Source organism: Loxodonta africana, chromosome 1 (assembly GCF_030014295.1).
Source record: "Loxodonta africana isolate mLoxAfr1 chromosome 1, mLoxAfr1.hap2, whole genome shotgun sequence".
In the NCBI taxonomy this organism is placed as follows: Eukaryota; Metazoa; Chordata; class Mammalia; order Proboscidea; family Elephantidae; genus Loxodonta; species Loxodonta africana.
This window is the reverse complement of record NC_087342.1, coordinates 119243112-119531469: the sequence shown is the minus strand read 5'-3', so window position 1 is coordinate 119531469 and position 288358 is coordinate 119243112. Positions and strand designations below refer to the sequence as shown.

Below are 288358 nucleotides of genomic sequence, written 5' to 3'. Positions count from 1 at the left end.
CTGTACCCCAGGACTTCTTCCTTAGCTATGTCATTATGTATAATTCAAAGCTGCATCTTATTTATCAGACATGAACCAAGAGATGTATTTTACCTGAAGAGATTCCATATATACTTTCATTTTTCTGTTTCTGTTGTCATGGACATATAATTTTTTTTTCTGTTACTCACAGGCCTTGAGAATGAGACAAAAAAAAAAAAAATCTATTAGATCATTTTGTCTATCCAGACAATAACATTTTAAGTGTTTTGTCTAGTTCGCTTTGTTTCCAATTTGTGGGCACATCCAACCCTCCCTCAGGGAGATGCTGAGTTTTTATATTCAGAGGTTTGTTTACTTGGAGACTAAAGATATGTGTGCCCCAATAGATAATAACGGTCTCAATTATTTTTTAGAATATTTAGAAATCCTCATCTTTGAATTACCTTTATAAAATGCAATTTTCCACTCTCACATTAAGCAGTGTTAGATTTTATTCACAAAGGCCCAGTTAGATGGTGAGCAAGGGAAGTAAAACATATTCTAGGGACTAAAATTCTCCAGTGAGAAACTTCCTTTTCCAGGATATTAGTAACATACCACACACGATGAGTAACATACTCAGTTCTTATTATTTCAACCAAGTGAGGTTTTAGAATTTGAAAAAGGTATCAATAGATTGATCTATCTGAGGAAGAAATTTGATGTATTCATATCCGTTATTATGGATATCCAATTGCAGGGATGTTGATAAGAATTTCAGTTGTTGTATAAATGTCATTTATCTGGTTTTGTTACATGAATTGAGATACGGGCAATCCTGGTTATGAACGTCCAGCTTACAGACTAATCTTACTTGCCCTTTAACGTTATGTAAATTTACCCTCACTTTGAAATGATTGAACCAACCTCTACTCGCAACAAATTCTTCGTCACAATCACCTTCACTTGCTACACACGCAGCTTTTAAATCATTGAAAAGCCTTCAAGGCTTTTCTTGCACTAACGTAAGGCTAAATAAGAACCATATGCACCTGTTCCGATTTACCTACAAATCCGGAAAGACACACCAAGGAACGGATCTCGTTCCTAACCCAGGGGCTGCCTGTATTCCCAGTCATATCTCTAGTTCCTCTTTCTCTTAAACCCCTGCTGGGTTCACAGTAATAATCATGAAAAAAGTGTGCTTAAGTAGCAATGGCTTACTCGGGGATTCTGAGGTTTCAGACGTAGAGTTTCTCTTTGATCGCCATTTCCTGTTCATTTCTTGTGTCACTCTTGTTGAATGTACACTTGTGGCTAAGCAGGTGTTTTTGCAAACATTGCTTCCCCCATACACGCCTAGAAAACTTCTAAATCTATCAATTTTATTAATATTTGTCATCTGGCTAGTCGCCTCTCTGCTCTCAATTGCTGGTTGACATTTTGAATCAAAGACATTACACTGAATCACTTCTGTTCATTACACATGAACATTGCTCTTTTTATTTTGTCTTTGATGATAGGGTTTAGATTTTTTTTTCACCAACAGAAATTTCACCTTCTTTGGCTAAAAAGAAAAGATGGTTAAAGATAGAGATAAGAAAAAAAAATTTTAATGTAAAAATGTAATTCTTAAACATGAAAAGGTTGAAACTAACAAGATGTGAGAATACATCGTTGGTGTAAGTGTAAACTGCTCAAAGAAAGTCTGAAGCAATTTTCAAAGTGAAATGTCGTGATATTTGCAAATTTATTCTCAAGAATATTTCCTACACATGAGGAATTTGGCTTAAAACAAAACCAGTTTTTGGCTACTTTTTCTCTCCTATTCTAAAGCCAGTCACCAAACTTTGGCAATGATATTTCACTTACTTTTAGATTTGTAGATTCATTTTCACATCCCATTATTGCCCACAGTTTAATTAATCACTTCACAAAATGATTAATGTCAGAGCTTTCTAATGATTATTCCTGCCTTAAATTTTTCATCTCTTTGGTCTATTCTGTTTTCCAATGTTGGCTTATTAAAACACCATTTGCTTGCATCATATTGCCCTGCTAAAACCAACAGTTGTTCCCTGCTATATCAAGGTTAAAGGAGCCATGGTGGTACAGTGGTTAAGAGCTACGATGAGCTACTGCTGCTAACCAAAATGTTGGCAGTTTGAATCCACCAGCTGCTGCCTGGAAACCCTATGGAGCAGTTCTACTCTGTCCTGTAGGGTCACTGTGAGTCGGAATTGACTTGATGGCATGTTTTTTGTTTTTTTTTTTTAAATCAAGGTTGAACTTCTCAGATTAACATCAATGATTTGCATTATATAGTCCCACTATTTTTTTCTGGGGGTCCCTGCGTGGTGCCCAGGGTTAACTTGCTCCCGAAGTTTAGAGGTTCAAGTCTCCCCAGAGGTGCCTCAGACTGGCAATCTACCTCCAAAAACTCAGTTATTAAAACTCTGTGGAGTACAATTCTAGTCTGACACACAAGGGGTCTCCATGAGTCAGAATCAACTCAATGGCATCCGATTTGGTTTAATGTTTTCTGAGTTTATTTTCCATTTATCGTACATTTACTTTCCACTTGCATTAGATTGGGTCCCTCATTCTTCCATTAGCATATAATTCCCTTTTCAATCTTTATTTCTGTATTATGCTTATTTACCTACTTAAAATTTTTTCTCTACCTATTCAAACACACCCTTCTGAGGCTACCGGACTCACATCTTCCATGAACTAATTAATGACCAAGCCAACCTGTATTAACATACTCAAACTTAGATTTCTGTAACTCTAGAGCCCACTTGACCATATACTAAAGCATAGGCATTGTCATATTTACTTTAACAGTTTGACCTTTTTGTAAGAAGACAAAAGTCCATGCAACTTTTCCATGTAATTTGGTGAGACATAACTTTGAATCACACATGCTTGAGGCTGGTGTGGCCTAGTGAGCCACTTACTAGTTAGTGACCTAGCCAACACTTTAGTTCTCTGCTTACATTCACATTGACAGTCTTTTGTAAGGTAATAAAAATTTTATTTCATAGGAAAAATAACAATCACCCCAAATACAAATCGTTGCCAGTTTGGATGTTCAAACAGGACTTTAGATGATTCTTTAAGATGTCAAGAGCCTATGTGCAGCCTTATGTGGTTTTCAAATGGTTTCATGTGTAGCTGTCTGATCTTCCTGGTCAGTCAATAAAAACCACAGGAGAATGAACTATGCAGTGAATTCTGTATCCCAAAAAAGCTTCTAGTGGAGTACAAGGAAGAATACAATTACATCTTTGCTAAACAAAGTATAATGATTACTTACTAAGTACTGTGTCCATTATTTGGAATATTTTACTCACTCTCAGGAGCTCACCATCCATGATGACATGATATGCCCTATAAGAAAAATTCATCCAAAGTTCAGTTGTTTCTCATTTATGTGAGTAGGTCCCTTAGAAAAGTATTTCCATAAAAAACTTAAATTGACATGAGTTTTATTATAAAAATCTAAAAAAGAATAGAGATGTGCTCCAGTAGGTTGAAGCAACATATCAGGCTATATATATATATATATATATATATATGAATAAAAAATTGTGGGAGAGTAATTGGGAGTATGTAGCAAAGTGTATGTAAGTTTTTGTGTGAGAGACCGACTTGATTTGCAAACTTTCACTTAAAGCACAATAAAAATTATTAAAAAAAGAATAAATTGTGATAAAAAATATATTCATTCAGTTAATAAAGATGCCGTGACCATGCCAAGATTATTATAATCAGCTATATTATTTTCCATTTTCTCTCATTATAAAGATTCTTAGATATGACTGAGTAGGATTTTCCTTAATCTTCTTTTAACTGTCAATATCATTGCATGTTTTTACTAAGGTGAAATATGTGGTGGGTAAAATATATAAAAAAAATGGTCCTCTAGCCTTATGTTTTTTAGTGCATCTTATAAACTTCATCTTGGCTCAAACATTGTTGGTCATTTACTGCCTCTTTATCTGGGAATCTTCTTGAGTTGTTAACTGATTTTTTCAGTCATGGCTTCACTTCAGAGTTTTAAACAAACAAACCAAACTTCAATACTTGGGAAGCACAGGAGTTCAAGGAGACTAATCTCAGAGCACAGCCCAGGAGTATGAGAAAATAGGTAAGGCTGGTAGAACACTTACCTCAGAGTGTTCTGCCCTTTTCCTTGCTACCTTACATGGCTTCCAAACTTTGTTGTCAGCATCAGACCCAACATCATTGTTGTTAGTTGTTCTAGAGTTGATTTCCACTCATGGCGACCCTGTGTATTCAGAGTAGAACTGCTCTATGTGGTTTTCAAAGCTTTGACTTTTCCGAAGCAGATTGCCAAGCCTGTCTTTGAAGTTTGAACTACAGACCACAAAACCACAGAGTCAACATACCAAAAAAAAAAAAAGAACCGTTGCCACCAAGTGGATTCCGACTCATAGTGACCCTATAGGACAGAGTAGAACTGCCCCATAGGGTTTCCAAGGAGCACCTGGTGGATTTGAACTGCCAACTGCAACATAGGAGAGTATAAAATTTATTATACTAAACTTAAATCTACATAGGAGTCTCTAGATGGTGCAAATAGTTAAGTGCTTGGCTACTAATGGAAAGGTGAGTTGTTTGAATCTACACAATGGTGCTTCAGAAGAAAACCCAGGGGATCTAATTCCTAAAGATCACAGTCATTGAAACCTATCGAATGTAGTTCTACTCTGAAACACATGCAGTTGCCATGAGTCAAAATCTATTTTCTATCTATTTTAAAAGATATTAATTTATTTACTGTGTTGTGCTAAGAACACATGAATCAGTCCCAGAGGATATTGTGAGGGTAATGCCTAGTACTGGTACAGAGGAAATGAATACATTACTACATTATTAAATTTATAAGACAACCATTCTAGAGATGGCATCCTTCAGTTCTAGTTTACTATCAGGGAACATAATGGGAAATGCACTGGGCTGCTGAGTGTCATGGACATCCAAGCAGGGTGCTAGCTACCCCTGCTACAGCACTGCTTCTGAAAGGTAGTCCTTGCACCCTGACTTTTGGCAGAACAACCATGATCTTAGTGTCTTTCTAGCATTACATTTTCCTGGGGAAAATGCTCTAGGTTGTAGTGGTATGAATAATTCATTATAAACTATTAACTCCTTGAATTGTTGAGCAATCAAATGCATGCAATTGACTTATTTTAAATATAGGTAGCCTTACTCTCAATTTTTGTTTACATTATGTAGAAAGGTATAATAATCAGTATCCTTTTTTTCTGTGTAGAAATAAAATTTACAGTTTACGTTAAAAGCAAAGTCACATTTTTTTAGATAAAATTTTACAGGAAATGTGTATTAATGCATTTACTGTACAATTATTCTATGCAAAAACATTTTAACTACAAGTAATTCATTCATGACTTACATGAATGCATGAAACCAAACATCGAAGTTCTCTTTTATCCCCCTTAACGTGTTCCAAATGCATCAAGTGTTCTATTTCATCTTCTTTGAGATATTCCTCCTTGTGCGCTCTCTCCTCCCACTCTAATCTTGGCTGCTGGATCTGGAGGCCTGTTGACAGTCTCCATCATCCTGTGCTGTATCCATTATTTCCTGGAATCCATGTTTCCCCTCCTTCTTTTTTATATCTTCTATTCGTAGAAAACACCTCCTCTATTAACTTTCTGAGATGTTCCTAGTTAGCACAAATGGTTAAGTGCTGGACTGCTAGCCAAAACGTTGGCAGTTCGAACCCATCCAGAGGTGCCTCAGAAGTTAGGACTGGTGATTGAGATCTGCTTCTGAAAGGTCACAGCCTTAAAAACTCTGCACACATAGGATGGCCATGAGTCAGAATCGCCTGGATGGCAACTAACAACAACAAAATAACTTCCTGAGAAAAGTTGCATGGACAGTGAAAACGTTAAAACTTGGCATGTCTGAGAATGTCACTGATACCTTCTCATGCTTGGGTGTATAATTCTAGTTGAGAGTTATTTCCTTTTAGAATTTTTAAAGTGTTAATTTTTCAGTGCTTTTTAATTTTTAATGTTCTTTAGCATTTTAGTTTCCACGTTATTTAAGCAGTCTGATAACATTCCAAATACTTCGCATATGACCTTTCCCTCCTCCCTTTTTGTCTTCTGTCTGGAAGGTCTAAGGACCTTTTTTTTATTCCTAGAGTTGTAAGATTTCAAAATCATATACCCTGGTTTAGGTCTTTTTTTAAACTATTGTGCAGAAATCTAGAAATTTATGTTATCCACTTCTTAAAAAAAAAAAAAAAAGATTTTGAATCATTTATTTGATCATTTCTTTTCCTCCATTTTCTCTGAGCTTTCTGAGTTGTCTATTATTCATATCTGGGTGCTTAGACTCATTCTCACATTTTCTTACTCTTTTTTTTCTCCTGTTTTATTTCTCTTTGTTTCGTCATTACTATTCTGGCAATTTTCTCATTTGGATCCTCCAATGTTTCTATTGAGGTTTCTGTTTCTACAAGCATATATATTTTTTTAATTTCCAAGAGCACCTTTTTTTTGTTCTTTGAATGTTCCATTCTTATAATATTCTCTTCTTTTTACATAATGAAATATCATCTCTCATCTCTTTGAGGACATTAAGTTTCACGATGTTTTAGTTTTCTTTCTTTACTGTTCTTCCAGCTTCTAATGCACTTTTTGTAATTTTTATTTGTTTTGATCTGTCTTTCAAATTAGGTACTTTTCTCATAAGTGATTTAAGACCATACCTGACTCTGTTTTTCTATTTCAAAATTAAGTCTTATAAGGCCATTTGGAAATTCTATGTTCAAGAATGGGTCTTATTTGTGAGTGGGTCTTAAAATAGATTGGTCAACTGGCATATCATTTTGTTTTTGCTGTTTAAAAAATCAACTTCAAAACATGTTCCTTAAAGCAATAGGCTTTTATTTAGCTCAAATTCTGTGGTTCAGGTAGGGTCTGTACTAGTTATCTCTCTGGGCTAGCTCGTACTTGTATGGTAAGTGAAAGTAGTTGAAGACCACTTATTATCCTGAACAATTTCAGGATAACTTTTGGTAACTTGTTAAGTTACAAAATTTACTGTCACACACTATTTCATTAACACAATACATTAGCCCCAAATTTTGTGGAGGTGTGAAAAATATTTATCTTCCACTTATAGCATAGCAACAAAAATGAGCTTTTCTAGCTCTGATTTTTTTGTACACCTGAATGGTAGTATCAGTAAAAAAAAAAAAAAAAAACTAGTAACCATTAATTTGGTGGCTTAAACAACAGAAATCCATTATCTTACAGTTCTGGAGGTCAGAAGTTTGAAATGGGTCTCAATAGGTTAAAACTAAGGTGTTTGTAAGACTGCAGTACTTGTGGAGGCTCTAGGGAAGACTCCATTTCCTTGCCTTTTCCAGCTTCTAGAGATCTCTTGCATTCCTTGGCTCGAAGCTTCCTCATCTGAAAGGTAGCAGGGTAGCATTGTGAAATCTTTTCATTATCTGACTTCTGTTTTCATTGTCATAGATCTTGTGACTATGACCTTCTGACTCCCTCTTATAAGACCCTTGTGATTACACTGCATCAACCCAGATAATCCAGGATAATCTCCTATCCAAATATCTTTAATTTAATCACGTAAGAAAAGTCTCTTTTTGTCATGTTAGGTAATATATTCAAAGATTCCATGGATTAGGACATCTTTAGGTGGCTATTATTCTGTATACCACATAGAGTATAACTGATTTTAGGAAGAGTTGCTTGTGTGGTGATATCATTGATGTAGAAATATAAATCATCCCTTTTTGGGATAGCTGAAAAAAAATGCTTAGAAAAAGATGTGTAACTATTAGCTTATACTGCATAGAAGGCAAAATGAAGGACTGCGGGCAAACAGTCCATGAAATACTGATGGACTTAACGGGAGAAAATTAGGCCAGGGATCAAGATAAAAACCGAAAACCAGTTGCCATCGAGTGGGATTTATGGTGACCCCATATATGTAGAGTAGAACTGCACTGCACAGAGTTTTCAAGGCTGTGATCTTTCGGAATCAGATTACCAGGACTTTTTTCCAAGGTGCTTCTGTGTGGGTTTGAACAAACAACCTTTTGGTTAGTAGTTAAACACTTAATCATTTGTGCCGTGTAGGGACTCTGTATATCTTAGTTTCGTCTTTTTTTAAAATGGTTACTTCACAGGAATGTTGATAATACATGAAAAAATGCTTAGAATAATCACTGTAATGTAATGTCCACTAAATAAATGTCAGTGATTATAAAATACAAATATAACTCCCTGCATTCAGAGGGGGTAATGTCTTCATAGCTTTTTATCATACTAATGATAATCCTTTTGTAGAATTAAATTTTTCTACCAATTTGCAATAGTTTAAAGAAAAAAAATTCATTTATTACTAACTTAAAAGATCTTGAAATTGCAAGCTTTACATATGAGTAGCCCTGGAAAATTCCATTGTTTTTTTTACATTTAATTTCATTTAATATCTCTTCTTTACTACAAGTATTATTTCATTTCTGCATGAATATTTTTAAACATTTTGTCTTAATCAAATCTTTCAAAAATTAAAGGCACAGTCTTTAATGATATAATTTTAAAATTATAAAATAGACCTAGAAAATTTGAGAAACACAAAAATTAATTCGAAGTCATCTGTAAATACATTCAGTATTAAGACCTAAAATGTAGCTTATTGTGTGTGTTTACCACACATTTTGGCAGATGTAGGAGGGGTTTTGTTTTGTTTCAAAATAACTATGAAAGTTAAAGAACGTGTATGATTTTCTTTTCCTCAAACTAATTTATATGTAATATTTGTTTTCTGATGAATTGACTTAAAGGTTCATATTTCAGGGCTTCTTTGTCAGTAGGAAACTTGGCAAGAGCTCTGTAGATAAAATATTCACTGGTCTTGGAGCTTGCAGCAACTGGGCCAGCTCCCTTGCTATGACTCCCTTTGCTCTAAATGCTTCCTTTAAAAGAAAAAAAGGGGATGGGGAGGAAAATGTTGGATTCGACAATTTTACAAATGACCTTTCTCCCCTCCAAACTCTCCAAACAGCCAACAAGCTACTTTTGTATGTACTTATTAAATTTTTATAAATTATATATATATATTTTTAATTGAATGTTTTCACTGAAAAAATAATTTGATAATAATTTGATGTTGAAAGATGATGAGGACAGGAGACAATTACTTCTGCTCTTTAGTTTTCTACTATTAAGAATAAGTAAAACTTTCTTGGTGGAGAAATCATATATTACAAGGGAAATTGTTGATTTTTCAGATAAAGTTTAGAGGAGCATAAGCATACTATATTATTTTTTGGTCTTTCATAGTTAAGCAAGATCATGGTTCTAATAACTATTGGATTGGTGAGATTCAATAAAAGACGAAAGTTAATAGTGAGCCATAGGAAATATGCCACCAATCATTCCACAAGAAGACCATTTGTGATAACACAAAACTGAGTAAATTAGTGGCATGGACATTTTCTGTTCCCAAAATCACAAAACGGATGAATGAAATACCAGAACCACTGAGAAAAGTTCAGTTTTCATACCATGAGATACCATCTCACCCCAACAAGGCTACCACTAATCCAAAAAACACAAAATAATAAATGTTGGAAAGGTTGTGCAGGGACTGGAACACTTATACACTGCTAGTGGGAATGTAAAATGGTACAACCACTTTGGAAATGTAAAATGCTTCCTTAAAAACTAGAAATATAAGTATCATACGATCCAGCAATCCCACTGCTTGAAGTATATCCTAGAGAAATAAGAGCCATCACATGAATTGCACACCCACGTTCATTTCAGCACTGTTCACAAGAATAAGAAAGACTGAAGAAGAGTTGACGCCTTTGAATTGTGATTTTGGCAAAGAATATTGAATATACCACGGACTGCCAAAAGAACGAACAAATCTGTCCTGGAAGAAGTACAACCAGAATGCTCCTTAGAGGCAAGGATGGCGAGACTGCATCTTACATATTTTGGACATGTTGTCAGGAGGGATCAGTCTCTGGAGAAGGACATCGTGCTTGGCAGAGTACAGGGTCAGTGGAAAAGAGGAAGACCCTCAACGAGGTGGACTGACACAGTGGCTGCAACAATGAGCTCAAGTATAACAATGATTGTAAGGATGGCACAGGACCGGGCAGTGTTTCATTCTGTTGTGCATAGGGTCGCTATGAATTGGAACCGACTCGACGGCACCTAACAACAACAACAACATGTAATGTTTAATAGCAGTATTTGCTTTCAGATTAGTGTAGATGGATAACAAGTTTTGATTAGTTACCTAGAAAATAGAATTTTTATCCAAAGAAGTTGAAGACTGGAGACTCAAGGATAATAAGTGATATAATTTTTATACTTTTTCCTTAGTCTGTCTATACTGGCCTCACAGACCAGTGGTTCACAAAGTGTGGTCCCTGGACCAGCAGCAGCATCATTGCCTGGAAACATATTAGAAATGCAAATTCTTAGGCCCTATCCAAACCTGTTGTTGTTGTTGTTAGGGGCCATCCAGTTGGTTTGGATGCATGGGGGCCCTAAGTAAAACAGAACGGAACACTACCCAGTCCTGTGCCATCCCTACAATCATTGTTATACCTGAGCCTATTGTTGCAGCCAATTCATCTCATTGAGGGTCTTCCTCGTTTTTGCTGACCCTCTACTTTACAAAGCATGATGTCCTTCTCAAGGTACTGGTCCCTCCTGATAACATGTCCAAAGCATGAGAAAAAGTCTTGCCATCCTTGCTTCTAAGGAGCATTCTGGCTATACTTTCAGGACAGATGTGCCCCTTCTCTGGCAGTCCATGGTATATTCAATATTCTTCTCCAACACCATAATTCAAAAGCATCAATTCTTGTTGTTGTTGTCGTTAGGTGCTGTCGAGTTGGTTCCGACTCATAGCGACCCTATGCACAACAGAATGAAACTCTGCCCGGTCCTGTGCCATCCTTACAATCATTGTTATGCTTGAGCTCATTGTTGCAGCCACTGTGTCAATCCACCTCGTTGAGGGTCTTCCTCTTTTCCACTGACCCTGTACTCTGCCAAGCACGATGTCCTTCTCCAGAGACTGATCCCTCCTGACAACATGTCCAAAGTATGTAAGATGCAGTCTCGCCATCCTTGCCTCTAAGGAGCATTCTGGTTGTACTTCTTCCAAGACAGATTTGTTCGTTCTTTTGGCAGTCCATGGTATATTCAATATTCTTCACCAACACCACAATTCGAAGGCGTCAACTCTTCTTCGGTCTTCCTAATTCATTTTCTAGCTTTCACATGCATATGATGTGATTGAAAATACCAAGGCTTGGGTCAGGCACACCTTAGTCTTCAGGGTGACATCTTTGCTCTTCAACACTTTGAAGCGGTCCTTTGCAGCAGATTTTCCCAATGCAATGCGTCTTTTGATTTCTTGACTGCTGCTTCCATGGCTGTTGATTGTGGATCCGAGTAAAATGAAATCCTTCACAACTTCAGTCTTTTCTCCGTTTATCATGATGTTGCTCATTGGTCCAGTTGTGACGATTTTTGTTTTCTTTATGTTGAGGTGTAACCCATGCTGAAGGCTGTGGTCTTTGATCTTCATTAGTAAGTGCTTCAAGTCCTCTTCACTTTCAGCAGGCAAGGTTGTGTCATCTGCATAACGCAGGTTGTTAATGAGTCTTCCTCCAATCCTGATGCCCCGTTCTTCTTCAGATAGTCCAGCTTCTCATATTATTTGTTCAGCATACAGATTAAATAGGTATGGTGAAAGAATACAACCCTGACGCACGCCTTTCCTGACTTTAAACCAATCAGTATCCCCTTGTTCTGTCCGAACAACTGCCTCTTGATCTATGTAAAGGTTCCTCATGAGCACAATTAAGTGTTCTAGAATTCCTATTCTTCACGGTGTTATCCATAGTTTGTTATGATCCACACAGTCGAACGCCTTTGCATAATCGATAAAACACAGGTAAACATCCTTCTGGTATTCTCTGCTTTCAGCCAGGATCCATCTGACATCAGCAATGATATCCCTGGTTCCACGTCCTCTTCGGAAACTGGCCTGAATTTCTGGCGGTTCCCTGTCGATATACTGCTGCAGCCATTTTTGAATGATCTTCAGCAAAATTTTGCTCGCGTGTGATATTAATGATATTGTTCTATAATTTCCACATTCGGTTGGATCACCTTTCTTGGGAATAGGCATAAATATGGATCTCTTCCAGTCAGTTGGCCAGGAAGCTGTCTTCCATATTTCTTGGCATAGATGCATGTCCAGCGCTGCATCTGTTTGTTGAAACATCTCAATTGATATTCCATCAATTCCTGGAGCCTTGCTTTTCACCAATGCCTTCGGAGCAGCTTGGACTTCTTCCTTCAGTACCATTGGTTCCTGATCATATGGCACCTCTTGAAATGTTTGATTATCGAGCAATTCTTTTTGGTATAATAACTCTGTGTATTCCTTCCACCTTCTTTTGATGCTTCCTGTGTCATTTAATATTTTTCCCATGGAATCCTTCACTATTGCAACTTGAGGTTTGAATTTTTTCTTCAGTTCTTTCAGCTTGAGAAATGCCAAGCGTGTTCTACTCTTTTGGTTTTCCATCTCCAGGTCTTTGCACATGTCATTATAATATTTTACTTTGTCTGTGCAAGAGGCCCTTTAAAATCTTCTGTTCAGTTCTTTTACTTCATCAATTCTTCCTTTTGCTTTAGCTGCTTAACGCTCAAGAGCAAGTTTCAGAGTCTCGTCTGACATCCATCTTGGTCTTTTTTTCTTTCCTGTCTTTTTGGTGACCTCTCGCTTTCTTCATGTATAATGTCCTCAATGTCATTCCACAACTCGTCTGGTCTTCGGTCACTAGTGTTCAATGCATCAAATCTATTCTTGAGATGGTCTCTAAATTCAGGTGGGATATACTCAAGGTCATATTTTGGCTCTCGTGGGCTTGCTCTGATTATCTTGAGTTTCAGCTTCAACTTGCATATGAGCAATTGATGGTCTGTTCCACAGTCGGCCCCTGGCCTTGTTCTGACTGATGATATTGAGTTTTCCATCATCTCTTTCCACAGATGTAGTCAGTTTGATTTCAGGTCCATGTGTATAGTCACTGTTTATGTTGGTGAAAGAAGGTATTTGCAGTGAAGAAATCGTTGGTCTTGCAAAATTCTATCTTTTGATCTCCGACATTGTTTTTATCACCAAGGCCATGTTTTCCAACTATTGATCCTTCTTCTTTGTTTCCAACTTTCACATTCCAATCGCCAGTAATTATCAATGCATCTTGATTGCATGTTCAATCAATTTCAGATTGCAGCAGCTGATAAAAATCTTTTATTTCTTCATCTTTGGCCCTAGTGGTTGGTGTGTAAATTTGAATAATAGTCATATTAACTGTTCTTCCTTGTAGGTGTATGGATATTATCCTATCACTGACAGCGTTGTACTTCAGGATAGATCTTGAAATGTTCTTTTTGACGATGAATGCAACACTATTCCTCTTTGAGTTGTCATTCCCAGCATAGTAGACTATATGATTGTCCAATTCAAAATGGCCAATACCAGTCCATTTCAGCTCACTAATGTCTAGGATATCGATGTTTATGCATTCCATTTCATTTTTGACAATTTCTAATTTTCCTAGATTCATACTTCGTACATTCCAGGTTCTGATTATTAATGGATGTTTGCAGCTGTTTCTTCTTATTTTGAGTCATGCCACATCAGCAGATGAAGGTCCCAAAAGCTTTTCTCCATCCACATCATTAAGGTCGACTCTACTTTGAGGAGGCAGCTCTTCCCCAGTCATCTTTTGAGTACCTTCCAACCTGGGGGGCTCATCTTCCAGCACTATATCAAACAATGTTCCACTGCTATTCATAAACTTTTCACTGGCTAATGCTTTTCAGAGTACACTGCCGGGTCCTTCTTCCTAGTCTGTCTTAGTCTGGAAGTTCAGCTGAAACCTGTCCTCCATGGGTGACCCTACTGGTATCTGAATACCAGTAGCATAGCTTCCAGCATCACAGCAACACACAAGCCCCCACAGTACGACAAACTAACAGACATGTGGGGGTCAAATTCTTCTTAGGTCTTCCTTATTCACTGTCCAGCTGTTACATGAATGTGAGGTGATCGAAAACACCATGGCTTGAACCAGGCATACCTTCATCCTTAAAGTGATATTTTTGGTTTTTAACACTTTAAAGTGATCTTTTGCAGCAAATTTGCCGAATGCAATGCGTCCTTTGATTTCTTGACTGCTGCTTTCATGGTTGTTGACTGTGGGTTCAAGTAAAATGAAATCCTTGACAACTCAGTATTTTCTCCATTTATCATGACATTGCTTATTGGTCCAGTTGTGAGGATTTTTGTCTTCTTTATGTTAAAGTGTAATTCACACTGAAGGCTGTGGTCTTTGATCTTCATCAGTAAGTGCTTCGAGTCCTCTTCGCTTTCAGCCAGCAAGGTTGTGTTATCTGCATATTGAAAGTTGTTAATGAGTCTTCCTTCATTCCTGATGCCTCGTTCTTCTTCATATAGTCCAGCTTCATGGATTATTTACTCAGCATACAGATTGAATAAGTATGGTGATGGAATACAATCTTGACGCACACCATTCCTGAGGTTAAACCATGTTGTATCCCCTCGTTCGTTCTGTTCGAACAAATGCTTCTTGGTCTAAGTACAAGTTCTGCATGAGCACAATTAAATATTCTGGAATTCCCATTCTTCACAACGTTATGCATAATTTGTTATGATCCACACAGTCGAATGCCTTTGCGTAATCAATAAAACACAGGTAAACATTTTTCTGGTGTTCTCTGCTTTCAGTCCTGATCCACCTGACATCAGCAATGATATCCCTTGTTCCACGTCATCTTCTGAATCCAGCTTTAATTTCTGGCAGTTCCCTGTCGATGTACTGCTGCAACCACTTTACAATGATCTTCAGCAAAATTTTACTTGTGTGTGATATTACTGATATTGTTCGGTAATTTCTGCACTCTGTTGGATCACCTTTCTTTGAAATGGATATAAATATATATCTCTTTCAGCTGGTTGACCAGGTAGCTGACTTCCAAACTTCTTGGCATAGATGACTGAGGGCTTCCAGCACTGTATCCATTTGTTGAAACATCTTAGTTGCTTTTCAGTCAATTCCTGGTGCTTTGTTTTTCTCCAGTGCCTTCAGTGCAGCTTGGACCTCTTCCTTCAGTACCATCAGTTCTTGATCATATGCTATCTTCTGAAATGGCTGAATGTCAACCAGTTCTTTTTGGTATGGTAACTGTGTATTCCTTCCATGTTCTTTTGATGCTTCCTGAGTCATTCCATATTTTCCTCATAGAATCCTTCAATAATCCAACTTGAGGCTTGAATTTTTTCTTTAGTTCTTTCAGTTTGAGAAATGGCGAGTCTGTTTTTTTCTTTTAGTTTTCTATCTCTAGGTCTTTGCACATTTCATGATAATATTTTGCTTTGTTTTCTCCAGCTGCCCTTTGAAATCTTCTGTTCAGCTCTTTTACTTCATCATTTCTTTCTTTCCCTTTAGCTGCTCTACATTCAAGAGCAACTTTCAAAGTCTCTTCTGTTATCCATTTTGATCTTTTTTTTTCTTTCCTGTCGTCTAAATGACCTCTTGCTTTCTTCATGTCCGATGTCCTTAGTGCCATTCCACAGCTTGTCTGGTTTTCAGTCATTAGTGTTCAATGTGTCAAATCTATTCTCGAGAGGGTCTCTAAATTCAGGTGGGATATTTTCAAGGTCATACTTTTGGCTCTCATGGACTTGTTCTATTTTTCTTCAAGTTCAACTTAAACTTGCATATGAGAAATTGATTGCTTGTTCAGATTCGGCCCCTGGCCTTTCTGACTGATGATATTGAGCTTTTCCATTGTCTCTTTTTCACAGATGTAGTTGATTTGATTCCTGTGTGTCCCATCTGGTCCACATGTATAGTCACCATTTATGTTGTTGAAAAATGGTATTTCTGATGAAGAAATCATAGGTCTTGGAAAATTCTGTCATGCGATCTCTGGTATCATTTCTATCACCAAGGCCTTATTTTCCAACTATCAATCCTTCTTCTTTGTTTCCAACTTTCACATTCTAATCACCAGTGAGTATCAATTCATCTTCTTTGCATGTTTGATCAATTTCAGACTGCGGAAGTTAGTAAAAATCTTCTATTTCTTCATCTTTGGCCTTAGCAGTTGGTGTGTATATTTGAATAATAGTTGTATTAACCGGTCTTCCTTGTAGGTCTATGGATATTATCTTATAACTGACATGTGTCTGGTCAGTTTGTTATACTGTTGTGGCTTTCGTCTTGCTGGGATACTGGAAACTTTGCCACCAGTATTTCAAATACCAATAGGGTCTCCCTTGGTGGACAGGTTTCAGCTGAGCTGCTAGACTAAAACAGACTGGGAGAAGGACCTGGCAGTCTACTTCTGAAAAAATTGGCCCATGAGAAACTTATGAATCCCACACCTACTAAATTAAAAACTCTGGGATGAGGTCCATCAACCCCTGTTTTAAGAGGCCTTGCAGGTGTGTCTGATACGTGCTGAAGGTTGAGACCCAGTGTCTTTGAGAAAATCACATGCTTTATAAGGAGAAAAGCCATTCTATTAAATTATATGCAGATTTCAACATTCATTACTTTGAGTTTCAGATAACATGCACTTTAGACATTAACTGACTCATTTCCATTTGGTTTCATAACGTGGTGATGCCAAAACTTCAACTTCCTCTGGATCACCTCTTCAGCTGTATGAAAATATTTCCTTCTTCAATTGTTAAATGTGATTACTTTTATTACATTTCGCATGCTTTGTTATAGAAATGGTACAAAACAGAAAAATACCAAAGTGCTGAGACTACTTAAACACAATGCTGAAAAAAAATTATGTAAGTGAAATACAAGAAAATAGAAACTGTACCAGAAATTAGAATTTTTTAGTCTAACTTGGATGCTTATGGGACTTAATCATATTGATTTTGTGTTTAATTGTGGAAGAAATTACAAACAATTCAAGAGAATTCATGAAATGCTAAAAACATGGCAAAGACTGTGACTCAAAGAAAAATATAATTGCAGGCTGTATAATAGTTTTTTGGCTCTCTTGGAGTGGAAACATGCATAACATATGCAGAAAAACCCTAGTTCTTCCTATAGTTTTAGATATCAGGTTTTGTTTTGTGTGGACAACATGCAATCAATCACTCTCATACTAAACAAATTATCTATGAAATTTATTGTAGTAACAGAGAGTCAAATGTAGAACGCCAGCTCTAAACTCATCCTTGCTCTGAATACTTCTTTTCTGCTGATTACACTATTCGATGGAGACTATTCTTTTATCACTATCTTTGTATATTTTATTTAGCAAGCCAGGGAATCCAGAACCAAAAGAATTTCTTTAGAGAGATAATGTAGATTTTTTTCAATATGAAGATTTCTCATTTTCATCCTATTTTAAAATGGAGAAACATGCATTCATGGAAGCTGTAGGAAAAGGCCTATAAGGGAAAAAGGTAGAGCTGAATAGACTAAGTTAGTCTAGATTGAAAAAAAGTGTGCAGGAAAATAATTGTTTAAAAAATGAGAAAAAACTACTAAATATTTACATTGTATAGATTTTATTTAGTATGTGAAATTAAAATTATATAACACTAAGAATTTTGGTTGAATTCAGTGACTAATAATCAAGTTGATTTTCTTAAGCACTAGTTCATATCCAACTTCAAGAAATAAAATTTTACAATTAGAAAGTGAACTGACTTAACAAGGAAAAAAAATTTTTTGTGCTAAATTGCTTAAATTCTCATGTGGCAGGTAGATTGGAAAAATGGCTATAATTCTCCACCCATTCCTATATCCATGCCCTTAGCAGTTACTAGAAGCTAAAACAGACAAGTAACTGCCAGCAGTCCTTGGGTTCCTGAGCTTGTAGATGCCATCTGTCTCTGTCTTCTTTTTTCTTCTTCCCCCAGTGCATGTCTCTGTGTCTTGTTCTGGTCTTTTTATAACTCAAAAGTGATTAGGTTTAGGATCCACCCTACACTGGTATGGCATCATCAACATAACAAACAGAGGAGTAACTAAGGTATGGCAGGTAGGGTGCGTGCCCTGGGTGCCACTTGAGGAGGGGAGCTAGTGAGCAGTTTCTATGGGCTATCAGTTTCCATCACCAGCTGTGAGAGATCATTCAAGAATTTAAAACTAATTGCCACAGCTGCTATTTTCTGTAGATAAGACCTTGATAACAAAAGTCTCAATTTCTAAACAGGATCTTATTTACAGATCCAGGGGTAAGGATTTCAACATATATTTTTGGGAAACGCAATTCAATCCATAACACAACATAATCACCAAGATCCTTCAATCATTTCGTTTGAACAGTATAAATGCTAAGTAAGAGAATAATTTCATAACAATTACTTCAATGTCGATATGAAGGACATCAAATGATGTTTTAGGAGCAATACCAGAATATGAAAAGGACAGCCAATACCTTCCATAGAATCATTGATGCTCTGTTTCACCTTTGAATAAACATTGTCTTCACCCTTACATAAACATTCACCAAATTTGTATTTGTATTACTTCCACCAAAAGCAGTATGTTTTCTCATTAACTACTAACTCAAGAAGAGAGCCTCTGCAAAAATTTTCTATTATTTCTCAAGTTTCATCTTATAAATAAGGTTTTTTTTTACAAGAAAAATATTGTATGAGCAAAGAGAATTTTTTTTCTGCATTGAGATTGCATCCATGGCTATGCAATAAAAAGTAATTTCTGTAATAGTAGATGTGACTATTATTTTATCATTATTATTATTGCAGTAGATTTCATCCTGCTTGCAATTTTGGAATCAAAATATACTTCTAGCAGCAGTACATTCAAATTGCTATTTGAACTGAAACACTGATGATAATATACAGTATGGAAGATCCTTACTGCTCTTAATATGATTATTTAATCTTAATTTCTTTTAATAAAAAGTTTTGTTATTTTATCACTATCTTTGTTACTAGTTGGATATCTTAGCTGGAATATGCTGGTTTTTATCTGACTTTCCAACATTTTCAATGTCTAAATGATAATTGTTTGCTGTTCAAGGGCTTCAAGAGGACTTTTTCCTTTTTTAATAAATGTCCATGATTCAGAATATCACAAAATCTGCATTTGGATTTTGCCATTTTGGGATATAAATATACACAAATAAAAAAGCAGATAATAGCAACTACTGTGAGAATTGATGAGATTCAATTTGATAATCTCACAGATGCATTATTCCATCTGTTACTCAGAAATACAAAAACTGGTAACTAAATGTAATCAGGTTGCAAACTTGCAAAATAATAATAAATGAACTCAATATCTGATGCAAATAAAGGGGAACTCCCTGTTTGCCTGTAAGGTAGACCTGTGTTTGTAAGGCACTGTCTCCCCAGCAAAGTCAGAGCTGCTCTCACATAAGGGTTTGGAAAGATGGGCATTTGGGAGGTGGACTTTCAGAAGTTAGAGTGTTTAAGGATTGATGGATTTTCATTTATTTTAGCATCATCATGGGAGTCAGGTGGCTGTTGACTAGTGGACTTTCAAAAGCTTGGTACTGGAATGAGGCACTTGCTGATTGGCTGTTGTTCAGAATTGTGGGACTGTCACTAATTGGCGTGGGGCTGTCATTGACTTGCTAACTTTCAGAAGCATAGTTGCCGAAGTGAGGTTGTTGTTGACTGGATGATTTCAGAGCCTATGTACTTACTTATTTTAGGGGTTTTGGGTGGCACAAATGTTTAAAATATCAGCTACTAACCAAAAGGTTGGCAGTTGGAATGCATCCAGATGTACTTCAGAAGAAAAGCCTGGCTATCTGCAGTTCTGCTCTGAAACACATGGGGTCACCATGAATTGTAATGACTGGATGGCAACTGGTTTGGTTTTTGGTTTTGCTATTTCTTTGAACCCATTAAACCAAACCCATTGCCATTGGGTGAGTCAATTCTGATCCACAGAAACCCTATAGGACAGAGTAGAACTGCCCTATAGGGTTTCCAAAGAGTTGCTGGTGGATTTGAACTGCCCACCTTTTGGTTAGCAGCCATAGCTCTTAACCACTACACCACCAGGGCTCCACTTAATCAAAGTTATCTCTAACTTTTTTTTTATTTGTTCATGGCATGGGACTTTTGCCAAAAATAAAGTTTTTTTTTTTCTTCCTTTCCTTTCTTGAATATGAGAAATAAGGAATTTTAATTTTCAGCTACATCTCACCAACTGCATCTTCTCTCAGCCAAAACTGCAGGAGAGACCATAAAGAACTGCCAATATATTTATTTTTAGAGGTATGGTTTTCAGCTAGTGTTGTTATTTAAGTGATTTAAGCACCAATTTTTTTTTTTTTTTTGGCAGAAAAATATCTCTAAATGTCAAATTTTCTGACAAAAGTGGAATACAGAACATTTAGGACATCCTGTCAAAGTCAGTACAGAAGTTACACTCATTAAATACAGTAATGTCCTGTACATACAGGACACCTGGCAACTGCAGTGGCACGAGATAAGTGATTCACCCTTCTACAGCAGGAACATTGGGATTTTTTGGTCTATATCTGAACACATCCAGTGATGACGACCCTATATAACCTAAAGCTGTACTTTTGCCCCCAACCCAAATTCTAATCTTTGTGGTCACACAGAACCAGTCAAATCCCTCTTCCACAATGGACTTCGTCAAACATTTGATTTTAGTTAATATGTTTCTTTCTGAGTTTTGTCTTATTAAGGCAAAATATCCAGATATTCAACTCAATTTCCTTGTTTTATCAAGCCAATAAGCCTGTTAAAAAAGAAAATGAGTTTAGTTTGAGATGACTTAATTTTGTGAAGCTGTGTTGGTCATAAGAGCTCTGGTAGCATAGTGGTTAAGAGTTGGCAGTTTGAATCCACCAGGTGCTCCTTGGAACCCTATGGGGCAGTTCAACTCTGTCCTATAGGGTGATTACGAGTTGGAATTGACTAAACATGAACGGGTTTGGTTTTTAAGGCCTGATCATAAGGATTAATGTGCTATTTTTGTTCTTACAAACTGTCCCCTTTATAATTTCATCTAGCTTCTTGGCTGGAATTAACATCTTAAGCCCTTAGTTTTGAAAAGAATTACTTCTTTTTACCATTGTCACTGGTAGTTTCTTTCTCTCATTCCTTAAAGATAATGGGATAAGTGCAGTGGTTTGTATTTTAGATTTTTATAGAATCCAGACATGTAATTTTCCGGGCTGTGAGCCCTGAGATTTTACAATCTCTGCATTTTACAGCTTCTTAATACACCTTGTATTTCAGTTCTCTCTTATCAACTTTGGTAACCTTTTCAATTATAGCATTGAAAGTCTGGGATTAATTCTTATATAAGAAGTTTTATTATGGAAGAAGCTATTCTGAGTTAAAGATAGAAAGCAGCTGTAAGTCATATTAGCCTTTTTTTTTTTTAAATCTGACAGTGCTCTCGTTATGAAAAGGCAAGTCTCATAGAGCTATCTTATTTTGGACTTAATAAAATAAAAGTAAATATTATTCCAACAGGTTTTTTTTTAAAAAAGAATTTTCCTATTAGAATATTATTGAGTTTATTGACATGGTATTTGTAATGGAAGCCAAAGTTCACAATATTTTTCTATCTTTATGTTAGATTCCAAGCAAGAGCTTACACTATTCATAACATCTAAATATTTCAGCTCGTTCTGCAAATAAAACTCAAATGAAATGTGGAAAAGTAAATGAGACCCACATTTGGTTGCTGATCGCAAGAATCATTTCATTTCACACATAACATTTTATTTTTTATACATGACTTACTATTTTAATATATTTTTATTTAGGTGATGGTACTTAATTTATTAACATTTCCATGTCAATAAATTAACAACTGGGTTTTGTTATGGGCTATGTGTATTTTAGTATTCCTCACTGATTTTCAATGTCTAAATAATAAACAGGAGGGTTGCCAGAGTTGTTTTAAACATAAAATGATTAACTTGTTGTCTTAGGCTGGTTTCTCTAGACAAGCAAAACTAGTAAAGTGTACAAATATATAGAGAGAGAGATTTATATCAAAGAGACAGCTCATGCAATTGTAGAGGCTGGAACATCCCAAGTTCATGGATTAAGATAGAGGGTTCTCCCAATTCACATTCACATAGTCGCAGGGGCTGGTGAACCCAAGATCAGCAGGTCAGAGAGCAGGGCTCTGCTCACAGGCTGTGAAGGTCGATGAATCCCAGGACTGGCAGATAAGCTGATAGCTCAAAAACAGGAGGTCAGATGAACAGGAGGCAGCCGCAGGATCCATACCCAGCAAAAAGCCACAACATCTGCTTATATTCAGATGTAGCCCACACCCCCAAGGAAACTCCCTTTCAACTGATTGGCTACTCACAGCAGATCCCATCATGGGAGTGATCATATATAAACTCTGAGAATCATGGCCCAGCCAAGTTGACACACAATCTTAACCATTACACTTGTCAAACAATAGTTTAATGCAAAATTGAGCTTCTAGGGAACATAAGTTTCATGAACTAACTGCTGATAATAATAGATAAAAACAATTTTTTTTTTTTTTTTTAGAGTATACAGGTAATCTCCAGCCTAAAACATATTCAAGTTATGAGGATCCACACTTACGACCATCCTTTTTTTTATACGTCTTTTTTTTTTTATCAGTATCATTAGTAATGTGTACTACATACAATGTTGCAGCATGTAATTTACTGATGTTATCATTCTCAGATGTTTACTCAAATATATTCAATTTTATGATTTACTCTTCAAAACACTGTCATATAGCAGGCTGCAGCCTGGTCTACAGTGAAGTCTGTACTAATGTCAGGATTCATAAGGGTAGAAAGTTGGGCAATATTCACCTCTAAGGACAAATGACAATTGAACTGTATACACACCTGACAGCCGTTATGACTCTGACTTCATTGTTATGACACTGATGCCAGCTTCATTGTAGACCAGCCCTGTAGTGTGATCTTACCCAGCATTTCATACTATAAAAACCATCACTTGTTAATTTGAACTTGAAGCTGAGTTGTTCAAGTTTCTTTAACTGCAACACCTGTACTACTTATATCCCCAACACCATGTTTAGCAAAAGAAGTCATGCCACTGAAAATTCTAATCCAAAAAAGTAGATGAGGAATGCTGTAGACATGGATATAAAGATAAAGATCGTTAAGGCCTACGGTAATGGAAAGAAAAGTCCACAGAAAGATTTGTGTATTTTTTATGCATGCTGGGTGGATGTATTAAAATATATCTGTATGCTTACATGTAATGTTTCCAACCCCCAAAGAAAAATATTCAATTTATAAAGATATTGAAAATAAACGGCAATAATAATGAAAACTAAAAAAATAAATGAGGTATTTGACTTACGTCAGAACTGACTTATGACAGTCATCAAAACTGGACCCTGTCTTAAGTGGTGGACTACCTGTGTTTGTAACTTAAATGCATGGGATAATGTCCTTCAAAAGATTTTAAGACACTAATCTATGCAGTGAGCCCTGGTGGTGCAGTGGTTAAGAGCTATGGCTGTTAACCAAAAGGTCAGCAGTTTGAGTCCACCAGCTGCTCCTTGGAAACCCTATGGGGCAGTTCTATTCTGTCACACAGGGTCACTATGAGTAGGAATTGACTTGATGGCAATGAGTTTGGTTTTTTTGATTTTTATATTTATTAATGAACTCAATCCATTTCTTAGTCTTATCTTTCTCTAATAGTATATCACTGATGTTGTTGTTAGATGCCTTCGAGTCAGTTCTGACGTAGCAATCCTATGCACAACAAAACAAAACACTGCCCGGTCCTCACAACATTTGCCATTCTCACAATGTTTGCAATGTTTGAGCCCATTGTTGCAGCCACTGTGTCAGTCCATCTCACTGAGGGTCTTCCTCTTTTTTGCTAACACTGTACCAAGCATGATGTCCTTCTCCAGGACTGATTCCTTCTGATAAAATGTCCAAAGCACGTGAAATGAAGTCTTGCCATCTTCACTTCCAAGGAACACTCTGGCTGTACTTCTTCCGGGACAGACTTGTTTGTTCTTCTGGCAGTCCATCGTATATTCAATATTCTTCAACAACACCATAATTCAAAGGCATCAGTTCTTCTTTGGTCTTCCTTATTCATTGTCCAGCTTTTGCATTCATATGAAGCGACTGAAAATATCATGGCTTGGGTCAGGTGCATCTTAGTCTTCAAAGTGACCTCTTTGCTTTTCAAGACATTAAAGAGGTCTTTTGCAGCAGATTTGCCCAATGCAATGCATCATTCGATTTCTTGACTGCTTCCATAGACGTTGATAGTGTCTACAAAGTATGCCTCTGTGTGTGTGTGTGCGTGTGCACGTGTGCACTTTTTCAGTACGGTCTCATTGCTAACATTTTTCATAAAATTTTCTATACTTTTTCCAAAGTTATATAATCTGTTTCATAAAATTTAAATTTTTAGCACTTTATTTGGCCTTTCTCTGTGGATCATAATATTTTAATTGAAAAAAATATTTTTAACAGATACTGAGGTTCCTGATAAGCTTAGAAAAAAATCTGCTAAATGATAATAAATTCTATTTAGTTTTTTTATATTTTAAAATATTTCAACCAAAATAGTTTAAAACATTGTCTTTTTATCACATTTTTATTTTTTTCAAAAATTTTACAACTTTCTTTTTTACATCAAGAAAATTTTCTCTAATTATGTTACTTCTGTTGAATACCTTTCAAATTAAAAGTTTAAAAATTGTGGCAGTATAAGTCTTCCCATTTAATTTTATTCCAGTACAGAAAATGAATTTTACAAGAAAGTATAAGTTTTAACAAAAGATCCTTCCCAAAATTTACGATATTCCGAAACCAAGTTATACAATTTGAAACTTAAATTGTATATATTAATTTCATTATTTAGTTTGTTCAGTTTTGTCTTGAAAGAGTAGAGATATGTATTGCAGTTAAAATCTAAACTTTTAGCTGAATTTACAACACCATCAGATCTTTTACTTTGGTAGAATAAAATTTCAACAGCTTTACTTTGAATCTATGAATTGGATGAAAAAAAATCATATATTTATTAGACTTGGCTAAGCTGCTTTTCTATTGGAATCTTCTGAGGATAATGTAATAAATAGGCCTCACTGTGCAGAGTTCTCTTTATCCTGGAATAAACACATTAACAGTCCTTTCTTCACTGTTCATATGTGGAAAAAAAAAAAAAAAACCTTAGAATTTAAATGGACAGGATTAATTTAGAAAAGTCATTTATCTAAATGAAATCCATGCTTTATAGACTGATATATATTTGAGCTCTGCATTTAAATACTGTCTTTTATTATGGTCTTCTTAAAATGCTGATGCTTCCTTCATAGGTTTGTGTCTTCTGATTTCCATGTTGTCAGTACAACCCTCATGGTAGATAATAAATACTGAAAAGTCTTTTTTTCATATTACATCATTAATTTTCTTGAGAAAATGGAAATTCAGAACTTAATTTTTCTTTAAATGGCAACAGACTTCTATTTTTTCGTCCAAATGCTACTGAAAGATTTTACTGCAAAATAAAATGTATTAATAACAGTAAAAGTAAATAAGTAATTTTAGACTCACACTGCACGGTAAATAAAAAATAAAACACAATTGTTCTCTGGAGCACACTCTGTAGCAGAACTACTCAGCCTCCACTCCCTGTATTTCATATTCCCTGGAAATCCTGGTGATATAGTGGTTAAGTGCTACAGCTGCTAACCAAGAGGTTGGCAGTTCAAATCTGCCAGGCCCTCCTTGGAAAACCTATGGGGCAGTTCTACTCCGTCCTATAGGGTCGCTATGAGTTGGAATCGACTCAACAGCAGTGGGTTTGGTTTTTGGGTGGTCTGTAATTTTTAATATTTCCTTCTGACCTAGAGGAATGGCTTCCTGACAGCTTCTGGCATCTCACAGGACTAGGCAGGAGCCATAGAACAAATAGCTTGTAGGTCACAGGGGCAGTAGGGGCATCAGTGAAGACTCCTTCTTCCATCATCACCACACAAGACCAGAGGAAGTTAGCTATCCATAGCTGCTGCTCTCAAAGCGCCTTTCATTTTATCAGCTGGCACCCTGTGTGCTGTGTTTGAAAGGGAGATAGTAGTTATGCTGCATCTGGAAAAGATCAAGTAGAGAGAGAGGCTTGTTGCTGCTAGTCTTGCAGATTTAACCACATGTTAAACTGAGAACTCCATCCTCAGAACACATGTTTCACACACTGCTCAAGAGGAGACTGTGGTGGAATTTGGTGGTACAATGTGGAGGTCAACCTAACCCATTCTGGCTTATTTTAATGCAACTACTAAACAAAGTACTTTAAAAAAAAATTAAGAAATTCAGGAAATGCTAGCAGGTATGAGACAGTAGGCCAAATGTAAATAAGACCTGAACCAGGCAAATCAAGATATGTGGTACCAACAACATAGGTGATGTGAAAAGGCATAGGGGGCGACCAAACATTTGGGCCATTGGAAAGGGGAGAAGAGAAAATAAATTAATTTTCTAAATGACAATTTCTAGGTGATATTTTGAGTCATTTGATTCAAAACCATTTTCATAATTATTAATTCTTTTCTTTGTAAGATAAAATTCTTACTCTCTATTTTCAACAATTTTTATAGGTGGCACAATTTTTAAAAGAGACCAAGCATATTTTCTCTCCTGTGTCAGTACAAGATATATATTCTAATTTAATGCCTCTACCTACTAAAATGATAGATACTGTGATATGTGGTGATGATTTACCCATATTATAAGGGACAGTATACAAGGTGATTAGAATATAACCTATGGCATCCAATTGCTTGGCTTTATAAGAGAGCTATATCATTTACTAGCTATGTGACTTTATTTAAATTATTTAACCTCTCTATCATTCTTATTCCTCATGTACAAAATGAGGACATTGACGATATCTGCCTAAGGGGGTTGTTATGAGGATTAAATGAATTAATATATGAAGAACCATTAGGATAATGGCTGTCATAGCAATCAGTAAATGCAAATTAAGTATAGGTTATTATTATTATTTCAATCAACTTCCAAGAAGGTTGAGGGAAAATAATATATACCATGTATTTCAAATTACAAGTATCACCTGTGTTTGATTAGAAAAAAAAAAAAAGCAATTTATTAGATCATATTTGTTTTAACAATTTGTAGTCTATCTGAAACAGGGTTTTAGAGCAAGGGAGAAATCACATCTCCTGAAGACAATGTACTTCTAAATGGGAGAAATCTTTCTAAATTATGCTGTATGATATTTTTTATTTTGTGTTAAAATATTTCCTCTACCGCACACAGCTAAGATGAAGAGGTCAAAAAAAAATTTAATTAATTTTTGCTGGCAATTGTTTGTAAGACAATAGAAACCAATGACATACAAATGTGTAAGGGATATAGGATACATTCTAGTGAATTATTTCTGAAAGCTTTATTCTGAAATAATGGTACTCAATAAAAATAAAAGATCATTTTAATATTCTAATGATAATTCTGAACTAATAAAACATTTAAACAGCCTTATTATATTCATATGTCTCATAATCATGAGAACAGTTTTGGCAAGATGGGGTCCCAAGAATCCAGCTCCTTGATCTGAGCTTTAAATCTCTTTGCCTAGGGAATCAGGTTTTTGATAATATTGCAACAGCTCAATGAGCAAGACTAAAGGAATCTGCATTCCTGAGGTTTAGAATTGCACTTCTAAGGGAACTATAGGAAACTGTTGGCAAGAAAACTACTTTTTCCTTAATGGAAAAGCTACCATAAAAGTTAGAGTAAAATTCATTAACTGTGGACATTAACAAAGTCCATAGTTCCCCCACGCTTCTGTCAGTTTGTCCTACTGTGGGGGCTTGTGTGTGGCTGTGGTGCTGGAAGCTAAGCCACCAGTGCTGCTGGTATTCAAATACCAGCAGGGTCACCCATGGCAGAGAGTTTTCAGCTGAGGTTCCCGACTAAGACAGACTAGGAAGAAGGACCTCGTGGTCTACTTCTGAAATGAATTAGGCAGTGAAAACCCTATGAACAGCATCAGAACACTGATATAGTGCCAGGAGATGCGCTCCTTAGGCTGGAAGGTACTCAAAATACGACCGGGGAAGAACTGCCTTCTCAAAGTAGAGTCAACCTTAATGACATGAATGGAGTCAAGCTTCTGGGACCTTCATTTGCTGATATGGTACAACTCAGAAGGAGAAGAAATGGCTGCAACCATCCATTAATAATCAGAATGTGGAATGTACAAAGTATGAATCTAGGAAAATTGGAAATTGTCAAACATGAAATGGAATGCATAAAAATCGATATCCTAGGCATTAATGAGCTGAAGTGGACTGGTATTGGTCATTTTGAACCCGACAATCATATGGTCTCCTCTGCCAGAACTGACAACTTGAAAAGGAATGGCTTTGCATTCATTATAAAAAAGAAGAACATTTCAAGATCTATCCTGAAGTACAATGCTATCAGTGATAGGATAATATCCATAGGCCTACAAGGAAGACCAGTTAATACAAATATTATTCAAATTTATGCACCAACCACTAAGGCCAAAGATGAAGAAATTGAAGATTTTTACCAACTTCTGCAGTCTGAAATTGATTGAACATGCAATCAGGATGCAGTGGTAATTACTAGTGATTGGAATGCAAAAGTTGGAAACAAGGAATAAGGATCAGTAGTTAGAAAATATGGCCTTGGTGATAGAAATGATCCTGGAGATCACACGATTGAATTTTGCAAGACCAATGACTTTTTCATTGCAAATACCTTTTTCCACCAACATAACCCAAAATAAACAGTGGCTATTCATGGATCTTGCCAGATGGAATACACAGGAATCAAATTGCCTACATCTGTGGAAAGAGAAGACGGAAAAGCTCAGTATCATCAGTCAGAAGAAGGCCAGGGGCAGACTGCTGATCAGACAATCAATTACTCATATGCAAGGTCAAGTTGAAACTGAAGAAAATTAGAACAAATTCACGAGAGCCAAAGTATGACCTTGAGTATATCCCACTGAATTTAGAAACCATCTCAAGAATAGATTTGTTTCATTGAACACTAATGACAGAAGACCAGACAAGTTGTGAAATGACGTTAAGGACATCATACATGAAGAAAGCAAGAGGTCATTAAAAAGACAGGGCAGAAGGAAAAGACCTAAATGGGTCCCAGAAGAGCCTCTGAAACTTGCTTTTGAACGTGAAGTAACTAATGCAAAGGAAGAAATGATGAACTAAAAGAGCTGAACAGAAGATTTCAAAGGGCAGCTCGAGAAGATAAAATATTATAATGACATGACCAAAGACCTGAAGATAGAAAACCAAAAGGGAAGAACATGCTTAACATTTCTCAATCTGAAAGAACTGAAGAAAAAATTCAAGTCTGGAGTTGCAATAGTGAAGGATTCCATGGGGAAGATAGTATATGATGCAGGAAGCAGCAAAAGAAGACGGAAGAAATACACAGAGTCACTATACCAAAAAGCACTGGTGAATGTTCAACCATTTCAGGAGGTAACATATGATCAGGAACTGATGGTACTGAAGGCATTGGCAAAAAACAAGGCTCCGGGAATTGATGGAATACCAATTGAGATGTTTCAACAAATGGATGCAGTGCTGGAAGTGCTCACTCGTCTATGCCAAGAAATTTGGAAGACAGCTACCTGGCCAACTGACAGGAAGAGATCCATATTTTTGCCTATTCCCAAGAAAGGTGATCCAATAGAATGTGGAAATTATCAGACAATATCATCAATATCACATGCAAGCAAAATTTTGCTGAAGATCATTCAAAAGCAGCTGTAGCAATATAACGACACGGATCTGCCAGAAATTCAAGCCCGGATTTAGAAGAGGACGTGGAACCAGGGATATCATTGCTGATGCCAGATGGATCCTGGCTGAAAGCAGAGAATACCAGAAGGATGTTTACCTATGTTTTACTGACTGTGCTAAGGCATTTGACTGTGTGGACTTTAACAAATTTTGGATAACATTGCATAGAATGGGAACTCCTGAGCACTTAATTGTGTTCACAAGGAATCTGTACATGGATCAAGAGGCAGTCATTCGAACAAAACAAGGGGTTACTGCATAGTTTAAAGTCAGGAAAGGTATACATCAGGGTTGTATCCTTTCACCACACCTATTCAGACATAACATATGTGAAGAAGAATGCGGCATCAGGATTGGAGGAAGACTCATTAACAACCTGCATTATGCAGATGACACAACCTTGCTGGCTGACAGTGAACAGGACTTGAAGCACTTACCGATGAAGATCAAAGACCACAGCCTTCAGTGTGGATTATACCACAACATAACAAAAACAAAAATCCGCACAGCTAGGCCAGTAAGCAACATCATGATAAATGGAGAAAGGACTGAAGTTGTGAAGGGTTTCATTTTACTTGGATCCACAATCAATGTCTGTGAAACTAGCAGTCAAGAAATTAAAAGATGCATTGCATTGGAGAAATCTGCTGCAAAAGATTTCTTAAAAGTGTTGAAAAGCCAAGATGTCACCTTGAGGACTAAAGTGTGCCTGGCCCAAGCCATGGTGTTTTCAATCACCTCATATGCATACAGAAGCCGGACAATGAATAAGGAAGACTGAAGAAAAAATGATGCCTTTGAACTGCTGAGTTGGTGAAGAATATTGAATATACCATGGACTGCCAAAAGAACAAACAAATCTGTCTTGGAAGAAGTACAACCAGAACCCTCCTTAGAAGCAAGGATGGTGAGACTATGTCTCACATACTTTGGACATGTTATCAGGTGGGATCGGTCCCTGGAGAAGGACATCATGCTTGGTAAAGTAGAGGGTCAGTGAAAAAGAGGAAGACCCTCAATGAGATGAATTGACACAATGGCTGCAACAATGGGTTAAAGCACAGCAACAATTGTGAGGATGGAACAGTACCTGGCAGTGCATAGGGTCGCTACAAGTCAGAGCTGACGCAATGGCACCTAACAACAACAACAAACCCATAATTGGAATGGTTTTTGAAAAGAAAACTCCCACCACCACCACCACATATGACTATCAAGATAAGATGTCTGCTGCAAATTTTCTTTGGAAAACTGAGACTTAAAACCATGAATAAGACAGAACACAACATATCTGAGGGTACCATCTTAGTTATATAGTGCTGCTATAACATATATACCACAAATGGATGGCTTTAACAAACAAAAATTTATTCTATCACAGTTTAGGAAGCTAGAAGTCTGAATTCAGCTCTACGGGAAGACTTTCTCTCTCTGTCATCTCTGGGGGAAGGTCCTTGTCTCCTTTCAACATCTGTGGGCCCAGCATTCCTTGGAGATCTCCACATCTTGCCATCAATCTTCCTCTGCATCTAGGGGGTTCTCACTGCAGGGACCCTGGATCCAAGGGATGTGTTCTGCTTCTGGCTCTTCTTTCTCAGTGGTACTGAGGTCCTTCTCCTCTCTGCTTGCTTCTCTCTCATTTTATCTCTTGTAAGATAAAAGGTGTTGCTCCAGCAAGGGTGTGACTTGAGCAAGGGTGTGACTTAAGTAAGGGTGTGACTTGAGTAAGGCTGTGACTTGGGTCATACACTCTTGTAAGGTGATGCCTCAAGATACACCCCACACTAGTTTTGCCTCATTAACATATAGAAGTTAGGATTTACAACATATCACAAAATGGAGGGTAGTTACATCAGATCACAAAATGGAAGACAACAACATAATACTGGGAATCAAGACCTAGCCAAGTTGACATGTATTTTTGGGGAACACGATTCAATCCATGACAGTTACTAAGAGAGTTAAATCTTTTGCTGTTATCATGAACAGTACTTTTATTGTAGTCAGACTTGAATAGATTCCTAGGTTTCTTGTTTTGGGCAAGATTAGTTCCTCCAGATACTGTAGAAAAAGCGTGGCATACAGAGTTCAAACACCAAGTTCCCCTCCTTGCTCTACGGAACCTCCCTTAGAAACACATTTAACCCCTCTGAGCATGAGTTTCTTTTTTTTAAAAGATGGAATAATACATCCACTTCACAGGCTTGTTATGAAGAGCAAATGACTATATGTGAAGTATGTCTTGTTATTATTTATTCTGGAAAGACATGAGATGAAATTGAAAGAACAAAAGCTTTGACATATACAAACTTAAATCCAGTTCTTACACTTCCTGTTTGTTTGGGAGAAGTTGTTCAATGTTTCTGAGCCTAAGTTTCTTCATATGTTAAATGAAGATGAAAATTCCAACACATATGTAAAATATGTGGTATCCAGTAGATCCTAGTTACTTAATAAATGTTATCCATCCCCAATGAACGGAGAACAGATATGACACACTTTAAAAAGATCCAAAGCTATACACGGATTCCCAGGGTGGTGCAGATGATTAAGCGCTCAGCTACTAATAGAATGTTTGGTGGTTCAAACCTACCCAAAAGTGCCCCAAAAGAATGGCTTGGCGATCTGCTTCTGAAAGGTCTAAGCCTTAAAAATCCTATGGAATGAAGTTCTACTGCGCAACACAGGGGGTCATCATAAGTCAGAACAGACTGGACGGCAACTAGTGGTTAAAGCTGTATACGACAGTCTGAATTGCGAAATAGATACTTTATAATTAGTCTGTTTAGCATCTCTAGTGGATGTACGGTTACTGGAGTGGATGTATGTACTTATATTCATCTGTGGCAAAATTCATAACAGTCATTTTACTTAAAATATCCACAGTGAAATAATCATGGAGATAAAAATCTCATTAAATAAGATACTTTTATGAAGATTTTTATACGAACATTTATTCCCATGTCTTGATGGTTCTTGGTGTTAATGCAGCCTTTTATCAGATGATCCTTCTCTCCCCTTTCTTGTCACTTCCTCGCATCATAATAGGCTCTGTCCATCTAATCCTCTCAAATGTGGCCTCTTAATTGATCTCTTATTATCATAGCTGACCATGAAGCTTACTCCCTTTTCTTCTATAGTTCTGAACTTATATTATCATTTGGAACTTACTAACATACTGCTCTGTTATAGTATTTAAGAATGCATCTATATTTCACTACTAAATTAGAAGTTTCTAATTCTTAGTACAGTCATGCACAGCATAACGTCTGTTCAGGCAACATCTGACCACATATATGTCTGTGGTCTCACAAAGCTATAATAGAGTTCAGAAACCCTGATCAGAGAATGGGATGCAGAGGACGTAATGGATGTAGCGAATGGAACAGCTTTCCACATGCAACATGAATATCTCTTGTTTCTTGTATACAAAGCAACGCAGTTGCACTGCCAGGGGTATAATGGTACAGTACACATATAACCTATAAAATATATGTCCTGGGGGGCGGAGCCAAGATGGCGGACTAGGCAGACGCTACGTTGGATCCCTCTTACAACAAAGACACGGAAAAACAAGTGAATCGATCACATACATAACAATCTACGAACCCTGAACAATAAACACAGATTTAGAGACGGAGAACGAACTAATACGGGGAAGCAGCGATTGCTTTCAGAGCCTGGAGCCAGCGTACCAGTCAGGTACGGCACAAGCACAGAGAGCTGCTCCACCCCCCTGAACTAACCCTGGGAGGAGGACCAGCCGGTTCCGCGGGCGGCGTGGGACGCAGCCTGTAGAAGTCCCCGGGAGGCAGCGACTGGTATTGGAGCGGGGAGAACAGCGTCTCAGCCGGGACACTCGGTCACGGCACAAGCACGGGGAGCTGCTCCACCCAACTGAACTAACCCCTGGAGGCAGCCTAACTGGTTCGCGGGGGCGGCACGGCAACACGGCTGGAGGGACGAGAAGTCCCCGGGAGGCAGCGACTGATTTTGGAATCGAGAGTGCACCGTCCCAGTAGGGGAGCCTTGACGCTGGGCGTGGGGCTGGAAGCGGAGGATCTGACCTTGACTCCAGCAGGCCAGACCCCCCGGGGGCAATCTCCACACAGCCAGCACACATAGGCGACGCGCCCCGCGGGATTCTCAGATATAATAGTCATTCCAAGCAAGACAAGCAACTCTGGCTATATTCTGAGGTGCTACTCTCCTATCTCTCTGTTCCCTCCCCCACCCTCCCCAGGCGGCTTCATTAACATCCAAATAGCCTGAGCCAGAGGGAGAACTCTAATAGGGATCTGACTGCATTTTTGTTTTTAGCAGATTTTCTGGAAAAACTAGTTTCCCAGTGATGGCTCGGAGACAACAATCCATATCAAACCACTTAAAGAAGCAGACCATGACAGCTTCTCCAACCCCCCAAACAAAAGAATCAAAATCTTTCCCAAATGAAGATACAATTCTGGAATTATCAGATACAGAATATAAAAAACTAATTTACAGAATGCTTCAAGACATCACAAATGAAATAAGGCAAACTGCAGAAAAAGCCAAGGAACACACTGATAAAACTGTTGAAGAACTCAAAAAGATTATTCAAGAACATAGTGGAAAAATTAATAAGTTGCAAGAATCCATAGAGAGACAACATGTAGAAATCCAAAAGATTAATAATAAAATTACAGAATTAGACAATGCAATAGGAAGTCAGAGGAGCAGACTCGAGCAATTAGAATGCAGACTGGGACATCTGGAGGACCAGGGAATCAACACCAACATAGCTGAAAAAAAATCAGATAAAAGAATTAAAAAAAATGAAGAAACCCTAAGAATCATGTGGGACTCTATCAAGAAGGATAACCTGCGGGTGATTGGAGTCCCAGAACAGGGAGGGGGGACAGAAAACACAGAGAAAATAGTTAAAGAACTCCTGACACAAAACTTCCCTGACATCATGAAAGACGAAAGGATATCTATCCAAGATGCTCATTGAACCCCATTTAAGATTGATCCAAAAAGAAAAACACACCAAGACATATTATCATCAAACTCGCCAAAACCAAAGATAAAGTGAAAATTTTAAAAGCAGCCAGGGAGAAAAGAAAGGTTTCCTTCAAGGGAGAATCAATAAGAATAAGTTCAGACTACTCAGCAGAAACCATGCAGGCAAGAAGGGAATGGGACGACATATACAGAACACTGAAGGAGAAAAACTGCCAGCCAAGGATCATATATCTAGCAAAACTCTCTCTGAAATATGAAGGCGAAATTAAGATATTTACAGAGAAACACAAGTTTAGAGAATTTGCAAAAACCAAACCAAAGCTACAAGAAATACTAAAGGATATTGTTTGGTCAGAGAACCAATAATATCAGATATCAGCACAACACAAGGTTACAAAACAGAACGTCCTGATATCAACTCAAATAGGGAAATCACAAAAACAAACAAATTAAGATTAATTAAAAAAAAATACACATAACAGGGAATCATGGAAGTCAATAGGTAAAAGATCACAATAATCAAAAAGAGGGACTAAATACAGGAGGCATTGAACTGCCATATGGAGAGTGATACAAGGCGATATAGAACAATACAAGTTAGGTTTTTACTTAGAAAAATAGGGGTAAATAATAAGGTAACCACAAAAAGGTATAACAACTCTATAACTCAAGATAAAAGCCAAGAAAAACGTAACGACTCAACTAACATAAAGTCAAACACTATGAAAATGAGGATCTCACAATTTACTAAGAAAAACGCCTCAGCACAAAAAAGTATGTGGAAAAATGAAATTGTCAACAACACACATAAAAAGGCATCAAAATGACAGCACTAAAAACTTATTTATCTATAATTACCCTGAATGCAAATGGACTAAATGCACCAATAAAGAGACAGAGAGTCACAGACTGGATAAAGAAACACGATCCATCTATATGCTGCCTACAAGAGACACACCTTAGACTTAGAGACACAAACAAACTAAAACTCAAAGGATGGAAAAAAATATATCAAGCAAACAATAAGCAAAAAAGAAGAGGAGTAGCAATATTAATTTCTGACAAAATAGACTTTAGACTTAAATCCACCACAAAGGATAAAGAAGGACACTATCTAATGATAAAAGGGACAATTGATCAGGAAGACATAACCATATTAAATATTTATGCACCCAGTGACAGGGCTGCAAGATACATAAATCAAATTTTAACAGAATTGAAAAGTGAGATAGATACCTCCACAATTATAGTAGGAGACTTCAACACACCACTTTCGGAGAAGGACAGGACATCCAGTAAGAAGCTCAATAGAGACACGGAAGATCTAATTACAACAATCAACCAACTTGACCTCATTGACTTATACAGAACTCTCCAACCAACTGCTGCAAAATATACTTTTTTTTCTAGCGCACATGGAACATTCTCTAGAATAGACCACATATTAGGTCATAAAACAAATCTTTGCAGAGTCCAAAACATCGAAATATTACAAAGCATCTTCTCAGACCACAAGGCAATAAAACTAGAGATCAATAACAGAAAAACTAGGGAAAAGAAATCAAATACTTGGAAAATGAACAATACCCTCTTGAAAAACGACTGGGTTATAGAAGACATCAAGGAGGGAATAAGGAAATTCTTAGAAAGCAACGAGAATGAAAATACTTCCTATCAAAACCTCTGGGACACAGCAAAAGCAGTGCTCAGAGGTCAACTTATATCGATAAATGCACACATACAAAAAGAAGAAAGAGCCAAAATCAGAGAACTGTCCCTACAACTTGAACAAATAGAAAGTGAGCAACAAAAGAATCCATCAGGCACCAGAAGAAAACAAATAATAAAAATTAGAGCTGAACTAAATGAATTAGAGAACAGAAAAACAATTGAAAGAATTAACAAAGCCAAAAGCTGGTTCTTTGAAAAAATTAACAAAATGGATAAACCATTGGCTAGACTGACTAAAGAAATATAGGAAAGGAAACAAATAACCCGAATAAGAAACGAGGAGGACCACATCACAACAGAACCAAATGAAATTAAAAGAATCATTTCAGATTATTATGAAAAATTGTACTCTAACAAATTTGAAAACCTAGAAGAAATGGATGAATTCCTGGAAAAACACTACCTACCTAAACTAACACATTCAGAAGTAGAACAACTAAATAGACCCACAAAAAAAAAAGACATTGAAACGGTAATCAAAAAACTCCCAACAAAAAAAAGCCCTGGCCCGGACGGCTTCACTGCAGAGTTCTACCAAACTTTCAGAGAAGAGTTAACACCACTACTTCTGAAGGTATTCCAAAGCATAGAAAATGACGGAATACTACCCAACTCATTCTATGAAGCCACCATCTCCCTGATACTAAAACCAGGTAAAGACATTACAAAAAAAGAAAATTATAGACCTATATCCCTCATGAACATAGATGCAAAAATCCTCAACAAAATTCTAGCCAATAGAATCCAACAACACATCAAAAAAATAATTCACCCTGATCAAGTGGGATTTATACCAGGTATGCAAGGCTGGTTTAATATCAGAAAAACCATTAATGTAATCTGTCACATAAATAAAACAAAAGACAAAAACCACATGATCTTATCAATTGATGCAGAAAAGGCATTTGACAAAGTCCAACACCCATTCATGATAAAAACTCTTACCAAAATAGGAATTGAAGGAAAATTCCTCAACATAATAAAGGGCATCTATGCAAAGCCAACAGCCAATATCACTCTAAATGGAGAGAACCTGAAAGCATTTCCCTTGAGAACGGGAACCAGACAAGGATGCCCTTTATCACCGCTCTTATTCAACATCGTGCTTGAAGTCCTAGCCAGGGCAATTAGGCTAGACAAAGAAATAAAAGGTATCCGGATTGGCAAGGAAGAAGTAAAGTTATCACTATTTGCAGATGACATGATTATATACACAGAAAACCCTAAGGAATCCTCCAGAAAACTACTGAAACTAATAGAAGAGTTTGGCAGTCTCAGGTTATAAAATAAACATACAAAAATCACTTGGATTCCTCTACATCAACAAAAAGAACACCGAAGAGGAAATAACCAAATCAATACCATTCACAGTAGCCCCCAAGAAGATAAGATTCTTAGGAATAAATCTTACCAAGGATGTAAAAGACCTATACAAAGAAAACTACAAAGCTCTACTACAAGAAATTCAAAAGGACATACTTAAGTGGAAAAACATACCTTGCTCATGGATAGGAAGACTTAACATAGTAAAAATGTCTATTCTACCAAAAGCCATCTATACATTTAAAGCACTTCCGATCCAAATTCCAATGTCATATTTTAAGGGGATAGAGAAACAAATCACCAATTTCATATGGAAGGGAAAGAAGCCCCGGATAAGCAAAGCACTACTGAAAAAGAAGAAGAAAGTGGGAGGCCTCACTTTACCTGATTTCAGAACCTATTATACAGCCACAGTAGTCAAAACAGCCTGGTACTGGTACAACAACAGGCACATAGACCAATGGAACAGAATTGAGAACCCAGACATAGATCCATCCACGTATGAGCAGCTGATATTTGACAAAGGACCAGTGTCAATTAACTGGGGAAAAGAAAGCCTTTTTAACAAATGGTGCTGGCATAACTGGATATTCATTTGCAAAAAAATGAAACAGGACCCATACCTTACACCATGCACAAAAACTAACTCCAAGTGGATCAAAGACCTAAACATAAAGACTAAAACGATAAAGATCATGGAAGAAAAAATTGGGACAACCCTAGGAGCCCTAATACAAGGCATAAACAGAATACAAAACATTACCAAAAATGATGAAGAGAAACCCGATAACTGGGAGCTCCTAAAAATCAAACACCTATGCTCATCTAAAGACTTCACCAAAAGAGTAAAAAGACCACCTACAGACTGGGAAAGAATTTTCAGCTATGACATCTCCGACCAGCGCCTGATCTCTAAAATCTACATAATTCTGTCAAAACTCAACCACAAAAAGACAAACAACCCAATCAAGAAGTGGGCAAAGGATATGAACACGCACTTCACTAAAGAAGATATTCAGGCAGCCAACAGATACATGAGAAAATGCTCTCGATCATTAGCCATTAGAGAAATGCAAATTAAAACTACGATGAGATTCCATCTCACACCAGCAAGGCTGGCATTAATCCAAAAAACACAAAATAATAATGTTGGAGAGGCTGCGGACAGATTGGAACTCTTATACACTGCTGGTGGGAATGTAAAATGGTACAACCACTTTGGAAATCTATCTGGCGTTATCTTAAACAGTTAGAAATAGAACTACCATACAACCCAGAAATCCCACTCCTCGGAATATACGCTAGAGATACAAGAGCCTTCATACAAACAGATATATGCACACCCATGTTTATTGCAGCTCTGTTTACAATAGCAGAAAGTTGGAAGCAACCAAGGTGTCCATCAGCGGATGAATGGGTAAATAAATTGTGGTATATTCACACAATGGAATACTACGCATCGATAAAGAACAGTGACGAATCTGTGAAACATTTCATAACATGGAGGAACCTGGAAGGCATTATGCTGAGCGAAATTAGTCAGAGGCAAAAGGACAAATATTGTATAAGACCACTATTATAAGATCTTGAGTAATAGTAAACCTGAGAAGAACACATACTTTTGTGGTTACGAGGGGGGGAGGGAGGGAGGGTGGGAGAGGGTTTTTTATTGATTAATCAGTAGATAAGAAATGCTTTAGGTGAAGGGAAAGACAACACTCAATACATGGAAGGTCAGCTCAATTGGACTGGACCAAAAGCAAAGAAGTTTCCGGGATAAAATGAAGGCTTCAAAGGTCAGCGGAGCAAGGGCGGGGGTCTGGGGAACATGGTTTGAGGGGACTTCTAAGTCAATTGGCAAAATAATTCTATTATGAAAACATTCTGCATCCCACTTTGAAATGTGGCGTCTGAGACCTTAAATGCTAACAAGCGGCCATCTAAGATGCATCAATTGGTCTCAACCCACCTGGAGCAAAGGAAAATGAAGAACACCAAGGCCACACGACAACTAAGAGCCCAAGAGACAGAAAGGGCCACATGAACCAGAGATCTACATCATCCTGAGACCAGAAGAACTAATTGGTGCCCGGCCACAATTGATGACTGCCCTGACAGGGAGCACAGCAGAGGACCCCTGAGGGAGCAGGAGATCAGTGGGATACAGACCCCAAATTCTCATAAAAAGACCAAACTTAATGGTCTGACTGAGACTAGAGGAATCCCGGCGGCCATGCTCCCCAGACCTTCTGTTGGCACAGGACAGGAACCATCCCCGAAGACAACTCATCAGACATGAAAGGGACTGGTCAGCGGGTGGGAGAGAGACGCTGATGAAGAGTGAGCTAATTATATCAGGTGGACACTTGAGATTGTGTTGGCAACTCTTGTCTGGAGGGGGGATGGGAGGATAGAGAGAGAGAGAAGCCGGCAAAGTTGTCACGAAAGGAGAGACTGAAAGGGCTGACTCAAGAAGGGGAGAGCAAATGGGAGTAGAGAGTGAGATGTATGTAAACTTATATGCGACAGACTGATTGGATTTGTAAACGTTCTTTTGAAGCTTAATAAAAGTTAATAAAAAAAAAAAATGTCCTAATGGCCACAATAAATGCCTATGTTACTAGCTTATGTATATATAGTCTGTACTTTCTATTGTTATTTTAACGTGAACTTTCTCTACTTACAATTAAAAAGTTTACTGTATGACACTGGATGCTTCTACTTGAAGGCGGCAGCATCCAATTGGTGTATCGTGCATCTCTTGGGTGTTGTAGCATTATCTCTCTGTTTAATTTTCTCTTGAAAACTTTACTGTGAAGTGCATTATGGCTCCTAAATGCAGCAATACCAGTGCTAGTGATCCATAGCACTAGCAAGAGGCAAAGAAGAAGTATCGATTTTGAAATGAAGCAAAAGGTTATTAAACAACACAAAGGTGAAAAATCAGTGAATGCCATTGCTCGCGATTTAGACATGTTCACACAACATCCAAGTCACATAATGTCCTGTATCACAGAATGTATCATAGTCCCATAATGTCCTATATCACAGAACGTATCATAGATGTTAAGTGATGCATGACTGTGTAAAAAGTTGCCGTGTTCATCTTCATTTCCCACATGGTAGTACAGAGCTCTATATTTACTATGTAACTGAAGCTCCATAAATATCCGATGAGCATGCAAATTACATGTTGTCTATACTCTAATTAGAAAAAAATCATACAATTGTTCTTAAACTTTGCTATAAATCAATTCTGTTGTATACCCAGATCCTACAACTCTGAAATTTAATAGCTAACAATCCTTTGATTAAAATGTATACTCTGTATCTGATATAGATCTGTTTTTAACACTTTTAGTTAGTTGTTTTTCTTTAGATATCACCACTAGAATATGAGGTTTTTAAGGTGAGAAGGCATGTCTTATTTGTATTTATTTCTCCATTAGATACGGAGTATCTGAAATTTAAAAAATATTCACTCTAAATTGAACAACGTCACAAACACATTTTTAACAAGGGGCTGCTTTGATTCAATAAAAGAAAATAGAAAGCTAAAATGTATTGAGCATATACTATATACTAGGCAAAATGAATGCTAGATGCTTTCTGCTTGTTATAAATTCTGATGTTTTCTCATTTAATAGTCTTCCATAGAGATTCAAAGAATGACATAACCCATGGGTAAGAATTAATATGGTTTACTGATAAAGGTAACCTTTTTCTATAACCTACCAAAATATATTAACTGATTGGTAAAAGTATTTTCCAAATAGAGTTTGAGTTTGTAGATAATGGAATGAAAAGATTCTTATACATATATTGGCAAAAACTGTGTGCACTGCAGTCATCTAACGAGCTTATAATAGTTAACGAACAGTCCATGTCTGTATATTTTATTTTGCAATAGAGTTGGCTAATGCTTTTGGATCTTTCTGAATTAGTGAAAGAATAAATAGACTCCTACATCTGGAGAAATGTGGTTTGGAGCTTTGTTCTGATTTTCTGCATCTCGTGCCAGGTATCCATCACCTGGGGTGGGGTGTTATTTTGGTAAAATTGATCTCATTACTTATTCTCAAAAGAATGCTGTATTTGAGAACAATGTTATTGTTAACGGAACTTTGATTTTAGTGACCAAATGCCAAGAATGTTTTTAAAAACTCTGCTATCCTTCCCATCAGTTTAGATCAGCCAGGCATAACATATGTGAGAAGTTATCTAAATTTATCAGCAATAAAACTGAGATGATGAAAGCATGGCTTCCCCTTAGGTATCATCCAGCATTGGTAGCCAGGTTGTTACCTTTCCTTCTTATTTTATTGTTCAAGGCTGGAGCACATTACTCTTGTGATACTTGCCAAAGTTCTATGGCATTATTGTTTGAGGCTCACCATATGTGTCTTTGATCCCTGCCCAGTAGGTACCTTGACTGCATACCAGCGTGGCACTTACCGTAAGAATTATGAATTATTCACTTGCTTCTGATTCTATCCATGTTGCCATCACACAGACCCTTAAATATCCATCTTTGGGACCAAACAGCCTCACAATGTATCAATCTGTTTTAACTGGACCCCTCCCACCAAAGGCCTGGCCACTTGGGAGAATTGATATAATCAGTCTACCTAGTTTTGAGCTGACTTGTTTCTGGAACAAAAATCCCTCCTCATTCTGTTTTTGAAAGCCTTTGTTTAGAATAGAGGCAATGCGCATCCATAACTTATCATGGTCATTTTATACTGACAAGAGATAGGCAGAGGGGTGGGAATGGATTTAGAGGATATGTGGCTTCCATCTAGTTTTCTCTCTGGTGGATTAGTTAAGATAACAGGGCTATATTATATGATTCTTGGCTCTCTGAGTTAAATTCGGTGTTCTTAGTTCAGTTCAATGCCTCTTGGTCCCTACCATTACTTTGTTAGAAGATACTGGAACTCCAGAATGCATTGATAAATACAGAACAAACACAATAGTCAAAGGAACAATTTCATGTCAGAATTCTGGTAAATATGGAGACTAAGCTATTCTGAGTGATTCCTCTTCTCCCCCTTTCTGCCTATCCCAAGAACACACCCAGGGGCAAAACACTGCTAAGAGGCTCACAAGAAAGTATAGGCCTGGATAGCCAGGGGCTAGGGCTTAATTACCAAATGGGAAGAGATCTAAACCAATGGCTCTGTGTGGACAGGGAGCTAACTGAACCACGGGCTCGAACCATTGGGTCTCAGAATGCTTTTCCATATATGGAAGATGGAAAAACTTCACCAGGGGCTGTGGGTGAGAAACTAAGCCCTTCAAGAGAACTGAAGCCAAGTGGTATCATGTATGGTTTTATGTTCTGGATTATTAATCTCTTTGTACAGAGACCTCAAGCTAAGAGAGTAACAAGAAATAGTAGCACAGTCAAATCAAATTCATCAGAAACTCTGGTCAAGCAAAAATGAAACCATTCTTTAAAGGTGTTCCAATAAACTAAGACATTTCCATAGAAAACAATCTTCACCAAAGATAAGCTTATATAAGCAAATACCAACTGCACAAGAAAATACTGTATATATGAAGCAAAAATTGTTTAGAAATCTAAATAGTAATTGACAAAAGCACAACTATAGTGGACATTTTCCTCTGCCGTGCTATCTTTGTAAGACTATTCTATATATAATTATATAAACATTCACAAAATCATACTCTAGTTGCCCATCTCCTTCTCAAAAATAAATTAATTAAATGAAGGGCTATACTTCAGAGGGCTGTTCTGAAAAAAATGATGTTGATTATATATACAAGTAGTACCAACTTATGGCATATTCTAGTTGCCACAAACTCCACTTAAGACTGTCCTTACCATTATTAATACGTACTACGTACAATGTTGCAGCATGTAATGTGCTGTTATCATTCTCAGATGTTCACTCGCAGATGTTCACTTTTATGATTTACAGTTCAAAACACTACCATGTTTATAAAGATTCTGATAATAAACCAAAAAAAAAAAAAAAAACCCAAACACATTGCCATTAAGTTGATTCCATCTCATAGCAACCCTGTAAGACAGAGTAGAGCAGTTTTGTAGAGTTTCCAAGGAGCGGCTGGTGGATTGGAACTGCTGGCCTTTTGGTTAGCAGACAAGTGCTTAACTACTGTGCCACCAGGACTCCACTAATAATAAAAGGGAATAATAATAAAGAAATTGGACTTCTAGCCAACGTGGCACCATAGACAGAAGCACCACACCGTCCCCCCATGGCAAAGACCTGAAAAACTAAGTAAAACAGAGACAAACGTCATTCCTGGAACCCAGAGCATCAAATGAAGAGATAAGACACCCAGGCAAACACTGAATGGAGTAAGAAACTGACAGAGGACAAAGGGTGAGGAGAGGTATGTGTGGAGGTTCCTTATTACCTAATGCAGCACGAATTCACCATCTTGAACTCCGGTTGGGGATCAGAAGACAGGGAGCATGGGGAAGCAGCTTCACGGAGCTCCCAGCAGGAGACAGAGCACCTGATAACCAGCGATACACGCTTTCACATTCCCTATCCTCTCCCTGCTGCTGTACGTTCACGCTTACTGGCTGGCTGCAGTGCTTGACCAGCCCGAAAGTGCAGTGTCCATGCAGCTTGCAGTTGCCCCACCCACAATGCACATCAGTGGACAGGGAGTATGGGAAAGCAGATCCATGAAGTTCCCAGCAGGAGACACAGCACTTGGTAACCAGCGATATATGCTTTCCTAACCCCCACTTCAGCCTCCTCTGCTTCCTACTAGCCACAGTCTCTTGGCCTAGATGCAACTGCTTCCACCCCAGGCCGCTTGGACTCACCCTGACACACTGGGTGGGTTCCTGAGCTGGTGTAGCTTCTTTCTCTTTCTTTTGGTTTCTTCTGTGCCTCCCACCACCTCTCCCTCCTTTCTCTCGAACATCTGGCTCTGTGTGCCATTTTTGCTTCTTCTTGAAAGGCTGTGAAGCCCCGCTCGACTGGAGAACCACTCCTGCGGCCTGCAACACCACACTGGTGGGATCCCTGGGGCTTTTTTTTTTTTTTTTTTTGCTTGTTTTGCTTTGCTTTGTTCTGTTCTGTTTTGTTTGTTTTTTTCTCTTTTAGCACTTAGGAACCCCTTTTAGCTGGGCTGCCCTGCACGGCTTAGGAGCCACTTCCCCAATCTGTGTAGCCTTGCAGGTGGGACCCCTGGGGGCATTTCTTTTTTTTTTCTTACTTTTTTTTTCCTCTCTTTTCCCCTTTCTGTCTTTCTTCATTTCTCAGTTCTCATCTGTCTATACTTACCTTCTTTTTCTGTCTTCCGAATACCTGGAGCTGTGTGATATCTATACTCCCTACAGCCAGGCTGTCCTGTGTAGCCTGCGAGTCACTTCCTCAGTTTTCATGGCCACATTGTGGGACCCCTGGGGGCTTTCTTTTTAGTTTCCAAATTTTTATCTAGTTTTTTCTTTTTCCATTTTTTTCTTTTCTCTATATCTCAGTTTCTCATCTCTCCACTCCAAATGGAAATCTCCCTTAGCACTCTTTTTTTTTCTTTGTTGTTTGATTTGGCTCCTGCTTCCTCGCTCCTTTTTCCCATACCCATATTAGCTCCACACATCACAACCTCCCCCCTCTTTCCTGCCTATCTGCACCGTGTGCTGAATATCACATCCCTGAGCAGCATAGGCACAGCCTACCAGAACCTACCCAGCATTGATTCCTGGCCTGCCCTGTCGGCCCTACTATGTGCCACAAACAACCCATCCTAGCCCCTCCCCTTCAGCTGGACCTGCCCTACTGCACCATAGCTGAGTGACTGGCCTCGCCTAGGGACAAGGAGGTGAAAAAGTATCACAACTATAGATGATCAAACAACAAAGAACACACAGCCCACCTGCTCAGACATAACCAAATAAAATAAAAAAGCAGGATGAAGCAAACAATCTACAACCAATAAACAAAGAAAATAACTACTGAATGGTTCAAAGACTGCAGACAATATCAAAACATATAAAAAATAAAAAAAACAGGACAGGATGGGTCCAGTAAGCATCCATAAAAAAAAAAAAAAAGAAAAAATGACTTTCCAGTACAAGAAAAGGCACTAGAACTACCTGACAGGGAATTCAAATCTCTAATATTCAGAACTATCCAAGAGTTGATGCAAAAACCAGACAAAAGTGAGGAAAAACTAGATAATTCATGAAAAAGGCAGACAAATTCATGGAAAATACAGACCAAAAAAAAAAGGAAGAATTCAGGAAGATAATACAAGAATAAAATGCCAAAATAAATTCACAACTAGAAATCATACGAACACAACAATTAGAAATCCAAAAGATAAAGAACAAGATTTCAGAAGTGGACAGTGTCATAGAAGGGCTGAGGAGCAGTTTTGAAATGATGAAAGACAGGATCAGCGAAATTGAAGACAAACACTTTGATACATTCTGTTTGCAGACAAATCAGAAAAAAGAATGAAGAAAAATGAGGAAACCCTGAGAATTATGGGGGATGCAATCAAAAGCAAAAATTTGCAAGTTCCAGAACAGGGAGAGCAATTCATTGAAGAATTGCTAACAGAAAACTTCTCTAAAATCATGAATGGTGAAAAGCTGACCATCCAAGAAGCTCAACGAATCCCATATAGAATAGGCCCCAAAAGAAAAACACCGAGGTATATCATAATCACAAACGCTAAAACCAAAGACAAAGAAAAAAATCCTGTTAGCAGCTAGAGAAAAACAAAAAGTCACATACAGAGAAGAAACAATAAGACTAAGCTCTGATTATTCAGAAGAAACCACTCAGGCAAGAAGGCAATGGGATGACATATATAAAACCTCGAAAGAAAAAAAAAAAAAACTTCCAACTGCAAAACATTCATTCAAATATGATGGTGAAATTAGGACATTTCCAGATAAACAGAAGTTAAGGGAATATGTAAAAACCAAACCAAACTTACAAGAATTATTAAAGGGAGTCCTTTGGTCTGAGAGCAAAAAACATCAGACCACAGCCAGAATCCAGGACAAAAGATTGTACCAGCCAGATACCAACCTGGGAAATGAACTCTCAAGGACTATCCAAAACCAAAGGAATTGCAACAGGGTACCAGAGAGGCTAATCTGTAAATGACAACAACGTCAGAACAATAAAAGAGGGAATAAACGGTAAAAGGTGTAGAACTTTCTAATGGAGAGGAACGCGAGGTAATACCAAGTCATAATAGACTGGTTCAAACCTAGAAAGATAAGGGTAAATTTCAGGGTAACCACAAAGAAAGTTAACAAACCTACTCATTAAAATGAAGAAAAAACAAAAAGTCTTAATAAAAATAAAATCTACAAAAACAAAAGAAGTGTAAAAGAAATCCACAAACAAAAGGAACTCAGAACAGGAGGGTAAGAGGAACAAAGAAAATGTTAGCACCCCCCCGCAAAAGCAGGACAAAATGACAGCAATAAGCTCACACCTATCAATAATTACACTGAATATAAATGTCCTATATATTTTTTTTATATATGCACCCAAAAAGAGACACAGAATGACAGAATGGATTAAAAAACAGGCTCCATCAATATGCTGTCTACAAGAGACACACCTTAGAAACAAAGACATAAAACCAAAAAAAATAACCAAACCCACTGCCGTCGAGTTGATTCTGACTCATAGCGACCCTATAGGACAGAGTAGAACTGCTCCACAGAGTTTCCAAGGAGCACCTGGTGGATTTGGTTAGCAGCTGTAGTACTTAACCAGTATGCCACCAGGGTTTTCTTAAAAATCAAAGGATGGAAAAAAAATATATCAAGCAAATAACTACCAAAAAGGAGCAGGAGTAGCAATACTAATCTCAGATAAAACAGACTTTAAAACAAAATCCACCATAAAAGACAAAGAAGGGCATTATATAATGATTAACTGGATGATCCATCATGAAGACTTAACCATAATAAATATCTATGCACCCAGTGACAGGGCTCATATATATATAAATCTCTAACAGCACTGAAAAGAGAAATTGACAGCTCTACAATAATGGAGACTTCTACACACCACTCTGGAGAAAGGGCAGAACATCTAGAAAGAAACTCAACAAAGATACAGAAGAGCTAAAGAGCACAATCAGCCAACTTGACTTTATAAACATATATAGAACACTCCACCCAACAGCGACAAGGTACATATTCTTTTCCAATGCACATGGAACGTTCTCCAGAATAGACCGTCTTAGGGCACAGAGCAACCCTCAACAAAATCCAAAATACTGAGATAATAAAAAGTAACTTCTCTGACCACAATGCCATCAGAGTAGAAATTAACAAGAAAAATAAGGAAAAAAATCAATTACATGGAAACTGAATAACACCCTGCTTAAAACCCACTGGGTAATAGAAGAAATCAGAGATGGAATAAAAAAATTCCTAGACTCAAATAAGAATGAAAACACTTTATGCCAAAACTTTTGGGACAAAAAAGGCAGTGCTCAAAGGTCAATTTAATCAATAGATGCACACATCAAAAAAGAAGGAACAAAATCAAAACATTAGGTGTACAACTGGAACAAATAGAGAACAGCAAAAGAAGCCCACAGTCACAAGAAAAGAAATAATAAAGATCAGAGCAGAAATAATTGAAATAGAGAATAGAAAAACAGTAGAAAGAATCAACAAAACCAAAAGCTGGTTCTTCGAAAGGATTAACAAAATCGACAAACCACTGGCCAAATTGACAAAAGAAAAACAGGAGAGGACACAAATAACCCAAATAAGAAATAGAATGGGCAACATTACAACAGACCCAAGTGAAATAAAAAGGATCATAACAGAGTATTACGAAAAACTTTACTCCAACAAATTTGACAACCTAGAGGAAATGGGCAAATTTCTAGGAATACACTCCCTACCCAAACTAATATGAAATGATGTTGAAAATCTGAACAGACCCATAACAAGAGATTGAAAACATAATTTAAAAAAAAAAAAAAAAAACTCCCCACAAAAAAAAATGCCCTGGCCCAAATGGCTTTACTGGAGAATTCTACCAAACATTCAGAGAAGAGTGTACACCAGTATTACTCAAACTATTTCAAAACATAGAAAAGGAAGAGATGCTTCCGAGTTCATTCTATGAAGCCGGCATAACTCTGATACTAAAACCAGGCAAAGACATCACAAAAAAAGAAAATTACAGACCAATATCTCTCATGAACTTGGATTGAAAAATTCTCAACAAAATTCTAGTCAATAAAATCAGCTACATATAAAAAAAAATAATACACTGTGACCAAGTAGGATTCATTTTTTTTAGTGCAAGGATGGTTCAACATTAGAAAATCAATCAATGCAATCCACCACATAAATAAAAGGAAAAAAAAGAATCACATGGTCATCTCGATGATGCAGAAAAGGCATTCAACAAAGCCCAAGGCCCATTCCTGAAAAAAAACTCTCAATAAAATAAGTATAGAGGGAAATGTCTCAACATACTAAAAACCATATATGCAAAACCAATGACCAACATCATTCTTAATGGAGAGAGGCTGAAAACATTCCCCTAGAGAACAAGAACAAGACAAGGATGCCCTTTATCACCACTCCTATTTAACATTGTGTTGGAAGTCCTAGCTAGAGCAATAAGGCAAGAAAAGAAATAAATGGCATCCAAATTTGTAATGAAGAAATTAAACTGTCCCTATTTGTGAATATTATACTATACTTAGAAAATCCAAAAGACTCCATGAGAAAACTACTGGAACTAATAGAAAGATTCAGCAGATTAGCAGGATACAAGATAAACATACAAAAATCAGTAGGATTCCTGTACACCAATAAAGAGAACGATGAAAAGGAAATCAGGAAAACAATACCATTTACAATAAAAAAACCTAAAAAAATAAAATACTTGGGAATAAATCTAAACAGGGATGTAAAAGGCCTATACAAAGAAAACCACAAGACACTACTGCAAGAAACCAAAAGATATCTATATAAATGGGAAAACCTACCATGCTCATGGATAGGTAGACTCAACATTGTGAAAATGACAATTCTACCCTGAGTGATTTACATATACAATGCAATACCAACCCAAATACCAACAACATTCTTTAAAGAGATGGAAAGATTATCATTAACTTTATATGGAAAGGGAAGATGTCCCAGATAACTAAAGCACTATTGAAGAAGAAGAATAAAGTAGGCGGACTCACACTACCTGACCTCAGAACCTACTATAGAGCTACAGTAGTCAAAAGACCCTGGTACTGGTACAATGATAGATACATTGACCAATGGGACAGAATTGAGAACCTAAATGTAAATCAATCCACCTACAGTCACCTGATCTTTCACAAAGGCCCAAAGTCCATCAAATGAGGAAAATACAGTCTTTGTAACAAATGGCACTGGCAAAACTTGATGTCTATCTGCAAAAAAAATGAAACAGGACCCATACCTCACACCATATAAAAAAAACTAACTCAAAATGGGTCAAAAATTATGAAGTTCATAGAGGAAAAAATAGAATCAATGCTACAGGCCCTAATACATGGCATTAAGAGGATACAAACCACAACCAACAACACACTAGCTTCAGAGGATAAGCTAAATAACTGGGATCTTCTAAAAATTAAACACTTGTGCTCATCAAAAGACTTCACAGAGAGAGTAAAAAGAGGACCCACAGACTGGGAAAAAATTTTTAGCTATTACAGATCCAACAAAGGTCTAATCTCTAAAATCTGCAAGAAAATCCAACAACTCTACAACAAAAAGACAAATAATCCAATTAAAAAATGGACAAGGGAAATGAACAGACACTTAACAAAAGAAGATATTCACGTGGCCAACAGACATATGAGGAAATGCTCACAATCTCTAGCCATGACAGAAATGCAAATCAAAACCATAGAAAGATACCATCTCACTCTGCCATTACTGGCACGAATCAATAAAGCAGGAAATAACAAATGTTGGAGAGGCTGTGGGGAGATCAGAACTGGTATGCACTGCTGGTGGGAATGCAAAACGATACCACCATTTTGGAAAACAATATGATGCTTCCTTAGAAAGCTAGAAATAGAAATACCATATAATCCAGCAATCCTACTTCTAGGAATATATTCTAGAGAAATAAGAGTTGTCACACAAATAGACATATGCACACCTATGTTAACTGCAGCATTGTTACAATAGCAAAAAGAAACAACCTAGATGCCCATCAACAGGTGAATGGATAAACAAACTGTGGTACAAACACACAATGGAGTACTACACAACAACAAAGAACAACAATGAATCTGTGAAGCATCTCCTAATGTGATGAATCTGGAGGGCATTACGCTGGGTGAAATAAGTCAATCACAAAAGGACAAACAAAATATGAGACCACTACTATAAAAACTCATGAAAAGGTTTATATACAAAAAGAAACAATCTTTGATGGTTATGAGGGAGGGGTGGGGTGGAAATGGAAAAACACTTAATATACAATAGAAAAGTAGAAACTTTGGTGAAGGGTAAGATAGTACACAACACTGGGGAAGCCAGCACAACCTGTACAAGGCAAGGTCATGGTAGCTCCATAGACACATCCAAACTTCCTGAGGGACGGAATTGCTGGGCTGGGGGCTGTGGGCCCATGGTCTCGGGGAACATCTAGCTCAACGGCAAAGCATAGTTTATAAAAAATATGTTCTACATTCTACTTTGGTGAGTAGCATCTGGGGTCTTAAAAGCCTTTGAGCAGCCATGTAGGATACTCCACTGGTCTCACCCCTTCAGGAGCAAGGAAGAATGAAGAAAACTAAAGATACAAGGGAAAGATTAGTCCAAAGGACTAATGGACCATATCTGCCACGTCCTCCACCAGACTGAGTACAGTAAAACAAGATGGTGCCCAGCTACCACCACTGGCTGCTCTGATAGGGATCACGATAGAAGGTCCTGGACAAAGCTGGAGAAAAATACAGAACAAAATTCTAACTCAAAAAGAAAGACCAGACTTGCTGGCCTGACAGAGACTGGAGAAACCCTGAGAGTATGGCCCCAGACACCCTTTCAGCTCAGTAATAAGGTCACTCCTGAGGTTCACCTTTTAGCTAAAGATTGAACAGGCCCATGGAACAAAATAAGACTAAAGGGGTGCACCAGCCCTGGGGCAGGGACTGGAAGGCAGGAGGGAAAAGGAAAGCTGGTAGTAGGGAACCCTGGGTTGAGAAGGGAGAGCGTTGACATGTCTTGGGGTTGTTAACCAATGTCATAGAACAATGTGTGTACTAACTGCTTAATGAGAAACTAGTTTGTTCTGTAAATCTTCATCTAAATTACTATTAAAAAAAAAAGAGAAAATATCTACAAAATGCCTGACCAGTATTCCTCAGAAGTGTTAAGGTCAGGAAAACAAAGATAGACTGAGAAATTGTCGCAGGTTGAAGGAGATTAAGGAGACTTGAAAACTAAGTGCTATGTGGATTCCAGGATTGGGTCCTGGACCCAAAAAAAAAAAGGACAGTAGTGAGAGAAACAAGTAAAATTTGACTAAAGCTTGCAAAGTAGTTAATCGTATTGCATCAATGTTGATTGCTTCCTTCTAGTTACACAGGGGAAGCTAGGAGAAGGTATACAGAAATTCTCTTGCAACCTCTCCATAAGTCTGTAATTATTCCAGTATAAAAAGATTAAAAATTCTATAGTTGTAATAATTTTCCTATTTTAACAATAATGGCATTCATTTAACAAACACTTATTAAAAAAAGAAAAAATTAAAAAATGAGGTATTTTACTTATGTCAGGACTGTCCTAAGTTGGAAACAGACTGTATATATGGATACATATACAGACACACATATATGTATATAAAAAAATATATCCCCAAACCCATTGCCGTCGAGTCGATTCCAACACATAGCAACTCTATAGGATAGAGTAGAATTGCCCCATAGAGTTTCCAAGGAGCGCCTGGTGGATTCAAACTGCCGACCCTTTGGTTAGCAGCTGTAGCACTTAACCACTACACCACCAGGGTTTACACACACACACACGCGCACAGGATCCCTGTAATAACAGTAATAATAAAGAAAATAATAATAGCTACCATTTATTCCTTACTCTGTGCCACAAACCATGAGTTAAGCACCTTATATATTCTAGCTCATTCAACCTTTACAATTGCTCTGCCAGGTAGGCACTTTTATCAACATTCTTTTATAGTGAAGAAGCAGAGGCTACAGAACTTGCTTAAGTTCACATAGAATCTGGTGGAGCCAGGCTTCCATCCCAGGTAATCTAAAATCAGCACATAGGGCTCTTCCTTACTACCCTATGATGTCTTCCAAACAGAAGTGAAGTGGGGCAGAGAGAAATCAATAGCAGAAGAGAAAAAGAGAGTGAGAGATAGAGAAGGGTTGGGTGGAAGATGTTCAACTGATTCCCTTTAGTTGACAGACTGGATATAGGGCTGGGGTAAAGAGAAAAAGGAGTAAAAAAATATTCAGGAGAGAAAGGTAAAATGGAAAATTTTTTGCATGTAACTTAAAATTGGCAATAAAACCACTAGAGAAACAGAATATTTTAACTTGCAATGAATTTTTATATCTTTTATATTTGAACGCTCGAGTAGCAATGGAATAGAAATAGTTTAGTGTTATGATTCAATGAGAATAGTAGAGAGGGCAGATTCAAGATGTGACACTAACCAGCTTTGTGACTTTCAACAAGTGATTACTGTTCTGAGGGAGCCCACTTTCCTAACCTGTTACGTGGGGAAGAGAGAGCTTCGATACCTGTCAAAAAGGTTTGCTGTATCTATGCTCATTTCACCTAAAGGATTTTAAATATTCAAGTGGCAGGGGTACATATTGAGAATATTTATTTTAATCATAACAACAGGACGATGTATAGTAATGCTAACACAAGAACATAAACTGTTCAGATTTATAAATTTCAAGCATTCACAATTTGATTGAACATCAACTTAACTTTCCAGCAAATAAAGCGTACATTTTGTTACTCTTAAGATCTTCAGCCTTTAATATCGCTAACAATTTTGGTATTTATAGGAATTTTAATTTTGATATTATAATATATTCTATACAAAATGCATTAAAATTACATCAACAGATATTTTAATATTTATACTCTATAAAAAAGTATATTAATATGGACAATAAATTTGTACATAAAATATTCTGAAGACTCTTCCCATTTAGAAAACCACTGAACAGTAAAGATTATTTTTTTTAAATGTTACTTTTCTTAGTATCAGAAAATTATACGCTATTTGGCTTATGATAGAGATTATACTTTCCAAAATTTAAGGCTTGATTTCAATATTAATTGCCAAAATTATTGACATTTTCAATGATTGTCTCAATTATTAAGGTTACCTTGCAAATTTATTGTTTTTCCTGGTGGGTCCTTTTTAAATCTTTCAGATACCATGTACTCTGTTATAGTTTCACCAATCTGTACGTTGCATTTTACCCGTGATGGAAAAATAATTAGCAGCTACCCCTGCTGAAAACAATGTATAAGACAGATTTAGTTCTATTAACCTAAATTTATGTTCCGGTCAATAATCACTAGATTTTTGGGTGTTTTTTTAAGTTTTAAAGGTGTCTGATAATTACAGGATTTGACTTTGGCAATTCAGAGCAGGCTCTCCAAGTTAATTATCCTTAGTTAAACGTGTGAGAGTTCTAAGGTCTCATCCTACTGTTGTTCAATCGAAAGGATCCATATGAGACCTCCCCAACTTTTAGCCTTCCTCTGCCTTTAAATAATCTTTATGTCCCTTACCAGTGGAGTTCTCACCCACCCAAGCGATAAGGATGGTTTGTTTGTCTCTTCTGGTTGTTAAATTCCTTCCAAGTGTCTTTAGGCTGTGTTTTACAAGGTTATCTTTGGATTCTTTTATCTGGTCGTGCAACCCTGTTGCTACCAACCCACTCCGGATTTATATTTGCTGCAGCAACTAGACGGGTCGACTGGTCACGGACACCTGGCTAGGTCTCTAGGAGACTCCAAGATCCCTGAAGAAGATTATCCTTGGTGAATATGTCTACTCAGTTGCAGGCTACCGAACTCAGTCTGAGTTTTACAGTGGATGATGTAAGTGTGCCAGTGAAAGGAGCCAAGGCTGGGCAGGTGGTCTGCCTGAGGATTATTTTCCTAATGCACGCCCCCTCCAAGACTCCTCCTATTCTAATGTCTGAAGGACTTGATTAGATTTTGCAGTTTGAACGGATGCAACCTTTAGGGCTTCCATAATTTTGATTGATGTCTTTTCTAAGCCACCCAATTCCATTTCAGTGCTTTACTGCAGTGCCAATTTACTTCAGGTACCTGTGACATCTTCCCTAATACAGTCCCTCCTTTTTTTCTTAATCGTCCAATTTTATATGTATTTTAATCTTTTTAAACTGCCTTAATTAAAAAATAGAATTTATTGTCATAAACATATATCCAAGTCAGCTCATAGCGAGACAAATCTACACTTAGCACAAAAGGGTGTAGCTGGGAACGAGCAAGCTCACCCATACATAAGCACATGCCCCCTTCTCTTGATTAGACCCTTTTCCTTCTAGATAGGATCTGCACCAGAGAAGTCGCTGAATAGGCAGGTACAGATACAGTCACTCCTGCGGGCTCAGCGGGGGCGATAAAAGCCCTCCGCCCGCTTCGCTCCTCTCCTCACCAGGTTCCCGGCGTCAGGTGCGGGCGCCGGGTGCATCCAGGGCCCGCGGGCGCAGCCACCTCCCAGCCTCCCCGCCCCTCGGCGCCGCCGCAGTGCACTGAGCAGGGCTGGTGCTCGCCCCCCGCCCTCCCCGGGAGGGGCGCGTTCCGTTGCTGGCGCCGTTTCTCAGCGCGGTGTCCACCCCTCAGCTCTCTCCTCCTCGCTCCCACCCGTCGTCGGTTGCAGGCCCTGGCCCTGCCATGGGGAATATGCCCTCCGCGGTGAAGCACTGCCTCAGCTACCAACAGCTTCTCCGAGAGCATCTCTGGATCGGGGACTCGGGGGCAGGGGCACTCGACCCTGCGCAGGTACAGCCTTACGGTCCAGGGTGTCCACACCCTCCTGAACACAGCTGCCAGCCAGCTTCTCCCCTCTCAACCTCCTGGTTGCCGCCCTTCCCATGCATCTACCCTCCATCCGCACCCCAGGGTCGTTCCTGCAGCAGCTGGGTTTTTAGGTCTCAGCTTTTAAAATTCGCTTTCTCATCAGCTCTCTTCTGGGAGCGTCTAGCCGGCCTTTCTAGATCAGACCCAACAAAATCCCTACCTGTGGCCATTTGCAGATCACCTATAGAAAATTATTCCGCCTTATTTTTTCCTTAGAAATGACGCATTATATTTGTATCCATAGGGTTTCCTCCAAGGAGAATGCCCTTATTCTTAGGTTCCTCCTAGTGCTGTGTAACAAAGACAACAGATTAATCGTGATGCAGAAAAATGGATGAAGCCACCAGCATGTACAGTTAGGAAAACATAGTAAGATGAAGTTATCCAGTGGACCATTGATTCATCCCTAACGTATTTATGCTTCAGCAAACTGTTTGAAGAGATTGTAAATAACTGAGCAGTTTAAAATTTCAGACTAAAATTTAATACCACATGATACCTGAAATTTCGTGTTAAGACAGGCAACTTAGTGGTATCAGCATCCTTAAGATTTAATACACTCTCAACTAAAAGGAATGGGTAAATGAGGAAAGAATGTATATAAACAAATTAATTTTTCCCTTTAAAAAGCTTAAAAAACACACACACAAAATAAATAACAGTGATAATTGTTACATAAAGGTTTTTTTTTTTTTTTAGAACATGAAAAAATGGAGGGATACTATAAGAGCTTGACTTTTTTTTTTTAATACTTACTGGTAGTGGATGTAACAGTGTTTACTTCTGGGTTAATTCTGTGCATAAAACACTAACTAGTGTTAATTATTATAGTATTTCAGTGGGTAGCCATAATTTTACCATAACTGTGGCTTTTAATCAGCGGTTCCAATATTAGCTACTTATTTTCCTGTAGTTTTACATTTAGTGTATTCTCAGTTCGGTATATCAGTATATGAAATTGTAACCTTACCTTTACAAATTGGAATTCAGCATTTGTAGATTTTTAAAAAGATACTTTGCTCCTCATTACTTAGACGATGGCCGTGGTCACCTTTACTCAAAGGTCAGCAGAATGTGTTGATGACAAGGGTAGAAGGGAAAGTTATCTTTTATCTTTTCACACGTTCACATGGCTTTGTTTAATTTTCCTGCGTTCACTTTTCATCTTTCTGTTGCAGCTTTTCTGTTAATGTTTCTGAACTTTCGTATGCAGTCTGTGTTACATCATCAGGAATCCTTAACCTTTCTTCCCTAGGCTGAGACTTTTGTTGCTGGGTAAATACTACGTTTTTCCCTCTACCCCTATGTTCTGATCTACTCATTTTGTGGGCTTTGGGACAATAATAGAGGGTAGGCTGCTGGAGAGGATGTCTACTTTGCTCTGTTGAGGTGAGGAGACGGGTAAACTAAAATGACTAGAATTACTGATTAAGGAATGTGAGGTATAGAATTTTGGGATATCCATTAGCCTCACGAAGAAGACCTTTTGTTCCCTCCTGGAGAAAAAGATACACCTTTTCTAAATATTCCCTTTTTTTTTATTGCCAACTGCTTTGCCTGGGAAACTCCCATTCATCCCTCAGACCCTTCTTAAAACCACTTCTTTTGTCCAGCCTTTTTCTCCCTCCAGGGTCAATGCCCACTCCTCTGCGCTCGCATGATGGTTATGCATAATTCTGTTTTAACCCCGGTTCTAATCGATGGTTTTTTTTTTTTTTTTTCTAATGAACTGTAATGTCTAATGTGTCATCCTGTTGGAACTCATAGGAGCATTAATACCTGACACTTGACTATTTGAAAGTATCTCCTTTTTTGACTTTTAACAAATCTTTCTGCCTTAACCCCTACCTCTCCGGTTCCTCAGTCTCCTTGGCAGGCATAATGGCCTCTATCTGGCTGGTAAATCAGGTTTCTCATGGCGGTTGATACTCCTCGTAGAGCTTCTTATCCACACTCACTGTTTTCGGTTACCATTTGTATATCATTGTCTTCCAGATTTATAAACCCATCTCTCTCCTGAGCTCCAGTCCTGACATCCAGCCGTTTATGTGACGTTGTTATTGGATGTCTCAAAAGCAGTTCAAACTCAACATTTGCAAAATTGAATCCATAGTCTCCATCCTAAAACCTTGAAACTCCTCCAGTATTTCCTACAACAGGGAACACTATCACCATTCATTCACTTCTGCAAGCCACAAACCAAGAACTCCTTCCTTTTATTTTCCTCATGCCCTGCATGTTTCCTCAGTCCCACAATTTTACCTCTTGAATTTCCTCAAATTCATCTATTTGTCCTATGTCCTTGCTACCACCAGTTTCAAAATGGCATTATCTGCCATAAGAACTCCTGTTTGGACTGTTATGCTAGTCTCTTTACAGGTCTCCATGCACGTATGTGTTCCCATCCCTCTTCAATCCACTGTCTACATAACTAGTCAGGAGATGTTTTCTACTTCAAGTAGAAGCATACTGTCCTCTGTTTCACAGCCTTCCATGAATCCCTTGGCAATGAACACAAACACTGTAGTAGGTTCTCTGAAGCCTCATGTGGTCTGCTCATTACACCTCTGCAACATCATCTCCAATTATTCTCTCTTTGCAACTCTTCTTGCCACTTCAGCCGCAGTGGCCTTCTTTGAACTCCAGTAAATCATGTTCCCTATGGAAAGATAGCCTTTGCTTGTTTTCCCCTCTGCTAAGATAGTTTTTTTCAAATAGTTTTAAGAGCTTGGCTGCTAACCAGAAGGTCGACAGTTCATATCCACCAGCCGCTCCTTGGAAACCCTATGGGACAGTTCTACTCTGTCCTGTAGGGTAGCTATAGGGTCACTATGCGTCGGAATTGACTCAATGGCAGTGCGTTTGGTTTTGGTTTTTTATGCATCCTTTAAATCAGATAGTGCTCTCTGATAAAAGTTTCCTTAGATTCTTTAGGCTACTAGCCCTTGTTATGCTTTCAGTTGCACAATGTGCTGTTCATTGTATATAATGTGGATTATATATTCGTTTTTGTGATTATTTGATCTCTAATCCCCTACCAGACTGTAAGCCCCGTAGGAGCAAGAAAGCCATTCACCATAGAATTCTCAGACTCTAACAGAATGCCTGGATAGTTTTGGGTAGTCGTATATACTTGTTAAATGAATGAATGAATGCTATCTTTCCAGGCCATAAGCATTTCATGACTGGGGACCATGATGTCATTTTTAGAATTCTTCAGGGCCCAAAAGAATGATTGGCACATTGTACGACCATGATAAATATTTGTTAAATGAATGGTAAAGTGCTAAGAATGAGGACATGGTGGCAGTAGTTTGATTTTAGCACTGATAGCTGGACAGGTATTATTACTATTTGTGACTTTTTTTTCATCTCATAAAATCTAGCCATGCTTTGATGGGAGAAGAGTTGAAGAGGAATTCTGGAGGTGTGAAGAGACAGCACACAGCTTAACCAATTCTGCACTGTTGAATCTGGCAGGCAGCATCATGAGCTGGACTCCTGTGATTTGAAATAATTTGGTTGAAGTTGGGACAGACGCAATGTGCTATGTTTTGGGAGAGTCCTGTGCTGGGCAATAGAAAATCGGAAACCTATGCCTTGTCCTGCTGGCAACTTATTCTGTTATATTGTGCAGGTGATAACCTCAGTAGACCTCAAATTTTCGGTTTGTACATTAGAGATAATGATATTTTCCTGATAAATTATCAGGATGAAATTAAATTGTGTGTGTGTGTGTGTGTGTGTGTAGGTGTGTGCAAAAATATGCATTTGAAGTTTTGCAGTTTTTTACCCAGTGTCAGGTGGGCCAATGTGAATGAAAGGCCTACTCTAACACAGTTCCACTAATTAAATTCTTTGGGCCTCTACATTTTTCTTAATGGCATTGGTTTTGCAAAAACAAATTCCTTAACTGACCAGAAGATTAAAGCTGATCATTCTGTGGTTCAAGATATCTCTTATGGTCAGTTTTGTTTTCTGTATCCGACTCTGTAAAAATGGGTATGGTGAAGCTGGAATAATTGGTATATTTTAAAGTTTTGATTTAATTCTAGAGTTCCTCGTAAAGCCAACCCCTCTCTGATTTCCAAGTCCTGCTTAAGTAGTGGCTAAATCTCTTCATGCATTAATACCTTGTCCCAATAATAAAATTTCCAAGGTTCTAAATTCTAACACAAACAAAATTTAAAGATATTAGATTTCTGAAATCAAAATCATAGGTTATGTGAGATTAATTCATATTTCTTTTACATTAAGTCCTGATCCTTTAAATTACATTTGCTGTCAGCAAAAATTGTGATTCAAAGTAAAGCGTTTGTTGTTAAGGTGGTCTCTGGAAGTTAACATAAATGCATTATATTTATATTTAAACTTAGAGAATAATGTGCATGTATACTTTTTTTAGTTTTCGACAATGTAGATGACAACACATTACTGGCTGGGGAGGAGTTTTCAAAAAGGAACCAAGCTAACACCCCACTATTTGTGTTCTCTTTGTCTCACGTGTTCTCTGTTCCTTTCCTTGCTCTTTTTTTTTTTTTTTTTGCCTCCTTTTGCAATAATGCAGTGGATTTATTATTAATTTTCCCCTACATTAGTTTAGTAGATATACACTGTTTTATTGTGCTCTTAGTATTATCTTGAAGATTTTAACATGCATTATTAACTAATTAAGATATCATATAAAACCAAAAAACAAGCCCATTGCCATCGGGTCGATTCTGACTCAAAGCGACCCTACAGGACAGAGTAGAACTGCTCCATAGGGTTTCCAAGGAGCAGCTGGTAGATTCAAACTGCCAAGTCTTTGGTTAGCAGCCGAGCTCTTAACAATTGTGCCACCAGAGCTCCAAAATATAATATAGTTTAACACTACTAAAATTATCTTAAATATTGTTGGCATGTATTTTAATTCTCTATATTGGATATTTTTGGAGCCCTGTTGGTGCAGTGGTTAAGAGCTCAGGCTGCTAACCAAAAGCTTGGCAGTTTGAATCTACCAGCTGCTCCTTTGAAACCCTATGGGGCAGTTCTACTCAGTCCTATAGGGCCGCTACGAGTCGGAATGGACTGGATGGCAGTGGGTCACACTGAATATTTATAATATATATATTAATACAGTCAATATTCATTTATATTTAAGCATGTATTTTCCACTTCGTCATTCTTCACATCTCTTCATCTCCATTCGATTACCTGGGAACATCTTCCTTCAGCTAGAAGAATATGTTGTAATATTTTCTTTAGTACAAATCTGGAAACCCTGGTGGTGTAGTGGTTCAGTGCTATGGCTTCTAACCAAGAGATCGGCAGTTCAAATCTGCCAGGCACTCCTTGGAAACTCTATGGGGCAGTTCTACTCTGCCTTATAGGGTCGCTGTGAGTCGGAATCGACTCGACAGCAGTGGGTTTGGTTAAGTGGGTTTTAGTACAAATCTAGTGATGATTTTTTTCAGTTTTTCTTTGAAATTACATTTAGTTTTTCTTTACTTTTTAAATATACATATATCATATGTGATAATATAAATGAATATTTACTGTTGTTAATGTTAGGTACTGTAGAGTCAGTTCCAACTCATAGTGATCCTGTGTACAACAGAACTAAATACTGCCCAGTCCTGCACCGTACCCACAATTGTTACCGTGTTTGATCCCATTGTTGCTACCACTGTGTCTGTCCATTTCGTTGAAGGTCTTCCTCTTTTTCACTGACCCTCTGCTAAGCATGGTGTCCTTGTCCAGGGACTGATCCCTCCTAATAAATAGCTCCAAAGTATTGAGACAAAGGCTGGTCAACCTCACTTCTAAAGGACATTCTGGCTGTACTTCTTCCAAGAAAGATTTATCCGTACTTCCGGCAGTACATGGTATATTCAATATTTTTGCCCAGCACCAAAATTCAAAGACATCAATTCTTCTTTGATCTTTCTTATTCATTGTCTAGCTTTTGCATGATATGAGGTGATTGAAAACACCATGGCTTGGTTCAGACACGTTAGTCCTCAAAGTGACATCCTTGCAGATTTGCCCAATGCAATATGTTGTTTGATTTCTTAACTGCTGCCTTTCTGGGCTTTGATTATGGACCCAAGTAAAATGAAATCCTTGACAACTTTAGTATTTTCTCCATTTATCGTGGTATTGCTTTTTGGTCCAGTTTTGAGTTTTTTTTTTTTTTGTCTTCATGTTGAGGTGTAATCCATACTGAAGGTTGTGGTCTTTGATCTTCATCAGTAAGTGCTTCAAGTCCTTCTTGCTTTCAGCAAGCAAGGTTGAGCCATCTGAATATCCCAGGTTGTTAACGAGTCTTCCTCCAATCCTGATGCTGCATTCTTCATCATACAGTCCAGCACCTTGGCTTACTTGCTTAGCGTACAGATTGAATCAGCATGGTGAAAGGAAAAACCCTGATGCACACCTTTTCTGATTTTAAAACACTGAGTATCCCCTAGTTCCGTTCGAATGACTGCCTCCTGATCTATGTACAGGTTCCACATGAGCACACTTCAGTGTTCTGGAATTCCCATTCTTTGCAATGTTATCTATGGTTTGTTATGATCCATCCAGTTGAATGCTTTTGCATAGTCAATAAAACATAGGTAAACATCTTTCTGGTATTCTCTGCTTTCAGCCAAGATCCATCTGACATCAACAATGATATCCCTCATTCCACATCTTCTTCTGAGTTTGGCTTGAATTTCTGTCAGTTTTCTGTCAATGTACTGCTGCAACCATGTTTTGAATGATCTTCAGCAAAATTTTGCTTGTGTGTGATATTAATGATGTTGTTCAATAGTTTACTCATTCTGTTGGATCACATTTCTTTGGAATGGGCTCAAATATGGACCTCTTCCAGTTGGTTGGCCAGGTAGCTGTCTTCCAAATTTCTTGGCATGGATGAGTGAGTGCTTCCAGCACTGCATCTGTTTGTTGAAACATCTCAATTGGTATTCTGTCAGTTCTTGAAGCCTTGTTTTTCTCTAATGTCTTCAGTGTAGGCTGGACTTCTTCCTTTAGTACCATCAGTTCTTGATCCTATGCTACCTTATGAAATCTTGGAATGTCCACCAATTTTTTTTTGGTACAGTGACTCTGTGTATACCTTCCATCTTCTTTTGATGCTTCCTGCATTGGTCAGTATTTTGCCCATACAATCCTTCAATATTGCAACTTGGGGTTTGAATTTTTTCTTTAGGTCTTTCAGCTTGAGAAATGCCAAACATGTTTTTTCCCTTTTGGTTTTGTAACTCTAGGTCTTTGCACATTTCATTGTAATACTTTTCTCAAGCCACTCTTTGGAATCTTCTGTTCAGCTCTTTTACTTCATCATTTCTTCCCTTTGCTTTAGCTACTGTACATTCAAGAGCAAGTTTCAGAACATCTTTTGATATCCATTTTGACCTTTTTTTTCTTGCCTGTCTTTTTAATGACCTTTTGCTTTCTTCATGTATGATGTACTTGATGTCTTTCCACAACTGGTCTGATCTACGGTCATTAATGTTCAATGCATGAAATCTGTTCATGAGATGTACTCTAAATTCAGGTGGGATATATTCAGTGTTTTACTTTGGCTCTCATGGACTTGTTTTAATTTTCTTCAATTTCCACTTGAACCAGCATATGAGCTTTTGACAGTCTGTTCCACAGTCAGCCCCTAAGTTTGTTCTGACTGATAATATTGAACTTTTCCATCGCCTCTTTCCTCGGATGTAGTCTATTTGATTCCTATGTATTCCATCAGGCAAAGTCCGTGTGTATAGTCACCATTTTTGTTGTTGAAAAAAGGTATTTGCAATGAATAAGTTGTTGGTCTTGTAAAATTCTTTCATGCAATCTCCGGATTTGTTTCTATCACCAAGTTTGTATTTTTCAACTACAGATGTTTCTTCTTTGTTTCTAACTTTCACTTTCTAATCACCAGTAATTATCAGTGTATCTTGATTACATGTATGATCAGTTTCAGCCTGTAGAAGTTAGTAAAATGCTTCAATTACTTCATCTTTGGCATTAGTGGTTTGTGGGTAAATTTGAATAATAGTTGTATTAACTGGTCTTCCTTGTAGGTATGTGTACATTATCCTATTACTGACAGGTGGTACTTCAGGATAGATATATGAATGTCCTTTTTGTGAATGAAGGCAAAGCCATTCTGCTTCAATTTTTCATTCTCAGCATAGTAGACCATGTGATTGTCCAGTCATAATGGCCCGTATCAGCCCATTTCTGTTCACTAATGCCTAGGATATCGATCTTTATGTGTCCCATTTCATTTTTGACAACTTCATTTTTCCTAGATTCATAATTTGTACTTTCCATGTTCTGATTATTAACAGATGTTTGCAGATGTTTCTTCTCATTTTTAATAGTGCCACATCAGCAAATGAAGGTCCCAAAAGATTTACTCCATCCATGTCATTAAGGTCGACTCTACTTTGAGGAGGCAGCTCTTCCTCAGTCATATTTTGAATACCTTCCAACCTGAGGGGCTCATCTTCCGGCACTATATCAGACGTTATTCTGCTTCTGTTAATAAGTTTTTCACCGTCCAGTTTTTTTTTTTTTTTTTTTTTTGGTCGGTTTTTGTTGATGTTAGAAATAGATCTCCAGATCCTTCTTCCTAGTCTGTCTTAAACTGGAACCTCCGCTGAAACCTGTCCACTATGGGTTACCCTGCAGGTAACCGGAGTCATAGCTTCCAGCATCACTGCAACCTGAAAGCCCCCACGGTACAACAAACAGACAGAGAGATGGGAATATTGACTGAACATATGTATTCTGTTTGTAGAATTAAAGGATATGATGAAAGTACAAAATGGCAGATTTCTCAACAGATACAATGGAAGCCAGGAAACAGTGAAACGAGGCATTAGTCTTATTTTTGGTTCTTTGATGATAATGTATCTTTTATTCTTTGACCTCTTTAAAGATTTGCTTTTGTCTTTGATTCTGTGATGTGTGTAGGTGTAGCATTCTTTGCATTTTTTTGCTATAGTTCACAGCACTTCTCGCATTTCTGGCTTGATGCTTGTTGGCTTTTATTGGTTTTGGAATACATTCAACCATTTTTACTTCAAGTATTCCTCTGGTCCCTATCCTATCCATTTGGATGTGCAGTTTGAAGAATCTTAGACCTTTTCCTGTGTCTCACTTATTTCTCATACTCTTTCCTCTATTTTCTATTTTTCTTTTCTCTCCATAGTCAGTCTGAACATTTTTTTTTCACCTGCTCCCATTTTACTAATTCTTCCTTCAGCTTTTTCTAATTTTAAGTTATTCTTATTTAATTTCTTAATTTTAATGACTACATTTTGGGGTCCTGGTGGCACAATGGTTAATAGCTCGCATGCTAACCAAAAGGTCCATGGTTTGAATCCACCAGGTGTTCCTTGGAAACCCTATGAGGCAGTTCTACTCTGTCCTATAGCGTTACTAGGAGTTGGAATCAACTCGACAGCAATGGGTTTAGTGTTTTGGTTTATTTTGGGGATAAAAATTTCCTTGTGATTTTTTATAGTTTTTTGTTCTTTGCCAAAGTTCTCCATCTTGTTGTACATTTCTTGAATATTTGTTAGAGTTTCATTATGTTTACCAAAATTACTTTAAATTTTTTGTCTGGTTAACTCCAATATGCAGATCTCCACTGGGTCAAGTATCTTCTCATCTGGTATGCCTAATAATTTTTGATTGTATGCTAGGCATCTGGTATGAGAAAAACTGTAGCTATAATTTGAGGCTCTGAATGATAATAATTTTCTCCAGAAAGGGTTTATTTTTGCTTCTGGCAGGCATTAAGTATAGGGATGGTTTACTTTAAGCCAGTCAGGGGCTTAGCTATTTTTAAGCTGGGCCTACTTTAGTTGTGAGAGCTTATCTTTCTCTCTTCATCTTTACTTTTAGTTTATAACCCTTCAGAGGTCCTAACTAAAGGCCGAGGTGTTTATCAAGGTCCTTCCTTCATGCAAAGAACCTAAAAAATTTTTCCTGCCCAGGCTTGTAGGCCTATTAGAAGCTCTCACAGTCTTCTCAGCTTCTCAGATGCTGGTATGGAATTGGCAAAGGTATCAAGAAGAAAAGTGATGCTGTTTGTTGGACCCACCACTTTGTGTCATTCATCAGTATTGGCCCCTGAAGTCCTCACTACCTTTTCAGATCTCTAAGGCTATCGACCAAGTGTTTTTTCTTAATATTATATCCAGCTTCTTTACCTGTTTTCAGTGAGTGTGTTCTGTGCAAGCTTGTCTGCCACTGATGGAAAATAAACAATTCAATAGGGAATTTGGAATATAAAAATACCAATTTTGTAATTTAATTTCAATTTCAAAAATATGCTCACTGACCATATTACAAATTTTTTTGATGTAGTTATATCCCAAGAAATATGCAAAATGTTTAGGAGAATAATTTAAGCTCAAAGAAGGAATAAAAATATTTGGCAGTTTCATTAAAAATAGTATTATTTTATGCAAAATCAGACTATTCTGATGGCTTACAGCAATGTAAAAAAATGAGCATAGTGCACTTATGAAAATACTGGGGGAGGGCATGGTTGGCAAGCAGAGGTAGCAGGTGTGTGTTATTTGCATAAAATATGATAATTAAGATATTTTTAAACAATATGAAAAGTAATATTTGCCCAATTTCAGTATCTGGCTTTAGAGTACACTCTTTATGTATGACTTAGTAGGTGTTCAATAAAACTTGCCAGATTAATGAATGAATCAGTGAATGATTAAATGATTAATTATTTATGATACTTTATCTCTGTTGACATAAATTTATTTCAGTTCTTTCCACTTTGTGGGTATAAAGTTGGTAAAAGTATTTTTTTCTTTCTGATCTTTTGCTTTTCCTCTCATTTCTGGCTTTCTCTGTTTTCCTATCTCTCGATCTCAGTAAGCCTTTCTAGAAGTCTTATATGTTTTATCAGTTTATAAAAATTGTTTTTGTAGTTTTTTTGTCCCTTATCTGTGTGTGTGTGTGTGTGTTTGAATCTGTGTGTGTGTATGTGTAATTTGCTACCCACTGATTTCTACTTTTGAATAAAAAAATCCTATTTCTCTGCTTTCTTTGGATTACTATTTTGATTTTCTTGAGCTGAATATTAACTCATTTGTTTTTCATCCTTTTTTTAAAAAAATAAATGTTTTTAAGACTATACATATCCATTTCTCTGTTGTTTTACTTTAAGTGTTTATCTTATAAGCTATTCATCTGATTAGTCTCCATCCTTATTATATGAATTTAATTTCAATTATGTTTCTTGTGACTGTTGATATATTTGTACCATTTTCTGCAATACCAGTCTCAGTCACAACATTATATGTCTTACCTTTAGGGCTGATTATATCCTTTTGATATTCTTATTTCATATTTAAATCTGTCTATGCTGTCGTTTGGAGCAAAAGATGTATGTCAAAGAATGAACTCATTTACCTTGAAAGAGTCTATTACACCATGGTTAATCAAATAGCATGAAAAATTGCCATTCTCAAGACCTTTTGTTGTTGCCATGAGATATCTAAAAGATGAGGTAAATATAGAGAGTTTCAAAGACTCGCAGTATTGATAAAGCCAAAGATTTAATTATGGACACCACTAACTTAGGAAGTTGAAAGTATGGATATTTGGGTTTAGAGTCAGATACAACGACAAGCCCTATGTATAACCATGTGAATTAATGGCTGGAATGGATTCAAATTCCAGTGGATTTCACTGAAAACCAAGTCAGTGAATAGGGAGGTAAAGATACTAGGTGGAAGGTCCACCAGGATGTTGAACTTACTGCTGAATGGTATCAGGATTTGGGGTGAAGGGAATAATGGTCATGGCATTGGTATAAGAGGTATATAAGTTGTCAAGCCGGGATAAAGGGCAATATGATCAAATGACAGGGATCTCAGAGAAGCAGAGGTTTTTATACAAGTAAAAAGAGGTAACAGTCTTCAATAAGTATTGGAAACTAAAGATACCGTACACACCTCCAGTTGCTAAAGAAGGTGTAGGAGACCGAGAAATCTATATAAGAGAGTTAAAGGTAAGTTACCATTCCTTTTTTTTTTTTTAATTTTTTGTTAATTTTTATTGTGCTTTAAGTGACAGTTTACAAATCAAGTCAGTCTCTCATACAAAAATTTATATACACCTTGCTATATGTTCCTGGTTGCTCTCCCCCTAATGAGACAGCACACTCCTCTCCAACTTGTATTCCCCATGTCTATTCAGCCAGCTTCTGTCCCCCTCGGCCCTCTCATCTCCCCTCCAGACAAGAGCTGTCCACAAAGTCTCATGTATCTACTTCAGCCAAGAAGCTCACTCCTCACCAGTATCATTTTCTATCTTATATTCCAGTCTAATCCCTGTCTGAAGAGTTGGCTTTGGGAATGGTTCCTCTCTTGGGCTAACAGAAGGTCTGGGGACTGTGAGCTCCGGGGTCCTTCTAGTCTCAGTCAGATCATTAAGTCTGGTCTTTTTAGGAGAACTTGAGGTCTGTATCCCACTGTTTTCTTGCTCCATCAGGGATTCTCTGTTGTGTTCCCTGTCGGGGCAGTTATCAGTTGTAGCTGGGCACCATCTAGTATTTCTGGTCCCAGGCTGACAAGTCTATGATATATGTGGCCCTTTCTGTCTCTTGGGCTCATAATTACCTTGTGTGTTTGGTGTTCTTCATTCTCCTTTGCTCCATGTGGGTTGAGACCCATTGAAGAATCTTACATGGCTGCTTGCTAGTGTTTAAGACCCCAGATGCCACTCTCCAAAGTGGAATGCAGAATGTTTTCTTAATAGATTTTATTATGCCAATTGACTTAGACATCCCCTGAAACCATGGTCCCCAAAGCCCCCGCCCCTGCTACTCTGGCCTTTGAAGCGTTCGGTTTATTCAGGAAGCTTCTTTGCTTTTGGTTTAGTCCAGTTGTGCTCACCTCTCCTGTGTTGTGTGTTGTCTTTCCCTTGACCTAAAATAGTTCTTGTTTACTATCTAATTAGTTAATACCACTCGTAACCATCATAAAGAATATTTTCTTCTCTGTTTAAACTGTTTCTTGAGTTCTTGTAATAGTGGTCTCATACAATATTTGTCCTTTTGCAGTTGATTAATTTCACTTAGCATAATGCCTACCAGATTTCTCCATGTTATGAAATGTTTCACGGATTCATCATTGTTCTTTATCAATACGTAGCATTCCACTGTGTGAATATACCATAATTTATTTATCCATTCATCTGTAGATAGGCATCTTGGTTGCTTCCGTCTTTTTGCTATTGTAAACAGTGCTGCAGTGAACATGGGTGTGCATATATCTGTTCATGTAAAGGCTCTTATTTCTCTAGGAAATATTCCAAGGAGTGGGATTGCTGGATCCTATGGTAGTTCCATTTCTAGCTTTTTAAGGAAGCGCCAAATCAATTTCCAAAGTGGCTGTACCATTTTACATTCCCACCAGCAGTGTGTAAGTGTTCCAGTCTCTCCACAACCTCTCCAACATTTATTATTTTGTGTTTTTTGGATTAATGCCAGCCTCCTTGGAGTGAGATGGACTCTCAGTGTAGTTTTGATTTGCATTTTTCTAAGGAGTAATGATCGTGAGCATTTCCCCATGTATCTGTTAGCTGCCTGAATGTCTTCTTTGGTGAAGTGCCTGCTCATATCCTTTGCCCATTTTTTAATTGGGTTATTTGTCTTTTCGTAGTTGAGTTTTTGCAGTATCATGTAGATTTTAGAGAACAGATGCTGATTGGAAATGTCATAGCTGAAAACTTTTTCCCAATCTGTACGTAATCTTTTTAATCTTTTGGTGAAGTGTTTGGAGGAGCATAGGTTTTTGATTTTTAGGAGCTCCCAGTTATCTAGTTTCTCTTCTGGTGTTTGTGCATTGTTAGTAATGTTTTGAATACTGTTTATGCCATGTATTGGGGCTCCAAGCGTTGTCTGTATTTTTTCTTCCATGATCTTTTTCGTTTTAGATTTTATATTTACATCTTTGATCCATTTTGAATTCGTTTTTGTGTATGATGTGAGGTATGGGTCTTGTTTCATTTTTTTTTTTTTTTTTTACAGCTGGATATCCAGTTATGCCAGCACCATCTGTGAAAGAGACTGTCTTTTCTCCATTTAACTGATATTGGGCATTTGTCAAATATCAGCTGCTCATAGGTAGATGAATTTACGTCTGGATTCTCAACTCTGTTCCTTTGGTCTATGTATCCGTTGTTGTACCAGTACCAGGCTTTTTTGACTATTGTGGTGGTATAATAGGAAACCCTGGTGGCATAGTGGTTAGGTGCTCCAGCTGCTAACCCAAGGGTAGGCAGTTCAAATCTGCCAGGCACTCCTTGGAAACTCTACAGGGCAGTTCTACTCTGTCCTATAGGGTCGCTATGAGTCAGATTCAACTCGACAGCAGTGGGTTTGGTTTGGTTTTTGGTTTTGGTGGTGGTATAATAGGTTCTAAAATTGGGTAGAGTGAGGCTTCCCATTTTGTTCTTCTTTTTTAGTAATTCTTTATGTATCCGGGGCCTCTCTCCTTTCCATATGAAGTAGGTGATTTGTTTCTTGATCTCATTAAAAAATGTCATTGGAATTTGGATTGGAATTGCATAGTAGCTATAGATCACATTTGGTAGAATAGACATTTTTACAATGTTGAGTCTTCCCATCCATGAACAGGGTGTTTTTCCACTTACGTAGGTGTCTTTTGGTTTCTTGCTGTAGTGTCTTGTAGTTTTCTTTGTATAGGTCTTTTACGTCTCTGGTTAGATTTATTCTTAAGTATTTTATCTTCTTGGAGGCTACTGTAAATGGTATTGATTTGGTGATTTCCTCTTTGATGTTCTTTTTGTTGGTGTAGAGGAATCCAACTGATTTTTATATGTTTATCTTGTGTGCTGATACTCTGCTGACCTCTTCTATTAGTTTCAGTAGTTTTCTTGAGGATTCTTTAGAGTTTTCTGTGTATAAGAATATGTCATCTGCAAACAGAGACACTTTTACTTCTTCCTTACCAATCTGGATGCCCTTTATTTCTTTATCTATCCTAATTGCTCTGGCTAGGACCTCCAGCACAATGTTGAATAAGAGTGGTGATAAAGGGCATCCTTGTCTGGTTCCCATTCTCAAGGGGAATGCTTTCATACTCTCTCCATTTAGGTTGATACTGGCTGTTGGCCTTGTATAAATGCCCTTTATTATGTTGAGGAATTTTCCTTTTATTCCTACTTTGCCGAGAGTTTTTTTCATGTATAAGTTGTCCTTCTTAAGGATGATCCATACTTGGCTCAACAGAGGCAAAGAGATAATGGGAATGTTCAGTAAAAAGATTGAGAATGTGGTGGAGCTTGTTGACTATAGAACTGAGTTTCCAGATGGAAAAATAGAAAGACTTGAGGCTTAGCACGCGGGGCGGGCGGGCGGGGGACCCTTCCCGCCCGGGTGTTACAGCCCCCCGGCCGCAGCGCTCGCCGAATCCCGGGGCCGAGGGAGAACGACCGTCGCCGCGCTCTCCCCCCTCCCGGCGCCCACCCCCGTGGGGGCCCTCCGCCAGGGGGTCCACCCCCGCGCGGGGCGCGCCGGTGTCGGGGGGACCGGGCCGCCCCTCCCACGGGGCGACCGCTCCCCCACCCTCCCCGCCTCCCGCCGCCCCCTCCGCCCCTCCCTCCCCTCCCGGGGGGTCGGGGGGGCGGCCGCGGGGCGGGCCGCGGCGGCATTTTTTTTTTTTTTTAGAGAACTATATGGGATGCTGGCACAGAGGGGTAGATAATTGTTGGGAATAATATCAGGGGAAATGATTAAAGAGAACAGGATTGTGAAATAAGGTGAGTTACCAATCATGAGTCTCAACAGTTTTGTGGTACGGTCTCTTTGGGTATCTCAGGATGAGCCAAGTCTTGAATTAATGGCATCTCAGGACAGTCTTCATTTCTCAAGCATAAGGACTCTGGAGCTTGGGTCACCATTAATTTGGATTCATTGTATGTACTTTCAAAAAAAAAGCTTTATGTCTAGTCTGTTCACATTTTGATTTCCAGGGAGTGAAATGCCTGGCTTGTGCATGCTGAGGCCAAGGGCAGAATCCCTGGGGACTGTGACCTGGTCTGTGTTCTGGTGGGAAGTATGCTCCCTGGTGATTTTTAAGAGATGTAGTCATTTTATATCCTTTTTATCTTTTATTTTTTAAACAACTAAAAATATGTTATCTTGTATGAGTTCCTTATTCAAAGGACTTTTATGGCTGTATGGTCTACCATTACTGAGTTCACGGCATGTACTGGGTACTGGCTAACAGATTTACATGGAAGAACTCGTTTAATTCTCACAGCAATTCATTTTACAGAATAAGTAACTAGGATACCAAAAGGTTAAATAACTTGCTCATAGTCAAGAGCTAGTGAATAGCAGAGCTAGGATTTGAACTCAGGCCTAACTCTAGTTCCAGAGCCTGTAATTTTACCACTCTCCCAGTGTTTCTCAAACTTTTCTAGTGATAAAAATCACCGAAGGTATTTATTAAATATGCTGGAAATTCTGATTCAGAAGCTGCAAATAGGAGCCCAAATATTTTTATTTTTACTTCAGTTAATTTTGGAAAACATCGTGCTGGTGATGCTGCCACCTTTCCATCCGTGTATCTGCTGTCAGAGGATCTGCTGTCATATCAGGTTTCCTCTGCCTTCCCAGAGCTCCTGGCTGGCCCTAGCCCATGAAAGATGCCTATGAGTTTCAAGTTTTCTTCTATCTTCTTTGTGGTTGAGACTAGAGTTCTGCCTGGAATAGAATTGCATTGGATACAAAAGGGAAAACAACTTGGTTTCCAATAAATTTCCTGTTCTCTTCAATCCCTAATACTTTCTGTCCTTGGATTTCTGTTGGCTCCTGTTTTTCTTGCTTTCTTTGATTCCAGCTGGCTATCACATCCTTCCCTCCCCCAGTGCAGTATTCTTGTTTTTTTCATCAGCTCTGAGTCCCTCCAAGTCTTCTGGCTTCCTTTTTGCTTATTTGGTTTGTGCTGTAACTTTCCCTGACCCTTTCTTCTCTGTGTGTCCACCCCCAACCCCAAAGCTTAGCTTTCATTTTTGTTTCTTGTTTCCCCTAATCAACAAAGGCACTAGAGTATGCAGTCCAGAAACTTTTTAGGTCACCTTCATATAACAGATGGTCTTTAAAAGAAATAAAGCAAAATGATGTATTTGGAGAATATTATTTTAACAAAAATTCTGATTTGAAAGTGATTGTCCAGTCTGCTTGAAGCTCTAAGAGTAAAAGGGATCTTCAGGGTCCCAGTTTCTCCCACTGATCTATTTTTGGTTTAAGTCAGAGATGCAAATTGGCTGTGCAGCTGAGTTAAATTAACTTCTGGAAATATTTTGTTTGGTCAAGATTATGCTTATGAAATGTGTACATATGAATGCTTTTAAGCAGGACTTGCTCTCTATTTCTTATACACTTGGCTGCCTTTAGTATGGAGGTTATCTTTCTGTGCCTATGGATATTTGATTTTGTAGGTAGTTATATGGGAGTACTTTTTTGAGACCATCCAGCACCTTTCTGAACATTGCCATTATTATTATTTTTATGGTGTAAAGCCTAATCATAATCATTGAGGAAGCAGCAAGTATTTTTACAATTACTGAAAATTCGCCATCTTCCCTTTCAAGCCTGTTAAACTTATTTATCTGAGCAATCAGAATTTATTCCTCAGTGAGCACTGAAACATTTTTTTAATTACTTTCCTGAATCTAACAATATTTATTTGCTGATTTTCATTTTATTTCTTATAGAAATAATAACGATTAGCAGATCAAGTTCCTAAAACATTCTTTTGGAATCAGGCTTTATGTAAAGAGGATTTTACCAGAAGATAAACAATTTTAAAAATTATTCAGGTTTATAAAGGTTATATTTTCAATCTGTTTTTCATAGAGTTTATATGACAGGCAAATAATAACAAGAATGGGAAAGCTGTCCGAAAAATACATAGACCAGGGGAGCCAAGACGATGGAGTAATCAGAGACTTCCGGTGAACCCTCTTACAACAAAGACTCGAAAAACAAGTGAAAAGATTACATTTATGACAAGCTAGAAGCCCGGAACATCAAAGGCAAAGTTAGAAAACAGACTGAGCAACAGGGGAAGGGAGAGACGGTTCAGAAGCGGAGAGGAATTGCCGGACCTGAATTGCCAGGAACCCTCAGGCACTATTCCCTGGGAGCGGCTGCAGCAGACTGGTGGTAAGTTTCGGCCGCAGTTGCCTCAGGGAGAAACATCCAGCCGCACAGCCTACTCATACCTCTGGAACCAGAGAATAACAGTGCTCTCAGCAGAAGCTCAGTACTTGCATATATTTTACCGTGCCCCCAGCCCCAAAGCCAGCTTCAGTGGCTGTTGATTTCCCTGGACCTAAGATAGGTTCTGTTGCATGACCTGAGTCATTCTCCTGGCCTTGGGAAAGGAATAAATTCACAACTGGGGAAAAGATAATCTGCCAGCCTTACTAACCTGGGGAGCTCAGGACAGAAGTGGCTCCTGTCCAGGAATAAATGGTCCGTGGACTTTGAATACCTTTTCCCCCTGCATGGACCTGTGCAGGCCTATTTCAGGAGAATAGGCCCTTGTTGGCAGACTGCAACTGTTTTAGCTGTGCAGTGGAGAGGTGGGTGTTTGATTTTTGACACCACTTTGCCTGTTACACAGGGTCCTCACCTACCCACATCAGGGGCCTAAGGACTGGTGGCTCCACTCAGATCACCCAACCACCTGTGACTGGGGTCCAAGGATAACTGGCACCTCCCAGTCCTTACAACCAAAAGCATTGGCTGCCCAAGGTCCTTCTGAAAAATCCACCTACATGTGTGCTCTAGGGAACAGGGGTGCGCTTTCCTCACAGACACTCAGGAAAAGGTTGTCAGCCTCCTGCCTTGTTCAGAACATCATCCCCTGCTACAACAAGATACTGGTACCTACGCCAATAACCCCTGCCCCCCCAAGACTGTAGGAGACGACATATACCACACTTGATGACCAACTACCTGGGCACCTGAGCTGAATCCATACAAGAAAAGTGAATGGACTCCTAGGCTTATATACCAGGTAACAGCTCTAGCCATCTGGTGACAGGTCATTAGAGCTTCAAAGGTGAAAATAATCAAGCTACCTAACACACTCAAGCAACCTATTTGGCCATACCAAAACAAAACAAAGCAAGAAGCTAGGATACAGTAAGCAAACAAAATAAACTAGTACAATAACTCATAGATGGAGGCAATAGTCAATATGAAATCACATAAAAAACCAGACCATGATCACTTCAACAAGCTCTCAAAACAGTGAATCGAGGGATCTTCTTGATGAAGGTGCCTTCCTGGAATTACTGGAAGCAGAATACAAAAGATTAATATACAGAACTCTTCAGGACATCAGGAATGAGATCAGGCAATACGCAGAATGAGCCAAGGAACACACATATAAAGCAGCTGAAGAAATTAGAAAGATTATTCAAGAACATAATGAAAAATTAAATAAGCTGCAAGAGTCCATAGACAGCAATCAGAAATTTGGCAGATTAACAATAAAATTACAGAATTAGACAACTCAATAGAACCTCAGGGGAACAGAATTAAGGAAGTGGAAGGCAGAATTTGTGAGATTGAAGATAAAGCACTTCCCACCAATATACTTGAAGAAAAATCAGATAAAAAGATTTAAAAAATGAAGAAACCCTAAGAATCGTGTGGGACTCTATCAAGAGAAATAACCTACAAGTGATTGGAGTACCAGTACCATAACAGAAAATACAGAGAGAATTGTTGGCAGAACACTTCCCTGATATCATGAAAGATGAGAAAATATCCAAGATGCTCCTTGAGCTCTGCATAAGATCTTAAAAGAAAGTTACCAAGACACAATCACACTTGCCAAAACCAAAAATAAAGACAGAATTTTAAGAGCAGCTAAGGATAAACAAAAAGTCACCTACAAAGAGAGTCAATAAGAATAAACTCCGATTACTCGGCAGAAACCATGCAGGCAAGAAGGCAGTGGGATGACTTACATAAAGCATTGAAGGAAAAAAAATTGCCAGCCAAGAATCATATGTCCAACAAAACTGTATCTCAGATATGAAAGTGAAATTAGGACATTTCCAGATAAAGAGAAGTTTAGGGAATTCGTAAAAGCCAAACCAAAACTACAAGAATACTAAAGGGAGTTCTCCGGTTAGAAAATCAATAATATATCAACCCAAGACTGGAACACTGGACAGAGCAATTAGTTATCAACCCAGATAGGGAAATCACAAAAATACATCAAGATAAATAAAACACTCAAAACAGGGAAACAGTGATGTCATTATGTGAAAGAAGACAACATTAAAACAATAAAGAGGGACTAAGAAATGTAGTCATAGATCTTTTATATGAGGAGGAAGTCAAGGCGATACAAAGAAATAAAAGTTAGGTTTAAACTTAGAAAAATAGGATTAAATATTAAGGTAACCAAAAGAGGGACTAACAATCCTACTCAAAAAAAAAAAGAAAAAATAGAGACTCAGCAGAAACACTACAATGAATAAGAGAAAAAGACAATATATAAGGATAAACTCAAAAAATTAAATGGAAAAAAGAAACTGTCAACAACACACAAAAAAAGACATCAAAATGACAGCACTATACCTATCCATAATTATGAGGAATGTAAATGGACTAAATGCACCGATAAAGAGTCAGAGAGTGGCAGAATGGATAAAAAAGCATGATCCATCTATATGCTGCCTACAAGAGACACACCTTAGATGTAGAGACAAAAACAAACTAAAACTCAAAGGATGGAAATATATATATATATATATGTATATATATGTCAAGCAAACAACAATCGAAAGAGGGCAGGAGTGGCGATATTAATTTCTGACAAAATAGACTTTAAAACCACCACAAAGGATAGGGAAGGACACTATATAGTGATTAGAGGGACAATATACCAGGAGGATATAGCCGTATTAAATACTCATGCACCCAATGACAGGGCTGCAAGATACATAAAACAAACTCTAAGAGCATTGAAAAGTGAGATAAACAGCACTGCAATTATACTAGGAGACTTCAATACACCACTTTCAGTGAAGGACAGACATCCAGAAAGAAGCTCAGTAAAGACACAGAAGATCTGAATACCAATGACAGAGCTGCAAGATACATAAAACAAACTCTGTCAGCCTTGAAAAATGAGATAGACAGCTCCATGATAATAGTAGGAGACTTCAACACACCACTTTTGGTGAAGAATAGACATCCAGAAGGAAGCTCAATAAAGACACAGAAGATCTGAATGCGACAATCAACCAACTTGAACTCATAGACATATACAGAACACTCCACCCAACAGCAGCCAAGTATACTTTCTTTTTCAGTGAGCATGGAACATTCTCTAGAATAGACCACATATTAGGTCATAAAGCAAGCCTTAGCAGAATCCAAAACATTGAAATATAACAAAGCATCTTCTCTGACCATAATGCCATAAAAGTAGAAATCAATAATAGCAAAAGCAGGGAAAAGAAATCAAACACTTGGAAACTGATGAACACCCTGCTCAAAAACAACTAGGTTAAGGAAGACTTCAAGGATGGAATAAAGTAATTCATAGAATCCAAGGAGAATGAAAACATTTCCTATCAGAACCTTTGGGACACAGCGAAAGTAGTGCTCAGAGGTCATTTTATATTAAATGCGCACATCCAAAAAGAAGAAAGGGCCAAAATCAAATAATTATCCCTACAATTTGAACAAATAGAAAGAGAACAACAAAAGAATCCATCAGGCACCAGAAGAAAACAAATAATAAAAATTACAGCAGAATTAAATGAAATAGGGAACAGAAAAACAATTGAAAGAGTTAACAAGACCAAAAGCTGGTTCTTTGAAAGAATGAACAAAATTGATAAACTATTGGCCAAGCAGACAAGAGAAAAACGGTAGAGGAAGCAAATAACCCAAGTAACAAATGAGGTGGGCGATATTACAACAGACCCAACTGAAATTAAAAGAATCATATCAGATTACTATGAAAAATTGTACTCTAACAAATTTGAAAACCTAGAAGAAATGGATAAATTCCTAGAAACAACACTGCCTATACCTAAACTAACACAAACAGAAGTAGAACAACTAAATAAACCTGTAACAAGGAAGAGATTGAAAAGGTAATTTAAAAACTCCGAACAAAAAAAGCCCTGGCCCAGACAGTTTCACTGCAGAGTTCTACCAAACTTTCAGAGAAGAGTTAACACCACTACTACTAAAGGTATCTCAGAGCATAGGAAAGAACGGAATACTCCCAAACTCGTTCTATGAAGCCAGCATATCCCTGACACCAAAACCAGGTAAAGACACCACAAAAAAAGACAATTACGGACCTATATTCCTCATGAACTTAGATGCAAAAATCCTCAAGAAAATTCTAGCCAATAGAATTCAACAACATATCAAAAAAATAATTCACCATGACCAAGTGGGATTCATACCAGGTATGCAGGGATGGTTCAACATTAGAAAAACAATTAGTGTAATCCACCACATAAATAAAACAAAAGACAAGAATCACATGATTTTATCAATTGATGCAGAAAAGGCATTTGACAAAGTTCAACACCCATTCATGATAAAAACTCTCAGAAAAATAGGAATAGATGGAGTATTCCTCAGAATAATAAAGGGCATTTATACAAAGCCAATAGCCAACATCGTCCTAAATGGAGAGAGTCTAAAAACATTCCTCTTGAGATTGGGAACCAGACAAGGATGCCCTTTATCACCACTCTTATTCAACATTGTGCTGGAGGTCCTAGCCAGAGCAATTAGGATAAAGAAATAAAGGGCATCCAGATTGGTAAGGAAGAAGTAAAAGTGTCTCTGTTTGCAGATGACATATTCTTATACACAGAAAACTCTAAAGAATCCTCAAGAAAACTACTGAAACTAATAGAAGAGGTCAGCAGAGTATCAGAGTACAAGATAAACATACAAAAATCAGTTGGATTCCTCTACACCAACAAAAAGAACATTGAAGGGGAAATCGCCAAATCAGTACCTTTCACAGTAGCCCCCAAGAAGATAAAATACTTAGGAATAAATCTAACCAGAGACGTAAAAGACCTATACAAGGAAAACTACAAGACACTACAGCAAGAAACCAAAAGACCTACATAAGTGGAAAAACACCTTGCTCATAGATAGGAAGACTTAACATTGTAAAAATGTCTGTTCTATCAAAAGCCATCTATAGATACAATGCAATTCTGATCCAAATTCTAATGACATGTTTTAATGAGTTGGAGAAACAAATCACCAACTTCATATGGAAGGGAATGAGGCCCCGGATAAGTAAAGCATTACTGAAAAAGAAAAACAAAGTGGGAGGCCTTAATCTACCTGAATTTAGAACCTATTATAGCACCACAGTAGTCAAAACAGCCTGGTGCTGGTACAACAACAGATACATAGACCGATGGAACAGAATTGAGAATCCATACATAAATCCATTCACATATGAGCAGCTGATATTTGACAAAGGCCCCAATGTCAGTTAAATGGGGAAAAGACAGTCTCTTTAACAAATGGTGCTGGTGTAACTGCATATCCAGCTGAAAAAAAAAAAAAATGAAACAAGACCCATAACTCACACCGTGCACAAAAATGAACTCAAAATGGATAAAAGATGTAAATATAAAATCTAAAACGATAAAGATCGTGGAAGAAAAAAGAGGGACAATGCTAGGAGCCTTAATAAATGATGTAAGCAGCATAGAATACATTACTAAGAATGCAGAAGAGTAGTTAGATAACTGGGAGCTCCTAAAAATCAAATGCCTATGCTCATTCAAAAGAGTAAAGAGTTAACCTACAGACTGGGAAAAAGTTTTTAGCTATGACATTTCTGATCAGTACCTTATCTCTAAAATCTGTATTATACTGCAAAAACTCAACTGCAAAGAGACAACCCAAGTAAAAAATGGGCAAAGTATATGAACTGGCACTTCAGTAAAGAAGACATTCAGGTAGCTAACAGATATATGAGGAAATGCTCACGATCATTAGCCATTAGAGAAATGTAGATCAAAACTACAATGAGATTCCATCTCTGCCCTACAAAAAACACAAAATAATAAATGTTGGAGAGGTTGTAGAGAGACTGGAACACTTACACGCTGCTGGTGGGAATGTAAAGTGGTACAGCCACTTTGGAAATTGATTTGGTGCTTCCTTAAAAAGCTAGAAATAGAACTACCATAGGATCCAGCAATCCCACCCCTTGGCATATATCCTAGAGAAATAAGAGCCTTTACATGGACAGACATATGCACACCCATGTTCACTGCAGCATTGATTACAATAGCAAAAAGGCAGAAGCAACCAAGGTGCCCATCAGCAGACGAATGGATAAATAAATTATGCTATATTCACACAGTGGAATACTATACATCTATAAAGAACAATGATGAATCTGTGAAACATTTCATAACATGGAGAAATCTGGAAGGCAGTGTGTTGCGTAAAATTAGTCAGCTGCAAAAGGACAAATATTGTATGAGACCACTATTATAAGAACTCGAAAAATAGTTTAAACAGAGAAGAAAATATTATTTGATGGTTACGAGAGTTGGGAGGGAGGGAGGGATAGGGGTTTTCACTTTAGGTAGCAGATAAGAACTATTTTAGGTGAAGGGAAAGACAACATACAATACAGGAGAGTTTAGCACAACTGGACTAAACCAAAAGCAAAGAAGTTTCCTGAATAAATTGAATGCTTCGAAGGGCAGCATAGCAAGGGTGGGGAGTTTGGGGACCATGGTTTCAGGGGACATCTAAGTCAATTGGCATAATAAAATCTATTAAGAAAACATTCTGCATCCCACTTTGGAGGGTGGCGTCTGGAATCTTAAACACTAGCAAGCAGCCATCTAAGATTCTTCAATTGGTCTCAACCCACCTGGAGCAAAGGAGAATGAAGAACACCAAACACACAAGGTAATTATGAGCCCAAGAGACAGAAAGGGCCATAAACCAGAGGCTACATCAGCCTGAGCCCAGAAGAACTAGATGGTGCCCGGCTACAACCGATAACTGCCCTGACAGGGAACACAACAGAGAACCCCTGAGGGAGCAGGAGAGTAGTGGGATGCACACCCCAAATTCTTGTAAAAAGGCCAGACTTAATGGTCCAACTGAGACTTGAAAGACCCCAGAGGTCATGGTCCGCAGACCTCTTAGCCCAAGACAGGAACCATTCCCAAAGCCAACTCTTCAGACCGGGATTGGCCTGTACTATGGGATAGAAAATGACACTGATGAAGGGTGAGCTGCTTGGGCCAAGTAGACACATGAGAGTATGTGGGCAGCTCCTGTCTGGAAAAGAGGTGAGAGGGCAGAGGGGGGCAGAAGCTGCCTTAATGGATATGAAAATAGAGAGTGGAGGGAAGGAGTGTGCTGTCTCATTAGAGGGAGAGCAACTAGGAGTATACTGCAAGGTGTATATAAGTTTTTGTATGAGAGACTGACTTGGTTTGTAAACTTTCACTTAAAGCACAATACAAATATATATACATGTACATATCCAGAAAACCCTGGTGATGTAGTGGTTAAGTGCTACGGCTGCCAACCAAAGGGTCAGCAGTTCGAATCTGCCAGGTGCTCCTTGGAAACTCTATGGGGCAGTTCTACTCTGTCCTATAGGGTCGTTATGAGCCGGAATGGATGCAACGGCACTGGGTTTGGTTTTATGTATATATCTAACATATAAACAAGAGCTGTTCTTTCTAGGCAATGGTGAATGGACCAGAGCTGTGAGTTGCAAATATGCTTTGGATAGAGAGAGCTGATGATTTCCTCCCCTGAGTTGTTCTGAGGAAGAACTGTGCTCTGGTATTCCAGGCTGATCCTTGCAGGTGATGAAGACTATGCTGGGGGTGGAAGGAGTAAGTCTTATGGGAAATAGAACACCTAGAAGTTCTGCCCTAATAGCATGATGCAAGACCACATTTTCCTTCTTCACTGTTGTGTTCCTCTGAAAGCTGGTTTCTCCATTGTGTTGTTCATTTCAATCACTCTCCATCTGATCTTGATGAAGTACTTTGTTCTTTTTGGTCTTCATGTCATTTGTTTTTCACAACTGTGAATGTTTAGGAGCCAGAAACTGTAAATGTGAGTAAGGAATTATTAGTAGATTCCACTCTGTGATTAAAATATTTCTAAACCATTAGCCATCCCATTAACAGTCATCGCCAAGAAGCTATTGATCAAGGGGCACAGGACAGTGCCTTTAAGTGCTGACTAACTTCAGTCCACTAGCCTCTTTAGCACTCTTATCTGGCTCTATACTCTGCATCTACACTGTGATCAGAATCATGCTGATGTGGTGGTATACACAGAAGTTGAAGACAGAAGTATAAGAACAATATAACCAAAAAACAATACAAACCTGTCGCTGTTGAGTCGAACTCATAGCGACCCCGTAGGACAGAGTAGTACTGCTCCATAGGATTTCCAGGGAGTAGATGGTGGATTCAAACTGCTGATCTTTTGGTTAGCAGCCAATCTCTTAACCACTGTGCCTCCAGGGCTTCAAATGGTTGGGGAGAAAATCCTAATGTGTGTAATTCAGTTAAAACACAGCTCTGCACATGTGTTTTAATTCAGTGCATGGGGAGGGAGATAATGATGACAATAGTAGTCTCTGTGGTGGAGGTAGATTTGAGGGTCAGGTGGAATTTGGATAGACTGAAGGCATTCCTGGTCAGAATAACAATATGGATGAAAATTTATGGACAGAATTAATATGGTGAAATGATAGTTATTAATTTAGTTATAATATGAATATATGTGAGAGTGTATACATATTATATCTCTTGTCTGTCTGTATGTCTATCATCTATTTATCTTCCAGGAAACAAAACACATTGATTTAAAGGTCCTATAATCTTAATGATTGCATTATTATTTTTTTTAAATTTGATTTGAGAATGGATGTTGGCTTTTTACAAATTTCAAAACTGTGTTTCTCTTATACCCTTTGCCTCTTACCCACCCTACCCTAATTCTTGAATAGTGCTTAGTGGACCCATCATGGTTTTCTGCATTGAAACAGAGGTCCCTACCAAGTATGGTTGAATAGATTGAAATGTAATACATGCACTGTGAGATGGAGGGCTTCTCAGTGGGTACAGCTATACTTTATTTACCTTTCTGTTATCCAGAGGACCTAAGTACTTTGATCCTCAATAAATGTTCATAGAACTAAGTATTTGTGTATGTTAAATATAGTAGACCTCCACAGTATAAACTGAGGCAGTTGTACATTAATTAATTGCTTTTCCCACTGCCAAAAAAAAAAAATGTGTTTAATTATGTCAAAAAATTAGTTTATAAGTTACAGACTTTAAAATTGACAATTTTAGCTCTGATTATTTTTTCCTAATTAACTACACTGTCTATTTTGGAACGCTGGTGTTATTTTCAGGATGTTTGAAAACCTGTTTTTGGTTTTTTTTCTTCCTTGGCTATTCTTGTAAAAATCAAAGAAAGTAGAATCTATCTTTTCATACATTTTCTGTATCTGTGCTTCTATTAAGTTTGCACATTTTATGATATGCGTCTTCACATGACTCTATTTTATAGGAGAAAGAGTAGAAACATTGAAGGGTGTAACAGTACCCACAGGGTTATGCAGCTTCTCCATTGCAGAGTCTAAACTGTGGTCTGGGGTTTTGGATTCAGCATTTGAGCTCAATATCCCACTGATAATAAGTGCATCAAATGGCAACTTGTGCTTTTAACTTTCCAAGTCACGCTTCCTTGGATTTGTGAAATAGGAAAATGCAGATGTAGGAAACTTCAACTACATAAAAATGTCTTTACTACACATTTCACTCTATGAAATCAGCATTTCATACAGTCTTTTTGGTGAACTTTATTAATAAGCAGTGGGGTCTGGGAAGCTTGGCAAACAGGGAGGCAGGAAACCCCAAAGAGAGCAGGTCTGTCAAACGTCTTTCCTTCTAGGTTTTCCCTCCAAATATTTTTGGATCTTGAAGGAAGTAGAGTGGCTTTCTGCCACCACTTTCAAACATCTGTAATGCAGTGGGTGTACAGAGTCTGGCATTCACTTTTTAAATTCTTTATTCCATCTGTATTTATTTCACTATGAAATAGAAGCTGATCATAGGCTAATATTGGAGTCAAAATAGGAATCTTACTTTAGTTAGACACAATTTCTACTTTTTGAGGATTTTGTTTTAAGGGCCAAGAATTTCCTGATTTTTTAAATGTTATAGGACTGTTCAAGCTTTGCATTTTACAGAAAGCTGTGAACCTGGACAAATGTAAAAAGTGATGGTAATTTGCAACTCCCTTTGCCTAGTTTTTAGGGCTGTGTTTAGAAGACATTTGCAAGACCTGTGGAGAAACAGATGTAGTTATTCAGGGTTTCACTCATGAATGTCTGCTATCACTTAGTCCCTATTCCCTTATGAGAAGATTTTAATATTTAATATAATTCTGCTAACCATAAAAAAATAGGCTCTAGAAAATATTGAAAGAAACACATGCTAGAGGGGATGGAAAATAAGATTGCATAGCTATTTAGTGCTGTTAGGTGCCATCGAGTCGGTTCCAACTCATAGCGACCCTATTAACAGAAGGAAACACTGGTCCTGCGCCATCCTCAGAATCATTGCTATGTTTCTGCCCATTGTTGCAGCCACAGTGTCAGTTCATCTCATTGAGGATCTTCATCTTTTTCACCAATTCTCTACTTTACTGAGCTTTATGTCCTTCTCCAGGGACTGGTCCCTCCTGTTTACATGTCCAATGTACCTGAGATGAAGTCTTTCTATCCTTGCTTATAATGAGCATTCTGGCTGTACTTCCAGATTTGTTCATTCTTCTGGCCCCCAACCCACCCAGTGCCGTCGAGTCGATTCCAACTCATAGTGACCCTATAGGTCAGAGTAGAACTGCCCCATACAGTTACGGCTGCTAACCAAAGGATCAGCAGAATCAATTCTTGTGGCAGTCCATGGTATATTCAATGTTCTTCACCAACACCATAATTCAAAGGCATCAATTCTTCTTCAGTCTTCCTTATTCATTGCCCGTATTTCACATGCATATGAGGTGATTGAAAATACCATGGCTTGGGTCAGGTGCACCTTAGTAATCAAAATGACATCTTTGCTTTTTAATACTTTATTAAAGAGGTCTTTTGCAGCACATTTGCCCAATGCAATCTTGATTTCTTGACTGCTGCTTCCATGGGCAGATTGTGGATCCAAGTAAAATGAAATCCTTGACAATGTCTATCTTCTCTCCATTTATCAAGATGTTGCTTATTGATCTATTTGTAAGGATTTTTGTTTTCTTTACGTTGAGGTGTAATCCATACTGAAGGCTGTAGCCTTTGATCTTCATCATCAAGCAAGATTGTGTCATCTGCATATCACAGGTTGTTAATAAGTGTTCCTCCAATCCTGATACCATGTTCATCTTCATATAGTCTAGCTTCTAGGATTATTTGCTCAGCATACAGATTGAATAATTTAGTGAAAGGATACAAGCCTGACACACACCTTTTCTGATTTTAAACCACACAGTATCACCTTGTTCTGTTCAATGGCTGCCTGTTGGTCTATGTACAGGCTCCATGAGCACAATTAAGTGTTCAGGAATTCCCATTCTTTGCAATATTACCCATAATTTTTTATGAATTCCTTTGCATAGTCAATAAAATACAGGTAAACATCTTTCTGGTATTCTCTGATTTTAGCCAAAATCCATCTGACATCAGTGCTAATAACCCTTGTACCATGTCCTCTTCTGAATCTGGCTTGAACTTCTGGCAGCTTCCTGTTAATGTATTGCTGCAACCATTTTTGAATGATCTTCAGCAAAATCTTACTTCTGTGTTATATTAATGATATTTTTCAATAATTTTTGCATTCTGTTGAATCAATTTTCTTTGGAATGGGCATAAATATGGATCTCTTCTAGTCATCTGGCCAGGTAGCCGTCTTCCAGATTTCTTGACATATACAGTGAGCACTTCCAGTGTTGCATCATGCATTTGCTGAAACATTTCGATTGATATTCTGTCAATTCCTCAAGCCTTGTTTTTCACCAATGCCTTCAGTGCAGCTTGGACTTCTTTCTTCAGTAACATTGATTTTTGATCATATGCTACCTCCTGAAATGGTTGAATATCAACAAATTCTTTTTGGTACAGTGACTCTGTGTATTCCTTCCATTTTCTTTTGATGCTTTCTGCATCATTCAGTATTTTCTCCATGGAATCCTTTAGTATTGCAACTTAAGGCTTGAATTTTTTTCTTCAGTTCTTTCAGCTTTAGAAATGCCAATCGTGTTCTTTCTCTTTGGTTTTCTAACTCCAGGTCTTTGCACATTTCTTGGACAGCTCAAGAAGACAGAGTAAAGCTTTATAATGAAATGTGCTTAAAGAGCTAGATCTGTTAAATCTACTTGTTCTTCGTAGAATGTATGCAGATGTTGACTCTTTGATGGGAAAGATATAATTATAGCTTATTAATAAAATGTTATTTGTTTAATCACAGAAGTATTATTTAGTGATGGTAGTATTATTTTCACCTCAGCATAAAACAAAAATCTCCACAACTAGACCAATAAGCAACATCATGATAAACAGAGAAAAGATGGAAGTTGTCAAAGATTTCATCTTACTTGGATCCACAATCAATGCTCATGGAAGCAGCAGTCAAGAAATCAAAAGACACATTGCACTGGGCACATCTGCTGCAAAGGACCTCTATAAAGTGTGGAAAAGCAAAGGTGTCACCTTGAAGACTAAGGTGCCTCTGACCTAAAAAAAAAAAAGCCTCTGACCTAAGCCATGGTATTTTCAATCACATCATATACATGGGACAGCTGGACAATGAATAGGGAAGACAGAAGAATTGACACCTTTGAATTGCGGTGTTGATGAAGAATATTGAATATAGCACGGACTGTCAAAGGAACGAACAAATCTGTCTTGGAAGAAGTATAACTAAAATGCTCCTGAGAAGCAAGAATGGCGAGACTGAGTCTTACATACTTTGGACATGTTGTTAGAAGGGATCAGTCTCTGGAGAAGGACATCGTGCTTGGTAAAGTAGAGGGTCAGTGGAATAGAGGAAGACCCTCAAGGAGATGAATTACACAATGGTGGCAACAATGGACTTAAGCATAACAGTGATTGTTAACATGGCACAGAACTGGGCAGTGTTTTGTTCTGTGCTATATAGGGTTGTTATGAGTTGGAACTGACGCAGCAGCACCTAACAATAACAACAACAGTATTATTTTACCATACCTGCTCTAGATTTGCAACTGGTTTATTGCATGGGATAAATGAAAGAACATATAAGATACAAAATACTACACAAGTGTTAACATAGTTTTACTAATAGGCATTTGGGAAAGGATATAATAATTATTGTAAAAACATCAACTACCCTTTATCAGACAACTACCCTTTATCCAGTGACTTTGCTAAAGGCTTTATATCATTTCTGAACACTTAAAATTCTCTAAAGTAGATCCCGTTAGTCTCACTTTAGATATGAGGAAAAGGAGGTTCATAGAGTTAATAAAACTCACTCCAGGCCACAGATCTAGTAGACTGAGGTATTAGGTGTGAAATTACATCTCAGGTTCTAAAGCCAATATTTCTTCTACTACATCATGTCAGTGTATTGACCAGTAGAAATTTCAGTTAAAAGAAGAAACATATTGTGTACTCATTTTAAGATTACATTTTTCTTTCAATGTATTAGTCAAGTTCTATATTAATATACCAATATAACAAAATAAACTGCTGTTGGTTACAAATGCTTAGGATGATGTATCTCACATTCCACCATTATTAGTTCATCTGAGGTCCAGCATTTACAAGCTGAGGAAGAAGAACCTGAGTGAAGCAGTCTCATCTCTGAAACAGGTTCTTCAGAATCTTTAAATCATTCCATAGTTCTTTGTAATTTTTAATGACCTTCTTCTTTCACTCTGTATATACAACCAGTCCTCCTTTCTCTCCCCATCCTTGGTGTGAAAATGGCGTGGTAGGGACGTCTGACCTCCTCCAGCTTTACGAAGAGGAAGGAGAATCGAGATCAACAACCCAAGGCTGATTCCTATAAGGCTGAGGTCAGACATGCCTCCACATTTCAACCTTTTTACCAATTCTTACACTACATGTCCCTCCCATGGCACTCTCTACTTCTCTGTTGAGTTCGATAATTCATTCAGTGGCCACGCAGAACTCACAGACAATAATGATTATTGGATTTATTAGGGAAGAAACAGGGTACAGTTCAGGTTCAGGAACACTCAGGATACAGTTCTTCTATCAGGACAGCCTCTTCCCAGCCGTGCCTGCAGGCAGGTTTCTCTCCGACCCTCAGCCTCTCAGGTCAGTCTCTGCCCTGCTGGGGTAAGTGTTACAAAGCTCTTTTAGCATGATGGATAATTAAGTAGAGCCACCTCACTTTACCAGTAAGCGTCAGCCTGAAGGCGCTCAGCTCAGGCTCTGAAGGTCAGCAAACCAAGCTCCACCCTACTGCGCCAGCAAGCCTCCTGCCTGAAGGCACTAAGCTGCCTTGCTCCATGGGCCAGAAAGCCACTGTGCTGTCTCCTGCTGATCTCTTGATGGTCTCCTGGCTCTGCTGCCACCATTTCTCTGCTGTTGCTTCTCACCGTCTTTAGTGTTACAGCTCTCTCTTTCTTCAAACCTTGGTTCTAGGAAATTCTAAAGTGCAGGGATTCTGGGTCCAAGGACATGTTCCACTCCTGAAGCTTCTTTATTGGTGGTGGTGAGATCTTCTCTTTCACCTCTGGGAGAGCTCATTTTAAGTCTAGTGGAACAGTAAAAAGACCAGTCCTCTTGGTGGGCCACAATTACCTTATTTGCATAGTCCCATCACTTCAGTGGGAGTTACTAGACTGTAGCAAGAAAGGAAATATAACTGATCCATCACATCTCAACTTAGTAATTAGTTTTATAGGATATTTCTGAGACATATGTCTTTCCTTAGTTCTTCAGTAAGTATCTCAAATTCAGGGCAAGTACAGTTGACTCAGAGTCTTATCAGAAAGGGTAAATTTATATAAAACGTATTGTTGCACATATACTAAATATTGACTATTTAGACTTCATAGAGATATTGAAAATTCCCAACTTTTGTTGGAAAAAATCCATTTGCTTTACGTCAACCATTGAATCTTATTCTTTTTCCTAAGAGGCCACCTAAAATCAGACTAAAACTTTACTATAATCCAATAAATGGAATTATGTAACTCAGTCACCAAAAATGTGCCAAGGTGCTATTGGGCAGTTAATAGAAATCTTTATTAATAAGATGTGGGTTGTTTGAAGTATAGAAAACGGTTGTTTTCTGTTGTTTTTGACTGTCATAAAAAGCACAAAACTGTAGACAGTAGAATAAATTATACACAACTGACCATAAAATAAAAAAAGATAAGGTATAAGCAAGAAAAATGAATGATAAGGCAGTTGTTCTAATATACACACCCTGGCCCCGAGATGTGATGCCAGAATATTTCCATTTGAGGAATGCAGAGCTGCAAGAACCAGATCAGTCACAGTACGAGCAAGCATTTGAATTTACATGATCACAGCATTCATTTTCATGAGGCTTTGTTATCCTTCCATGTATTCTTAGCATTTTCAAAAACTGTGCTGAAAGTACTGGATGTTGAGATGGCCACGAGTTTCCCTGTGACCTGCTTCAGTAGCACATCATTTCTTCTTCCCAACTTCTACTGGAAAGCCGCAAAGGAGTGGCTGTATTTCTCAGGAGCACCAGGCTGCAATGCGAGCCTTCCTCATCTTAGAAAGTCATAGGCCCCAAAATATTTTATGTCACTTTGCCCTGTTTTAGTTAAGGCAAGAGAAGCTCAGCAACTTTTTCTCAAACTGTTGGGAAAGGAGAATAATAATGCTATCCTTGTTAGTAACTTTTTATCACCCTTATACAGCTAGTGTTGATGTATTTACATGTAATAATGGGTATTGTGTAATTTAATAACTCAACCTACATATAATACCTTTTTTTCTGTCTTCAGATTAATATTTTTAGTTTTTTTCAGATTAATGTAGTTGGAGAGATGTTCTACTAACTAACAGGAGAAAGTGAGTGCTGAAATTAGAAAATTTAAAATGTTCAAAATGGGCTGAAACATACTGCAAAAAATGATATCTCATTAATCCTCAGGAAGGAGAAACAGGTGTGAAAAATTAGATTTGTGCCTAATCATTGTTGGGTGCTGTCAAGTCCATTCCAGCTCATAGTGACACCATGGAACAGAATAGAACTGCCCTATACGGTTTTCTTGACTGTAATCTTTGCAGAAGCAGATCTCCAGGTCTTTCACCAGTGGAGCACCTAGGTGGGTTTGAACCATTAGCCTTTTGGTTAGCAAGGAGCATTTAACCATTGTTCCACCAGGGCTCCTTGCCTCATCATTAGTGAAATATTCTCATATGCCATGGAAATTACAGGAATTGAACATCAGAAAAAGTTGGCATGTTATTATACAGTGCTGCTGCTCTTTTGCTGTTGTGGCTGAGCATAATTGTGTGTTGTCAGCAGGGTTGTGTTAGCTTTCATATTTTGGCTTTAACACCCACTTTTCCCATCACATATCAATATTTTCTTGAGCATTAATTTATGATTCATCATTTATCATCAACTAAACAAGCATGCAAATGAACAATGACAAAATATTTGAATACTTTCTAAGTATTTATAAATTTTAGTTGATATAATTTTTATGAAGACAAACATTTGTTCATGAACTTGTTCCTGTAAATTTTTATTTATTTATCAAGCATGTGTATGCATATGCACATACCCACTGAAAATGGCACCATCTTTATTCAGATATGTCTGTGAATGTCTGAATATGTCTTTATGCGTGTAGATTTATGTATATGAATGTATGTAAGTTCATATTAAGTACTGTTGTGTAAATGGTGGTATAGGAGTCCCTCGGTGGTGCAAACTGTTAGGCACTTGACTACTAGTGAAAGGTTGACTGAACCCACACAGAAGTGCCTTGGGAGACAGGCCTGGCAATGTGCTTCCAAAAGTTCACAGCCTTGAAAACTCTATGGAGCAGTTCTACTCTGCACACATGAGGTACTCATGAGTCATAATAGATTAGATGGTAACTAGCAACAAATGGTGGCATATCAAGGCAGTTTTTTGAAGCTAGAGCACTCAGGAGGAGATGATGAGTTGCCCAAAATGCAAAGAAGAGATTAGGACCTGAAGCGATTGAGGATCTTTGGGTATGAGATTGCTATAATCAGAACTGAGAGGACCACTGAAAAGTGGGTATGTAGGGGAAAGCACTGGTGCCTGTTCAGCTCTCCAGAAACACCTTTCACTACACCTGCTGTGTCTATCCTGCCTGCCTTGTAGTTGATTGCTTAGTCTATTCTGTGTAGATAGTGAGTGTCCTTGTGATCCCAATATATTATCTCAAAGTTTCAAATGAATGTTTTAAGTTATTAGATTTGTTATCCTATGAATATGAATAGCAGGACCTGCTCTAACTATATTAGACAAACCCTGCATAACTTGGCCATTGAGGTTCCAACCCCCTCCTTCCAGAAGATGAAAGGGGAGCCCTGCAGTGCAGGGAGTATGGAAGGGGGTCAGCAGATCCTGAGGCCTTTCCTGAAAAACCGTATACCCATCATCCATTCCCTCAAACTATTCAATATTGAAATAGTGTGTATTTCTTTCAGTACACTTTAATATATGTAGACATTCCTAGTATTGGTATTTCTAAAATACATAGAAAAATGTTGAAATGAATTGTGAACTTGGTAAAGAGATTTTATAAAATTGAGAATCCAGGCGGGGCCAAGATGACAGAGTAGTCAGACGCTTCCTGTGGTCCCTCTTACAACAAAGATTTGAAAAAACAAGTAAGTCAATTGTACATGACAATCTAGGAGCCCTGAATATCAAAGACAAAGTTGAGGAGTCAGACTGAGAAGCAAGGGGAGGGAGAGACAGTTTAGAAGCAGCGAGGATTTGCCAGACCTGACCTGGTGAGCACCACGCAGGCTGGATCAGCTGGTGTGCATGGGCTCAGGCAAGCAGTAGTGCTTGGTACACGTTTTCCGTAAGTACAAGCATCTAACCAAATGTGTGGATCAAAAAAAACCCTTCCCCCCTTTGGGAAATATCTGTCTCCCATTTACCTTCCTCTTCCCTGCTCTGCTCTAGGTCCAGGTCCAGCTTCAGAGATTGCTATGCCTCCTAGGCCAGCAGTAGGACCTGTGGCATTTGACACTGCCTTGCCCATGAAGCACAGTCCTCGCCTACCCACATCAGTGGCCTGAGGACTGGTGGCTCCACCCACTCACCTAGCCACCCACGACAGGAGTCCAATAATAAATGATGCCTCCCAGTCTTTACAACCAACAGCACTGGATTCCCAAAGTCCGCCTGCAGAACCCACCCACCTATGCAGCCTAGGGAACAGACACTCAGGGGTAGCCATCAGCCCACTGCCTTGCTCAACACATGACCCCCCTACTGCAGCCAGATACCTATTCCTAGTCCAGTCAACCCTGCCCATCTAGCACTGTAGGTGAGAGCCTACAGCATGCACTAAGTGACCAACAGCCGGGACACCTAAGCTGAATCCACACAAGAAAAGTAAATGGACTCCTGGGCTCATACACCTAGTAACAGCTCTAACCACCTGGTGACAGAATGTGAGAGCTTCAAAGACACCGATAAAGTAGCTCACACAACTAGCCTGTTTGAGCATATCAAAACAAAAGGAAACAAAAGACTAGGACATAGTAGGCAAGCAAAATAAATATATAAAATAACTTATTGATGGCTTGGAGAAAACAGTCAATATCAAATCACATAAAGAGGCAGACCATGATGACTTCAGCAAGTGGCCAAAACAAAGAACCAAGAAACCTCCCAGAGAAAGATAATTTCTTGGAATTACTAGAGGTAGAATTTGAAATGTTAATAGACAGTGCTCTTCAAGAGATCAGGAAGGAGATCAGACAAAACCCAGACCAAACCAAGAAACACACAAAGCAACAGTGGAACTTAAGAAGGTTATGCAAGAGCATAATGACAAATTTAACAGGCTGCAAGAATCCATAGAGAGACAACAAACAGAAATCCAAAAGATGTAACAATAAAGTTTCAGAATTAGACAACTCAATAGAAAGTCATAGGAGCAAAATTGAAGCAGTGAAAGTCAGAATTACTGAGATTGAAGATGAAACACTTGACACCAACTTATTCGAGGAAAAATCAGATAAAAGAATTAAAAAAAGAAAAAAAAAGAAACCCTAAGAATTATGTGGGACTCTAAATTTTTTTTTTTTCTATCAAGAAGAATAACCTACTAGTGATTGGAGTACCAGAAAAGGGGAGGATAACAGAAAATACAGAGAATTGTTGAAGATTCGTTGGCAGAAAACTTTCTTGATATCGTGAAAGATGAGAAGACATCTAAGAAGCTTCTTGAAACCCACACAGGGTAGATCCCAAAAGAAAATCATGAAGACATATTATAATTAAACTTGCTAAAACCAAAGATAAAGACAGAATTTTAGGAGCAGCTAGGGGTAAGTGAAAAGTCATCTACAAAGGAGAGTCAATAAGAATAAGCTGTGGCAACTCAGGAGAAACCATGCAGGCAAAAAGGCAATGGGATGATACATAAAGCCTTGAAGGAAAAAAAAAATGCCAGCCAAGGATTATATGTCCAGCAAAACTCTCTGACAAATATGATGGTGAAATTAGGGCATTTCCAGATAAAGAGAAGTTTAGGGAATTTGTAAAAACTAAGCCAAAATTACAAGAAATACTAAAGGCAGTTCTCCAGTTAGAAAATTAATAACATCAGATAACAACCCAAAACTAAAACACAGGGCAGAACAACCAGATATCAACCCACATAGGGAAGTCACAAAAATAAATCAAAGGTAAAACACTGAATATAGGAAAACAGAGATGTAAATATGTAAAAGATGACAACATTAAAACAAAAAAGAGGGACTAAATAGTGTAGTCACAGAACTTTCCTATGGAGAGGAAGTTAAGGCAATATCAATAAATGAAAGATTGGTTTAAACTTAGAAAATAGAGCTAAATTTTAAGGTAAGCACAAAGGAGACTAACAATCCTACACATCAAAATAAACAAGAAAAACAAGACTCAGCAAATACAAAATCAACAACAGTGAAAAACATGAAAAGAAAATACATAACGAAAAATGACTCAGAACAGAAAATTAAGTACAACGAGGGAAGTGTCAACAACACACCAAAAAATACATCAAAATGACAGCATTAAAGTCATACCTATCAATAATTATGGTGAACATAAATAGACTAAGTTCACTAATAAAGAGACAGAGTGTGACAGGATGAATAAAAAACAGAATCCATCTCTATGCTGCCTACAAGAGACACATCTTAGACTCAAAAACACAAACAAACTAAAACTGAAAGGATGGAAAATAAAATATATCAAGCAAACCCCGCAATCAAAAAAGACCAGGATGCTGTTGGGAATGTAAAATGGTACAGCCACTTTGGAAATCGATTTGGCACTTCCTTAAAAAGCTAGAAATAGAACTACCATACGATCCAGCAATCCCACTCCTCCGAATATATCCTAGAGAAATAAGAGCCTTTACACGAACAGATATATGCACACCCATGTTTATTGCAGCACTGTTTACAATAGCAAAAAGATGGAAACAACCAAGGTGCCCATCAATGGATGAATGGATAAATAAATTATGGTATATTCACACAATGGAATACTATGCATCCATAAAGAACAGTGAGGAATCTGTGAAACATTTCATAACATGGAGGAACCTGGAAGGCATTACGCTGAGTGAAATTAGTCAGTTGCAAAAGGAAAAATATGGTATGAGACCACTATTATAAGAACATGAGAAATAGTTTAAACTGAGAAGAAAACATTCTTTTGTGATTATGAGAGGGGGCAGGGTGGGAGAGGGGCATTCACTAATTAGATAGTAGATAAGAACTACTTTAGGTGAAGGGAAAGACAGCACACAATACAGGGGAGGTCAGCACAATTGGACTAAACCAGAAGCAAAGAAATTTCCTGAATAAACTAAATGTTTTGAAGGCCAGTGTAGCAGGGGCAGGGGTCTGGGGACCACGGTTTCAGGGGACATCTATGTCAATTGGCATAATAAAATCTATTAAGAAAACATTCTGCATCCCACTTTGAAGAGTGGCGTCTGGGGTCTTAAACGCTAGCAAGCAGCCATCTAAGATGCATCAATTGGTCTCAATCCACCTGGATCAAAGGAGAATGAAGAACACCAAGGACACAAGGCGATTACGAGCCCAAGAGACAGAAAGGGCCACATGAACCAGCGACTACATCATCCTGAGACCAGAAGAACTAGATGGTGCCTGGCTACAACCGATGACTGCCCTGACAGGGAACACAACAGAGGACCCCTGAGGGAGCAGGAGAGCAGTGGGATGCAGACCCCAAATTCTCATAAAAAGACCAGACTGAATGGTCTGACTGAGACTAGAAGGACCTCAGTGGTCATAGCCCCCAGACCCTCTATTGGCCCAAGACAGGAACCATTCCCGAGGGCAACTCTTCAGACATGGATTGGACTGGACAATGGATTAGAGAGGAATGCTGGTGAGGAGTGAGCTTCTTAGATCAGGTGGACACTTGAGACTATGTTGGCATCTCCTGCCTGGAGGGGAGATGAGAGGGTGGAGGGGGTTAGAAACTGGTGAAATGGACACGAAAAGAGAGAGTGGAGGGAGAGAGGAGGCTGTCTCATTAGGGGAAGAGTAATTGGCAGTGTGTAGCAAGGTGTATATGGGTTTTTGTGTGAGAGACTGACTTGATTTGTAAACTTTCCCTTAAAGCACAATAAAAATTATTAAAAAAAAAAAAAAAAGAACAGGAGTGGCAGTATTAATCTCTGACAAAATAGACTTTAAAGCAAATTCTACCACAAAGGACAAGGAAGGATGCTACATAATGATTAAAGGGTCATTACACCAGGAGGACGTATCCATAATAAATATTTACTCACCTAATGACAGGGCTCCAAAATACATAAAACAAACTCTAACAGCATTGAAAAGAGAAATGGCTCCACAATAATAGTAGGAGACTTCAGTACACCACTTTTGGTGAAGGACAGAACATCCAGAAAGAAGATCAATAAAGATGTGGAATGTCTAAATGCCACAGTCAAACAACTTGATCTCACAGACATACGGAGAACACTCCACCCAACAACAACCAAGCATACTTTCTTTTCCAGTGCGCATGGAACGTTCTCCAGAATAGACCCCATGTAGGACCACAAAGCAAGCCTTAACAGAATCCAAAACATCGAGATATTACAGAGCACCTTTTCTGACCATAAAGCCATAACAATAATAAGCAATAACAGAAAAAGCAAGAAAAAAAATCAAATACATGGAAACTGAACAACACTTTGCTCCAAAACTACTGGGTTACAGAAGAAATTAAGGACAGAATAAAGAAATTCACAGAATCAAGTGAGAATGAAAACACATCCTATCAAAACCTCTGGGACAGAGCAAAAACAGTGCTCAGAGGCCAATTTGTAGCAATAAATGCATACATCCAAAAAGAAGAAAGGGCCAAAAATCAAAACATGAGCCCTACAACTCCAACAAATAGAAAGAGAGCAGCAAAAGAAGCCCTTGGGCACCAGAAGAAAGCAAATACTAAAAGTTAGAGCAGAATTAAATGAAATAGAGAACAGAAACACAGTTGAAGGAGTTAACAAAACCAAAAGCTGGTTCTGGCAAAACTGACAAAACAAAAACAGGAGAAGAAGCAAATAACCCAAATAAGAAATGAGATGGGCGATACCAAACAGACACAACTGAGATTAAAAGAATCATAGCAGAATTCTATGAAAAATTGTACTGAAACAAATTGAAAACCTAGAGGAAATGGACAGATTTCTAGAAACATACTGCCTACTTAAACTAACACAAACAGAGGTAGAACAACTAAATAAACCTATAACAAAAGAAGAGATTGAAAAGATAATAAAAAATTCCTAATAGAAAAAAGCCCTGGCCCTGACAGGTTCACTGGAGAATTCTACCAAACTTTCGAAGAGTTAACACCACTACTACTAAAGGTATTTCAGAGCATAGAAAAGGATGGAATACACCCAGACTCATTTTATGAAGCCAGCAGAGCCCCGATACCAAAACCAGGTAAAAAAAAAAAAAGAAAGAAAGAAAAGGCACCACAAAAAAAAAGAAAATTATAGACTAATGTCCATCATGAAACCCATTGCCTTCTAGTTGATTCGGACTTATAGCGAAACTATAGGACAGAGTAGAAATGCACCATAGAGTTTCCAAGAAGTGGCTGGTGGACTCGAACTGCCAGCTTTTTGGTTAGCAGCCAAAGTCTTAACCTCTGTGCCACCAACTGCAGACCAGTATCCCTCATGAGAAAACTCTGGTGTCATAGTGGTTAGGCGGTATGGTTGCTAACCAAAAGGTGGGCAGTTTGAAACCACCAGGCGCTCCTTGGAAACCCTATGGGGCTGTTCTGCTTTGTCCTATAGGGTGCTTACGAGTTGGAATCGACTCCATGGCAATGTTTTTTTTATTTTATCCCTCATGAACATCGATGCAAAAATCCTCAACAAAATTCTAGCCGGTAGAATTCAACAACATATCAAAAAAATAATTCACCATGGCCAAGTGAGATTCATACCAGGTATGCAGGGGTGGTTCAACATTAGAAAAAGTGTAATCTATCACATAAATAAAACAAAAGACAAGAACCACGTGATCTCATCAGTTGATGCAGAAAAGGCATTTGACAAAGTCCAACACTCATTCATGATAAAAACTCTCAGCAAAATAGGAATAGAAGGGAAAATTCTCAACAAAAAAAGGGGCATTTATACAAAGCCAACAGCCAACACCACCCGAAATGGACAGTCTGAAAGCATTATCCTTGAGAACAGGAACCAGGCAAGGATGCCCTTTATCACCACTCTTATTCAACATTGTGCTGGAGTTCCTAACTAGAGCAATTAGGCAAGAAAAAGAAAGGGCTTGCAAGTTGGTAAGGAAGAAGTAAAAGTATCCCTACTTGCAGATTATGTGATCTTATACACAGAAAACCCAAAGAATCCACAATAAAACTACTGGAACTAATAGAAGATTTCAGCAAAGTATCAGGATAGAAGATAAACATATAAAAATCAGTTGGATTCCTCTACACCAACAAAGAGAACTTTAAAAAGAGAAAATTACCAAATCAATACCATTTACAGTAGCCCCCAAGAAGATAAAATACTTAGGAGTAAATTTTACCAGAGATGTAAAAGACGCTACTGGAAGAAACCAAAAGAGACCTACATAAGTGGAAAAACATACCTTGCTCATGGATAGAAAGACTTAACATTGTGAAAACGTCAATTCTACCCAAGCAATCTATAAATACAATGCAATCCCGATACAAATTCCAACGATATTTTTTAATGAGTTGGAGAAACAAATCAACTTCATATGGAAAGGGAAGAGGCCCCAGATAAGTAAAGCATTACTGAAGAAGAATAAAGTGGGTGGCCTCACACTACCTGATTTTAGAACTTATTATACCACCATGATAGTCAAAAGAGCCTGGTACTGGTACAACAACAGATAATAGACCAATCGAACAGAATTGAGAATCCAGAAGTAAATTCATCCACCTGTGAGCAGCTGATATTTGTCAGTGGCCACAAGTCTGTTAAATGGGGGAAAAGACAGTCTTTTTAACAAATGGTGCTGGCATAACTGGATATCCATCTGCAAAAAAAATGAAACAAGACCCATACCTCACACCATGCACAAGAACTAACTCAAAATGGATCAAAGACCTCAATATAAAATCTAAAACAAAAAGATCATGGGAAAAAAAATAGGAACAATGCTAGGAGCCCTGATACATGGCATAAACAGAATACAAACCATTATTAACAGTGCACAAACACGAGTCTTAGCACAAACACGAGAAGAGAAACTAGATAACTGGGAGCTCCTAAAAGTCAAACACTTATGCTCATCAAAAGACTTCACCAAAGAAGACATTCAGGCAGCTAACAAATACATGAGGAAATGCTCAGGATCATTAGCCATTAAGGAAATGCAAATCAAAACTACAGTGAGTTACCAGAACAAGGCTAGCATTAATTCAAAAATCGTGAAACAATAATGTTGGAGAGGTTATGGGGAGATGGGAAAACTTACACACTGCTGGTGGGAATGTAAGATGTACAATGACTTTGGAAATCGATTTGGTGCTTCCTTAAAAAGCTAGAAATAGAACTACCATACAATCCAGCAATCCTACCCCTTGGAATATATCCTAGAGAAATAAGAACAGTAGCACAAATAGATATGTGCACACCCATGTTCATTGCAGCACTGTTCACGATAGGAAAAAGATGGAAACAACATAGGTGCCCATCAACGGATGAATGGATAAACAAATTATGGTATATTCACACAATGGAATACGACAAAGAACAATGATAGATCCATGAGACATCTCATAACATGGATAAATCTGGAAGGCATTATGCTGAGTGAAATTAGTCATTTGCAGAAGGACAAATATGGTATGAGACTGCTATTATAAGAACTCAAGAAAAGGTTTAAACACAGAAGAAAACATTCTTTGATGGTTACAAGGGTGGGGAGGGAGAGAGGGGAATTCACTAACTAAATCGTAGACAAAAATTAGGTGAAGGGAAGGACAACACACAATACAGGGGAAATCAGCACAACTGAACTAAACCAAAAGCTAATAAAGTTTCCTGACCATAAGTAAACACTTCAAGGGGCAGAGCAGCAGGGGCGGGGTCTGGGAGTCATGGTTTGGGGAGCATGTAGGTCAACTGGCCTAACAAAGTTTATTAAGAAAATGTTCTGCATTCCATTTTGATGAGTGGCGTCTGGGGTCTTAAAATCTAATGAGTGGCCATCTAAGATGCATCTATTGGTCCTAACCCACCTTGAGCAAAGGAAAATGAATAACACCAAAGACTCAAGAAAAATATTATCCCAAGAGACAGAAGGGGCACATAAACCAGAGACTCCATCAGCCTGAGACCAGAAGAAATAGATGGTGCTTGACTACCTACCACCAATGACTGCCCTGACAGGGAACACAACAGAAAGTCCCTGATGAAGCAGGGAAAAGTGGAGTGCAGAACTCAAATTCTAGTAAAAAGACCAGACCTAATGGTATGACAGAGACTAGAGGAACCCCAGAAGACATGGCCTCTGGACTGTCTGTTAACCCGGAACTAAAACCATTCCTGAAGCCAACTCTTCAGACAAAGATTAGGCTGGACTATAAGACACAAAATGATACTTGTGAAGAGTGTGCTTCTTAGTTCAAGTAGTTACATGAGACTAAATGGGCAGCTCCTGTGCAGAGGCAAGATGAGAAGGCAGAAAGGGATAGGAGCTGGTTGAATGGACATGGGAAATCTGGGGTGGAAAGGGGGAGTGTGCTGTCACATTATAGGGATAGCAACTAGGGTCCTATAACAATGTGTATACATTTTTATATGAGAAACTAACTTGAGCTGTAAACTTTCAAGTAAAGCAAAATAAGAAAGACTAAAATTAAAATTGTTTGAGAATCCGGTGTTATGATTTAAAATTTTATCTGTTACATAGGCTAGTGGGTGCTCAGAAGACCTACTTAGAATGGTCCAAGTGGGGGAAGATAAATCTTTTCTACTTAGAAACAAAATAGTGTTTGAAGGGAAAAAGTTAGAAAGTGCTATTTCAATCTACAGAATTAAAGTACATTAATATAAAAGTTGAATTTTTTTTATATATTTAATAATTTATTGATAGAGTGATTTTATCATGGTTGTAATTGGTGGTAATGAGCTGTTACTTAAGGATGATCATACACTTTTTTTTTTCTTTAAAGTTGGCTGGTTGCAAATGCAAATATATGGACTATCCTTACCTACTGTGTCATAATCTCTGGAGATTGTCCCAGGAAACTTTGTTTTAAGAAAAACAAGAGGAGATTATATTGTACATTAAAGTTTGAGAATCACTTATCTAGAGGAATAGTCCATGACTAAAGGTTATTATGGTCTACGTGGGAAACAGCCTGAAATTAGACTTGGCATTTATCTCGATTTTATATTATAGGGACCTTATTTTCAAATTTATAAATAGAAACCTACAGTAACTGAGATTGTGGGATAAATAACAGCAATTTTTTCAAATGATTTTTATAAGATAATATAGTTTAATTATATTCAACATTGTTATTTATATGAGAAACTTCTGGGAATAAATCACTTTGATAAACATTACACACTGTTACTTTAGAATAAGCATTTGTTGGATATTAGTGTATTGACTAAATTCCATAATGCTGTTCTATTTAATTACATATATGAGGAATGAAATTAAACTTTATTGAGCAGCCTGGTGGATTTTGTTAGAGATTTACTTTTCAGGTAGAGGCTTAGTTCACTTAGCTAGCAGGCATAAAGACTAATTAGTCATTGCATCTAACTTGTTTGTTAACTATTTCTCTGAGGGGAAATTGAAAATCAACCACTATAGTTTATTTTTTAATAGAAATTGAAGCAAAGAACATTGATTTATTGCCTAAAATGGCTGATAAAGGTTGTATCCAACTTCAGTAGAGTTGTGCAAATTTTTTTCTTTGTTTGAAGTTTCAGTCTGCAGATGTTAGCTGTTTCTGTGAGGAAATAATGGTGTTAGCTATGAGGTTTCTTGGAAGGAAAGAGCTTAAAAGCTTTGGATTGCTGGAATCGCAGTCTGCAACAGCCAAATGAACATGGGTGGAATGTTAGGTGATGTCCACGGGGAGTCATTCAACGGCAGCATCTGGAAGGAAACAATAAGTGACTGGAGGGTTTACTTTTCAGGCAAATGATTAAGAGGAGATTAAATGAAGGTGTTAGGATGTGAGGGAGGGAAGGAGGCCCTGAAGGTGTATATATAATATGGAATGGAGGGATTATGGAAAAGACTTAACAGAATGAACTGTAGATCACAGCTGAACTTTTAAAAAGCTGGAATCGGAATTTGGATAGAACAGCTTATGCATATCACATGAAACAGAACATGAGAGCCACATAATACAGAATCTGCTGGAAGTATTTTTTGGAACACTGCAGGACAGTGATGATTTCTAGTTATTCAGAGCCACTGGAAATCATTTCTTAGAATTGGAAAGACATCCTACTATTACACCTTTATAGTCTAACTCTGATTATATTGGCCATGCTTTAAAGTCCTAAGAAAGCTCTGGGCTTTGGAAATGGAAATCCAAGGCTTTGATCAGGTGAGTGGTTCTGCTTTAGCAGTTTGATACTAACTCATTGTTCATAATGCAGAAACAGTGCTGCTTGAAAAAGTACTTTTAACACAAATTTGTTCTTACTCTTTCTGTGAACAGTCATGTCTTTCTGTCCGTTTCTCTTGCCTGCTGACAATTCTCCATTTGCACTTTGTGAATGAATTAAATAAGTAAATAAATAAATAGATAAAAGCTGATGCTTTGCTTGTGTAATATGGGGTGAGAAATAGTTTATTTCCCCCCCAAAGACTTATGTGTATGCTTAACAACAAAATCAGATTTACTTATGAATACATGTTTTTTCTCTTGATGCCAGGCATCTGAGCATTTGAAAAATTTGGAAATTACAGAGAAAGGTAAGGCAGCATTACAGAAGCTGTTGCCTTTTTTTAGTCTCATTTATCTTTCTCAGTATTAACTTAAAAGTCCCTTAATCTTAATGCGTGGAGATTCTGCAAACACAAGGCTCAGTCTCTCTGCATCTAAGAACTGTATTTAATTAGATTTGTTGTTAGGTGCCGTTGAGTCAGTTCCAACTCATAGCGACCCTATGTACAACAGAACAAAACACTGCCCTGTCTTGCGCAATGCTCACAATTGTTATGCTTGAGCCCATTGTTGCAGTCATTGTGTCAGTCCATCTCCTTGAGGGTCGTCTTCTTTTCCACTGACCCTGTACTTTACCAAGCATGATGTCTTTCTCCAGGGACTGATCCCTCCTGACAACATGTCCAAAGTATGTAAGACACAGTCTCACGATCTTTGCTTCTAAGAAGTGTTCTGGTTGTACTTCCTCCAAGACAGATTTGTTCCTTCTTTTGGCAGTCCATGGTATATTCCAGGGTTGTATCATTTCACCATACCTATTCAATCTGTATGCTGAACTAATAATCCGAGAAGCCGGACTATATGAAGAAGAACGGGGCATCAGGATTGGAGGAGGGCTCATTAACAACCTGTGTTATGCAGATGACACAGCTCTGCTTGCTGAAAGTGAAGATGACTTGAAGCACTTACTGACAAAGATCAAAGACCACAGCCTTCAGTATGGATTACACCTCAACATAAAAAAAAAAAAAAATCCTCATTACTGGACCAATAAGCCACATCACGATAAATGGAGAAGTTTTGAATTTGTTAAGGATTTCATTTTACTTGGATCCACAATCAGCACCTGTGGAGGCAGCATTCAACAAATCAAAAGTCACATAGCATTGGGCAAATCTGCTGCAAAGGATCTCTTTAAAATGTTGAAAAGCAAAGATGTTATCTTGAACACTTAGGTACGCCTGACCCAGCCATGATATTTCAGTCACTTCATATGCCTGTGAAGGCTGGACAATGAATAAGGAAGACCAAAGAAGAACTGACCCCCTTGAACTGTGGTGTTGGTGAAGAATATAAAATATCCCATGTTGTTGTTAGGTGCCATTGAGTTGATTCCGACTCATAGCGACCCTCTATGCCAAAAAACGAAACATTGCTCAGTCCTGCTTTCCTTTACTGTCCAGCTTTAACATACATATGAGGTGATTGAAAATATGATGGCTTGGGTTGGGTACACCTTAGTCTTCAAGGTGACATCTTTGCTTTTCAACACTTTAAAGAGGTCCTTTGCAGCAGATTTGCCCAGTACAATGCATCTTTTGATTTCTTGACTGCTGCTTCAATGGATGTTGATTGTGGATCCAAGTAAAATGAAATCCTTGGCAACTTCAGTCTTTTCTCCATTTGTCACAATGTGGCTTATTTGTCCAGTTGTGAGGATTTTTGTTTTCTTTATGTTGAGGTGTAATCCATACTGCAGGCTGTTGTCTTTGATCTTCATCAGGAAGTGCTTTAAGTCTCTCATTCAGCAAGCAAGGTTGTGTCATCTGCATAACGCATATAGTTAATCAGTCTTCCTCCAATCCTGATGTCATGCTCTGCTTCATATAGTCCGGCTTCTCGGATTATTTGCTCAGCATACAGATTGTATAGGTTCGGTGAAAGGATACAACCTGAACCCACACCTTTCTTGACTTTAAACCGTGCAGTATCCCCTTGTTCTGTCCAAACAACTGCCTCTTGATCTTTGTATAGGTTCCTCATGAGCACAATTAAGTGCTCTGGAATTCCTGTTCTGTGCAACATTATCCGTAATTTGTTATGAACCACACAGTTGAATGCCTTTGTATAGTCGATAAAACAAGGTAAACATTCTTCTGGTATTCTCTGCTTTCAGTCAGGATCCATCTGACATCAGCAATGATATCCTTGGTTACATGTCCTCTTCTGAATCTGGCCTGAATTCCTGGCAGTTCCCTTTTGATATATTGCTGCAGCTGCTTTTGAATAATCTTCAGCAAAATTGTGCTTGCATGTGATATTAATGATATTGTTTGATAGTTTCTGCATTCGATTAGATCACCTTTCTTGCGAATAGCCATAAATATGGAACGCCTCCAGTCAGTTGACCAGGTAGCTGACTTCCAAATTTCTTGGCATAGAGAGCACTTCTAGCACTGCATCTGTTTGTTGAACGTCTCAAGTGATATCCCGTCAATTCCTGGAGCCTTGTTTTTGTCAATGCCATCAGTGCAGCTTGGAGCTCTTCCTTCAGTACCGTTGGTTCCTGATCACATGCTACCTCTTGAAATGGTTGAATGTCGACCAATTCTTTTTGGTATAATGACTCTGTGTATCCTTCCATCTTCTTTCAGTGCTTCCCATGTTGTTTATTATTTTCCCCATAGAATCCTTGCAACTCAAGTCTTGAGTTTTTTCATTGTTCTTTCAGGTTGAGAAATTCCAAGCATGTTCTTCCCTTTTGGTTTTCTATCTCCAGGTCTTTGCACATGTCATTGTAATACTTTATTTTGTCTTCTTGAGCTGCCCTTTGAAATGTTCTGTTCAGTTCTTTTACTTCATCATTTCTTCCTTTTGCTTTAGTTGCTTGACATTCAAGAGCAAGTTCAGAGTCTCTTCTGACATCCATTTAAGTCTTTTCTTTCTTTCCTATCTTTTTAATGACACTTGCTTTCTTCATGTATGATGTCCTTGATTTCATTTCACAGCTCACTGGTCTTCGATCATTAGTGTTCGAAATGCCAAATCTACTCTTGAGATGGTCTCTAAATTCAAATGGGATACACTCAAGGTAATAACTTGGCTGTCCTCAACTTGGTCTAATTTTCTTCAGTTTCAGCTTGAACTTGGGTATGAGGAATTGATGGTCTGTTCCACAGCTGGCCCCTAGCCTTGTTCTGACTGATGATATTGAGCTTTTCCATTTTCTGTTTCCACAGATGTAGTCAATTTGATTCCTGTGTACTCCATTTGGCAAGGTCTGTTCCTGTAGTCACCGTTTATGTTGTTGAAAAAAGGTATTTGCAATGAAGAAGTTGCTGGTCTTGCAGAATTCTGTCATGCAATCTCCAGCATCATTTCTATCACCAAGACCATATTTTCCAGCTACTGATCCGTCTTTGTTTCCAACCTTCACATTCCATTTCATTTTTGATGATTTCCAATTTTCCTAGATTTATACTTTGTACGTTAATTAATTAGCTATTATAGCTAAATACCACCACAGTCTGTCAGTCTGTTGTAGCATGGTGCCTTGAGTGTTGCTGTAATCCTGGAAACTATGCCACCAGTATTTCAAATACCAAGGAGCGCCACCCATGGTGACCAGTTTTAGATGAGCTTCCAGACTAACATAAAATAAGAAGGGCCTGAGATCTACTTTTGAAAAATCTATGGATCACAACAGAACATTGTCTGACTCATTCGCTTAGAACCATCATCAGAAGGGATCAATCACTGGAGGAGGATATCATGTTTGGTGAAGTAGAGCGCCAGTGAGAGTAAGGGAGACCCTCTGTGAGATGAATTGGGACAATACCTGAAACAATGGACTCAAACATGTCATTAATAGTGAGGGTAGGAGGTGGAGCCAAGCTGGCAGAATAGACAGACGCTTTGGGCGAGCCCTCTTTACAACAAAGAACCAAAAAGACAAGTGAAATGAGTATATTTGTGATAAGCTCGGAGCCCTGAGCTTTAACGGCAAGCTTAGAAAACGAACTGAGGGGCAGAGGAAGGAAGAGATGGTTCAGAAGTAAAGAGGAGTTACCAGACCTGAATTGCAGGGAGCCGACAGGCACCATTCCCGGAGTGGCGGCAGTGGCAGACTGGTACTAGCGTTTGGCTGCAGTTTCCTCAGGGAGAAGCAGCCAGCCACACAGCCTGCTCACACCTCTGAACCGAGAAGAACGGCGCTCTTGGCAAAAGCTAAATACTTGAGTATATTTTACTGTGCCCTTGCACCCCCAAGCCAGCTTCAGCAGCTGAACTCCCTGGGCCTGAAATAGGCTCTGTTGAACACCTAGAGCCATCCTCCCAGCCTTGGAGAAGGAAAAAAATTTGCATTTGGGGGAAAAGATAATTTGCCAGCTGCACTAACCGGGGGAGCTCAGGACAGAAGCAGTTCCTGTCCAGGCATAAATGGTCTGTAGACTTTGACCACTTTTCCCTTCTGCAAGGACCTGTGTGGACCTATTTCAGGAGAATAGGCCCTTGTTGGCAGACTCCAACCATTTCAGTTGTGTGGTGGAGAGGTGGGTGTTTGATGTTTGACATTGCTTTGCCTATTAAACAAGGTCCCCACCTACCCACATCAGGGACCTAAGGACTGGTAGCTCCACTCAGGTCACCCAGCCACCCCAACAGGGGTCCAAAGATAACTGGTACCTCACAGTCCTTACAACCGAAAACTTTGGGTGTCCGTTGTCCATCTGCAGAACCCACCCACCTGCATGCTCTAGGGAACAGGGACATGCTTTCCTCAGAGACACTTGGGGGTCAGTTCTCAGCCCCCTGCCTTGTTCAGAGCGTGACCTGCTGCTGCAGATACCGGTACCTACACCAATCACCCCTGCTCCTCTAAGACTGTAGGACAGAGCCCGTACCACACGCTTGATGATCAGCTATCTGGACACCTGAGCTGAATTCATACAAGAAAAGTGAATAGACTCCTAGACTGACATACCTGATAATAGCTCTAGCCACCTGGGGACAGGACATCAGAGCTCCAAAGGTGAAAATAATCAAGCTAGCTCACTCATGCAACCCATTTTGGTATACCAAAACAAAACAAAGCAAGAAGCTACGACACAGTAAACAAGCATAAACTAATACAATAACTTATAGATGGCTTGGAGACAACAGTCAATATCAAGTCACATAAAGAAACAGACCATGATTACCTCAATAAGCTCTCAAAACAAAGATTCCAGGGATCTTCTAGATGAAAGGGTATTCCTGGAACTACCAGAGCCAGAATACAAAAGATTAATATACAGAACCCTTCAAGACATCAGGAAGCAAATGAGGCAATATTCAGAACGAGCCAAGGAACACACAGATAAAGCAATTGAAGAAATTAGAAAGATTATTCAGGAACATAATGAAAAGTTTAATAAGATGGAAAAATCCAGACAGACAGCAATCAAAAATTCAGAAGATTAACAATACAATTACAGAATTAGAAAACTCAATAGAAAGTCAGAGGAACAGAATTGAGCAAGTAGAAACCAGAATTTCTGAACTTGAAGGTAAATCACTTGGCGCTAACATATTTGAAGAAAAATCAGATAAAACAATTAAAAAAATATAGAAACCTTAAGAATCAAGTGGGACTCTATCAAGAGAAATAACCTATGAGTGACTGGAGTACCAGAACAGGGAGGGATAACAGAAAGTACAGAGAGAATTGTTGAGGATTTGTTGGCAGAAAACTTCCCTGATATCGTGAAAGATGAGAAAATATCTATCCAAGTTGCTCATCAAACTCCACATAAGGTAGATGTTAAAAGAAAGTCAGCAAGACATATTATAATGAAATTTGCCAAAACCAAAGATAAAGAGAGAATTTTAAGAGCAGCCAGGGATAAACAAAAAGTCACCTATAAAGGAGAATCAATAAGAATAAGCTTGGACTACTCGGCAGAAACCGTGTAGGCAAGAAGGCAATGGGATGACATATTTAAAAAATTGAAGGAAAAAAATTGCCTGCCAAGAATCATATATCCAGCAAAACTGCCTCTTAAATATGAAGGTGAAATTAGGACATTTCCAGATAAAAAGAAGTTCAGGGAATTTGTAAAAACCAAAACAAAACTACAAGGAATTCTAAAGGGAGTTCTTTGGTTAGAAAATCAATAATATCAGGTATCAACCCAAGACTAGAATGCTGGGCAGAGCAATCAGAAGTCAACCCAGACAGGGAAATCAAAAAAACAAAGCAAGAGTATAAAAAAAAAAAAGCTCAAAACAGGGTAACAGCAATGTTAATTATATACAAGAAAACAACATGAAAACTATAAAGAGGGACTAAGAAATGTATTCATAGATCTTTCATATAGAGAGGAAGATATGGCAATGCAAAGAAATAAAGCTTAGGTTTAAATTTAGAAAAATAGGGGTAAATAATAAGGTAACCATAAAGGAGACAAACTATCCTACTCATCAAAATAAAATACAAGAAAAAAATAGAGACTCAGCGGAAACAAAATCAACAACAATGAATATGAGGAAAGGACAACATATTATCTACTCAGCACATAAAATCAAGTGGGAAAAAGAAACTGCCAACAACACACAAAAAAAGACATCAAAATGATAGCACTAAATTCATACCTATCCATAATTACACTGAATGTAAATGGACTAAATGCACCAATAAAGAGACAGAGAGTGGCAGAATGGATTAAAAAACAAGATCCGTCTATATGCTGCCTACAAGTGACACACCTTAGTAGAGACACAAATAAACTAAAACTCAAAGGATGTAAAAAAATATATCAAGCAAACAGCAATCAAAAAAGAGCAGGAGTAGCAGTATTAATTTCTGAAAAAATAGACTTTAAAGTTAAATCCATCATAAAGGATAAGGAAGGGCATTATATAATGATTAGGGAACAATACACCAAGAAGATATAACCATGTTAAATATTCACGCACCCAATGACAAGGCTGCAAGATACATTAAACAAACTCTGTCAGCATTGAAAAGTGAGATAGACAGCTCCACAATAATAGTAGGCGAATTCAGCACACCGCTTTTGGTGAAGGATAGACATCCAGAAGGAAGCTCAATAAAGACACAGAAGATCTGAATGCCACAATCAACCAACTTGACCTCATAGACATATGCAGAACACTCCACCCAACAGCAACCAAGTATACTTTCTTTTCTAGTGCACATGGAACATTCTCTAGAATAGACCACATATTAGGTCATAAAGCAAGCCTTAGCAGAATCCAAAACATTGAAATATAACAAAGCATCTTCTCTGACCATAAGGCCATAAAAGTGGAAATCAATAACAGAAAAAAGCAGGGAAAAGAAATCAAACACTTGGAAACTGAACAATACCCAGCTCAAAAAGGACTGGATTATAGAAGACATTAAAGATGGGATAAAGAAATTCATAGAATCAAATGAGAATGAAAACAATTCCTCTCAGAACCTTTGGGACACAGCAAAAACAGTGCTCAGAGGTCAATTTATATCAATAAATGCACATGTCTAAGAAGAAGAAAGGGCCAAAATCAAAGAATTATCCCTACAACTTGAACAAATAGAAAGAGAGCAACAAAAGAAACCCTCAGGCATCAGAAGAAACAAATAATAAAAATTAGAGCAAAACTAAATGAAATAGAAAACAGAAAAACAATTGAAAGAATTAACAAGACCAAAAGCTGGCTCTTTGAAAAAATGAACAAAATTGATAAACCATTGGCCAAGCAGACAAGAGAAAAACAGGAGAGGAGGCAAATAACCTGAGTAAAAAATGAGATGGGTGATATTACAACATACTCAACTGAAATTAAAAGAATCATATCAGATTACTATGAAAAACTGTACTCTAACAAATTAGAAAACCTAGAAGAAATGGATGATTTCCTAGAAGCACACTACCTTCCTAAACTAACACAGAGATAGAACAGTTAAATAGACCCATAACAAAAGAAGAGATTGAAAAGGTAATCAAAAAACTGCCAACAAAAAAAAAGCCCTGGCCCAGAAGGCTTCACTGCAGAGTTCTACCAAACTTTCAGAGAAGAGTTAACACCACTACTACTTAAAGGTATTTCAGAGCATAGAAAAGGACAGAATACTCCCAAACTCATTCGATGAACCCAGCGTATCCCTAACACCAAAACCAGGTAGAGACACCACAAAAAAAAGAAAATTACAGACCTGTATCCCTCATGAACTTAGATGCAAAAATCCTCAACAAAATTCTAGCCAATAGAATTCAACAACATATCAAAAAAATAATTCACCGTGACCAAGTGGGATTCATACAAGGTATGCAGGGATGCTTCAACATTAGAAAAACAATTAATGTAATCCATCACAGAAATAAAAGAAAAGACAAGAATTACATGATTTTATCAATTGATGCAGAAAAGGCATTTGCCAAAGTTCAACACCCATTCATGATAAAAACTCTCAGCAAAATAGGAATAGAAGGAAAATTCCTCAACATAATAAAGGGCATTTATACAAAGCCAACAGCCAACATCATCCTAAATGGAGAGAGCCTGAAAGCATTTCCCTTGAGAACAGGAACGAGACAAGGATGCCCTTTATCACCGCTCTTATTCAACATTGTGCTGGAGGTCCTATTCAGAGCAATTAGACTAGAGAGAAATAAAGGTCATCCAGATTGGCAAGAAAGAAGTAGAAGTATCTCTATTTGCAGATGACATGATCTTATACACAAAAAACCCTAAAGAATCCTCAAGAGAACTACGGAAACTAATAGAAGAGTTCAGCAGAGTATCGGGATACGAGATAAACATACAACAATCAGTTAGATTCCTCTATACCAACAAAAAGAACATCAAAGAGGAAATCACCTAATCAATACCATTTACGGTAGCCCCCAAGAAGATAAAATACTAGGAATAAATCTTACCAGAGATGTAAAAGACTTATACAAAAAAAACTACAATACACTTCTGTAAGAAACTAAAAGAGACCTACATAAGTGGAAAAACATACCTTGCTCATGGATAGGAAGACTTAACATTATAAAAATGTCTATTCTACCAAAAGCGATCTATAGATTTAATGCAATTCTGATGCAAATTCCAACGACATTCTTTAATGAGATGGAGAAACAAATCACTAACTTCATATGGAAGGGAAAGAGGCCCCAGATAAGTAAAGCATTGCTGAAAAAGAACAAAGTGGGAGGCCTTACTCTACCTGATTTTAGAACCTATTATACCACCATAGTAGTCAAAACAGCCTGGTATTGGTACAACAGATACATAGACCAGTGGTACATAGTTGGGAATTCAGACATAAATCCATCCACATATGAGTAGTTGATATTTGACAAAGGCCCCAAAACAGTCTTTTTAACACATGGTGCTGGCGTAACTGGATATCCATCTGCAAAAAAATGAAACAGGACCCATACCTTGCCCCATGCACAAAAACAAGCTCAAAATGGATCAAAGACCTAAATATAAAACCTAAAATGCTAAAGATCATGGAAGAAAAAATAGGGACAATGTTAGGAGCCCTAATACATGGCATAAACCCTAAGTAGTATACAAAACATTATTAAGAAGGCAGTAGAAAAACTAGATAAGTGGGAGCTCCTAAAAATCAAGCACCTATGCTCATTGAAAGACTTCACCAAAAGAGTAAGAAGACTACCTACAGACTGGGAAAATGTTTTTAGCTATGACATTTCTCATCAGCGCCTGATCTCTAAAATCTACATGATACTGCAAAAACTCAACTACAAAAATACAAGTAACCCAATTAAAAAATGGGCAAAATATATGAACAGACACTTCACTGAAGAAAACATTCAGGTCGCTAAAAGATACATGAGGAAATGTTCACGATCATTAGCCATTAGAGAAATTCAGGTCAAAACTACAATGAGATTCCATCTCACTCCAACAAGGCTGGCATTAATCCAAAAAACACAAAATAATAAATGTTGGAGAGGCTGTGCAGGGATTGGAACACTGATACTCTGCTGGTGGGAAGGTAAAATGGTACACCCACTTTGGAAATCGATTTGGCACTTCCTTAAAAAACTAGAAATAGAACTACCATAGGATCCAGCAATCCCAGTCCTCGGAATATATCCTAGAGAAATAAGAGCCTTTACACGAACAGATATATGCACACCCATGTTTATTGCAGCACAGTTTACAATAGCAACAAGCTGGAAGCAAACAAGGTGCCCATCAACAGATGAATGTATAAATAAATTGTGGTATATTCACACAATGGAATACTACACATTGATAAAGAACCGTGATGAATCCATGAAACATTTCATATCATGGAGGAACCTGGAAGGCATTACACTGAGTGAAATTAGTCAGATGCAGAAGGAAAAATATTGTATAAGACCACTATTATAAAAACTGGAGAAATAGTTTAAACTGAGAAGAAAATATTCTGTTGTGGTTATGAGAAGGGGGAGGAAGGGATGGTGGGAGAGGGGTATTCACTAATTAGATAGTAGATAAGAACTGCTGTAGGTGAAGAGAAAGACAGCACACAATAGAGGGGAGGTCAGCACAACTGGACTAAACCAGAAGCAAAGAAGTTTCCTGAATAAACCAAATGCTTCGAAGGCCAGTGTAGCAGGGGCAGGGGTCTGGGAACCATGGTTTCAGGGACATCTAAGTCCATCGGCATAATAAAATCTATTAAAACATTCTCCATCCCACTTTGAAGAGTGGTGTCTGGGGTCCTAAAGTCTGCAAGCAGCTGTCTTTAAGATGCATCAATTGGTCTCAACCCACCTGGATCAAAGGAGAATGAAGAACACCAAGGATACAAGGTGATTATGAGCCCAAGAGACAGAAAGGTCAACATGGACTAGAGACTACATCATCCTGAGACCAGAAGAACTAGATGGTGCCCGGCTACAATCAATGACTGCCCTGACAGGGAACACAACAGAGAACCCCTGAGGGAGCAGTAGAGCAATGTGATGCAGACCCCAAATTCTCATAAAAAGACCAGACTTAATGGTTTGACTGAGACTAGAAGGACCCCAGTGGTCATGGCCCCCAGACCTTCTGTTGTCCCAGGACAGGAACCATTCCCAAAGCCAACTCTTCAGACATTGATTGGACAGGACAGTGGGTCGGAGAGGGATGCTGGTGAGGAGTAAGATTCTTGGATCAGGTGGACACTTGAGACTATGTTGGCATCTCCTTCCTGGAGGGGAGATGAGAAGGTAGAGAGGGTTAGAAGCTGATGAAATAGACATGAAAAGAGAGAGTGGAGGGAGGGTGCGGGCTGTCTCATTAGGGGGAGAGTAACTGGGGGTAGGTAGCAAGGTGTGTGTAAGTTTTTATGTGAGAGACTGAGTTGATTTATAAACTTGATTTATAAACTTTCACTTAAAGCACAATAAAAATTATAAAAAAAATAGTGAGGGTAGTGCAAGACTGGGCAATATTTCATTGTGTTGTACATAAAGTCACCATGAGTAGCAATTGACTCCATGGCCGGTATCTATCATCTATCTCTCTATCTATCTCTCTATCTGTCTGTCTATCTATCTGTCTGTCTGTCTGTCGGTCTGTCGGTCGGTCGGTCGGTCGGTCTGTCTACCTGCCTGCCTGTCCGTTTGTCATCTGTCTACCATCTATCTATCCATCTGTCTATCATCTCTGTTTCTAGCTACATTCTCACACATTCTCAGGGGCTTAATATGCTCACAGATGATTTCTTGCACAAATCCAGTGTGGATAAACAGGCTGGGCAGTCCTACATGTGGCCATTCAGAGACCCAGGCTCCTTCTTGTGATCCTGGTCTCCTATAGATCCAAGGAGTCCTTTCTACTTAGCTGGGAATTGGCAAAGAAATCATGGAGAAACCACATCCATCTCCTACCACTTAGCTCAGGAAGTGACACACTTTTGCTGATGCTCAATTGGCCAGAACTTGCTTGAATGGTCATGTACAGATGTGAGGGTAGCAGGAGAGTATAGTCTAGCTGTGTGTATTGTAGTCTCTGCCATATAGATTTAACTCCCTACAAGTACTGTACAGGTGTTTTTCTTAATAATAAGAAAATGTAAATTTAACTGGGCACATTAAGTGACACACACACACACAAAAGAGAAAAGTAAACAGGGAGCTACGAAAGTAGTATTTCTTCTACAATAAAACTTTGGGGCACAAGTCCCATTTAATTCTATTTAAATAACGCTTTGGCCTCTGCTTCTCTTCAACTTTGGTACATATCTGCCTAGACCATTTAGACTGGTGGTATTCCCTTAGGATGATCGTTTCATCAAGTGTTCAGAGAGGCCAAAACCTAATGGGATTCCACACTGATCAATATGTGTCTAAGGCTTAGTTCCATCAAGACATGAACAGTGTGGAAATGCCTACTTGCCCAAAAGTTCTTCTGTGCTACCTCTGGGTGAAGATAGCATTTATATAGCCAAGATCATAATCCTAAACCAGCTCAGGTAAATTTTAATGAGATTTGGGAGGAAGCAACTGTTTGGAATAGCAGACTCATTGAAGGACAGGAAAAATATTAAAAATAAAAAAAAAGACTCAAAGAGCAGCTCTGGAGGAAACAGGTTGAAAATAAGGCTTCTTCTTCACAGATTTGCCTAGAGCTTATCCCTGTATAACATTTTCAGTGTCGTGGAAAAGTCTCAGTCTCTAGGGCTGCCCATGTATTAGGTTGAAGGGGTTCTTAGAAGGATGGCTTTGCTTATTTGTGATTGTTCTTGGTCATCATATTCATATGGTGGAACTGTGAGAACTGTAAGCAGGGACAGAGACAGTGACCTAATTCTGTCACTGTGAAAGTGTATGTAATATGGTAAAGGCATAAAATGATAGGACTGGAAGGCATACATAATATAGTTAAGTCTGTGTTAATATAGACCATTTAAGTAGGATGATCATGTAATTCATAGTCCAAGCCAGGACACTTTGAGAATAAAAGGAGGCAGTATTGATAATTACTCTAGGACAATAGGTGTAAACCAGAAATACCTCAAACATAAGGGGATGTGTGATTGCTTTACTGTAATGACAGTGATACTGCATTCATCTCAAAGTATTTAACAGTCCTCACTTTCAGAAAATTTTGTCTGATGAGATGGATTGATAAAGTGGCTGCAACAATGGGCTCAAGTGTAATGATTATGAGGGTGGTGCAGGACTGGTCAGTGTTTCGTTCTGTTGTACATGGGGTCGCTATGAGTTGGAACCAACTTAATGGCACCTAACAACAACAACAACAACCCGTAAACCAAAAAACACATTGCCACTGAGTCAATTTCGACTCATAGCGACCCTATGGAACAGAGTAGCACTGCCCCAAAGGGTTTCCAGGAAGCGGCTGGTGGATTCGAACTGTTTACCTTTTGGTTAACAGCTGAGCTGTTAACCACTGTGCCACCAGGACTCCAAAACAACAAGTTTGTTTAATTCTCTGTAGGGTAACTGTTCACATATATACATTAAAAAATGCCCTTTAGTCTTCTGTGCTCAAGGCTAAATATTTCCAACGCTTCTTACCCTCTCTCACTCTTCTATAAGCTTCTTCTTTAATCACTTTGAAAATGTTTTCTAAATTTTCTTTGTCCCTTAAATTGAAGCCTGAAAAGGACTAGGTTCTCTGGTTAGGTTCCAACGAAATCCAGAGAAAGATGAGAGTATTTTAGACTGGCCCCCATAGGCCAAACTTTTATCTAACTACTTTGTTGCTTACGTGTTCAGATTTAGGATAGAGGGTTGTGGAATGAATTAGTTACAGTCTTAAAGCATATGAAGCACTTTTAAGTACAGTATGGGTACCAGCTGTTCTGGATTCAGGAAACATAATTTATTGAGTATCCCCCAACCCTGTGTATGGAGAATTTTTAAGCAGGGCTAGATTTAGACTTACATGGAATGAACAAATGCTCATGTGATGTGATTTAAAAAGGATCAGAAACTCAGCGCCTCAAACCACCCTTCACCAGCCTGCTCCCATTCCCAACGTTAGAGGTATCTCCAGGATTTGGGAGATGGAGTCTCTAAAATGAAATCTACCACCTGGAAAGGGAAGTATAATAAATCCAGCAGCAACATCACATCCTAAGGAAACAAAACACAAGTTTTAATTAGAATGAGGGGTCGGGGGATGTGGATCAGGAAAGGCCATATATTAGAAAAGAGTCAGGTGAGGAGTTACCCTAGAAATAACTCGGTGAGGGGTTGAGCTTGCTGATGGCAAGTCCTATCAGGCATCGTGGAGGTGCTGCCAGGCAACCTACGGATAGTAATTTTACTCTGGGCTGGCTTGATGCTGCAGTAAGAAGGAAGTGCACGTTCAGGCTCGGGAGCTCGTCACAGAAAGTGGGGAACAGGTTTGGAAAAACTATATATGTTAAAGCTTAGTGATTGGAAAAAATAATAAATCTTTGTATAAACCTGTTTATAATAAGCTAGAATCTCTGAGTTCTCAGCTTTGAGGGGCTTAAGGGTAAAATGTAGAGAAAAAAATATTGGTATCATTAACCTGCAACCAGTTGCTGTTGAGTCCATTCCGACTAATGGTGATTCCGTGTGTGTCAGAACAGGACTGTGCTCCATACGTAGGGTTTTAAATAACTGATTTTTCAGAATTGTTTGATTGTTTTTCTTCCTAGGTATCTCTGGTGGACTCAAACTCCCAGCCTTTCTGTTGGCAGGTGAACAAGTTAACCCTTTGCACCACACAAACAAACCAAAACCAAACCTGCCATCAAGTCGATTCTGACTCATAGTGACTCCATAAATGGATGGTATAATTGGGGTGATTGAATTTAACTGCCTAAATTATAAGAAAGCTTGTAGGAAAATATTTTTAGTATTCCAAGGGAACTTAGGTAAGAGTTTAGTGGAAAAAGGGATTCTGAATAAATTTAACCATTTAACCATTTACTTACCTTTTCTTATATTTGGGACTATTTTGCTAAGTATTTTTGCTTTCTATGCATTTCATATTATCAGACTTCTAGAGGAAATCAGGGTAGAAGATGCTCATCTGCCCTGACCAGCTTGACATTCAGGAGCCCTATTTTGTCAGGGTGAAAAGTTATTGTATCCTCAGAGTCTTGTCTCTTTCTCTCATACACCATCACATTTCTTCAGCAAATCTAGTCTTTCTGCCTTTATCACGGAATCAGAGTTACATCTTGCCCCCTATACCCAAACCATCCTAATCTATACCACCATCATCTCTGATCTGGCTTATTTCCATAACTTCCTAACATTTCATGTCCTTGTTTCCACCCTGACCCCCTTCATTCTATTATCAATAGAGCAGAGTGAATATGGTAAAATATATCTAAGATGGTGTTATTCCTCTGCTTTGAAGCCCCCCAAGGTCTTCCCACCTGTCTTTACCTGGGCCCTCTCTATAGCTCAGATCCTATTTTCTAGTACTTTACCTTTTGCTCACTCTTCTTCATTTAACACTGGAGCAGTTAACTGGGCACATTCCACTCAGTCTGCTCAGAGACCGTTGCCCTGGCTATTCTGTCTGCCTAGAAGGCTCTCCCCCAGCATATCTGTCTAGCCTAGCTCCCCTTTCCTCTGTCCAACTCCTTCAGTTCTTTTCTTTTTAGGTAAAATTGCAACATCTTCCATACCCCTTCCTTGATTTCTTTTTCTTTATGATACTTATATTTTTTACTTATTTCTATTTTATTAATTTTTTGCTTGCTGTTGGTAATCTCCATGATGACAGAGACTTTTGTTTGTTTTTTTCATTGGTGTATCCCAGGAAGTAATGACTCATAGAATGAATGGATGAAAGGGAAACCCAGTTTTTCAGTAGTCACAGAATTGCATGGTGTCCTTGGTAAGTTGATGCTGGGTTGCTAACAATAATCACAGCCCTTCACCTTACAATTTACAGAACTTCTAGAAGATCTGCACAATGGTAGGTATTTGGACTCTCAGGGTCAAGACTCCTGATACCAACACGGTAAGAAATGCACTGATGAGAGGGGCATGAGCATCATTGGAAAGTTCAGCATTGGCTGTTCTTTGTAGGCCAGGGTTGATGGTAGGACATATTGGGCTCGCTGATAGTAATCAGGATGGTTGGGTCATCCCAGAAAACCAGAAGCCAAACAGTACTGCTTAACCATCACAAGCACAGTAGGTACAACTAATGGGTATAATGGTCAGAAGGATAGTCAGGAAGCATGATCCACAGAGAGCTATGGTGTACCTAGGGCACCTTAGGGACAAGAGAAATAAGCAGCCAACAAGAAAATTGCTATATCAAGGGTGATTTTGCCCCTCAGGGGACATTTGGCAATGTCTAAAGACTTTTTTGTTTGTCATAATTGCTGAGCTCTATTGACATCTAGTGAGTGGAGGCAAACCCTACTGCTAAACATCTTCCAGTGCACAGGACAGCCCTCCACAATAAAGAATTATTCCTCCCAAAATGTCAGTAGTGTGGAGGTTGAGACACCCTGATACATACAATGAAGTAAATCAAGGATATAGCTGATCATTTAGCTGAGGTTTTCTGCCTTAATATAGGTCATGATTCCATCCCTCGTTTACAGACTTGATCCAGTTTTCAGACTAAAAATGAGCTGTTTGAAGGAGAAGCCAGATTTCCATGAGGAAGGATCCTGCAATAACATGCCAGCTGCATACAGTAATTGATCTAATCTGTGACCAGAGGGATCTACAGCAATTTACTTAAGTAAAGGTACACTGGGGAAAAGGAAATGCCAAACATTTTAAAGACCCTTGAACACAACATCAAAGTTGACATTGATATCTGGAGAGCCAAAGTGTCATTACGGCCCCTTGTTTTAGAATGGGGGAACAGGATGACCACATAATAAATGGAGTCCTAGATCCCTATTCCTCCAGTAGCCATTTTCCATCACTCGAGTGTACAATTGGAATAAACATATTTGGTAGTTGACAGAAGCCCCTTCCCCACACTGGCTCATTGGCCTGTAAGGTAAGAACTATCATAGTGGGGACTAGCAAGTGAAAGCTTCTGAAACTGTTCACTGACTGTCCTTCAGCTAAGATACTAAAAAAAAAAGAATCCTGGGAGAAATTACCGATTATTGTTATCCTGAAGTATCTAAAGTATGTAGGGGTAATAGGCCCATCATAAACCCATTTAAATCACCAATATGGTCTCTATCAAAATCAGAAACACCTTGGGGGAGGACATAAATTTACCCCCAATTTTAGTTTATGTTCTTCTGTGCCAATTGTGGTAATTTTGTATGGCACATGAACACTGCCTCAGGTATGTGTTATGCAGCCAGTGATCTGGAGAATGCATTCTTTTTTAGACCTGATGGAAAGGAGATCATAAACAATTCCCATTTACTTGGGAAGGACAACAGTAGATGTTTATGGAATTCTCCCAGGACTATATTAACTTCTTGGCCATCATATATATATGCTTTAAAGGGACATGAAATATCTGTGCATTCTGCAGAACATCACATCAATCCACTGTATCAATGAAAAGTTAATCAGAAAGTTCTAACAGTATAAAAGGATACTGAATAAAAATGCTCTAAGAAATTATAAATCCAGAGAACTTCTACTTATTTTAATTCATACATCCAAAAACTAACAAACAATAGAAATGACTACCGAATACTCAATGGAGTTCAAAGGGTCAAATAGTCTGAAAAATACTGTAGGAAACCTATCTGTGTTGGGTATATTGGCCTAGTGCAGAGATGGAAAATGCCAGGTATGAATGCTACCACTCCTCCGTTTCAGGCTCAGGGTAGACAAAAGGTTATCAAACACAGCACTCCTTCACAGTGAGTTCCAGGCATTGTCTTGTAGGCCTTCTTGGTACAGGTATCCAGAGATCTACCATTCATGGTTGAATTTTGCATAAAATCTATTCGCCACTCACGATATAGTGGGGAAGTGTTCCTACCACCATGTACCTCATTTACGTGTCTATAAAATAGGTATCACGAGTCCTACGAATAGTTATGACAAAGCCAAGTAAGGTGTCATACATATAATAGTCATGAGACAAATGATAGGCACAGGTAATTGTGTTTTTGTCGTTCATTGATTCACTGACTAAATACTGATTGGACACAGTCAAAACCCTAAGCTAGGCCTGATCAAAGAAAGCCCATTGGATAAAAAGATTAATTTTACAGGAATTATTGTTGCTGTTGAGTCAACATCTGACTCGTGGCAATCCCATGCACAAGGAAACTAAAGGCTTCCCAGTCGGTCCTATACCATCCCCATGATCAGTGTGGATAGGACTATTTTGATACATAGGGCTTTTTTTTTTTTTTTTCCCCATGGGCTAATTTTTGGAAGAATATCGCCAGGCCTTTCTTCCTTTAAAAGTTACTCTAGTTAAAACATTCCAGAAATAAAGCTTTATTCTAGCAGTTGCTGTTTCCAGTACCATTAAAAAAATTTATCAAAAAATGATGATGCAGTAAGTCTTCCAGTTTGGTGTTGAAAAACTGGAGACTAACAACCTGGCTCTACCATGAACTTATATGCACACTTGAGGAAATCGTTTAATTACTTTTCCTCACCCTCCTCTGTTTAAAGTGAAAATAATAATGGAACTTGCCCCATATGTTTATGAAGATTAAATAAGAAAGTGGGTATAAAGCATTTAGCACAGTGCTTGGTAAAGACTTAACCGGTGTTAATTATTTCCCCTTTTTTTTTTTTTTTTTTATTAAAGTGAACTGGAAGATGTGAAAAGTCTTGTCTAACATTTTGTCATTTTAAAATATTTTAAACATTTACCATATATCGTTTTAAAATATACATACCTGTTTGAAATTTGCAATGAAAAACATCATTGTTGATGGCAGCAGATTACGTTATACAGATCTTGCCACAGTCAAAATAATACATGGAAATTATTCAAGGTCTTTCAGCAAGGAGCTCAAAACACTTTGGAGACATTTTCCCATTCTGGAGCCTGCCAACAATTTTATCCACCTCCAGTGCTGACACTGTCAACTCCACCCATCCTGTTCTACTTGGCAATGTCAACCTTGATTTGAACCTTTGAGAGGCAACAGAGGGGCACTCACTTCAACATGAGGATAAATGAGAGCCTATATTCAAAATCTGGCTGAATAATGCTGCAAATGAACACGAGTCACAGCTATTTACTCGGAATTTTTTTTTTAATGGAAAAATTGCTCATTTAAAAGGCAAATGAACTACACTAATAATTCTGATTGGCATCATAGGCTTAGAGGCAAGGGTATCAAATAAGCCCTATATCCTCTTCAAAGCTAAATTTTAATTTCTTCTCTGAACCCAGGGGGTTTTCTTGCAAGTTCAAAGAGTAGTCTTTGGGTTTACAAGATTTAAATTAAAGAGAGAGAAAGAAAGAGAGGGAGAGGAATGCCCCTCTTATCAGTGCATTCCTTATTGCTTTGGTAAATTTCTTATCCTTGATCCAGCACCTACAAAAGTTAAAAAATTCAACTGGATCCTAGATCCCACCAGTACATGTGGGATAGGTCCAGATGTTCTTTCTGCATATAGTCCTTTTTCTTCATATTCAGGGCCAGTACATCCCTGGCTTGTTTATGTTATGAACTGATCAGATGGACAGAATGAGAGGAAGGTAAAATACAAAGGGAAACGTATATTGTCTTGAAAGGTGGAAGACTGTGTTGTTTTTAACCACGGCAGGGGTGGCAGAAGCACGAGCCTTAAACAGAGAGGAGTGTGATAACTTCTACCTCTAGTGGGATCGGGAGAATCTGGGAATTGAAGATTTTCTAATTCATTGACCCAGCTATTTCCATTCTAAATCAGCAGGGTTCTACTCCTTCCCAATCATGGCTCTGACCTTGGTATATCAGGCTTTCCTGGGTGGAGAATTCAACCTTCTCTGTAGCTTGCTACTCAGACATAATTCTGGGTCTGACCCTTAGCTTTTTCTGCTGTCTGGTTAAAGGATACGAAAGCCTCTTTATATGCTGCCAAGTAGACCCTGTAGTTTTCACACTATGGCTTATATGGTTGACTAATTACCCTAGATTTTCTGTCTTTCTCAAATGCATTACTGAACCAAGCAACGCCCATCTGATTCCACTATTCTTATAATTAAAACTTCATTTAAACTTACTAAAAGCCTGAGGCATTGCACACACCAATGCATTCCCTTCCACTAAATGTTTAACAATTGCACTGGCACAGGTTAAAAGGGACTACAGGTTTACTTTCTACATCCAAGGATGGGAACTTCCAGTTAGACAGCAAGTGATCTCGCTCCTAAATTCCAGTCTAGACACCATTTCCTCTATCTCATTTCTGGCACCAATTTTCTTATGTTTGGTTCCCCAGGAAGCAAATTCTCAGAGTAATATTTGTGTGCAGAAAGTTGCTGCCCTTGGCTCAATACCTGTGGGGAAATGAAGGAAGTAGGACTAGGTGGAAGGAGAAGTTGGCCTATGGTATGGTCATAACAAAGACCTTGGCCAGCCATATGTGATTTCTGGAGCTGGAATGGCCTTTCAGAATTGTACTACCTTGACACAAAGGGGCTGAACCTTTATGTCTCCACATTAGTCATTCATTGGATGCTCACAGGTCCGTTCATTGGGAGGGGACATGACCTTGGGCAAGGTGGCTTACTTCAGCTAAGGACAATTCCTGAAAAGAGCTCAATGAAATGCCATCAGCTACCAAAACCTCAGCTTCTGGGAATGTCTAGCCTTGAAAGGGAGGTCTGAGTAGCACATCACAACATCCACTATAGTGGTGTAGCCCATTAATAACAGAAATCAAAATTTTCAAATGTATAACTTCTCTAGCACATGGTAGTTTGAATGGGCTCTGTGGATGGCTGAATAGTCTTATTGTGCTTAATTAGAGTATTAAAAAAGCTGAAAACTCATAGCACATCTCTGATGTGATTTTCCAACCTGCTAATATTATACGACCCACATGGCATAACCAAATAATCATCGATATAATTACTTTTTGTCCATAATAATAATTTAATAATAATAAAACAAGAACAATAAAAATTTAAGTAACTATTTAGAACAACGAGTTGTGACTTCTAAGTCAAATAATAAGCCATGCTTCCTCAGCCAAAACCCTACTCTAACAGCTTGGGAATATTAACTCTACAACTCTAACAAAATTACACATCTCAATAGTTTTCTTAAGCTTCATGAATATGAGGTCATGCTGCTAGCTTCACATAAATACTTGTGTTTTCTATTATAAACCAGTGTTTGCAAAAATTTATTATCCCAGAAAGTATTTCCATGATATATAATATCATCTCATTGATATTTGAGATCACTTTAGTTTAGCATGGGGGATTCAACTTTTATATGTATTTGTGTTTGCAGAAGGAAGAGCAATCTTAGAAGACAAAAAAAAAAATGTACAGGCAAAGACTGAGGAGACGGAAACTTTCGATACTTAAAATATTTTAAATCAGCATTTCCTTTAGATTTTCTAATTAACACTTTTATTACTATTTTAACATTTAATACAGCAATACTAAAAGTGCTACAGTGAAACCTGTGAGAGCAGGAACTTGACAGGTCTGTCTTATTTTTCTGGATCTCACAGTTCTCTCCCTTTGATAGGGTGTAGTCACCGCCTTTCTCTTACTCTGTTTAGTGGAAAATAGTTGAATTTTCCTTCTCAGACAGGTTTCTGCCTTACACAGGTTCTGGCTTTTGAAGGTTTTATTGTAGTAGTAAAAAAATAGATTATGTTGGCTAATTTTTCATATTTGTTAATTCATTTTATTTCATATTTTTATTTATTAATTTTTCATCTTATTTTATTTTTGAATTGCCACGAATGCAAGAATAAATTATTTGATTTCTTGAAACTATATAAGGTAAATAACCATTGAAAGCATGGCTGTGTAAGGTCACATGCTCCAACAACAGAGTTTTTTTTTTTTTAATTCCTTTATGTTAATTTTAAAGCTTTTACTGGGTAGTTTTTTGAATCCCTGCATTAAAAATGACCATTCCTCTTGATCTGTTCCGTTTGTTTCTTCAGTTGGTGAGCACTCTTTTTCTTGCTGTCTCGTTTTTTTCCCCTATGATTTTAATGCCATTCATGTTCCATAAACTGTTCACACAATCTATTTTAATTCTATTTTCAGCCCTCGTATCTCATTTTATTCATACCCTAGTTGTGCTTTTGCATTAAAAAATATTAACTGAGGACCGTTAAGCACATACATATGCACTGATTCCTCAAGCCACTTTTTGAAAAGTTCAGTTAATTTACTGGGAAGTGAACTTATGTGGTGCGATGTTAAGAGCCTACCTTTTTTTTTTTAATTTTAATAAATAATTTTAGATGATTTTGTATTGTCCATTATTCTACTACATTGCAATCTGCCATATGTGCAAATGCCCCTTATAATAATATGAGGCTTTTTTGTACCTACTCTTGATTTATTCAAACGTTCATCAAATTTATGTATTTCGAGGTGGGGCCAAGATGGCTGACTAGGTAAAAGCTACCTCAGATCCCTTCTGCAACAAAGACTTGGAAGAACAAGTAAATTGATCACATACGTGACAATCTATGAACCCTGACCATCAAACACAGATCTAAAGAGTTGACCTGAGTGACAGAGACTGAGAACGAGCAACTACGGGGAAGCAGCGACTGTTTTCGGAACCTGGAGCCAACATCCCAGTCAGAAAACCTTGGCGCCGGGCTTTGGACTGGGTGCAGGGGAGCTGAGCATGGCATCCTGAGATGGTGCAAACACGGGATGCAGCCCTAGCCCCCAGAAGTGACCTCGGGGGAAGCCCAGCCAGTGCACGTAGGCAGCACAGCGAAACGGCAGACAGGAGGAGAAGTCACCTGGAGGCAGCAACTGGTTTTGGAGCTTGGAGTGCAGCGTGCCAGCCGGGGAACCTTGGCACTGGGCTTTGGACTGGGAGCGGAGGAACTAACCATGGCTTCTGAGACAGCACAAGCACAGGACGCAGGCCTGACCCTTGGGGGCAGTCTCGACCCAGCCAAGGTACACAGGCTACACACCCCTTGGGAATCTCAGACAAAACAGTCATCACCATGCAAGATAAGTAACTTTGTCTATATTTGGGGTGCTACTCCCTCCTATCTATCTGATCCCTCCCCTCCCCTTCCCAGGTGGCTTCATTAACCTTGGAATTTCCTGAGCCAGAGAGGAAAGTGCTCTGCGGTTTTTGTTTGTTTGTTTTTTTGTCTTTTTCTAACCCATTCTCCTGGCCTGAGAGAAGCAGCTACAAAAAACCCAGGGACCAAAAATCCTTCCCTGACTTCCTGAAATTGGATTAAAAATACAGAACCAGTTCCAGCCAAGCCTATGAGATCCACAGTCTTGGGCTTTCATCCCTACAGGGAACAAGGTGACTATTATAAATGCAAAGACAATTCTGATAGGGATCTGACTGTAATTGTTTTAGCCGATTACTGGAAAGACAAGTTTCCCAGGTCTGAAATCTCTACCTATTAAACAGAGCCCTCACTGACCCACAATGGGGAACTGAGGGCTGAAGCTCCCCCCAGACTACCTAGCCTCCTGCCATAGGGGTCTGAGGATGGTGACACCTACCAATCTGTAGAGGTACATGCATTGGGTAACTAAGGCATAGCTGCAGAGCCCACCCACAAAAGTGCTTTAGGAATAGAGAAACACCTACCTCACTGGCACTTGGGGGAAGCCTGTCAGCATCCTGCTCCCCCTGGAGTGTGACCCCCCAGCTGCTACTAGAATCTGGTGCACACAACTATCACCACTACTCCTCTAGGTGGATAGGTGACAGTCTGCGCCAAACACTTGATGACCCAAAATCAGATTCTACTCAAGAATAGTGAATGGACTCTTAGGCTTATATATCTGGTAACAGCCCAAACCAGCTGGTAATAGGACATAAGTGATTCAAAGGCTACAAAACTCAAGATAGCACAATCTAGTAGCCCATCTATGTGTATTGAAAGAAAACAAAACAAGATAAGACTCAGTGAGCAAATATAAAATAAATCATTACAATATCTTATAGATGGCTCAGAGACAGCAGTCGATATCAAACCACATAAAGGAGCAGACCATGATTGCTTCTGCAACTCCCCAAATTAAAGAATCAAAATCTTTCCCAAATGAAGATACAATCCTAGAATTGCCCGATGCAGAATATAAAAAACTAATTTACAGAATGCTTCAAGACATCAGGGATGACCTCAGAAATGAAATAAGGCAATCTACAGAAAAAGGCAAGGAACACACTGATAAAGCAGTGGAAGAAATCAAAAAGATTATTCAAGAACATAGTGGAAAAAATAATAAGCTGCAAGAATCCATAGAGAGACAGCATTCAGAAATCCAAAAGATTAACAATAAAGTTATAGAATTAGACAAATCAATAGGAAGTCAGAGGAGCAGAATCGAGGAATTGGAATGCAGAGTGGGGGAGATGGAGGATAAGAAAATTGACACCAATATAGTTGAAGAAAAATCAGAGAAAAGATTAAAAAAAAAAAGAAATCCTAAGAATCATGTGGGACTCTATGAAGAAGAATAACTTCCGTGTGATTGGAGTTCCAGAACAGAGAGGAATAACAGAATATACAGAGAGAATAGTTGAAGATCTGTTGGCAGAAAACTTCCCTGACATCATGAAAGACGAAAGGATAGCTATCCAAGATGCTCATCAAACCCCATATAAGATTGATCCAAAAAGAAAATCACCAAGACATATTGTCATCAAACTTGCCAAAACCAAAGATAAAGAGAAAATTTTAAAAGCAGCCAGGGATAAAAGAAAGGTCTCCTACAAAGGAGAATCAGTAAGACTAAGTTCAGACAACTCAGCAGAGACCACGCAGTCAAGAAGGCAATGGGATGACATATACAGAGCACTGAAGGAGAAAAACTGCCAGCCAAGGATCATATATCCAGCAAAACTCTCTCTGAAATATGAAGGTGAAATTAAGACATTTACAGATAAACACAAGCTTAGAGAATTTGCAAAAACCAAACCAAAGCTACAAGAAATACTAAAGGAAATTGTTTGGTCAGAAAAACAATAATATCAGATACCAACACAACACAAGGTCACAGAACAGAACATCCTGATATCAACTCAAATAGAGAAATCACAAAAACAAATTAAGATGAATTTCAAAAGGAAAAAAAAACACTCAAAACAGGGATTCATTGAAGTCAATGTGTAAAAGATCACAGTAATCAAAAAGAGGGACTAAATCAAGAGGCATAGAACTGTCATATGGAGAGGGATACAAGGCGATATAGGACAATACAAGTTAGGTTTTTACTTAGAAAAATAGGGGTAAATATTAAGGTAACCACAAAGAGGTCTAACAATTCCATAACTCAAAAGAAAAACATAGTGACTCAGCAAACATAAAGTCAACTACTATGAAAATGAGGAACACAATTTACAAAGAAAAACGTCTCAGCACAAAAAAGTAAGTGGAAAAATGAAATTGTGAACAACACACACAAAAAGGCATCAAAATGACAACACGAAACACACACTTATCTATAATTACGCTAAATATAAATGGACTAAATGCACCAATAAAGAGACACACAGTCTCAGACTGGATAAAGAAACATGATCCGTCTATATGCTGCCTACAAGAGACATACCTTAGACTTAGAGACACAAACAAACTAAAACTCAAAGGATGGAAAAAATATATCCAGCAAACAACAAGCAAAAAAGAGCAGGAGTAGCAATATTAATTTCTGACGAAATAGATTTTAAAGTTAAATCCACCACAAAGGATAAAGAAGGACACTACATAATGATTAAAGGGACAATAGACCAGGCAGATATAACCATATTAAATATTTATGCACGCAGTGACAGGGCTGCAAGATACATAAAACAAACTTTAACAGAACTGAAAAGTGAGATAGACACCTCCACAATTATAGTAGGAGAATTCAACACACCATTTTCGGAGAAGGACAGGACTTCCAGTAAGAAGCTCAATAGAGACACAGAAGACCTAATTGCTACAATCAACCAACCTGACCTCATAGATGTATACAGAACATTCCAACCAACAGCAGCAAAGTATACTTTTTTTTTCTAGCGCACATGGAACATTCTCTAGAATAGACCACATATTAGGTCATAAAACAAACCTTTGCAGAACCCAAAACATCAAAATATTACAAAGCATCTTCTCAGACCACAGGGCCATAAAAGTGGAAATCAATAACAGAAAAATTAGAGAAAAGAAATCAAATACTTGGAAACTGAGCAAAACCCTGCTGAAAAAAGACTGGGTTATCGGAGACATTAAGGAGGGAATAAAGAAATTCATAGAATGCAATGAGAATGAAAACACTTCCTATCAAAACCTCTGGGACACAGCAAAGCAGTGCTCAGAGGTCAATTTATATCAATAAATGCACACATACATAAAGAAGGAAGAGCCCAAATCAGAGAACTGTCCCTACAACTTGAACAAATAGAAAGCAAGCAACAAAAGAATCCATCAGGCACCAGAAGAAAACAAATAATAAAAATTAGAGCTGAACTAAATGAATTAGAGAACAGAAAAACAATTGAAAGAATTAACAAAGCCAAAAGCTGGTTCTTTGAAAAAATTAACAAAATTGATAAACCATTGACCACACTGACTAAAGAAATACAGGAAACAAATTACCTGAATAATAGATGAAATGGGCCATATCATAACAGACCCAAGTGAAATTAAAAGAATCATATCAGATTATTATGAAAAATTGTACTCTAACAAATTTGCAAACCTAGAAGAAATGGATGAATTCCTAGAAAAACACTACCTACCTAAACTAACACAATCAGAAGTAGAAAAAACTAAATAGACCCATAACAAAAAAAGAGATTGAAAAGGTAATCAAAAAACTCCTAGCAAAAAAAGCCCTGGCCCGGATGGCTTCACTGCAGAGTTCTACCAAGCTTTCAGAGAAGAGTGAACACCACTACTAAAGATATTTCAAAGCATAGAAAATGATGGAATACTATTTAACTCATTCTGTGAAGCCACCCTATCCCTGATACTAAAACCAGGTAAAGACACCACAAAAAAAGAAAATTACAGACCTATATCCCTCATGAATATAGATGCAAAAATCCTCAACAAAATTCTAGCCAATAGAATTCAATAGCATATCAAAAAAATAATCAATCACGACCAAGTGGTATTTATACCAGGTATGCAAGGCTGGTTTAATATTAGAAAAACCATTAATGTAATCCACCATATAAATAAAACAAAAACAAAAACCACATGATCTTATCAGTTGATGCAGAAAAGGCATTTGACAAAGTCCAACACCTATTTATGATAAAAACTCTCAGCAAAATAGGAATTGAAGGAAAATTCCTCAACATAATAAAGGGCAACTATACAAAGCCAACAGCCAACATCAGTCTAAATGGAGAGAGCCTGAAAGCATTTCCCTTGAGAACGGGAACCAGACGAGGATGTCCTTTATCACTGCTCTTATTCAACATTGTGCTAGAGGTCCTAGCCAGAGCAATTAGGCTAGACAAAGAAATAAAGGGCATCCGGATTGGCAAGGAGGAAATAAAATTATCTCTATTTGCAGATGACATGATCTTATACACAGAAAACCCTAAGGAATCCTCCAGAAAACTACTGAAACTAATAGAAGAGTTTGGCAGAGTCTCAGGTTATAAGATAAACATACAAAAATCACTTGGATTCCTCTACATCAACAAAAAGGACATCGAAGAGGAAATAACGAAATGAATGCCATTCACAGTAGCCCCCAAGAAGATAAAATACTTAGGAATAAATCTTACGAAAGATGTAAAAGACCTATACAAAGAAAACTACAAAGTACTAGTGCAAGAAACTAAAAAGGACCTACATAAGTGGAAAAACATACCTTGCTCATGGGTAGGAAGACTTAACATAGTAAAAATGTCTATTCTACCAAAAGCCATCTATACATACAATGCACTTCCGATCCAAATTCCAATGACATTTTTTAATGTGATGGAGAAACAAATCACCAACTTCATATGGAAGGGAAAGAAGCCCTGGATAAGTAAAGCATTACTGAAAAAGAAGAAGAAAAGTGGGAGGCCTCGCTGTACCTGATTTTAGAACATATTATACAGCCACATTAGTCAAAACAGCCTGGTACTGGTACAACAACAACAGGCACATAAACCAATGGAACAGAATTGAGAACCCAGATATAAATCCATCCACATAGGAGCAGCTGATATTTGACAAAGGCCCAGTGTCAGTTAATTGGGGAAAAGATAGTCTTTTTAACAAATGGTGCTGGCATAACTGGATATCCATTTGCAAAAAAATGAATCAGGACCCATACCTCACACCATGCACAAAAACTAACTCCAAGTGGATCAAAGACCTAAACATAAAGACTAAAACGATAAAGTTCATGGAAGAAAAAATAGAGACAACATTAGGAGCCCTAATTCAAGGCATAAACAGAATACAAAACATTACCAAAAATGACAAAGAGAAATCAGATAACTGGGAGCTCCTAAAAATCAAACACCTATGCTCCTAAAAATCAAAATCATCTAAAGACTTCACCAAAAGAGTAGAAAGACCACCTACAGATTGGGAAAAATTTTTAAGCTATGACATTTCCAACCAGCTCCTGATCTCTGAAATCTATATGATTCTGTTAAAACTCAACCACAAAAAGACAAACAACCCAATCAGGAAGTGGGCAAAGGATATGAACACGCACTTCACTAAAGAAGATATTCAGGCAGCTAACAGATACATGAGAAAATGCTCTCGATCATTAGCCATTAGAGAAATGCAAATTAAAACTACGATGTGATTCCATCTCCAACAAGGCTGGCATTAATCCAAAAAACACAAAATAATAAATGTTGGAGAGGCTGCGGAGAGATTGGAACTCTTACACACTGCTGGTAGGAATGTAAAATGGTGCAACCACTTTGGAAATCTATCTGGCGTTTTCTTAAAGAGTTAGAAATAGAACAACCATACAACACAGAAATCCCACTCCTTGGAATATACCCTAGAGAAATAAGAGCATTTACACGAACAGATATATGCACACCCATGTTTATTGCAGCACTGTTTACAACAGCAAAAAGCTGGAATCAACCAAGGTGTCCATCAATGGATGAATGGTTAAATAAATTATGGTATATTCACACAATGGAATACTATGCATTGATAAAGAACAGTTACGAATCTGTAAAACATTTCATAACATGGAAGAACCTGGGAGGCATTATGCTGAGCGAAACTAGTCAGATGCAAAAGGACAAATATTGTATAAGACCACTGTTATAAGATCTTGAGAAATAGTATAAACTGAGAAGAACACATTCTTTTGTGGTTATGAGGGGGGGAGGGAGGGAGGGTGGGAGAGGGTTATTTACTGATTAGTTAGTAGATAAGAACTACTTTAGGTGAAGGGAAGGACAATACTCAATACACGGAAGGTAAGCTCAACTGGACTGGACCAAATGCAAGGAAGTTTCTGGGATAAACTGAATGCTTCGAAGGTCAGCGGAGCAAGGGCGGGGGTTTGGGGACTATGGCTTAAGGGGATTTATAAGTCAATTGGCAAAATAATTCTATTATGAAAACATTCTGCATCCCACTTTGAAGCGTGGTGTCTGGGGTCTTAAATGCTAACAAGAGGCCATCTAAGATCCATCAATTGGTCTCAACCCACTTGGATGAAAGGAGAATGAAGAACACCAAGGTCACACAATAACTATGAGCCCAAGAGACAGAAAGGGCCACATGAACCAGAGACTTACATCATCCTGAGACCAGAAGAACTAGATGGTGCCTGGCCACAACCGATGACTTCCCTGACAGGGAGCACAGCAAAGAACCCCTGAGGATGTAGGAGAGCAGTGGGATGCAGACCCCAAATTCTCATAAAAAGACCAGACTTAATGGTCTGACTGAGACTAGAAGAATCCCAGCAGTCTTGGTCCCCAAACCTTCTGTTGGCCCAGGACAGGAACCACACCCGAAGACAACTCATCAGACATGGAAGGGACTGGACAATGGGTTGGAGAGAGATGCTGATGAAGAGTGAGCTACTTGTATCAGGTGGACACTTGAGACTGTGCTGGCATCTCTGTCTGGAGGGGAGATGGGAGGGTAGAGAGGGTTAGAAACTGGCAAAACAGTCAAGAAAGGACAGACTGGAAGGAGGGAGCAGGCTGACTCATTAGGGGGAGAGTAAGTGGGAGTATGGAGAAAGGTGTATATAAGCTTATGTGTGACAGACTGACTTGATGTGTAAACTTTCACTTAAAGCACAATAAAAAATATTAAAAAAAATTTATGTATTTCCAGGAGGAATTCATGTTTAATTATGTGGTGTTTATATTGACACTCAGCACTGATTTTCTACTGAATGCCAAGAACGAGTACTAGTATACATATATATTGAGGAATGTTCCCATTTTAAAGCTGGTTTTAATGTCTGTCAAAACTCTTACTGAATGGAGCTGAGAAGGATGTACTTACTACACACACTCCAGTTTTCCTTCTGGGTGCCCTCAAGTTGCTGAAAGGTAAAAGGATAGCTTCCTTTATCTTTTGTTTTAGTGAAGTGTAAGACATTGTTCTTGGAGTTTTAGATGACTTACGTGACATCAGGAACCTTATTTTTACTTTGTTACAAATATATTATTAAACTGCCGGAGATTTCCTTTGACTGCACCTTGGAACATGGACAGTCTGAAAGGAGGGTTTCAGGTATCAGCTTTGTTGATTTAGGCTTTCATTCTAGATAGGCACCTGGTGAGAGAAACTTCATTAGCCTGCTCTAGAGGTTTTAGAGGTCCAGGTCTCCTCTGGGTATCTGCTATATCAGTGAGAAGGTTTTATGTGTTTCTGACTAGAATGAGTTAGAAGAGAAATTAATGTCTAAGAAATAAATAGCGGAATATGGAGAGTTTACCATGAAATGCAGCATGTAAATATTTCAGATAAGATGATAAAAATGGGTTCTTTTTGGAAAATTTAATATCTAATGTCCCCCTACAAAGTCCAGTACACTTTCAAAAGAAAAATCACACAATTTCCTGATTAAGACTTTTCATTTGTGCAGCGGGAGCATTTGATTTGGCTGTAGCAGCAGTTTTCTTTGGGAATACTGGCAACAGAACAGGATATTCCAATCTCCATAAAGACTTTATTTACACATAAAATTACTCTTTAAGAAATCAAGAACATGCAAAAATATATCTAGAAATTTCTACTGTGGATGGTGTCAGTTTCCTGGGGAAAAAGCAATACAATGAGTTGTAGGACGAGTAGTGTGGGAAGGGTATAAAGGATCATATCTGTCACTCTCAGGAGGACTGATTTTATATATAGAAGCCACCCATTTTTACTGCTGGGGTGAGTGTGTACACACACACACACACATATCCTAGAGATGTCGGAGAAATAAGTTGGAGAAATACCCTTCAAAATATGCCTCCATTTAATTCTATATAAGATTGAAAAATATGAGTAAAGCAGACAATTTACATTCTGTGTAAAAGAAAGTTTCATTATTTTTTTTTTCCAATCAAAACTCCATAGTTTGTGATGTATTTAGCCTCATCCTAAAAAAAAAAAAAAAAAAAAGAATACTGGAATAAAATTCAGGAGCTTAACCGGGTAAACTTAGAAAGCTGTTTAATCTCTCCTTCAGTTCTGCCGACCTTATAGTGTAGCTTCGCAAGTGAAAAGTAGATAGAAAAGTGCTTTGGAATAATAAAACAACATACAAATGCAAGATAGTACTGCTTTTGTTGTTGCTCTATGAAAGTGAACCATTAGAAATCTGATGCCAGTTGTGGTTATACACTCAGCCATACTACATAGTTTTTTAAAACCGTCACTCTGGATAATACATCTTTTGTTTTTCACTAGTACCATGTACTACTGCATGTTAAATAGGGCTCAGTAACATAAGCCTTTTAATGCTGTTAAAATAAATTTAGACTATAGACTTCTTTAAGAACTATGTTGATAACTTCTGCAGACTATTTTTTTTTCCAACTCAATTTCTTGGAACTCACAAGTAATTCATCAACTCTTAAATATTCGATATGTAAGAATAGTAGTATTCCCTTCCCCACAAAGGTGGCAGATCCCTATACTACTAAATTGTAAGCTTGTTGTAAACCCGTTGCCATTGAGTCGATTCTGACCTGTAGCAATCCTATAGGACAGAGTAGAACTGCCCCATAGGGTTTCCAGGGAGTGGCTGGTAGATTCAAACTGCCAACTTCTTGGTTAGCAGCCAAATTCTTAATCACTGTGCCACCAGGGCTCCAGGGTTGTTATAGGCAGGAAGTTTTACTGGGTTGATTCACTTCATACCTAGTAAATATAATAATGTTGGTTAACATGTTTACTAAATGAAAGGTCAGCTTTTTCACTTTTCTAAATTTTAGATATGAATTAATATATTCACTCATTTAATAAACATTAATCAAGTGTTTATAAGGTGTCCATTCTGGTACCTCTGAAGTTCTTAATCAGAAAATGGGAAACAGTGAGGCAAAGAAGTGATTACAGATATATTTTAAAATAGTACTATGCAAAGGGCTATGGAATCATAAAAATGAAATTATTTAGTTTTAACTGAACAGATCAAGAAAGCATTTCTTGAGTAAATGACAGATCGAGTCTTGGAGAATGAGTAAGAATTTTGGTCAAAGCAGTAATTGAGTATTAGTTGAGGTAATCATTGCGTTACAAAACAATTTTCCATGGGTCTCTTGCATTTCTTCATGTCTTAATAGTAAAGCACTAACTGTCGTTCTTCTTCTAGAATCTTTTCAAGATGTTTGTCTAGCAAATAGCCTTGGAAGACAGGAGCTAGTGACTCCCTCTAGAACAAAGGCAGGCATGCTTACTGCCAATTATGAAATGTTCAGGTTCCCTAAGTGCAGCTTCTGTAATGTAAACAACTGCACATGTAGGTATTGCCTGGTCCTCCTCATATTGCCCTGTGGGAGTTGTAGCTCAGGGGACTACTGTACAAGAATGTTGATACTCTGACTACGGTTATTAATGTGAGTAAAAAAGCTTTTTGTCACTGACCAGGAGTCTCATGTTTTCTGTCAGAATCCATGGAACTGTGGAAGGGTTAACTTATTAGCTAGCAGGTGGGGTAAAATCTGAACCCTTCACAGTTTTTAACAGTTTTGTTGATGAAGATGGATGTTGGCAGAGACATGGCTTTCTGAAAAATGAGGGCTTCATGCATGGGTGGTTTAATAGGAATTGAAAGAAGTCCATGAGAATTGGTAACAAACATGTTGAGCGGATTTTATGGTCAACTAGGCAATAAATAGTCCTCTACTTTGCAGCCTGTTAATGATGAGCAATTGGGAATGTGGTTGTAGATTGAGTACCGGGAAATAGGCAACAGCAGTATGAGTGGTGCCCTGGTTGTACTGATTGCCCTCAGGGCAGGGGAAATTCCTTGGCAGTCTGGTGGTGAGTGGCAGGTCCACCCTGCTGCAACAACTATTTATGAAATGAATCCTTTGTAGGCAGAAGGCTCCACCCTCTTTCCTTCAATAATTAGAGAGAGTATGGAAGGAAAAATAAATTGGCCAACATTGTGGAAGAAACCAGGTGAATCATAAGAACTTTGATTGGCTCATTTGGGGGTCAGATGTGTAATACTTACTAAGGAAAAATAACACACTTGGGCCTTGTTAAAGCTTAGTCCCTCTGCAGTCTATCAGGCCAATCTTAGATCCAATTGGAGATAATAGTAAAAGCCTCGATGTTTTTTGTTATGGGTCCTGCTGATTGAACCATCTGGGGCCCATACTCAGATTAGGTCCACTAGAATTAAGCTACTGACCAAGCTTCCATCATCCAAATTGCCACTGTTGCTGCCTGGATCCATCGTTATACTGAACATGGCAACACATCCACTGTCATAGACTAGGCACAAAGTAAACGACTCTGCTTCTGATGCAAGGGCCAGCACTCATGGCATGAGGTTTGTTCAGCTGGTTGGATCCAGGATTCTTGGGGGTGGGCAATTGCTAAGGTTGGTATTGCAGGTTAGCCTATTGTATTTTTACGCAAATAATGCATGCCTTCTACGTTTATTTGCCACCCATGCCCTCCCCCCATAAGGTATTTTCAAAAGCATGCCATGCTGATTTTTTTACACCAATATGCCAAAAAAAAAAAAAAAAAATGGCGTAATGGCACTTACAAAAATACCTCGGGAAGGGAGATGTGTGTTATTTGCATAAAAATACGGTAATTCTGTTGCTGGGAGCTTTGAGAATAACCTAGTTAAATGTTGTTTATGAAAGAAATTGAGCAGGTTTTGTCCCAGCCTCTATTTGTCAGATTAATCAGAGGAGCCAATAGAGTGGATTAAAAAAAAAAGAGAGTGGATTAGTCATAGGAAAATTTCCAGCAGCCAAGATGGTATAAAAATGAAAGATGGATATTAGTGGGAAATAATTCTTCCTGGATTTCTTGAATTTCTGTATGTTTTGGGAACAAGGCACTAATTGTCTTTGTTGCAGAATATCCTTTCAAGGATTTTTGTATAGGGAGTAGATTTGAATGATAGAAATAGTATCTCCTTCTGGAGCAAAGGGTAAATTTGCTTACAGCCTTAGAAGGTAGAAATAAAGTCTCCTTTCGAAGAAAAGGAAAGGCTTGCTCACTGTCATGTATAATACACATAATTTCTACCTCCAGAGCAAAGGAGAGATACACTTATTGTCCATTATAAAAAATTCAGATTCTCTAAGTGTAGAGTTTCTCCCCTGTAATGCAACCCACTGCATAAGAAGAAGACACATGGCCCTTTTTGCTTTGCTGGATGGCTTGGGGAATCAACACAAATTCTTATACTCAGGCTACTGCTCTTGCTATGGGTGATAAATTTTCTTTATCTCTGAACCAGGAGTCTTGTGCCTCCCTCTAGCATCCATGACAAACCTTACCTGTTAACTTCTAAGTAGAGTAAAATTTCATACACTTCACCGTTCTTGAGTACCTTTAAAATATAAACTTATAATCCCTGGTGGTAAGAGCTTGTCTGCTAACCAAAAAACGTCAGCAGTTGGAATCTGCAAGATGCTCCTTGGAAATGCTATGGGGCAGTTCTACTCTGTCCTGTAGGGTAGCTGTGGGTCACTATGAGTTGGAATCTATTCGATGGGAATGGGTTTGGTTTGTTTTTTTAATCTTAATAAAGTCTAAAAGCATTGAAATATATTTACTTCTGTAATACGAACTGATTGCTTCTTATTGACAGTAAATTCCTATTCAAGCAATGATTCAGGGATGTAGGAATCTTCCAGTTTTTGTCTCTATCATCTTTATCTTTGAAGCTTTATCTTTTAGCTTTTAGTGTGCCATACTTATCTGCGTCAAGGTGGCTGAAGGGGAAAGAACATGAAGGGGTGTGCATGGTATATTTTCATGGACCAAGTCTAAAAGTGGTGCATATTTTTCCCATTCATGTTCCATTAGCTGGAACTTGTTCAAATATAACTCCTAGACAAAGGAAAAATGGGGTCCATTTCTATGTCCATGAAAAGCGAAACACAGCTGGCGAATTGCCTTCCCTACAGATGAAAAAGTATTTCCAAGCAACAGAAACTTCATGTGTACAGATGTGCAAGTGAGGAAGACATGATTTTAGCTCAGCTTTTTTTTTTTTTTTTTTAAAGCATAGGTTGGAGCCTTGGTAGTGCAGTGGTTAAGCGTTCAACTGCCAACCAAAATGTTGGCAGTTCAAGTCCACGAGCCACTCCTTGGATTTGCCTACAAGGCAGTTCTACTCTGCCCTATAGGGTGCTGTGAAGTCAGAACCACCTCCACGGCAATGGGTTTGGGTTTTGTTTTTTTTTTTTTTTTTTGTAAACCATAGGCTGCATGAAGGAGAGTGATGATAGGAAAGGAGAGATTCGTCCTGAGCATCTTTTTCCTTAGGCTGAGAGTTCTCTCTGACTGTTAGATATGCTGTTAGATTGAAGGATATTAAGGAGAGTACTTAGGAAACTTTAGTGATAGATTTTATGTGCTCATGTGACATTGTATGACTAGGCATTGTTTATGTAAATCTAAAGATCTATAGTTAAGTCGATACGGAGACAGTAATGCCCAAGAAGAGACTAAAGCTCACCAAGAGAAGCCTCTCACATCACACATATTCAACTTGTATGTATTAATTGGTTTTATTTATATTGTTGTTTGCTTCTTCGTTTACTTCAGCATTTCTGTTTTTAAGGATCTTGCTGTTCTTTGAACTTACTGAATACATTCTAACTTTCTGCTGATTTCTCAGGTATTTGCCTATGTCTAGAAAGACAAAACAGTAGCATTAGATTCAGGAACAAATCTAAAGAGATACCATGTGAACACATTCTGGTTTGACTGAAATGGCGATAATTATTGGCATTCTGTAATTTCTTCGGATTGCTTGTTAATTATGCCAGCTTCAACAAATTGATGCAAAGGAAGAGCATGAGCTCTTTGATTATATTCAACCTGTTGTTATCACCCTAAAAACACTATGTTCTTTTTTTTTTTTTGGTGAACATTGCTGTTTAATAAAGAAGTGCTCTTCACCCATTAAGCTCCAAGGTAATTGCAGTTGAAAATGCAACTTCAGGAAACAATCAGTGACAATAAGATGACATGGTCTAAGATTCCCTAGATGTGTGTGTGTGTGTGTGTATGTGTGTGTTTCCTTTTCTGCATTCTTGACTGGATAAAATTAGAAAGAGGAGTAACCTCTCATCTACTCCACATTTTTCAAATGCCACCCCAGTCCTTTACTGCCTTGTTGAACTTACGGCCACACTGTAAATGAAACATTATTCTGTGACTGTCATCCAAAACTGAGCCTGAAGCTAAGGTACCCCACATCTCCCCCAGGAACTCCTCAAGTTAACATCACCACCTGTTCAGAAGACACATAAATGAGAATTATTTTCTTTATTGGTTAATTTTTGCTTATTGCCCAACTTCATGATGATTGTGGGAGGTGGTCAGTAAAGACTGTGATAGAGACCATCTGGGTTCTGTTATCTTAGCACAGAGTGCTAATAAAGTCAGAAGACTGCTTTGGACCCTAACAGAGCCAGTGAACATTTTTTTTCTGTGCCGTAGACACAAACTGGGTTCTGCATCCAAAACAACCACTTCATCAGTATTTACCAATGTCTATTAGAAGGACAGAGTGAGACAGTATGAATCAGTGGGTCAAAAGTCATCATCCCTGAAGAAGAATGAAACAAAAATCCTTTGAAGACAGGTCCTGACTATTTGGATTGATGTCATCAACTATCTATTTGAAGAACTTGATGAATGGATCACCTACACTTAACCAGCTCAGAATGTACCAGGAGGTTACATTGGTCCAAGTCTTGAAAGATTACTCTACCTCTGATTTTAACTGCAAGATGAAGTTTATAAAAGCTGTTCTTATTTCCCAGGTTTTAAACTGGTGTCTTCAAAAACATGGTGTGTCCATAATAACCAGTTTGGGAACAGAAGTTCCAGGATACAGACCCTCTTTTACATCAGATTTGGGTTAAAGGTAGGGTAGGGTATTACACTGGGTTTGGACTAGGCTGTTCCTAATAGGGTGTTAAGGATTAAAGTCTACTGTGGGGTCTGTCCCTAAGGAAGTAGCATCTAGGTGGCAGTTGTGCTATTGACACAGAGAAGAAACAAACATCACACATTCTTCTCTAGTCTCAACTTCCTGGGTACAAGCCAGATAACTAAATCTACACTCCTCAAGTTCAGAATATAGAGGGTAGCATCTTGTATGACTGTACTTGCTAGAAGTCTATTGATATGATGATCTACTTATTTAATAAATTCGAGCAGTGCCAAGTTTATCATTATATACAGAATTAGCCTATAGATTTGCTCTGTAGATCCTGGGTAAATCATCTATTCCACAGTTATATTTTAAAAATTAACCTTTTGAATTCTAATCACATCTAGATAGACTGAATATCACTCAATTGCAAGGAAAGAATGGCTTTATGTTGCCAATAACGTCAACTTGGTATGAAGATTATATCATTGTATTGATTTCTTACTGTTTTAACTTTCAGGGGTGAGAACTTAATGAAACAAAGTGTAGTTGTTTAACTTCTTCAAATAAGCAAGTATTGTCACCTAAAAATGATCTGTTTTTCTTGCTCTTGTATTTCGTATTTCAGGAATCATCCCAGTTATCTGGACTCCCTGAGTATGTTAAAATAGTAGAAGTTGGACCAAGGGATGGATTACAGAATGAAAAGGTAATTTGATAATAATTTTACATTTTTATTTCAAATTATAAGTCTAAATATTAATATTTCTTAAACTTATGTGGATTTCATACGCTCCATTGTTACATGTGCTCTCGGTTGCAGCTTAAACTTAGAAATCATCAAATAGGATTTGCTTTTAGTTAGGAAGTAATTTTTTTTTGTGCTTCAGTAGACCCCATAGAATTTACTCACCGAATCACTTTTTATGTTTTCATAGGTTATAGTTCCTACGGATATAAAAATTGAATTTATCAATAAACTTTCCCAAACTGGCTTGTCTGTAATAGAAGTGACCAGCTTTGTGTCCTCCAGATGGGTACCACAGGTATGTAAATGTATAACTCCTGAATTATATCCTCAATTCAACTCTGAGAATTATTTAGTAAACAATATAATATCTATTATGACATTAAATTGATATAATTTCTTATTTGCCATGCTTATTTTCTTACAAAATATTAGCCCATGCACTGAGATCTGGATTAAAGAAAATTCCTTTGATGGAATATTTTAAATCAAGTCCTAAGAAGTTATTTGGAACTCCATACTAAACACATGTGAGTATGTGGTCCAGTGTACGAGTGCAAGATGAGCCTCTTAAACAGTAATTTAGGAACATGGCCATCATTTACCATTTTACTGACTTTATGAATGATCTGAATGTCTCCAGGTGCTTTAGACTTTTTGTCTATTAGATGGAAGCGATTGAAGGCCTGATAACTGCCCCATGGAATCCCATATTAGAGAGTGAGAAATGTGGATATACACTTTCTTCATTTTGCACCTTTTAGCGCTTACATTTGCAATAGGGTCATATAGGTGGAATATATATATATATATATCTTCATTAAAGACAAGGCAAAAAGGGTCATTTTAGAACTTTTCATTGGAAGATGATAGACTCCCGGGTTTATCCAGAGTTGGCAGGCAGGTGGCAGCACTCATCACTCTTGAGACTTGACTCTGATCTTTGAAACGTGATTAATACTTAGCTGCCAATAAAATTCTCTCCCTTCTCAATCCAATGCTTGTTCTCAGCCCTCAGGTCCCTCAGTCTCTCCCCATCACTTAACTCCATTGATTGCTCTCCCACTCTTGTCCCTTGGTTTCCATTATTCTCTACTCTCCTGGTTTTGTTACTTCACCAACTGCTTTTTTTCTGTCATCTCTGATATTTCTATCTTTCTGCTAACACTAAATTTAGGTTCCTACAAAGTTCTGCCTTCAGTACTTTTCTCTGCCTATACTATTTTCTTTGGTAGTCTTTCCAACATCAGTGGTCACCTCCATGAGGATGACAGATCTTTATATCTAGGTCTTCCATCTCTGTAAGCTTCCACTGGATGTGCCATCAGCAACTGAAACTCAGTGGATACGAAATAAAATCTGTTATTTTCCATAGTACTTTATGCTAGTAGCTCAACTGTTTCCATTGAAATTTTGGACTTTGACTGCTGAAAGGGTTGTCTTATGTATTTAGTCATTCACTGGCTAATAAAAAATCTTCTTTCTTGATGCAGTTTATACTTGTCTTTTCTTTTTAATTCCCACTGATGCATTACTAATCTAGACCCTTGTGGTGTAAAGCCTAAAATCAAGGCTCAATAGTGTGTGCTTCATCTGGTGAAACCAGGAGGGACTTCAGTGGTCAAGTTTCCCTCCCCACTCTGCTCTGATGGACCAGGTCTCCTACATGAGAAACCCTCCTTGTCAAGGGGACCAGGCACAGTTCCTGCTTATTCTTGAGTAGTAGGTTTCAGGTCCCTGCCAGCTCACAGAATTATCCAACACCAATCACATCATCTTGCGGGAACTGATGTCCCTTCACTCTCTTGACACTACAAAGTGTGCTGCAAGCCTGCCTCCACAGCCCCTGGTTTTTCACTCTGTTCCTGAGTGCAGCCCCAGTGTGACCTTGCATGGGATGAAGTGTCTTCCTCCCAAGGCTGTGAGTATCTGTGACTAATAAACTGCTGTTGATCTCATCTGTCCAATGTCAGGTGTCATGTGTTTGTTCATGTCTATAACCCTAGAGAGGGAATTCCTTCCTTACCAACGGGGTGACTAGGAGGCAATTAAAATAACCTTCATTGCCTAATTGTTGCAGTACCTTAAGTGATATTCATATATTTATTTATCTATTTATTTATTGTACTTTTGGTGAAAGTTTACAAATCAAGTCAGTCTCTCATACAAAAAGTTACACACACCTTGCTATGTACACCTAGCTGCTCCCCTCCTAAAGAGACAGTACATTCTTCCTCTCCAACCTGTATTCCCCACATCCATTCAACCAGCTCCAGTCCCCCTCCTCCTTCTCATCTCCCCTACAGACAGGAGTTGCCAACATAGTCTCATGTGTCTACTTGAGCCAAGAAGCTCACTCCTCACCAGTGTCATTGTCTATCTTATAGTGCAGTCCAATCCATGTCTAGAGAGTTGGCTTTGGGAATGGTTCCAGTCTTGGGCTAACAAAGGGTCCAGGGACCATGACCATCAGCGTCCCTCCAGCCTGTCAGACCATTAAGTCTGGTCTTTTTATGAGAATTTGAGATCTTCATCCTGCTGTTCTCTTGCTCCATCAGGGATTCCCTGTTGTGTACCATGTCAGGGCAGTGATCAGTGGTAGCCGGGTACCATTTAGTTCTTCTGGTCTCAGGCTGATGGAGTCTCTCTGGTTTATGTGGCTTTTTCTATCTCTTGAGGTCATCTTACCATATGTCTCCTTTGCACCAGGTAGGTTGAGGCCAATTGATATATCTTACATGGCTGCTTGCTAGCATTTAAGACCCCAGACGCCTCTCCCCAAAGTGGGATGCAGAATGTTTTCTTAATACATTTAGTTATGCCAGTTGACCTAGGTGGCCCCCAGATCCCCATCCCTGCTACTCTGGCCTTCAAAGCACTTGGTTATATTCAGGACACATCTTTGCTTTTAGTTTAGTCCAGTTGTGTTGACTTCCTCTGTGTTGTGTGTTGCTCTTCCTTTCACCTAAAATAATTTTTGTCTATCTAGTTAGTGAATGTCCCTCTCCCTCCCCCTCCCCCTCATAACCATCAAAGAATATTTTTTTCTGTCATTAAACTTTATCAGGAGTTCTTATAATAGTGGTCTCATACAATATTTGTCCTTTTACAACTGACTAATTTCACTCAGCATAATGCCTTCCAGATTCCTCCACATTATGAAATGTTTCACAGATTCATCATTGTACTTAACCATTGCACAGTATTCCATTGTGTGAATATACCATAATTTATTTATCCATTCTTCTGTTGATGGGCACCTTGGTTGCTTCCATCTTTTTGCTATTGTAAACAGTGCTGCAGTGAACATGGCTGTGCATATATCTGTTTGTGTAAAGGCTCTTGTTTCTCTAGGAAATATTCCAAGGAGTGGAGTTGCTGGATCATATGGTAGTTCTATTTCTAGCTTTTTAAGGATGCATCAAATCAATTTCCAAAGGGGTTGTACCATTTTACATTCCCACCAGCAGTGTGTCAGTGTTCCAGTCTCTCCACAACCTCTCCAACATTTATTATTTTGTGTTTTTTGATTAATGTCAGGCTTGTTGGGGTGAGACAGAATCTCATTATAGTTTTGATGTGCATTCCTCTAATTGCTAATGAGTCGGAATTGACTCAACGGCAGTGGGTTTGGTTTTTGGTTTTTTAATGGCTAATGACCGTGAGCATTTCCGCATGTATCTGTTAGCTGCCTGAATGTCTTCTTTGGTGAAGTGCCTGTTCATATCCTTTGCCCATTTTTTAATTGGGTTTTTTGTCTTTTTGTGGTTGAGCTTTTGCGGTATCATGTAGATTTTAGAGATCAGACACTGATCGGAAATGTCATAGCCGAAAACTTTTTCCTAGCCTGTAGGTAATCTTTTTACTCTTTTAGAGAAGTCTTTGGATAAGCATAGGTGTTTGATTTTTAGGAGCTCCCAGTGCTTCCTATGTTATAGGTGTTATAAAGGTAGAGACTGTGTTTTCTTGTTCATTGCTGTATCCCCAGTGCTTTGTGCATAGTAAGTACTCAATAAATACTTGTGAAATGAATAATAAATCAATCAGCCTGACAGAACATACAATACATACTACTTTCAATTCACTGATGTGGACAAGAGACTCTTAACTTTTGTTCTTGTACTTAGTCCTGTGTAATGAAGGCCCTGGTGACACAGTGGTTAAACGCTTAGCTGCTAAACAAAAGGTCAGCGGTTCAAACCCACCAGCCTGGAGAAAGATGTTGCAGTCTCCTTCAGAGAGATCACAGCTTTGGAAACCATATGAGGTCACAATGAGTCGAAATCTACTCAGTGGCAATGGGTTTTAATGAAGGTCACAGACACTTTCCTTAGGAAGACATGCATAACTTGATGAGATTAGACATATTTGTTTGAGATTGACATTTTATAAAATGACAGCTATTACTGTTTGACTAGCTGCCATTAATTTTAAGGGAGTGTTAGACCCCGTTAAGTCTCATGAAGTTATCCCTGTGGGAGATGGGAAATTGATTGATTGACTCATCAGACTGATCTAGGAGCAATTTGATCTAAGATCAGTAATCTAGGATGCACCTGGTGGCATTTAAAGGATGAGACTGAAATCCTTTCCAGAGGGCCAAGCTGCTTCTTACACAGCTAGCTAAGAGAAAAGATGAACAAAACAAAAGGGAAGGCAGTCAGTCTGTGAGCAATAAAAGGAAAATGCCTCCTGGCTTCAAGTTAAGAGGATTACATGTGGTAGGACTATAAAATTATATGATTTATTTTGGGCTTGGTCCTGGACTTAACCTATTGAGATTTAATGAACTCTCCTTAGACTCAAAACATTACCAAATAAATGATTGAATTTACCCACATACCTCTGGAGGAAGGCTATGCTGAGGTAGAAGTGCCCCTAGAACTGTTCTTGTCCACATTCCCCCTGGGGCTTGAGCAAGTGACTCAACCTCTTTGAACCTTGGAAATCCCAGCAGTGATGCCTGCAGAATGGGAGGGTTGGGGGTAAGAAGGCATGTGAATGGGTCTCTGTGTATCATGCCCAGAGTTGGAGCACCTGGCTCTTGACCAGTGTTCAATAGTGTTATTGAAATGAATGCTTGACTGACAGATAGACTGACCTACTGATCCTGGACTCCATACAACTTAACTTTCTTCTCTTTGATAATCTTTTTTCTAAAGATTAAAATATGTATTTAGTTTAAATGTTGGATCAGGCCCAATCTGAATAAGTAAAGATACTTTGCCCTTTAAATACTAAGGCATTTGTTACAGCTTTAATACTAATCTCTGTACATGTATTCCAAAAATAATAATAATAATAATTTAAGTAAATTAAATATCTGTAAAAGAACAGTATACCTGAGTCAAAGAGAATATGAGACTCATTTTCTGACGTTATACCAGTCACTTACTACATAATACATCAGGTGTTTTTCAAAGGGCGATATTGAGAGTATCCTGGTTTTGCATTTTAGTTTTTCATAATTGCATTGGTGTTTTAGACTTCATCCAGCTTGCCTGAGTAGAGCTTTTTTTTTTTTTTTTTATTGTAGTTGGAAGTTATCTCATTATGTAACCCTAATGATTTTATTGTTTTTATGCTATCAAAAAAGGCTTTCGGTGAGCAGAACGTTCATAATGTTAATTTCTCTTTGGAAATAATATATCATTCTGTCTCATTTTAGGAGGAAATGTTATGATGTCAAGCTTGTCTAATTTAAAGTCATATCTGAGTTTTGTCATGGAATAATTTCCTTATAATGGTTATGTGTGTTCTCTGAAGTAATTTCTACTTCCCCTTAAGACAAAGTGTGTGGCTGTAAATTGGTATTCTCTTAATTCTCAGCATCTTATTATATTTTTTTTTCTGGAATATAGGTCATGGGAATCGTCCTCTGATTTATGTTTAGGTTGCTGCTTGTTCACTTATGTCTTTTTTTAGCATTTTAAAGCTTTTTTACAGTTTCCCTCCTACTGTTTTGTTTGGCAGAAGCTTTCTAACTAAAACAACTACAAGAAAAGTTCCACAGTAGCAGGGTGCCATATAAAACAGGATCCTACACCTATAATCTAAATGGCCAGAAATGATAAAATATTTGCCATAAAAAAAAAAAAAATCCGTGTTCTTTACAACTTCTCTGGAAAAAGGCTTCCTTACAGTGACATGTAATGCAAGAACATTTGGAATGAGTCCAGGTGGTCCTTCACTTAGATGAAAGGAACAACAATAACAGCAGAAAGAAAGCATGTTTGTAAAAGTAGGTAAGCTTATTGCGACTTCAGAATGTGGCTGTTAGTGCTAAGCTACTTAAATAACTATAAATATGCTAACAAGGTATTTTTTTAATGAACTAGAAAGCATTTTATATTCATCTTTAACTTAGCCATTTGGTTTTAAACACTTTCATTAACCTGAGTGATTAAAATGAATGTTATTTATTTAAAAATAAGAATTCATTAAGCATGCATAAAAAACAAACGAACAAACAAACTCATTGCTGTCCAGTCGATTCCTACTGCAGCGGCCCTATAGCATAATACCATATGCTTATATATGTCATATGTAAAGTTTCCATTATACATATTTACTCTCTGTTTAATTAATTTTTAACAGTTGGAATGGGTGAGTCACAAGTCTTGACATATAAAAGTAGAAATAATGTACGTAAGAGACTGCAACAATTATTTACAAGTCAAACTAACACTTAAAAATATAGCCTAAGCCCAGTGTTAGCAAGTTGGGATGTGTGAACTTTCCCCTACCATTTGTTTAATATGAGATGCAAATGAGATGCGATTAGTTTTTAATTGAAATGAAAACACATTTACTGGATTGAAGTTTAAAATTTATGTTGGTAAGATACAGGAGACTGTACCTTCTGCTTGTCTTCCTATCTCTGCTCTTTGTGAGGGGGATGGGTGAGTGGGGAAGAGTTAGGGAATGGAATGATTTAGTGGAGATGTTGGAAGCGTGTGTATATGTGAGAGATCAAGAGAGAAAACCCCAAATTGTTTTGTTTAAGAGCCAGAGTTACCTGGCAGGGAAACCTAAAACTCTCGAGGGTATTTTAGATTGAGGCTCATCCATCCATTATTTCCAAGGTGGGTTGGCATCTGCCATTTCTCCAAAGAGAACCCTGGTGTAATTTATCAAGACTGCAATTCCCATTTCATGGTGTTACAAGAATTCCTTTATACAGGGTAAGTGGAAAAGGAAGCAAGATTTAACACAAATTATTTCCAAATATTTGCAACTGACTTGGGATGCTCAAGTCTATGCTTAGTACTCAATTTTCTACTACGATCTAGGATACTGGCATGGGGGTCATAGCTACATTGTTACCTGACTCAGGGGTTGTCTCCCCTAATCACTGTCCCACTTGGTATACTTAGGCCTTCTACATACTTATTCCTGTGTTAGAGGTAAATTCTGTTTAACAGTCTCAACCTTAGGAACTAGCCATTTCATATCACCCAGAATATTAATTAGTGCATTGGTGGCCCAGTGGTAAAGAGCTCAGCTGCTAACCAAAAGACCGGCAGTTTGAATCCACCAATCTTGCTCCTTGGAAACCCTATGAGGCAGTTCTACTCTGTCCTGTATGGTGGCTGTGAATTGGAATCGACTTGACAGCAATGGGTTTGGTTGTTTGGGTTCTGAACTGGTGGTATAGGAGCAACTCTAGTCCTCCTTTCCTGTGAAAAGACTTATATTAAAAAAAAGTTTAAGGGTATATTTACTTTAGCAGCAGCTTTTTAAATGCACTAGACTTGTTTTATTTTTCAACTTATTTGAAAGTGTTTAATTTCTTAAATGTCAAATAATAATTGCCGTTTGTTCAATATTTGGTCTCGGAGAAGAAATAAAGACACTAAGTTCTTCAGTAAATGCCCTGAGATGACTATTGAAAGTTAAGTGGGCTAAATTTATAAGAGTTGTATCATATTGATAAAATATATTATCTCTGCAAGAAAGTAGAAGATAAACATACAAAATTTTCTCCCTCATTTAATGACATGAACCATATACCCTTCAGCATTTGATGACATGAACTATACACTCTTCAGATTGCATCAATGGATCCAATGTTTTTCATTGACTATCTACCTTGTGCCAAATATTTTATCACATTTTTCGTGTGTCTGTGTGAATTTGTGTGCATGTATGTATTCACATGTGGGCAACTGCCCCATATCCCTAAAAGCTAGTGAAATTGATGCTGGTTCTTCTGATTATCTATGAAACAAATAATTCCAAAATTTAGTGGCTTAAAGCAGCAGCAACATTTGTTTTCTCTTGTGGTTTCTGGGAATCAAGAATTCAGTAATATCTCAATTGGCCACATCTGGCTCGAATTCTGTCAGGAAGTAGCAGTCAACGATGGCCAGAGTGGAACAGCAGAGAATGGTGGCTACTGTAGCTGGGGGCTGGAAGGGCACCTCTCTCCCTGAATGTGATCCCTTCATGTGGTCTCCCTAAGTGGACAACTTGGGCTTCCTCACAGCATATAGACATCTAACACAGAGAGTGTTCTAAGAGAGAACCAGGCAAAGTTGATATAACTTTTATGACCAAAGCTTGCAAATTTTATAGCATTACTTTGCCATCCTATATAAGTTAAGGTAGTTACAAAGGCCCACCCAGTTTCAAGGGGAGGGGTGTGGCATTCTGGAAGAGCAAGTGGGAAGTGAAATATTATTGGGGCTGTTTTTATAATTTGTCATGTGTGTTTTTAAAACCAATCTGCTAAGTAACCTTGTTATGTGCTTTATGTTACTGATATTTAAAGAATAAATGCAGTTGATAGAGAAGGAAGTTATGTGTATTTTGAACCCCCAAATGAAAGGTATCATTGCTGATGTCGGATGGATCTTGACTGAAAGTAGAGAATACCAGAAAGATGTTTGCTTGTGTTTTCTTGACTATGCAAAGGCATTCAACTTTGTGGATCATAACAAATTATGGATAACATTGCGAAGAATGGGAATACCAGAACACTTAATTGTGCTCTTGAAGAACTTGTACACAGACCAAGAGGCAGTTGTTAGAACAGAACAAGGGAATACTGCGTAGTTTAAAATCAGGAAGGGTGTGCGTCAGGGTTGTATCCTTTCACAACATTTACTCAATCTGTATCCTGAGCAAATAATCTGAGAAGCTAGACTGTATGAAGACAAAAGTAGTGTCAGGGTTGGAGGAAGACTCATTAACAACCTGCCATATGCAGATGACACAGCCTTGCTTGCTGAAAGTGAAAAGGACTTAAAACATTTACTGATGAAGATCAGAGACTACAGCGTTCAGTATGGATTATACCTCAACATAAAGAAAACAGAAATCCTCACTACTGGACCAATAAGCAACATCATGATAAACAGAGAAAGAAGTTGTTAAGGATTTTATTTTATTTGGATTCACAATCAATGCCTATGGAAGGAGCAGTCAAGAAATCAGACAACGTATTGCATTGGGCAATGCCTTCAGTGCAGCTTAGACTTCTTCCTTCAGTACCATCGGTTCCTGAACATATGCTACCTCTGGAAATGGTTGAATGTCGACCAGTTGTTCTTGGTATAATGACGCTATGTATTCCTTCTGTCTTCTTTTGATGCTTCCTGTGTCCCCATAGAGTCCTTCAATATTGCAACTCAAGGCTTGAGTTTTTTCTTCAGTTCTTTCAGCTTGAGAAATGCCAAGCGTGTTCTTCCCTTTTCGTTTTCATTTCATGTCATTGCACATGTCATTTTAACACTTCACTGTGTCTTCTAGAGCCCCTTTGAAATCTTCTGTTCAGTTCTTTTACTTCATCATTTCTTCCTTTTGCTTTACCTGCTCAGCCTTCAAGAGCAAGTTTCAGAGCCTCTTCTGACATACATTTTGATCCTTTTTCCTGTCTTTTTAATGACTTCTTGTTTTCTAAATGTGTAATGTCCTTGATGTTGTTCCACAACTTGCCTGTCATTAATGTTCAACACATCAAATCTATTCTTGAGATGGTCTCTAAATTCAGGTGGGGCATACTCAAGGTCATACTTTGGCTCTCTTAGACTTGTTCTAATTTTATTCAGTTTCCACTTAAATTTGCATATGACCAATTGATGTCCCGTTCCACAGTTGGCCCCTGGCTGTGTTCTAACTGATAATATTGAGCTTTTCCATCATTTCTTTCCACAGATGTAGTCAATTTGATTCCTGTGTATTCCATCTGGCGAGATACATGTGTATAGTTGCCATTTACGTTGGTAAAAAAAGGTATTTGCAATGAAGAAGTCGTTGGTCTTGCACAATTCTATCATCTGATCTCTGGCACAGTTTCTATCACCAAGGCCATATTTTCCAGCTACCGATCCTTCTTCTTTGTTTCCAACATTCACATTCCAGTCACCAATAACTACCAATGTATCCTGATTGCATGTTTGATCATTTTGAGACTATAGAAGCTGGTAAAAATCTTCAATTTCTTCATCTTTGGCCTTACTGGTTGGTGCGTAATAGTCTTATTAACTGGTCTTCCTTGTAGGCGTATGGATATTATCCCATCATTTACAGCGTTGTACTTCAGGATAGGTCTTGAAATGTTAGTTTTGACAATGAATGCAATGCCATCCCTCTTCAAGTTGTCATTCCTGGCATAGTAGACCATATGATTGTCTGATTCAAAATGGTCAATACTAGTCCATTTCAGCTCACTAGTATCTACAATATTGATGTTTATGCATTCCATTTAGGAAACCCTGATGGTGTAGTGGTTGAGTGCTACAGCTGCTAACCCAAGGGTCGGCAGTTTGAATCCACCAGGCACTCCTTGGAAACTCTACAGGGCAGTTCTTCTCTGTCCCATAGGATCGCTATGAGTCAGAATCGACTTGATTCATTTTGTTTTTGAAGATTTCCAGTTTTCCTAGATTCATACTTTGTACACCCCACGTTCTGATCATTGATGGGTATTTGCAGCTGTTTCTTCTCGTTTTGAGCCCTGTGACATCAGCAAATGAAGGTCCCGAAAGCTTGACTCCATCCACGTCATTGACTCTTCTTTGAGGAGGCAGCTCTTCCCCAGTTGTCTTTTGAGTGCCTTCCAGCCTGGGGGGCATCATCTTCCAGCACTATATCAGCAATGTTCTGCTGCTACTTATAAAGGTTTCACTGGCTAATTCTTTTCAGAAGCAGACTGCAGGGTCCTTCTTCCTAGTCTGTCTTAGGCTGTAAGCTCAGCTGAAATCTGTCTGCCATGGGTGACCCTGCCTGGTGTCTGAATATTGGTGACATAGCGTCTAGCATCACAGCAACATGCAAGCCCCCACAGTGTGATAAACTGAGAGATACATGGGGGTTTCTCTGTATGCTTATTTCCAAACATGTAGACCAAATTAGAGATGAGGCCACAGGATGGGAGGGGTAGTGGTGGTGGTGGTGTGTCACCCTCCTGCCTGAAGTGTTGTTGAAAAGAATAAGAAACAGCCAAAAAGTAAAGGAGAAAAGTTAAATCTTGCAATTCCATTCCATGCCCCCTAAATTCCTGTCCAATCAATCTGAGAATGATGAGGACGCAAAGCTTTCAAAATCACTACATTTTCTGTAGAATAGCTTATTTCCAGGAATTCCTGAAGCTGTACCTTTCATGTCAGGACTTGTTCAGCAAACTTCCAACTTCTGGACTGGCACCTTTTCAGACAGTGCATTGTACTCTATTCGGCATGTCTGGCATAGGCATGTGATCCAGTTCACTATACTATTTAGTTAATGTCTGTTTTCTTTTGAAAGAACAAATAACTCTGCTCTTTGTAGAGTGTATGTCAGTGTACTCCAGAATGAAAAGTAGCAATTAGGTTTTTCTTCACATTTTTGTTAGCACTATTTTAACGTAGTGTACTAAAATGTTTCTCTAAACTTGCAGTTAAAATTCTCTCCTTTTGAGTGAAAATAATCACATGTATTCTGAATACTAGGCAGCGAAGTCAATTTATATTTTATATAAGTGTTGCTTATATAGTAGTGGGTATTACCTACTACAAAAAAAAATATATCTTCAGATAATGATGATTTAAAGTCCTGCATTCCTGTGACAAATTGGAGTGAGGAGTGCTTTATCATTTTTCATGTTTTTAAGCAGTAATTAACCCCAAATGCAATATTTTAAAGTTGTTCTACTGTTTAATTATTATTATTGTTTTTTAGGGGTTTTTTTTTGTTTGTTTTTAATTGTACTTCAGATGAAGGTTTACAGAACAAACTAGTCTCTCATTAAACAGTTAGTATATGTATTGTTTTATAACATTGGTTAACAAACCCATGACATGTCAACAGTTGCCCTTCTCGACCTTGGGTTCATTATTATCAGCTTTCATGTCCGCTCCTGCCTTCTATTCCTTGCCCCTGGGCTGGTGTGCCCCTTTAGTCTCGTTTTTGTTTTATAGGCCTGTCTAATCTTTGGCTGATGGGTGAACCTTAGGAGTAACTTCATTACGGAGCTAAAAGGTTGTCCAGGGGCTGTACCCTAGAGGTTTCTCTCATCTCTGTCAGGCCAGTAAGTCTGGTCTTTTTTTGTGAGTTAGAATTTTTCTGCATTTTTCTCCAGCTCTGTCCAGGACCCTCTATTGTGATCCCTGTCAGAGCAGTCAGTGGTGGTAGCCAGGCACCATCTAGTTGTACTGGACTCAGTATGATGGAGGCCGTGGTAGATGTGGCCCATTAGTCCTTTGGGCTAATCTTTCCCTTGTATCTTTAGTTTTCTTCATTCTCCCTTGCTCCAGAAGGTTGAGACCAGTGGAGTATCTTAGATGACCACCCACAGGCTTTTAAGACCCCAGAGGCTACTCACCAAAGTAGAATGTAGAACATTTTCTTTATAAACTGTGCTATGCCAATTGAGCTACATGTTGCCCAAGACCATGGTCCCTACAGCCTTCAGCCCAGCAATTCAGTCCCTCAGGGAGTTTGGATGTGTCTATTGAGCTTCCGTGACCTTGCCTTGTACAAGTTGTGCTGGCTTCCCTGGTATTGTGTACTGTCTTACCCTTCACCAAAACTACCACTCTTCTATTGTCTATTTAGTGTTTTTCCATCCCCACCCCTCCCCTCCCTCATAGCCATCAAAGATTGTTTCTTTTTGTGTGTAAACCTTTTCATGAGTTTTTACAGTAGTGGTCTCATCTACTGTAAAATTATTATATAATTACATCATTACTACTGGTATCGCATAGGAAAAGCAAATTGCCTAAAGCATATTCACAAAATTTTAAAATGCCCTTTGTCTCACTCAGAAAATAACAATGAAATATGAAAATGATTTTTTTTTTTTTTTTTTTTGGTTAGGATGGTGAGCACTATTTTTTTCTGTTGAACTTATTTTAAGGTTATACTCTGTAATAAAATTGGAAAAAAATAAGTTTCTAACATTGTACATATTAGTAAGCATTTAATGGCAACTTGTAGCTAAGATGAAATTTGACTACTGTGTCCAATGAAAAAGCAAAGTTTGTATTTAAGAGCTATAAGCAATTCTACTGGTTAGATTTCTTCATTTTTTTCAAGCCAAAGCATAATTTGATGTGGTTTTTCTTTTCCTTTTTTTTTTCTCCATTAGACTAAAAACTATAATTGTTCTCAAAGATTTTTCATGCTCAGCATAATAGGATGTTAATAAGATCATCAATAGGATGGTAATTACTTAAGTTGATTGGTTACATTTTGATTAATAAATTGGGTTTTCATTATTCTTGGATTTAGAAAGTTACCAAAACAAAATGTTAGATGAGGCACTTTACCTAATCTTTTATTCAATTTTATTGACTTTTTCATATTTATAGAATTTTCTATAAGTTTTCTCATGGAAGAAAGAAACCTTTAAAGCTATTTTGGTCACATTAAAATTCCTCTTTTGCATTTGATTAAAATTTTCTTAAAATTTGGTTTTGTAGAACTATCTATATGCATTGACAGTTGAAAGGTTTGTACATAATTGTGTAAAAGCCAAAAGAGGTCCAGTTTGTCTCAGAAAGAAGATTTGATTTTGACTTTATAATGGTCTCTTATACATTATTCTGATTAGTTTGTGTTATAAACATTGTGAGTCTTATTTTTGTGTAAACTCATTCCGTTGATATGACTCCTGACGAAACCACTTAAGCCATTTTTCAAGAAGCACAAAGTACGTTCTGTGGGTTTGTTGTTGTTGTTAGGTGCCCTTGAGTCAATTTTTGATTCATAGCGACCCCGTGTGACAGAGTAAGGCTGCCACATAGGGTTCCCTGGGCTGTAATTTTTACAGGAGCAGATCACAGGTCTTTTTCTGCAGCACTGCTGAGTGGGCTCAAAATGCATGTCAGAAGAGACTCTGAAACCTTTTGGTTAGCAACTGCGTGCTTAACCATTGCACCAGCAGGTCTACAGGAAACTAATATACTCCCAGTGTGCCACAGTGATAGGACTTGCTCATGTAGTAGAATCACAGCTGTTACTCAAAACCAAGCTGAACATTTTAAGCATTGAGATGTTAAATGTGGAGTGGTTTGCACACCAGTTTTAGTTATGATGAAACAGCCAGCACTTGTTTTCAAGACTTCATGACTCTTGTACACTGAGCACTGGAAATTAAACATAGCATTCTAGTTATTTTTGAAATAGAGTGTGATTTTAAAAGACATTTTTATTGATATGTTAGTCAAGAATTATGCTTTCTGGTATTTATTAAAAATAAAAAAGAGAGTAGCTTTCTTAATTTTTAGGCACACACATATTGATCTAAAATTACCTGGATGAATTACTGGGAAGTTCTCTGGAAGTAATATGTAGAAAATTAAAAAGATAAATCTGAATGCTAACATTATAATCCAAAAAGCACATTAGACTATGTGTAAGTTTTATATTTCTATACTAACTTTTCATTTGCTTTACACTTGATAAAATAAAAAGAATATAAATATATTTTTATAGTATACCTATAAATAGAAAGAATATTTTATAAAACAATTTTATTGCACTTTTTGAATTTGATCTGAACTGATTTATCTTGAATATCCCCCATGTGTCTCTTAGTTTGTTATACTGTGGTGGCTTGCATATTGCTGTGATACTGGAAGCTTTGCCACTGATACTGCAAATACCAGCACGGTCACTCTTGGTGGACAGATTTCAGTTGAGCTTCCAGACTAAAACAGACTAGAAAGAAAAACTTGGCAGTCTACTTCTGAAAAAATTGGCCAGTGGAAACCTTATGAATAGCAGCAGAATGGTGTCTGATATAGTGCAAGAAGATGAGCCCCTCAGGTTGGAAAGCACTGAAACTACAGCTAGGGAAGAGGTACCTCCTGAAAGTAGAGTTGACATTAATGACATGGATGGAATCAAGCTTTCGGGACCTTCATTGCCTGATATGGCATGACTCAAGATGAGGAGAAACAGCTGCAAGCATCCATTAATAATCAGAAAGTGGAATGTACAAAATATGAATCTAGGAAAATTGTTGTTAGATGCCTTTGAGTCGGTTCCAACTCATAGTGAGCCTATGTACGACAGTATGAAACACTCATCAAAAATGAAATGGAATGCATAAACACCAATATCCTAGACATTAGTGAGCTGAAATGGATTGATATTGATCATTTTGAATCAGACAATTATTGTCTACTATGCCAGGGATGACAAATTGAAGAGGAATGGCGTTGCACTCATTGTCAAAAAGAATATTTCAAGATGTGGAACAGACCATCAATTGCTCATCTGCAAATTCAAGTTGAAGTTGAAGAGCATTAGAGCAAGTCTACGAGAGCTAAAATATGACCTTGAGTATATCCCACCTGAATTTAGAGATCATCTCAAGAATAGATTTGACGCATTGAGCAGTAATGACTGAAGACCAGATGAGTTGTGGAATACATCAAGGACAACATACATAAAGAAAGCAAAAGGTCATTAAAAAGACAGGAAAGAAAGAAAAGATCAAAATGGATGTCAGAAGAGAATCTGAAACTTGCTCTTGAATATAAAGTAGCTAAAGGGAAAGGAAGAAATGATGAAGTAAAAAAGCTGAACAGAAGATTTCAAAGGTGGGCTTGAGAAGACAAAGTATTATAATGACACGTGCAAAGAGCTGGAGATAGAGAACCAAAAGGTAAGAACATGCTTGTCATTTCTCAAGCTGAAAGAACTGAAGAAAAAAATCAAGCCTTGAGTTGCAATATTGAAGGATTCTACGGGGAAAATAATAAACGATGCAGGAAGCAACAAAAGAAGATGGAAGGAATACACAGAGTCACTATCAAAAAGCATTGGTTAACATTTAACCATTTCGAGGGGTAGCATATGATCAAGAACTGATGGTACTGAAGGAAGAGGTCCAAGCTGCACTGAAGGCATTGGCAAAAAACAAGGCCTCAGGAATTGACAGAGTGCCAGCTGAGCTGCTTGAACAAACAGATGCAGTGCTAGAAAGGCTCACTCCTCTATGCCAAGAAATTTGGAAGACAGCTATCTGGCCAACCGACTGGAGGAGACCCATATTTGTATCCATTCCAAAGAAAGGTGATCCAACCGAATGCAGAAATTACTGAACAATATCATTCATATCATACACAGGTAATATTTTGCTGATAATTCAAAAGCTATTGCAGAATTACATCAGCATCAACAGGGAACTGCCAGAACTTCATGACGAATTCAGAAGAGAACACAGATATTGCTGATGTTGAATGGATCATGGCTGAAACCAGAGAACACCAGAGAGATGTTTACTTGTGTTTTATTGACCGTGCAAAGTCATTCAACTGTGTGGATCATAACAAATTATGGATAAGATTGTGAAAAGTGGGAATTCCAGAACAGTTAGTTGTGCTCGTGAGGAACCTGTGTTTAGACCAAGAGGTAGTCGTTTGAACAGAACAAGGGGATACTGCATGGTTTAAAGTCAAGAAAGGTGTGGGTTCAGGTTGTATCCTTTCACCACACTTATTCAGTCTGTATGCTGAGCAAATAATCTGAGAAGCTGGACTATATGAAGAAGAATGTGGCAACAGGACTGGAGCCTGCAATATGCAGATTACACAACCTTGCTTGCTGAAAGTGAAGAGGACTTGAAGCACTTACTGATGAAGGTCAAAGACTACAGCCTTCAGTATTGATTACACCTCCACATAAAAAAAAACAAAAATTCTCACAACTGGACTAGTAAGCAATGTCATGATAAACAGAGAAAAGATTGAAGTTGTCAAAGATTTCATTTTACCTGGATCCACAATCAATGCCCATGGAAGCAGTAGTCAAGAAATCAAACAATGCATTGCATTGGGGAAATCTGCTGTAAAAGACCTCTTTAAAGTGTTAAAAATCAAAGCACTTTAAGCGCTAAGATTCCTGACCCAAGCCATCGAGTTTTCAATCATCTCATATGCCTATGAAGGCTGGACAATGCATAATGAAGAGTGAAGCAGAATTGATGCCTTTGAATTATAGTGTTGGAGAAGAATATTGAATATACCATGTACTGCCAGAAGAACAAATAAATCTTTCTTGGAAGAAGTACAGCCAGAATGCTCATTAGAAGCAAGGATGGCAAAGCTTAGTCTCAAGTACTTTGAATGTGTTATCATGGGTGAGGAGTCCCTGGAGAAGGACATCATCCTTGGTAAATTAGAGGGTCAGCAAAAAAGAGGAGGGTCCTCAAGGAGATGGACTGCCACAGTGGCTCAAGCATAACAAGGATCATGAGAATGGCACAGAACAAGGCATTGTTTCATTTTGTACGTAGGGTTGCTATGAGTTGGAACCAAGTTGAGGGCACCTAACAACAACAGCAATGTACAGTTTATAGAATCAGAGGGTGATTGGGATTATATATTTTTTAGAATAATAAAATGTTTTTTAGCATCTATGTCTTTACAGTTCAAATCCGCCAGGCACTCCTTGGAAACTCTATGGGGCAGTTCTACTCTGTCCTCTAGGGTCGCTATCAGTCGGAATTGACTTGACAGCAGTGGGTGGGTGGGTTATGTCTTTACAACATTTGTAATTATTAATACATAGGGCATTCTTTTAAAGAATGCTGTTCATTTTATAAATGTTTAAGACAAATTTAAAATTTGCAATTGCAATAGTTTATAGATTATATCTATAGTTACTATAATTGTTTTAGGTACTCAATTTGTCCTTTAAATTATGCAATTAAGAAAGCACCCTTGAAATAGCAACATGTTGAAGGAAATTCATGCTAATAATTTTAGAGGGTTAATCCTTCTCCAGAGTATTCTTGTACACATCGATAAATTCTAACACTATTAGTCAAGATAAGTGTATCTTGTACTGAAGTCTACTTACAGTTTGTAGTAAGAAATGTATTTCCTCTTAGCCCCAAAATAGTCATTCCCATCCCCACCCCCACTGTGTTCCACCAGGTTTCAGATTTTCTGGTGTTTTGGTGACTTTTTTGTATCCATTGTTTAACTTGCCTTTTCTGATGAAGCTCTAGAAACTGAGACTTGACTCTTACTTATGGTGTGATTTGGGAAAGTATTTACATCTCACTATGCCTTGGATCCATTCCACTTATTCATTCATACATTCATTGTTTTTATTGTGGCACTATTAAAAACTATATTGAGTTCTTTATTGGAGTTAAAATTGAATAACACGTAGTTGCTAACAATAATCACACTATCTACCTAATAAAGTAATTGTACAGTGAAAATGGATATTGGATTTAAATCACTAAAAAAAAAATTAAAATTTAGAGTAATTTTAAAATCAAGGGAATATCTGTAAATGAAGTATAATAAAATGAAATTCAGTAGCCAGAATATGTGAACCAGTTTGTTACTAAGCATTTGGACCAACCTTTTAAAATTCTCCCTTCTGTAGTCTTCACCAAAATAGAGTCTCTAGATACATATGATGGCCAAATCGTTGTAGTCAGACCACACAAGCTAATCCAGTGATGTCATTGCTTCCTATAGTAAGACAACTCTTTCTGCCACATCTTTATCTTACTGCCAATGTTCTGAGTGAGTGCTCCCCGGGGCTCCTCAGGTATATTCTCTCTTCTCATCAGTTCAGCTCTCCACTGTGGGCAAAGCTGGCTTACACCAGGCAGTGTAAGTATAGGAGGGAAACTCTATTTCCATATAGTATATAATGAGTACAACTAGATACAGTATTTTAAAAATCACTTCCATGCTTGGGAAATAACAACATTGACAGTGTTATTATCAAACACAAAGACATGATATATGAGAAGCAGCACAGTTGAGTGGAAAGAAAATTATACTGGGAGCTTTGAGACTTCTTGCCCCTACTTTGGAGTGATGTTGAGAACAGGATTGTTTTGACACAGGAAGACCAGGCGGGTGGTCACAGAAGGCAATGACCTGAACAAAGAATAACTAAAGCATATTTGTTATGTTTATGTTAGGAAACCAAGAAATGTTATTGAATAAAATGACATTGGTTTCTCTGTCTGGAATGTTGGTCTCCCAGTTTATAATTCACAAGTCTATTTGGATAGGTTAGGTTTATTCTGTGATTTAAAAATGAATGTTTGTAGACATTAGTGGTTTATGACTAAAATGCTTTGCACACATTTTGCCTGCCTTCACAATAAAAGAGTGTAGACCTTATGCTGCATACTTTGGCCACTCTTGATAAGCACGGACATTCCATCCGGTAGAGGGCATTACAAAGGTCCTGAGAACATAAAAGTAATGTTGAATAAGGAAGTACAGGAAATTATATACCAAACTAAATTAACTTCAAGGCTTCTGGACTTTTCAGAAGTTTTGTGAGTTTGGTGTTAGACCATTTTAGCGGTGGCAGCCAAGACAGGGTATTGTAGAAAAAAAACTGGATGTTCAATTTTCCAGAGATTTCCTGTGTTTATTATTGTAAGACTGTGATTTATTAAAACTGTCTTACTTCTTCAAGCAGACCAAGATTTCCTCTGTGCTACTGAGGCTAAGATATATGGGGTTTCTGCAAAGAGTCTGTGAATGAGACACAGTTATAGTACCCAGGCTATAGTGTTATTCATAGCTGGGCAAAACATTTTCACCCAGGGATGTCAGGAAGAGCTCTATTCTCATTTTTTTCCTCATTATTGAATTTTCAAACACATTACCTTTAAGAGGAGTTACTGCTCAAATTGAGTTTTGAGTTATAGGGTCTGAAACCACGTATTTACATTTTTATAGTAATTGATGGCATGTGTTGAAGAAATTGCACGCTCTGTATCCGTCTTTCACGCTGCACTCTTGTGAATAAAAAGTAATGCCATTAGTCTAATATAACCAGTGGAGATTGTAGGCAAATAACTTCTGACACTGTCTACCTATTTTGAAGCGATACAAATTTTCCCCCCCGGGAGGGGGGTGGTGATTGTGGAGAAAACAAAGAGCCTTTCAAATATATTTAAAAAATTATTCAGCAAGCTATATTAATGAGCAGGAAAAAAATGGGAGTTATAGGTCCATGAGTTTAAGTCTGTTTGCTGGCAAAATTTAGGATGGTTTGCTAAACAGAGAGATTCCTGGGTGGTGCAAGTGATTAAGTGCTCAGCTACTAACTAAAAGGTTGACCATTCAAATTTACCCAAAGGTGACTTGGAAAAAAGGCCAGGCAATCTACTTTCGAAAGGTCACAGCCATTGGAAACTCTATGTGCAGTTCTCTGCACACGTGATGTCGCTATGAGTCTGAATCAACTCACTGGCAACTGGAGGTGATGGTGGTAATATTAAGCTGAGAATTTATTAACATGGATAAACTCAGAAATACTATGAGTATACCAAAAACAAGACACACCAAACTAATCTCACTTGTTTTTTTGTTCGTATTTCGAGAGTGTTAAGGAAAAGGATTTCTGCAGACAACGTGAATCTGTATTTCAGGAAGACTCTTGACTTCTAGGTGATACCTCTCTGAGAAAGATAGAAAGTATCAGCAAGGCTGTTATTTTCCAAATTTTTATTCTTTTATCAGTGCAGCTTTTTCCCCCTGGAGGAAGCATTATGTAGAACCTCAATATATGTTATAAACAGGAAAATTAACATGAGACGTTTGTTTCTCCCAGTGCTCTCAGAGGGGCCCTATCATTGTATTCACATGGCTGTGTGTTTACTAAACTTTATAAAGGTTATACTTTTTTGTATTTTTTTCTTAAAGAGCATTTCTCCAAAATTATCATCATTTCAGGCCAACAAAACCTGGAATCCCCTCTAAATAAAAATAAAATGAGACTCCCTTGATTGAAGCAGGTGTGGGGGGCCTAGAATGCACTGTTTTGACTTCCCTCAATCCCGGGTGGCAGCCTCGAGGACTGAAATTCACTATGATTCCCAGCCTTCTTGATTTGTAGCATCTCCTGGGAAACTGACAACTACAGATTTCTGAATCTTGTGGTGGGACAGAATTAGAATCCCCAAATAGCTCTGATGAAGAGTCCAGTTTGGGAAACACTAAGTTGGGTGATAAAATATGCCCCCAAAAGTGTTCAAGCTGAGGATGGGTTCTAGTGTTCTTTGTAGGGGCTGTGCCCTTGACACTGTGATACACAAACCCGTTAGCAATGACTAATGGGAAGGTATAGAAGATATAGAAGGTGTCTATATTAAGGAGGTACTAGAGAATGTGCTTTACAGTCAGATAGACTTGTGTCCCTCTCAGCCTCCCCACTTACCAGCTGGGTGATCTTCTTCATCCTTAATATCTCTCAGTCTAGTTCCTTACTTATGGAAATTGTCCCTCTCTTTGGTTTGTTAAAATGATTAAAGAACTAATTCAAGTAAAGAATTCAGTACACATAGGCTTAACACAGAGCCTAGCACAAAGTCAATGTTTGCTTTCATCATTATCATCATCATGGCTAACAATAAAACATTAGACAAATTATTGGAGAAAAAATTATTATTCAAAGTGAATTGAATTTTATATAAATTCAAACTAGAATTAAGGGCTAAAAAGGAGGAAAAATTCAATTCAATTCGACATATATTTACTAAACGCCCTGGTATGCAGAATCTTCAGGAGCAAATGATTTAGTTGGGGAGAGAGACATGTAAATCAACATAAGGTACACCCAGCTTGATAAGAGCAATGATAGATATACATACAGTGAGATATGGAAGCACAGAGACACCTAAATCAGGCTGGTGGTTGAGGACGTGTTATAAGAGGAGCTGAGTTTTGAGTTGAATATTGAAGAATGGAATCAATTAGCTAGATGAAAAGGGAGGAATTGTTTTCAGGCAGATGAAATGATTTATGCAAAAGAACAGAGATGTAAAGTAGCTGTTGCAGTATTGCAAATGTTTTGTTATGGCTGGAGGTAAGTTGGGAACACTTCAGGAAGCAGATGAGCTGTTTAGGAGAAGTAGGAAGCTGGAATTCTCAAGACCTTCTAAAAAAAAAAAATTTTTTTTTTTTTTTCAAGGGCTTAGCTGCAAACAGATGGAGAATGGGTAATCCTGATATAAGGCTTTCCTCAGTTGTATAATGTTCACGGATGTCTGATCCAAGCTGGCACTAATTTCCTGGTGTTTGATAAGTTGGGGGTGGTGTAACTTTATCACAGCATTCTGGACAGTGGTGATGCTCATAATAAAAGCATTAAAAAAAAAACCTTATTCCCAAGGGCCTCTGTGGATTGAACCTACTGCAAAACTTTTGTTGTGTACTCCTAAATCCTAGACAGACTATGCATAAAAATTGCCCACGGAGCTTATTGAATATGCAGATTTCCTTTTCCACTATCAGAGATTTTGACTAATTGAGGCTGGTGTGAAGTAGAGAAATAATGCATTTTACAAAGCATCCTAGATAATTCTGACTGAGGCAGTGCTCAGACCATATAGATTTTTGGGAAGCACTTCTCTAAGCACACTGGACTCTCAGTAGGTGTTATAGATTCTGCCATACCTGTTGGTGGGAACAGGCTTTCTAAGATTTGCCAGGCTTGATTCTCAGTAACATAGGCTGTACACAGAGCTTAGCTAAAAAGATGAAGGTCCTGAATATATTCAGTTAGATGTAATCACAGTAAATTTGGCACCCTGTAGGATCTAGACTTGGCAACAATTTGGATATTTGGAGGTACCTAAGAATCTCAAAACAATTAAACAGCATTCCAGTCTTCACTTGTGCTTCAAATAAAATATCAAAAGGGATCCAATACATACCCTGCTCCAGTACTGTGAAAATTTATTTTTCTTACCTCTCCAAATGCCTTATACTTCACATCTGTTTTAGAGTCTCTCATTCGCTAAATGTTCCTCCTTCATGTTTCTTAGGTCCTGCATATCTCTATCTAGTCACAGTGGGTGCCTGGTATGGATTAGCAGTGAAAAAGTGAAGAATCTATGCTGACAATAACAGAGCTTTCTTTGAATGATAGTGGCTTCATAGAAGGTGGTGGTGTCCTGGAGAGCCCTCAAATACTGTGCCCAAACTCTTATTCTCGTTGATCTTTTTAGTACTTTATTAAAAATACCAGTGCTAATTGTACCACTCAAACCTCCACCCTCTTACAGCCTATCCCACTTTCTCTCCTTTTGTTGGCCACTTCTTATTTTATGCCCCTGGAAGTGCTGTCAAGATTGGCCTTGTTGCCTGTGTCAAGGTTGCTCACCCCAAACCTTGAAAGTAGGGAATATGAAATTTTCCAAGGAGCAAGAATTAGATATGGTTCTGTCTCCATCTTCAAGGGCCGTGTCTCTGGTAAGTGCAAAGTATGGTCTAGTCTCAGACATTGTTCAGTCTTGAGCATAGTTGGCTACTGTCTTTGACTCATCACTCCAAATGAAGCAACTGCTGAGCTCTAACTGGTACGTTTTGGACAGTTCAGGGCTGTCTCTCTCTGGCTGAGATTTGTGAATCATCAGGGAACACATGGCCAAACCATTAGTAGAGAATCTCAAGGTCTGAATGGCAGCTGCTCCTTGGAAACCCTATGGAGCAGTTCTACTTTGTCCTGTGAATAGGGTCATTATGAGTCAGAATCAACTCAACAGCAATGGGTTTGGTTGTGGTTTTCTTTAAGAAAAAGAATACATAATGCCAGATAGAAAAATAATATTAATTTTGAATGAGTAAAATATGAGATTACAAATCATTAAAAGTCAACAAATGCCAAAAATACCACAAAATTGAGATTAAAAAGTGCTTTTAACAATTTAATTGAGTTTAACCTCATAATACTTTTTTTGTATATTTTGTTGGCTGCCTATTCCTTGCTTGTCTCTTCTATAAGACAATACTTTATATTTTCTGTAAAGAAATTAGGTGATTCAGTGTTTTATCTAGCACAGCTGATAAAAAATGATTTTTAAATTCTCAATAGTTTAGAAAAGTATCTTTCAGTTTATTTCCTCATTATTGGCAAATGCAATCTAAGATTTTGTGATGGGTTACTTATACACAGATATAGTCTTTGTTTTAGAAGAGCTACTACAGTGTTGTGCCCTTCACACAGAAGAATTTTGATAAATTCTATTTTCTGTGATTTTTGCTAAGAACATAAAAATTTGTATGGTGTGTTAGTCATTGTATATACCATATATTCTTACTATGAAAGGACTTCCATTTTGATTTTACATCGATGAAAAGTAATTTATTCACCTACAGTTTTATGTACATAGTCTTTGGCAGTTTTTTCCCCAGACTACCTTCTGGTTTCATACATTTTAAAATGTGTTTCTCCTAAACTATTTACATACTTCTGGTACCTGATATTGTAGAATATGGTGAATGCGCATCCTTGGCCCAACACTTGAGTGATGATTGTAATATGAGGTGCAGAGCTATATTTTATATCCATTGTTCTTGAAAATACAGAAATTATGAGCTCTCGCAAGTGGCTAAGTCTATGCTTTGATTCACATGCAAAGAAACATATAAACCAATTAAAATGGTATTCCAGTCTTTACGTGTGTCACATGAAGAACATTACAAAAGAACTGCTCTATATATTAAACAAAAACACTTTTTATAATTCCCCTTTTTATCATTTTTTTCTATCTTTTATCTGTCTTCTGGAATCTCAACTGCTCTGGAACAGTAAAAGCATCTTGCCACCAAAACGTATGTCTCAAACCCCACACTGTCTCTCCCCAATCCATTACCATATACATCGTTCAGATTTTCTATTTCTTCCCCTTTTTCCTTTCATTTCTCGGGTCCGACCTCCCTCTACCTAATCTACCATCACAAAACATCAGGTGCAGAGCTTTTCTTAGAGGGCAGGGTAGGGAAAACAATTGGAGCTCTTTAGCAGTTCCTTGGAGTAAAGGGACAGTGAGTATTCAATCACCTGCTGATGATGCTTGGCCAGGGAGGAAGGAAGAGTCTATATTTGGGTTATAAGATGTAATATTGTAAATTTCCTGGAATGTTAGAATAAATGAAGGACACAGTAGGTGAGATTACTATAAAGATGGATTCCCTTAGAATGGAGTCACATAAATTTTAGATTGTACTCTGGACACTTTTGCCATTTAAGAACAGCAGTGCTAATTTAAACTCTTAATATTTCCACTCCACACAACTTCATCTTCAACAGAGCCGCAAAAACACATTGAATAATTTCTGTAGTGATACAAAAACAACCCCAAACATTCTCCTGTCACATAGTTTGCAGTATTATTGGTTACTATGGCTGCTAACCAAAAGGTTGGCAGTTCGAATCTGCCAGGCGCTGCTTGGACACTCCATGGGGGGAGTTCTCCTCTGTCCTGTAGGGTCGCTATGAGTCAGAATTGACTCGACGGCAATGGATTTGTGTTTTTGGTTTTTAATCCCTAGTGAAGCCTTGGTGGTACAGGGGTTAAGAGCCCAACTGCTACACAAAAGGTTGTCACTTTGAATCCACCAGCTGTTCCTTGAAAACCTTACAGGGTCGCTGAGTCGGAATCAACTTGACGGGCAATAGGTTTTAATCTCCGGTGATGCAGTGGTTAAGTGCTCAGCTGTTAAGTGAAAGATTGGGGGTTCGAACCCACTAGGGGTTCCATGGGAGAAAGCTATGGCAGTCTGCTTCTGTAAAGATTGCAGCCTTGGAAACCCTATGGGTCAGTTTTACTCTGTCCTGTATGGTTGCTATGAGTTGGAATCCACCTGACAGCAACGGGTTTGGTTTTAGGGCTTAATCTCTTATTACGTTATAATATTAAACATATAAGTTGTATGTGTCGTAAATGTATATGAGACATTCATAATTTTTTTTCGTAATAACAAATGCAGTTCTTGAACTTAGAGACCTATCAAAGTGGTATCTTTGTAATTCCATTTGTTCAGGAAAAAGAAAAAAAAATCATCAGTGATTACATTCTAAATGAATAGTAGTATGTTCTTTTCAAAAATAAAAATAGAACCTCCCAGTTTCTTATTCACTTTCATCTAAAATAAATCATAAATATTTATTTCACCTAACTGAACACTCAGCCCCACATGTATTCAGTTGGAACTGAACAAACTTTTACTCAGTGAATACTCTGTTTTCTCTATCAACTCTTATTTTGGAGGGAGAGAAAGAATGGTAGATATTTTTACTTTTAATGTCATTGGACTTGACAGAATTGTATACTTAAAAAAGTTTAAAACTGATGTCTGTAAAGCATTTCACACTATAATTATTTGAAGTATGTTATTAAACAAGTGTGTTTGAAGCCGCAAGTTCTTAAATCCTTCCTTTTTACTATACGTTAAAAAGTTCACTTTATCATAGGAGATATACATGCAGGACTCTATGAATAATTTTGTCCCATTAAAAAACAGGAAGACCCCTGGGCTATTTACATTGGCTAGACAAGGTATAGCCTAAGTATTTGTTGTTATTCTAGTTTGGGTTGTAAACAAAAATGCTTCCTTATCTGTACTCATACATCGTGTTGTTCGTATTTTGGTATATTTACAAAATATACATACACACATATATCTTTCCCATTAGACTATGCAATATTTTAGGATAGAAACTATGTGTGTTTCATTCTTTTATTCCCTAAAATTAACTGTGGAACAAGTGCCTACAATCTTGAAATAGATCAATATTCAAATAATGGAATGAATTCTGAAAAAATCAGTTCTCATATTTTAAAATTTTGATAAATTCCACATCCTCAACTGTAAATAGCCTCTTTACCAAGAAAGAGATAAATAAAAACTTTGAGTATTGTTCCTTTTTTGAGTTTAAAAAAAACTTTTTTTTTTCCTTCATTGTTTATTGTTCATTGTCATTGTTTATTACTGAGCTTATGGGAAACCATTTTGATTGTTACTCTATTGTATATTATTCGTTACTGTATTCCCATAAGCATTTACCTTAGAATTCCAGTTATCTCAGGGAAGATGGGTGGAAACAAGGACACTAACAACCTCAAGTTATATTTCAGCCACAGCGCTTGTCTGGAGAACATATTCAAAGCCTGTATAAATATATATAAGTATGTATGTGTGTATAGTAGCAAAAATCATAATATTCAGAAAGTAACAAAATATTACCTGAGAAAATACTCTGCCAGCTCAAAATATGTGAACACCCGAATTTAAAGTCACCATGATATGGTTAGTAGAAAATGAAGTCTCTAAACTATATGCTTATTACATTCAAATTCTTATACCCTGTCACATATATTAAAAAATCTTTCATAATGTTGCACAAATATTGTGATTATTTGAACCCATATGAAAATGTGAATGCCTAAGAAGTTGATTAACCATGGCATGGCCTGTTCCACTGGCTAGATAGACACAGGTATCACTATTCCAAGACTGTGTCAAGATGATGGAAAAACATGTTTTCAACCAAATTATGGGCATTTTTTATGATCTTAAATGAAAAGTCACAGCAAAATCTTAAAAATATGCTAAATCGAACCAGATGTAGAAAGCTGTTGTTAAAATGTCAAAACAAAGAACTATAAAGGAATAGTTCTGATATTGTTTGAATAAAACAATGACTTAAGGCATTAAAATAACATCAGTATTGAAATATAACATAAACCACCCCCCCCAAGAGCAAAAAGCAAATTAAAGCAAGGATTTTATGTCTTTAATTGAAACCTCATCTATTTTATTCATTGTAATAAAATTCTATCAAGATTTTCTGAAGTTCTTCACATATCTTTACTGGCCAAATTAAGACAGAATATTGTTATTTTCTAAATGGCCTCATTGTAGTGTGGCTATCTTTAAAAAGAAAAAAAAATACTGATTTTTTGGATTCTAGTTAATATATTTATCATAATTTCCTTCTGTGATTATCGGCAGTCAGCCTTCATGAAATTTGGTCACTATTACCTCTGTTCATTTTCTAGTTGTACTAATTGAAATATCCATTAAAAGAAGCCATTTGTTGTATCATACACATTTATTCATATTGATTCAAAATTTTATTAAATTATATGTAGAATAAAATAACTCCTTGCAGGTCAAAGTGGTCTATGTTTGTTGTAGGTTAAAATTGCCTTTGTGCCCTTTTATGCTGTTCTATGATGCACTGCCATCTTCTATCCAAATCTGTATATTGGTTAGAGTAGCACTGCTTTTTTTCTGTTATTTTGTTAAATAAATGTCTCCAATAATTGTTTAAACATACTATGTTTAGTTAGACCTAAACATTAATAATATGGGTTAATATTGATTAACATTATTCTCTCGTAAGAGAGTGTTGTTTTGGATTTCATTACAATGTTCTAAAACTATCAGTGGTTACTTTGGATATTTTACTGCTTGAAATTAGGATTGAGTTCTCTGACTTTCTTATTATAATTTGTGTGTTCATGTGCTTTTGCATGTGTGTATGTGTGTGTATAGGAGAGAGAGATTTCAACATGCCAGAAAATATATATAGGTCGACACAACAGAAGACAATAGTTCAAGGAACTCACACTTTAGTTAGCATCAGGCACAAAGGCTAAGATCATGGATATGCAGTCAACTCAACTTGTGTTGAAGTATGTACAGATGTTAAATATTTTCATAAGAAGTCTGTGAAAAAATGAGGAGTACATTTTTACATAAAGCCATCTCCCATCACCCTTGTACGACTAGTCACTGCATCCTATTAATCTTTCTTTGGGAGTTCTATTCCCAGGTCCATTTCTGTACAGATCTTGTCACAAATTGGATTCCCACAATTGCCTGAGAATTGCTTCTCTTCTCCTTAGACTGCATTTTACACCTCCGTAGATTAATCTTTCTGAAATGTTACATTTAGCCCAGTCTTCTGCTCATTCAACACCCGCTCCCCATAGTTTTCCATTGCCTTCATAATTTAGATCAACTGGGATCTAACTCAAAGGTACAGTGTGTGGCCCCTGGCTTCACTTAATACCTAATCCTTCATAATTCACTAATAATCTTCTCTATCCAGAAAATGTGCTCCCACTTTTGCACCTGTCACTCCATCTTTTCAACTCCTATCCATTTTCCAGTGTTCAGTTTTTATGACTATGTAGTGAATTGCCTCAGAACTTAGTGGCATAAATAACCACTTATTATGCTCATATATTCTTTGATCAGGAATTTGAACAGGGCACAAGAGAACAGGTTGTCTCTGGTCCACAGTATCTGGGTCCTCAGCTAGATGACTCATATACTGGGGGCTAAAATCATTTGAAAGGAGCCCTGGTAGCACAATGGTGGAGCAGTCAGTTGCTAACAGAAAGGTTGACAATTCAAACTCACCAGCCACTCCTCGGGAGAAAAGACCTGGGGATCTGCATTCATAAACATTAATCAAAAACCTAACCCATTGCTGTCCAGTCAGTTCTGACTCATAGTGACCCTATAGGGCAGAGAATTGCCCCATAGGGTTTCCAAGGAGTGGCTAGTGGATTCAAACTGCTGACCTTTTGGTTAGCAGCCGTAGCTCTTAATGACTGTGCCACATTACAGCCTAGGAAACCCTGTGAGGCAGTTCTACTCTGTCCTATAGGGTGGCTATGAATCAGAATTGACTGGATGGCACATAACAACAATCGGCTATTCTAGACCATATCAACCCTTCTCTATGGTACATTTTGATTAATTTCCTTTAAATTAAAAAATAATACATGCTTACTGTAACATTTCAAGCTGGAGCATATAGAGAAAAAAATCAGTATCTTTCTTCTTTCATTCCCATACAGAGGATAACAAGTTTGATTTGGCGTATCCTTTCATAGTTTTCTCCATGCTCAATTTGTATACTTTTCATTATTATTCTGTACATTTATCATTCATGGCATAATTTATCATTCATAAATATGCAAAGCTCATGGTTATTCCCATTAAAATTTTTCTATGTGATTTGATCACGAATTTTTGCTTTAAGAGGCTGATTTCTAGACTTTGTGAGAATCCAGTAAATTTGATATTTTAATTCAAAGTTTTTTTTTTATATAGATTCATGAAATAAAGTCTTGGCATGTGGGTTAAATTTTTCTGTTGTATATTTCACTCTGTTCATTTATTTGCATTATGAGAACAGACGGCAGTCCTAAGACAGCTCTTCACAAAGCATTATGAGCACTACTAACTAAAAAATTGTACCAACCAAATAACATGGTAGGATCTCAGCCTTGCTAGAGTATTCTAACAGAGACACATAATTAATATTTTCCTGAGAATTGTAAAATTTCATACACTGAAAATTATTAGTAATCCAATTTAGACATAACATTTTTGTATGGAAAATAAGCACATAGCACATTGCCTTTCAAACTCTCTCCAGTCTCAGGAATATTCAAGGCTTTGGGACATGAAATGAAACTAAGGGAAAGAAAATTCATTAAGTAAAAACAATATTGTTCCGAATTTCTGACTGTCAGTAATTCCGCATTTAACCAGATCCTGTTATGTGAATAAATTAAACTCAGATCAAGTTATGATGTTTCTATGACAATGAGAATTACTTTTTCTTCAGCTCTGTTGGCATAGTTTTATTTCAAATATTAATTTATAGAATACATGTGTGATTTTAACATAACTAGAAAGCTAAAAGAATGCTTGATAGAATATTTGGTGTTACATATTCATGTATAACTATTATGCATTTAAGATGGCTGATCACACTGAAGTGATGAAAGGCATTCGTCAATATCCGGGAGTTCGCTATCCTGTCCTTACTCCTAATCTTCAGGGCTTTCACCGTGCTGTAAGTGTGCTGCTGATTTTTCTAAAATCCAGAAGCCTCTTATTGTTTGAAAGATCTTTACAAAGTTAAAGTGGTGTCATATGTAACTCGCTTATTATCCTACACAGATGCTCTTCCAATGTGCTAGCAGAGACATGGAGATAAGTAACTTCGTGGCACTGTTGGGGACTACAGTGCTCCACGTAAATGTCTCTCCCAGTTTAATCCTCCAAGGTTCAAAACGTAAGAACACAGTTATCCCTTTTGATGAAAATGTTTGGAAAGTGTGTTTCCCTGCTAAATAGGGAGTACAGGTTATATCTTAAACATTTCTCAATGCCATGTAATAATTATTAATATCACTGGACTGGAGAATTCTTTGTCAGATTTTTTTCTGCCAGCCTTTTTGTTGTTGTTTTCTCCCCCTATGTGAAGCTAATCATTGGCATTGTATCTACCTCTGATATTTTTGGTTCCTCTTCTAGCTTGTTTCTTCCAATGTTCTGTGACTTAGGGATTTAAGCTTTAATGGTTACACATATGAGAAGAATCAATGCAATTTTGAGAAAAGGCTTGAGGTATTATGCTTACACAGTTTTACTGCAAATGTTTTGCAACAACTATTTCTGGTGTTTTATAATAGAGTTTTTTCACTTCTGGATTTTAAACTGTGTTGAATATAGTTGAAGCTGTGGGGTGCTAGTTTGTATATCACTTATTCATATATCTTGTTAGAACCATTTATTTTTCTTTCGTTCAATTTGATATAATTTTTTATATATTAAAGAGAGAAAGAGGTATTTTTTCAAAGTTGTAAATCTTGCTGTCATCCAACCCCAACATAAAAACCCATTGCTGTCAAGTCCGACTCATAGCGCCCCTATAGGACAGAGTAGAACTGCCCCATAGGGTTTCCAAGGAGCATCTGGTGGATTCGAACTGCCAACCTTTTGGTTAGCAGCTGAACTCTTAACCACTACACCACCAGGGTTTCCTAATCCCTACATATCAGGGACTGTTTCTACCTTGAGAAAGATACTAGCTGAGAAGACACTTTTCAGGAGAGCTTAGAAGGGCAAGCAGTGGAGTGGAACAAATATTGGCTTGGGAGTCAGGCATGGCTGTGCTCAAAACACAGCACCAGAACTTTTACTAGCTTGTGACGTGGCACTACCTATTTAGCCTCTTTGAGACACAGTTTTCTTATCACTGAAATGGGCATAATAATACTTGGTTTACAAGGTTATTTATGGACTAGAAACAAAACATGCAAAGTAATAACAGTAGTACTGGCACATAGTATATGTTGAATAATTAAAATTTTTATTTTACAGATGAAAATTTATTTTGAATAGAGGAGTAAAAGCCAATATTTTTTAAAATGTTTGAGGAAGGATGATACAACAACGTTTTCCCTTTAGTTTATTAATAGGACATCAGGGAGGGGGGGAACCTAGGCAGAGTGTTAGGGACAAATTAACAGAGGGTCTTAAAACTCCAGCTGGAAAACTGAGAAGCTTGACATTTGGGGGGGCGGAAAAAGCCACTGGAGAAGCTTGGGGAAAGAGTAAGGATGGTGAAAGGGACAAAAGAGAAAGTCGGTTCGGCTCATACTTCGGATTTAGAGACAGACAAGGGGATTAAGGAGGGAGACACATCAGAATATGGCTATAGCAGTCAAGGTATGAAACAACATACGCTAGGTTAAGATAGAGGAAGAAAATATCGGACAAAATCTGAATGATAAATTGGGGGAAAAATTGCTTGATTGTGGGAAGAAAAAAAAGCGGAAAGAATTTACTATCCCCTGCTTTAATAATTGACTTGAAAATAATGTTTTCCATGGATTTTAAGAGGTTTTATTGGGGTGCCTAGTATTTTCCATAATTAGGGCTAAAGCATTTCTGAAGTTAACATGTAATTTAGGAAAGGCAAAATTAAATTGGAAAAGCATCAGTGTGTTTTCCATGCCTCATAGATTTATGAGTGTTGCAGTTTGTGGAATCATTCTGTTATTATAAAACATTTTACATTTCCAAAGAGTGCCTGTGGGAGGATGAGAGGAATCTAATTTTTAAATCATAAGGCAAATGTTAAAACAAATATCATTTACATTTTTGAAATCATTAGTTTTTGTCTTTCTATTTTTCAGGTGGCTGCCGGAGCCACTGAGATATCAGTGTTTGGTGCCGCATCCGAATCCTTTAGCAAGAAGAATATTAATTGTTCCATCAAAGAAAGCATGGAGAAGTTTGAGGAGGTCGTTAAGTCTGCAAGGCACATGGGTATTCCAGCACGAGGGTACTTAAGAAGTCCTGCACGTTGTTTCTCTTTAGTTTGCATGTACTGTTGAAGCTCATGAAGAATTATTTAGACATTCTTTAACCAGTTACAGTATACACAGCGTACCTTATGTGATCAGGACCGTCTTACATGGTCGCATATCTTATTAGCATCGGTTAATGATTATTCTAGTGTATCAAACTTGTGAAGTACATCATGCAATTGAGATAAGAGGAGTTAGCATGCCAATTTGACATTAACCATATTATTAATACTCAGTGATCCAAATGCAGCCTTCTTTGGATTTCGGCCTAGTGTGAGCTGATAAATTGGTATAAACCCACAGTAGCTTTTGGAAAGGAATCATTTAATGTTTCCTTTAATAGTTTTTTTTTTCTTTTTTAAACGTAACATTTTATTCCAAGAATATTTCATGTAGAATTTCAACAGAGTATGTATGTATGTAAAACATAAAATTAAGCTCTTGATCTGTATGGGGAAATTGGACCCATCAATTCACCCATTAGACCTCTCCCTCAACACTCAACTGCCCTACCTTCTGTGTGGGGCCCTGAAGTACCCCGTAACACCTTGCAGGACATTGTTTAGAAATCCCTGACAAAATGCACTCAGAATACAGATAAAAGTAGATGCAGTTCTTCACTCTTTTCTATTATGTATCATATTACTTCTGTAAGTACATTAGTGATGCCTATGATTTTCTCCTTGTCCTGCCTCTTTCTTGTAGAAACTGCACTGCTCGTGGTCTGAACCATCACTTGTTCATAGCAGGATGCCCTGATTACAGGCCACTGGGGAAAGCAAACTGACCTAAGATCCACACACCCAGTTTTCTCTCTCACCAGTTTAGAAATGGGATACCAAACATGAGTACCTGAGTTGAAAGATCATGTGATTTTCCTGTTCAATTCATTGTTTTGGGGTACTTATGATGGCTGTTGTTATTTGTCAAGATGGTGTCAACTCATGGTGACCCTGTGTACAACTAAATGAAAAGCTGCCTGGCCCTGGGCCATCTTCACAATTGTTAATGCTCAAGTCCACCGTCGGAGCCACTGTGTATATGAGTGCCTTCTAACCTAGGGGAGCTCAGGTGGCATAGTGGTTAAGAGCTATGGCTATTAACCAAAAGATCAGCAGTTTGAATCCACCAGCTGCTCTTTGGAAACCCTATGGGGCAGTCCCACTCTGTCCTATAGGGTCACTATGAGTCAGAATAAACTTGATGGCAACGGGTTTGATTTGATTTTTTAGTTTAATGTAGGAGGCTCATCTTCTAGCACTATGTTGGACAATATTCTGTTGTGGTTGATGGGGTTTTCACTGGTTATTTTTCGGAGTCAATTATCAGGCCCTTCTTCCTAGTTTGTCTTAGTCTGGAAGCTCCACTGAAGCTTATCCACAGTGGGCGAACCTGTGCGGTGTCATAGCTTCTAGCATCATAACAATATGCAAGCCACCGCAGTGTGACAAACTGACGGACGGCCATCCTAGGATGCAGCCACATGGAAATCATGAAAAGACAGAGTAGTGGTAAGCCGGGAATGGAAGACCGCAGGAGGCTCTTAGCAGCCTTGAAAGATATTTAGTGAAGAAGGCGAGAGAAAACCTGCTTTGTTTTTTGCCTGCCTCTTTATGACGCTCAGTTGCAGCATCTATTGAGACCGGGCTGTATCTCCAGGTCTTTATGTTTCTTGAGAATTCTTAAGAAATAGTTTAGTTTAAGAGATTTGTTAATTTCCTATTAATTATGTGAATATGAAGATAGAAATATACTGGGTCTTTTTAATAAATTAAAATGTATAGTGTTTATAAGAGAAGGCTGAGTGCTGGAAATGGATCTAGAAGCAGTTTGTAATTCCTTTGGTCAAGGTAAACAAAGTTCATATGGGCAGGAAAAATTCAGTGGTTAATGAGAAAGACAAGCAGATCCAATTTCAAGCAAGAATATTAGGAAAGGATTGGAACTGGGTCAAAGTTGTTTGGAGGGTGTTTAGAATTAGACTATAGCATAGTGAACTATTGTTCATTTACTTTCCTTTTTATAAACCCATTCTTCCTTTCCCTATAGTTAGTCTTCATGAGTTTTTAAAGATACAGACTTAATTGTGCAGTCACAATAGGTACATATCATATAAAAGACTTGTGGGAAAAATTTTTTAAAAATAATGTGTTTCTATAGACGGAACATAAAGGATGTTCATTTTGGGGACAACATTCATAAAACCACAGTCATAGAGGAAAGATGTACTGTAAGTCTCTAAATTTAAGCAATTTTTTTTTTAAACATGCCTGCCCTTTAAAAGAAAGGGAGAATGAAGATCTTATTTTAATATGTGTTTATAACATGGAGTGTAGGTTTTAAAGTAATGCTCATTGGCAAGTTGAAGAAACATAACTGTAAGAGGTAAAGTGCACGTGCATCTCACCCTTCAGATAGGAAGATGTTTTGCTTTTGGTTTTGTTTTTCCCTTGAAAGACAGATGTAAACATAAATTGCAGGAAGTCAGCTTTTATCATCTTGTTAGGTGCCTTTGAGTCAATTTGGGCTGAGTGACCCTATGTGGCAGAGTAGAACTGCCCCATAGGATTTACCCCATTCACTAGGGTATAATCTTTATGCGAGCAGATCTCCAGGTCTTTCTCCTTCGCAGCAGCTGGGCGGGTGCAAACTGCCAACCTTTCCTTAGCCAAGCACCATCAGGGCTCACTTTTTTATCATCTTAGCCCTCTCTATGGGTTGGAATCACTCAACAGCAATGGGTCAATGGGTTAGCCCTCTCTATAAAAGAAAAAAGTTAATTTAACAGATCTAATCGTCCAAACCAGTTTTCGTTGAGTCAGCTCTAACTCATGGCGAACACATGTGTGTCAAGAATAGGAAGAAGACAGCACAGCGTGACAAAGGCAAAGTCATAGGTGCTTTACAGACACATCTAAATCCCTGGAGGGACTGAGTTACTGGGCTGAGGGCTGGGGACCATGGTCTTGGGTGACATCTAGCTCAACTGGCATAACGCAGTTTATAAAGAAAATGTTTTACATTATACTTCGGTGAGTAGTGTCTGGGGTCTTAAAAGCTTGTGAGCAGCCATCTAAAATATGTCTGCTGGTCCCATCCCATGAGGAGCAAGGGGAATGAAGAAAACCAAAGACACAAGGGAAAGATTAGTCCACAGGACTAAAGGACTACAACTACCACAGCCTCCACCAGACAGTCCAGCTCAACTAGATGGTGCCCACCTACCACCAGCAACTGCCCTACAAGGGTCACAATAGAGTGTCCTGGAAAGAGCTGGAAAAAAATGTTGGAAAATTAAAGTCACACAAAAAAAGACCAGACTTACCGGCCTGACAGAGAATGGAGAAACCCTGAGAGTATGGCCCCTGGACATCCTTTTATCTCAGTACTGAAGTCACTCCTGAGGCTCACTCTCCAGCCAAAGATTAGCCATGCCTATAAAACAAGCAATAACACACATAGTTCAACCAAGTATACAAGACTAAATGGGCACACCAGCCCCTCAGCAAGGACGAGAAGGCAGGAGGGGACAGGAGAGCTTGACGAATGGAAATGGGGAACCCTAAGTCGAGAAGGGGAATGTTGACATATCGTGGGATTTGCATCCAATGTCACAAAACGATATGTGTATTAATTGTTTAATGAGAAACTAATTTGCTAAGAAGAAGAAAAGACCAACAACGCAACAGAAAAGTAAGAGAAAGACATGGACAGTTAACAGAATAGGAAATATCAATGGTGTTGAATTATACAGAAGAATGCTTCAGCTTGACTTAGAAGATGAGAAACATCCATGACAACTCAAGGAAGTACCATTGTTCACCTATCCCAATTTGCAAAAATAAAAAAGTTGCTAACACCCTCCCCATCCCCCCAAGAAAAAGTAGGACTGTGCTCGTTGGGTTTTCAAGTGACTGATTTTTTGGAAGTAAATCTCCAGTACTTTCTTCTGAAGTGCCGCTGGGTGGACTCAAACCTCCAACTCTTAGGTTGGCAGTTGAGTGCATTAACAGTTTGCACCACCCCACCCAGAAACTCCCAATAGGGCTAATGTTGTCATTGTTAGGTGCCGTGGAGGCAGTTCCAACTCATGTAACCCTATAGGACAGAGTAGAACAGCCCCACAGGGTTTCCAAGGGGTGGCTGGTGGATTTGAACTGCTGATCTTTTGGCTAGCAGCCGAGCTCTTAACCACTACAACACCAGGGCTCCTAATAGAGCTAATAGAAATTCTGAATCCACTTTAACATTTTTGTTGAACCATTAATATGGCTCCATCAATAGAGAAACAATTTCTAACCATGCTATGACTTAAAAAGTTCTCCAGGCTTTGATCAGAAAACGGTAATGTAGGGGTACAAAATGAACTAGAAGTGACCCACAGAAAAACCAAACCTTCAAAGTACAACGGTGGCTTTATTGCTGATTTATACTGTGTACACATGTATTTTTTCCAATGTAAATTTTGTTCATTTGGAGCACAATTCTCTAATTTTCTAAAGCACTATTCATTTTAGAACTATATCTTTCAGTATATGAGTTCACTATTTATTTGTACATTTGAAAATTATCCTATTCTTCCACCAAATTTTACAGAGTTTTAACTAGATATTTATTTTTTCTGGCAATTTAGACGTTACAAAAACAAAAACCAAACCCAGTGCCGTCGAGTCGATTCCAACTCATAGTGACCCTATAGGACAGAGTAGAACTGCACCATAGAGTGTCCAAGGAGCACCTGGCGGATTTGAACTGCTGACCCTTTGATTAGCAGCCGTAGCACTTAACCACTATGCCACCAGGGTTTCCAATTTTGATGTTAGGTACTCATTATTATAAGTCAAAGGCCTTTGGTACTCACATAAAGAAAAATCGATGCTCAGCTATTGCAGCAGATGCCTCAGCATGGCTTACTATGGCAGCAGCTGCATCAACGTATACTTGATCATCATTCAGAAAAATTTATGTCATCGGCTGTCAGATTTAAAGGCCATAAGGGAGTATACATTTTATAAATGCTCACTAAAACCATTTAAATCTTAAAAAAAATAGTCAACATTCATAGCGTCTAAATAGTAGCTTTTATTACAGTTATGAAAGCTATTGTTTGATTCTCCCAGCCCCCCTCCCCAGCACACACACCCATGCACACACACACACACACACACAAATGCACATGTACACATTTTTCATAACATAACATCTGGGACACATTCTGAAAAGAGACCATGCCAAATCAATGACATGAACTGCAGAGACAGCTAACTACTGCTGTATATACACTGTATGTGAATGAGCAAGGAAATGTCTACATTGTGGACTTAATTCTTTAAAGTGTAATTCACGTGACTTTTTTATAGTTTTTTTTTTTTAAACGGGGAAAAAAACTAGTGTTTTTTTTTTTTTTTTTTTAGCATCTCTCTATATTAGAAAAGTTAAGAAGGTAAAGAAGAATGAAGAATGAATCATTATATTATATTTATCAATATAATGATTTTCGACCCTCTTATCAGAGACATTTATTGAAAGAAATTTCTATTGATTTTTCAAGAACATTTTAAAAATTAAATGCCTCAAAATATAGGGTAGTGCTCTACTATGTCAAAAAAGATATTCGGGAAGTATAGCTTTTTGTCGAGATGAACATCAGCTTCTCTTTAATGAAGTCACAATAGTCACATACTCTGTTACATTATTCATTTTAAAAGGAAAGTGTCACTAATGTGACATTATTAATTTTGTTGTTAAAATACTTATAAATGTTGTTGTTGTTGTTAGATGCTGTCGAGTTGGTTCTGACTCATAGCAACCCTGTATACAATGGAATGAAACAGTGCCAGGTCCTGCACCATGCTGACAATCATTGTTATGCTTGAACCCATTGTTGCAGCCACTGTGTCAATTCATCTCCTGAGGATCTTCCTCTTTTTCTTTGACCCTGTACTTTACCAAGCATGATGTCCTCCTCCAGGGACTGATCACTCCTGACAACGTGTCCAAAGTATGTAAGACATAGTCTCACCGTCCTGGCTTCTAAGGAGCATTCTGGCTGTACTTCTTTCAAGACAGATCTGTTTTTGGCAGTCCATGGTATAGTCAATATTCTTCGCCAACACCACAACTCAAAGGCATTAATTCTTCTTCGCTGTTCCTTATTCACTGTCCAGCTTTCGCATGCCTCTGATGAGATTGAAAATACCATGGCTTGGGTCAGGCCCACCTTAGTCTTCAAGGTGACACCTCTGCTTTTCAACACTTTAAAGAGGTCTTTTGTAGCAGATTCACCCAGTGCAATGGGTCTTTTGATTTCTTGACTCCTGCTTCCATGGATGTTGATTGTGGATCCAAGTAAAATGAAATCCTTGACAACTTCAATCTTTCTGCATTTATCATGATGTAGTTTATTGGTCCAATTGTGAGGATTTTTGTTTTCTTTATGTTGAGCTATAATCCATACTGAAGGCTGTAGTCTCTGATCTTCATCAGTCCTCTTCATTCAGCAAGCAAGGTTGTGTCATCTGCATAATATAGGTTGTTAATGAGTCTTCCAGCAATCCTGATGCCCCATTCTTCTTCATATAGTCTAGCTTCTATGATTATTTGCTCAGCATACAGTGAATAGGTAAAGTGAAAGATACAACCCTGACGCACACCTTTCCTGACTTTAAACCAATCGGTACGCCCTTGTTCTCTCTGAACAACCGCCTCTTCATCTATGTAAAGGTTCCTCATGAACACAATTAAGTGTTCTGGAATTCCCATTCTTTGCAATGTTATCCATAATTTGCTATGATCCACACAGTCGAATGCCTTTGCATAGTCAATAAAACACAGGTAAACATCCTTCTGGTATTCTCTGCTTTCAGCCAAGATCCATCTGACATCAGCAATGATATCCCTGGTTCCACGTGCACTTCTGAATCCAGCATGAATTTCTGGCAGTTCCCTGTCGATATACTGCTGCAGCTGCTTTTGAATGATCTTCGGCGAAATTTTGTTTGCATGTGATATTAATGATATTTTTTTAATAATTTTTATTGAGCTTTCAGTGAAAGTTTACAAATCAAGTCAGTCTGTCACATATAAGCTTATATACACCTTACTCCATACTCCCATTTACTCTCCCCCTAACGAGTCAGCCTGCTCCCTCCTTCCAGTCTGTCCTTTCGTGACTGTTTTGCCAGTTTCTAACCCTCTCTACCCTCCCATCTCCCCTCCAGACAGGAGATGCCAACACAGTCTCAAGTGTCCACCTGATACAAGTAGCTCACTCTTCATCAGCATCTCTCTTCAAACCATTGTCCAGTTCCTTCCATGTCTGATGAGTTGTCTTCGGGTATGGTTCCTGTCCTGGGCCAACAGAAGGTTTGGGGACCATGACCGCTGTGATTCCTCTAGTCTCAGTCAGACCATTAAGTCTGGTCTTTTTATGAGAAGATCATCCCACTGATCTCCTGCTCCCTCAGGGGTTCTCTGTTGTGCTCCCTGTCAGGGCAGTCATCGGTTGTGGCCGGGCACCATCTAGTTCTTCTGGTCTCAGGATGGTGTAAGTCTCTGGTTCATGTGGCCCTTTCTGTCTCTTGGGCTCATAGTTATTGTGTGACCTTGGTGTTCTTCATTCTCTTTTGATCCAGGTGGGTTGAGACCAATTGATGCATCTTAGATGGCCACGTGTTAGCATTTAAGACCCCAGATGCCACACTTCAAAGTGGGATGCAGAATGTTTTCATAATAGAATTATTTTGCCAATCGACTTAGAAGTCCCCTTAAGCCATAGTCCCCAAACCCCCGCCCTTGCTCCGCTGACTTTTGAAGCATTCAGTTTATCCCAGAAACTTCTTTGCTTTTGGTCCAGTCCAATTGAGCTGACCTTCCGTGTATTGAGTATTGTCCTTCCCTTCACCTAAAGTAGTTCTTATCTACTAACTAATCAGTAAATAACCCTCTCCCACCCTCCCTCCTTCCCCCCCTCGTAACCACAAAAGTATGTGTTCTTCTCAGTTTATACTATTTCTCAAGATCTTATAATAGTGGTCTTATACAATATTTGTCCTTTTGCCTCTGACTCATTTCGCTCAGCATAATGCCTTCCAGGTTCTTCCATGTTATGAAATGTTTCACAGATTCGTCACTGTCCTTTATCGATGCATAGTATTCCATTGTGTGAATATACCACAATTTATTTAACCATTCATCGTTTGATGGACACCTTGGTTGCTTCCAGCTTTTTGCTATTGTAAACAAAGCTGCAATAAACATGGGTGTGCATATATCTGTTCGTGTGAAGGCTCTTATTTCTCTAGGGTATATTCCAAGGAGTGGGATTTCTGGGTTGTATGGTAGTTCTATTTCTAACTTTTTAGGAAAACGCCAGATAGATTCTAAAGTGATGTACCATTTTACATTCCCACCAGCAGTGTATAAGAGTTCCAATCTCTCCGCAGCCTCTCCAACATTTATTATTTTGTGTTTTGGGGATTAATGCCAGACTTGTTGGAGTGAGATGGAATCTCATCGTGGTTTTAATTTGCATTTCTCTAATGGCTAATGATCGAGAGCATTTTCTCATGTATCTGTTAGCTGCCTGAATATCGTCTTTAGTGAAGTGTGTGTTCATATCCTTTGCCCACTTCTTGATTGGGTTGTTTGTCTTTTTGTGGTTGAGTTTTGACAGAATCATATAGATTTTAGAGATCAGGCGCTGGTCGGAGATGTCATAGCTGAAAATTCTTTCCCAGTCTGTAGGTGGTCTTTTTACTCTTTTGGCGAGGTCTTTAGATGAGCATAGGTGTTTGATTTTTAGGAGCTCCCAGTTATCTGGTTTCTCTTCATCATTTTTGGTAATGTTTTGTATTCTGTTTATGCCTTGTATTAGGGCTCCTAGGGTTGTCCCAATTTTTTCTTCCATGATCTTTATCGTTTTGGTCTTTATGTTTAGGTCTTTGATCCCCTTGGAGTTAGTTTTTGTGCATGGTGTGAGGTATGGGTCCTGTTTCATTTTTTTGCAAATGGATATCCAGTTATGCCAGCACCATTTGTTAAAAAGACTATCTTTTCCCCAATTAACTGACACTGGGCCTTTGTCAAATATCAGCTGCTCATATATGGATGGATTTATATCTGGGTTCTCAATTCTGTTCCATTGGTCTATGTGCCTGTTGTTGTACCAGTACCAGGCTGTTTTGACTACTGTGGCTGTATAATAGGTTCTAAAATCAGGTAGAGTGAGGCCTCCCACTTTCTTCTTCTTTTTCAGTAATGCTTTACTTATCCGAGGCTTCTTTCCCTTCCATATGAAGTTGGTGATTTGTTTCTCCATCTCCTTAAAGAATGTCGTTGGAATTTGGATCGGAAGTGCATTGTATGTATAGATGGCTTTTGGTAGAGTAGACATTTTTACTATGTTAAGTCTTCCTATCCATGAACAAGGTATGTTTTTCTACTTAAGTAGGTCTTTTTTAGTTTCTTGTAGTAGTACATTGTAGTTTTCTTTGTATAGGTCTTTTACATCTTTGGTAAGAATTATTCCTAAGTATTTTATCTTCTTGGAGGCTACTGTGAATGGTATTGATTTGGTTATTTCCTCTTCGATGTTCTTTTTATTGATGTAGAGGAATCCAAGTGATTTTTGTATGTTTATCTTATAACCTGAGACTCTGCCAAACTCTTCTATTAGTTTCAGTAGTTTTCTGGAGGATTCCTTAGGGCTTTCTGTGTATAAGATCATGTCATCTGCAAATAGAGATAATTTTACTTCCTCCTTGCCAATCTGGATGTCCTTTATTTCTTTGTCTAGCCTAATTGCTCTGGCTAGGACCTCTAGCACAATGTTGAATAAGAGCAGTGATAAAGGGCATCCTTGTCTGGTTCACATTCTCAAGGGAAAAGCTTTCAGGCTCTCTCCATTTAGAGTGATGTTGGCTGTTGGCTTTGTATAGATGCCCTTTATTATGTTGAGGAATTTTCCTTCAATTCCTATTTTGGTGAAAGTTTTTATCATAAATGGGTGTTGGACTTTGTCAAATGCCTTGTCTGCATCAATTGATAAGATCATGTGGTTTTTGTCTTTTGTTTTATTTACATGGTGGATTACATTAATGGTTTTTCTAACATTAAACCAGCCTTGCATACCTGGTATAAATCCCACTTGGTCGTGGTGAATTATTTTTTTGATATGTTGTTGAATTCTATTGGCTAGAATTTTGTTGAGAATTTTTGCATCTATGTTCATGAGGGATATAGGTCTGTAATTTTCTTTTTTTGTGATGTCTTTACCTGGTTTTGGTATCAGGGATATGGTGGCTTCATAGAATGAGTAAGGTAGTATTCCGTCATTTTCTATGCTTTGAAATACCTTAAGTAGTAGTGGTGTTAACTCTTCTCTGAAAGTTTGGTAGAACTCTGCAGTAAAGCCATCCGGGCCAGGGCTTTTTTTGTTGGGAGTTTTTTGATTACCTTTTCAATCTCTTTTTTTGTTATGGGTCTATTTATTTGTTCTACTTCTGATTGTGTTAGTTTAGGTAGGTAGTGTTTTTCCAGGAATTCATCCATTTCTTCTAGGTTTGCAAATTTGTTAGAGTACAATTTTTCGTAATAATCTGATATGATTCTCTTAATTTCAGTTGGGTCTGTTGTGATGTGGCCCATCTTGTTTCTTATTCGGGTTATTTGTTTCCTTTCCTGTATTTCTTTAATCAGTCTGGCCAATGGTTTATCAATTTTGTTAATTTTTTCAAAGAACCAGCTTTTGGCTTTGTTAATTCTTTCAATTGTTTTTCTGTTCTCTAATTCATTTAGTTCAGCTCTAATTTTTATTATTTGTTTTCTTCTGGTGCCTGATGGATTCTTTTGTTGCTCACTTTCTATTTGTTCAGGTTGTAGAGACGGTTCTCTGATTTTGGCTCTTTCTTCTTTTTGTATGTGTGCATTTATCGATATAAATTGCCCTCTGAGCACTGCTTTTGCTGTGTCCCAAAGGTTTTGATGGGAAGTGTTTTCATTCTTGATGCATTCTATGAATTTCTTTATTCCCTCCTTAATGTCTTCTATAACCCAGTCTTTTTTGAGCAGGGTATTGTTCAGTTTCCAAGTGTTTGATTTCTTTTCCCTAATTTTTCTGTTATTGATTTCTACTTTTATGGCCTTGTGGTCTGAGAAGATGCTTTGTAATATTTTGATGTTTTGGGTTCTGCAAAGGTTTGTTTTATGACCTAATATGTGGTCTATTCTAGAGAATGTTCCATGTGTGCTAGAAAAAAAAAAAGTATACTTTGCAGCAGTTGGGTGGAGAGTTCTGTGTAAGTCAATGAGGTCAAGTTGGTTGATTGTAGTAATTAGGTCTTATGTGTCTCTATGGAGCTTCTTACTGGATGTCCTGTCCTTCTCCGAAAGTGGTGTGTTGAAGTCTCCTACTATAATTGTGGAGGTGTCTATCTCACTTTTCAGTTCTGTTAAAATTTGTTTTATGTATCTTGCAGCCCTGTCATTGCGTGCATAAATATTTAATATGGTTATATTTTCCTGGTTAATTGTCCCTTTTATCATTATGTAGTGTCCTTCTTTATCCTTTGTGATGGATTTCACTTTAAAGTCTATTTTGTCAGAAATTAATATTGCTACTCCTGCTCTTTTTTGCTTATTGTTTGCTTGATATATTTTTTCCATCCTTTGAGTTTTAGTTTGTTTGTGTCTCTAAGTCTAATGTGTGTCTCTTGTAGGCAGCATATAGACGGGTCGTGTTTCTTTATCCAGTCTGATACTCTCTGTCTCTTTATTGGTGCATTTAGTCCATTTACATTCAGCGTAATTATAGATAAGTATGTGTTTAGTGCTGTCATTTTGATGCCTTTTTATGTGTGTTGTTGACAATTTCATTTTTCCACTTACTTTTTTGTGCTGAGAAGTTTTTCTTTGTAACTTGTGTGTTCCTCATTTTCGTAGTATTCGACTTTATGTTTGCTGAGTCGTTACGTTTTTCTTGGTTTTTATTTTGAGTTATGGAGTTGTTATACATCTTTGTGGTTACCTTAATATTTACCCCTATTTTTCTAAGTAAAAACCTAACTTGTATTGTCCTATATCGCCTTGTATCCCTCTCCATATGGCAGTTCTATGCCACCTGTATTTAGTCCCTCTTTTTGATTATTGTGATCTTTTACATATCGACTTCAATGATTCCCTGTTTTGAGTGTTTTTTTTTTATTTTTTTTTAAATTAATCTTAATTTGTTTTTGTGATTTCTCTATTTGAATCGATATCAGGGTGCTCTGTTCTGTGACCTTGTGTTGTGCTGGTATCTGATATTTTTGGTTTTCTGACCAAACAATTTCCTTTAGTATTTCTTGTAGCTTTGGTTTGGTTTTTGCAAATTCTCTAAGCTTGTGTTTATCTGTAAATGTCTTAATTTCACCTTCATATTTCAGAGAGAGTTTTGCTGGATATATGATCCTTGGCTGGCAGTTTTTCTCCTTCAGTGCTCTGTTTATGTCATCCCATTGCCTTCTTGCTTGCATGGTTTCTGCTGAGTAGTCTGAACTTATTCGTATTGATTCTCCTTTGTAGGAGACCTTTCTTTTATCCCTGGCTGCTTTTAAAATTTTCTCTTTATCTTTGGCTTTGGCAAGTTTGATGACAATATGTCTTGGTGATTTTCTTTTTGGATCAGTCTTAAATGGGGTTCGATGAGCATCTTGGATAGCTATCCTTTCGTCTTTCATGATGTCAGGGAAGTTTTCTGCCAACAGATCTTCAACTATTCTCTCTGTGTTTTCTGCTGTCCCTCCCTGTTCTGGGACTCCAATCACATGCAAGTTATTCTTCTTGATAGAGTCCCACATGATTCTTAGGGTTTCTTCATTTTTTTTAATTCTTTTATCTGATTTTTTTTCAGCTATATTGGTGTTAATTCCCTGGTCCTCTAGATCTCCCAGTCTGCATTCTAGTTGCTTGAGTCTGCTCCTCTGACTTCCTATTGCATTGTCTAATTCTGTAATTTTATTGTTAATCTTTTGGATTTCTGAATGCTGTCTCTCTATGGATTCTTGCAGCTTATTAATTTTTCTACTATGTTCTTGAATAATCTTTTTGAGTTCTTCAACTGCTTTATCAGTGTGTTCCTTGGCTTTTTCTGTAGATTGCCTTATTTCATTTCTGAGGTCATCCCTGATGTCTTGAAGCATTCTGTAAATTAGTTTTTTATATTCTGTATCTGGCAATTCCAGGATCGTATCTTCACTTGGGAAAGATTTTGATTCTTTAGTTTGGGGAGTTGTAGCAGCAGTCATGATCTGCTTCTTTATGTGGTTTGATATCGACTGCTGTCTCCGAGCCATCACTAAGATATTGCAATGATTTATTCTGTATTTTCTCACTGAGACTTATCTTGTTTTGTTTTCTTTCAATATACATAGGTGGGCTACTAGATTGCGCTGTCTTGAGTGTTGTAGCCCTTGACTCACTTATGTCCTATTACCAGCTGGTTTGGGCTGTTACCAGATATATAAGCCTAAGAGTCCATTCACTATTCTTGAGTAGAATCTGATTTTGGGTCATCAAATGTGTGATGCAGACTGTCACCTATCCACCTCGAGAAGTAGTGGTGATAGTTGTGTGCACAAGATTCTAGTAGCAGCAGGGGTTCACACTCCAGCGGGGGCAGGATGCTGACAGGCTTCCCCCAAGTGTCAGTAAGGTAGGTGTGTCTCTATTCCTAAAGCACTTTGGTGGGTGGGCTCTGCAGCTGTACCTTAGGCCCCCAATGCAAGTACCTCTACAGATTGGTAGGTGTCACCCTCCTTAGACCCCTAAGGCAGGAGGCTAGGTGGTCTGGGGGGAGCTTCAGCCCTCAGTTCCCTGTTGTGGGTCAGTGAGGGCTCTGTTGAATATGCAGAGATATCACACCTGGGAAACTTGTCTTTCCAGTAAATCCGCTAAAACAATTGCAGTCAGATCCCTATCAGAAATGCCTTTGCATTATAATAGCCACCTTGTTCCCTGTAGGGATGAAAGCCCAAGACTGTGGATCACATATGCTTGGCTGGAGCTGGTTCTGTGTTTTTAGTCCAATTAGGGAAGGATTTTTGGTCCCTGGGTTTTTTGTAGTTGCTTCTCTCAGGCCAGGAGAATGGGTTAGGAAAAGACAAAAACAAAACGAAAGAAAGAAAAAACGCAGAGCAGTTTACTTTCTGGCTCAGGAAATTCCAATGTTAATGAAGCCGCCTGGGAAGGGGAGGGAAGGGTTCAGATAAATAGGAGAGAGTAGCACCCCGGAATATAGACAAAGTTACATATCTTGGTTGTGATGACTGTTTTATCTGAGATTCCTGAGGCGCGCGTCGTCAACTGTGCGCACTGGCTGGGTAGAGTTTGCCCCCGAGGGTCAGGCCCGCGTCCCGTGCTTGCGCTGTCTCAGAAGCCGAGGTTAGTTCCTCCGCTCCCAGTCCAAAGCCCAGCTCCAAGGTTCCCTTGCTGGGACGCTGCACTCCCAGCTCCAAAACCAGTCGCTGCCTCCCCGTGACTTCTCCTCCTGTCAGCCGTGTCACTGTGCTGCCTGCGTGCGCTGGCTGGGCTTCTCCCGAGGTCAGTTCGGGGGTTAGGGCTGCACCCCGTGATTGCGCGGTCTCAGGATGCCGTGCTCATCTCCCCTGCGCCCAGTCCAAAGCCCGGTGCCAAGGTTTCCTGACTGGGACCCTGGCTCCAGGCTCTGAAAACTGTCGCTGCTTCCCTGTGATTGTTCGTTCTCAGTCTCTGTCACTCAGGTCAACTCTTTAAATCTGTGTTTTTTGGTCATGGTTCGTAGATTGTCATGTATGTGATCGATTCACTTGTTTTTCCAAGTCTTTGTTGCAAGAGGGATCCGAGGTAGTGTCTACCTAGTCAGCCATCTTGGCCCCGCCTCCGATATTTTTCAATAATTTCCACATTTGGTTGGATCACCTTTCTTGGGCATAGGCATAAATATGGATCTCTTCCAGTAGTTTTGCCAGGTAGCTGTCTTCCAAATTTCTTGGCATAGAGGAGTGAGAGCTTCTAGTGCTGCATCTGTTTGTTGAAACACCTCAGTTGACATTCCGTCAATTCCTGGAACCTTGTTTTGCACCAATGCCTTCAGTGCAGCTTGGACATCCTCCTTCAGTACTATTGGACCCTGATCATACACTACCTCTTGAAATGGTTGAATGTCGGCCAATTCTTTTTGGTGTAATGACTGTGTATTCCTTCCATCTTCTTTTGATGCTTCCTGTATCTTTTAATAGTTCCGCCACAGAATCCTTCACTATTGCAACTTGTGGCTTGAATTTTTTCTTCAGTTTTTTCCATTTGAGAAATGCTGAGCATGTTCTTCCCTTTTGGTTTTCTATCTCCAGGTCTTTGCAACATGTCATTATAATATTTTGTCTTCTCGAGATGCGCTTTGAAATCTTCAGTTCTTTTACTTCATCATTTCTTCCTTTTGCTTTAACTACTTGACATTCAAGAGCAAGTTTCAGAGTCTCTTTTGACATCCATTTTAATCTTTTCTTTCCTGTCTTTTTAATGACCTTTTGCTTTCTTCATGTATGATATCCTTGATGTCATTGCACAATTCGTCTGGTCTTTGGTCATTAGCGTTCAACGCATCAAATCTGTTCTTGAGATTATCTCTAAATTCAGGTTGGATGTACTCAAAGTCATACTTTGGCTCTTATGGACTTGTTCTAATTTTCTTTAGTTTTGTCTTGAACTTGCATATGAGTAATTGATGGTCTGTTCCCCAGTTGGTCCCTGGCCTTGTTTTGACTGATGTTATTGAGCCTTTTCATTGTCTCGTTCCACAAATGTAGCTGATTTGATTCCTGTGTATTCCATCTGGCAAGGCCTATGTGTATAGTTGCCATTTTTGTTGTTGAAAAAAGGTATTTGCAGTGAAGAAATCACTGGTCTTGCAAAATTCTATCATGCAATCTCCAGTATCATTTCTATCACCAAGTTTGTATTTACCAACTACCAGTCTTTCTTTGTTTCCAACTTTTGCATTCCAATCACCAGTAATTATCAATGCATCCTGATTGCATGTTATATCAATTTCAGACTGCAGAAGTTGGTAAAAATCTTCAATTTCTTCATCTTTGGCCTTAGCGGTTGGTGCGAAAATGTGAATAATAGTCATATCAACTGGTCTTCTTTGTAGACGTATGGGTATTATCCTATCACTGACAGTGTTATAATCTTGGATAGATCTTGAAATGTCCTTTTTGATGATGAATGCAATGCCATTGCTCTTCAAGTTGTCATTCCTGGCATAGTAGACCGTATGATTGTCTGATTCAAAGTGGCTAATACCAGTCCATTTCAGCTCTCTAATGCCTAGGATATAGATGTTTATGAGTTTCATTTCATTTTTGATGATTTCCAATTTTTCCTAGATTCATACTTCCTAAATTCCAGGTTCTGATTATTAATGGAAGTTCGCAGCTGTTTCTTCCCATTTTGGGTTGTGCCACATCAGCCAACGAAGGTTCCAAAAGCTTGACTCCATCCACGTCGTTAAGGCCATCTCTACTTTGAGGAGGCAGCTCTTCCCCAATTGTCTTTTCAGTGCCTTCCAACCTGAGATGCTCATCTTCCAGCACCATATCAGACAATGTTCTGCTGCTACTCATAAGGTTTTCACTGGCTAATTCTTTTCACAAGTAAACTGCCAGGTTCTTCTTCCTAGTCTGTCTTAATCTGGAAGCTCAGCTAAAACCTGTCCTCCGTGGCTGACCCTGCTGGTATCTGGATACCAGTGGCATAGCTTCCAACATCACAGCAACATGCAAGCCCCCACAGTACGACAAACTGGCAGACATGTGAGGGACTTAGAAATAGATATTATAAATTTGCAGGGTCAGCAGGTATGAACCATGAATAAACCATGAAATGTTCTTTTGCATAATTATGTCTTAGGGTTTATGCCTTTAGGCCTACGATACTTTGGCTCAGAATTAACCTCCTGATAGTCTGAGTACACTGAAAGTTGAAAGTAGTGTGATTTTAATATTTTTCCAAGGAGTCAAACAAAATTACTCATCCATTTTTTACAAGAAAAAGTATGAAATGCAAAAATATTTAATTGTGAGCCAAAGCCCCTTAATTTCTTCTAAAATTGCCAGAAAAAAAAAAGTAAAGATGCAAAATAACTAGAACAAAGAGTAAAAGACAAATTAGTAATTAAACTAAGTCAATCATAGGTGACTTTAGGAACAGAAAGACTATTGTAGGATATCATTCTGTTTTAGTTTGGTTGTAACTTCTTTGTAAAGTTTGATTAATATTTCTTTATATTTAGGAAACACTAGAAGTCAGAATCATAGAGCCAAAAAAAATTAGAGTGCCTGTTTGTTCATTTACTATCACCCTCATCACCTACTTTCTTCTTATCCAAAACCAATGAAAATCCAATCTGGTTTTAAGGCTTCCAAAAGAGATTGTATCACATGATAGTGAATGATTTCTTTGGTTAAAGCCCTCAATGCTAGAAAATTTCTTCCTGTGCTTAATTATTTTTGTTTGACTGGTTTTCTAACTATATCATTTGCAGCCTTTAACATGGCAATCATTGTAAATACCATGAAGTAAGGGGACCTTCTTCCTCTCAAATGGTCATCTTTCACTTGAGAGGTGATTTTCACTTGGAGACATGATTTATAACTCAATGTATTTATTCAAAAACTTCCAACCTGCTTGCTGAATTAGCCAGCCTGTCTAGGTCATGTTGCACTGACTTTGTGTCTCCTATCCTTCCTTCTCTAATGCAAAATGTCATTATGGGTTCTGGTCCTAACCCTGATGGGAGTACCAGTCTTATTAAGTGAGATAATGAACTTCCTTATTTAGAACGGAAACCCTGGTGGCATAGAGGTTAAGTGCTATGGCTGCTAACCAAAAGGTCGGCAGTTCAAATCTACCAGGTTCTCCTTGGAAACTCTGTGGGGCAGTTCTACTCTGTCCTATAGGGCCGTTATGAGTCAGAATCGACTCAACAGCAGTGGGTTTGGTTTTTTGGTTTTTATTTAGAGCTTCAATTTTTAATACACAGTGACTGGCAGGCAGTGTTTCTCATGATGGGTGTATCAAATAATTTCTACTGATGATCTGCCCCAACAGAACCTATTTGCATATATGGCACCATCTTCTTATAAGTGGGCAGCTTCGTACTTAAGTTCCTTTCCAACTTGTATCGTTAAACTAAGGCATGTGTATTGGCTTGGAAAAGCAATTCAAGCCATCATTTACCAAAATATGGTACATAATACTCTAAAAATGGGACATGTGTTAAAGTTATTTTCTTTCCATACATATGGTATATTTGAGGGTTCATACTTTTTTTAAGCCTTACATATTATTTCAGCAGCACCACGTGCCAGAATAACACATATCCAGCAACAGTTAATATGTGTAAGCTGTGTTTCTGCAGTCATCTAAATAGCCTTCACTTGGAACTTTCATGGAAAGAATATGTTTTGTTGTTTCACGTGAAATTAATAACAAGGCTGTTTTAGGATGAATTTTTTTTTTCCAGCCATATCCTGCCATATCTGGGCAAGAAGTGTTACTTTAATTTATATAAGTAATTGCAATAAGTTTAATGGTGTTCCTAAGGTAGGAAATGAGTTCAACACAGCTTTTGGTTGAAAGGTACATGTTCTTAGTACATATAGACACTTAAAACAATTAAAAAATTTTTTAACATACTTATAATTCATATTTTAAACAATGCTAGAGTAAAACAAGTATGTAACAAAAGATGAATTCAAGAAGTAAGTATGAAAAAAGATTTGTGCATACTAAGAAATGGAATGGATATTAGAAGTTTTTGATCGATGAAGTAAAACACTTTCTGTAATTTTCAACTGAAAATATAAATAACCATGAATTTACAAAAAGTACTTATGAATTCATTTTATTTAAATACACTACTCATATGAAATCAGACCAATGAGCAACTGGACCAATGAGCAACATCATGATAAACGGAGAAAAGATTGAAGTTGTCAAGGATTTCATTTTACTTGGATCCACAATCAACAGCCACGGAAGCAGCAGTCAAGAAATCAAAAGACGAATTGCATTGGGCAAATCTGCTGCAAAGGACCTCTTCAAAGTGTTGCAGAACAAAGATGTCACCCTGAAGACTAAGGTGCGCCTGACCCAACCCATGGTATTTTCAATCACATCATATGCATGTGAAAGCTGGACAATGAATAAGGAAGACCGAAGAAGAGTTGATGCCTTTGAATTGTGGTGTTGGCGAAGAATATTGAATATACGTGGACTGCCAAAAGAACGAACAAATCTGTCTTGGAAGAAGTGCGGCCAGAATGCTCCTCAGAGGCAAGGATGGCGAGACTGCGTCTTACATACTTTGGACATGTTGTCAGGAGGGATGAGTCCCTGGAGAAGAACATCATGCTTGGCAGAGTACAAGGTCAGCAGAAAAGAGGAAGACCCTCAACGAGGTGGATTGACACAGTGGCTACAACAATGAGCTCAAGCATAACAACGATTGTAAGGATGGCGCAGGACCGGGCAGTGTTTCATTCTGTTGTGCATAGGGTCGCTATGAGTCAGAACTGACTCGATGGCACCTAACAACAACAACAACAATGAAATCAGAGCATAAGGAATATACAGGGAAAGCACTCTGAATAAAGTTCAGAAATACTGAAGCAGTGTATAAACTTATGCTTAATCTTATTTAATTTTTTTCATGATGACTTAATAGAATACTTAGTGTTGGACATTCATAAATTACTTCAACACTGAATCAAAAATGCATTCAAGAAAAAACTTAGGGATTGAGATGAGACGAGCTCTGAGTTTTGCCTTAAAAAATATCTACCCGATTTTCCCAAAGTGTTACTCAATATATTCAGTGGTATTACATTAAAATAAAAAAAAAATAGTGTTGAGATGGGAGAGTTCACATTCAAAATGTTTTCAGACATCCTATAGATTTTTGGGGGTTTAAGTAGATCCTCTAAATGTAGGACTTCTTTGAACTAGGGCTAGAGAAGGGCCATATTATGCTGGGTTTCCCAAATTCACTGATCTCTAGAATCCTCTATTCACCAATTATCTCATGTGCTTAGTGACCTGAGTTTCTCACTTCGGAGGCAACCATCCACCCTACAGATGAGTTAACTGGAAGCTGGACATTTTGAGTGGGTTGGTTTGGTGTGATACATCATTTTTATATGACCTTTCTTATCATGGCCTTTTAACTTGGTGGGACTATACAAATAAGGTGCTTATGGCCCACCAAGGGGAGTGGCCAGCTTCCTACTAATGCAAATAATGTGCACAGCACCCTTGTGGGGGTGGGATCATGCAAATAAGGTATAAGGAATCCTAATGAGGGGATTGGTTAGTTTTGCCACCCCTCTAGGTTTAAAAAAGGGCCAACCCCAGAGCATAGAGGGGACCTCCCTACCACCAAAAAGAAGAGATGGGAGTGGAATGTGTCCTTAAGACCCGAGGTTTCTGTGCTGAGAACCTCCTATACTCAAGATATATATATAGAGAGAGAGAGACAGCACAAGATAGTGAGCAGCAGCAGCAGATAAACAGCAGAAACAAAACCAGGAGACTGGTGTGAAACAGAGCAGTGGGCTTCCTGGCCCACAGAGCAAGTTGGCTACAGTGGGCATGCCAACCCACAGAGCAAGAGAGCTGAGTGCCTTCAGCAAGAGGCTTACTGTCAGAGTGGGATGCCCATGGGCACTTCTTGGCGGAGCTAAAAGCTTTGTAACACTTGCCTGAGCAGGGCAGAGGCCAGGCGGAGGGGCCGAGAGGCTGAGGGCCAGAAGGAGGCTTGCCTGTAGGAATGGCTGAGAAGAGGCTGTTCTGATCAAAGAATTGTATCCTGAGTCATTCCTGATCCTGAATTTAGCCTGTTACTTCCCTAATAAACCCCATAAATGTGAATATGATCTGTGAGTTCTGTGTGGCCATTGCAACAAATTACCAAGCCCAGCAGAAAATAGAGAGTGCTGCAGGAGGGACGGCTGGTGTCAGAATTGGTAAAACGGTTGGAGAGAGGAGGTATGTCTGATTTCTCCCCCATAGGAATCAGCCTTGGCCTGAAGTTCATGGTGATTCTCTTTCTCTCTTGTGAAGTTAGAAGACTTCTAATGCCACCACGCCATTTTTATACTTGAGCAAAAAAATATGGTTACAGCCAGATCACAAACGGCAAGATTAGAAGAATTTAATATTGATGCTTTGATTTGTGTTAATTTTTTAAAAAAAGGTATGCTAATGAAACTTATACAATGAAATATAATGTATGGGAACCATGGAGTAGTGAGATATCTGCTCAATGAACATAGGAGAGCAAACTGCCCGGTGATGTAAGTTTCAGGTCTCTAAAATTTAAGGGGGTCATTAAAAATTTGAGTGTGGCTTTTTAGAGAGAAGGACCCCAGTTGTGCAGTGGTTAGGAATTTGGCTGCTAACCAAAAGATCGGCAGTTTGAATCCACCAGCCACTCCTTGGAAACTCTATGGGGCAGTTCTACTCTGTCCTGTAGTGTCGTTATAAGTCAGAATCGACTTGATGGCAATGGATTTTTTGTTTGTTTTGTTTTGGTTTATCTAGAGAGATGGTCAAAAGCCAGGAAATATGCAACCATGAAGAAAGGTCTCTTGAGCTATATTGATTTAATTAGGTGAATAAAAGAAAAATATTCTTTATACAATTATGCTATTTAAAAAGAAAGAACATTTCACAAATCTCTTCTGAAGACCAAACATGATAACTGAGCATAAGCTGAACCTTAAACATTATCTGAGGTATCTGGGCCAGAGCTCTGGGAGCTGATTCAGAAATTGAGTTGGGTCTACTTGGTGCTAGAGGGGGGTCTTCTATGCTGGGCCCAATCTGGATTGCCTTTATGGAAAGTTTCCAAATACGGGTGGTAATAATTCCCTTCCTAGATTGCTATGGGTGGGACTAAGTCCAGTTAATTGAAAATTAGCTCAAGGATGCATCATTTTAAGAAGCAAAAGCATAAAGGTACAAATAAGACAGTTGATCAAAAAGAGTGGAAATACAAATAGAGAAGAAAAATGTATCATGTGTCTTAGTTACTTAGTGCTGTTGTAACCAAATACCATAAGAACAGAAATTTATTTTCTCATAGCTCTGGAGGCTGAGTCCAAATCAGATTCCAGCCTTGTTAAATCCTTCCTTGTGGTAGCCCCTGGTGTTCCTTGGTTCCTTGGGGCTTCTTGGCTTATGGACAATCCTCACATGGCATCTGTCTTCCCTGTTGTGTGTTTTTGTGTTCATTCTGCTCATTTTAAAACTCAGAAGTGATTAGATTTAGAGCCCACCCTGTACTGGTATAGCCTAATTAACATAACCAAAAAACTATTTCCAAATAGGATCATATTTACAGATACAGGGGTCAGGATTTCAATTCAATCCATAACAGCATGTTTCAAAAGGGGTGAACAGGACTTAGATGTAGGTAAAGATAAATTAAAAACCAATCTGTAACCAGTCTCTATATTTAGCTTGACTTATTTTCTTGGACCTGAGTTTGCAGTTAGAATCTGAGATGTACATAAAGCAACTCATCTAATTGTAAAGATCCAATCTGATATAGTAGAAAGTACACGGTCTTGAAGTTGTAAGACAGATTTAGTTTTTAGCCTGGTTCAGAAATTTAATTGTGTTGTATAACTTTTTAGTTTACCTAAACCTCAGGTTTGTCATTTGTAAAATGTGCTCATTGTACAGATGACAGTAATTTAGGCAAATGTCTAGCATTTTTGAGCACCACCTTCTCCAAAGTTGGACTGCTGAAGAAGGTTATGAAATTTCCTTTCAAACAAAGCTCTAATGTACTCTAACCTGAATACAAGGCTTAATATTTAATTTCATCAGTAGGCAAGCAGATTGATTAGGTGACATCTCGGTGACAAGGTATACTTTAGACAAACCTACACAGCATAGATTTCATGTACATAAAGGATAAACTGGGATGAAGTTTTTTATTTTGCTTTGTAAAAAGGATTTGAAACTTTTTTTATCTGACCGTTTTTCTTAATATGTTTCATACTAAATTTATTTTTCTACCACTCCACATGTACATATAGCCTTTGGAATAATGCTAGTATGTAAATCAAGGTATATCTCTATTACACAAAAATTATTTTCTAAACTTTGCACATATTTGTATATAGCTCACAATTTACAGAGGAGATATTTTTAGTACTTGGTAATCTAATATTAGGTTTATGAGGCAAAAAGGCAGCTAAGCATTCTAGATCAAAAGGAGAATCTGAGCAGAATTACTCCTTGAGATCAAAAAACAGTGCTTATTTCTCATGTCATCGACAGTGATAAATGTATTCTGGTAACTCAAAAATTATTTTTGATTAGCTTATTAATAAGAGTGCTTGTATTGCTTATATCTTGCATGAGTACATCAAATAAGCTCCTATATTTAAATTTTGTCATTACCTTTAATTGAGATATTACACATCATTTCATTATTCCTGGCATTCTTTTTCTCTTCTGAGAATAAGCAATAGTTAACTATCCGCTCCAAGTGTTAGTTAACATTCATGCATGGCTTGTATTTGCCTTTTCTGTTTTATTTTGTGGGAGATTGAGAAACATGGGATAATTGTGGGAAGGTAGGCTTTTATGTGTTAGGTGTTTTTTATGATTCTCTTCTACTAAGTAAGATTGTTAATGACTTGAACGTGTCAGTTTTGTCTTTGAGCCTGTTTTGCACAAGACTGATAAATCAAGAAGCACAGATAAAAATAGAACATTTCTGGTATCTATCTATAGGATTTGTTGTAACATGGTCCTTTTTGTTGATTTTAACAAGATTAGCTATGATATTGTTGGTAATTCCTTCATTACCTTTTCATTATAAATAATATTTAAAAAATGAATCCCAAGCTCTGATTTCCCAAATATATGCTATCATTTCTGGCTACAGGAGTTAGAACATAAATAGTTTGACTCTAGCTGTACATTATTGTAAAGATTAGGAATTTCATAGAAAATTGTTCAGAAGGTAAAAATCGTATTATAATGAATTTATTCATTCAAGAAATAATAATTACTTGTTTTATATAATGCAATACCTTGTGATACTACGTGGTATGTGAAAATGAAAAAGCAGCCATAACTTCAAAGACTTTCTAGCAGACAAGGAAAATAAAATAGGCACAGAAATTATTATGTTTTCAAAAAGGGTAAGTACATTAAAAGAGATACAGATAAACATTAAAAAAAAAAAAACACTATTCAAGTTTAAAATAGTACTATATTAAATTCTTCTGGGGTGATTTGGAGAAATCTTATAGAGAAAGCATCAATAAAATGAAGTCATTATGTGGAAACATAATCAGGAATAATTGCCTTTTTAGGTAGGACAGAGAATCTACAAAGAGCAAAGTCACAGTGAAGAGAAATCTCAAGAGATGTTTGGGTAAAAGAAAGAAGTTCACTTTGATTAGAATATAGGGTCTTTGAGGCTGTGCAGTAGAAGAGAGAAGCCCCTGGGTGATGTAAGTAGTGAAAATGCTTGGCTGCTAAGAAAGGTTAGCAGTTTGAGGCTGCCCAGAGGTACCTTGCAAGAAAGGCCTGGTGATATGCTTCTGAAAAACCAGCCACTGAAAACCATATGGAGCACAAATCTGCTCTGACACCATGAGTTGGTGCTGACTTGATGGTAACTGGCCAGTAGAAGAGTGGTAGAAAGTTAGACTGAAGTTTCACAATTTACAGTACTTGAAAACCAAGTGCATTCCTCAGACGATGGCAAGCCATGAAGGATTTTCAAAGTGGAAAAGGGTATAATCAAATCAAAGCTCTAGGAAGATTATTTTGACATCAGATGTTAGAGTAAAATTGACCCATGTGAGACTAGAGGTGCAGAGAGCAGTTAGAAGGCATCTGTCCTGGAGAGAGTATTCAGGGTCTCCTCTATACACTTGGGCTGGCATTGGCAGAAGGTGCGTGCCACAGAGACTAAAGAATCAGCCAACTTTGGTTGCTGACTTGGCTCTCGACCTTCAGGTGTTTTATCTGGACTGACTCTGAGAATGACTATATCATAAAAAAACGGCAAACACGGGGGAAACAAGTTTGTGCAAGAGGAAAAATGATGCGTGCCTTTTTGGACATACTGAGCTTAAAATACCATGTGAATGTGTCAAGCAATCAATTTGTAATGTGCACGAAGAGGGACTGTGGGAGACCTGGCTGCCTGTTACAAACACATAAACATAACAATTTAAAAACATACAGCTAAGCTCAGAAAAGAAAGGAAAACCTTCAGGTGTTGTAAAAGAAAAAGAGGTACACATACAAGGTAATGCCACAATGGCTCATGGGGTTTTCTAACTCAGATGTAATCCCTGGAGGCTTGGAAATGGGATTTTAATGTCCATGTGGAAAAACATACATGATCTTCTAAGGCATGGGTTTGGAACAGAGTATTTCCTGGAGTCTGGAATGCCTTCCTGCCAATACAGAGTCACTGGACCTGTGCCAAGCATAGTTATGGGTTGTGGATTTATGACACATGGGTATTGTGCAAACTCAAAAGGAGAAATTAAGGTAGAAATTTGTCAAAGCACTGGTAAAATCCCTAGGGCAAGGACAAAAGGCAATCAAATCACCTCTATAGAGGCATTTAAATAATTCAGGACTCTTGTAGAACTCCTACAGAAACTAAAACCACCATGAAAAAGAATGCATAATATAAATTATAAACTACATTTGAAAACAAAGTACCCCAAGAGAAAAACAGCAAAAAAAAAAAAGCAAAACACAACTTTAGCAGAAGACAATAGAACAATCTTAAATAGAGATTGCAAAATAATCACTTAAAATGTTCATAGAGGCAAAAGAACATAGTAAAACAATGGGTCTTCATGAAAAAAGAATGAATGAAGAAAGAAACAAATATTTAAAGACATAAAAGTATATTCATTAAAATTAATGAAACAATGTATTGAACAGCAGATTACATACAGTTGAAGGAAGAAAGTTGGATTTGAGAAATTACAAGAATGAAACTCAGAGAGAGAGTAATAGAATATTTGAAAGCAAGATTAAGAGAGAATTCCTAGTGGGATTTCCAGAAGGAAAACTCAGAGAAAGTAGATGTGAGAAATACATTTGAAGACCTGATACCTCAAGAATTTTCAAGAAATGAAGAAATGCATGAATGTTAAAGATTGACCTATGAGTCTTGAGTCTTGAGATGCCTCATGGTAAAATGCAGAGTCTTAGATACAAACAGATGGTCCTGAAAACAACTAGAGAAAGACCATAATTTGACTGACAGCAATATTTTCATCAGCAACAACTAGGGTCAGAAGACAGTGAAATATGTTCAAAATGCTGAGAAAAAATAACAACCTAACATTCTATACCTAGCCAAACTATCATTCAAGAATGATCATGAAATAAAACCATTTCCTAACAAAATAGTTCGCAAAATTGGCCCTTGCTGGAAGAACTACTAAAGGATGTAGTTTAGTAAAAAGGACTTTGAACCAGAAGTAAAGTGTGAGTGGGATGTAAGAAGAAATTGAGAGATTGGGGCTAGAGGATTAAGCACATTAATGATAACTTGGAAACGGTCTGTGAAAAATTTAACCAAAATCAGGCAATATAAGATGAATAAAAATGTTGTTGAATAGCAGTTAGTAGACTCATGAGGTTCAATATTATCAGGCCTGTGTGTATAATGTCACCTTTTACACAGGGAGTCAATACAGCAATCCAAGTAAGACAGTGTTGCTAAGAGTTGCACCGTTTGCAACCTTGGCATCATGATGGAACTTTAAAAAATATTTTAAAATATTGATAGTTGAACTCCATAACTTCTTGATTTAATTGGTCTGGGGTGCGTCCTCAGCATCTGGATTTTTTTTTTTAAGCTCCCTGGGTGATGCTGGGCAGCGAAGGTTGAGAACCACTGTGATAGATTGCTAGAGAACAGGAGAAGTTCAGAAACCGACCTTAGCCGCTTGTCAAAGCAGAGGGTGGAGCTCTTTCTGATGATCATGGGTGCCTTTTCACACTCAGGAAAAGGATTTTCACTTTAGAGCGGGGGTCAGCAAACTTCTGTAAAGGGTCAGATAGTAGATATTGTAGGTTTTGTAGGCCATATGATCTCTGTCACACTACTCAACTCTGTTGGGGTCAGGGATGGATTATCCAATAAACAAGGTATGCAGGTATGGACAAGCTTACTTGTGCTTGCTTACTAATCTGCAGTACACAATTTTAAAGATGTAGTGAAACCCATGTGAAATTATGCACTGCAGATTAGTAAGTAAACACAAGTAAACCCATGTGCTTACTGTAAGCATGTGTACACATTGCTTACTGGTTAATCTACCTCTGGTTATGGTGCTGAAGCCACAGATAATGTGTAAGCAAATGGGCATGGCTGTATTCCAATAAAACTTTATTTACAAAAGCAGACGATGGGCCAGATTTGGCCTATGAGGCTTAGTTTGCCAACCTGCCCTTTACAGTCTTAAAATATAGTTAGGAAACCATATTCGAGAAACATCACATTAGTCTTAGAGAAAGTAACTCCTTGTGTGAATAGTCCAAACAGGTGGCCACTGACAAGCCTGTAGAAGAAAATATGAAGATAAATTCAAAACAGTGTAAAGATCAGGGAGGCTACGGGTCACTAGAGGGTAAATTTGATTAAATGAAAATGCAAGCATAGAGAGTAAACCTTATAAAAAAGGGGGTAGTTCTCACCGAGTAAGACGTTGAGAATGCACAAGAGGTTCCTTTGCTTGTTTTGATTGGCTTTGTTGGTTTTTGTTTTCCATGTTTAGAGGGGAAATGTGAATGGATGGCTGGAATTTTCTATTCATTCACATCTAGATTCTTTGGGGTCATGACACATATACCCTCTTTTATCTGTATTGAAAATACTTTCCCTTTTCTGTCCTTTCTCATGTGTCACATTAGCACATGGACATTTCTTTCTCACATCTCTGGATTGAATTTGGACAGATTATCCTAAAGACAGATGCCATTGTAAGATGAACCACAAAATAAATTTAAATTATAGTATTTGAGAGAGAAGTAGATATGGGTTTTCTGTGCAGCGTAATTGTCAAATATTTCTTGAATTTGTTCTCCTTTCTCTTCCCCTGCATCCCTGTCCTCATAACTGATTGCCTGAATTATAGAATTCCTTAATTTATTTTAATTCCAAATTATAACTCTTATTCCCATTTAATACCTCTGAAATTAGGTTACAGCTTAGAATCAATGAATATATATTGAATCATTGAGTATGTATTTAAATTTTACCCTAAAATCTGTTATGAAATTCGTAGTGTATTTCCAAATCAATAGCATCTTAGAATCAAGGAAATATGGTATTATCTTGTGTCTTCTTCTTGCCTTATCTTTCCTCTGGCAACCATTTCCAGAGTCCAGAGAGTTATATTTCTGGAAATCAAATCTGTTCTTGTCACTACCTTATCTAATAATTTTGAGTCCCACTCCCCCCCCGACAAAAAAAAAATTAAATGTGGCCTCAGAGTCCAAACTCCTTGGCATGGCATTCAAGGGCCTTGATATCTAAAGTCTTTTGTTTTCTGGCCCAAAGAACTAGCCTCTGGCCTTATTCCCCACCACTCCCTGCTCCCTCATGTGGGTTGCCTCATTCCTGACAACATCAGAGACATGATGCATTATTTTAATGCAAGCATTGCAAAATCTCTGAGGAAAGTTTACTAAAATTGAATTGGTTTTGAGCTGAAAATAGCTAAAACAGGTTTTTCTTAAAGCTTAATAATTTAAGATGGTAATGGATCATTGTCCTTGCAGAAAAGGTTTGACTTTTTATATTAGAGCAAATTACCGAAGAAGCTTACAGAATATCTTTATTTGGAGCCCTTTAAACACAGACTAGACACTTCTGTGTTTGGAATGATTTAGATATACCCATGAGAGAGACACAAGGTGAACTCTGAGGTTGTGGCCAGTTCTAGGAGTTTTTGGGGTGATTAATGACGGTGTCTAAATGCGGCCAAAACATCCAGATGGGAGTAAAGAGAGAAATTCAGTTAGTTATCTACATACTGCCTATATGATTCTAAAGACCTGGACACTTAACTGTTGCATGCATGTAGTTAGTTAAATAAACTATATATTTTACTGGTATTCTCCATTTCAAATATTACTATGTTGCTATGCTGGGCCCTGGTGGCACAGTGGTTAAGTGCCTGTTAACCAAAAGGTCGGCAGTTTGAAACCACCAGCCACTCCTTGGAAACCATACAGGATAGTTCTGCTCTGCCCTGTAGGGTCACTGTGGGTCAGAATCAGCTCAACAGCAATGGGTATAATATAAACAACCTCAATATAAACACCTGTTATTTTATTCCTATCTTCCATCAAATTGTATATCAAATTGTAATTATTTGAGAGAGAAAAATATGAGTTCAATTGAAAATTGTTTTGGCTTGTCTGAGGATGAAATAATAATGAACAAATAGTGCAAAGTGAATTTTCTTGATGCTCTTTAGGCTATTTCTTCATTTAGAAAAATGGAAATTAAGAAATGACTTATCCACTAGATGCATATTTATATGGATCTATTATTTTAAATTTAGGTATGTGTCTTGTGCCCTGGGCTGTCCCTATGAAGGAAACATCACACCGCAAAAAGTGACAGAAGTAAGATGCATCTCTGTTCTTTTCTGGCTGATGGTAAAATGACTTGTATTTTGTTTTAAAGTGGGCTGGTTTCCTTACCATTTGTTGTGTCAACTCAACAAAGACTAAGGTGAACCATGCTATGGGAGACTATCCCCGAAGACGTGTTTGAGAACTTAATAGTTTCATTTTAAAGAGCTCTACATAGGTTATTGCAGGCCTAAGTTATAAATAACAGCTGAGTCTTACTATTTGGGTGCTCCAAATTGAAGAAATTGAAAACATCCGGTTTTGCTTTTCTTTCTTTATTTATTTTTTAATGTGAATAGAACATAGTGAGTGCCCTTTCCGCTACCCATCAGACTTTGGAACAGCTTGTGTACACACAGTTAAACTTTACTTTGGCTGCCTAGGTAAAACACCTCTGTTTTTCTCCTGCGTACTTCCATGCTTATACCAGAATATACTCGCGTTAGTGTTTTTGTTCCTTTGAGATCCTATGTATGATACTGCTGTGCTTCAAGGTTCTGTTTTTATGGAGAAATTTTATAGCAATGGATTATAGTTGCCAAGATCCTGCTTATAGAAATTCTATTTTCTACTTCCTGTTCTTGTTTATTACCGTATTTTTTACACAAATCACGCGCAAATTCTACGTTTGTTTGCCAGCTGCTCCCTCTTCTCTCAAGGTATTTTCAGAAGCACCGCTATGCCAATTGTTTTACACGTTGCTGTATAAAGAATGAGCATAGTGCACTTACAAAAATATCTTGGGGGGGAGGGAGCAATTGGCAAACAAAAGTAGAAAGTGTGTTTTTTGCATAAAAATGTGGTAATTGATGCTACTGAATACAAAATACTGTATCTTTGAGATTAGAGTATCTCAGAAATATTTGAAGTATATTAATATGCACATGTTGCAAAGGTTTTTAATTTTCATGAAGATAGTTTAATTTTCATGACACTGGTGGTACTAAAGCAGGTAAGATGGCATTATCAGAAAATAAAAATTCGAGCAAGATAAACTTCAGTTTTCCTGAAGCCATTCCTCTTTTGAAATTTACTGCAGAATTTTTAAATGAGAGCTATCCCATGACATGTTATTTAAGCAAGACTCTTACCCATGGAGGCAGATATACTATGAAATAATGAAGGTTAAATTTTATAGTCCTTCCCTTGCACGGGGCCTGTCCAAGTTTCTGTCATTCATTTCTATTCACAATTACTTATTCTTTTCTTATAAGACACGTCCAAAATTGTGAAACATCAGACTGCACAAAACCTGGACCCACCTCTTCCTACACAACAAACCCCTTGCAATTCTTGTGCCTCATGCCATCTTTAGATGAACCACACACATACTCAGACTCTCCATTCCTCCACCAGGATGTATGAGGTGTTGCTGAAGAGAGTCATGTGGCAGGGAAATTGTAAGCATTACAAGCTCATGATCATCATGGACCTTCTGTGCTATCCTACTACATTTTGTGGTCAACTCACATTCCTACTTGCTGAAATGACTATTTTAAACTTTGTTCACTCTGTTCAAGCCTCTATACTTTCCTCTCATTTTCTACTCCCTTTCAACAGAATCCATGCTTTTGACACTTGGACATGCTCATATCTCTTTAGTCTAAAACATTTATTCCTTAATTCAGCATTCGATCAGTTATCTATCTCCATCTTCTTCCACCTAAACTTCGTAAAAGAACTGTCTACAGTAAGTTTCCATTTTCTCATGTGCCACCAGCTCATCACACTCCAAGATGACTTCGAGGCCATTCACTCCTCTGAAATCCATTTTTATAAAGTCACAACTTAACCATTTGTGTCAAGGAATACAAGATCGTGTTCAGTCCTTATCTTATTTGAACTCTCAGCAGAATTTGGGGCTGGTGATCATTTCCTCTTTCCTGACACCCTTGTATTTATTTTATTTATTTATTTGCTTTCTCATCACACTATTTTTTTCATTTGATGACTTTTTTACTTCATGGACGTTCTTTGCATTTTATATTTTAGCTTCCAGGAACACACTACTTTTTGCATTTGGCGTTCCACCTGGAATACTTTTCTTATATCTTTCTTTTACACTTTCTTCAACAGGTTAATGCCTATTTTACCTTAAGGTGTCACTTAGGCCTTTCCGGCATGATAGAACTAGATAGATTTCCTTTGTTATATGCTCTTAGAGTCTTATCCCTTTCTTTAAAAATTCGTATTTTTACCCTCAGTGGGTTGACTAAGGTCTGTCCCCATTTAACTCTAGGCTTGGTGACAACATGAACTATGTCTCTGTTTGTTCCCCCATTATATCCCTTCACCCAGCCCAGTGCCTGGCATAAAATAGGGACTGAAGAAATATATGTTGAATGAATGAATAACCGAGTGACCTTATACCAAGCATTGTTTAAAGTGAGTTTTATACATTCCTATTTCATTTTCACAACAAACACATGTCATTATTAACATCAAAATTATTTCCCTAGTTTTTTAGATGAGAAAATTAAGGCTTAGAAAATATGCTAAAAGACAGTGTTGTGTTGGCCATATTTTACATATTAGGGACTGAGACTTAAAGAGATTAATCTTCTGCCCAGTATCACATGACTAGCATGGGCAGGAAATAAGATTAAAATCTGGATTTATCTGATTCCAGAACCATGTCTTTGTCAGAATATCATGCTGCCTTCACACAAATTCACATGACTCTTTGAAAGTAATATTAATCACTCAACTTTAAAGGACCTTAAAATTTATCTGGCACAACTGCATCCATCTATGAGCCAGAAAAATTAGACCAAGAATATTCAGTGACTCCACCAATTAATTGCAAATCTACCTAGTGACAGGATTGAAAACTGATTGATATATCTTGACCCCTAAGCTAATGCCCCACAAAATACTGTTTCTCAAGTAAATCTATCATGCTTCTACTGGATTAAAATGTTGAGAAAAGTAAGCTTCCTGCAATTAAAATTGTAGTTTAGAATTTTATCATTGAGCATATAGAGAGTTATAGGAATATATGGCTCTCAAAGATTGAGAAAAGATAACCACAGTAATGTCATTGAAAGTTTTATATAATCCTTAGGATATAATGTGGAAAGAAAAGGATTAAAAACTAAAATACATATTTCCCACGTATTGAAGCTTTATGTAACTGATCTTAGTTGTCATTTTTACCTCTACGTGATGTTTGTTCAGGAATGACAGAGCTTGTGCCCGTTCATTCCCATTGTTTTACTAGCACTCCACCTCTCTCCACAGGTGTCTAAGAGGTTATATAGCATGGGCTGTTATGAGATCTCTTTGGGAGACACAATTGGAGTGGGAACTCCAGGAAGCATGAAGAGAATGCTGGAAAATGTCATGAAAGAAATCCCACCAGGTGCTCTTGCTGTTCACTGTCATGACACATACGGACAAGCCTTAGCAAATATCCTTACAGCCCTTCAGGTATTTCCTATTCTTTGTGTGTGTCCTTATTTTTAATATAACATTGTTGAAAGCTTTAAGGAGATAATATTTATTAAGTGTTATAAACATGATGCTTAAACAGTACCTGCCATATGACAGGCACTCAGGAAATATTTGTAACATGCACATGTTCGTTAGGGCAACAAGGTCTTTTATTACTGTTTATTTGATATGAAAAATCTGTCAGTTTGTTCATTTTAAAGTATTAATACCATCAAAGCTATGTTTACTTGTTTCAACTTCCGTATGTTTTCAGCCACAAAACTAAATAAACTGAAATATGATGGCATTTTGAGGAGTGCAAAGCACAAAATAGTGTAGACTCCTGTTGTAATCATGTAACTAATGCCCCTTTTGGTAATTTGGTGCTCCGTGATGAGAAGATACAGTGCTAAAATATAGAATCTTTTGTTTAGGATGTTTTCCTGATGTTGGCAAGCTTACTTGTAACATAACCTCTGTTTCTTATCAAGAATATTCCATTAGGTGATCAGAATTAAGAGATTTAGAAAGTTGGCAGGCCAATAATTATTTATTAAATCCTAACGACAACTCAGTTATTTTATATGTATTTATTTAAAAGAATAGAGGTCAGTAGCATTTTAAGAGTATTATTTTTAATTAATGTCAGTTTCTTGAACTCAGCCAAAAATATATTAATTATGTGTTCTTTGAACCCAAGATTTTGACAACTAAAGATAAGACTATACGAAAGCTCTTTGGTGAGACTGAAAATCAATATGTAAAGCTCAATGTCACAGTCCTAAAGTGTACAGTTGCTTGGCAGAAGTTAAAAAACAATGTGAACATCAAGCCCCACAGGGGCTTATTTTGACTTTGTAATATATGTGCACAAATCCTTACTTATCCTCTGGAAGCAGGCAAGGAATGTTGTATTGAATTGGAAAGAAGAGAAAATGTTACCCCGTGGTCTTTTGGGCGTGGGAATTTTTACAGTTTTCCTTCCCTAAGTATCCTAGTCTCTAAAACAATAAGAGAACTAGGCAGCACTTCAGGAGCCTGTGTTCAGCTGCAACTGTAATTTATTAAGTTTTCTCAAGCAAGTTCCTAAATGGCTAGTGTGTTCTCTCTCTCTTTCCTGTGAGAATATACTTTATATATGGTGACACTTTGAGAAATATATTTTATTAGCATAGTGATTTTTATATATATAATGAATGCTCGTTAATTTAGTTCTCTGTGAGATGACCTATAGTATACAATGTAGGCACTCAAACTTCTGCTTCAGGTCTCTGTTGCCTTTTGAAAATGTCCATGTGCAAACATTGCTGATGCCCCAGTGTGATTTTAATGGTTAAGGAAGGCCTGTCTAAGGAGGCAGTATTTAAAATCAGATGTGAAGAATGAGAAGGAACTAACCACAATTGCTGTATGTGTGAGGCGGGTGTGTGGAAAATGTTTCAAGCAGATGAAACAGCATTTTGGCAAAAGGCTTTGGGAGAAGGGAGGATCATGTCATAGGAACTGAGGGAAGAATAATGTATTGAGAGGAGAAAATAAAGTTTAGAAAATGTCCTGAATTAGGGAGTGTACAGTTTCTACTTCAGAAAGATGAGGACTGATATCAGGGTATTTTCCCATCACATCACAACTGTAAATGGGAATAAGCAACAACTTTGGGTCCAAGTAAGGTGCGGAGTATGGATGAGAACCTGGATAAAGTTAGGACCCCAAAAGACCACACCTTCAGTGAGAGGGTGAACCACCAAAACATTCACCCCACAAATGGAGATGCCAAGCATATTCATTTGGCACAGTCTTGGCTATGGGTCGAGAAGAAAGGCAGCGTCCTGTATTCATAACCTTTTGTTGATCCTTATGTGGGTTCAGGGCCCAAATTCACATTGCCTTCAGAATTTGAAAGGCCATGCAGATATATTTTTTTCCAAATGATACCACCATTAGGTGATGGGGAAGAATACAAATCTTTTCTGAAGGAACACATCTTCAACCCAAGCCACTGAAAACTATTTGGTGTGTGTGTGTGTGTGTGTGCGTGTGCACACATGCATGCATGCAGGCATGTGTGCATGTTGGGGAGGAATAGATATTCTACTCTTCACAGCTTCTATGGCAAGTAGTAGGAAATCTGTCTATAAGCATCTACTATAATCCTGTTTTCTATGTGCACAAGTTCTGTGCGTGTATGGAGGCAAGGGACAGAGGGAGGCAAGGAGTCTGGGATTGCAGCAGTATACTTTCCAGCTTTGTGCTGTACTTCCCCAGAGCCAAATTTATAGCCACAGTGTAAATAGGGAAACCCTGGTGGCGTAGTAGTTAAGAGCTACAGCTACTAACCAAAAAGTTGGCAGTTCGAATCCACCAGGCACTCCTTGGAAACTCTATGGGGCAGTTCTGCTCTGTCCTGTAGGGTTGCTATGAGTCAGAATTGACTCGACAGCAACAGGTTTATGGGTTTAGTGTGTAAATAGGTGGACAAGAGGCTTGTATAATAAACAACAGGACGCAAAGCCAGAGAGGCTAATATAAATGAACAATTGCAGAAATGGTCAAAAAACATGGATTTGCTTAAGGAAGCTAAAAATATTAAGTCATAGAGCTTTTTATCTTCTCTGCCATGCACTGTCATGGACTTCATAGAGTCTGTAAGACATTGTCAACATAAGAAAGAAATATACCCTACTGCACTCTTGAAATGGTGCGCCGCTGTGAAAATCTTTAAATGTTGTAGCACTTTTATGTTTATAAAGGTAGCTGAATGTGGTAGGTGGAATGTCTTTGCAAGAACTCACTGGTGAGGTGCATGAACTGAAGCCCTGAGTAAGAGTGAGCCCTCCAGAGCCCTCTTCTCATCCTCCTCACCTCCTCCCAGCGACAACTCAACCAGGTTTAATTGTAAAGGAGGAGAAAAAGTGTCTTGGAAAAAAGCTGACTGTGTTTAAATAGAAAGGAAATCATAGAAAATACAGCTTCATTATAAACATGGTTAACCCTGGCTTCAGGAAGCCGTGGTCATACTTCATTATTTAAAATGAAACCTTTGAAGTGCCTTCTAATAAAAATTGATGGTGGATGTGGAGTGGGATATCATTTCCGTTAATTTTGGGGTGGGGAAACAGTTTACAGTGCTCCAAACTGGAAGTTAATATTAAGGCAAGGAGACATGTAATAAGTGGAAACTTGGCCACAATGGTAGGAAACAAATGAGAGTTATAAATGGAACTTCCCCCCTCAGTCTGAAAAGCACATACCAATCATGTAGTGGAAAGATCTTGGGCTCCCAGGTTTTATTGTATTTTTTTATTGTTATTATTACTTAAATATATGACTGATAGGACTAGAGATGATTGTATGGGAGGCAAAAATTCATAGTTATCAGTTATTATTGACAGTAGTTATCAGTGATTATTGAAAACCCTGGTGGCATAGTGGTTAAGAGCTACGGCTGCTAACCAAAAGGTTGGCAGTTCAAATGCGCCTGGCACTCCTTGGAAACCCTATGGGGCAGTTCTGCTCTGTCCTACAGGGTTGCTATAAGTCGGAATCAACTTGACAGCAATGGGTTTTGGTTTATTGACAGTAAAGAAACTAATCTGAGAATACAGATTTAAGCGTAGGGTGTTTAGAACCACTCAGAATCGAAAGAGAATGAAAATGAAGTGACAAAAGTGTACAGGATATTAGTAATGGAACAAATTTTCATGGCTCAATATACTTGTCTTAATTTTTTATGTGAAAATTGAGCTTCATTCTCCTGCATATTCCCAAGCTCTTAACTAAAACATCAGTTAACAAATTATTTAATCTACGTGATGCTCAATAATTGCTCTCTGTTTTTCTCCACTGAAATGATTTGAGTTTTTATGCTTGGGTAAGCCTGTAAGCCTGTTGTGGCTGAGTGGATTCCCACTCATAGCGACCCTATAGGACAGAGCAGAACTGCCCCATAGGGCTTCTTAGGAGCAGCTGCTGGATTCGAACTGCTGACCTTTTGGTTAGCAGCCAAGTTCTTAGCCACTGTGTCACCAGGGCTCCATAATTGGGTAAGAGCAAAATAAAACAAATGAGATCCAGTATCACAAATAACAGTCACGTGTTAATTGGTATTATAGAGACAAAACAGAACAGGCAATATCTAGCCTTCTTCTGAAGAAATATGTGCCTTTTTTTTTCCTCTTAAACTTAAGTATCCTTTTTGATAATGTGCTTTTCTTCATAATGTTTTCCATATGTTTATTATTCTTTTTTAGGAAGACCAAATTATTTACCTAATTTTTACATCAAAAACATTCTTTTTTTATATTGACTCTAAACCATGTTTAAATGCTGAAAATAGTCAATCTTTCTTCATGCATTTTGTTCTGAGGGTCTCAAAAACAATTTTTAAAATTGTCATCAATAGCCAGATGAGCCTCTGTTTCTCAGTTCCTTATCTGTAGAATGGATGTAATGATACTTACCTCCCCAGATTTTGCAAAAATGACGTGAAATGAGATGTCAAGTTTCTAGAACAATGACTTGGTAACAGTGCACTTGATTAATACTATTATTGTAATCGTTATTGATATGATTATTTGTAAAAATTATTCATAATAATAATAATAACTAATAACTTTTATTCAGATAGCTTGTGAGTAGAGTCCAGATACATAAGGTATTGCATTAACAAATTTGTTTTATAAATACATGCTTTTGGACCCAGGAGAATCCCCAAAACATTGAAAAGTTAGAATAACTTTCTTGGGACACAGAAACTGAGTAGATCAGAGGTGGATCCCCGGGGAGCAGGTAAGCAGAGAAGCAGAGTCAATGGACCACGCAACTGAGAGAGTGAAGATGGAGACGGTAGGTGCCTGGAGACTTCACTCCCAGAAGGCCTAGTGTTGTGCTTTTAGCTTTATTTTCTTGTAATTCCCCACTGTCCTCCCAATGGGTAGTTGCATTTTTCACTTAAAACTTTCAGCCAATGTCATGCTAAGACATTGACTTTTCTAGTAGCTATAAAATATGATATTAGGAAAGCCTCGTATTTTTCTAGGTTCCCATTTGCTAATAGAGAAAAGAAGGCTGCTAAATTGGAGTAACATGTTCATATGTTTTTAAAGAAATTTTCTTCCTCATTTCAAAGCAGATACAGTTAATCGAAATATGATTGCTCTTCTTAGCAATTTTGACTTACTTAATATGTGACCATATGAATTCCAAAAATTAGATTCATTGATGTGTCTTTGTCTTTACTACTAATTGGATCAAGTAAGACAGAAATCCCGAGCTGCTTTTGTCACTTTGTTTTCTTTGCTCATAATAATGCATGTTTTGAATCAGGAGGACAGACACGTCTTGATTAATTTTTACATTAAAAAAAACTTCTTAACTTAAAATTAATCTTTATCACTATTATTCCTTTAGGAAAAAAATAATAATATGATCTATTCAAACAATTATTTTTCTTCTCAGTCTGGTCTTTCTTCTCTTTAAGACTTACCTTTGGCTTTTATATTATTGGTTAGGGTTGGGGCCAGAATATGATATGGTTTTTCCCTTGACATAAGCGATGGAAATTTCAGATTTCATTACATTTTCTAACACTTCTCCTATCCATTCTATAAATGTCTCATATTATTATTTTAATCTTGTTTTCAACCAGGTACTTGTCACATCTCTCTCTACACATGTGGCTTTAATTTGGAAATCTTGTTGTTTATATAAAAATTCAATAAGCTTTTCATTTTCTTGTTCATTTTCATGCTTCTTTTTTTTCTCAGTTTTTTCTTTTGCAAGTTTATATTTACAAGGGAATTTTATGCAATACACTCTTGACCCCAAAAGTAATGTAACAAAGACTTTTACCTTTAGAATATAGGTTTGAAATTCTTGGTTTGGGGTTGAACATAAAATATTATTCTTATGACAGTGCTTTAGCTTAACGTAATGCAACCAGTTAATGGTTATATGCCCAGCACTGGTGTGTGTGTGTGTATATATACATATATACCCAGTGCCATAGAGTCGATTCTGACTCATAGCGACCCTATAGAACAGAGTAGAACTGCCTCATAGAGTTTCCAAGGAGTGCCTGGCGGATTCGAACGGCCAACCCCTTGGTTAGCAGCTGTAACACTTAACCACTACACCACCAGGGTTTCCAACATATATATACACACACAATATATATCCACAGTTGGAACCATTACTAGCTTTGATAGCCAAAAGTGAAGACTGTTGGTGTTATTGTTGAATGACTTTTTCATATTTGCCAAAATATCGCCTAGTTCTGGGTTTGAACTAGGTGCGAATAATACACACTGATATGTCACACTGGTTCATTCTTATAAGAGTACTTCTCCATGTAGAACGCCAGTATCATTCGAGGTTAGATTCAGCTTGAAAGACAATGGAAGGTGAGGAGTTTAGTAATTGCATATCAAACACATGGAATTCCTATCAGGAAGCTATAAAATTTGTTTTTTTTTTTTAAATATATAACAATATTGAATGGAAATTTTATCGGTTCTGACCATTTATAATTATATTATGAATTATTTTAAAATAACCACTTAACCAAAAATATCTGTTGGCTATCTTCTGTGTGAGAGTCTCTCTGCTACTAGTCTTTATTAGGAGGCCTGGTTGCACAGCAGTTGAGTGCTCAGCTGCTAATTGAAATGTCGGCAGATCAAGCCTACCAGCTGCTCTAGGGTAGAAGGATGTGGCAGGCAGAAAGATGTAGCAGTCTGTTTCCGTAAAGCTTACAGCCTTGGTTAGAAACCGCATGGGGCAGTTCTACTCTGCCCTACAGGGTTACTATGAGTTGGAATCGACTGGACGGCAATGGGTTTAGATTTTTTATTAGTCTTTTTATCAGATTATTCTTGATTAAATTTATATATTTATTTTTTCTAATTGAATTTTAAATAAGTTTCCCCAAAACCCCATCTCCCAAATATCCATTACATTAAATACATAGATTAATTTAGAAAGAATTGACTTCATAATAATATCTCTCCATCCAAGAAATTGGTGTCGGTTCCCATTTTTTCAGGTTGTTTGCATAAAAAATGAATTTGGTGATTTTCTTTCCGTAGAAGAACTATAAATTTAGATTTCTTCCATGTTTGAGAATCACGGTAATATATGTTTCTGTTTTTGTTCCTAATTTTGAGCTGCTGCTTTCCTCTGTTGTATCAGTCTCCCTTCCTCCCTTCATTCACAAATTATGAGTCTCCCCAAAGTTTATTTCCTCGTTAAACAGGAATACTTCACATTTCTCAGGACAGTCTTATATTTATTTGTTTTTAAAGCATTTACATTTATTTGTATTAAATGTATGAATACCTTGGGCAGTTTCTTCAGAAAAAGGCCTCATTGTAGGATACGGAAAATGTTTTTATGACGTCAGTTTCCCAAGGTAAAAAAGCTGAGGTTTGAGGAGGATGCTTTGAGAATTAGGTTCCCTTTACTTTGATCTCACAGTAACTACAGATAACTAAATAAAGCTCACATTTCTTAGTAAAAATGTTTTCAATTCAGTAAACATTCTTAAAGGAAACATTTGTTTCAGTAACCAAAACCCACTGTTTTCAGTGGAATGTCCAAATTAAAAGAATACTGTTTCCACTCAGTAAGGAAAGAAAATGTTATTTATTTTTCTACATAGACATTTTGGATCCCTTCCTCTTGAAAATACACAAGACTTTATAGATAACAGACCTTACAGTGAAAAGCATCAGTACCTACTTTAGCTGTAAGGAGGCCTACAGAGTTATTTAAAAAGATTATCCATAGCTGAATTCACTAGGAAGAAATGAAATATTGAAAAGAAGGGAAATTCTTTCATGTTGCTAAAACATAACTTCAAAAAGGTTGAAGGAAACTTTTTAAGTTTTACTCTGCTTCATCATTGCCTCACTTGGTTTAAAAAAAAAAAAAAAGACAAAGAACTCCACAAGGGTCAAGGATTCCTAGGATGTATGATGAAAAAATGGTTATGAGATGGCAATAATTCAAAGTAATTGTGATTAAGGAATGCTAACGTGCTTGCCAGTGTGGTGTTGGTGTTTGTTTGCTTATTTAAAATGGTAGTGTCTTACTGTTACATCAGGGAATGAAAAGTTTGTTCCTGGCTGAAAGTACAGATACCAAAAACCAAACCAGTCCCTACAGGACAGAGTAGAACTGCCCCATTGGGTTTCCAAGGAGTGGCTGGTGGATTCCAGCTGCCAATCTTTTGGTTAACAGCCGAGGTCATAACCACTGTGCCACCAGGGCTGTTAATTTATGGTATAAGTGTGAAGATATGTCTAAGTTGTGAAGAAGTATAGATGAAACCACTGTTCCTTGAAAAAAATTTTGTGTGTGTGTTGACTAAAAAAATGGAAGAAACAGTGAAAGGGAGAAAGATGAAGAGGAGCCTGTCTTGAGCATTAAACTTTAAATGTGTGATTGAAAAGGGAACATTAGTGAAGAGATGTCTTAAGACAAGCATATGTATTGTTTTTCCTTTCAGTTTCATTGCAGGAAGTTAGATAGATACACCTATATGTGCATAAATAAATATATACATGAATAAATAACATAAATCATCAAATCGATGACCTGATGGCTTACAGTTCTAAACTGTGAGAGTGTACATGAAAATCTTGGTTTGTTGTGGATTTTAATGAAGTGTTAACTCATCTATCAAAGTGAGTTTCCATTCTTGCATGGCAAAAATAGGCTGGAAATAAGTATCAGGTGTTCTTGTGCACCTGAGAGTTGATTCCAATGCGTGGTAACCCTATGTGACAGAATAGAACTGCCTCATAGGGTTTCCTAGGCTATAATCTTTACGGGACCAAATTGCCACGTCTTTCCACCATAGAACAGCTGGGATACTGTTCGAACATACAACCTTTCTGTTAAGCAGCTGAGTGCTTAACCATTGCACTACCAAGGCTTCTAAGTTGCAAGTATCATCTTTATACAGGACATGCCTTCTTTAGTTCACACAGACCAGGCTTGCCCTAAGATCTGTATCCAGGTGGTTCAAATGGTTAACACACTTGGCTGCTAAGTGAAAGGTTTGAGTCTATACAGAAGTACCTTGGAAGAAAGGCCTGAAGATCTACTTCTGAAGAATCAGCCACTGAAAACTCAATGGAACGCAGTTCTACTCTTACCACGTGAGGTCACCAGGAGTCGCACTAACTTGATGGCAACTGGCTTTACATCCAGCTTGCATCTTGTATCCATTTACTTGCCTCACCTTTATAAGCATTTGAGTTTTAGAAACCTGGTCTAAATTTTTTAAGGAGGACATGGTGGTAGTGGAAGTGGGGAATTGTAAATTGGCAAACAGAAATCTGGGCTCCTTAGTAATACAGTATCCAAACAAAAAGGAACGGCCATCTTCAGAAAGGAGAAATTCTGGATTAGATTGGTAGTAGAAGTCAGGGTGATTTGGGAAGTGGAAGTTACGATGAATCCTGCTGAAGTATAATAAGTTTAAGTGAGTAAAAATAGTAGCTACACAGGTTCACATTTGTAAATATCTTCTTGTATATCATTTTAACCATTAGGCCTCCATGCACTGAAGTAGTTTTTTGCTTTTTTTTTTTTCATTTTAAAAAAGGAAATCATTAAGTGTTTACAAGTGAATATCCACAATGTACCGACTTGCTGTATGCATGAAAAAGACATGGAATAAAGATAAAAATAAAGAAAAAGAGGATACGATTACGTGAGGCTCATTTGTGGTTACAATAATGAAAGGGGTATGATGAGAGTGACAGGGATTTAGTAATTTCATCTTCCCTGAAAATGGTTCAGGAAATTTATTAAATCTGTCCAGATTTTATTAGGACTCCATATTTCAAATCAACCACACCCCATACTTTCAGACTTATTCCAACACATAGTATAATGCAAACTCATATGCAGCACCCAGATTCAAGCTTAATATAAGACAAGTGTGCCATTTATATGTGTTTGAAGTGTTTTTACATGTTGTGGTATAGAAAAAAAGATTGAATTGCAGTGGCTAGACTGACTGATAGCAAAGGCTTCCATAAAGAACATGGAAAGGTCAGTCAAGGGCTCTCCTGTTGCATAATGAGTGATCCATGTATGAAGCCCAAGCCTAGTGTGGATGGTCCCTGAATACATCAATTCAGCCTCTTCAGCTGTCAAATGAAAGAGTTGACTGGATGATCTGTGATTTGATTCTCTTTAAGCTGAGACTTGGTTTAATACCTAAGACACTTAAAGCTATGCAGTTGTTGTTAACTGTCATCAAGTCAGCTCTCAACTCATGGCAGCCCCATGCACAGTGGAACCTAGTGCTGCCTGGCTCTGCACCACCACCATGATCTGTTGCAGATTGTATCTTTATGATCAATAGAGTTTTCACTGGTTGACTTTTAGAAGTAGATTGCCAGGCCTTTCTTCCTAGCCTGTCTTAGTCTGGAAGCTCCGCTGAAACCTGCTCAGCATTATAGCAAGATGCAGGCTTCCACTGACAGAAGGGTGGTGGCAGCACATGAGGTGCATTGGCCAGTCTGCTGCCTGGAAAGAGAGAATTTTACCTGTGAATCTCCACTGCTTCATAGTTCAATGAATTGTCAGCCCCCTGTAATGAAAGTGATAAATGAAGAGGCACAAGGACACATCAGAGCCATGGTTTTCCTTTCTTTGAATTTAGTTGGAGAGATACTAGTGAAGAATAAATTTTAAGAGGAAGATTTTTCCCTGAACATGATGAATTTATCTATTATTCTTAAGACAAAACTAACTGAAGTAGAACAATCAGTCAGTATAAATAATCTCAGGTGAGAATAACCCAAATAAGAAATAGTTTAATAATAATTAGTTAAACAAGATGTCTACTTAAAGCACAAATATTGACTCTTGTTCAGCATATAAGACAAAAAAAAACTGATCTTCAATTGTCTCTTACTATTGCTTTTGAGATTTTTCTATAGCATTGAAAACAATGAACAAATAAAGTGTTCAGACATCTGTGTGATTCCTAACCCAGACCTATGTCTGATTTTGGCTTTCCTCCAAATAACATTTTCATCATTCAGGAACAATTTTTTTTTTTTAATTAGATGCAATGTTTTTGTAATAAATTTCAAATTGTATTTAGAACTTTTATTTGCTCTTTTATGGCCCATTCACCCAAGAAAAATAAGCTGCCACCATTGTATGTGTAGGATTTCTTTTTATCATATCTGACAGGTCAAACCCATAAGTTCATTCATATATGTTGTTGTTGTCCTCAAGTCAATCCCAACCCATGGCAGCCATGTGCTATTTAATTTCTTTTTTTTTTTTACTTCTTTCTTCCCATTTAAAATCTATGTAGAAATTCAGCTCAGATTGTTTCATCAATGAATTATTCAAAATATTTAAGATAGAAATAATAATCTCAAACATATTTTCTGAAGAATAGAAAAAAGATGGAAACTTTTCAATTCATTTTTATAATAGATATAATTCACACTCCAGAAAGTTCACCTCTTTAAAATAGACTTCAGTGGTTTTAATATATTCTAAAAGTTTTCCATCCATTAACAGCTATCAAATTCCACAACTTTTTTATCACCCCCAAAAGAAATTTCATATGCACTAGCTGTCATTCCCCATTCTTCCCTCCCTTCAGCCCATGACAACCACTAAATTATTTTTTGTCCTTATGTATTTGCCTATTATGACCATTTCATATAAATAGAATCACCCAATATGTGTCCTTTTCTCTTTAACTTCTTTCATTTTGCATAGTGTTTACACAATTCGTCTTCGTTGTCTCAGGTATCAGTGTCTCATTACTTTCTACGGCTGAATAATATTCCATTGTGAGTATATCACATTTTGTTAATCCATATAGGGTCACTATGAGTCAAAATCGACTCGATGACAACAGGTTTATTCATCAACTGATCGATCTTTGGGTCATTTCCACTTTTTCACGACTACGAGTAATGCTCATATTGTGTACAAGTTATCGTTTGGACATATGCTTTTAATTCTCTTGGGAACTGAAGTTCCCAAGCAGTGGATTTGCTTGTTGTGTGGTAACTCTATGTTTAACATTTCAAAGAACTGCCAAACTATTGTCCACAGTGGCTGCACCATTTCACCATTTTATATTCTCATCAACAACAGAGAAAGGTTCCAGTTTTTTGTTGTTGTTGTTTATTTTGTTTTTTCGTTTGTTCTGTTTTGTTTGTCCTTCCATTTTATTACAAGCATCCTGGGAGGTGCAAAGTAAGTGGTACATTTTCAGGGTATTTTCATTTCCGTAATGATTAATGGTGTTGAGTATCTGTTCATGTGCTTATTGATCATTTCTGTATCTTCTATGGAGAAATGCCTATTCATATTATTTTCCCATTTTTTATTTGGGTTATTTGTCTTTTAATGTTAAATGGTAAGACTTCATTCTATATTCTGGATACAAGTCCTTTATCAGATGTAAGATTTGCAAAGATTTTCTTCCATTCTGTGAGCTGTCTTTTTATTGGTATTGTCCTTTACAGCACAAAAGTTGTCAATTCTAATGAAGTCCAATTTATCTATTTTTTAATTTAAAAAAAAATATTTCTTTTTGAATGTTTTATTGTGTTTTAGGTGAAAGTTTACACAGCAAATAAGGTTCCCATTTAACAATTTTGTACAAATTTTTCCATGACATTGGTTACAATTTTCGCAACGTGTCAGCATTGTCATTATTTCTATTCTTTTTGTTCTTTTTCTATTTATCTAGCTTCCCTGCCCCTCCTTGCCTTCTCATCTTTGGTTTTGCGTAACTGTTAACCATTTGGTCTTGTATAGCTGATTGTTTAAGGCTGATATTGTTTATTTTATAAGCCAAACTACTATTTGGCAGAAACGAGACTTCTGGGAGTGGCTTCAGTTCCAAGTTAAAAGGGTATCTTAGGACGATAGTCTCGGCGGTTCTTCTAGTCTTTATCAGTCCAGTAAGTCTGGTGTGTTTTTAGAACTTTGAATTTTGTTCTACATTTTTCTCTTATCCAGGGCCTTCTATTGTGTCCTTGGTCAGAATGGTTGGTACTGGTAGGTGGGCACCATTTAGTTCTTCTGGTCTCAGGGTAGAAGAGGCCATAGTTCATGTGGGCTGTTAGTCCTGTGGACTCGTTTCTTCTTTGAGTCTTTGATTTCCTTCATTCTCTTTTGCTCCATGAAGAGATCAATAGTGGTGTCTTAGATGGCTGCTAACAAGCTTTTAAGACCCCAGATACTACTCACCAAACTAGGATGTAGAATATTATCTTTATGAACTATGTTATACCAATTGACTGAGTTGTCCCATGAGACTAGGGCCCCAAGCCCTTTAACCCAGTAAACCAATCCCATAAGGTATTTGCATATGTCTAAGAGGTCTCCATAACTGTGCCCCCTGTGTGTTTTTTTATGTATATGAATACATATGTAGCACACCCGAACATGGTGTACTTATGCCTACAGATATCCCTATATATGCACGTGCATGTACTCACATATACCACCCTATACACGTAGAGAATACACACCTACCTCTGTAACCACACACATAGTTTTGGTCTTTATTATTGTTGTTGCAAAGTTGTATATGTTATAACATTTACTGTATTTGCCCTTTATTCTTGCATACCTTTCAGTGTCATCATTTAAGTTGTGATGATTTCTCCCATATTGTGTATTACCTTTCCCATCACCAGAAATAACAGATACCTTTTTTTTTTTTAAATATCCAGCAAGTGATTCCTCTTCTTGTTCTCATCCCTGGTAACCATTCAAAAATGTTATTTTCTGTGTGTATCCCTATTCTTGACTTTTTATAAAAGTGAGACCGTACAATATTTCTCCCTTCATGGTTGACTTATTTTATTCAGTATAATGCCCTCTAGATTTGTCCATGTTATGTTTCATGGACTCATCATTATTCTTTATAGTTGCATAGTATTCCATTGTATACGTATCATAATTTGTTGATCCATTCATCTGTTGATGGACACTTAGGTTGTTTCCATCTTTTGCTATTGTGAATAATGCTGCAATGAAAATGGGTGTGTATATGTCTATTCGTGTCAGTGCTCTTATATCTCTAGGATACATACCTAGTAGCGGGATTGCTATATCATAAGGTGTTTCTATTTCTAGCTTTTTGAGGAAGCACCCTACCAATTTCTGTAGTGGTTGTGGCATATTACAGTCCCACCAGCAGCATGTAATAGTTCCAGTCTCCCCACAACCTCGCCAGCATTTGCTGTTTTCTGTTTTTTTTTTCAGTGTCATTCTTGTAGGGGTGAAATTGTAGTTTTGATTTGCAACTCTTTAAAGGCTATAGAGTTGCTATGAGTTGGAATTGACTCGATGGCAACAGGCTTTTTTGTTTTGTTTTGTTTTGTTTTTAATGGTTAATGGGGAACCCTCATTGTGCAGTGGTTAAGCACTTGGCTGCTAACCAAAAGGTTAGCAGTTTGAATTCACGAGTCACTACTTGGAAACCCTATGGGGCAATTCTACTCTGTCCTATTTAGCCACTATGAGTCAGAATCAACTCGACAGCAATGAGTTTTTTTTTTTTGTTTAATGGCTGATGGTCATGAGTATCTCAGTATATGTTTTTTAGCTGCCTGAATATCCTCTTTGGTGAAGCGTCTGTTCATGTACTTTACCCGTTTTTTAACTGGATTATTTGTCTTTTTGCCACTGAGGTATTGAAGTTTTCTATATATTTTAGAGATTAGACCCTTGTCAGATATGTCTCCGCCAAAGATTTTTGCCCTGTCTGTAAGTTCTCTTTTCACTCTTTTGGCAAAGTCCTTTGATGGGCTTAAGTATTTAATTTTTAGGAGGTCTCATTTATCAAGGACCTGTACTATAATGAACTATAATGGTGCTTCTAATTTTCTGATAATTTTCCTCTTGTTAAATAAATGCATTAAAAGATATTTTGATAACTCCAGCCAACATGATGGTCCAGTGATAACAAGCAGGTAATGAAATACAGGGTGTTCTGAAAAGCTTAGTGCAATTTTAAGCTTTTAATAAAGTGCACGCAGAAGCCCCAGGGCACTGCAGCAGAAGTATAAATGCTATCACACTTTTAAAAACTCATTTGAAAGTTTAGGTATCTTTTGCACTTGCTTAATTTTTGGAATTTTAAATATACTTTTAATTTTAATTTTTTGGTTCAGCCCCTCTTGAAGATGGCAAACATTAACTGAAATAAAGAATTAAAATCAAAAGCATACTTTTCAAAATTTACAAAACTGGATGAGTTTAAAAGAAACTTTAATAGTTAAACTTTCAAATGATATTTTGTAAGTTTGTAGTGTTTATACTTCTACAGTTATCAGAGCTTAAAATTGCACTAAGACTTTTGGGACACCTTGCGTCTCCATAGAAGTGCCCTCTTCTTTACTTTTTTAAATAGTTTTTAGCAGGTTTGTGCAGTGTTTATCTGCTTTGAACACCTAAGTTTCTTTTCTCTAGATTTGGTGAAGGAAGATTACGAAGAGCAGTATAATTCACATGTAATAAAAGATTGGACCCTAACCGTGGTAGATGATATGAAAAAAATTTTTTATCCTACATGTTAACCTACGTGTAGTGTCCCACTTCATGTCTTATTGTTTAAAGAGGGAACTTTATACAAACCCTAGGAACCCTAACTTCAGGCTTTAAAGGGCAAGGAGTAAGTAATTTTAGGAGATTGATAACAATGTCACTTAAATTTGAAATATTAAAAAAAATATGTAATGTTCTCACCTTTCTCCTATTTCTTTCTCCTATCTCTTTCTCCTGTCCCTTTCTCCTATCTCTTCAAATGAACATCCTAGGAATTTTATTTGTATACAAAACATTTATGGGCCAGGAATACTTTCTCTTGTTATAGCAAACTTAACATTATATTGAGTGCTGCAGGTTCTATCACTTTTAAAGGACAGAAGCATAAGTGATAAATAATGGAATATAAAATATTACAATCTATCACCTCAAAAATATTATTTATGGAGTTTGGAGCATGGAAACTAAAATATTGATTGTAGTTTTAATTTGAAAAGAATGCTACAAAAGAATGTTTATATTAAAAGAAAAGCTAATAAAACTCTATTCTAACTAAAACCCCATTACAGAAGGAACTGGCAGTCTACTTCTGAAAAAACTGGTCGGTGAAAACCTTATAAATAGCCGCAGAACGTTGTCTGATACAGGGACAGAAGATAAGCCCCGCAGGTTGGAAGACACTCAAAACGACTGGGGAAGAGCTGCCTCCTCAAAGTAGAGTCAACCTTAATGACATGGATGGAGTCAAGCCTTCAAACCTTCATTTGCAGATGTTCCACGACTCACAATGAGAAGAGAGAGCTGCAAACATCCATTCACCATTCATAATAAGAACATGGAATGTACGAAGTATGAATCCAGGAAAATTGGAAATCGTCAAAAATGAAACGGAGCTCATAAACATCGATATCCTCCACATTAGTGAGCTGAAATGGACTGGTATTGGCCATTTTGAGTCAGACAATCATATGGTCTGTTATGCCAGGAATGACAAATTGAAAAGGAAAGGTGTTGTATTCATCACCAAAAAGAACATATCAAGATCTATCCTGAAGTACAAGACTGTCAGAGATAGGATAATATCTGTATGCCTACAAGGAAGACCAATTAATACAACTATTATTCAAATTTATGCACCTAGCCACTAAGGACAAAGATGAAGAAATTGAAGATTTTTACCAACTTCTTCAGCCTGAAATTGATAGAAAATGCAATCAAGATGAATTGATAATAACTGGTGATTGGAATGTGAAAGTTGGAAACAAAGAAGCATCCAAAAAGAAAAAACCAAACCCAGTGCCGTCGAGTCGATTCCGACTCATAGTGACCCTGTAGTAGTTGGAAAATATGGCCTTGGTGATACAACAATGCTGGAGATGGCATGATAGAATTTTACAAGACCAGCGACTACTTGATTGCAACTACTTTTTTCAACAACATAAACAGCGACTGTACACATGGACCTCACCAGATGGAATACACAGGAATCAAATCGACTACATCTGTGGAAAGAGATGATGAAAAAGCTCCATATTACCAGCCAGAACAAGGCCAGAGGCCAACTGTGGAACAGACCATCAATTGCTTCTATGCAAGTTGAAGTGGAAGAAAACTAGAACAAGTCCACAAAAGCCAAAGCATGACTTTCAGTATATCCCACCTGAATTTAGAGACCATATTTTTTTTATCACGAATAGATTTGAGGCATTTAATGCTAGTGACTGAAGACCAGACCAGTTGTGGAATGACAACAAGGACATCATATGTAAAGAAAGCAAGAGCTCATTAAAAAAAACAGGAAAGAAAGAAAACACCAAAATGGAGGTCAGGAGAGACTCTGAAACTTGCTCATGATCTTAAAGTAGCTAAAGTGAAAGGAAGAAATGATGAAGTATAAGATCTGAACAGAAGGTTTCAAAAAGTGGCTCAAGAAGACAAAATAAAGTATTATAATGAAATGTGCAAAGACCTGGAGATAGAAAACCGAAAGGAAAGAACATGTTCAGCATTCCTCAAGCTGAAAGAACTGAAGAAAAACATCAAGCCTCGAGTTGTAATAGTGAAGGATTATATGAGGAAAATATTAAACAACACAGGAATATATCCTAGAGAAATAAGAGCCTTTACACAAACAGATATATGCACACCCATGTTCATTGCAGCACTGTTTAAAATAGCAAAAAGAGGGAAGCAACCAAGGTCCCCATCAGCAGACAAATGGATAAATAAATTATGGAATATTCATGCAACAGAATTCTACACATCGATAAAGAACAATGATGAATCCATAGAACATTTCATAACATGGAGGAATCTGGAAGGCATTATGCTGAGTGAAATTAGTCAGTTACAAAAGGACAAGTATTGTACGAGACCACTATTATAAGAACTGAAAAAATAGTTTAAACAGAGAAGAAAATATTCTTTGATGGTTATGAGAACGGGGAGGGAGGGAAGGAGAGGGGTTCTCGCTAATTAAATAGTAGATAACAATTATTTTAGGTGAAGGGAAAGACAATACACAATACAGGAGAGGTCAGCACAACTGGACTAAACCAAAAGCAAAGAAGTTTCCTGAATAAACTGAACACTTTGAAGGCCAACGTAGCAGGGGCTGGGGTTTCGGGACCATGGTTTCAGGGGACAGCTAAGTAAATTGGCATGATAAAATCTATTAAGAAAACATTTTATATCCCACTTTGGAGAGTGGCATCTGGGGCCTAAAACACTAGCAAGCAGCCATCTAAGATTCTTCAATTGGTCTCAACCCACCTGGAGCAAAGGAGAATGAGGAACACCAAAGACATAAGGTAATTGTGAACCCAAGAGACAGAAAGGGCCACATTAACCAGAGACTCCATCAGCCTGAGACCAGAAGAACTAGATGGTGCCTGGCCACAACCAATGACTGCCCTGACAGGGAACACAACAGAGAACCTTTGAGGGAGCAGGAAAGCAGTGGTATACAGACCTCAAATTCTCATAAAAAGACCAGACTTAATGGTCTGACTGAGACTAGAAGGACCTCAGTGGTCATGGTCCCCAGACCTTCTGTTAGCCCAAGACAGGAACCATTCCCAAAGCCAACTCTTCCGAGAGAGATTGGACTGGACTATGGGATAGAAAATGATACTGGTGAAGAGTGAGCTTCTTGGATCAAGCAGACACACAGGACTATGTGTGCAGCTCCTGTCTGGAGGGGAGTTGAGACTGCAGAGGGGGTCAGGAGCTAGCCGAATGGACATGCAAATAGAGAGTGGAGGGAAGGAGTGTGCTGTCTCATTAGACGGAGAGTAACTAGGAGTATATAGCAAGGTGTATATAAGCTTTTGTATGAGAGACTGACTTGATTTGTAAAGTTTCAATTAAAGCACAATAAAATTTTCTTAAAAAAAGAAGGTGAAAGGAATACACAGAGTCACTGTACCAAACACAATTGGTCCATGTTCAGCCATTTCAGGAGGTAGCATATGATCAAGAACCGATGGTACTGAAAGGAGAGTTCCAAGGTGCACCGAGAGCATTGAAGAAAAACAAGGCTCCAGGAGTTGACCAAATACCAATTGAGATGTTTCATCAAATGGGTGCAGCACTGGAAGCACTCACTAATCTATGCCAAGAAATTTGGAAGACAGCTACCTGGCCAACCGGCTGGAAGAGATCCATATTTGTATCCATTCTAAAGAAAGGTGAGCCAACAGAATGGGGAAATTATCTAACAATATCATTAATATCACACACAAGTAAGATTTTGCTGAAGATCATTCAAAAGCAGCTGCAGCAGTACATCGACAGGGAACTGCAGGAAATTCAAGCAGAATTCAGAAGAGGATTTGGAACGAGGGATGTCATTGCTGATGTCAGATTTGTCCTGGCTGAAAGCAGAGAATACCAGAAAAATGTTTCCCTGTGTTTTATTGACTATGCAAAGGCATTGGACTGTGTGGATCATAACAGATTATGGATAACTTTACGAAGAATGGGAATTCCAGACCACTTAGTTTGTGCTCATGAGGAGCCTATACGAAGACCAAGAAGCAGTAGCTGGAAAAGAACAAGGGGATACTGGTTGGTTTAAAGTCAGGAAAGGTGTACGTCAGGGTTGTATGCTTTCACTATACTTATTCAATCTGTATGCTGAGCAGATAATCTGAGAAGCCTATATGAAGAAGAATGAGGGATCAGGATTAGAGGAAGATTCGTTAACAACCTGCAATATGCAGATGATACAACCATGCTTGCTGAAAGTGAAGAGGACTTGAAGCATTTATTGAAGATCAGAGACTACAGCCTTCAGTGTGGATTACACCTCAAGATAAAGAAAAAAAAAATCCTCACCACGGGACCAATAAGCTACTTCATGATAAATGGAGAAAATATTTAAGTTGGAAAGGATTTCATTTACTTGGATGCACAATCAATGCCCATGGAAATAGCAATCAAGAAATCAAAGGACACATTGCATTGGCCAAATCTGCTGCAAAAGACCCCTGTAAAGTGCTAAATACCAAAGGACTGAGGTGCACCTGACCCAAGCCATGGTGTTTTCAATGCCTCATATGCATGTGAAAGCTGGACAACGAATAAGGAAGACCTGAGAAGAATTGGTGCCTTTGAATTATGGTGTTGGCAAAGAACGTTGGAATATACCACGGACTGCCAGAAGAACTAATAAATCTGTCTTGGAAGAAAAGTAAGAATGCTCATTAAAGCAAGGATGGATACACTTCGTCTCATATACTTAGGACATGTTATCAGGAAGGGCCAGTCTCTGGGGAAGGACACCATGCTTGGTAAAGTAAAGGGTCAGCGAAAAAGAGGAAGACCCTCAATGTGATGGATTGACACAGTGATTGGAACAATGGGATAAAGCATAGCAGAGATTGTAAGGATGGCACAGGACCTGGCAGTGTTTCGTTCTGTTATATATAGGGTTTTTATGAGTTGGAACCAACTAGATAGCACCTAACAACAAATTTATCTTCTGCTGTTCCTGTGTTTTTAGTTGTGTTTGGAAGTCCATTTATGCAGAAAATTAGGACCTCTAGTTTTGTCCCTATGTTCTCTTCCAGGAACTTTATAGTTTTAGCTTTAACATTTAGGTCTTTGATCTATTTTGAGTTTGTTTTTGTGTATGGTGTGAGGTATGGATCCTGTTTTATTTTTCTGCAGATGGATAACTAATTTTGTCAGCACTATAAAAAAAAAAAAACAACAAGAGACTGTATCTTCCCCATTGAATTGACTTCAACCATTTGTCTTCATCATTCCATTTGCTGCTCAGGGTTCTAAGATTGTCATCTGTATCTGTTTCCCTGAGTTTTTCAGGTCTTTGATGTAGTGGGGTGGCATGATGTGTCTGACTAAGCTGCCATCTTGGGCTGTCTGCCAATTTATCTTTTTTTTTTCTTTTGTTACTTGTGCTTTTAGTGTTATCTCAAAGAAGGCTTTGTCTAACCCAAAGCCGCAAAGATTTGCTTTTATGTTTTTTAAGAGCTTTATAGTTTTAGCTTTTACATTTAGGTCTTTGATTCATTTTGAGTAAAGTTCGGTATATGGAGTGAGATGAGGTTATGACTTCATTCTTTTACATTTGCATATCCAGTTGTCCCAGCACCATTTGTTGAAAAGATTATTCTTTCCTCATTGACTAAAAGTAAGGGCTTATATATGGACTCTCAATTCTGTTTCATTGGTTTGTCTATATAGTCTCATGCCAATACCACACTGTCTTAAATTACTGTAGCTTTGTATTAAGTTTTGAAATTGAGAAGTGGGAGTCCTCCAACCATGCTCTTAATTTTCAAGATTGTTTGACTATTCTGGTTCCCTTGTATTTCCACATGAAGTTTAGGATTAGCTTGTCCATTTCTGCAAAAAAAAAAAAAAAGTCATTTAGAATTTTGATAAAGATTGTCCTGAATCTGTAGATCAATTTGGGGAGTATCTTAACAATATCGAGTCTTCTGGTTCACAAACATGGTTATCATTCTATTTATTTAGGCATTCTTTAATTTATTTCAGTGATGTTTTGTAGTTTTCAGGGTACAAGTCTTGAGCTTTTATTAAATTTATTCTAGGTATTCATTTTGATGTTATTGTGTATGGAATTGTTTTATTTTTATTTTTGGATTTCTCATTGCTTATTGTGTAGTGTATAGAAATACAATTGATTTTTGTTTATTGATCTTATATCCTGCAGACATGCTGAACTTTCTTATTAAATTCAATATTTTTTCATGATTTTTTTTGTATTTTCTGTATACAAGATTATGCCACCTGTGACTAGAGATAGTTTTTTTTTTTTTTTCCTCTTTCCTATTGATACATTTTTTTCTTTTTCTTGTCTAATGGCCCTTGCTAGAACCTCTAGTATGGTGTTGAATAGAAGTGTTGAGAATTAACATCCTGCTTCTGATCTTAGGGGAGAAGCACCAAGTCTTTCACCACTAAGTACCTATAAAAAGAATTAAACACCAAACTCAAGTGAGATTTATTCCAGGCACACAACGTTAGTTCATCATTCAAAGATCAATCAGTTTAACCCACCATATAAATAGGCTAAAGAAGAAAAAAACATACAATTGCAGTATACTAGTTGATGCAGAAAAAGCATTTCATAAAATCTAACACCAAATCATTTATTAAAAAAAAAAAACTCAGAAAGTTAGAAATGAAGGAGAACTTCCTCAACTTGAAAAAAAATCTACAAAAACCCTACATCTAAAATCTTACTTAATGATGAGAAACTAGGAGTTTCCCTCCTAAGATCAGGAACAAGGCAAGAATGCCCTGTCTCATGACTCCTACTCTACTCCATCATATTGGAAGCCCTAGCTAGAGAAATAAGAAAAGAAAGTAGACAATGTAGAGATTGTAAAAGACAAATTAAAACTGACCTTATTTGCAGATGACATAATTGTCTATTTACAAACTCCTAAAAAATCAATGGCAAAAAATAAAACAAAGCAAAATAAAGCAGACAAAAAAAAAAAAAACTCTTGGAACTAATAGGCAAATATAGTAAGGTCACAGAACACAAGATTGATATACTAAAGTCACTTGTTTTCCTGTATATCAGCAATGAATAATTAGAATTTAACATTAAAAAAAAAATACTATTTATAATAAGCCAAAAAAAACCCAAACCCATTGCTGTCGAGTTGATTTCAACTCATAGTAACCTTATAGGACATAGTAGAACTGCTTCGTAAAGTTTCAAAGGAGTGGCTGTTGGATTCCAACTGCCAACCTTTTGGTTAGCTACTGAGTTCTTAACCACTATGCCACCAGGGTTCCAATAATCGCACCCCCCCAAAAAAGAGAAGTACCTAGATATAAAAAAAAAAGATATAAATCTATCAAAATATGTACAAGATCTATGTGTGGAAAACTACAAAGCTCTGATGAATGAAATTATGCAGATTTTCAAGTAATCATTTAGGAGTTCATGGGATCCCAGGATGAAATGAAGAATGTGACAAAAACTTCTGTGTTGGAATTCATGAAACAACCTTACTCAAGACGGAAGGGAGAAAGCTACTGACCTAGACAACTTTGTAAATTAGTGTAGTCTGTAAGACTAAAGGTAAAAGAGAATGTACTTAAGGACTGTTCTGTAGTTGATAAACTTTTTTCCCATGGAGACACAGGTTAACAATTCTGATACATGTTATACAACACAGGATATATGTGGGAATTGAAAAGTAGATGATGGTAGCCAGGATTTAATAGCCTTAAACTGTAAGCAACCCAAATGTCCATCAATAATAGAATTTACATTTATATTGTGATATATTAAGGTACTCATTTATGATAACAAGCAAACTACTGCTACATGCAACAACATGATTGAGTTTCGAAAAACAATATCTTGAACAAAAAAGGCAGACATGAAAAAGTGTACATTGTATTATTTCACTTATGTAACTTCAAAATATGCAAATCTAGTTCAAGGTGAAAAATGTCAAGATGAGTTGGGATATTGGGAAAGAGGCAATGAGAGAGGCTTCTCAGTGTTGTTGATGTCTATTTTCTCATCTAGGTGGTGCTTTCACTTTGCAAATGTTTATTGATCTGTGTCCTTACGGCTTGTACCTTTCTCTGTATGCATGTTGTACTTAAAGAGTTTACTTTAAAAATATAGAAAGAAATACAAAAAGACAAATGATCAAGCAAAATGTAGAACAAAATTCTAAACTCACACACACACACACAAAGACCAGACTTACTGGTCTGACAAAAACTGGTGAAACACCAAGACTATGGTCCCTGGACACCCTTTTAGCTCACTAATGAAGTCACACTTGAGGTTTACCTTCAGCCAAAGATTTGACAGGTCCATAAAACAAAACAAGACTAAAGGGGCACACCAGCCCAGGGGCAAGGACTAGAAGACAGGAGCAGACAGGAAAGCTGGTAATAGGGAACCCAGAGTCAAAAAGGGAGAATGTTGACATGTCACAGGTTGGTAACCAATGTCATAAAACAATGTGTACTAATTGTTTAACGAGAAGCTAGTTTGTTGTGTAAACCTTCATCTAAAGTACAATAATAAAAAAAAAAATAGGGAAAGGACTTGATCAGGTATTACATCGAAATGAAAACACAAATGGCATGTAAACATAAAGTGTGTTAACTTTGTTAGATGAATATGCACTTGCATTAATCCCATGACAAAAGAAGCCCCTGGATTCTTTGTGTACACTTAGGTTTTGTAATTGGTCAACCTTTGCATTGGTTCTGTTTGACCAGCAAAAGCTGTGAATTTAAAATATGAGATACCATTTTATTCTTGATATATTAGAAAAAATTTAAAAGTCAGACAGTGTCCAATATTGGCAAGTATGTGGATTCACAGAAACTCTGACATACTGGTCATGAGAACATAAATTGATACAACCACTTTTTAACAAAATTTGACTCTCTGTCATGATTTTGAGCAAGCGCATGCCCTATGATCCATCTATTCATTTCTAGGGATATACCTAGAAAAACCCTTGTATATGTGCAGCAAGAGACATTACAAAACACTTTGTAGAAGAATTCATAACAGTAAAAAACTGAAAGGATTCAAATTTTCATCTCAAATTAATAAAATACATAAAGTGTGGCATATTGACACAATGAAATACTATACAGCCATGATAAAGAATGATCTAGAGCTATGTGCTATCAGGTTGTCATACTGTGGGGGCTTGCGTGTTGCTGTGGTGCTGTAAATATGCCACCAGTATTTAGATACTGGCAGGGTCATTCATGGAGAACAGGTATCAGCTGAGCTTCCAGACTAGGATAGACTAGGAAGAAGGACCCAGAAGTCTACTTCTGAAAAGAATTAGCCAGTGAAAACCTTATGAGTAGCAGCAGAACATTGTTTGACATAATGCTGGAAGATGAGCCACCAGGTTGGAAGACGCTCAAAAGACGACTGGGGAAGAGCTGCCTCCTAAAAGGTGAGATGACCCTAATGATGTGGATGGAGTTGAGCTTTCAGGACCTTCATTTACTGATGTGGCATGACTCATAATGAGAAGAAACAGCTGCAAACATCCATTAATAATCGGAACTTGAAACGTACGAAGTGTGAATCTAGGAAAATTGGAAACTGTCAAAAATGAAATGGAACACATAAACATCAATATCCTAGGCATTAGTGAGCTGAAATGGACTGGTATTGGCCATTTTGAATTGGACAATCATACAGTCTGCTATGCCAGGAATGACGACTTGAAGAGGAATGGTACTGCATTCATCATCAAAAAGAACATTTCAAGATCTATTCTGAAGTACAATGCTGTCAGTGATAGGATAATATCCAAACGCCTACAAGGAAGACCAGTTAATAAGATTATTATTCAAATTTATGCACCAACCACTAAGGACAAAGATGAAGGAATTGAAGATTTTTATCAGATTCTGTAGTCTGAAATTGATCAGATGCGTTGATAATCACTGGTGATTGGAATGCAAAAGTTGGAAACAAAGAAGGATCAGTAGTTGGAAAATACGGCCTTGGTGATAGACACAATGCCAGAGATCAAATGATTGAATTTTGCAAGACCAATGTCTTCTTCATTGCAAATATCTTTTTTCACCAGCATAAATGGCGACTCTGTACATGGACCTTGCCAGATGGGATACACAGGAATCCAATCGACCATATCTGTGGAAAGAGATTATGGAAAAGCTCAATATCGTCAGTCAGAACAAGGCCAGAGGCTGAATGTGGAACAGACCATCAATTCCTCATATGCAAGTTCAAGGTGAAACTGAAAAAGATCAGAGCAAGTCTGTGAGAGCCAAAGTACTACCTTGAGTATATCCCACCTGAATTTAGAGACCATCTCAAGAAGAGATTTGATGTGTTGAACACTAATGAACTAAGACCAGACCAGTTGTGGAATGACATCAAGGACATCATATATGAAGAAAGCAGAGGTCACTGAAAAGACAGGAAAGAAAGAAAAGACCAAGATGAATGTCAGAAGATACTCTGAAACTTGCTCTGGAATGTCGATCAGCTAAAGCAAAAGGAAGAAATGCTGAAGTAAAAGAACTGAACAGAATATTTCAAAGGGCTGCTTGAGAAGACAAAGTAAGTATTATAATGACATATGCAAAGAGCTAGAGATAGAAAACCAAAAGGGAAGAACACGCTCGGCATTTCTCAAGCTGAAAGAACTTAAGAAATAATTCAAGCCTCAAGTTACAATAGTGAAGGATTCTATGGGGAAAATATTAAATAATGCAGGAAGCGTGAAAAGAAGAGGGAAGGAATACATAGAGTCATTGTACCAAAAAGAATTAGTTGGTGTTCAACCATTTCAAGAAGTAGCATATGATCAGGAACCAATGGTACTGAAGGAAGAAGTCCAAACTGTACCGAGGGCACTGGCAAAAAACAAGTTTCAAGGAACTGATAGAATATCAATTGAGATGTTTCAACAAATGGATGCAGTGCTGGAAATGCTTACTCATCTATGCCAAGAAAAATGGAAGAGATCCATATTTGTATGTATTCCCAAGAAACCGACTGGCAGAGATCCATATTTATGTGTATTTCCAAGAAAGGTGATCCAACTGAATGCGGAAATTATTGAACAATGTCATTAATATCACACCCAAGCAAAATTTTGCTGAAGATCTTTCGAAAGCAGCTACAGCAGTATATCAACAAGGAACTGCCAGAAATTCAGGCCGGATTCAGAAGAGGACATAGAACCAGGGATATCATTGCTGATGTCAGATGGATCCTGGCTGAAAGCAGAGAATACCAGAAGGATGTTTACCTATTTTTAATTGACTATACAAAGGCATCCAACTGTGTGAATCATAACAAATTATGGATAACATTGCAAAAAATAGGAATTCCAGAAAACTTAATTGTGCTCATGACGAAAATGCACATAGATCAAGAGGCAATTGTTCAGACAGAACAAGGGGATACCGGATGGTTCAAAGTCAGGAAAGGTGTGTGTCAGGGTTGTATCCTTTCACCATACCTATTCAGTTTGTATGCTGAGCAAATGATCTGAGAAGCTGGCCTATATGAAGAAGAATGAACGGTGCATCAGGATTGAAGGAAGACTCATTAACAACCTGCGTTGTGCAGCTGACGCAAACTTGCTTGCTGAAAGAGAAAAGAACTTGAAGCACTTACTAATGAAGATCAAAGACCATAGCCTTCAGTATGTACTACACCTCAGCATAAAACAAAATTCCTCACAACTGGACCAATAAGCAACGTCATGATAAACTAAGAAAAGATTTAAGTTGTCAAGGATTTCATTTTATTTGCATCCACAATCAACACCGTGGAAGCAGCAGTCAAGAAATCAAAAGACGCATTTCATTGGGCAACTCTGCTGCAAAGAATCTCTTTAAAGTGTTGAAAAGCAAAGATGTCACCTTGAAGACTAATGTACGCCTGAACCAAGCCATGGTATTTTCAATCGCATCATATGCATGTGAAAGCTGGACAATGAATAAGGAAGACTGAAGAACTGACACCTTTGAATTGTGGTGTTAGCAAAGAATATTGAATATACCATGGACTGCCAAAAGAATGAACAAGTCTGTCTTGGAAGAAGTACAACCAGATTGCTCCTCAGAAGCCAGGATGGTGAGACTATATCTTACATAGTTTGTACATGTTATCAGGAGGGATCAGTCCCTGGAGAAGGACATCATGCTTGGTAAAGTACAGGGTCAGCGGAAAAGAGGAAGACCCTCAATGAGGTGGATTGACAAAGTGGCCGCAACAATGGAGTGCAGCACAACAACCATTGTAAGGACGGCACAGGACCCGGTAGTGTTTCGTTCTATTGTGCGTAGGATTGCTGTGAGTCGGAACTGAGTCGATGGCACCTAACAAGACAACAAAGAGCTATGTGCAATCACAAAGATTTATCTCAAAACCCTAATAATACTTGGAGAAAATCAAGTTATTGAAAAATACATAAAGTAATACTCCACTTATGTAAAGTTCGAAAACAGACCCAATTACCAATTATACTCTATTGTAACACTGTAAAGAAAAGCAAGAGGGGGGCATGCAATCAAGGAGAGCTTAAAAGGAGACTTCAAAGATATTGGCAGTATTCTATATCTTTAACTGTGTTGTGAGTACAAGTATGTCTGTTTTATTATTTTCGTTTAAACTTTATGTCTACGTTAAATATACTTGATGCCTTAACAACAGAAAGTGAAAGTTAGAGAAATAAAAAAGATGTCGTTATAACCACATTTGTACTTTTGTTCATGATTTACTGACACAAAGCTATCGATAAAATAAAATTAAAAACAAAACAAAACATTGTGTTAACTCTGAAGCTATTTTGGGAAGTGTCCATCTGATATCTTTCAGTCCATGGACGTTTGAGAGCACAGTGGCAAGATGAATAAGGTAAATCACCAGGACTTGTTCACACAACAAAAAATGTGACTGGTAAAATAATTCTCTATTGATGTTTTTGAAACCATAGACCGGAAATACACAGTGGAAACGAGACTCTTTGCTTTTCTTATGCCAATACAAACAACAATTATAGCATTGTGTGAGAAAAATTATAAGAAATACTGCTGGGCTTCAGTGGTTCAACCAAGTCAGCAGTTTTGTGTAATTGTGGGAGATTGGACCCAAAAAACTTTACAGTCTGCAACAAGGAATGGCCCTTAGACATTAAACTGATCCCTGATAAAAGAACCCCGAGGTCATGGGAAGGCTACTCTGCCAATTCCATTTCACTGTGGGATCCACTGACGTCTGGCTCAGCTGCAGGGGCTGGAAAACCTCTTTGAAATTCTCTTGACAGTAAAAATGGACATGTGGAAAGCATTCTATTCTGTTAATCTTTGGTGCTCCTGCAAAAGGGACATTTGGCTTTATACTTCATGATAATAAATATGAAACCTCCACATCTAGTTGTAAATAACTTAATGACATTTGAATAAAGAAGAGAATTTTTATTTCCCAAATGTGCCAAAATACGAATATGCACCTGCATCAACCCCATGACAGGAGAAACCACTGGATTCTTTGTGTGCACTTTGGTTTTGTACTTTGTCCACCTTTACATTGATTCAATTTGACCAGTGAAAATCAGCAAACAGTAGCAAGAAATTTCTTCTCCTTCTCTTCCTCTTCGTCTCTGCTCTTCCTCCTCCTTCTCTCCCTCTGTCTCTGCTAACCAGCTGGATCCCTCTCTCTCTTTCCCTCACTCTCTGCCATTGCATTAAATGTTTCAAATAATAAAGGAAATAAAGCAATAACAATATAAACAATTCCTTTGGTATATAGATATAGATACAGTTTGGTCAATTAATGACTTTTGTGGTTACTGCATAATTATATTAGGATCTGCATATCTGTACATGAAACAAAAATCGTACCTACCATATTATGGCCTATCACAAAGGAAGAAAGAGAGAACAGGAGAAAGGAAGGGAGGGAGGACTGACTGGTTTCCATATCAACTAATTGTAGAAGGTGAGTCTCTGTCTTGCATATCCACAATGTGGATAACTGTTGTAAAGGATATCCATGATTTGGGCTTCTTGGTATTCTTCACTTTAGCTTCCATGCTGGTTCAGTCTGCCTCATGCATCCTACTTCATGTAGCACATTGCTGTGTTTCAAGCAGCTGTTTGAGGGTTTTTTTGTTTGTTTTTATTTTTTAATTTGTCTTTTTAACAAGTGTCTATACTTTTTTACTTCTACTGAATTCCCATTTGCAACTTAAATATATTTGTCTCAATTTCAAAATACGATCTCAGAAGCTCTAGATTGAAACCCAGAAAAGGAATTAGCAAGTAAAGGAAATACTGCAAACCCCCCAAAAAAAAAAAAAAAAACCCATTGCTGTCGAGTCGATTCTGACTCATAGAGACCCTATAGGACAGAGTAGAACTTCCCATAAGGTTTCCAAGGAGTGCCTGATGGATTTGAACTACTGACCTTTTGGTTAACAGCCATAGCTCTTAACCACTATGCCACCAGAGTTTCCTAAATAAATATAGTTCTACATAATCTCCCATTAAATACATGCTACTTTTTTTTACTCAAGAGAGTTGCTTTCCCTGTTCCCAAACACCCTTTGTGGTCTCTAGTCAAAATTTGTATGCAAATAGGTAAATAAATACATAAATAAAGAAGTTGAAGAAGAGCACAGCAGTTGCTTCTTGAACACCATATCATGATGTTTTTCTCTGATTCTATCCTGGAAGGAAGAATTTAGCATAGTGGTTAAAATCATGGCCTCTGAAGCCAAAATGTCCAGGTTCACATTTTGACTCTGTGATCTTGAACAAATTACAAAACTTTTATATACCCCATGTTTCCTCACCTGTAAATTTTGAATATTTAATACTGTATTTTTACTCATATAGCACATACTTTCTACATATGTTTGCCAGCTGCTCCCTCCCCCTGCAAGGTATTTTTGTAAACTCTGCTATGCCTTTTTTTTTTTTTTCTTTTTACATGTTTCTGGAAAAGAAACTTAGCATGGCACACTTTTGAAAATACGTCGAGGGGGGAGGGAGCTTTTGGCAAACAAACGTAAAAGGTGTGTGTTATTTGCTTAAAAATACAGTAGTATCTACTTGTCTGCCATTGTGAGGATAAAATGAATGCCAGGAACATATTAGGCACTGTTAAGTGTTAACTTTTCTCACTCTTCCCTATTGGCTCTATTCTGTAGCTGTCAGTCAGTCTAGCCTTCATACCAGAATCAGGAATACCACTCAATCGTTCTGCTTTGGGACTGGAAGGTTGGCTTCTTCTCTAAATGCTGAGTCTAAAAAATTGGCATTTTAATTCAGTTCAGTAGCCTCACATTATGAGAGAACTTTTCTGTATTCCTCACAGGAATTACAAGTTATGGAGCACCTTCTATAAGGCTTTATTCTTTGCTAAGCATTAGACTTGACTGGTTGTCCTGTAAATTTATAATCTCTCTGTGTATGTACACATGTATCTGTGAGATGTTATCAGGCCATTCCAACAATTCCAAGATCATTAAACCTGAATCCATTGTAATCTTACAATGCATGTTGTTAGACATAGAGACTGAAAGTCTGCTTGAAGCCTTTACTGACCCTTCTGTATCCTTAATATCAAGTTCTCAGAAGAGATTCCAAACCTTCTTAGGCAGCCCTCAGCCTGCAACTGCAGTCTCATCTCTCCTCACACTGCTTCTTACTCCCAATAGCCTCTAGACTGGGGGCCTTCACACTTGCTGTTTTATGTGTCTCAGTTACCTAGCGCTGCTGTAACGAAATACCACAAGCAGGTGACTTTAAAGAAGAGAAATTTATTTTCTCACAGTTCAGGAGTCTAGAAGTCTGAATTCAGGGCACCGGTATAGAGGAAGGCTGTTTGTCACCTCTTGAGGGGGAGATCTTTGTCTCAGCTTCTGTAGCCTAATTTCTGGGTTCCTGGAGACCCTGGTTGCATAGTGGTTAAGTGCTACAGCTGCTAACCAAGAGGTCAGCAGTTCCAATCCACTAGGCACTCCAAGGAAACTCAATGGGGCAGTTCTACTCTGTCCTATAGGGTCGCTATGAGTTGGAATCAACTCTACAGCAACAGGTTTGGTTTTGGCCATCTTCACATGGCATCTACCTCTCCCCTACCCCCATTTGTGATTCTTTCTCTGCCTAATCGGTTCTTTTTTATAATTCAGAAGAGATTAGGTTTAGGATACACCGTACACTTCATTGACTTAATAAAGAGAAAACCATATACCTAAATAGGATTATATTCAGAGGTATAGGGGTTAGGATTCCCACACATATTTTAAGAGGACACAATTCAATCCATAGCATCCTCTCTGCTTCTGGACAACCCTGTTCATCTGGTAAGTCACAAGTTAGAAATACTTCCTGTAATGGATTGAATTGTGTCCCCCAAAAATATGTGTCAACTTGGTTAGGCTACGTGTGGCTGTCCTCCATTTTGTGATTTTCCTATGTATTATAAATTACAATCTCTGACTGTGGTTAAAGAGGATTAGGGTGGGATGTAACATCCTTGCTCAGGCCACATCCCTGATCCAATGTAAAAGGATTTTCCATGGGGTGTAGCCTGCACCACCTTTTATTTCTCAAGAGATAAAAAGGAAAGGGATGCAAGCAGAGAGTTGGGAACCTCATACAAACAAGAAAGCAGCACCAGGAGCAGAGCGTGTCCTCTGGATCTGGGGTCCCTGTGCCTGAGAAGCTCCTTGACCAAGGGAAGATTGAGTACAAGGACCTTCTTCCGGAGCCTATAGAGAGAGAAAGCCTTCCCCTGGAATCGACACCCTAAATTTGGACTTGTTACCTACTAGACTGTGAGAAAATAAATTTCTCTTTGATAAAGCCATACACTTGAGGTATTTCTATTATACCAGTAGCAGATGACCAAAGCACTTCCTGGAAAGGTATTTCTAGATTGTGCTTGATATGTTTTAAGTAGATTATTCACTTCCATTACTAATGGCAGAATGGAATAGAGGTTAAATGCAATGGTTTTGGTGTCAGACAGACCTAAAATTTAGATGGCAAACATGCAAATGCAAAAACAACCCTAACAAACAAAAAACTTAAATAAAGGATAGTTTTAACAATACAAATTTTAAACTGTTAGAAAATAAGAATAAATAAAGCATGACCAAGTAAGGTTTTGGAGCCATGGTGGTGCTTGCAGTGGTTAAGTGCTACAGTTGCTAACCAAAAGATTGGCAGTTCGAATCTACCAGCTGCTTCTTGGAAACCCTCTGGGGCAGTTCTACACTGTCCTATAGGGTCGCTTTGAGTCCGAATGGACTCGATGGCAATGAGATTTAAGTAAGGTTTACCTTGGGAATGCAAAATTAATTCAACATCAGATTGACAGAACATTAACAGATTAGAGGAGACAGCCACAGTGAGTTTCTTAAAAAAAAAAAAAAACTGACAAATACTCTTGCATGATAAAATCTTTTTTTTATATATGATAAAATCTTTTTAAACTAAGAGTAGATGGGACCTTTCTCAATCTCATGAAGTGTACGTATGAAAAACCTACAATGAATATCATACCTGTTGATGTATTTTTAGAAACAGTCCCACTAAAAAGAGAATAAAACAAAGACGTCTATCATCGCATCTATATTGCGCTGGAAGTTTTAGTCATTGTAATAAAATAAGAGACAGAATTGATAAATAATAATGAGGAATAAAAAAGTTGTATATTTTCATATGATACTGTTGCCTATTCCCTGGGATTTTATATAGATAATCATATCATATGGTAATAAGAGTGTTTGTTATAAAACTAGTTGGATTCCTCTACACCGACAAAAAGACCATTGAAGAGGAAATCACCAAATCAATACCATTTCCAGTAGCCCCCAAGAAGATAAAATACTTAGGAATAAATCATACCAGAGACGTAAAAGACCAGTACAAAGAAAACTACAAGACACTACTGCAAGAAACCAAAAGAGACCTACATAATTGGAAAAACATACCTTGCTCATGGATAGGAAGACTTAACATTGTAAAAATGTCCATTCTATCAAAAATCATCTATAGATACAATGCAATTCTGATCCAAATTCCAACGACATTTTTTAATGAGATGGAGAAACAAATCACTAACTTAATATGGAAAGGAAGGGGACCCCAGATAAGTAAAGCATTACTGAAAAAGAAGAACAAAGTTGGAGGCCTCACTCTACCTGATTTTAGAACCTGTTATACCACCACAGTAGTCTAAACAGCCTGGTATTGATCCAACAAACAGACACATAGACCAGTGGAACAGAATTCAAAATCCAGACATAAATCCATCCACATATGAGCAGCTGATATTTGACAAAGGCTCAAAGTCCATTAAATGGAGAAAAGACAGTCTCTTTAACAAATGGTCCTGGCATAACTGGATATCCATCTGCAAAAAAATGAAACAAGGCCCATACTTCACACCATGCACAAAAACTAACTCAAAATGGATCAAAGACCTAAATATAAAATCTAAAATGATAAAGATCATGGAAGAAAAAATAGGGACAATGCTAGGAGGCCTAATACATGGCGTAAACAGTATACAAAACATTACTAACAATGCAGAAGAGAAACTAGATAACTGGGAGCTCCTAAAAATCAAACACCTATGCTTATCCAAAGACTTCACCAAAAGAGTAAAAAGATTACCTACAGACTGGGAAAAAAAATTTAGCTATGACATTTCCAATCAGTGTCTGATCTCTAAAATCTACATGATAGTGCAAAAACTCAAGTACAAAAAGACAAATAACCCAATTAAAAAATGGGCAAAGGATATGAACAGGCACTTCATTAAAGAAGACATTCAGTTAGCTAACACATACACGAGGAAATGCTCACGATCATTAGCCATTAGAGAAATGCAAATCAAAACTACAATGAGATTCCATCTTACAGCAACAAGGCTGGCATTAATCCAAAAAGCACAAAATAATAAATGCTGGAGAGGTTGTGGAGAGACAGGAACACTTATACACTGCTGGTGGGAATGTAAAATGGTACACCCACTTTGGAAATCAATTTGGTGCTTCCTTAAAAAGCTAGAAATAGAACTACCATACCATCCAGCAATCCCATTCCTTGGAATATATCCTAGAGAAATAAGAACCTTTACACAAACAGATATGTGCACACCCATGTTCATTGCAGCATTGTTTGCAATAGCAAAAACATGGAAGCAACCAAGGTGCCCATCAGCAGATGAATGGATAAATTATGGTATATTCACACAAAGGAATACTACACATCAATAAAGAACAATGATGAATCCATGGAACATTTCATAACATGGAGGAATCTGGAAGGCATTATGCTGGGTGAAATTAGCGAGTTGCAAAAGGACAAATATTGTATGAGACCACTATTATAAGACCTCAAGAAATAGTTTAAACAGAGAAGAAAATATTCTTTGATGATTATGAGAGCAGGGAGGGAGGGAAGGAGAGGGGTTTTCACTAATTAGATAGTAGATAACAACTATTTAAGTGAAAGGAAAGACAACACACAATACAGGAGAGTTTGGCACAACTGGACTAAACCAAAAACAGAGAATTTCCTCAATAAACTGAACACTTCGAAGGCCAGCATAGCAGGGGTGGGGGTTTGGGGACCATGGCTTCAGGGGACACGTAAGTCAACTGGCATAATAAAATCTATTAAGAAAACATTCTGCATCCCACTTTGGAGAGTGGCATCTAGGGTCTTAAAGATGCATCAATTGGTCTCAATCCACCTGGAGCAAAGGAGAATGAAGAACACTAAAGACACAAGGTAATTATGAGCCCAAGAGACAGAAAGGGCCACATAAACCAGGGACTGCATCAGCCTGAGACCAGAAGAACTAGATGGTGCCTGGCTACAACCAATGACTGACCTGACAGGGAACACAATAGAGAACTCCTGAGGGATCAGGAGATCAGTGGGATGCAGACCCCAAATTCTCATAAAAAGGCCAGACTTAATGATTTGACTGAGACTAGAAGACCCCGGTGGTCAGGGCCCCCAGACCTTCTGTTAGCCCAAGACAGGAACCATTCCCAAAGCCAACACTTCACACAGGGATTGGACTGGACAATGGGATAGAAAATGATACTGGTGAAGAATGAGCTCCTTGGATCAAGTAGACACATGAGACTTTGAGAAGCTCCTGTCTGGAGAAGAGATGAGAGGGCAGAAGGGGGCAGAAGCTGGCTGAATGGACATGAAAATAGAGAGTGGAGGGAAAGAGTGTACTATCTCATTAGAAGGAGGACAACTAGGAGTATATAGCAAAGTGTATATAAGTTTTTGTAAGAGAGACTGACTTGGTTTGTAAGCTTTCACTTAAAGCACAATAAAAATAAAAAAAAAATGAGTATTTGTTATCTGTGTGTACATACATTGCTGTTAGCTGCCGTCAAGTCGGTTCTGACTCATAGTGACCCTATGTACAACATAATGAAACACTACCCAGTCCTGCGCCATTCTCAATCATTGTTACACTTGAGACCATTGTTGCAGCCACTGTGTCAATCCATTTCATTGAGGGTCTTCCCCTTTTTGCTTACTCTCTACCAAGCATGACGTCCTTCTCCAGGGACTGATTCTTCCTGTAACATGTCCAAAATATGTGAAATATAGTCTCGCCATCTTTGCTTCCAATGAGCATTGTGGTTGCACTTCTTTCAAGACAGATTTGTTCATTCTTCTGGCAGTACCTGCTATATTCAATATTCTTTGCCATAATTCAAAGGCGTCAGTTCTTCTTCAGTCTTCCTTATTCATTGTCCTCCTTTCACATGCATATGAGTCGATTAAAAACACCATGGCTTGGGTCAGGTGCACATCTCTTTTTAACATTTAAAAGAGATCTTTTGCAGCAGTTTTGCCCAGTGCAGTACTGGTAGAAACCAAATACATGGTAAAACATTTGATGTAAAACATTTATATCAAAATTACAAAACATTACTAAAGGAAAGCCAAAGACAGAATAAATGGCTAGATATATACTTTTCACTTAAAATGGACTTCATCCTTTCAAGATGTCAATTGTCCCAGTATTGATTTATGAAAATATTACCTCAAACAAAATCCTGAGAACTTGTTCATCGAACTTGATAACCCAGTCTGTAATTTAAATAGAGGAGCAAAAGACAAAAAGTGAACAAAAAAAGTTTTAAAACAACATGGGCAGATTGGTTTTATCAGGTTGAAAGACTTATTTATTATAAAGCAGCCTCCAGGACTGGCTCTATCCTGAATCCTAGGCGAGCTTACAGCAACATTTGTTAATGACAAGCAACATTTCATTTTAAAAGGTGGGAAGGTAGGGGAAGGCCTGTGCCCTAAGTGTTGAAGCCTCATACTGGAAGAAATTTGGTTTAACCTGTTTTTTTTTTTTTTTTTTTAAAGCCTACTGGAGTCCCAAATGGGGGTGAGGACCCAAACATGTTAGAATGCCTTTTGACTTTACTATAGGCTGAGATTTAGAAATCAGCATTAGCTTTCCTGCTATATAAATTTTCAAAGTATACCCTTTGTTATGGATTTAATTGTGCTCCCCCACCCCCACAAATGTGTACTGGAATCCCAACCCCTATATCTGTGGAGGTAATCATGCTTGGAAATAGTTTTTGTTGTTATGTTAATTAGATCATACCTAATACCAAAACCAAACCCGCTGCACTTGAGTTGATTCCTACTCATAGCAACCGTATACCGTGGGTTCTAAATCTAATCACTTCTGAGTTATAAAAAGAGCAGATTAGACGAAGATACACACACACACACACACACGCATACACACAAGATAGATGATATATGAGGGTTGTCTACAAGCCAAGGAACCAAGGAATGCTGGATACTACCTACAAAGAAGGAACCTATCAACATACTTGAGGCCCTGATTTGGACTTTCAGCCTCCAGGACTGTGAGGAAATTAATTTTTATTCTTTAAAGATGCCCACTTGTGATATTTTTATTACAGCAGTACTAGGAAATGAAGACATTTTTCTATAGAAATGTTTTTACCATATTTAAAATGAAATGGACTTAGTTAACTCTTTGAAGAAAAAATTAATTTGGGGGGTTCCTGAGAATAGCCATGCAGGGAAGACTTTCTGTAGTTTTTTATCTTGCCTATGTTGTTAATCTGTATGGATTTTAGTAACATTCAGGACAGAGTGCCAAACTATCAATTGCCCATTGTAGTAGGTTATATTTATTAAAAGATATCCTTTAAGTTGTTACACATAGGGATAACAACTTGTAGTAGAAATGTTTTCCTATATTCAAAAAATTAAAATCAATTAAGTTAAAACAAATTATGTCATCAGTCATTATTATGTCAGTAGGATAGGGCTTTCATATCTTTTGTTTCTGTCCTTTTTTATTTGATCTCTACTAGGAGTATAAATTTTTATCTATAATAATCTTGTGAACTTTTTTTAAACAAGCATATGCATGAACATCTAATGTAGAAACATTTAATTACTTTTTAAATTGATATTATACATTAGCAAAATAAGAGAATTAAATTTTCTTGTAATTTAATAGTTCATATAGTTCAGTCACTGTCCCTAGAGATGTGTACCTGGCAGACATTTTGACACTAGATAATTGTATCAGAGCCTCATAATCAATTTAATATTTAAAATTTAAGTTTTACCCAAAAAGATGAAGACTGGAACAAGCTAAAATCAAAAGAAAATAAAATATTTCAGTGTAAAGCCATGTGTGGCTCCAGATTTCCACCTGGGTCGTATTCTTTCCTTTTTATGATTCTGTACATGCAGAGTATTGCCCTGGAGGTGAAGCTAAAAGCTTTCAAAAGAACTTAGAAATAACTTATCCTGTAAGTCTATCCCAAGTGTTCTCTCAGGAAAGCAGGGATATGTGGAGTAGAAGAAGAGACAGCTCAATCAGAACAGAACCAAACGAAAGACAAAGCTCAGGGATGATGCCATCTGGAGAGGAGCCCAGGGGCTAGTAGATTTATAAAAAACCAAAAGTAGATATTTTGTTTGTGGTACTTGAAAGTCTGCAGCTGCACTAATGTCTCATACCAAAATTTCTGTTTCATGGTTACATTTTGAAAACACTAATGTGAGAATATATTTTATTGTCAGGAGCTCTTTGAAACTTTGCGTATTCTAGAAGTGTAACTCTTCTGTAATGTTCTCTTTAATAAAGACTTCTAAAGCAATGAAACCAAGGCATAAATATATATAACAAGATAATTATGAATTATTACTCCTCCCCTTTTAATTTATCTTAAAAGATTTGTACAATCTTTCACATTGTAAGGGCCACTTTTTCCCATATTCATTTTCTCTTCTCCAGTAAAAGATTCTATGGACTCTATATGCCCCAAACCAAACATTATTTCTATATGAATTTTGACCACACATATTGTATCTTCCATGCACAATTTTCCTTTTCATAAACAGTGCTTTGAATTGCGACGAAGTCAGTGTTATGTCTATATATTCTGCAGTTAAGTACTCCTAAGCCAAGTACTCCTATTGGCCGAAATGTATAGCAACAATATAAGATCTAGAAAGCTCAGATGTCTGAGTCATGACTACAATATAGGAAGACTGCATGAGCAGTTGAATGATAGGTGGTGTTCCAAATAATTCTTAGACCGTTTTATGGCAGCTTCTGCAAGCACAGGTAAAGATGGCATTCCCACTGATGATTCGCATGCTCAAGTTTAGATCACTGTGAAGACTTTAGAAGGTCCTGTTGGCACAATATAGATGGATTATATTATGAAACTTAAATCTCTACATGAAATTGAAATCATGCAATTGTTATTACAGATACAGCATTTGAAGGCAGATACGTGAGGAGAGAGGGAAGCTCTGGAGGTCATTAAAAAAAATGACCTCCAGATTGAAGGGGGTGAAAGCTAGAATGTGGTATAGTTGAGAAACAGAGCAAACGTAGAGATTGAAGAGGTGACCATACATTGTCAGTGTAGGAAGGGAGGAAATGATTTTGTATATAGCTCCAACAGATAAAGGTGAGTGTTTTGAGGAAGGCAAGGTCCCAAGAGAGCAGATTGCAGCATTTGAAACAAAAAGTAACTCATGCTTTAAAAAAATAAGCATAAGGAAGCAATGCAGTCTTCCTTTTCACATATATATATTTTTTCTCTCTCTCTTTACTTTTTTAGGATGCCTCGAAGGCCCCATAATCACATGTATATGTGGTAGATCTAATGGGACCAAAAGACCGTGTGGTCCTAAATTTCTGTATTTGGCAGGGATGTCATTCATATGAGAATAATGAATTATATGTGCCTTCTATTTTCTACCGTATTAGTAATGAGTCAGTGCAAATCATATTATTTCTCTTTGCCACTATTTAACTTCCCCCACCTAAAATCAGAAGTGATGTTTCCACTAGTAATGTGCTTCTTGGTAGTTGTGCACAGCTGTGTAATTTGGAGCAGCTAAAGTGACTAAATTTTTATTGACTATGTCAAGTACTTCCTCCGTGTATTTCAGTCCAAATAATCAAATCAGTTGTATCCACATTTAAAATATATACTATCACTTTGTAGATTTGTTTGGCACTGTTTTTTAAAGTTCTGATGAAGTTACTGGTTACTTTCTCTTGTTTGAAGGGCCATTTTAATTTTAAATGAAATACCAAGACAGTTTTTAGTAAATGACTTTGCTAGTGAAAGCAACATGAAAGAATAAATTAATTGCATTTTTGTTCTTACCATGTGGCAAGTGTTCTACCAAACCCTTACTGTATTTCAAAATTAGCAACATCTTTGTATATTTGAGTGTACCCTCTCCACCCCTTAGACTGAACAGCAGGTATTGGAACGCTAACCAAGCCATTCTGATAGCAGTAGTATTCTTATAGTATTATGTTATTTAGAGAATTCCGATGTGATGTTTTTAACTTCCAGAATACTCTACATACATGTGGCCCTCACCGCTGAAGGTTTCAGAAGGCTGAAGAACGAACTCCACATGTTTCTCCTTTTGACTCTCAAAAAAAACCATTGACTCTCAAAAAAAAACTAAGAATGTCCAGATGACACTGGTTGTCAACAAAACACCGAGTAGACCCAAAATTGGGTTGTATTTTTTTGTTGTTTGTTTTTCAGTATTTTTATTTTCAGAGCATAGATTTTTAAGTGATGCTGGTTCAAAATCCTGTAGCAGTACCGTAAGGGCAAAAATCTTTTAATAACACACATTAAAGTTGTTTCCTATGAGACAGTATTACATCTTATACTTTATGTCTCATTGAGATTTCCTACTTTACTTGGGCAGATGAATGTTTAAATGTTGCTGGTGCTGTAAAAATAAGTAAAAAAAAAATCATGTCAAAACTTACGTTCATACTAAATTTCAGAAATTTGGTTAGAAGATAATCACTAATACAAAATTGTTGAGATACATGGACTACCAAAACCAACAACAGCAAACAAATCAACTGCCATTGAGTTGATTCTAACTCTTGATAACCCCGTGTGTTTCAGAGTAGAGCTGCCTCTTAGGGCTTTCAATGGCTGTGATCTTTTGGAAGCAAATCACAAGGCCTTTATTCTGATGCACCTCTGGGTGGATTCTTACTGCCACTCTCTTGGTTAGTAGCTGAAATCCTAGCTGTTTGCTCCACCCAGGGACTCTACATGGGTTACAGTGCTCATAAATAAGAATAGAATTCTTCCCCTTGTGAATAAAGACTGCAGTTAAGTGAATTCAGGATATTTCTTTTAGAAAAATGTTGTCCATGGATAAGACTGATACATACAAATTTGAGTTTGTGTCTATGTATGTGAATTTTTTTTCTAGCAAAAGTATATATAACTTCCTTAGGACCTATGAGGAATCTGTTCTTAGAAAACATCTAAAACTGTGATTTAGAAGAGGCTTTTTTTTTTCTTCTGTCCTGAGAAAATTCTAACAGTAAACATGCTAGTTTCTTTATGTGCCCTTAATCAACAAACATTTATAAACAGCTTGTTTACCATGTGCAAGACTCTGTGCTATAAATGTATGATATGAAATATTCGATGGGTAAAAATATTGGTACCTTGAAGGCCATTTTTTAAAAATTTTATAGAGAGCTCTTAAATATCTCTCATTTCATTTCTAATTAGGAGAGCAATGAACTCTATTCTTCCTTTCCTTTTTTTTTTTAAGAATATTCTTATAGACATTAAAAGTTAGAACTCCAAAGGAGCTAATTCAATTCCTTACTTTCCAAATGAGGAAACTGGAACCCCAAGAAGTAAAGTGATTTTTTCAAAGTTGAGTATGCCATTAATGAACAGCAAAAATCCAAACAAATCCACCACTACTCTGTTCCATCAGGCTTTGTCTGCTTTTAAGTAGTGCTTATCAAGAGTGGTAGTTGAAAAGGGTCAAAACCATGGTTAAAATTAAACTTTAATGCTTTCTGTGTATTTCAATTGTTTGTCATTTGCCACTAGCAAAGTGAAAATGTGGAGCTTAGAGCTGAATACCAACCTGAAAATACCAATTTTCTGTTAATTGTAATAAATAACTGCTTTTTATGTATCTATAATATATTGTTTCATTTTGTGGAAAGTTTTGGATTTCTGTTACACTTAGTGAGAAATGCTGCCTGGGAGAGTTCCACCTCTGTAAAATGTCTACAGTATGGCTGTATATTACAGAGGCCTGTGTGCGTTTGTTAGATGGCTCACAAACTTTGATATAAATTCCTCCTGGGCATGTGAGATAATGTGACTAATCGATACAAGATTAGGTACCAGCTTGAAATATTTAGCAATTACAGACACACTTGTATTAAGAAATTCACTAGAGCTTACAGATGTTCTATAAACCTTAGTTGTAAAGAAGATTCTCTCTCTGACAGTGAGAATTCTAAATTAAGAAGTTTCTATGTAATATAGCCAAAAGATACACACAGAGATACTTAGATATAGATATACATGTCACTCTATGTATCTATGTGTGTATATGTGTCTACATTTAAATCCATTCTTTTTAGCTGCTAGAATTATTTATAATATTGTATCTTAACATGTATTTATATTCCCTACAGTGACTTGTACATAAAAGCCACTTAAATATATTTTAATAAATATTGAACGAATATTTTAGGATACTGTTCCCAAATTATGCTGTGGAGGAGGAGGGATCCAGCATTATTATGTCAGGGCTCATGTCAAAAGTCAGTAAACAGGAAACTGTTATTAACAAGTTTAGTCATTGGTGTTATTTTTAGTTCTTTTTAAAGCCGCTGTCTGTGGGATACTTCTACTCGGTAAGGCCAAATTCACATGTCATTTCTTCCATGACACCTGCCTTATTTAACCCAGCCTGAAATAATATGCTTCCCCCTTGAACTCTTCACAATCCATGTATTAATAGATCTGAAGTAGCACTTCTCACAATCTCCCTTTTTTAAGTTCTCATATATACATCACATATTTCTTACTAGAGTATAAGTCTTTAGAGTCAAAGACTTTGTCTTAAATATATTGACATGCTAAATCTTATACATAGTGAATAATTAGTAAATATTGGATGATTGCTTGATTTACTCTTTCCATAAAACTGAGTGTTCTAAGAGCTATCATTCCATAGTAATTTTTACAGAAGAGGTCATACTGTAAAATTAGAACTTATTCTACTAATAGACAGTTATGAAATTCATATTGTACCATCCAGTATGAAACAAAAATCTCATGTAATCAACTAGAGGATAGTTTAAGTAAACATATTTTAATTGGCAGGAAAGCATAACCTGACCTTAATTAATTTGTTGAGTTTCACATGAACTTTGGCTTGTAACATGCCTCCTAGTAAGCTTTAGCTTATTTATTCAAATTGTTGTCAACTATCAAACAACAAAGCATTTTTTGATGTAAAAGAGATTGCAGTGAACAATGATATTTTTCTATTCTAATTTATATCACTGGAAAAAATTGTGATCAAGACTGCAAACTGATACGTTAATGATACTGACCTGATTAAAATATACAAGCCCACAAGATCTGGCCCTGCTATGTATCTGATCTTCTTTTCCAACACTATCTCCCTGGCTCCCTCTGCTCCAGTCACACTGGCCTCCTTACTGCTCTTTAAACACACCAAGCATCGTCCCTTCTCAGGGCACTTGTCCTGACCTTATTAGTTTGTCAGTTGCTTTCCTGCATTATTATCTTTTTTCCTGACTCTCATAAGTGATATATATATATATGTTTGTGTATATATATGTAACTATCTATGTATAGTTTTTCTCCTCCCATTAGAAAGTTGGTTCCATGAAAGTACAGATTTTATATGCTTTATTTTCAACTGATGTATGACTAGCACCCAGAACAATGTAGAAACTCAATAAATAACTATTCAATGATAGGATAAACACTTACCACCACTGAGCATTAAACATTTTTTAAGTTTCCTAAAAACAAAGACTTAAAGAAATAATTTTTTGTCTGGTATCGAACTTTAAATGGCTTAAAAGAACATCTCCTTTCCTCTAGGAAACTATTTCTCCACCACTCCAACCATGTTGTTCTTGTGAGGGCCTAGAAATTGCAGTACCATTCCTCGAAAGCACGCACGCACGCACACATACATACCAACTCCTAGCTATGAAGGTGGGCTCATGGTCTCAGCTCAGGCACTCTTTGTCCTCTAGTACCCTGGTTTCAATAACTAGTTCAGGGGTGGACATGTGACTCAAGTTAAGGCAATAGAGATTCCTTCCTCAGGAGGTTTCTTGCTGGAGTTTATGAAAAAGAATTCTCTTCTTACATAAAACCCTGTGACTTTGGGGCATAACATGCATGAAAAAATAAAGCCAACACACAGAGAAAAGAAATGATGAGAGAAAGAAAAAGGAAAGAGAGAGTCAGAGACAGACAGAGAGAGCTGATAGTATTGTAGTCCCTGGTTCCAGTTTTTACCAAGATTAGCTCCACTGAACTCTTTCCAAATTTCAGTTAAGTGAACCAATAAATCCACCCATCCCCCTTTTTTTTGGCTAAAATATTTCAGCTTAATCATCCTGATTACTACAGGATACAATATAGTAAAATTAATGAATAATGACTCCAGTAAGCATTTTTTTAAGGTAAATGTGGGGAGAAAATAAAAAGACTTTTATTTATTTTATTTTTTAATGTCTGTAAATGACTGCTAAGAGAATAGCCTTAAAATGGATTGAGAAAAGCCATCTCTGTAGCTGTCTGGGTTAATGAGATCCAGGTATAGGCTTTTCCGAGGAACTAAATTGATATAAGGATAGAATTCAAGTACTTACAAGATGTATATTTTCCTTGAAGTGCTTCCTTAAATATCACTTCTCTCAGTGTGACTTTGACAAGTTCTAGATAGAAGACAATTAAAAATTAAACTTCTTGGAGAGGATACTGGGATTTTCAAGGTCCAACTATAACAGGAGACATAGAAGGAATTGAATATAGGGAATTGGTTGTACAGATGATGGGAGAACTCTAAAACAAAACAGGCAACAAAGAGGCAATCTGGAGATTAGCAGGGCCTGAATTAGGGTTAGGCAAACCAGGTGTTTATAGCATAAAATTTAAGGAACACTCATTCTCAGGCACTGACCCTACACTTCCACAGCCTTTAGAGTAAATGTCTTTTGAAAAATTGCACCCTGGGCACCTCAATTTTTTTTTAGTATTGTGATTTAAGTGAAAATTTACAAATCAAGTCAGTCTCTCATACAAAAACTTACACCTTGCTATGCACTCCTAGCTGCTCTCCCCTAATGAGACAGCACACTCTTCCTCTCCACCCTGTATTCCCTGTGTCCATTCAGCCAGCTTCTCACCAGTATCATTTACTGTCTTTTAGTCCAGCCCAATCCCTGTTTGAAAAGTCGGCTTCGAAAACGGTTCCAGTCTTGGGCTAACAGAGGGTCCGGGGACCATGACCTCTGGGGCGCCTCTAGTCTATTCTTGTTTCTCCCTACCATCAGAACCTTCTGTTGGTGGAACCTAGCAGGACCCAGATGATAGGAACTTGGGGAATGCAATCTGCAGTGATCAGTCCGGTATGATAAAATGCAGAGAAGAGACCAACAAGGAAGAGCTCTCTGAGAAAATAGACACTTGACTACCATAGGAATATGTTCTTCGAAATCAGAGGAATAAGTGACACCTGTCACATTTGATTGTGAAAATTGAGAAGCCTAACTTGTATTCTTGCCCAGGTATTTTGACCATATCAATCTAATTCTGTCCATGATTAATATTTGATGTATTTTCCTGCACTTCCAATTGTTGACTTTTTTCTCCTCTGAAAATTATCTATCCATTGAGGTAAACAGCACTCGAATTTGACTCAGATGCAAATATCTTCTCTGGCTATTTATTTTGATTCTTAACTAAGGATGGCATTGAATTTTAAGTGCTTGAAAGTATGAAGGTTAAAAAAAAATACTGCAGTATGTTGAAGATCGCATTGAAGCTTTGGCAAGCCTAGTTGTATTTGGCAGCCTTGCCATAATATTAATCTTCAACAAGTATATTTATTTTAAAATTATGTTTTATGTGCCTTTTTCTTAGTTATTAGCACTGAACATCCTAGTTGTCTGCACCTGGAGGTTTATGTGCGTGTGGATTTCCCAAGAAGCCTCTATGTCCTGGCTTAGAATTTGCCTCTGAACAATTCTGATGCCAAGGACAGTATCAGCCACAAGTAATGGTGCTGTCCCAAATTACAATAGCAGAAACCCTCAACATTTTATTTTCACTTTGGCTATGTTTAGAACATTATGACAGAAGTACACATGATTGAGCAAGCTAAATTCTATATGCATTTGTAGAAAGGCTTAGGAGTAAATGAAACTCTGGAGGCCATCAAAGCTCCATGGCTTCAATAAGAGCAGGAATTCCTTCTACAACTGCTAGATTGCCTTTGAATACATCCAGTGGAAGGGAGGCCATTTTTGTGAGTGCCAACCCATTTAAGTTTGGGCAGCAGTAAATGGCTAGAGAATTATCCCTCATAATCAACCAAAATCTCCCTCTATTTTCCTCTGGAATCATACAGAATATGTGTACTTTCTGGATGACAAAATAATCTTTAACTATGTTCCCACCCCAGTGCCACTACAACTATTTTCTATCTGCAACTTTTTTATAAGATAGAGACCCACAACTGCCTCAACAATTGATTTTATCATGCTTTCCAGATATGTTGGCTTGCTCCAAAACTGCTTCATCTCCTATATGTTTAACTGCAATTATACCTACTTTTGCTTTCCTAACTTCTTTGAATAATTGACTTCAAGTGGACTGTTTTTGGTTGCAGAAAAACCCATTCTGACTTCATGCGTACTTAGCCTTGTCTCTTCTTTCGAATTGTGCTCCCTGTTTAGAAACATTAATATCATTCTTACCATAAATATCTTCTTGTTTGATATTTTGATCGGTGGCAGCTGCAGAGTTAGCAGGGCCCTTGGTAAATGTCATTTATAGTTGAACTTGAGCTATCTGGACTGAACCACAAGAGTGTTGTTGTTGTTAGTTGCCATCGAATTGCCTCTGACTCCTAGTCACCTATGTGTAACAGAATAAAACATTGGCTGATCCTGTGCCGTTTTCATGATCACTGGTATACTCATACAATGGAGTAATATTATCAAATATTTTGTACTTTTTACTGTACATAATAGTATGCTATATGCATGTAAGTATATGACAATGTGCAGTCTAATGAATCTTGCAGTTTAAATGCCTCCAAACATGTGTCTACTAATAATAAATGGCTGAATACATGTATGAATTATCCCAGTCACTTTTCAATCAAAGCACAGGGTCTGAAGTTTCTCCCCCATCTCTTCCTCTTCTTGTGAATGAGCTGAGATTGAGGGGGACTTCAGTATTATCCTGGCATTGGTGGGGGGGGTCACCTGGTCTGATGACATCCTTAGCGCTCTCTTGACTCCCTGGAGATGCAGTTCTCCCACTCGTTCAGTCTCTGCCTTTAAGATAGGACCCTAGCCATAGTCTGTAGTTGATGGCTCATACTCTCTGCACCTTTCTGGTCAAGGTCCTAGACCCTTCATGCCTACTAGCACTCTCTCAGCCCTTCATGGGAAAGTGGAAAACTGATAGATGCTTTCTGTGATAGGCTGGAGCACCCTATTTGTAAGACTGCCTTAAGCCCCACTTGCCAAGGGATTTCACTTAGACATTGCTGCCTTGGCATCCCAGCCAGCTGGATGTACATCTTACAAGAGCCTTGTAATCCTTCCAGTCTACACCTTCTGAAGCCAGGACTTGTCGCCTCTGCTTCAGGGTTTCCATAAACTTATCTGGACTCTCTATCACCCATCTCTCCCGTCTCACCTCTGGTGCTCCGCAAAGAAGGGGAGCCTTGGGCCATTCTCAGGGACCCAGAAAACACCAAACACTTGTCATATCTTTCTGAATTATTTTACTGCTCAATGGAGACCAGTGCTTCAGGTTACAAGAATTTTAACCATGAATTTGAGCATTACCAGAGCCATGAAATCACCCCAGACACAGATGAGCAAGTGGAAATGGGTATACAATGAAACATAAAAATGAATTCGTTTTGAACAATCAGGGATGCTTGGAGAAACATCATGTGTTAAACATCAAGTTTTCTATGTCTATAATGATTTTTTAAGAAAGCAACTTTTTTTTTAGCCTTTCACTAAAGTTGATTCTATATCCAATCCAGTTAATGGATCATCCTCCACTTGTTGCTGTTGTTAGCTGCCTTCAGGTTAGCCTGACTTCATGGCAGCCACAAGCACAATGGGGTGTTAGTTAAAAAACCAAGTGGGGAAAGGAATGAAGTTGGACCTCAGGAAGGACTGAAAAGCTGTCAAAAATTCGGGTAGTGTTTCTTTGATTCAGCTGTGCTTCATTTTCCCTTTTAAAAAAAAAAAATATTTACTACGGGTCAAATTTCTCTACTTCGCCTCGCTCATGGCAAAAAAAAAAAAAATCTATTGTAGCTTATACACTATATATCTCTTCTCATACAAGGATAGATCTGTCTTTGTCTCTGTCCAAATTCTATGGGAGGGGATTGTGATTGACCCAATTCAGGTATAGTCAGTTGCAGTTAGGATTAATACAGAGTTACTCAGCATTTTTTTTTTTTTACTTAGCATACAAACAAATAAACAAACAATTTCTAAAAATCTATGAGAAGCCACTTCCCAGAGAAGGAGATTTAAGAAGATAAAATAGGTGATGATCCACTAAAATGTTTCATTTAATTTTGTATCCTTAGTATGTAGTGTGATGTCTTGAATGTAGTTGTATCAGGTTCATTTCTGACACTCCATAGTCATACCTGCAACCAGGTCTTGATATTGTATAAATTATGGTTCTATGAACACTGTTTTTTTCAATTATTCTTTCAAAAATATTTGAATAATAACTTTTTATGCTCTAAGCACTGTGCCATATACTAAGAGTGAGATAAAGTGAGGTTCTTGCCCTCATGAAACTGAAGTGTGTAGTTTGTTGGTTTTATTTTATTCAGTAATTTGATTTTCACATTTTATAAGACCTCTGTGATTTGTGACTATTGATATCATTATTCAGTCTTTGCCCATACCATTGTGTTTTTAACTTTTTTTTCCAGATTCCTTTTTTTGCTTAACATTTAGTTTTATTTTCACAATATTAGATAGGCTTCCCAGTAACACCCAATATGGAACTGGGAATTATTTACCTCCTATCAGTGAAATTCCAGAAACAAGAAGGCCTAAGTTTTGAATCCATCTCTGTACCTAACTATCTATGTGCTTTTGGGCAAATGTGCTAAGAGCTCTGGAACTTCTAGATCAATTGATCAATTGTACAAGTGATTTATACTAAATTATCTAGTGCTAAAAATCTGTTATTGGTATATTCCTATTAAAATAAATGGTGACCTCTACTCTTAGATATTTTTTACATAGTGTTATTGATTTGCCCACCCCCACCCCCCCATCCTCACTGACATTATTTCCATCCATCTCTCCTTGTATGCGCACTGAAGTGTGACGTGAGATCTGGGTCTCAGAGAAGCACAAGTTAGGGAGCCAGAAAAGAGAGGATCAGGTATTTACTGGGCCCTCCATCCCCCCAAAAAACAAACCTGTTGCCAGTGAGTCCATTCTGACTCATAATGACCCTATACGACACAGTAGAATGGTCCCATAGGGTTTCTAAGGAGTAGCTGGTGGGTTTGAATTGCTGACCTTTTGGTTAGCAGCCAAATGCTTAACCACTGTAGCACCAGGGCCCAGGACCCTCCATAGATGCACTCAATTACTATGTTTCTGAGAAGATCGGCAGGTTATTTTCTGCAGAAATTCAGTATCTTTGTTCTTTAAAATATCTCTGCACCTCTGACTGTCACCTCCTTTCACCCTACCTCAAAGGAAAGTTCTCTCTATTAATCTTCAGGCTCACTCCCTGTTTCTGCCTTAATCATAAACCATTCCCACCTCTGTAAGTTCATTTTTCTGTTAATTTTCTCCTCTGTGTTTGGCATCATCCTTTACTTCAATTAGTCCTGTCCTTTATGGCCTCCAACTTACATGTCTCACATGTTTCCCATACCTTTTTATTTGCATACCTTTCCAACTTCTGCTACAACTCTCCATTTCATCACTACATCCCCTCCATCTGGTTCTATATCCTTAACACATTCTTTTTAAAGCCAGCCTTATGTGAGTGCTGTCTCTGCCAAGTCCCATGGTAAGTGTTTTCCATGAATGCTCTCTTTGAACCTTCAGCAAGCCTGTAAATAGGTACTCTTATACTTATTTTATAGTTGAAGGAACAGAGAGGTAAAGAGGAAGCATCAGGATCACACAGTTAACAGATGGCAAAGCATGTTCAAACGGAAGTCTGTCTGCTGAAACTGACCCCTTAAGTGTTAGGTTGTATGCTTTGTGTTTATATCTATTGAGAGCCCTCTCCTGTCCTGCCACTCTGTTGAAATGACTCTGGAAATTTTTCAATGGCATAAGCTCAAAGGAGTTTCTCAACTGTCATTTTTTTAAAACACTCTGCAGCATTCAACACTGTGGTATAAGTGTGTAGAGAAATTCTTTCCACCGTGGCTTGTGACATTGAACTTCCTTCCTCCTGAACTGCTTGTCTCTTTCATGAACTCATCTTCTTCCTCTTACCTCCAAAAAGTGGGTGTTCACCAAAAGCTAGAATTTGAATCTCTGCTCTCCTTATTCTAGACAAGTTTCTTCCAAAAACTCAGAAATGGAAGAAATTAAGGTATAATCCAGTTTTTTGTCTTTATTTTTATTCCTTTAAATGATAACTGTCCACCTGATGCAAAAGGAGAGGCCATGTATCATGGGCTCATGCTATGTAAGAGTAAAAGGTAGGGAAATAATAGCTCAAAGATGAATAGAAGGAATTGAGAATATATGCATGTATGGTCCTTACCTTCATGAGAATGGTATAGTATTATTTAAAAGTAAAAAAAAAAAAAAGTAGATTATATTAATTAAAGATGCATAGCAACAACAACAACAATAATCGTAAACCTCAGGGCAACAATTAATTTAAATAGGAGGTATACAAATAAAATGGAATCATTAAAAATGTTCAGTTAACAAAAGAGAAAGCAGAAGAGGAAAAACAAAACAAAGAACAGATGGAACAAATAGAAAAGAGCTAGTAAGGTGGTAGATTTTAATCCAACCATATTAGATGGTATATTAGTTACAATTGTCTACACTGCTATGACAGTGAATAGCCTACAATGAATAATGGCTCAAACACACGAATGTTTGTTTCTCACTTAGCATTCGAGTGCACATGTTCCTCAGTGGGCATGTCTCCTCCAGGTGGTCATTTAGGGACCCAGGATTCTCTCATATTGTGACTCATCATTCCCTAAGGCCTGATTGTCATCTGCGTTTGGCTATTCAAAGGAAACAAAAAACCAAACCCAGTGCCGTGGAGTCAATTCCGACTCATAACAACGCTATAGGACAGAGTAGAGTTTCCAAGGAGCGCCTGGCATTTTGAACTGCCGACCCTTTGGTTAGCAGCTGGTAGCACTTAACCACTACGCCTCCAGGGTTTCCATTCAAAGGAAGGAGGCACATAGTTTCTGAAAAGACTTGTTCTAGAAATGGCCTACACCACTTTGCTCAAAGTCACTGGCTAACATACATTCACATGGTCAAATCTAACCACAAGGACACCTTGGTAATATGATCTAGCTGAGAGTCCTGGAAGAAGAAGAAACATTTTTGGTGAAGCGCTAGCACTATCTGCCACAGACGAGTAGTTAAAATAAGAGACTTTCAAACTTTTTTGTCCATAAAAGTCATCTTTGAGTTTGAAACAATGCATATAGTTGGGCTCTACAAGAAAAAAAAAAATCAGATTTTGGAGTAGAGCACAGAAGTCTGCATTTTTAGCTGTGACAACAGACAATCCTGGTACTCAGATGATTTCATTACAAGAAACACTGCAACAGGCAGGTAGGAGCCACAGTGGTGACTGGAGCTGGATATATTCTAACACCTGAGATGTTTCCAAGAAGAAATCTAGTCACTCACCATCAGTAAAATGGGCATATATTACTACCACTTCACAATGTTCTGAGGCTTAATCATATGTAAAGTATATGACATAATAGTTATTATTTGTTGCCATTGAGTTGATTCCGACTCACAACAACCCCATGTGTCCAGAGTAGAACCGTTCCATAGGGTGTCCAAGCCTGCGATGTTTCCAAAGCAAGTTGCCAGGCCTGTCTTCCGAGGTGCCTCAGAGTGGACTTGAACCAGCAAACTTTCAGCTAGTAGTCAAGCACTTGCATTTGACATATGTTACCTATTGATTTTTTTTTTCTCAGTGAAATTTAGAATTTCCTTATCTGTTCACCCATTTTCTTACCCCTTTCTATGTAGACATTCCCATTGCTATCTCAATTTGAAATGCACCAACTAAAGGTAAAAATATAATTTATCTCATTCAGTGTGCTAAGGCAAGTAGGAACAAACCATGTAGGGAAACCTGAAAGATGGGAGGTGTTATATAAAAGCGTTAATAATCACAGTAGCTTATGCCTATCATTAATTACATAGCAATTTGGTATATATTTCAATTTATTAAAATACTGGGCTTTATTCATGTATGCTAAATATTCATAACCTGTGCCTCACATAGTGTGACATTATGCCTATAATGCAGAAGAATGGCAAATATGATTCTCAGGTCTACCATAGCTCAATATATAGTAGCTATTTAGAGTGCTGATTGAGAAGCATCTCAAGGCAAGATCTAGGCTTATTGCAAAGAGTTTTGTTATCCATTAGTGATGTCTAGCCTTCCCCTGGACAGGAAGTAGAACCCCACATACAGGTAATTGTCATCATTTGCTGGAGGAAATATTGGCTATAAGGAACAAGTTAAGAAGAAATATTTTGGGAAAATTAGCATATTTTATTTTCTATATTTTATTCTACCTTTGCCTCCTCCCCCCGCCCCGAATATTAAATGCAAAAGTGGGTAATTCCATACTATCTGACATTTTTTTTAATTTTAAATTAATGAAATATTATTAAAAAATTTGAAAACAAAATTTGATCTTAAAGGGTAAAAAAAGGTAGACATTTAAAAAAACAACCTTGCAAAAATTCTGTGTGTTACTTAAGACTTTAGTAACCACAGTACTTGAAATCTTAAATTTCATTTGATATTTTGATATTGTCAATACATAGCAGATTGTAATTTTTGCAAAATGATCTTTTTTCACTCCTTTTCTTATTGTACATGTCATGTTCATTTGGAGGATAAGGACTTCTAGTGCCAAAAAAGTTGAAATGATACTTTTCCTTCAGTTGGCATATTGGCATAACCTGAGCATCGAAGCACTACACAAAATCAATACTCCTTGAGGTTCACTTAAGATGGTAGTACAGAAACAATACAGTCATGATATAGCTACAGCCAGCCAATTTACCATTTTCCAGAAAAAGTGGCCACTGATGGAAAAAAAACAAAACACCAGTGGCCATTTTCCTCAACTCTGTAAGTCCAAACATATATTTGAAAAGCTCAAGTGGGTGTACCAACCTCACCAGGTTTATCATGTCTTGGCCCACTGGGTTGATAGCTTTAATCTTGAGTTTTGAGAAAAGCAGTAGCCAAGAACACCTTGATCATTTGAGCTCTGGGTTTGTTTTATCTTCAAGGAAGCATTTGTTCTCTAAGCGTTAGAGAGAATTTCTTCTTTGATCTTAGTAAGCTACTTTTCAGTGAAAAACAAAACATGGAGGAATTTTGATTTCTAATGCTAACTAAACTCCAAGAGGTACACAGGACTATCACATAGATTGTGCTTAATAAACATGTTAGTGTCAAAAGAAGAATAAACAAAAATATACTGACTGCATTGAACCACAGTTTCTTGTGTTAACCCAGAACCTATACACCATTAATAAAAGTTTCCTAATTTTAAAAGCAAGAAACGTATTTATTTCACTAATAAAAAGCTATGTATTTGTGTTTGTCATTTTCTTCAGCTGTCACACAGTTGGATTGTAAATGCAAGCTTTAACTTGGCAGATTTTGGCACTACATTGCCACCTTGTGGTTTACTCATATTAAGGTGTACTTTTCTTCAAAAAACATGCTTTGTGTTTGCAACACGGTGTAATGAAAGCTTGCACTTCAGTACTTACACACACATCAGGAACATGAAAGCAGGGCTTGTGTTCGGAGAGGGGGAATAGGAAGTATCTAAGAGCAATCTTTTAATGCAGAAAATCTCTTATATGATAAGCTAAATAGCCCAACAATTTTCTTCAAATATATGATCGGGTTATAGTAAATGTAATGCCATTTGCTATAATACAATGATTTCAGTGGTAGGGTACAAATAATTCACCCTATGTATCCTATAGAACTAACGAAGAGAAGGCGTTATCTTAGTGAGTTGTTAAGACTTTGTTTACATCATTTTAATAGAATAAGGAAGTAGATGTAAAAGAAACATATATATTAAAATTTATTTTCTTACAAGACAACAACTAGAAACTTCCATAACAGCTTGTGTTAGGATTAAGAACATATAATTAGTACATGGCACCCTGGCGGTGTAGTGGTTAAGGGCTCTGCCACTAACCAAAAGGTTGGCAGTATGAATCCACTAGCCGTTCCCGTAGGAAATCCTATGGGGCAGTTATATTTTGTCCTGTAGGGTTACTATAGGGTTTTTTTTTTTTTTAATAGTATATGCGTAACACTATCCATTGAGTAGAACTTTATTTCTGGGGAAGATAACTACAATTTAATTAAAAAAAAATTGCTGTCGAGTTGATTCAGACTCATAGCGACCCTATAGGACAGAGTAGAACTGCCCCATAGGGTTTCCAAGGAGTGGTTGGTGGATTTGAACTGTCAACCTTTTGGATAGCAACTATTTTGTATAAAAAGAAATATTAAAGAAGTACTGTCTTTTTTTTCTTTTCTAAATGAAGGACTTTAAAAGGAACTAATACCTAATATTCTCCTTCACAGGTAATGTGTACTTGAATAAACTCTCTTTAAATTTACTTGAAATGCCTGGGTGGTACCAACAGTTAATGTGCTTGGCTGCTAACTGAAAGATTGGAGGTTAGAGTCCACCCAGAGGCTCCTGGGAAGAAAGACCTGGTGATCTGCTTCCAAAAAATAAGCCATTGAAAACCCTTTGGAGCACAATTTCACTCTGACACACATGGGGTTGCCATGAATCAGAATCGACTCCACAGCAACGGGTTTGGTTTGGTTCTTAGATATGCTTATTTAAACATTAAACCCACATATTCTTCATAGAATTGGTTCAAGATATTTGTAAACAGATGTTACTGAAAGAGAATCCCTGTCTAGAGCTACTTTGATACTAGGAAAGAGGAAAAGACCATTTTCCAGCTAGCCTTACCCAGATTGTGTCTGCCTTTTTCAGGTATGTCTGCATATTAGCTATGCAGTTTTGAACCCTGGGGAGATCAATTAGTTCGAAAATGATGTTAACTAAGAAATTCAGAGTCTTGCATTTATTTATTCTGATTCTCAGCTATTTGCTCTAAAATCTACTCCTTCAGCACACACATCTCCCCCATCGCTGATATCCCCAAGCATATAATCATGAACCAATTTGCCCGTTTCCAAGGGCTACAGCGTGAATTCCCTAGAGTCAGAGGGACACCACCTACCAAATAGTAACCTTGGGCAATCATTTGACTCCTCTGTACTTAGGTTTCCTCATTTGTGATTTGGGTATGGTATGAGTATCCACATAATGGGTTTTTGTGAGAATTGTAAATTAATACTCTAAAACCGTTAAGAATAGTATCCAACCCAGTAAATGTGAGTTAGCGCTATTGTTAGTGGTAGGTGCCTTGCCTTTTCACTGTCTCTTCACTTCTCCTAAAGTAGCAGAGTTTTGTGTGCAAAGTAATGACTCAATAAAGAGGAAACGAATTGAATGAGTGAATTGTGCCCATAGAACCCTATTTTAAACACAGTGACTCCCCAGCCCCCACACCCACTAGTCTTCCAAGGCACCTTGAACCTGAGTTGCAGTGTTGAGGACACCTCATGTTGTTTATGTAATACTTTCAGGATAATCCTAGGGAACTAGTTGGAGAATATGTAAAGCCTGCAAGTGAGTTTGTCTTGTACTCCACTACCTACAAGCCCTACTAGTATCAATGAATCACCCCATTTTATTTTGATCTAAGGTTATTCTAATTCCAATTTAATTCTTAAATTCCAAATATCTGTTGTTTTTTATGTTAGCAAAGTTTCTCTTAACATAAGAGACAACAGCTCTTTGCAATCTAAGACAAGGACCATGCTAGCCGGCAGTTGATGAGTAAGTAAATATGTTTGAATAATGGGTTTAGATTTTGCTTTTTTGCTCTTAACCACAGGTTAAATAGAAATTCAACAATTTACATGCCATAAATACACTAGCCTAAAGTGTTTTGGTTTGTTTTCCAGATGGGGATTAACGTGGTAGACTCTGCTGTATCTGGATTAGGTGGTTGCCCTTATGCAAAAGGTGCTTCTGGGAATGTTGCCACTGAGGATTTGATATATATGCTTAATGGCCTGGGGCTCAATACAGTAAGTTACTTTACCGAATTTTAATATTCATGGTTCCTTGCAGTTCAAATTGGAATGCTTCGAAAGGTTTGGGAAGTGATTTTTAGGTCAAAGGTTTACTGAAATTTTGCCATTTGCTAAAATGCACAGTGGGAAAATACAATAGAAATCCTTGGGAGACTTTATAAACTAACTTGTTACTATAACTCAATTATCATTAATGCTGCCATTTAACATTTTTATAGTGCTTCATGGCCTCCAAAGTGCTTCTTCGTATTGTATCTAACTTCACATGCTAGAGCTTGGGTCATTGCTGTTGTGATTGTTGATTTTTGGAGTTTTGTTTTTCGTTTGATTTGGAGAAGACTGAGATCTTGATTTTCTCAAAATGACAACTAGGGCTTATGGAAGTGATACAAGGACACTTTTGAAATGGTCAGTGGAAGAGCTGCACTTACTCATACTTTACCATGTGAGACATTAGACAGCATAAATACTAGTCTCTTTATAAGTAGTACCTGAAAAGCCATGTGCTCTATAATAAAAAAAAAAAAAAAAAAAAAAAAAACAGCACCTTGTTTTGTAACATGCTTGTAAACATAACTTGTTATTGTGTAGGGAAGCTTATTGTTTAAGAAGAAAATAAATAAAAGACAAACTATCCATAGATGATCGTTGTTGTTTGGTGCCCTCGAGTTGATTCTGACTCGTAGCAGCCCTGTGTGACAAAGGAGAACCACCCCATAGGGTTTTCTAGGCTATAATCTTTAAGGAACAGATCGCCAGATCTTTCTCCTATGGTTCAAACCATCAGCCTTTCAGTTAGCAACCTAGAGCTTTGCTATTGGGCCACCAGAGCTTCTTCCACAAATTATTAGACATTCAAAATATTTTCTGAAAGGTAAAAGCATCATCTATACTACAAAATAAAATTTCACTCTCGACCTCTCCCCTCTCTCCTTCTGTTTTACTCTACTTACATTGGTGCTCATGCTTCACCAAACTTGCCTGTCGTCCCCATTTCTGTAGCATTGTATTCCTCACCTCCACCCCTTGATCACGCTTTCACCATCACATCGAATGACCTTATTCCTCATGCTTGATTTCACTTGGCAAGTGAAATATCACTATCCTCAAAAAATCTTCTAGCATCTCCCTCCCTATCTCCCAGTTCCAGTTAGTTAGATGCTGCTCCTCAGTGTTCCCATGCTCTCTTACCTATCTCTACCACTGAACCTATCATGGGGTTGTATAATTATCTTGTTTATGTGTCTAGTTTCCCCTGCAGCCAGAAGGCAACTATTAAAGCTTACTCATATTTGGTGCTTTTTTGATCTGTGTGTGTGTGTTGAGTGTGTTGTGTGCCATCAAGCTGATTCTGACTCATAACGACCCTATATGACAGAGTAGAACTACCCTATAGAGTTTCCTAGGCTGAAATCTTTGTAGAAGCAGATCACCAGTCTTTTCTCCCATGGAGCAGCTAATGGATTTGAACTTAATAGAGATGCTCAATAAATGTTTATTGAAAAGGATTATTTCACTTTCATTAAACACCAAAGCCCACACATGTCTGTCAGTTTGTCATACTATGGGGGCTTGCTTGTTGCTATGATGCTGGAAGCTATGCCACTGGTATTCAAATACCACCAGGGTACACATGGTGGACAGGTTTCAGCTGAGCTTCCAGACTAAGACAGACTAGGAAGAAGGACCTGGCACTCTACTGCTAAAAAGAATTAGCCATTGAAAAATCTTATGAGTAGCAGAGGAACATCGTCTGATATATTGCCCAAAGATGAGCCCCTCAGGTTGGAAGGCACCCAAAATACGACTGGGGAAGAGCTGCCTTCTCAAAGTAGAGTCGACGTTAATGATGTGGATGGAGTCAAGCTTTTGGAACTTCCATTTGTTGATGTGCCACTACTCAAAATGAGAAGAAACAGCTGCAAATATCCATTAATAATTACAATGTGGACAGTATGAAGTATGAATCTAGAAAAATTGGAAATCTTCAAAAATGAAATGGAATGCATAAACTTCGATATCCTAGGCATTATTGAACTGAAAGTGACTGGTATTGGTCATTTTGAACTGGGCAATCATATGGTCTACTATGCCTGGAATGACAACTTGAAGAATGGCATTGCATTCATCAAAAAGAACATTTCAACATCTGTCTTGAAGTACAATGCCATCAACAATAGGATAATATCCGTAAACCTACAAGGGTGACCATCTAACACGACTATTATTCAAATTTACACACCAAACATTAAGGCCAAAGGTAAAGAAATTGAGAATTTTTACCAACTTCTGCAGTCTGAAATTGATCAAACAGGCAATTGGGATGCATTGATAATTACTGGCGATTGGAATATGAAAGTTGGAAACAAAGAAGGATCTGTATTTGGAAAATATGATCTTGGTGATAGAAACAATGCTAGAGAATGCATGATCGAATTTTGCAAGATCAACAACTTCTTCATTGCGAATACCATTTCTCACCAACATAAACAGCAACTATACACGTGGACCTTGCCGGATGGAATACACAGGAATCAAATCAACTACATCTGTGGAAAGAGACAATGGAAAAGCTCCATATCATCAGTCAGAACAAGGCCGGGGCTGACTGTGGATCAGACTGTCAATTACTCATTTGTAAGTTTTAGTTGAAACTGAAGAAAATTAGAACAAGCCCATAAGAGCCAAAGTATAACCTTGAATATATCCCACCTGAATTTAGACACCATCTCAAGAATAGATTTGACATGTTGAACACTAATGACTGAAGACCAGACAAGTTGTGGAATGACATCAAGGACATCACACATGAAGAAAGCAAGAGGTCATTAAAAAGACAGGAGAGAAAGAAAAGACCTAAATGAATGTCAGAAGAAACTCTGAAACTTGCTCTTGAATGTCGAGTAGCTAAAGCAAAAGGAAAAAATGGTGAAGTAAAAGAGCTGAACAGAAGATTTCAAAGGGCAGCTCAAGAAGACAAAGTATTATGATGACATGTGCAAAGACCTGGAGATAGAAACCCAAAAGAGAAGAACACATGCTTGGCATTTCTCAAGCTGAGAGAACTGAAGAAAAAATTCAAGCCTTGAGTTGCAATACTGAAGGATTCTATGGGGAAAATATTAAATGATGCAGGAAGTATGAAAAGAATACACAGAGTCACTTTGCCAAAAAGAATTGGTTGATGTGCAGCCATTTCAGGAGGTAGCATATGATCAGGAGCAGATGGTACTGAAAGAAGAAGTCTAAGCTGCACTGAAGACATTGACAAAAAACAAGGCTCCGGGAATCGAAGGAACACCAATTGAGATGTTTCAACAAATGGATGCAGTGCTGGAAGTGCTTACTTGTCTATGCCAAGAAATTTGTAAGACAGCTACCTAGCCAACTGACTGGAAGAGATCCATATTTATGCCTATTCCCATGAAAGGTGATCCAACTGAATGTGGAAATAATTGAACAATATTATTAATATCACATGCAAGCAAAATTTTGCTGAAGATCATTCAAAAGCAGCTTCAACAGTATATTGACAAGGAACTGCCAGAAATTCATGCAAGATTTAGAACAGACATGGAACCAGGGATATCATTGCTGATTTCAGATGGATCCTGGATGAAAGCAGAGAATACCAGAAAGATGCTTACCTGTGTTTTATTGACTATGCAAAGGCATTCAACTGTGTGGATCATAAAAAAATTATGGATAACATTGCAAAAGTGAGAATTCCAGAACACTTAATTGTGCAGTGGCAGTGGGCTAATTGTGGTCATGAGGAACCTGTACATGGATCAAGAGGCAGTTGTTTGAACAGAACAAGTGGATACTGGATGGTTTAAGGCCAGGAAAGTCGTGCGTCAGTGTTGTGTCCTTTCACCATACCTGTTCAATCTGTATGCTGAGCAAGTAATCCAAGAAGCTTGACTACATAAAGAAGAACAGGGCTGCAGGATTGGAGGAAGACTCATTGACAACCTGTGTTATGCAGATGACACAACCTTGCTTGCTGTAAGTGAAGAGGACTGGAAGCGCTTACTGATGAAGATCAAAGACCACAGCCTTCAGTAAGGATTACCCCTCAGCATAAAGAAAACAAAAATCCTCACAACTGGACCAATAAGCAACATCATGATAAACAGAGAAAAGATTGAGATTGTGAAGGATTTCCTTTTACCTGGATCCACCATCAACACCTGTGGAAGCAGCAATCAGGAAATGAAAAGACGCGTTGTATTGGGCAAATCTTCTCCAAAAGACTTCTTTAAACCATTGAAAAGCAAAGATGTCACTTTGAGGACTAAGGTACCTGACCTAAGCCATGGTGTTTTCAATCACCTTACATGCATGTGAAAGCTGGACAATGAATAAGGAAGACTAATGATGAATTGATGCCTTTGAATTGTGGTGTTGGAGAAGAGTATTAAATATACCATGGATTGTCAAAAGAATGAACAAATCTGTCTTGGAAAAAGTACAACCGGAATGCTCCTTAGAAGCAAGGATAGGGAGACTATGTCTCACATACTTTGGACATATTATCAGGAGGGATCCATCCCTGGAGAAGGACATTATCATGCTTGGTAAAGTAGAGGGTCAGCAAAAAGGTGGAAAACCTTCAGCAAGATGGATTGACACAGTAGCTGCAACAATGGGCTTAAGCATAGCAACAACTGTGAGGATGGTGCAGGACAGGGCAGTGTTTCGTTCTGTTGTGCATAGGGTTGCTATGAGTCAGAAGGGACTCGATGGCACCTGACAACAACATCTAACACCAAAGGAACCCTGTTGGCATAGTGGTTAAGAGCTCAGGCTGCTAACCAAAATGTCTGCAGTTCAAATCCACCAGCTAATCCTTGGAAACCTTATGGGCCTCTTCTACTCTGCTCTATGGGGTCGCTATGAGTCTGAATCAACTCTATGGCAACATATTTGGTTTTTGGTTTTTAAACGCCAAAAGCTATTGCCTATCTTCTCTGGTGAAGAATAAGCATTATTTAATTTACAAAGTAGGTTAATTATTTTAGAAGTGCATGGCCATGACAGACACTGAAGAGATACAGATTCTCTCTTGAAGATTTAAATTACTGAACTCAACTGACAGTTGGTACTTAATTTTTGCCAGGCCATGTTCCATAACTTGTGGTGCAAATACAAATAAGCCTTGTCCCCTTTCCTAAGAATTTCACAATTCAGGGAGGATTGTTACATTGAGTATTAACTACAACTCAACCAATTACCCAAACTAACAAGTCTCTGTAGAATTCAATGTCAGTCTGAGTCCCTTGTTCAGTCAATTACTAAGAGCCACTGACTTGACTTTCAAATATTTGGTTATCTAGTACTACTATGACAGAAATACCAAAACTGGGTAGCTTTAACAATCAGAACTTTGAGTTTAGGAGGCTAGAAGCCCTAATTCAGAGCACTGGCTCTAGGGAGATCCTTTCTCTCTTTGTCTGCTCTGGAGGACGGTCCTTGTCTCTTCAGCTTCTGTTCTAGTTCCTTGGAGATCTCCATGTGTCTTGGCATCTATCTCACCCCATTTTCCCTCTGCTTGCTTGTTTAATCTCCTTTGTATCTCAAAAGAGATTGACTCAAGATACACCCTACACTAATCTTGCCTCATTAACATAACAAAGACAACCCATTCCTAAATGGATTATAACCACAGACATAGAGGTAAGGATTTGCTGCACATATTTTGGGGAGACATAATTCAATCCATAACACCGTCCTCACTATGACTACATTAACACAGCCCTTATCTCTTTCCTAGGCATCGAACTTTCACGCTGGTCTGTCAGACTCCAGAATTGCCTTTAAATTCATCCTCCACACTACCATCAGAGGATTTTATGTGTAATGCAAATATGAATATGTTACACTTTTGCTTGAGCACCCATCAGTGGATTCTCATTTCCTGAAAAGGAAGGCTGTGCCTAATCACATAATCTGTTTGATTTATCCTTTCTTGGTTGCTTCTGTCCATCATTTCCTATATGTACCATGGTATTTCTCACATGCCTTGTACTGCTCTTCTCTCTACCTGCGATGTCCTTCCCATCCGCTTTCATCTCAATGACTCATACTCTCCATATAAGACTCATGACCATCCCTGACATACTCCTCTCTACTCTCGTTTCCTCACTGGATTGACTGCTTTGCAGATCTGCCTCCATGATCACCTGGGCATATCTCTACCAGTGGATTTAACTACAGCTCAAGATTTTCTATTCATGGGTCTATGTTGTCTGTTTGACCATAAGATCCCTGAGAAAAGGAACCATATTCTACTTGAGGTTCTAAAAATCCCAGAATCTACCATACATCAGGAGACATATTTAAGCACCTGATAAATGACTGAAGCATAAATGCCGTGTGGTTTCAGAATGGTATCTACTATTTGAATAAAATGTTATAAAAAGGCCAAAGCTAAATTCTTCTTTTGTACGATTTTTGCAAAATCTACTGCATAGTTATTATAAATTGAATTCTTGGAAAAATGAAAAGTACTGAAGACTGAAATCCTCATATGATATTTTGCTTGGTGCTAATTCATATTTGAATCTGGGTTTTAATTATTTGAAAGATACATGTAGCTAATTATTTATAAAATTTAAATATCATTGGATTAAGAATACTACACTCAATATGCCTAATAAATACTTCATCTGAGGCCATTTCAGTGACAAAACCAAATTTCACAAATCAAAGAATTTGCTAGTACCCTGAAAACAATTTTATAATCAAAAGAAATAATGAAAATCATTTACAGGTGTGAGTTTACAAAATATTTTCCTTGGTCATTCTTAAATGAAGAGAGAGCAGTAAATGCCAAAGAAGACAGTGCTCTAAAAGCTTCTAGAGAGAGTAATTGGTTGTGTTTAAATGTCTTTAATTTCTAAAATTATGGTCATTGTTATGAATATGTATACTTGTCTATTTAAAAAAAGGCAAATTTATATAAACATTAAAAACTATCTCTTGATAGCAAGGGCTACTAAGTCTGTTCATCTGTAAGCCCACAGTGATTCTGGTCCACGCTGAGGCAGGATGTAAGAGTTTATGAAATGCTACATGGGGCAAATCTCTGCTTAATCCACCTAATACTCTGCCTCTACCAGTGACAGCAGAGGTGCTGGACGGGGACCTCGATGGTGACCTTCCATTATACCAAGTTACACCAAGCCTAAGATATGAGGAGTATGCTCTGAACTTGGCCTTCATATCCAACTTCAGATCTGTCATCCATGGATTTACCTAAGCCATTGTTGATCCTATTTATGCTTTCAGGCGATACAACCACTCAGGCAAACATGTTCCAGATGTGTACTAAATACTCAGCCCTTCATTTTAGTTGACCTACAACTACCTCCTTCAATATTACGTCACATTAGTGTTTCTGAACATAAGAAACACATATGTGTTCTCCCTTTGAGCATTCTGTATGACTTTATCAAGTTTATTTCTTTGCACAGTAAATATTTTTTTTTCCTAAACCAGTTCTTATCTATACATTCGTGCAGACCATTAGCATGTTAATTGTCCTTCATTGATATTTTGTATACTGTTTCTAGTTCTTTAGCATCCTTCCTTGAGTTTAGGTAAGAGCCTGGGTGCTGCAGATGGTTTGCAATCAGCTGCTGACCTAAAGGTTGGTGGTTCGAACCAGCCTGCATTACACTGAATTTTTCAGACATGGCTATTCCATGGCTTAATACAAAGGTAAGGTTCAAGATACGTTTTAATAACGCAGAAAAATCTAAAATGCTGGCTGCATGATTCATGAAAATAAATGTTGCTCTAAAGTCTATAATGGAAAACATTTTGTTTAGTAGTTTTAAAATGGCTAACTGCTAAAAAAATTAAAAGGAACCTGTTTTGTCTTCATTCTCCCTAATCTTCCTTTCCTCCTGGTATCCTTCTTTCCCTCACCAGGGAGTGAATCTTTACAAGGTGATGGAAGCTGGTGACTTTATTTGCAAAGCAGTGAATAAAACCACAAACTCAAAAGTAGCACAAGCCTCCTTCAATGCTTGACTTGAACGAATTTGTGACTTAAGGTTGGGAAGATCCATTTCAACTACACAGATTCATCTGAAAGCCATTACTGTCAACTGGTTCTGAAATGTGAAGTAATAGACAAGAGTGGAAAAAAGAAATACTTTTTAAATGCATATTGCTGGGTAGATGGTGAAGTCGGAGGAAAGCAATACCAGTATTCAGGTACACTGCAAGCTGAGGATAAATAATAAAATTTGTAGACATGCTTTTGAATTTGGAAAAAAGTCTACTTTTTTGCTTTTATAGAAATCACTTTTTAATTTAGTAGACGTGAAAATTGACTTCAGATTTTCCTAAGTATCAGATACCGTGTTAATAATCAAGCTGGCTTAGCACAGTGTACCTATTGTCAGTAGTTTATGGGCTCCCGCGTAGTGTGCAGTGTGTGGCCTCGATATTATGCGTTATGCCTCTGGATTTCAACTTTCCATTCGCCAAGGCAGTTAAGTTATGGACCAAGAGCCAAATCTCCATCTGACCCTACATAATTTTTAGCAATAGAACTTTTTTATATTTGGAGTATGGCTAACATCTGTTAACTATTTCAGTGACTTTATCTTGTTCCAAGAGGCTGTGGTCAACGGCAATATGCCATATCCTGAAAAACATATTGCGACCTCCCATGTTTGTTACATGCATCAAGTTTACCATACTTTCCCTTTCATCAGTTACAGTTAAAAAACCAGTATGGTGTTACTCAACTGTGGAGAAATATATGATTTGTATCCTGATACCTAAATTGCAGTAATGAGAATAAATGGACACATGTGCCATAATCCACTTGTATAATTTTCAGATCATTTCCAAATTGCCTAAGGAAATATCATTGTGATCCTAGGAATATTAAGATAATTTTTAATTAATGAAATAAGGTATTTTCCAATGATTCAGAATACTCTGATTTGATCACTCCGTTTTTTCTTTTGGTTGACTTTTTCCCATCTATTTTGAAAGTCAAAGTGTCTGAAATTGTATCTATTGTACTGGGAAGCGCTGCCAGAAAGAGTAGAAATTGATATATCAGCGATTGAGAGGAGTAGCAGGAGGACTGTGTTAAGAGCAAATTTTCTGTAACCTATGCAAATCATGTGGGGACAAGTGTAATTACATGTGGTCTGAAATGTCAGTTCTATTATTTATGTAGACTTCTCCAACAATACGGGGTGACTTTATCTTTGAATAAATTTGCACATAACTTGAAATTTGAAAGTGAGCATTGTGGACTTTCTATTAAATATTCATTAATCCCGCTGAAGTAAAAAGGAATTCAAGAAAATAAGGGAAAGCGCTGATTACAACAAAGTTAACTTTAAAGATACACAATAATGAGAGAAGACTCACAAGAGGATCATAACAGAATTAACAAAAACTGAATAAATTCCCATGGAGAAGGCCAACTCATCAGATCCTGAAGCAGTGTTGAGGCAGGAGCCGTGATAGCAAGCATGTCTTCCAGAGCACTGAGTGTAGTTCTTTGTATTCAGGGTTCGTGTGGGTAGGCAGGGCCAGTGCAGGGAGCAAACAACCAAACAGCCATTGTGGATCTGCCTCAGACACTTCTCCCTTGTGTATCTCTCTTCACAAATTACACACCCCTGCACACTGGTGCAATAACGGGACACTTGCTGTAAGTGTGCAGACATGGCAGGATATGTACCAATCCTTCTGACGAGGCTGGCTCTTCCTATATCTTACTGAGCTGTGGAATTCTTAATTTTGAGATATTTGGAAAAGCATCTGTTATGGACTGAATCGTGTCCCCCAGAAGTGTGTGTTGGTATCCTAACCCCTGTCCTGTGGGGTAATCCCACTTAAGAATAGGGCTTCTTTGTTATATTACTGAGGCCATATCGGCGTAGGGTGTGTCTTAAACCTAACCACTTCTGAGATATAAAGAAAAGCAGATTAGGCACAAACACCAAAGAGATAGATACCACATGGAGATCACTGTGGAAACAAGGAACCACCTGACTAGAGAAGCTGCAAGGAGGATTTTGCCGTACAGCAGGGAGAGAGAGAGTGAGCAGCCTCCCCTAAGTCGGTGCCCTGAATTTGGACTTCCAGCCTTCTAAAACAGTGAGAAAATAAATTTCTTCCAAGCCATCCACTTGTGATATTTCTGTTACAGCAGCACTGGATAACTAAGACAGCATCTGTTGATATAAACTGGTTAGAGAAAAAGTTAAGGGGAAAAAGTTTCTGTTTTCAAATAAAGACCATGGACTCTTCAGAAGGCAGAGCAAGTAGTCAGAAACCCCAGGTGCTGTCTAGTACATGCTTACATGGCATCCAGGCCAGTCTACCGATTCATTTGCAAAAATACTCTCATACCATCCAGTCACGCTTACCACAAGACAGTTTGCATTTTAGGTATTTAATATCCTTCCTCTGCTTGGAACAGCCTAAACCCCTCTGCTAGGTTAAAGAAAGCTGCTTTTCTGGTTTGAAAAGAAAGTCACATAATCGCATAAAACTGCCTGAATTCCATAGGCAGAATCTGTCCAAAGCTACATTTTAACTAACCGGGAAACCTTGGAATCTTTGCAGGACCCACCCAAACAACCCATGCACACATATATAGATGCCAGGATTAGCCTTGGCAAGAGGACTTAGGAATGGCAAAGCAATTTTGATTTTTATTGAAATAAAAGTCAAACTAATCTTTTATAACATCTCATTTAAGTTAAGGAAAATATCCTTTCTGTGTTCCAGTATATATATATGTATGTGTTGCTAACCTATTATAGCCAAACACTTTAAGAGTTCTCCGAAAACCAGAAATGTTCTAAATTCTGCATTCATGAAGTTCACAAAGCAAATAAATGGTTGCTGGCTACAGCTTTCTGAGAAAATCCAGAATGCCCTTTATATGGTATTTATTCATGATCCCTATAACAATTAATTCTCCCACTAGCTGGGCTTACATATTCATTTCTATATATGTACATCTTATATCCTGTATCTCTGAAGTGATTAACTCCAAATATGAGTCACAGGATTATCTATGAAGAAATTGCATTGAATAAATAAGCCACAAATAGCATCCCTACCACAATTGTAAAGGAGAGATAAAACAAAGTGCTGGGAACCAGCCAGGGATCTGATTAAAATAATAGCAAGGCAAATAAAGAATTGCTTTGAATATCAAGGGTCCTTTGCAAATTGTGTTTATGGACTAGAATATACAGGTTTTGTGCTTGAGTGAGGCTGGCCTAAAAGTTAAATTACCCACATCCTCACTGCTCAAAATGTGGTCCAGGACCCGCAGAGTCTGCATGACCTGGGAGCTTTGGAGAAATGCACAGCCTTGGACTCCACCCCAGATCTATATTGCATCGGAATCCATATTTTTAACAAGATCCCTCCTTCTCCGCGTATGATTAATCTGCACATTGAAGTTTGCTAAGCACTTGACTATTTGATACTACCTCTGAAGCTCCACATATTCAAAATTCCTTGCATCCCACTTCTCCATGCATTGTACTCTAGCCCACTTGCCTTCTTTCTCTCCCTGCTACAAGACAGGCTTAGACCCATCTTAGGGCCTTTGCCTTGGTTACTTTCTGTGCTGTAATGCTCTTTCCCTCAACTTGGGCATAACTGGCTCCTTGTCTTTCAGTTCTCAGCATAAATATCACTTGAGTGAGACTTCCCAAACAACTTAGTCTAAAGTAGGTTCTCAGTTACTCTATCTCAGATCAACTCATTTAATTTTACTCATTTTCTTGTTTATTTAGTTGATATTTTCTTTCCCCACCAGAATAGCGGGTGAAAGTGATGATGTTATCTTTTTCACTTTTACCTCCTCAATGTCCAGAGCATAGTGCTAAGGCCTGACACAGTAGCTGTCCGATAAATGTTATTTGGGAGGAAGATAAAAATAGAAATAGGCTTTATCCAAACATTTGAGAATTTAAGGATGGTAACACATTCCACCTGAAAAAAATTTTTTTTTTCGCATTGTTGTCATTGTTAGGTGTCCCTGAGTTGGTTCCTCTCATAGTGACCTTATGTACAACAGAACTGCCCAGTCCTGCACCATCCTTACAATCGTTATGCTTGAGCCCATCGTTGTAGCCGCTGTGTTAATCCGTCTCCTCGAGGGTCTTCCTCTTTTTTGCTGACCCTCTACCTTACCAAGCATGATATCCTTCTGAAGGGACTGCTTCCTCCTGCTAACATGTTCAAAATACATGAGATGAAGTCTTGCCATCCTCTCTTCTCAGAAGCATTCTGGCGGGACTTCTTAGACATTCTAGCTGTCCATGGTATATTCAATATTCTTCACCAACACAATAATTCAAAGGTGTCAGTTCTTTGGTCTTCCTTATTTATTGTCCTATTTCAGCATGCATATGAGCCAACTGAAAATGCCATGGCTTAGGTCAGGTGCACCTTAGTCCTCAAAATGACATATTTGCTTTTTAACACTTTAAAGGGGTCTTTTGCAGCGGATTTGCCCAATGCAATATGTCATTTGATTTCTTGACTGCTTCCATCGGCTTTTTCTCATATATGTATTTAATTTCATAAGCCCCGAATGATTCTTTAGGGTTTACTTGTTTCATGACAGTTTTGGAGTTAATGCTCGTTAAAGGTTTTTAAAATACATGTTGAATGATTAAGGAACAGATGGATGCATGCACCACAGAGCTTGTTAAGAAATGTTAGAAAAAATAAAAATAGTTAGAGAATCATATACTCTCTTAAAAATGAATCAAACCAAAGTGAAACCATTGGACTTGGTACAAAGTCAACCATACTGACAACAACAAAAACTTGCCAGCTGCCCAGGAAAGGCACTAGCGACAGTGAACAATTTAGCAGCTATGCTATGATCATTAAACAATGCACGGACTTCTTTTCTATTTCTCTGTATTTTTCTTATATACACACATACACATACACACACACACGCACACACAAAATACATACATAACACATTTATGTATGTATGTGTTTTTTTTTTTTTAAAAAAACACATTTATGGCCAGTAAAACTCAGTTTTTTTTATGTAGAATTTCTGGAACTTGTCTATTCAAGGAACCAGAAGTACACTGCCTATTCAACAATCCACTGTGACATGTCATCAAGGAAAGCAGGCCTGTTATATCAGATGGCATCTAAAGAATTAAAAGATATAAGAAACTTCATAATGATTAGATATAAAGGCCTCATCGATTTGCGTATCCCTTAAAGTAGTTCTTATCTGTAGGTTTTCAGAATTAAATCTTAGAATAGATATAATTTCAGGCACGTGATGACAATAACAACAGTAACACACAAACCTACTCTCTATGGTCTCGATCCAGACTGCATTTTAGAGCAAGAGGGGAGACTTAAAAATGCTGATGACTCAACTTTATCCCCCCAGAGTTTCTGGAATGAGGCCTCAACCATTAGCATTTAAAAAAATGTGTGCCAACCAATTCTCATGTGCAGCCAGAATTGAGAATCTTTCCTCAAGAGCAGTGGTTGATTCTGAAAGTGTGGTCCCAGTACCAGCAGCATCAGCATCACCTGGAATTTATTATGATAATGGAATTTATTAGAAATGCAAATTTTCGGGCCCCAATCCAGAGCTACTGAATCAGAAACTGTGGGTTGAGACCTAACAATCTGTGTCTTTAAAGGTCCCCCAGGTGGTCTTGGGGCAGGCTAAAGTTTGCAAATCTCTGCTTTATGGCCAATTCCCTTCCAAACCAATGGTGTACTGTGCTTGTAACTGGCTGAGGAGAAAAATGGACAAGACTCAGTTCAGTGCATGCCCACTGCTCACAACGACAAAGCATCACTTCAAGCTAACGCTCACGTGGCCCAGGACTGGCAGATCATTTCACAAATTTCCACGTGAATAGAATTTACAAGGGAAAAGCAGAGAATGAAAATAAGTCTCAATATCCTCTGCCACATTCTCCTCTGGACTCAGTTTCCAGCTCCATTAAGATACAAGGGACATGTGAACAGGTTCATCATCAAGATTTCTCCAGCAGGCATTGGTCTGAGACAAAATCTCACCAAGTTTCTACATATGTCATCTCTCAAGCTTATTATAAGGGTAAAACCAAATTAAAGTGACCAATAGGGAGCACAGGGATAGCCATAAAGGGGTATTTAAAATAATGCATCATCCAGGGAAGAGGAATTATCATCAGCTTTGCCCAAAGGATGGACTGAATGTATATTCCTCAGTCTTCTTTGGCACCATCTGATGATCTTAGACTCTGGAGTTGGGAAGCCTGGTTTTCAGTTTTGACTTTATTACTCAATAACTGTGCCAGCTCGGTCAACCTACCTAATATCTTTAAACCTCACTTCCTTTACCTGTAAAACTCAGATAATAACAGCTCAATTTATACAGCTGATGTAAGGTTTTCATGAAACAATGCTTATAAGCATTTGGCAAAGTCCCTGGCACATAATAAGTGGTCAGTAAGTGCTAACTATCATCATCTTATTATCTCTTTCTATAACACTGCCCTAGAGTGGAACTTCTCCCTTATGAGTTGTTTAACCACATTGTTTAATTTGGCTTACGAGTTCAGTGCTTTCCTTATTAGGCTGCATTCTGAGCTAATTATTTTCTCTATTTCATATTAGCATGGTTTGCTGTAGGAATTTATGGTACTTTTTCAGAGTAAACTTATCTAAGGAGCATCATAAGGGGCTATGTCTCCATATCCTGCGTCACCTGAAGCCAGAAATTTCATGAGCATTGAGAATTTGCCCCACTCCTTTGGCGGCTGAACAAACAAGCAGTTGGATTTTAGTATCTGCTGCCACATGAGTTGCCAGTGCTTATTTGGCTGGCCATCTGACTAGGCAGGCTTCCATGTACTTCTTGTTCTACATGATTTCATTATGAAATTGTGTGGTTAGTTGAAGAGGACTATTTTTTACATCTTTTTTTTTTTTTGTATAATTTTTATTGTGCTTTAAGTGAAAGCTTACAGATCAAGGCAGTCTCTCACACAAAAACCCATATACACCTTGCTACGTACTCCCAATTACTCTCCCCCTAATGAGACAGCCCGCTCTCTCCCTCCACTCTCTCTTTTCGTGCCCATTTCGCCAGCTTCTAACCCCCTCCACCCTCCCATCTCCCCTCCAGGCAGGAGATGCCAACATAGCCTCAAGTGTCCACCTGATCTAAGAAGCTCACTCCTCACCAGCATCCCTCTCCAACCCATTGTCCAGTCCAATCCATGTCTAAAGAGTTGGCTTCAGGAATGGTTCCTGTCCTGGGCCCACAGAAGGTCTGGGGGCTATGACCACAGGGGTCCTTCTAGTCTCAGTCAGACCATTAAGTGTGGTCTTTTTATGAGAATTTGGGGTCTGTATCCCACTGCTTTCCTGCTCGCTCAGGGGTTCTCTGTTGTGTTCCCTGTCAGGGCAGTCATCAGTTGTAGCCGGGGACCATCTAGTTCTTCTGGTCTCAGTATGATGTAGTCTCTAGTTCATGTGGCCCTGTCTGTCTCTTGGGCTCATAATCACCTTGTGTCCTTGGTGTTCTTCATTCTCCTTTGATCCAGGTGGGTTAGGACCAATTGATGCATCTTAAATGGCTGCTTGCTAGCATTTAAGACCCCAGACACCACTCTTCAAAGTGGGATGCAGAATGTTTTCGTAATAGGTTTTATTATGCCAATTGACTTAAATGTCCCCTGAAACCATGGTCCCCAAAACCCTGCCCCTGCTATGCTGGCCTTCGAAGCACTCAGTTTATTCAGGAAAAGTCTTTGCTTTTGGTTTAGTCCAATTGTGCTGACCTCCCCTGTATTGTGTGCTGTCTTTCCCTTCACCTAAAGTAGTTCTTATCTACTATCTAATTAGTGAATGCCCCTCTCTCACCCTCCCTCCCTCCCCCTCTCGTAACCACAAAAGAGTGTGTTCTTCTCAGTTTAAACTATTTCTCAAGTTCTTATAATAGTGGTCTTATACAATATTTGTCCTTTTGCAACTGACTAATTTCACTCAGCATAATGCCTTCCAGGTTCTGAAGAGGACTATTTTTGACTTCATGGAAGTTATCTCTCCTCTGACCAAACTGAATCATAGTATCAAGCTTATTTGGCTTATGGAAGGGCTTATACAAATTTTTTTTTTTTTTATACCCGTAAGGGAGAGAAAATGCCCTAAACCTCTGGTGACTGTTTCATCTGAACTCTTCTTTCTTCACCTGGTTCTTTAAGACCTCTGTCATTGGCAAGGTAGACCAAAACATCACAGGTACCCAGTTCCAGTTATGTGGATCCTGAAGAGGATATTAGCAGTAGACTTGTGTCTTATGAGAGCTTGTAAACTAGGGAGCAAATAGATCGTATTTACCTAATAATAAGCAAATTAGCATCATTTCCTGTTATTCCCTCACAGCCTATGCTCAAATGCCCTCTGGACTAATTACCACTCCCAGACATCTTTCCTCATGCTGTTTCATGGCCTCAGATGTCCTTCTCCTCTCCCTCTGGGTAGCTGCTACCCATCCAGCACATTTACATGTCAATTTGATCATACCTGATCACTTTGCTGTATGATTAGTTGCTATGCATCAGTGTATATCACTAGATTGAGCTCCATTTTATTTACCTGTGTATCCCCAGTACCTTCCACGTTGTCTGACATGTTGTCACATCTCATATACATTTGTTGAATGAATCATTGAATTGACATAGTTTTTCCATCTTGATAACTTGAGGATATTATTATAAACTCCATTGAGTCACAGTCTTTGTTGCTGTTGAGTTGTACAGGTCAAACATAAGCCTTCTCTCAGTGACCTGAGGCTGTTTTGTTTGGGGAAACAGTGTCTTCATTTTTCTAATTTTGGGGAGCTCTTAATCTTAAATTGCCTCTTGGTGTTTTTCATTTTGCTTACTATTTTGAGTCCCCCCAAATGAAGAAGCCCAGCAGAGTAGTAGTAAATAGCCAAGATGCATTTAACGTTTGAATCACTTTTGCTAGGATTGTCTCACATACAAGTTAATAAGCTATGAATAAAATTATAGGTTCTCCTGTAAGTGAATTGAAAATGAAAATCAGAGTCTTAGTTTTCTATTAGCTTTGTAATAGTTAATTTGTTCATTTGTTTAACAAATGTTTATTAAGCACATATATGAAATAAAAAGTTTACTAAACTGTGGGACTGCAATAATGAACAAGATAGATGTAGTACCTGCCTTTATCAAGATTACACTTTAATATTGAGGAAGTTACCTTATTGCAAATGAGGAGCTCACTGTTTGGGATGACAGGTATAGATGCACAGGGGACAGGAATAGATGTGATTGAGTAGGCCTAAAGTGCAAGTGATATTCTTGACAGGGACTTCCAGGCAAGTTTCTATTCTGAGCCCTAGATCTAGGTCAGCCCATGCTATTGATAACCAATTATTTGATGGTGCTTAAGTGGAAAAGTATAAGGAGATTCTACATGAGGTACTGAATAATTAACGTGACTTTGTGCTATCCTTCTTGGTGCTGGATGATAAATTAAATATGGAGGATTATGAAAAGACTATGCATGATTGAGGAAAGAGTAAAAAAAAAAAAAAACCCAGACAAAAAAATCACTCTCTAATCAATTTTATGTAGTGCCAGAAGATGAGCTCCTCTGGTTGGAAGGCACTCAAAAGATGAGTGGGAAAGAGCTGCCTCCTCAAGATAGAGTCGACCTTAATGACGTGGATAGAGTCAAGCTTTCAGGACTTCATTTGCTGATGTGGCACGACTCAAAATGAGAAGAAACAGCTGCAAATATCCATTAATAATCAGAACCTGGAATGTACAAAGTACGAATCTGAGAAAATTGGAAATCATCAAAAATAAAATGAAATGCATAAGCATGGATATCCTATGCATTAGTGAGCTGAAATGGACTGGTATTGGCCATTTTGATTGGATAATCATATAGTATATGATTGTCCAACTTGAATGACAACTTGAAAAGGAATAGCATGGCATTCATGGTCAAAAAGAGCATTTCTAGATCTATCTTGAAGTACAAAGCTGTCAGTGATAGGATAATATCCGAAAGCCTACAAGGAAGACTAGTTAATATGACTATTATTCACATTTATGCACCAACCATAAACTGAATATGTTTACCAACTTCTGCAGTCTGAAATTGATCAAACATGCAATCAGGATGCACTGATAATTACTGATGATTGCAATGTGAAATTTGGAAACAAAGAAGAAGGATTGGCAGTTGGAAAATATGGCCTTGGTGATAGAAACAATGCTGGAGATGGCATGAAAAAATTTGAAATACCTTTTTCAACAACATGTGGACTTCGCCAGATGGAATACATAGGAATCAAATTGACTACATCTGTGAAAAGACAAAATGGAAAAGCTTAATATCATCAGTCAGAAACGGTCAGGGACTGACAGTGGAACAGACCATCAATTGCTCATATGCAAGTTCAAGTTGAAGCTGAAGAAAATTAGAACAAGTCCATGAGAGCTGAAGTACAACCTTGAGCATATCCCACCTGAACTTAGAAACCATCTCAAGAATAGATTTGACACATTGAACACTAATGACCAAAGACAATAGGAGTGTGGAATGACATCAAAGACATCATACATGAAGAAAGACAGGAAAGAAAGAAAAGACCAAAATGGAAGTCAGAAGAGACTTCGAAACTTGCTCTCGAGCATCCAGTGGCTGAAGTGAACAGAAGGAATGATGAAGTAAAAGAGCTGAACAGAAGATTTCAAAGGGGGGATTGAGATGACAAAGTAAAGTATTATAATGGCATGTGCAAAGAGCTGGAAATAGAAAACCAAAAGGGAAGAACACGCTCAGCATTTCTCAAGCTGAAAGAACTGAAGAAAAAATTCAAGCCTTGAGTTGTAACACTGAACTCTACAGGGAAAGTATTAAATGTCACAGGAAGCATCAAAAGAAGATAGAAGGAATACACAAAGTTACTATACCAGAAAGAATTGACCAACATTCGACCATTTCAGGAGGGAGCATATGATCGGGAACCGATGGTACTGAAGAAAGCGTTCCAAGCTGCATTGAAGACACTGGTGAAAAACAAGGCTCCAGGAATTGATGGAATACCAATTGAGATGTTTCAACAAACAAATGCTGTGATAGAAGTGCTCACTTGGTTATGCCAAGAAATTTGGAAGACAGCTTACTGGCCAACCAACTGGAAGAGATCCATATTTATGCCTATTCCCAAGAAAGGGGATTCAGCTGAATGTGAAAATTATAGAACTATGTCATAAATATCATAGCCAAGTAAAATTTTACTGAAGATCATTCGAAAGTGGCTGCAGCAGTATATTGACAAGGAACTGCCAGAAATTCAGGCCAGATTTAGCGGGGGACTTGGAACCAGGGATATCATTGCTGATGTCAGAATGGATCCTGGCTGAAAAGCAAACAATACCAGAAAGATGTTTACGTATGTTTTATTGACTATGCAATGACATTGGACTATGTGGATCATAACAAATTATGGATAAGATTTCAAAGAATGGGAATTCCAGAACACTTAATTGTACTCATGATGAACCTGTAGATGGATCAAGAGGCAGTCATTTGAATAGAACAGGGGGATACTGTGTGTTTTAAAACCAGGAAAGGTGTAAGTCAGGGTTGTATCCTTTCACCATAATTATTCAATCTGTATGCTGAACAAATAATTCTAGAAGCTAGACTATATGAAGAAGAAGGAGGCATCAGGATTGGAGGAAGACTCATTAACAACCCGCGTTATGCAGATGACACAACCTCGCTTGCTGAAAGTGAAGAGGACTTGAAGCACTTACTGATGAAGATCAAAGACCACAGCCTTTAGTATGGATTACTCCTCAACATAAAGAAAACAAAAAATCCTCACAGCTGGACCAATAAGCAACATCATGATAAACGGAGAAAAGACTGAAGTTGTCAAGGATTTCATTTTACTCGGATCCACAATCAACAGCCATGGAAGCAGCAGTCAAGAAATCAAAAGACACATTGCATTGGGCCAATCTGCTGCAAAAGACCTCTTTAAAGTGTTAACAATCTAAGATGTCACCTTGAAGATGAAGGTGTGTCTGACCCAAACCATGGTGTTTTCAGTCCCCTTATAAGCATGTAAAAGCTGGATGATGAATAAGGAAGACTGAAGAAGAATTGACGCCTTTGAATTGTGGTGTTGAAGAGAATACTGAATATTCCACGGACTGCCAAAGAATGAACAAATCTCTATTGGAAAAAGTACAGCCAGAATGCTCCTTAGAAGCAAGGATGGTGAGACTATGTCTCACATACTTTGGACGTGTTAACAGGAGGGATCAGTCCCTGCAAAAAGGCATCATGCTTGGTAAAGTAGAGGGTCAATGAAAATGAAAAAGACCCTCAACTAGATGGATTGACAGGGTGGCTGCAACAATGGGCTTAAGCATAACAACAATTGTGAGGATGGTGCAGGACTGGGCAGTGTTTCTCTCTGTTGTACATAGGGTACTATGAATCTGAACCCACTCGACGCCACCTAACAACAACAATAACAATGAATTTTACTTGAATCTACAGAAATGTTTAATAGGCTTAGCATTATGCAGGACTTAATTCAGAGATAGTTTGCATGGTTAATCATTTTCCAAAGAAAGTGAATTTATATAATTGAGAAGAACTTCTGTAAGCCCTGGTATACCTAGCCTTAAATTAACAGTCTTCTTATTAAGCTATCTCATGTTTGTATTTCATTTTCGAGAAATATCATTTAGAGGACTCTTTAAACTTTTTTATGACCTTCAATGCACCTAAAACAGCCCACACATGGCTCATGTGCAATTATTTACTTATTTATTTGATGTGATCTTTTAAAATTATTTATTTGATGTCATTTAGGCCTCTTTCAGGAATATTGGTTACTATTCTGGATGATAACCTGTATTAGAGGTTTCCAAATCTATAGTTCTTTGTAGAATCTTGTTGGTGTGAACGAATAGCAAGTATTTAGGATAGAATTAATAAGAGTTTTATTGATTCAAGGTACTTTGCACCAGCTGTCAGACACAAACCAGACTCCTTAGCTATTTTCACCCAGAATTCATAAAGAATAGCATCCCCCAGGACAATTTTAATTGGAAGCACATTTTCCCCTCATGATGCAAAATCAGGGTCAAAGCAGGTAACCTGAAAGATTGTTCCACCATATGTTATTCCCAGAAAATATATTCCCCAAATATCGTGATACACAAGGGGCGAAGATTACATAAGTCTTAAGATAAACTTCCCTTCAACTCCGTTTACCATAATTGAATGGTTGGATTTCAAACGAAGGTAAAATGCAATTTAGATTCTGGTATACATTAGGAAAATGAAAATTATGTTATCCACCTGTTTGAGGGCCTGTTACATTTATACTAAGCTATGTGCTTCAAGATGTTCAAGGACATCATAATACATGGTCATATTCTGGAAATCGGAAAATTTAGGGCTTTTTTTTGAAGTAAATGTCCAGTACTTTTTATTTATTTTCATAGATAGACTTCAAAAGAAGTCTTTAGCAACATATTCTTATGTCTCATAAAAATAAATAAAAGAAATGTATTTTAGAAATAGATCTCTATATAAAATATATTACTCTTGAAAGTATATTTGAAGTTATTTTTGAATCTTATTTTATACTTTATTAAGAATCAAATAGAATATTATTCAAATTTCATGAAGATACTATAAAAAAAGAAACTGTTTTAAGCACTGAAAAATTATAAATTTCAAGGTATAAGTTTTCAATTCTGATGAAACTATTTCCCAATCCTTACTGTATAATTGTTCTACATGAATAGTTATCATCAAGGCTAACAAATATATGTATTATATTAAAAAAAACAAACTCGTTGCCATTGAATCGATTCCGACTCGTAGGGACCCTGTAGGTCATACCAGATAGCAGAACTGCCCCATGGGGTTTTCAAGGAGCAGCTGGTGAATTTGAACTGCTGATCTTTTGGTTAGCAGCTGAGCTCTTAACCACTGCGCCACCAGGGTTCCTACTTTATATAGTGTAAATTAATCACAGTTTTAGAGTTTGAGTGATTGAATTTGGATGCTGCTTTTCTAATTCAGGGTACCAAGTAAAGAGAGTGCAAATTGGATGTACTGGAAAAATAACTTTAATTCTTCCATGGTTAATATTAATTTGCAAAGTTATTTACGTATTTATTTAACTTAGGTCATCCCTACTTGACTTTCAACTCCATGAGTGCAGGGCCTTTGTACCTCACATCCAGGTCCAGCATAAAAACTGGTACGTAACAGTGTCTGAATATTTGTTGAATTAATGATGTTTCCCTCTTACACTCTCAATGATGCCATAAGAAATCATGCTGGAGGATAACAGTGGGAAAGAAGGAGCATTTTCGCATTAAAAAAAAAAAAAAAAGTGGGTCCCAGCAAACTGTAAAGCTGCCTATTCAACAACCCTACAGTGATTGGAAGTGGAAAAGTATTGGAATTAGCGATTGGTCAAATAGGATATTGTTGTTAGTTGCTTTGAGTTGGGTCCCACTCATGGTGACCCGTATATAACAGAACAAAATATTGCCCAGTCCTGTGCCATCTTCACAACCATTGGTATACTTGAGACCATTGTTGAGACCACTGTGTATTTTAACTGCCTTCTAACCTAGGGGGCTCATTTTCCAACACTGTATCAGACAATATTCTGTTGTGATCCATAGGATTTTAACTGACAGTTTCCAGAAGTAGATTGCTAGGCCTTTTTTCCTAGTCTGTCTTAGTCTGGAATCCCTGCTGAAACCCGTCCACTGTGGGTGACCCTGCTGTTAAACTTTAAAATACCGGTGGCATAGCTTCCAGCATTATAGCAACAGGAAAGTCACCACCAGGGGCAGATTACTGATTAAGCAAGGTAAACCTGGGTTTACTTGTGCTTCTTTGCTAATCTGTGGTGAACAATTTCACATGGGTTTCACCACAGATGTGGTTAAATAAAAAAAAAAAACCAAAAAACCCAATGCCGTCACTTATCTTGCCTGTTGGATAATCTGCCTCTGGCCACCACAGTTCAACAAGTGACAGACAGGGGTGGGTTAAACAGGATACCCATGACTTAACCTGTTGACTACAAATTTATTGTCATGTGTAAAAGGATGGCACCTAAAAAGAGACTAAGAAATTCATAGATTTGACCTTAATTCTTCCCAGGGGAGAATGTATATCATTTTTACATTTTAAAACTCTGGTTCTGACCTCTTTTTGCCACCCCAGTTGACCTTTCATTTTATTGGTTTTCTGAGTACCTCTTGACAAATACCTTCAGGATGCAGCTTCATTAGCTGCTAATAAGAGAAGCTCATTAGCTCATTAATGGCACTTTGGCTATCAAAGTGGATTTTCTTAGCACTCGCATGGGAATGGAGGACATTCAGCTGTTCACAGGCTTATACTTATTCTCTCCCCTCCCTTTTTTTCCAGAAGGGGCTATACAAACAAATTCGATACAATAAAAAGGAGTAGAGACAGGATTTAGAGGTAGCAAATCCTGTTCCAATCCCAGTTAAGGCCCTTAGTAACTATATAACCTACAACAAATTTCTTAGTCTCCCAAACCTCATTATTGTTCACCTACAAAATGGAGAAAAACATAGGGCATACCAAACAGAACTTTTGTGAAATTTAAATACCCATGTCTTGGTAGGATATAAGGTTCAGAGTAATTCTTTAAATAAATGTTTTTTTTTTGTTTTAATTTGATAGGCTGTATTATTATTCCTAAATATTCCCTATCAGCCTTAGAAGAAATATAACCCAGATGCTCCTTAGAACTGAGGATGTTGAGACTTTGACTTGCTGACTTTGGATGCATCATCAGGACAGACCAATCACTAGAAAAGGATATCTTTTTTTAAAGTAGAAGGTCAGTGGAAACAAGGAAAACCCTCAGTGAGATGGATTAACATGATATTTTCAACAACGGGTTCGGAACATCAAA

The 288358-nt window shown here is 37.8% G+C and overlaps 1 protein-coding gene across 3 annotated transcripts; it reads left to right on the top strand.

Annotated features, from left to right (window-relative positions):
* The first annotated feature begins 55952 nt into the window (after positions 1-55952).
* On the top strand, positions 55953-272361 carry HMGCLL1 (3-hydroxy-3-methylglutaryl-CoA lyase like 1). 3 transcript variants are annotated; one of them, XM_003404419.4, is made up of 9 exons: positions 55953-56060; positions 140941-141021; positions 141251-141358; positions 172057-172152; positions 174284-174432; positions 204112-204175; positions 207425-207613; positions 264190-264315; positions 272260-272361. In XM_003404419.4, the coding sequence occupies exons 1-9, from the start codon at positions 55953-55955 to the stop codon at positions 272359-272361; spliced, it is 1023 nt and encodes a 340-aa protein (XP_003404467.2). The 3 variants fall into 3 exon arrangements, with proteins under 3 accessions (XP_003404467.2, XP_064143529.1, XP_064143531.1); XM_064287459.1 differs by lacking the exon at positions 172057-172152; XM_064287461.1 differs by lacking the exons at positions 172057-172152; positions 174284-174432; positions 204112-204175.
* The last annotated feature ends 15997 nt before the right edge of the window (positions 272362-288358 follow it).

What these genes read in the sequence shown, in the direction of transcription:
- HMGCLL1 (XM_003404419.4), top strand. Translation starts at nt 55,953, where the DNA reads ATGGGGAATATGCCCTCCGCGGTGAAGCACTGCCTCAGCTACCAACAG. An exon ending in GGGCACTCGACCCTGCGCAG is followed by an intron (nt 56,061 to 140,940) that starts GTACAGCCTTAC and finishes TTCGTATTTCAG; the next exon opens with GAATCATCCCAGTTATCTGG. An exon ending in ATGGGTATTCCAGCACGAGG is followed by an intron (nt 174,433 to 204,111) that starts GTACTTAAGAAG and finishes TTTTAAATTTAG; the next exon opens with GTATGTGTCTTGTGCCCTGG.